The sequence below is a fragment of the Colius striatus genome, chromosome 7 (genome assembly GCF_028858725.1).
Source record: "Colius striatus isolate bColStr4 chromosome 7, bColStr4.1.hap1, whole genome shotgun sequence".
Lineage (NCBI taxonomy): Eukaryota > Metazoa > Chordata > Aves > Coliiformes > Coliidae > Colius > Colius striatus.
This window is the reverse complement of record NC_084765.1, coordinates 31,643,337-31,896,096: the sequence shown is the minus strand read 5'-3', so window position 1 is coordinate 31,896,096 and position 252,760 is coordinate 31,643,337. Positions and strand designations below refer to the sequence as shown.

At 42.3% G+C, this 252,760-nt stretch overlaps 1 protein-coding gene across 2 annotated transcripts; it reads right to left on the bottom strand.

Moving 5' to 3' along the window:
- Nucleotides 1-17,183: 17,183 nt before the first annotated feature.
- On the bottom strand, nucleotides 17,184-205,295 carry IGF1R (insulin like growth factor 1 receptor). 2 transcript variants are annotated; one of them, XM_061999120.1, is made up of 21 exons: nucleotides 204,014-205,295; nucleotides 172,707-173,252; nucleotides 66,197-66,509; nucleotides 63,466-63,611; nucleotides 61,528-61,672; nucleotides 55,123-55,337; nucleotides 53,020-53,146; nucleotides 51,614-51,852; nucleotides 50,638-50,805; nucleotides 50,226-50,430; nucleotides 46,224-46,510; nucleotides 44,632-44,768; nucleotides 44,188-44,347; nucleotides 43,026-43,131; nucleotides 41,839-41,909; nucleotides 39,671-39,900; nucleotides 39,243-39,353; nucleotides 37,807-37,966; nucleotides 35,346-35,475; nucleotides 31,152-31,286; nucleotides 17,184-24,913 (listed from the first exon to the last, which is right to left on the bottom strand). In XM_061999120.1, the coding sequence occupies exons 1-21, from the start codon at nucleotides 204,105-204,107 to the stop codon at nucleotides 24,547-24,549; spliced, it is 4,092 nt and encodes a 1,363-aa protein (XP_061855104.1). In that variant the 5' UTR covers nucleotides 204,108-205,295; the 3' UTR covers nucleotides 17,184-24,546. The 2 variants fall into 2 exon arrangements, with proteins under 2 accessions (XP_061855104.1, XP_061855105.1); XM_061999121.1 differs by having other exon boundaries at nucleotides 43,026-43,128.
- Between the last annotated feature and the right edge of the window lie 47,465 nt (nucleotides 205,296-252,760).

Sequence of the window (252,760 nt, the reverse complement as noted above, 5' to 3'; positions counted from 1 at the left end):
ATGCTGTTGTCAAAATCAAAGTAGAATCCAGGTGTTGACTCCTGGGAGTCTTCCTACCCTGAAATCACTTAATTATTGTTAAAAGCGCAGATACAAGTGTCAAAGTCAAAGAGGTGAAAAGTACATGGAAATAACAGTATGTTTGCAAAGAAACAAACTTACCTTTGCACTTACATCATGAAGGAACACCGCTGTGACCCACAGACCTGGCTTCAAGAACAGCATCTTCAGTGCTTCACATTACTGTTATGTATTCCAGTGCCTGTCAGCACAGTGACCAAAAACTACATGAAGTTATTCCTTGTTTCTAGTAAAGCAGGTTTGTATTTTCTCCCCTCAAAAGGACAAAGCAATCTCAAGCCCAAACACTGATGTTTCCAAAAAGCAGACGTCACACCACCACACTTTGCAGCACGCACCAGTGGATTTCAGCACGTTTTCGTGATCACTTGAAGCTTTGTACCTTCCACCACTCCTCATGTCACACTCAGACCAGAGGTTTGCCAGTGCGATGGTCCAAGGCTTGGTTTAATGCAGCACTTATGTAACTTAATGCAGCACTTAATGTAACCTTGCCTGAGTTTTAACGAGAAAATTGTTAAGCTCTGAGAAAGTACATGAGCTCGAGCCATGAAAGAGAAGAAGCTAAAGGCATGGAAGTGCAGTTGGTGGGATGACAGTAGTTAGCTGGTGGAAGATTCTTTCCTTCTGTATCTTTTTTTTCTTGAAAAGGAGAAAATGTGAAGGTAAATCAGTAATGCTGAGGAACTATAGCCCATCATTCTGGCACCAACCTACGTCAGAGAAAAACTTTTCACAGCATCTTGGAAACTTTCTGAGCATCTAAGACTCAACAGTTTTCTTATCAGGAGCAGTGAGCATATTGCTGTTTACCCTAGTAATCTGTTAGTCCTAGCTCTCTGTTTTGCATATTAGCTGATAAATAATTACTTATATTGTGTCCATTCTGCTTGCAGAGTCTCTTTGTGTTTGGTAAATGAACAAAAGCAACCCATTGATCATGAGTTGCATGCTCTACTGCTAAAGTACTTCCTCCCTTTATGAAACTGTTATAAGCAATTAAAATATCTGTCCATATGCAGCAGTTACTTTTTTCTAATAGTTCAAGATGACCAGAACTGAAATTTTAACAGCCACTCAACAGCTTGGCTACATTTAAATTATGTACTATTTCAATTTTGTACATTAGAGCTAAGCACTGGGTATACAGCCATGGTGTCAAATGCAGAAGAACTAGTATAAACAAAACAAAACAACATAATATATATCATACTTTCTATGCTAAAAAAGGAATGTGAAATTACCATTCCATTTTTCCATTTACCATTTCTATGGAGTTTGTTACAGAAGAGGCACTGGTCCACAGAAGCAACACTGAAACGTTTGTCACCTCTCTTTTTGTGACATTGTATCCCATCTACCTAAAGACTCACTTTGGTCTTTCCCGAGGATCATTTAATTTTATTAGAAGGGGAAAGAAATGTAGAGTGTTAGATCCTGAAATTTCTATTTAAAATCTCATTATAGTTTAATGTTAAATAGCATAACAGCTTGATTTCTTCCTCTCATTAAATGCTGAGCAGCTGAGATAAAAATTGGAATATATTAAGCACTTCCACTTAACAGCTTAAAACACTGGTCAGTGCCTGCCAATAACAAGAAATAAAAAATCTATATGTAAGTAATAATAAGAGAGATAAAAATTAAAGAGCTGTTGCTAAATGAGGGGCCATATTCAGTTCTTGTTACCGTCAGTACTAAAAAGCTATTCGAGCACTGTTCTGTCAGTTCTGCAATGTGGTCAGAATGCATTTGCAGAGAATATATTTTGCTCTTACTCAGCAGTTCAAATAACTTTTAAATGTCAGACAACTGTTCAGAAAAACATGCAAGGTGATAACCAGGTCTTTCATAGTCGAGTTGCTTCCATTTCTTCTTTACCTCAAGATGAGTGCCATGCCAATCACATTCATATACAGCGAGAAGAAAAACAACCAGTGTTTAGTTGAGTCAGCTGTGTCTGTGACTTGCCTTCAGATATCCAGGGCTTGGTTTCTTAATTATGGATGGGGCATTAGTTTACACTGGTTTCAAATATCCAGTGACTCAAGTATCTATTGTCATGGGCACATATACACAAATGCTAATATCTAATATTACAGGTACAGCCATGCTTTCACAGAAATTTCTAGAGCAGCTTCCACTTCAGCTGAAGAATCACAGAATTGTTATGGTTGGAAAAGACCTTTAAGATCACCGAGTTCAACCACTAACCTCACGCTGCCAGGCCTAGCACTAAACTAAACCCTAATCCTTCAGCACCTCACCTATGTGTCTTTTGAATATCTCTAGGGAGCTGTGAAAGGAAATACAAGGTTTCGTTTCCAAATAAAATTCTCAGCAGAACTTAGGTCTAACAGCAAGACTTTTTTATAGCCTTTTTTGAACTACCATATCCTTTATTTGCTGCCTGCTACCAAAATGTAATGCAGCCACGATACAGGCGTTATCCCTCCAAGTACACTACCACGCACATAAAGCTTGGGAACAGAAGCAGTCAATTAAATCAGTGCAAAAACTAATTGCAGTGCACTCTGTCAAGCTCCTGGTTTATTCAAACCACTAGCAATCCACCCACATTTGCACAGGCACATAACAACACTGAAAAGGTCTTACAATCTTTACTGCAAATCATCAAACCTCTACTTGCAGAGAACTGTTGGAGACAATTCCTAACTGATTAGTCATTAAACAGGGTCAGGGTTTTTCTTTTTCCCCTCAAATTTCTCCCAACTTCTTCATAAAGGATTAGTGAAATAATCTTCCTTTCTCTATATTTTGTTTTGTACTCTTTCAGCAGTTATGAAAACTAATACTTCAGCCCAAATGAATAACATCAGCTGTTATGGACATAACAGACTTACATCTATGTTATGCAAGAACATCTAATAAAAAACTGAGTATCTTGCAGCTTCAAGCGATACCCTTCTTATATATCTATAAAGTAGCTATAATGTCCCAAACAAAACACACAATTTTTCAGGCAGGAAGTTAAATTAAGCAAGTTTAGACCTTCAATCTCACTTTATTCCTTGCATGTGCTTTATTCATTAGCCCACCCTGTACTTAGAATTTTGTTTTTAAAAGCACAAATCAGAAGGCACTCTGAGAAGATGAGTGTGCTATTGTCCTGTCAGTATCAGAGCAAGAGTTGTACTAACTGCTCATGCAGAAAATTTGATACAAATCTTAATTTACATAGGACAATGAAAGACTGTAGAATTTTAGATGTAATTCCACTGATGTCAATGGCAGATTTTTGCCTTATTTAAAGCTGCAGAGAGTTCTGTGTTTACTGCATTAGCTGTTCCTGCAGCCTCATTGCCCAGCAAAAGTTAGTTTTGCAAGCTGTATCTGTCAAGGGAAGAAACAGCTGGTGGAATCAGGGTCTTGTTATTTAAAAGAATCCACAACTTTCTTTGTGTCTCAGCACAGGAGGATTTAAATGATGGACACAGCTCATGACTCCAAACCTCATTCAGCCACCACCCAATCCAAGAGATTTCTTCAGAGATTTTTTTTTTTTAAGGTCTTACAATTACCAGCTCTCTTGAGATTATATAGTGGCTTTCTATTCTTAGCATATTTATCCCCTTCCTCTCTCACACACGCACGCACATACACTTCCTACTCAAAACAAGACCCAGTGAAACCCTCTGCCCACAGAGTTACAATTCCCAAGAGAACTTTCATATGCTTTTGTTTTGGGCAGTGACAATGTGCATATGTTTTGATTTCAGCCCCCCCCCTTGGGTTCTCATGCTTCAGTTCAATGAAGACAGACCAGCTATTAAAACTTGCTGGTTTCAGCAAGCTGTAACCCAGCCTCTAGAGTTCCTTTGACCCTGCAAGTTGGAGTGAGATTTTTTTAACGTGTTGACTATTCAAGGGTATTACTGAGTAAATATTTTGGTTTAGGAAATACACACATTTTCCCCTTAGTGTTTGGCTGTAAAAGTGTGAGGTGCTTGGACTGCTTTATGAAGAGCGTAAGATAAAGAGCAACATGAGTAAATTAGATAACAGCTATGAAGACGAGGAACCAAATTAACCTTGAGTTTTTAAAGTCACTAAGAAAAACTCTAAGACCAGTGGAAAGGGACAGCTATGTTTTTGTAAAGTCATTCCTCACGACTGGAGTGAATGACAACTGTGCTAAAAATAAAATATCCAGAGACATAATTAAATGGATTCAGTTAATGTTCTCTTTACTTGTACCCAAACAGGTTTCTGATGAAACATGTCGCTAGATATTTTGCAAGAAGTTTCTTTAAGCCTTTCCTGATCTTCCTAAATGCTATTGCATGCTTGAAGAAAAGCAAAGCAGTGTGGAGCAGTCCCAGTCAGTCAGCTGGTCAGTCAGACTTCTATCTTTAATACAGACACATAACAATTTTTGCTTTGAAAGTTGCATGAACCACAAATCATCCCTGACATGTAGATCCAGACACATCACAGTGTGAAGGGAAAAAAAAAGGTGCCCCAAATGGGAGAGGTTTGGTACAGACAGATGAATTATAACACTCTTCAGAACTGAAAGACAAGAAGATTTCACCTTCTGGAGCACAGATTTCATGGATTCCAATTCCAACACTGTGGTTGTAACTGGTAAGATTTCTATTTTATTCTTCTTTTAGCTAGAGATGGTATGCACACATGCTTGATCTTTGTCATAAACAGCTCCCTGGAGGGAAAAATAGTAGCAAATGGTCATACTAGCAATTCCAAATGGAAAATAACTTGCTGCTGTGCCTTCCTAAGAAAAATCAGATGCATGTCAGAGGAAACAGACTACAGTCTGCCCTCTTTACTGCCATCCAGTTTGGTTTGTTGTTCATTCTCTCCATGTTTTAATCTTTGTTGACATTCTCTCTGATCCAAACCACATAGCTCACGGCAGTGCAGGCAAGTATTAGATAAAGCTTACTCAAAAGGAGCTCTGAAGCAAGAAAACCAGGTTGCATCACAATGTCACATAGTCAGTGTCCAGAATTAGAGCAACACATGGCAAGTTTCAGGGTCTCAGTTTCATGGCAAGGTAAAGGAGATTTAAACAGGAGATGCTGCCTCATCGCTGCTAAACTAGACCATTAAATATACCAAAGGAGCATGCCTGAACATGCAGCACAAGGGACCAAATTTGGAGTTTCTCTTGCTGGCTGTGACTCCAGCTGAATCACAGCAGCAGAACCAGCAGCTAGAGACTTCTGAGCTCTAAAAGGTTAAAGCTCTTAAGGAATGCTGCTGCTCGTTCTTCCTCTTGTTGCCAGTGGCTCATCTAAAGGCAATCATTACACATATCTCGACATGTGAGTTACAGGATAATTTTCCACTGCAGGTCGGCTGAGGACATACCAACGAGGTTGAGGCTACAAAGATATTTGCATCTTGCTGTTTTCAATTAAACACTTGCTTCTTTTTTTTTTTTTTTTAAATAGCTGTAAGATGGGCAGAACTAGTTGGGCTTGCTGTAGACATAACTGCAGAGCAGCTGAATGGGAGGGCAGAAGAGAGCAAGAGATCTTTGCTAACCTCTTAAAAGGCTGACACGGTCTGCTTGTCTCCTATGATATTTATGGCACATACCCTTGACGGGCACACTTCTCGGCACCCTGCTAGATTTTTCCTCCCCTTAGACAGACATTTAGGTGAAGAAATTTACTGGTTCAGACAGTTTTAAACTAGTGTGCCCCACTAAAGATACAGGTGCATCTTTAAGCTATGACAGAGATTATCACAGCACATCTCTGTCGCATTTTCACCTGCTCGTAATATAAACATGCTGGCAGTGAGCCCAGTTTATTATCTAGTGCCTAATAACATTCAGCCAGTGATCCTCCCAAGCTGTCATAGTTTTTTTTCAGCATTGTAAAACTCTCTTACTTTTAAGATTCTGTGATCCTGTGATTTTGTCCCAAGCAGTGGTTTCTTACAGCCACTGTTGAGCAGTTATTTCATTGTGAGCTACTTAGGCAACTTCATTATAATTCTACAGTTCTGCACACACAGGTACAGAAACATAAACAACAACCACACTGTCAAAAACAATAGCACCATCAGGCTTTTCATAATATTACAGAGAAAAATACTAAGCAGTTATGAATGTAGTATTAATAAATTAAGAAATGCTTGAAGTCTATCATTAATTAAGCTGTCATAAGCCTGCTTTTAGGTTTAATTGTCCCCACATACGAGTAACTTTGTGCAAAACAGCAATCACAGGCTGTGGAGTATTTATTTGTCTGATAAAGGATTTTTAAATATTTAAGAGTTATATCACTAAAACCATTTCACAAGCTCATTTTCTGTCACGCAGTATCTAAGACTTGTAATGGAGATTAATAAAGACAATAGGACAGCCAAGGTAGTCAAACTTTTTCAGACACAGTGTCCATGTAGCTCAAAATGAGGGTTTATTCCTTTTGCCTTTTAAAGTAAGTCTTTCACACACACACAAAGGATGCATAAAATTAAACTTAGTGCTCTGAATTCACAGAATCCTTTTCCCTTTCCTCCTCTCTTTTCCTGAGGGGAAAACAAGTGAAGGAGGAGATTTTGCTCAGTACCACAAAAAGCACATTTTCCCTGACAGAAAACTTGAGTTAAAAATCACAAGTGAAATAAAATTTTACTCATTGAAAGGTTTTTATTAAATATGCATATCTTCATGCCCTTTAACAATAAGAATGGGACAATGACTGTGACCTGGGAGCGTTTAACACCAGATCTTTTAGTAGTGGTATTCCTACGGATGATGAGCCTTGCCCAAAATCATCATTTACATCATCTGTCCTATTGGCTCCAGTGTATTTAACAGCTTCACTTGAGGTTCTCATAAGACAACCTTGACATGAATGAAGACTACAGGGTCAGTTCATATGTAAAATACATCAGTGCATATATATAAAAGAAGATACTATTCCTTTAAGTGTTATAAAGGCTAAATTCTATCTAAAAAACCCCAAACCTCCATAACCAAAATAATGAAGACAAATAACAATTATCTACCATTGCTGAGTCAGCATAGGCTAAAACCACCTTGCTTTCTTTATAGGTTTCGGTCCCTTTAGACAACACCTGGTTAATTCTAGCTGGGAAGCAGTGAAGGTAAGAAAAAAGGGAGGTACTTTATTTTGTGGAGATCCCAACATCAATGTTTTCAGGCTTTTCATTCCCTTAAAAAATGTTTTTTCCCATGACTCATTAAACAGAATTGTGCCTCACAGAGCAGACTCCCAACATGGAAGAAAGAAGGTAATTAAGAAGTGAATCATTATTTTATTTGCAAGGTTTTTTTCGTGCTGCTTAAGCACTTGAAAAATATTGTTCTTTATTTTAAAAGGGGTATTTTAACCCAGGGTGCCTTCTCTGCAAGTAATGCATATGTCACAGGTTATCTCTGTCTGCAGTAAACAGATCATCTCATACCCCAACTTATTTCATCATGTCTGTGTGGGGTGATCTTCTCAAACCCATGTGGCCCATTGGGTTCTTACAACCTACTTCAGGAGCACAAAACCTAAAGCATGTTTTCACATTTCTGCTTTGGCTTCCACTTTCAAATGCAAGTCTACAGTGTAGAACTGAAAGCAAGGGCATTCAGATTTATTCTCTCTCCTTACACCTTGACTAGCAGTGACAGGTCTAAGATGGAGCCTTTAAAATTCCTGCCTATTTCCTAAATACGTGTATTAGAACAAATTTAGCTGAGTGATACAAAGATGTGGTTTGGATACCTGGCTTTCAGCATAAGCTTTTCTGTCACAATTGTTTCTTTTCAAATTACTGTGTGTGTGAACTCACATTTCTTGGGACACACCAAAAATTCCTACAAATGGATTGTTTTTCAGGAACAGGATTATTCATTTCTAAAATATTATCTGTTTTAGCAAGAACAAAACTTCTGTCTTTAAATATGTCTTACGAAATAAATACCCAACCATTGTATGTCTGCTACAATGAAATAATTCACTAGTTTGGTACTTTATTACTGTAGCTTAATCTAAAGAGTAAAAGGTCACAGTATATATGTTCAAACAGTAGCAACAGCCCCAGAGATTTGATGAGTATGTGTGCAAGTCACAGGCAATGTTCATTCACTCTCCCTAGCACAAATAACGGCCTTTCCTTGAGTTCTGTTACTCTCATAAGGTATTTTGAGAGGGTTTTCCACACAAGTTCTCAGCCATTTTAAGGCAGAAAGAAGGCTAACACAATGAAATCTGAAACTAGTTGGGGAAAAGTCAAGATAGTGAAACTGAATTGAAAGATTGGTCCAATATCTGCAAGAAATGACAGATAACACTGGTAAAAATGGAAAGCGAGACACGTAAAACAAACTGAGGGGACTATGTTCTATTATGGAGACTGAAATAAGCCCATAAACACTTAAATTCTTCTGGAAACTAAAATGAAAAAGGTGTAGCTGTAGGAAAGTATTAGTAGTGACAGAAAGATGATGACTCCACAGGTCTATAAGCATATTACAAGCTTTCATGACAGCTACTGAAGATCTATCTTGAAGTGCAGTCAAAGCAAGACAATTGAAAAACAAGGAACACATTTTTCCAAGGACCAAAGCTATAGCAACTCCACCAACCCATACTTATTTTCTATTCCAGTATTGTTAGGTGAAGAATGCTGAATGCGATTTGGTGACAGAATAAATCTATTACCCACTCAAAGTCACGGGGGATGTTATCCCTGTGGAGCTAATGAGAGGCAAAAATACTTCTGTGATACCTTTCTACACCCCAGTCATCACAGAAGACCCATAAATTATCTCAACTCCAACTTGACATGTGCCCTCAGCCACAATTACTTATCAGTTGACAATATTCTTGTTCATTATTTCCTGAATCCTGTTGGTTCTAATTTTGGGTGCAAGATCATCCTCTCTGGCTGAAAATAAACCACGTTCTTTAACTGCAAGCAAAGCAGCCTGAAGTGAAAACACAACGCTGACATGAGTTTTCAGTCACAATGCCGCGTGCTGGCTATGACAGGGTGTCGTATAACAAGGGCTACAGCACTCTCAGTCCTCATGCATCGAGGAGGGCAAACCCATTTCCCTCTGATGTGACACCTTCTGCATGGAATTCATTTGTATTCATACTGGGGATGCTGCTTTGGTTTCCTATTCCCTGGCAAAGGTGGTTAATCCAGGTGATTCAGGAAAATTTGCTGCAAATCTGAAAGTCCTTTGCATTTTGATAGGCTTCTTCATGCTAAAGAGCAATCTCAGGGTATTGTTCTGTTGGCCTTGTTTACAAGAGTAGCTCTGTGGTCTTCAGGAAGCTTACATACATACATTAAAGATAGCAACATGTAGCAGTCGCATCTGGAAATAATCCTGTCTTGGCTTGGGGTTCCTGCATGGATCACCAAAGTCACATAAAGGCATCCTGCTGAGTCTCTTTTCTGAGAACCAAACAAGAGCACACTCAAACTCATCCTCAGGAAAGCACTGAGCAACCAGACTAGAGCTACTGAACACAACTGCTCGGGCTTCATGCTTTTGTACAATTATCCAGAACTATCCTAATTGCTAACTCAGAATGAACTGGGTTTTTCTCAAAAGCCTGGTTACCATGGCACCCTCAGCAATGCTGTAACATTGATACATGCAAGAAGTTCACATCCCAGAAGGGTCTTGCTGCCAAAAGCATCTGAAATCCTGTATAAATTAATGTAACAGGAGTTCCAAGTCCTAATTCTCAAAGCAGAGCCTTGCCCTCCATGCTTTTTTGAAGCTGAGTCTTTGCCAAAGAGCAGTGGCTTCACTCCTGTGAGTGATGCTTGCTCTTACGCACAGCTGCTTTCTTCAAATCCCTGTTACCAGCTCCTCTGTTAGATGCTGGGATCAGATGGGTTCCTGAACCTCTTTTCTTGCTGTAGGGAGAATCAGAGATGGCTCCAGTGAGCACACAGCCCATTCCAACAGTTGCCATCCCTTCTATGCCCTGTCACTCAGAAAAAGGGTTGTGTGATATTGTTTCTCCTGTAGATTAACTATTTACTACTACCATTTGCTGAAATCCCCAAGAATCAGGTAATAAATGTAAATACAACTCTCTAAGTCTCTATTTTTGCTGGTTTAGAAAGAGGATTTGTTCTGAACTCTGGGATTTCTTCTTGATACTGTGTGGCAGCGCATTGTCCACCATGAAACTATAATTTTCCAAGAATGAGAGGAGTACCATGTGGGTTTGAGATGAGGCCACGTACTCATCACAGCACAAAGCAACTGGTGCACAAGGACTGCACTCACAGAGCTCTCCTTCCTCAGCAAGTGCCCCTCGAGGGCTCAGGGAAAAGGAGAGTCAAATGGATCCGCAAGTGCAGGTGAACCTGTCAATTCAGGGTCATTAGGAAAAGTTTCAGAGCTTTTACAGACACTGTCATGTGGCCCAGCATGGCTGTCTAGCACTAGAAAGGCAGCTTCTCTTTTAGAAACCTGTCTCACTAAGTTTTTCATGGTTCTCATAACTCCACTCACCTGAAATACCCTCTTAAAACATGCACGAAAGCTCCACCAGCAGCACTTTTATCTCTGGAACTGCACGACATTCTCACTAAAGGAAAACCCTACCAAGAATTGACTCTGCATTTGCTGACAGATCATGTTGAGTTACTGTGATGTGTTCTTCATCACCACATAGGACCCTCAGTATCCCAGATCCCCTCAATTATTTGTTCCATATTACAGATTGATGATCCCATCTATAACCCTTGATCCGACCCTGCTTCTGTATCTCTTCCAGAAACTCCTGTCTGCGACTTGGCAGCTAAATGACCTATCGGGGCAGTCTACCATCAAGGTCAAAGTCCCCAGTTAATAGGGCACAAATGTAAGCTGAGTGACAACATTCACAGTAATTAAACTGTTAGTGCAAAGAACAGGTCACATTTCCAACTGCTTCTGGGAACTATGTTTGCTATCAGGAGATGAGGATCAGATCTCGGAGTGCAGTTTTTCATCCTGCCACTGACCATGTGGTCTTCAGAAATTTGTCATTTAATCTCTGTGTCTCTCTCTCCCTCCCTGCTTCAGTTTCATCATCTATGAAAATAAGAAGACATTGCTATTTAGTGCCTTCGTGTCTGTTCTGGAACTTTCTGCCATCCCTCATGCTTTAAGAAGGTATCTGCAGAATTGAAACCAACCAGCCAAAACAGCACCAAACAACAAAGCTTCGTTTGCAGCAAAAATACTTGCAGAGTGGCAGGGTCAACTGACAACTTCTAGTTTTCCTTCTGCCCCAACATAAAGCCTTTTTGAACGAGGTTCACAAAATGAACACGTGCAGGGCCCCCTGCCCCCTCCCCAGCAACCCAAACCAGGGAAACATCAGGCAAATTCAGTTCAATATTCTGCACTTTTCTAGAAGTTCAAAATGCCTCTAATGGCCCATGTGACACACAACCATCACATCTGAACACAACTGTTCTGAGGAAATCTCTTCTCTTTGGGGGGGGGGGGGGGGGGAGGGGCTCCGTAACAATATGGGCCAGAACTACAGTGGACCCAGACTACAACCACAACACAACTGAAGGTCATCAGCTGCTAACTCCAGATTTCATTTCCTTTTTAGAACTTCCCAACAAAGACTCTCCATGCTTTCTCTCCCACTACTCTTCCCACAAAAAAAGCCTCCAAAACTTTCGCCTTCCTTTGAAGTTTCCTTTGCTGTTGCAACTACAAAAGACAGGCGCTTGTTTACTGAACTAACTCACCAGTGGGAGCTGTAGATTCCAGATGTCATCATCCTCCTCTAACCATCTCACCTTAAACACACAAATGGTTTTGGTTAAGGCTGAGACAAAGAACAACCTTTTGTTCAGTATTTGCACAACATCTGGTCTAATGGGGCGTAAGTCCATGGTTGGGATTCTCAGACAATAAAGTAATAGGTATTGCTGACAACATGCTGAAATGGCTTTAGGACATGGACAATTATTTTCCCTTGACACAAATTCTCAGCCCTTTGCCATCAGACAGCCTCTGGTTTTGACCTGCACAAAAGTAGTTGTGTGTTTGTCCCACTTTTTGTGTGCTTCTCCCACAACAAGTGGTGGCAGCAGAACGGCAATGCAGAGAGCAGAAGCCAACAGCCGGAACGACTTATCTCAGGTCTCCATACTCTGTACCAAAGGTACCTGTAGTTGAGACCTCTAAGCCTTACAGTTAAAAAGGAAGAATCTCATTAAATGTTAAAATTAAAGATGCTTTAGAAAACAAAATGCTAATTGTGAACCAGCTGGGGGTTTCTGTTTTGGAAGCTCAGACACAGTACGGCATTCTCAAGCAAGATGATGCAACGGTCTCTCAAAGACTGTCAGTGCCCAGAGGAAAAAAGGCTGGCACTGTTCTCTGAATGTGTTTACTTCCCTGCAGGCATTGTTTCCTTGCTTGTGTCAAATAGTTTATTGAGCACAGCTAATCAATGTTTCCGCTGACAAGAAGACTGGAACAGTTTATATAGGAAGCCAGTGTTGAAGGGCAAATTTCCCAGTTAGCACAGCTCAGAACCGGGAGCCTCATCCGCACGAGCATCCGTAGTGGGAAGTGAAAACTTGGAGGAGACAATGATGTTTAATAAAAATCACAGGTTTCTTGGGCTAATCTGATACTTCTGCTGCCGCCTCTTTGCCTGTGTACCCCTCAGAAACTTCATCTGTATGCTCCTTTGTGCTCTGACTCAAATCCAACAGGGATTTTCAACCACCATTTTACTATTTGAGGACACAGCTTTCTACCTCAGCTGCCTCCCTGCAGCATCCCGCTGTGGCAGCAGCCTGCCTTCCACCCAGAAGCTACTTTGTCCACTGACAAAATAATCTCAAGTCACTTCCACACAACATTTATTCACCAGTCCACCTCCCAACCATCAGCCCAATCTACTGCTTTATTGGGCACCTTTGCTTCTTTCACCTCAATCCTGAGCACAATTTCGGTTTCCTTTGGAAAAAGGTCCCATTTGGAACTTCAAGTCTACAGAAATGACAGAAAATAACATCCCAGTAAGTAATTTTGTTTTACTGGGGAAACATACTCTAGACCAGAAAAATTACAACCCATTCCTAAATGTGATTTTCCTCATGTTGACAGTCACCTCCAGCAGAGGTTACCTGAACCAGCTCAAGACAGCAGATCCCCTTTCTCTCAAGTACATCATCCTCCATTTGTGCAGGTTTATCTATTGGATCTTCCAGAGGAACAGCTCTATCAAAGCCTGTTGAGATGCTTTCAATGGTGGACCTCTTTTGACAGATCTTGTATTTCATGGTTCCCGTGGAACGCACCCCTAACCCATAACCACTCCCACTCGTGGGAGACTGGGCATCCCTTTGGAAAACACAATGATGGCTCCCCATGGATGTGATATTAGGGGAGGGTTTAGCCCATTTTAGTTTCTTCCAGTTAAAAAAGGAGCAGCTACCACAGAACAGCTGAACCTCACTGCAGATCCATGTCAGGCAGCATGACGTTGCTCTTTCAGACATTTTCTGTTAGATCAGTCTGATTCTTTATCACAGTCTGAGAAACTCAACACTCGTAATTACAAGTCCACTGTGGCTTTTTTTCTGTAAACACAGGAGCTGTCCAAGAGAGGCCTTGGTAAAAACATAGACCTCAAGATCATGCAGCTGCCAGTGGTTTACCAAAAAGCAAAGGAGCAAGTCTTCAAGATATGGACAACTCTTCAGCCACTGGTGAGTCATCAGAAAGTTCCATAGACTTTCCCCTTCATTTGTGAACATTATTATTCCGAGTGGGTCTTTAAATAAGATCTCTCAAAGAGTATTGCACAATATGTGCATCTGACAACTCTGGAAAGTAACTATTAAAACTGTGATAAAGGTCTCAAACTGAAATTTGGAGCACGCTGGAATTAACATGCTGTTCTAACGCTGTGCCACAAACAGCATCACTGTGTGCTGAACAGTGGGAGGGGGGAAATCCCCCCTGAACTGCACAGAAGGCACTGCAGTGCCAAAGTCCTGTGCTGGCAGAGTATCACAAAACCCAACCACAGCATCATTTTGCTCTCATTTAGCATCCCTTATCAAAGTTTTCTTGAGGCATGAGTTACAGCCAGACTCCCTGCATCCAAGTTACTATCTCACATAGTGCTTGGCACCACTGCACTACATGTATTTTAAAAAGCAAGGCTCATGTTTAATTTCCTGTTATTCCCTCTGCTGGAAAAAAACAATATGCAGCTTACTGTTCACGTTGGGTTGGCTTCATCCACCAAAGCAATCATCATCCTTGAGCAGTGTGGGAAGAACAAAGGCTACCGAGAGATGGATGCTTGTGGTTTTTACCCAGAAGGTGGCTGTTGCATGCTAGATGGCCCAGAAAAGATCGAATCTACGGTTAATATGAAGACTGTCTGGAAAAACATTTCAGTGGAAGGGATTGATATCATCTTTTCCAGAGATGCAGGAAGGTAAGCATTGCTTCTGTGAAAGCAGAGGGAACCCAATCAGCTCCTCTAACCTTGAGGAATTTTTGCAAGGGCTTCGTCTCTAACCAAAACCACTTTGAAGCAAGATGTGCCCAAATATCGAATTGGGATAAATTTAGATTTTACATAGAGCAGCCTTCCTGAAAAAGCTACAGCCAGGAGTTATTTTTCCATGGATTTGTAAATTCCAAAAGGAATGAGTTTTGACAGAGCACACCCAACGATTAACAATCCCGGGAAACCCAAGCTGTTAAGAGTCTGAAAGCAATACCGACTAGGAGCAGATTTTAATCTATTTTTTTTCCCAGCTGGGAGGGATACAGAATGTAAACACACACACTGAAGAACAGTGCAATTACAGGTACCTTTAGAACAATGCCTGTGCTCTCATTATCTGCTTCAGTCCCACCTAAGCCAATTTTCTGTTAGACTAGTCTTCACTGAAAACAGGGAAAACAAACAAAAAAAGGGACCCTAATTTAAAAAAAAAAAATAAGAATCAGCTAATTTTGGCCCTTAATTTCAGGATTGGCACCTGCAAATGTAAAAGGTTGGATGCTCAGAAAAACCCCTCCAGATGGCGAGACTGTATGATGTACCCAAAACAATGCATTCATCATTTTGAGTGGCACGGCTGAGGTCTCCCCTCCCCATCTCACACAGCTCACAGAGGCCCAGCGAAGAGGGAGGTCTTAGCATTTTTATACTTAAAGTTCCTTCTGGGTGGGTGTCTGAGAAATTGAACCATCAGATAAGGAACGTTTGTTTCTCAGACTTGGTTTACTTCAGCACTTCCTTTATTAACTAGGCAAATATGTGTTTGATAATTTCACATACCAGATCTGGTTTGGCTACTTCAAGGATGTTTAAATTTTAATCGAAGTTTCCAGTTCCCTAATGCAGGTTTCTGGGCGTGTTCTGACTGTTGCAGGTATATCTGTGATTACACCTACTACACTTCGCTGTACTACGGCAGTGGAAGAGCAGCCTTCATCCATGTGCCTCCAACATCCCCAGGGCTCACAGCAGACCTTCTAGGAAAAGCATTGCAGACAATTATCCTAGAAATGTTAAAGCAGTGTGAGGAAGTTGGACCACATAAGAAAACCAAGTAAGGATTACTCAGAATGCTACTCCTTACTCTCTTAAGCAAATACTTTAAAAGCCTTACATAAAAGATTTGATATTCTACGTTACTTGCAGTGAAATTTCCTCCCCAAACCCAAAATGCTGTTCAGATCTCTGTGGTGTAAAAAGCTTAAGAGAAAAAGCGAGTTTTTTATCACGAGTGATCGTAAGGCTTCAGCTTCCAGGTGATGTGAAACTGGACTTCAAACATTTCAGATGCTTAATGCTGGCTCTGGTGGTTAGATAGACATTGCTAACGACATGGAACTCAGACGGACACTTACAGCAGGGGGACATTCAGCACTGGATGGATGGAACAGGCCTCCTCCCCCAGCCCGTCCAAGGCCAGAGAGTTCAGCCACACCAACTGGGGGAAAACAACACATGCACATGGATCCTGTTAGGTGAAGCTTTGCAGTTCTCAGTGCCCTGCTCTAAGTGCTGGTTTCCAGATCACAAAAGGGCTCAGAAACCAAGGACAGCTTAAAAGAAACTAAACAGCAAACTGGGATCCAGCAGGAACTGTAATACTCTGAATAATTTGGGTTTCAACTGCCCCAAACCACCACGTACTCCAAATGCTCAGTGCCCATCCCCAGGGAGAACACCACAGAGCTCAGCAATCCAGGAACCAAATGAGATCCCAACTGGTAAAACTTGGAAGCGGAGGGTGCCTGACCAGCTGTGTGTTCCGCAGCCAGGACACGCTCCTCCTGGTCTCACACACATGGACACACCATGGAAAGCTGCACAGGGCTGAGAGTTACAGCCCTTCCCCTTCCACACACAGGAAACACCAGCGCACACCCTCCCCATGACCCTGTCAGCATGAGGAGAGACGAGGAGGAATGTTCTTCATCAACAGCCACGGTGAGGGCAGCGGTTTCACCTGCACACCCAGGGACTTCAAACATCCACTCCTCCAACACTGCACCAGCACAAGTGTCACCAGACACAGCCAAGGCTGGGGACAGCTGACAGCTCTGGGCCACCATCGTGCCTTCTGGCAGTTAACGCTTGGATGACTGGAGTCAGAGGAACTTGGAATGGCCAAGCTAACACTGGGTCTCTTGCCACTGTCTTCTCCAACCACCACTACAGAAAACTGACACTCCCGTGCCGGATGGCTGAACGCCTCATCCCTGGATTGCTGAGTGGGTAAATAAGGGGCTTTCCTTCAAGTTCAGAAAGAAATGAAAACGCTTACCTTATTCAACAGAACTGCCTACTGCAAAACAGGGCTCCAGGTCCCACCCAGAAAGGGTCCACGAGCTCGGTGTCCCTGGATGGAAATCCGTGTCATTTCAACACAAGGTAACGGCAGTGCTGACCTCTACTAAGACCAATTCAGAGGAGTTGAATTAAATGCAGCCAAAAAGGGCAGAAACAAACCACATTCTCTGAGTTTTCTAACCTGTGCTTGCTTTACATAAGGAGTGACAAACTCAGAACCAGGCAAATGCATACAGAAGTCTTTTATTTAACTTAAATCATGTAGTACTGAAACTACTAGAAAAAAGCAGAGTAAGAGAAACTAAAGGAGCCTTAGCTTCAGCCATTCAAAATAGACAAAGTTTCTTCTTTTCATAATGTAAAGAATCCCGAGTATATCGCAATAACAGGAATAAATTCTTACAACAGAATATACAAAAACATTTTGAATTTCTTTTTTTTTTTAATCTACTGATTCATTTTAATATAAACACAGGAATTTCTTTAGGAATAATTTATACACAGCAAGTCTTTTCCTTTTTACGGTAATAAATTGGCCATGTTATTGTTTCATCTTCTCTTAAAAAAATTTAAACAAGAAAACTGGAAAATGTTGTATTTGCAACTGCATCCATTCCTTAGCACTGTCTCCTTTTGTTTTTGTCCCAGAGGTAGACAAACTCTGGCCAATCCTTTCGTCTCAAACCTCACTGGTTCAGAAAACAGAAGAGCTGATTTTTTGAACAGTATCTGAATCCTCAGGACCCTTCAGCAATGTGGTCAGTCAAATTTGGGGGCGTGAGGGGGACGGGAGCTTCAGTACTCTTAAATAAAAATAAATAGGGACCCTGCCTCGCTCATTTCAACCAAGCTTCAAATGGTGCTCTACATCCTTAGAGGCCACGCCAAGAAACCTGCAAATAGTTCTCCAACAGTCATGAGGAAAAGCACCTCCCCTCTTTCCCTCAGGCAGCTGCATCCTTCAGAGCAGACGGCCCTCGCCCCGCGGGTACCGGGCAGCACCAAACCCCGTTCTGTTTCCCTGACCAGTGAGGTTCTGGGAGTCCGTTATCTGCCCTAAACAGTAAAGCGAAATGACCAGTTCAGATGATCCCACCCCAACCAGAGGGCTCTGGAAGACCAGGATACTGAAGATACAGAACATTTCCCCAACTCCTTTATTCGTTCACTGTATAGCAGGACACAGAGCTCGGGCGGGCGGGGGGAGAGGGACACGCCGTCAAGTGGACAAGTTTGCGATCCTTTTTGGCATATCATAAAGCTACCTAGTGAACTGGTACCATCCAAAACAACCTGCTCACAGACACACCCACACAGACACGGAAAAGTGCCCTTAAATGATATCTTCGGCATTTATAAACTACAAACATTTTATAAAGTTATTCTACGTACTTACAAAATGCAATGAAACGTTTAATTAGTTCTTGTAAACCAGATCTTCGTCAACTGACTACCCGTAATCTACTGGACTTAAAGCCCTATTGAAAATGCTAATGGATTACTAACCAACGCAACACACACCGCAAACAAAACAACCCAAGCGATGAGCACACGCACGCGCACCGACTGCTCACAGCCGTTAAGGTACTCGCAAACCAGACCAGCTGTCGGTCGGGACAGAGTCCTACAGCCCGATGGTACCGACCGCTCGACTCCCGTAAGGGATTCACCGCTCCAGCTGCCAGAGGCTCACGTCCAAGTACCCACCATCACATCTGCACCTGAGCCCCGGTGCTGTCCCACCTACTGAGCTCAGTGAAGTGCCTCCGACTTCTGCCAAGCCTTGTGTCTCTGTAAATACCCATCTCCATACCCACTGCATCCACATGTCTCTGCACCAATCCTGCTCAACGGCCCAGGGGACACCTGGCTGTGCCGTTACCAGCTCTGAAGCGAGGCATCCTTCGGGGCCCTCCTGCCTGGTTATAGTTCTGTATCTTCAGCACCCCTGGCCACTAGGGTTGTTTCTACACATCATTCTTAAATTCTTGTCTGCACAACTACTCATGGGTTAAGTTGCAGTATCTGGCTTTTTATCACTGGTTAGTAAGGAGCGGATCCCTTGCACCTTCCTCCACTGTTGTACAGCCCAGTGATTAAACACACTGTTGACAAACAAAGTAAGAATAACAGGAAACAAGTGTTACTTGTACTAATGGAATGAAAAGGGTTTAAATATATATATCTATATTATAGATATACATATGTAGATATCTATATGTGTATATAGATATATATGTATGGAGTTACACCAACAGCAGGAGTGTTGTTCACTTAGACTCAGACTGTACCCAATACCCCTCAGCAGATCCCAGAGGACCTGACAGCAGTTCAATCTGGTGGCCAGTTGTCCTGGGCAAAATGGGCTTTGCTTTCCTTGCATTTTACAGGCCAAGAGCAGTGTCGGTGCAAATACGCCTCAAATCTCACATCACTTGGAACCGGCTGTAAGGAGCAGAGGCCTCGCATCGAGAAAGGCATCGTGCCTACTTTATCACTCCCCCCCAAAAAGAGCATCGTGGGTGGGACCACGCGGCCGGCACGTCTGTGTTCATGTAGGAGCCACGTTCCTTGCCAACCAAACCCCCTTCTGGGGCCACGAAGCAGCTTTTAATCGCACGTCAGGTGAGAGCAGCGGCCGAGCACTGAAACCAAAGCCGCCCGCTCCCCGCAGCGATGCCAATTTGTCAGCCGACTGTGTTAGAACATCTTGGTACCATTTGTCAAAATGCTGTTTTTTCAGGGCTGGGTGGGCTTTTGTTTTTTAATTTATAAACAAACTGGATTACTTTATCTTTATTCAAACATAGCTGAAGTTCTAAATAAATTTTCCATACCAGACAAGCCAGTGGTCTCAGGGAAGAACAACGTTACAAACCATATTATGACTCTATCAAGCCAACATCAATTCTCAGTTGTTCACATGCACAAACAACTTGATTTACTGTCCAAGGGAAGCCTGCATGAAAAAACCCATGTGAATAAAGCTATTCAAAATGCACAAAACACAACAACAACAACAAAAAAAACAACAAACCACTATGGAAACAAACAGAAGGGGGGGGGGGGGGAAAAAGGGATTAAGCTTGAATTGCAAACACAGAAGGCGATGGTATCACCAAGGTGGTTTGGTCCAGGAGAGCTGACTGTCACCACGCACGTGGACGTGACGGTGCGTGGCTGGCTTCTACCGAAGTGCTTTCTGAAATGTTTATCATGATGGCTGCTATGTCATTAGTGTTTCTTCCTAATGTGTTTTTAAAACCACCTACAATACAATTATTGGAAAAAAAACCAAACAAACCCAGTAACTTGGACAGTTTTAACAGAACCCTCCTAGCCAGCTGAAAGATCTGAGGATCTCCAGTTGTGGTAATCAATATGTGCAAGAGAGGGGAACAGCCACTGCACCCAAAGGTCACTGGAACTCAATACAAAATGGAAAATCCAAACAACCCTGTAAAAGCTTCACGTTTTGCTGGTTTCCAGAGGCTAGAGAGAGCTGCTCCCTCCAAAGCCAAACCCTGTGGTACTGAACCCCAGAGCTGTGTATTCGAGAGGCCGTGTACAACCCCAAGTAGCCAAACACCACTTGACTCAGATCCCACAAGCAACACCTGCACCAACAGCTGCCAGAGCTGGAAAAAGAGAAACATTATACATCAAGTTGGTGGTAAGCTCGTGTTAGTCCTGTGTGCTTGTAAACCAGTTACACGCTGTCAGAGGGCAGTTAAAGTGTGTGATGGCTGGTCCATCAGAATCCACAGTTATGAAGCATACAAAGAGGGGAAGAAAAAGGAATTGAATTTGTACTGGCACATTAAAAGAAATCAATTCAACGTTAGATGTGAAAAGAACAAAAAATAAAATCAGTGCTCTCACCAAATAGAAGCAGCAAAGACCCAAAGCTGTAAACTTGATGTAGTAACATCACCGGGCAGCCTGGGACAGGTTTTTTTAAACTGGGGTTTTCATTTTCTTGGTCAAGAAAGCAATGATATTACAGTTGAAGCCAATTTATTGTTAGGTGCTGATTCAGCCAAGTATCTTTGCGGTGCTTGTGGTATCTGAGGGTAAACTGACAGGAAGGACTGAGCCTGTTCTGCAGGACAAACGGACAGACCATTCCCTTCACTCCACTCGTTCCTCCGGACCTTCCAACATTGTAAACAATTGAGTTCTGGAACAGATTTCATCAAATACTCAGAATCTGAGGCCCTCGTATCAGGTCACTTCCACTTCTGCTCATCTAAACACTCAGCATTTTGTTGCTGACCCAAGGACTGCCGTGACAGCAAATTAAGAAGCCTTTGTGTTTCCTGACAGCCTGGTCACCCTGTGTCAGACAAGTCTTGGATTTCTCCTCAGGTTAATTAATCTGAAACACAAAACTGGAGAAACCCCTTGAAATCGGGGCAAATACTCTGAAGTGCCCCTTTGTGACAGGCAGTGACTGTTCCCCTCCAGAATCTAGAGCATGTGGTATATGGAGTGAGAGGTTACCGGTATCGACTGCATTTATTGGCTGCTGAGAAATGTGAGATGTATGGTTGGTTTTTTGTTTTGTTTTTTGTTTTTTTTTTAATATATATACACACATATAAAAAATAAGAGTGAGGTAGATAAATGTTTGAAAAAACAAAAATCAAAAACAACTGTCCCCCATCATACTCAAAAACCCCTTATCTCGGTAGTTAAATTTATTACGGGGCATCTCTACAGTGATTTAAACTGATATCACAAAAAATAAATAAAAAAGTCCTACATAGAATACCTTCTTAATTAACTTTTTTTGTCTTTTTCATTTTTAAAAGGGGAAAAAAATAACTATGGGACAGAGGCAAGAGAAGATAATGGGACCTAACCTACACAAGCGAAAAGCACTACAAACGTTCTTAAAATCTCCAGTCAAAACTAGCAATCGGTATATTTTAGTTCTTTGTTCTTACTCCAAAAGATTGAAACATTTCCATCCCAGAACCACCTCTTCGCTGCCATCAGTTGGTTGGATCAGTGCTAAGCAAAGGCTTAGATGCTGTAATGAACGTTCAAAGATGAGCAACTGCTATGACTCCTTGGTTGTAGACTTCCTGATGGCCCCCTCCTTCCCCTTTCACCAAGGCTTCTGCAACTGAACAAACAAGCTTACTCATTTGCTTTTGTTCTGAGGTTTGGTCTATGATTTAAGCGACAAGCTTGTATTTGTAGAGGTTTCCATAGCTGCCAACACTTCACTGCTCGCTAGCCAAGCCGCTGGCCCCAGCTACACGCTTTCCACCCAGCCCCACGGAAATGGCGTGGGGGGTTGCTTTTGGTTTGGTTTTGTTGTTGGCTTGTTGTTTGTTTGTTTTAACCAAGGGTGCAAAGTGCAGCCCGGGGCATCCTCCATGAGGAGGGTGAAGAGCTGGGGCTTGCTGGAGCCAGGTGTCCTATGGGCACTCCACCAATGCCTGGCACCACCAGCTGCAACGGGTACAGCTCTTGTTCACGGGGTGGAAAGGGGTAAAACAGTCTTTTTTTTAACAATCAGTGATCCAAAAGCCTGGTGTCTGCTGTTGTACCCAACAAAGAAACAAAAACAAAATAGAGGAGGGGGTGATGTGTGTGTGTCTGTGTGGGAATGGGTAGGTGGATGTGTGCCACAACCAAAACAAGCAGGGAGGGAAGGAGGGATAAGGACCCTTGTACAACAATGAAGATAAACACTGAACAAGAATGTACTAAATATTTAACCTTTTGTGGTTTTTTTTTTCTGACCTGAGTTTGTATCATGCCTTGCACTGTAAGAGACTCGCACGCTGTCTGGGCAGAGGTTAGTGGGAAGGAAGGAAAACCAGGGTTTCAAAACACACCACCACACTGCCAGAGTGTTTTCTGTGAGGGGGGCGGGGGGGGGGGGGGGGTGGGATGTCCCTTCTTTCTCCATGTCCCCCCTCAAAAGCCCTGTAAAGCCCAACACAGCCAAGATGTTGTAAAACAACTAATGGAAAAAGGAGGGAAAAAAAAAAAAAGGAGGAAATGTATTTATAAAAAGGCATTAAACAGTTCATGGCAAATCATATGGAAGGTATCAGTTACTGGGAAGGAGGAAGTCAGAGTTACACACTATAGTACAAAGCATAAGAAAATCTGTTGAAGTGGGAGGGAAGGGAAGGAGGGCAGACCTGAAGGTTTCTTTTCATAGATTAAATCCACAAAGATAAAGAACAAAAAAAATAGCAGCTTTTTTCTGTACAGACATATAGATGAGTATCTGAACCGTAAAAAAGTTATAAAAGTGACACAAAAAGACAATGTGTATGCAAATGATCCATGGTCTAACATAGAACTGCAAGACCCTTCGAGAAGTCTTAATAATCAAGAGAAAAGATCAACAAAGCATCGTTATATACTTGAATCCGGTTACTGCTTTTTTTTGTCTTCTCCAATTTATGTTCCTAGGTTGGTTTGGTTGGTTTGGTTTTTTGTTTCCCTTGCAAGCCTGTGAAGGAAGGGCAGGCTGCAACGATGGAGATCTCAGCCGGGTACTCTCATGGTTCTCGTGTGTCGGTTGTATGAAACGCACGTGTTTGTTTAGCTCACCACTGCCAGTTTTGTCCAGAATTCATTGGGATGGGGACAGGGGTGGAGGGAGGGCTGTTTCTTTACCCCCATCCTTTTTATCTTCTCCATCATAAGAAAAAAAATAACATATATCTAACACCACATTTTGTCCAGTTTTGAGAAAAGCTCTCAATAATTGGATTTTGTGTTGGATATTTTTTGGTGTAGTGGGTTTTTTTTTTCCCCCCAAATACCAGTGTATGATTGAACAGAACATATTGGTCAGGATCTCTTTGAAACAGAGCAGTTGATTACTGTGCTCCTTTTCCATGCCTACAAAAACAAAACAAAACAAACCCCAAAGAGTTCATTTTTCCTTTTTTTTTTTTTTGGTAAAATTTGGCAGCGTTGGAGATGGGAACAGCCTTGGAGGAATGATGGCCCTTTTGTGGTATGTGTTCCTAAAAAGATTGAAGAGCAACATTAAAAATCCAGTCTTTTTTAGTTGGTTTGTTGCGAGGGGGTTTTTTTTGTGTGGGTTTTTTGTTTGGTTGGTTGTTTTTTTAGTTTGTTTGTTTTATAAAGGACTACAGTGTTAGGCAGGTGCTTGCGAGGGTACCGGGGAGCCACCTGGCCTGCGATAGCTTTGATCTGATAAAAGTGCTGTAGGGTTGAACTTGCACACAGATATGTTTCCCATTATGAAGCAGAGAGACAGAGAGAGAGAGAGAGAGAGAGAGAGAGAGAGAGGAGAGGAGAGAGAGGAAAGAGAGACATCAGATCTCAAGTTTTCTGTTGCTATTAAGTGTTAACATTAGCGTTTTAAAAGGCCAACTGTGTGCCCCATGAATGGAGTCCTTTACTGAAACAAACATCTGCTTGCATATTGAAAAAAAAAAGAAGAAGAAAAAAAAATAGGATAACTTGTTTACTGAAAAAAAGGGTTCTCCCAAGTGCAGCTATGGCAGTTCTGAAGATCCACTGAGGTACAGTAGGCTTTTGAATATATTGTAATTTCCTTTCTTTCTTCCCCCGATGCGTGTGTTTCTCTGTGTTGGATTTCTCGGTGAGACTCTGGTTCTAAGGATCAGCAGGCCGAAGACTGGGGCAAGGGTAAGGCCCTCTCGTTCTTGCGTCCCCCGTTCATGTGCGCGTAGGGCTGTCTCTCCTCGAAGGCGGCCCGAAGGACCACCACGCCCGGGCCGTTCTCCGCTTTGTGTCCTGAGTGCTTGTCAGTGGGTTGGAGGGTGGAGGAGGGATCTAAAGGAATGCTCTCCATGTTTTCAGTCTCCAGGTCAAGCTCCTCTGTGTCCGGAGGCTTGTTCTCTTCACTGTAGAAGAAGGAGACCTCTTTGAAGGCTGGATCCAGCTCGTCTTTGATGCTACCGATGATCTCCAGGAAGGAGGGCCTCATTTTGGGGTTGTACTGCCAGCACATGCGCATCAATTCAAACCTGGACAGGAAACACAGTAAAACCATTTACTGAGGTGTTCTACGGGGCCCTCTCTGGAGCCCAACCAGCTGGGAAAGGATCAGACCACGTGTTGCCAAAAATAATCATTCAAGTCTGATGGAAGACAAAGTGACAGAACTTTTACAGGCTGAGATCCCTGTGTCATGTTTCCACCTTCTTCCTAATCACTATTTTACTTCTCTAGTTTCCATCCCAACCTGCTCCGCTCCCTTCCACACACTTGCCCATAAAAAGCTCTCGTGGGTACCTGACATCCAGAATCACAGAATGGTAGGGGCTGGAAGGGACCTTTCGAGATCACCTAGTCCAACCCCCCTGCCAAAGCAGGTCTCACCTAGATCAGGTCACACAGAAACATTTTGTATTTTCATTTTGACTTGGTATTTCTCTCTCTCTTTTTTTTCCCCTCCAAAACATTCTGTGCTTACTCAATCACACAGCTACACGACCGAGCCTCTCAGAGGATTCTTTTCCAAACAACCAATCTGTACCGTATCAACATTACCTTGGAAAAAACCTAAAGAAGGGAATACACACACAGCACAGCACTGCTTTTTTTTCCCCATAAAAGAAGAAAATCGCATTGGAATTAATTGCAATCCCCCAAAGACAGTTGCCAATCTCTAAGACATTCTCTAATCTTCGAAAGTGCCGTTGTTTTCATTTACGGTCAGGGACGCATTACTATTTGCAGCATGTGAGATCATCTGTTTAAGCACATCCATGATTAGGTCTGTACAATGTCCCACGCTGGCAAAAGAAAACCACAAAATGAAGCAGTAATACATACATAATGAAAACAGCAATTTCATGACACGGCAAAACTGGATACTCCTCAGAGATCGCCCTGAGCTCTACACACAACAGAGAAAAGGATTGCACTGCCTGTGAAGGTGGAAGGGGGGTGTCTCCTGTTGACACAGCACAAGTAAGAGGACAAATTTAAGTAAGAAAAGGTAGAGGAACATGAATTCTTCAAGGTGATTCTCTGCATATACAATACTTGGAGGAACCCACTGTGTGTAGGAAGTCACCACTGGCCAAAACTAACACTTTCTGTGCTGGAATAAGAGTAGATCTAAATAAAAGACACCAACAAACCACCAACCTCACTCCCCACTGCATCTTTCAGTTAGGTAATGTACTGGAAAATCCTTCACAATCCTTACCTCTCAGCTCTGGTCCCTATAAGATCCCCCCTTGCCTTGCCTGGCCAGCATGGGTTTGTTTCCCACCTCTGCCAGCCTTCCTGTGCAAGGTTACCTAGGTCACCTAAACTTTGAGTTTTGATTCTATAAAACAACACAGATTTTTACAAAGCAAGCAGACAATTCTATTTCATGCTTTAATTAGCTGATGGCCTGGCAGCAGATCTCTGCAGCAGTGTGTGATAGGATTTTGTATTTTGATTAAAAAGACAAAACCAAATAAGCAAACACTCACACCTTGAATAAGCACCTAAAGTACACCACAGTGTCTTAATATCTCCAGGACAAACCTTTTGACAGGACTGCCACTGAGCTGGAAAACCCTGGCTTCTGAAGCCTGTGCTGTGCATCTCTGCACACAGCAGGGTCTGGATAGTCTGGGAACCCTGGCCTGAAGCTAAACCAAAACAAAGAAATCCCCTCCCCCAGAAACTCGCTCTTCACTTCCTCGTGGGGTGCACCATGGCCTCAGCTGATATGAACCAGCAAAGAGAGGGAAAGTTGCTGTGTTTGGGAGGCAAATACAGCTGAGAGTGCTTCAACCAAAACAAAGGCAATCTTAATGGAGTGCATGTGAAGTCACAAATACTCCCGTTAGAGCCCAGCTGGCACAACTCTGCACAAACAAGAGTCAGCCACCTGAGCACAGCCTTGTGACACCCAAAAAGAGGCTGGCCAAACCAGTCTGTGCTGGGAGAACTCCCCAGGTACTCAATGCTGCATTGTATCAGGCACTCAGACAGGTAAACACTGTTAAACTATGGCTTGCTTTTGAGCCTTTAAAAAGTCTTTCATAGCGAAAGCGAAGCCAAACTATAAAACTGCACTGTACCCTCACCCACAAACAAGGAAGAAAGCCCGAGACATAAATATATAAAATCCATTTCTGTTACTTCATCGCTGTTTCCTTTCCAGCTGACTGCTGTGTCCCTGAATAGAAGCATTAGCTGGAGCCAAGAACACTGGATATTCACTGGCGCTTCGCCCTGAGGCCTAAGGGCAATGCTAAGGAGATACCACAAGCAGCGGAGTAATGCATGTGACATCAGCACAAACAAGGACATGTGATGTTTCTTTTAAGCTATTCCAGATTTAAAAACCCTACAGAGTTCCCATAAAAGGATTCCCCCCCCTGCTTTTTAACTCTGTGGGTTCAAAGACGTTGTTTACATTATCTTAAACAGAAAAAATAAAACCCTTTCCAGTAGACAATGGAAGAATTTACAGGCTGTTAATAAAACCTGAGCAGCTTGATGAAGTATGGTCCTGACTGGTACAGCAAGTGAGCTCAAAGAAGCTAGAGGCACCCTTGTGAGACGGAGGAATAGCCAGCACCTCTCTCAGGCACCTTTTGCTCGAACAACTGAGCAAAAGTTGAGTGACTTTTTGCACTGAGACAATAAAAAACCCTACAGAAAATGGAAAGTTACTATAGAAGCTGCATTCCATTTGAGCGTGTGTTTGTGCTTTGCATCAGACTCGGTGGGGAAAAGCAAAAGGCTCTCTCAGCTCCGCTGTTGCTACAAGCTGACGTGACCTCTGCACAGCAGACCCTGGTTTCTAACAGAGTGCTCGCCAGGAACAAAGGGAAAATCAGCAATGCGTAAATAGCCATCTACAATACGTGTGGGGGAGGCAATTTTGCTTCAAAAACAGAACGGAATTCCAGCCTCCACAACTTTTAAAAGCCTCATGGGAACACAGTGTCTGAGAGCTCCAGCTGTAACAAACCTTCTTGCCACGCAGCCATCACCTGATGAGCACTGCCATAACAATGGTAGCACATAAAAACATCACTTATTACACAGGAAGAGGAGAAAAACAGCAAAGCTTCTCCTGGCACCATCTTCTTGAACCATCTGTCTTACTACATGGTTCTGTCTGTAAAACCATGTAAACTATGCCAAGAGGGTGTAGCATAAACAGAACTGAGTCTCATTTCACTCTGTGGAAGAGTGAAAAGCCTCTAGAAATACTGTCCCCTTTGTGCTCAACCCTTTCACAGGGATTTACCACCTCTCTGAGCTACAAGACAACTGCACCATAAAACTCTCCTTTGCACAAGCATCCAATACAACCGAGCTGCAGAACAGAACCTCTCCAGTTCTTCAAAGTGTCCTCAGGCTCTGATCCATCTAAAAGCTGTTACCAGAGGTTAGCAGAGCACAGTCTTACGAGTCTTAGGAGAGATGGAACTCTTGCACCATGTAACATTCATGCAGGGGGGAGCAATGAAAGGCCCTTATGAAAAACTACTGCGCTGTGACTGGAGTGTGTAGGGCCATGTCAACACTTAACTCATCTGCAAGGTTAAAAATAGTAGGTTTGGTGACAGTTGTAGCAAGATTCTTCTCTCTACTCTCATCTACCCTTCCTCACAGCAGTCTACCTCCTCCAGCTGGCTCTAGAGGCTTTTCTGTGTCAGCTTACTCCCCTCTCTCTACAGAAAGGTAAATTTGTGTTCTGATGAGAATTTGGGTTGTTTCCAAGTCAAACTAATTAATAGCAAAAAGTGTGTCTGCATTTGTAACCAACCACGACACACAAAGAAATGCAGTTCCTGCTCCCCTCCTCACTTGCTTTCAAGCAGTACCAAGCACAAGAAGTTTTCTGACTTCCCTGCAGCAGGTGACTTCACTTTCTGGACATCTTGAGTCAACATTGTGAGTTAATATTAAAGTATCATAAACCAGTCTTCTCCAGTAAAAAAAACCAAACCTGTGCTGTCCAAAAGAATACCTTGCACTAGCACAGACATGCCATGAGACCTGTTTTTAAACAGAGGCTTTTATCAACCTCCACGGAAAGAAGATCCCCTGTTTTCCACAGGTTTCACAAAGCACTAGTGAAGGCAGTTGCCTGGAACATGCTGGGGATGCCCAGCGAGACACACGTGCAATTTCAGGGCTATCTGCAACTCTGTTAAACAAGCATCTTTCTGTCCATTCACTAGTTCTCCTGTTACCTCCCATGCTGAGAAGCAGGTTATCAGACAGCTGGAGAGGTGAGAGGAGCTCTGCCTACAGACCAGGTCTCTGTGCCTGCCAGCAGCAACACAGGCGAGGTTCAAGACTGGCAGCAGCTGTCAGGTTCCTGAGTGTTACACAGCCCCTTCACAGCATCTTGGGCCAACAGGGTGGAAGACAGGGAAAGAAGAGAAAACATGTAGAGAAAAAAAGCACCATGGTGATGCAAAATAGGTTCTCCGAATGTCAAATGCATGTGCAGGAACAAAGGTGAAGATTATTCCTGGAGCTCCCTACTGTTACTTCTACAACAGCCCATGTGAATTTCAGCAGATTTGTGTCTCAGTCCTAATACAAAGACAAAAGGAGCTGAAAGGGAGCTACAGCAAGTCACAAAGAGCTTCTAAGGTCAAAGCATTCAATTACTATTATTTCTGGGGGGGGCTGAGAATGTTTTATACACAACTGTAACACAAAAACAAAACAAGGACATCACTAAACTGGATGTGCTTCGTTCCTCCTTCTGCTGGAGAAGGGCAGCTAAAATTTTTTAACTCTGCAATGTCAGGCCAAAGTCTTGGTGGCCACACCTAACGTATGAGCAGCTTCTCCATCACAATCAGCACAAGAAAGGCCTTTGCTGGTAGTCACTGGTGCAAAACAAAATCTAACTAAATTCTCTCTGCTTGCAAGCCCTTTACCCTGAAAGTGGATTCACCCAGCAGCAACACCCAGCAAGCAGAGGAGCATCTCTGAGGAGGAGAAGGAACAATGGGCAAGGTGGGTTGCACTAAAGAGAGCTTCTAGCTGTGACACCCCTCCCATCCCCCTGTTCACACTACACACGTCCCAGGTTAATGGGGAACTTCTTGCTCAGTTTGCTCTCACTGTAGAGGTTTTGCTTTTTTTTCCCTCTCTGGATTTGGAAGATGACCCCCCACCCCCCCATTTTTCCTCCATTTTTGCCTGCTCCTCCTCTCCATTACACAGCTCTGACCATGTTAAACAATCTCCAGTCAATCTGACCGCCAGAAATTCTCCCCAGCATCATGGAAGGGAAAGAATGTGAAACTGAGGAATCACATGGCAGCTACACCTCCCCCCTGCATATACCACCCACCCCCCTCAAACAACAAAACAACACTGCCTGTCATCTGAAACCAAAGGCAGTGCTCCAGCCAAAAAAGCTCTTTTCCTAAGAATCCCAAGCAGCTGAGGCCCTTAAGTGATTGTATCCCTTCTGTGGGCCTCCAACAAATTTCAATAACTGCAAGATGCAGTATTTCCTTCCCAAAAGCCAGTTTGGGAAGTATATCAAAGTAATAAAGTCTGAACAACTGAAACTGCTGTACACAAAAGCCAGCAGAAGTATTTCAACAATGTAAAGCTACAAACTGAAGCCTGCTGCATTGCACACCCTCCTCTCTGTGAGGCTTTGTATTGATTCCACGGGTAGGCGAAGGTTTTTCTGCGTGCTTCTTGCTGCACTTAGAGGAAAAGAAACTGTTAGCAGGAGAGATTTATCTCACTCCAATGAGCACTGTGACTGAAATAGCAGATCCAGCACTGCTTCAGATAAAGGAACGAAACATTCATTTACCTGTATGCTGAACTGAAAAGTTCAATTCCACACAGTTTATGCACAACACATTTCAGCTTGTTCTGTGCTCTTTTTTTTCTCTTTGTGCTCACCAGAATTACTTCAAGCAGAAGAAACAAGGTTTAGGCACAAAGTCTTCTGCTGTAGCAAATGTTACTGATGAGCTTTTATTGTCTAATTTTATTCAGTCACACAAAGACTGAGTTTCATTTCCTTCTCAGAGCAGATAACCCAAAGTGAGATTCTGGCCACAAGCAACACTGCTTTCTGCTATGTCTCATTATTATAAACCACTAGACTGACAGAGACTGTTTGAGCAGCACCTCACATTACTCTCACTCTTCAATAACTCCTCCTGGGGTAGATAAGGCAGAAGTGGACACTGAAGGGATCGGGTAAGAACAAGCTGTGCCCTGAGAGCAGTGGTCACTGAGGACACTTACAGCATATCTGGACAGTTGTCTGGTTTCTCCAGCAGCCCTCCTTCCATCACGAAGCGAAGCACCTGCTCATTGGTCATGCCCTGGTACGGCTGCTCCGCCAGCGTCGCGATCTCCCACAGCACGACACCGAAAGACCTGGAAAACAAGGCACAGCTTTAGAAAGCTGAGCAATCTTTACAAGGGTATTTTCCTCAGATGATGCTGAGCAGCCAGGTGCCCCATTTTCTTCTACCAAAGAACTCCAACTGCTCAGAAAATATCCTGCTACGGTGACAGCCACATCACCCAGCCTAAGAGAGTCTGGACTTCAAACACCTCTAACTTAATGGTAAGAAACAGGCTCCCAGTTCTGAATGACTCTTCAGAACGGCCTCTGAAGGAAAAGCCTGAATGTGACATGTCTGTTTTTCACACCATAATCTGCAGCTTAGAGTTGGTCACAATTATGATCACTCAGGGGTCTAATGTTACTTGGTTAAACTGGTTTGGTATAGGTCAGTCTGCAAAAAAGCCACCACAAGCTCACTGCATTGAGCAGATGCCTCCTAATTCAGAAGGGATTTAAGCTGTGAGCTTGCCTGGAGAATCAGCTCACATCTCATCTCTTTCCCCCATGGCTTTCAGCTCAGACTTAAGGTGCGCTGTGAGGTGGGATGAGCAGTGGAGAGGGGAAAAGGAAAGAGGCAGCTGAGAATAGAAAGATTGGTTTTACATTCTTATCCTATCTCCATGTTTCTTGTAGAGGACCTCAGGCTAGAGAGACACCTGATCATTAAAGTCTGCAAAGGGATCCATGTGTTACTGGGTGCAGAGAACCAAACCCCCTCAGCAGGTGGAGAAGGTGCAGACACTGATGATTTAAAGTGAGCTTGACACACTTGCCCCAAGCCAGACAGACAGCAAAACCAAACTCCCTACGTTTGAAAACCTACACTCAGAACCTTCACATACCTCAGGGACTCCTGATAGCTGTTACAGATGTAACTCTGTTCTAGAAACAGAGCTTCTAGCTCCTTCCAATTGACTACAAAGGACAGAAGTGAAAGAAGTCTGCCTAATAATAGGAATTGATTACTGGCGAAGAAAGATAAGCATAGTTATGTAATTGGGTAGTTGGGACATAAGTATTGACACTTGCTAAAAATACCTCCATTTAAAATTAGTTTATTGAGCAGACATGGCTCAAATTGTCTGCCCTGTGCTGAACAGTCATCTACTTTTAGAGCTGCTGTGCAAAGAAAGAAAACCTAGATGCTGTCTTGTCTTCTGTGGTTAAACTGCTGAGTCAAGCTTGGAGGAAAAAATGAAGTGTAGTTTCAATAGGGTATTGTTATGAAAACAGGAATCCAGTATTATTAGCTGGTTATAGCTGAGTGGTTTTATCTTTCAGTTATCCACTGTATCTAAAATGGTTTGGATCTGGAGCCAGAAGCCACAAACAGACTTGCAATTGTTTGCCTTTCAGGGGAGGGAGGGACCGAGGGTCAGCTCAACGTTTTGGTGCCTTTGAAGCGACTTTGATCACTGCAGGAATAATGAGAACAAGCCTTGTGCACCTACTAGTCATATTATCATAACAAATAAACTTATGCTGCTCCTTCAAGGCAACTACCAACTCTTAAACAACACAAGACGCCAAAAGACTTATTTATAGAAACACTCCCTCACCCCAACAGTATTACATTAATTTTGAAACCTTCTCCTTCCCTAACTACAACAAAAACAGTCTTGTCTAATTACCTCATTCTTCAGTCTGAAAAGCAATAAAAGAATAAATTGCTTAAATAAAGCTCCACCCTTCAAAACCTCCAGATGCTCTGTTTGCAGTTGGCCATTTCACCTTACAGCTTATAAATTCTGGGCTCTGACCACTCACACACTTTTGTCTTTTTGACATTTTGGCTTCTAAAGCTGATCTCGAAGAACATGGAACCAGATGTCACAATAGCCTACACGAAAAATCATCTCAACATTTTTCACTCTTTGATGAGAATAAGCAGCCCCAGAACAGCCCAACTACACGGTTCACGAGAAGCAGCTTCAGAATCAGGACCAATACAAGGAGTCAGGTAATTTTTCCTGGCATGAAGACATCTTCAGTATATAGTGTTTGGTCTAGAAGTTATTGAGAAGTAAATTGGAATGATCCTTCTAGCCATAAGCAGGCTAAGTAAACAGGCACTATTTCATGACAGGGGTTAAGTCAAGCTCCACTACATTCTGAATTCAGATTGAAACTCTGAATCTGTAGCTGTGGGTACACGTGGCAAACACAATATACAGGTGTGCTACACAAACTGCCTGTTCCTCATGTTGAGCCAAGTTCTTTGGACCTCAAGGTAGCACACCTATGTGAACCCAATTTCAGAAGCAGTCACTCCTAACAATTAAGGTGACAAATCATCCCAAGGAAGAACTGTCTGAAATACTGATGAGAGCTGGGGCTCTCTTCTCTCTGAAGCAATTTCATCCTCTCTATGCTTCCAAGTAAAAAAAAAAACCTGTCAGATTTTAATCCTCCTAAGTTTTCCAACCTCATAATCTGTAAGCTACCCTCCATGATGTGACTTCTGGCTGGAACCCTTGGCTCAGACTGTCCTGCTGATAAACTGCAGCACTGTTTGCTCAACCTTGCTGGACGGAATGACTGGGGAATGCCAAATCTTGTTAACGTTGAAGGGAGCACTCACGTACTTCCTGCAGCAACTGAAGCACTAATTTACTTCTGACGCTTGATTTGGCGTCACATCTGGCGAAGGGTTGTTTGGAATTTGGGTTATGTTTAAACAATAATGTCAGTTGACAGTTACAGGTTAAGAGGAAAGTGTGTATGGAACAAGTGCAGCACGTCACTGATGCCGAGCACCTGATCTGCTCCGTTCTGCTTCTGACACAATGGTCGGACTGAAAGGTTACTGCTGCGGGGTAAGAACAGGCAGACCTGCCAGCTGCTCACTGCAGGCTCCTTCAGTTCTACATGTGGGGCTTTTCTAGTGATACATTCCAAATCTGTCTGCTTTGTGAAGCCATTACAAGTCCCAAAATTCTTTTTACTGTAGGGGGACTGCCAAAAGCATGCCTGTGCTCTTCTGCTAGATAAATGTCTGATATGGGGCTTCTCTTTCAACTCCAAGTGGTTCTTTTCATCTGTTTCCAAGTTTGAGGTTACTGATTCATAAAGAACTTACTAGCCATACACAAAACATTGTAAACATCATTCTGCTGCCTCGCTTTTTCACTTGCTACACAATTCCTCCTCTGAAGCTTTTACTCAAAGCTGGTGGTGCGGACTACAGTCCACTGGCCCCAAAATCCTCAAGCTGTTTTAAGAAAATGCAGTTGACTACTAAAATACCACTGCTACTGACTTTGAGACATTTGGAGGCAATCAGCTGGCAGTGCTGTAACAGGTCAGCAGTAAAAACGTCTTGTTAGGAAGGCAGAGAAACCATAAAAGACAAGAGCAGAGGTTTTGCCAGTACAAGTTCATCTTCTGCCAAGACCTCCCTACCTAGCTGCAAAAGTTTGACTGGGGGGAGATTGGTCCACAGTATTGTGTCTTCTAAGAAGTATATTTTGAAGTTTCCTGACTGCCTCTATTTATAATGTCACAGATACAGCAACTAGGCGACGTGCTTTTACAGAAAACCCCCCAGTATTTCTGCATCGTGTGGTATATACAACAAGCAAACAGAGCTCCAAATGGAGAAGGATATACACAAGGGAGAACTCCCAAGAAAAAACCTGCTGGTGTACACAAACCATCTAGGGCAAAGCAGAGTTATTTACACAGAAGGTTTTGACAGAAGTGCAGGTCAGCACCACGAACCTTTCTATATTCTTGGCAACTTGTAATGCTTTTCTTGAAGAAGGGCAATATGAAAAATGACAACTTGCTCTTCCAGGTGAAGGGAATGTTTTTCATGGCACAACTGATTTTACAACCCACAGCTGGAAACATGCCACCACCTGCAGTTTTGGACATTCATTTAACTCTGCTCCCTCTGAGAACAGACCTGAATCTTGAGAGTTCTTGATTTTGCAAGGGAAATGTGAGATAAAGCAGAATGCTTCACAGTGGAAAAAGAGAGTTACCTTGGAAGGGACGGGAGAAGCAGCATACTAGGTCTACTAAAACAAGAAAAGAGGCTAGAAAGGAACTAAGCCAGTTGCTCAAAGGCCCTTTTTCGTTACCAGACATCGGAGTGCGTTGTGAAGACTCCATCTTTCAGTGATTCTGGGGACATCCAGCGCACAGGCAGCAAACCTTTCCCTCCTTTCCGATAATAATCTGTCTCGTAGATATCTCTCGTCATGCCAAAATCTGGAAGGGATAAACGTTTTGGGTTTGCATGGTCAAATGATGAATGTTTCCCCTTACACAAACCCTTGTAACCAGCAGAGAATTAGACTTTGGTGCAACGAATCTGCCACCTGTTACCAGGACACTTGACTTTGCAGGCACTTTACCTGCTGCCTCGGGGCAGGTTGCTTTCCCTCCCAACACCACCAACAGATATTTTCACTATTCACTTCAGTGTGTGAGAAGTCTGAATGATTTCAACATATTAACATGAAAAGGTCCAGGATTTATGCTCAGGTTTTGCAGCAAACCTCTGATCTCTGAATTCAGTGATCTCTTTTTTTTGAAGAGCATAAAGAGCTTATTTAATACTTAATATTGTTGTCTTTATTAAAGAATCTCACATGTTGAAGAAAATTCTCCTTGTTTTTTTCCCCCCTCTCCAAAGGTAATTTCCAGCTCCTGTAGGATATTCCATCTCAAATGCTACAGAGGATTAAGCTGTTCATTTATGACTAACACAGACCAATACTGAAGAAATCCTTGGAGTTATACACATGTCCTTTGCTGTAAATACGTAAGCATTTTCAAGGTTTGCATCTAACAATGCTCATCTCCTGACTGGAACTCAAGACTTCTTCCAGCATTCTTCTTCTGTACCATCACCTTGACACACAGGCAACTGCTGGATCTTGGATTAGCCTATTTAGACCAGTTACTCTGCTTTCAGATGCTAAGCAAAAAGTGAATCCATCAGATGGCATGAAATGTCTTACTCCTATTAAATGAACACAGCAGACCTGGGGAAAACGTCTTCTATTAATACACACCTTTAGTTGCTCCTTTTTTCCCTGGGAAAAGTGGAGTGAAAGGGGATAGAACTCCTCCAGTTCCCACAGTCATTATTTTCATACTCCCTATAGTCACTAAACTATGGCTGTCATTATTACCTGGCTTGGATGAGTGACTGACCCCTGATACCTCTCATTCCTTGCCTGTGAGGGACATTGATACCCTCAATGATTATGACTAAAAAGCCCATCTGTGCAGCTATTCCCTCACTCCCACACGCCAGGGTGACTTTATCCTGGCTGAACGAAAATCTCTCGAAAAATGCAATGCAAATAAGCAACAGATAGGCAACAAGCAGAGGGTAGTGCAGCATAAAGCTCTTCCTCTGAGATCCAAACAGACTGAGTTGGCGTGTTCCAGTCAAGACGCTCCTAAACTGCTTCTACACGAAGGGCTTTTCAATACGGGTGCATAAATGAGAGCAGCACAGCGCATTTCACCAAATGCTGTTGGGCTAACCATGCACCACATCAGAGGCAAGAAATGCACCAGCATCCTTCAGTTCAAAGAACTGTAAAACATTCAGTGTAGTGGGGGGGGGGAGGAGTGAGAAAACCAGGATGGGAAGGATTCAAGCTAACTTCCCTCGAACCTGCAGAAAATGCACAAAATCCCCCAAAGACCTTATTTTCTAATTAACTGACTCAAAATGAAATCATTTTTTCTTTCTCCCAAATGACAGGATTACTTACACAAATTATCAAAATAGCTGAGTTAAGCTCAGGGAAAAAGAATTAGTTTCTTACAGCAGAAGGCTGTTGCTGTAACGTGTTATTTTAATATGCACAACTCAAAAACAGCCAAAAGCTTCAAAATCACCCTCTCTGGAGAGAAGTCTGAAAAATCTCTCTGACACTATTTTGGAGTGATGGTGAACGGGAAAAAAAACAAGTGGTGTTTTAACAGCAGAGCAGAAGAAAAGCCATCCTGTTGTTTGGAAAGAACAACTCCAGTTCAGACTGGAAAGCACCCAGTTCAAGTCAAACCTTAGGCTCTGCTTCCAAATCAGATGTATCATAGAATCACAGAGTCATTTCATCTGGAAGAGACCTTTAAGATTATTGAGTCCAGCCTTTGTCTCAGCCCTATCAAGCACTAGACTGTACTTGAAAACAATCCTAAAATTCTTATTCTTGAATCAATAAACAGGAGGTGGAACTATTTTTGCTCGTTAACAGAAAAACAAACGACACACCAGTGGTAAACTACGACATCCACCCAGATGCCTGCAGCATCTGCACCTCAACTCACTGCTTCCCTTTTTAAACCCACACTCTGTACTATTTCCTCACTGGAACAACAGCAAGCAGAGGTATTCCAAGTGTTTCAACTCAATGTTGACTGCTCACAGGTCTTAAATCACAGCAAGCCTTCGTAAGGAATGTATTAGATTCTGCAGTTTGTCTTTCAAACGGTGTTCAAGAAAGTTAAAATGCCTTCTACGATGCTGTTTTTTCAGAATGATGGGTATGACTTGTGTAAGAAGTGAAGAAAGCACACCTCCAATTTTCACTGTGAAGTCCTCTGCCACCATGCAGTTTCTTGCAGCAAGGTCTCTGTGAACAAATTTGTTGGCGTTGAGGTATGCCATCCCATCAGCAATCTCTCCTGCCATCTGAATCATCTTCTTCAGCGTTGGAGGTGCTTGGCCAGGATTATTCTGAGCAAGATTAAGATGATAAAACAGGTCAGGGGAATGAAAGAAACCAGTATTTCTACATCAAGCTGTAACATCCTATTGTCGGTTGGGGCTTTTCTAGTTTGGGGTTTTTGTTTAATCACATTATTGCAATGCAGCCTGACACGATCCAGACTGAACAGAAACTCGTGGTTATGTACACCACAGCATCTGATTGGTGGGAAAACTGTCCATATTAAGCTGTGTTACAAACAGAACTCCCAAACTCTCTTTTGTAACAGGCCATTCTATTTTAGGGACCACAAGCCACGAAGACTTCCTGGTGTAAGGATTTCATCTCACACCCATGGGGTTTAATTGTCCATCCTGTCACACAGCTCAGATACAAAGCACAGAGGGCTTACTTGAGATTTCTGTTTTATCATCTTCACAAAGGACCAGAAGATGTTAAATGTTTTAATTTCCTGTCCCCTAGTTCTCCATAACCAGATGTCTTTTCAATTACTTCTATTTGTAAATAGGAGAACTGCTGAATTCAACCAGAATGACTTCATATAACCTGAAACATTATTAACCAGAAGTGTTAGTCGAGCCCTTAGTCCACAGCCATACTGGTATTTTCTGCATGCTGCGTTCAAGATGATTGTTTTTCAGTATCCAATCATTTAAGCAATTTGCTCTTGCTACAGGCACGGCCCTCCAGTTACACCATATTCATTCTCTTGTGCTCATACTGTGCTCATGTTCTGTTCCTTTTAAGTTCTTCACATCAGAATTTCTAGATCAAGGACAAGACCTGCTGAACTCATTTTCTGTACAGATTCTATCACTTCCCTGACAAGTGACCTGTGTGTCATCTTCATCCTTCTGACCTTGTATCATATGTGGCTGTTAGACTGATTGCCTGCATATTAGAGTATGCACATCAGCTGAGAGATTAGATATTTTTACTTTCCAGAGGCAAAAGGTGGGATATAAAACATGGAAAAAAATTATCCCAACATGCATGCTTTAACCAGCCAATCTTGTGTTCATCATCTTGATTAGGCAAGAGACTTGATTCAAATCTGGAAGACAGGACTCAACAATACAGGAAGGTGACTATTCCAAGTAGTCCAATGGGCTATTTGCAACAGCTACTTCATGAAAAAAAGGTGCTGCAGATGACAGAGCAGCTCCTGTTTTGTTCTTAGAACTTAAGAAGGGCTAATTGCCCGCTGTTTCCAATGCAATGCTGTTTTGTTCAAGATGACTCTAACTGAAGCAACAGAAAAACATCCAGCAACTCATGACTCACCTCTGTGTCTGGCCTCAATGATCTCAGGTAACTTTTGAGGTCCCCACGTGTCATCAGCTCCATGATAACCAGCGTAGGCTGGCCCTGAGAAACAACACCAAGCAGCCGAACCTAGAAGAGGAAAAACAAACATTCAGTTACAAATATAGAACTAATGGAACTGCAGTAATCAATTATTCACCTCGATACGTAGCCCCAAACACCTATGAACCTGTGGGCAAGGTCAGAAAGTAGATTTGGTTCCACACTTCGACTCCTGTTTCACAGGGAAGACGTGCCCTGAACACCCTCATGCCAGTAAGCCCCACGGTCACATGAATCACAGCCTCGTTACATCCCTTAAGATTCTGTGGAGGTTGGACTAGATGATCTTTCTAGGTGCCTTCCAACCCTTAAAGTTCTGAGATGCTGTGATCTTCATGACTTACCACGTGGTGACAATTGAACTCCTTCATCACCGAAGCCTCATTTAGGAACTCTATCCTCTCGCGCATGCTTGCGGACTCATTGACAGTCTTGATGGCCACCCTGGTCTCTGGCTCATCCTTCACCACTCCCTTGGCTATTCCCTCGTACACCATTCCAAAGGAGCCTTGCCCAAGCTCCCGACACATGGTGATCTTCTCACGGGGCACCTCCCATTCATCTGGAACATACACTAAGGAGAGAAAAGAATAGGCCCTCATGTTCCACTTCTGCAAGCAACACCATCACTGTTCTGACACCAACTGCCCAAACAGTTTACCTGTCAAAGCCCTCAGGCACAATCCTTGCACGATGTATGAAGAGAGACTAGAAGGACTTAGAGGGATTTGAAGTGGCCTCACTACAGGTACTAACACAACGGGACAGAAATAAGGAAGCTTAAAAGCACAAAACCAAAGTGGCAAGAGGATTGAATCAATATTTTGGGCTTGAGCTTTTCTTGGGATCCTTGTTTTTTTCATTCTTGATTATCTGTGTCTGCTATATTCTCTACCAACAGATTGATTTTATGACTAGTGGGAAACAGACTCTCTGATCTAAGTAGGCTCTTTGCATGAAACTATTTTGATCACTTGCACACACATTCTTGCACCAGTAAAGGCAGAACTTGCTGCTGCCGCTGCTAGTCTTTGATCTCAGGCAGAAGAGAGAGCTCAGAAGGTGACTGCCAGGAGGGAGGACTGCCTCAGGCAGGAAGACATCTGAGTAGACACTGATGCTGCTGCCTATCAGTCACCAAAGGAGGGGACAGTTGTCTCACGTACTCTGGATGGGTGGAATGACAGGATGCAAAAATTACAGGACAAACATTGACAGACCTTGAACCCTAATGGTGCCACTATAAAAGAATAGTAAAATAGTTCACTGCCACTCTTGCTAAACCCATTAGCCTCCTGAAGGTTTTGGAAACACTATTCCAGCAAGAAGTCTGCAGCAGTAGCACCACGCTAAGCCAAAACCAGAACTGATGCCTTTGTTTAGCCAGAAAGCTGGATTTCCAGGGTTCTCCATCCCACAGCAATCACAGCAGCAATCACAGGTTTTCTCGAGATGCAAAGCTGAAGATCCCTGGACTGCCAGGCTCATTCAGCTCCTGCTGCTACCAGGGACAGCTGACACAAGAACTGGCAAGAAGTTCATCTACACAACGAGCAGGCACAGCCTCCTGCAACACTGAAGTACAGGAAAATAACACAGACATCTAGAAAGCAATAGGAGCACATTATTCTGGGAACAGCAATTTGGAAGAAGGTGTTTTTTCCCTGTATGGCTGTAAACAGAAAATGTTAAGAAATTAAAGACACCCTCAAAACCCCATATCTGACTTTAGGACTACAATTATTTCATTCTGTTAGCAGAGCACTCAACACAAATACACCAAATAGGATCTAAACACTGCAGAGTCTAATGCTTCTAAATACTGCCATTGCCAAATATATACATCAGTCACAAACACATCAGGTCAGTTTCAAACTAGCTTTAAAAAAAACCCTGTTTTGCCAGCTAGAGGAAAACAGGCTTTCCTACCCTCCAGATACTGAGAGAAACAAATGTGGATTGCATTAAACATCCACACTCACTTTAACACAAAAATTCCTGCATGTCATATGTCTGGAAGGCCATAGTATTGCCTTCCTCTTTCCCTTAACTGTGAAAAGTTGTTGGAGAGTTTTGTTAGGATGGCAAATGAGGAGACAGTGTTGCTTTTGTAAGTGTTTCTATTTTCCATGTGAGAAGTACATAAAAATAGGCAGTGGGTCTGTTCTGATAGGTCAGAGTAGGGCTCAGAAAGGGCAAACAGAAAAGACAATAAATTCATGAATTCTTCCCTCATTCCAGTGAAAATATCACTGGATGGTAGATGATAATCTTAGAGTGAAATTGACTCTTCCAAGTTTTCCTCAAGTGAATAAACAACACGAAAAATATCAAAAAGCTTCCTAGTTTCAGCTGACGTTTACACAGTCACTGACAGACTCCATGGCTGTGCTAGCAAAACTAAGAGGAAGGGGTTTCACAACATACCTTCTAAGGTTCCTTACCTTTCCAAAGCCAGACACAACCAGAACATATGAAAGAAAAAGCATAAGAAGCGTAAGGCAGCACCTACCATCCGAAGCACTGAAGTACTCGGGGTTCACAGAAGCATAAAGTACTCCATTGCCCAGTCTGTCACTGTTCCTGTGGAAACAGAAAGAAGAAAGGCAGCTAGATGGTGATACATCCAGGAGACCTGTGGCTGAGAACATATTTTAACATCACCCCTCTACTATGGGAAAGAAGTGATCTGGCAAAGAACAAGATGGTTTTAATGGGGAATTCCATTCAACTGTGTTTCTATTGTTTTATTTTTAAAACACACACACTGTCCTCCTTCCCAGTTTTACTGGGGTGATTTTCAGAAGACCATCTATTTATTCAGCACTGCAAGAGCCCTTGCAGGAGGCAAGCTGTAGGTCAATTAGACCTCAGAAAATCAAAGGCAAAACATTCTCCTGGGCTAGAACAACAGTTTAAAGGAGGATGAGTTATCAGGCATTTCACCTAGGAAAGCCCAAGGGAAGGCCAAGCAGGCATTGTACTTCACTAGACACAAAGCCCTTTATGGAGTGCCTGTGGAGAACTGGTACTACTGTCTGCACACAAATGAATTAGAGCTGGAAATAATGGGGTACTCAGTGAACATAATTTACATGAGTGTAATAAAATCCCTCCATATGTAGAAAGCAGCAAGGCTGAACATTTGCTCTGACTTCCATTAAATTCTCATTATGTATTTTAATTAACACACACGAAAAAATCACTAGTTAAAAAACCCCAGAAAACTGAGGAAAACAGATCACTACAACAGTCCCCTAGACTACCCTGTCCAGGATGGAATTGAAGTGGTTGTAAAGACTTCAAAAAAGCCCCTAAAATGTAAAGGGAAGCAAATCAACCTCAATAGAACTAAGCTGTCATTATTTACACTGGCCCATATTTCAGTCGAATCTCCTGATGACACAGGTTCAGTGTTTGCCATCATTGTCTCAGTGGATACATTTCTGACAAGCCTTCCTCTTCCCTCTCAAACATGATACTGTAACAAAAAGCTTCTTCATATCTCAAGCAGCAGCCAGATGCTTGCTGGTAACTCTAAACCAGCTCCTTTTGCACACCAACACGACAGAACCCAGCTTCTTGCGTCCCGTGAATGCCATTTCCCTTTTTAATTTGTAACTTGTTCCAGGGGCACAGACTTGAAAACAAACATTCTCTCTCCTGCAGTCTTAACAATCACAAGCATATACAACTCACCTCTTTTTGTTAAAGACATACAGCATTATGAGTAATCCCCCAATGATGAGCAGGAAAGCAATGGGGAGCACGATTATCAAGTGCAGGAAGTTGCCATAGTTTGCTGCTGCAACCAACAAGAAAACAATTGTTATCAGGGTTTCTATGAAATCTCCATTAACAAAGAAACATTCAAAACCCACTCAGTGTATTTCCATACAGGGAAGAAATCAAAGTGCTCATTTTCTTGTCCGATGTGGAAAAACGTTCTCAGAAACACTCCCTGACTGCAGATGAGTGGAAGAAGAAAACAGGCAGTGAAAAGCATTAATTTTGTATAGAACAGCATCTGCCTGGGGTTTGTTTTCACAAGCTATGCACACGGACTTACATTCCTCAGAGAACAATCTGTAATTGTTCACTTGCATATTCACCGTTGTACCATCTTTTGTTCACCTTGCCACTGCTGATACTCAGATTCAGAAGGCACACACACTTCTTTACTGCTAGTTCTTCAAAGACCAGCAATTACAAAACCAAAACTGAGCAAAACTCAGAGTTCCAGTTTTCAGTAGATACATCTTCTCTACAACTGAACACACAAGTTGTTGAGGTCTCTGTGGACATCTCTGGGGTATTCATCCGAAACACAGATGAGTCCCATTGTCAGGACCAGCATCATCCTTTCATCAGGACGTTCTCTTATCAGACAGCACTCAGGAAACACTCACATGAAGGGAACACCTTCATATTTAAAAAGCCTACCAGCCACAAAACTAAACAAATTACTTGCTTCTTATTTTGCAATTTTAGGTAGGTTTGCCTTACAGCCATAGGTTTTGTGCAACTCAACTCCATGTAGTTATGGCTAAGATTCCATTCCCAACATAGCTGAAGATCACGGGAAGCCACAGCAGTGTGCTCAACACACCCACCACCTGGTTGCAACCTCTCGTATGTACACAACACATGCAAGAAAAGGACCACACCTCAGATACAAATCTTGGTTGACAACACTTGTCAAAAAAGGATGGAACAAATAGTTCCTCAAGAAGCATCAGCTAATAAGGAGTATTCTGCACAGGCAAGAGGTTCATGAGCTCAGTTACATATGTAAACACAAAGAATGATTAAAAAGATGATAATCCCACAGCGTGACACAGCCAAAGAACACTCATCTTACATTTGGGTTGCACATAGAAAGATATTGGCTCAGTCCATGACCCATTTCCAGCTAATGAAGTGGCCTGGACTCTAGCAGAATAGTTTCCAGGGTTCAGGTGAGTTAGTTTAGCTCCTCCAAGCTTCTTGTATTCCTGTCTGGAAACACATTCCCGTTTCTCCTAAAAAGCAATTCACAGTTCCCGTTAGTATCACCACATTCCTTTAACCTTGAGAAAACAATACAGCTGCAGGATAAGCTAAGTTTTTATAACTAGAAGCCCCACCTGATGACATGTAGGATTCAAAACCTGTTACAATAAAGGAAACAAAGGAATGGCACTGCTGGTTGGGTGTTGGAAATCACAGCTCCTATCTTTGTTCTGCAGCAACGCACAGGAGCATGTTAAGAAGGATCCCTTTTTGTGTATAAATTAAGAGTTACAAGCAGTAATCAAATCCTCACCTCTCCATGCTGCCCATATTTGATTTCATACATGAGTATAAGCCCATTTGGATTTGCAGGCTCGAGCCACTTCAGGTAGACAGTATTTTCTTCTTTTGCTTCCCATGCGACCGTTCCTGGAATGTTATCTGCTCCTTCTGTAAAACATTTACAGGTGATGTGAGAACAACATCTATTACTGAAACAGGAACTTAAGCAACAACTGAGGCAAAGAAAAGGTTCATACTATTCTTTAGGTATCAAGGGATTGCAGTAAGTATTACTCAAAGGTCTAGAAAACAAAATGCACTGGTCAGGAGAGATTAGCAGGGTGTGAACTGCTGGTTGCCAGAAAAACAGTCCAGTGTACACAGCTTCACCAGGTATGGGCTCTGTGTTAGTCCCTGTGCTCTGTGTGCCAAAGGAACCTGTTTATCAACATCTGGTTCTTCCTTCCAAACTTTCCACTACGCCAAAATGGGTGTAGACAGCTCTTCCCACCAAATAGCAACCGGTCTGCAAATAGCTGTAAACACACAACATCTGCCCTGCTGATACCCCCTTCCTAAAACATCCAGCCTCAGGAAACCTGTTGCAGTGTAAAACCTGAGTCTCATCAGCTATTCAGGAACTGCTTTATCCCTGTTTCATCCCTGAGAACTTTATGTGTTTCATTCAGAAGTTAACTGGAATATGAAGACAAAGGAAAAAGGGCACTTGTTCAAAGCCACAGTTGTTAGGTTTAGAATAAAACAGAATTGTTTAGTTTTTAATTGTCAGAGGCATGTATTAAAAATCTGGGAACACTTATTTCCTTTTCCCTAATCTCACAGATTTCCTTGTTTCCTTGAAATAAGCAACACTTTTTGCTTTTTGACTGACACAGCTGGATTGCAATTATGACAGTCTTTCCTTCCAGATACAAAATAAAATTGCTACCATTCTGCATCAGATATTCCCAGACATCTGCTGGAGTCAAAAGCTCTTTGCTGGATGCATATGAGCTTACACTAAAATCATCCCTATTCTCCTCAGAAGAAGTACAATCTGCAAAAGCCCCAAACATGAGCACAGCATTCAATGCCTCCTCTTTGAAGTGCTCTGGATGCTGGCGATCGGGCACAAAGCAAGACAGTACTCCTCCTGTTTGCAGGCTGGACAAATGCATGGTCATTCTGGGACAGAAGAAACATTTGGCAAACATTCCCATCAGTAACACTCTAACATCTGCAAATGGTTTAGAGTGAATGCAGCAAATCTACACATTAGCAGAGAAATGTTCCCCAGTCTCTGTACAGTAAACTGTGGGTCTCACCTGTATCACTGGGAAATGGATTCTCTCACAATTACCTCAGTAGTCAATGCACACACTTTTACCTTTCTTCAGATCACAGGACAAACTCCAGGCATATCACTCAGTACACACAAGAGACCAGTCAAGGACATTAAACTACCATAGACAAGTTTTACATAGTTGCATGGGATTGGTTTTGTGGTGGGTTTTTTTTGTTACATCCCAACCTTTTGCTAATTGTTTTTGGAGATTTTTGTCCTCCCTCAGAGTGATCTCTCCTCAGAAACCCAAGCAAAGCTTTGTACTTGTGAGAGCTTACCTGAAGGCATGGTTCTTGCAAAGACAAAGTTGGAAGCGCTACAGCCAAGTGTGTCAGCTTCATGGTTGCAGCTGTGAATATCAATGCGGTAAAGAGTAAAAGGCTGGAGATGGGAGATGACAGTTCTCTCCTTGCCATCCACTTTGGTCTCAAAGAAAGGGTATTCCACCTCACTCTCCTCTGAGTCAGAAACGTTGGTGAAGTGATCTGTCCCAGTCACATTCCTGTTTCGAGTGACCAAAGTGGCATTTGCGATTCGGAACACGTCCCTTCGCTTCCGATCGGGTCTGTGGAGCAAACAGGCAGGCATACAAAATGTCTCCAGAGAAAACAGCTACAGCAAACCGTGTGAAAATCCCCAGTAAAACAGGTAACTGCTATTAAAAACATGGAAAAAGGAAACTGCCAAATAAGACAAAAGCTTTCTCTGACCCAGCAGCATGTCAGCACATCCTACTACTGTCCTTTTCGGTCAGAAATCAACCAAAGCCCTGAAGCTCACACCGTGCCTCAAGATGCTCCTGCAAACTTCTGACCTCACACAATAAAGTAAACAGCAGAAATGGCTTCTCTGGTAGTCAATAAGCATCCTGGATTTGTGTTTAACGACAGGAATATTGATGCTTTAAATAAAAATCAGATGTTAAAGGTTGAAAAGGTTAGGGGGAAAACTGTTTGAAGTTTGCTGGATTAGCAGAACTAACTCTCAGGAGGCTTAACTTTCTCTTCAGTTGTAATGAAGTTTCAGATTTATTGCACTGAGAAGAGAGACCTTGAAGGCAGATGAAGATCATGAATGTTACCCACCACTCATGTGTGGTAACTCTAATTCTCTCACCCAAACAAAGCTCTACAAAGGAACAATCTTTCTGTATGAGAAAACATGGTATAAATGCTGTGTACAGCAGAGTTCACTGAGCAGCTTTGCTTTGCCTTGCAGGCACCTGTATGAACTTATGCAGAGTTAAGAACTTGATGATTTACAGCAACACTACTACCTTCTCAGGTCTGAGACACCATGGTAGTGGATAGGCCTTAGTATCACTACAAGTATCAATATGAAAACACTCTTTTAAACATTTGAATAGTATCAGCTAACCAACAGGATGGCTACACATCAGACTTGTCACTTGGTCTTGGTCCGATCTAAGGCTGCCTTGAACATGAACACTAACTACATAGGGCATATGCTGGCTTTTCCAGCTCCTGCTCTCTGAAGTTTGCAGGTCTGTTCACCCCTGGAAACAACGCACCATGGGAGTTAGAGAAGAGAGTCGCACTACAAGAACAGTTTTGGCTTTATCCCACCCAAAATCACCTGGGCAGCTCCCATCTAGCACCTGGTCAGTGCAATAGTTACCAAGGACAAGGTTGAAGTCTAACACATTTCCATCACAGAGTGAGTTACAAACCAGGCAAATAAGGCCTCCCTCAACCACACAACAGAAGAAAGATGACTCAACAGGACAAGTTAATTTACTGTCAAATATACTGTCTTAGTACATTCAGCCACAAAACAGCATGCTGCAGAAGAAAAGCCAAAACCAGGCTCACTTGGTTTTGAAATCTTCTGGCAGAGGCTGGATGAAGTGTATCATTTGTTTTTTTAGGAGTTCACTACAAATTCTTCCAAAATCCTTTTACTATGTCGTGAGCAGCCGTTCTGACACTCTCAGATGCCATATAAACCACAGCACACAAATAAATGAAGACAAGGAAAAAAACCTCCTGAGTTACCAAGAAATTCTTTTAAGCAACACACAAGAAAATGTCTTGTCAGTGAGGTATGGGGGAATTCAATAGGAGACGTAAGCACTTGCACCTCTTCTACATTGGTACTTATGGAAGCTACTGAACACACTCACCTTGCTCAGGATGAGTATTCATTTACTGCTTTAACTCAGTGGAAAGAACCAGCTTATGAACCACTAAAAGCCCGTGAGATGTCCAGCACTGAACTGATCAACATTTGCACACATATTGTGATAAAAGCAGTGAAAAGAAAAAGTTCAATCAACCACAGAGGCACACCACAAACCCTTGTGCCAACAGAAGAACACAAAAGGCATGACTTGACCTATCACTGCTTTGAGACGATGCATGAAGTTTCAGCTCTTCAGAGTTGCAGGAGCACAGCCCTACACTTGCCTTTGGGGAAAAACGTGAAGAGAAAGCAACACAAAACCTGCTGGTGGAAAATACAGTCATATCACGGAAGGGAAAAAGACGTGCAGGATAACCACAAGGCAAACATCAAGAGATGTGACACCAGTGCTTTTCGGTCAAGCAGCTTCCTGCTTTCATGAAAAACAGATAACGACAAAAACCAACATTCAAGAAAGTAAGGAAAAGTCTAGAGATAAAAGCTGAAAATTCATCTACTCTGTTAGAAAAGAGGAAAAAGAAATGAGAGAGAAGAATGAAAAATAGCACTATGGAAAGTCAAATAAAATTGGAATTAAATGTGTAATTTCTCTGATGTACCACCTCTTTCAAGTTGCTTAGCTATTTCTGAGCATTGTACCTTATCTGCCCCTGCTGCAACAAAACACACCCTCATGACAGTAAGCTAAGAAAAAAGGGAAATGGTTAATCTTTCAGGAAATCCTTTGTGAACCGGTTGTTTGTTTGCTACTGTCCAAGTTCAAGGTTCTGTAAGTTTCCTTTGGGAGGGGGAGAATGCAAGAATATTTGAGAGAAGGTAATTTAAATGGTAAAGTTTTGGTGAAATTAGATAAAAATAAACCTTTTCCCATGGACTTTCAAGTAAGTTTAGATCTGACACAAACTCCTTGCTGTGCTACTTCATCAAGTCCAGAATCCGAGCACATCTACAAGATTTCACAATGCTCAAGAATTACATCCTGGCCAGTCATGGTGGCTCTTACTTCTCTGTATCTCATATCTTTTCTGCTCATTCTCACCATCAGTATGGAAACACTGCACAAGTGCAACCACAAATACTACATGTGACTCAAACAGAAACAATAGCTAGCACTTCCAAGAAAGGCAGTGTTTAGTTCCTCGTTTTTTTGGATAAAGCTAAGAAGCTCTGCACATACCAGAGTCCCAACCCCCAAACAAGTCAATCCAACAAACACATCCCTGAGTAATGGTCCAAAAAAAATTACAATGGAGAGCCATGTAAACCAGTTTTAATGTGTAGCAATACCACACTGAGTTCTTAATCACAGCACTTCACTATAAAGCTCACCTGCCAACAGACAGAATGAGATAACAGGCATGATTGAAATCTAACGGCTTATAGATTGCAATGTAACAGCTACACACGGTGTGCTAGGGCCCAGGATCCAATTACCAAAAGTAAGAAGAGTTCACATGATGGATAAATTGGAAGCTCCAGGATCAAAATCACCAATTATTTCAGTAGTATCTACTCTATGTTGCAGTATAAAATTGTTACTATTCCATTTAATTGCATAAGCAGGTAGTGGTGACCATGGAAGAGGAGGCATATTTAACACTTTGCTGCAGCACAGACTCAGGAAACCAATATACCTTTGCAATCACTGCAGGGAGAAAGGAAGACCAGTTTCAATTCTGCGAGGTGAATATGCCCTCAATTTCAAAGGCAAATAAATCTTCAGATTAGGAACACAAGCACTTAAATGGCTATTTAGAGGAAGATCTCATCTGAAATCCTTTGTCTGCCACATGTTGCTCATCTCTGAAACCCTTATAGACAAAGAGCTCCTCAAGTGACTCTCGACTCTGAAAAGAAACCATCACTAAAGCCCTTGAAAAATAAAGGTAAGAACCCTTACTACTAGCTAAAATTGAGAGGAAGAGATGAAAATTAACGAATGACAGAAGCTGCAAAAGCTGTAGATCGTCTCAGATAAAGAGGAAAGACAATGTTTATGTGTTGCAGGCGTTACCTACTCAGGCTTTCAACATTTAGGAATCCTCAGCTCCAGGAAACGTTAGAAAAATGAAACTGTGAGAGTCCCTTGCAAAGATAAAGTGTTTAAAATGCACTACCTGGGGACAAAGATGGAGTTGTGAAGGAAGTTCTCAAAGACTTTGCGGTACTCTGCTTCCTCCTTCTCAGCTTGCTTTTCCGCTTCTGTCTTGGGACAAGCACAACAAGGTCCTTTTTCTCCCCCACAGCCCTCTGGCTTGGTGGGTTCAGTGGCTTCTTCTGTATCAATGGTCCCATCAGCATATCTTCGAATTGGGACTTTATCTTAAAGGAAAAAAAACAGAGGTGGCTTGCTTCTTTTCTCTCCATATCATGAATACAGCAACAATTCACGTTTGCCCGTTCCCTTCTACTTGCTGTTATTCATAGGAGAGTTGTGAAGGAGAGCACAGGCTTACATTTTCGCCAATCAAGTGCACAGGCAGGTAAGAGTCACAGGCATTTCAACACAACCACGTTTTGTTTCCCTACCTTTGGAGCAGTAATTGTGCCTGTAAAGGTAACTGTCCTGAGGTTGCTGCTGCCATCGTACGATGTAGTATGAGAGGTTGCCATTGGGAAGAGAAGGAGGATTCCATTTCACAATCAGCTGGGATGAGGAGTTGGATGCTGAAATAACATCCAAGGGAATGGATGGCACTGGAGGAGAAAAAAGAAAGAGAGAAAAGTATTTACATCAAGAGCATTCTACAATGTATTTTGATAAAGCAAATCCCAATCCATATCCATACTGCAAGAAAAAACACAACCTTAATTCAAACACAAGATTTCCTATTCCACTAGCAATGGTTAGTAAGGGTTCAATTGCAATCAAGTACAATATCAATCTGAAATGGTACATAAATTTACCTTCACCAATGGACAAAGTCTGAAATCCTAACTCCAAAAATCTCCCATAGAATCACTACTGTTAAAAAAGACCTTGAAGATCATGGAGTCCAACCACTAATCTCACCATGCCAAGCCCATGACTAAACTAAACCACATTCCTCAGTATCCCATCTATGCATCTTTTAAATAACTTCAGCAATGGGGACTCCATCTCTTCCCTGGGCACCTTGTTCCAATGCTTAATAACCCTCTGGGTGAAAAGGTTTGTCCTAATGTCCAATCTAAACCTCCCTGGCACAACTTGTGTCCATTTCCTCTTGTCCTATCATTCATTACTGGAGAAAAGAGACTGACCCCCATCTCACTACAATCCCCTTCCAGGTAGCTGTGGAAAGTGATGATGTCTCTCCTCACCCTCTCAGTTTCCAATGAAAATGGTGTTTGAACAACTGGAGTTTTAACTCAAACACTGCTTTCACTGTTATGGAAACTGTAGCATTATACACATCATGTGCCAACAAAGTCAACTGCTGTGTTAACAACAGAACTTACACAATAATATAATGAGCATACCTGGGGCATTATCAACCTCTTACCCAAGAGTTCAGTATCTCACCTGCAGCATTGGTTCGTATATACACAATTTCACTTTTTGCTCCATGAATATGATGGTTTTCCATCATTGTGAGGGTAACAGCCTTGACATAAATGGCATATTGAGTCCAAGGTTTCAATCCCTGCAGCAGGATTCCAGGGTTGTTCTCTTTGTTGGGTGGCAGGTCAACATCAACCATGTTCCAGCTGTTGGAGCCACAGGCATCTTGCCCATCGTACTCTGTCACATTTTTGAATGGTCTGAAATGTTACAGAAAATAAGTAGTACAAAATATTTTCTCCTAAAAATTGTTATATGAGTGCCACACTTCCACATAGCTACATGAAACAAATAAGGCTTACTTGTTTTTCACAGCACTACACAACTCAGCATTCAGCTTTAGCTCCAGGTCTTGCCTTCAGTCACTAGCAGTAAGGCAAACTCCTCCAAGGAAACACTACATTTTTTGTTGTTATAAAAACCCAAAACAGACTGTGAAATGCCTCAAATATATTTAGATTTTAGTATATACAAAACAGAAGTGACTCAAAACAAGTTACTGACAATAGCTTAGCTTTTCGCCAGAAAGAACCCAAATTTCCCCGTCTGGTTTTTTTCTCCCCTTCGATTTCCACACAATCCAAACACACTTATGTAAGTTGCAACATTGGTCCAAGAGCATATAAAATACTACTCTTGTCATTAATTACTACACTCATCAGCAGTAAGTTTATTGCATCATAGTCCACCATCACAATGATATTCAAGCAATGCTGGACATCAACAACTGGTATTTCTTTGTGTCCCAGCCTTGCTCTCTGTTCACCAGCATTCTGGACCTCCCCGTCACACCTCCAAGCTGCTTGGAGAGTTACTAGTGTGCTCAGTAGTATTATTTTTACATTGGAGACAGGACAGGGATGGGAAAAGGCAGAAACACCTACCAAGAAATTAGGATCTTTCCACTAACTGCCCCACTCCTCCATTACAAAGAAATGCTAATGTAGAAAACTACCAAAGCCAGATAATCTAAGTACCACTGAAACCTGAGTAGACAAGTTATGAAGGCGACAAGGCAAACTCCTGATCTGTGATGCTCTCTGGTCTGTACAATGACTAGAGAAGGGAAATATCTCAGTCAATGTGACGTGACTTACAAAGAGCTCTAAACTAGGCCCCTTACAGCAGACAAACCATCCATCTCAATGAGGCTTTTTTTTTAGATTTGAAGCTTCCTGATGGACTTGGAATCCATTTGTAGGCTTTCATCAAAACAATCCTCCTTTTAAAGGAGGCTTGTGTCCCATCGATTCTGTGGTTCTGTAAAAGCGGCACTTGGAAGACAAAATACATGAACTGGAGGGGGTATCAACAGTCAAAACAGAACTGTCTGCTTGGACTGGAGGTCTCTGATGGCATCTACTTACGCTTCTTTGTAGTAAACAGTGAAGCTAATGAGGTCTCTGTAATCTGGAGGCCGATACCGTTCCCACGTTAGTTTAATCCGGTTCTTGAGCGTGGTGTTGGAAACGAAACGCAGAATGTGGCTCTCACCTGCAATACAAAAGGATGGCATGGGACCGAGTTAGCATCACATCACTTATTGTTTTTTGCTGTTTCTTAGGTATCAGTGGTAGTCAATTAGCCCTTCCAGCAGCACCTATGATACCACCATATATCGACACCCTTTGTCTCTGTAGAGCTTCGTGTTTCGTCCTACTATGTTTGAGTGATTAAGGGTAAGCAGTGACCTGGGAAATAATTTTAGAATACATTGGAGCTACCTGTTTTTATCTTTTTCTGAAGCAGATTTTGTTTTCATGCATCATCAGAAAGCTCTTGAAAACTACTTCAGACTCTCCCTGAGTGAGCCCTGAAAGTCCTGTTTATTCACAAGACCGGTTTGGAAGTGCTAAATTCATCATCCAGCACCAACGCCCAGAGCAGTAACTGGCTCTGTGGTCTCCTCTTCCAGGATAATTTTTTACAATGATAATTTGTTTTTTCTGGGGAATGGATAACATGGAAGAGACAAAGGAGCTTACACTCCTATTCATGAGAGTCTGCACCAAGAACTCCAAAACTCAGTTCATATACGGCACAACCATTTGATGGCAGCAGCTTCCAGCTACTCTTCTGAACAGAGCTGGATGGAAGCCGGTAGCTTGGAAGTGAATGGCTTCTCACTACCAACTCCCTGAGCCTTCCAATCCAAAACAAAATAGCATTTTAAAAACTTAGTTCTTGGATGAAAAAAGTGTGCTCTAAGTGTCAACTGTGAGTTAGTTTCTAATGCTCCATAGAAGTCTCTGAAAATAAAGGGGTTTTCACCCTCATGTACACTGGCACTATTGGTGCTATCTTTTCAAAGGCAGTTTAGCTTTTGTTGATTCTTTTCCCCTTCTCAGAGTCAGAAAGCTTTCTGTAATGGTTTTTTAAAAAGCAGGCAGCGGCTGGCACTGGCCTCAGTGGTAGTAAGGACTGACTGTGTGTCTGTAACTCCTCCAGGACTGCAAGCCTTTGCTCTATTGAATGTGCAAAGAATGGAGTGTGCTTACAACAAGGATCTATGCCATCTGCATTTATACATTGTGCCTAAACAGACATTCAGAGTATGTGTCCCAGTTTTGTAAACATCATCCTGAACAAGGGGACTTGACTTAAACACAAGATCCATTTTAATTTACTCAGCTCCAAGAACACCACAAATAGACCAAACAAAAAATTGCACGGTCAGTTTTAAGAGTTTGAGATGAAATTCATAAGCATTCTGTTGTCTTAATTTCTAGATGAGAGCTTGCTGTTAAATGTGTTGGCTACACCTGCAGACCTGATGTGCAGACCACCAAAGCCCAAAGAGGACTTTCCAATAACTCTGACAAGTGCAGAATCCAAAATGAAATGCAGAGATACTGCAGTTTAGGAATAGTGTAGACACCGACAAGTGTTAAAAATCCAAAAGCAAATAATTTGAAATTAAAGCACAGAAAAATGAGTTTACAGGCAGCATTTCTACCCATGAGGTACAGTATTAAGGAGCTGGAAAGAACCCTGAATCTAATAGGAATAGTTTGTATTGGTGTCTACAGAATTGCTACTCAGTAGCCTCTCTCGTACCAAGAAAGAGCAGGTGTCAGAGAGGAAAATGTCTACAACCATGTAGATTTGTGAAGGAAAAAGAGAAACTGCTCCTCACTGGATAAACCAAAACCCTAGGTCTTATTTCTCATTCCCCAGGTATGTTCCTATTGTTATGTGATGCTGCTGTCACAAAAAAGGGTATTTGGAAAACTCTTGTCTTCAGCAAATGTTTTTACACAGATGAGAGAGTCACTATGTAACCACATCATTTTCCATGCATGCAAAGACACTTTCACAGCTACATTCTGAAAACTGGAAGTCCACTGTAATTTCTCAACTCTAAATACTGTAATGGTCAGCAACATGGCAGCGTGTTGGGGTTCGGTTTCTTTTGGTGACATCCCTCCTATGCAGTTTGTCTCGAGATCTTTGTTTCCTTGTTTACTTACAAGAGGCTCTCTCCCCATTGTTCCTTGGATTTATGTCTCCTTTGCTCTGCCGTCCCTTGGTTCCTGAAACTTCCTCCATACGGTAAATCTCAGAAACACAGAGTTTAGGATTAAATGCAAAGTACATTTTCCCCTCCTTGATCGTCAAGTTATGATGGTTCCAGTCCCACAGCTGCTGAAGATTGTGGTTGTCAAGCACGTAGAATGAGTAATTCCTAGAAGGAAATTTTTGAAGGGAAAATATTAGTTTTAATTCATAGCCAATTCCAACCAAGAGCAGCTTTATATAAGAAAACTTTTAAACATTGGTGTTGAGCAGAGGAAAGGATTTTCTCCTCTCCCAGGGAGCAAGTTTCCCCTCAATGCTCACTTTGGTCAGAGGGCAGGGAAATGGCTGTAACATAGGGCTGCAAGGCTGACACCACACCATGCAAAGCCCACTCCAACAGGTGTTTTAATAATTGTGTCCTCTCAACAGCGGATCTCTACACTGGATTTTCCATCTTGTGGCAAATGGGAAGCAGTAACATTGCATACCTTATGGGAGGAAAAGTATGGTGCAGTTCTGACAATAAAATACAGCTGTGAACACAGCTGTCGTGCTTATGCTTACAAAAGCAATTATAAGAGTTTGCATAGTGAGGTTTCCTTGTCTCTCTGTCTTAGTTTACAAACTCTTGGCCCAAACAACATTTCCTACACTGTCCCAAGGACAGTTGTGCCTATACATCAAAAACTGGCAGTAAACAGTTGCAGTGACTGCACAGTGCGGGATCCACGCTTCCAAGTACAGAATGAACACCACAGGCAGCAGCATGTGCTGAGCCCATCCCCTAAGCACAGCAGTGGAATAACATCAATATCCTTCACTTCCACAGACAATAAATGCAAAGTTATGTGTGTAATTTCTATTACATGTTAAGAAGAAATTCCTGGTACAATTCAATCGTGCTGAACTGAAAAAAACCCACCAAACCAGGTGCAGCAGAAACAAGATTATAGGCTCTGTATCAGTAGCAAGACAGCATCTGCAAAGACACTGACATTTCGGGATAGCAGGGACAGGAATGCACAATTGGGAAATGAGTTAAAGGTCTGTGTAGCTGACAAATCCAAATCAAACGATCATGGCAGCATTTATTATACTTCTGTGGAAAACCTCACCAATGTTAACTAAATGAACATAAAATCCATTATTAACACAATGAAGCCTTGCAACCTCTGCAAGCCACTTTGAATTGGTAAAGCCCACATCAACGTAGCTAAAATAGACTGTCTACAAATCCTTTTAACTACTGTCACAGTTTCTGCAGACAAACTATGGGGCTCATAACAAGCTGACATAATACTCATCCACAGTTTTTCCTTCAACTACTTCATTTAAAAGTTAGCATTAATTCCTCCCTCACCCAACCTGAAGCAAAAACTGTGCATTCTGCTTGCAATCTGCACAGAGCACAGTTGCAGTTTCTTGCAATGTACCAAAATGCTGTGTGTATTTTCAGAGCAATGTGAATGCAAAGCGGTTTCTCATATTTCCAACTGTTCCCTAATTATCCAGGACTTGATTGCTAATGGAGTCAATATACACGGCAGCACTCCCAAATGGATGCTGAGAAGAATGTCCTCAGCTGACAAGAGGGAACAGACATATTTGTGCTTTAAATGCATCTTGCCAGGAGCAAAGAGGAATGCTCAACTGCATGTGGGATTTGACAGACATCACCAAAAGCTGTGTTTGAGACACCTATTACTCTGTTGCAGATGACTAAAATCCCTGCAGCTCTCTGTGCACTGCTGAAAAGATGACACTTCACTGTAGTTAGCTGTGTTGATTAAGTGATGGCAACCAAGCTTTTCAGGAAAGACTCAAAAAGCCGGACTCAGATTGAACACAATAAACAGAGGTGTGGTTCCATGACTATAGAAACTCTCTTAAATATTTAATAACAGCCTAGCCTGTCTCACAAGTGGGACAATTATGCTTTAGACACTAGAGAGAATTCTTGTATTAAAGCAATGTGTCTAAGCTTTCAAGAGTGTGAATAAATGAGGCCAATCAAGCACACACTGGTGCTTGACACAACTGCACAGCAACTGGGCCAGAGCTACTGCAGCTCATACATTAAAATCATCTGCAAAAAGCTTGGGCAGCCACCTGAGGCAAGGCAAAAGGGTCCTGAGGGTTCATATATACACTGGAAGTATAAATTAACGGAAGTTATTCTAGCATCGTGCAAAGCATCGGGGAAATCACATTTGGAGGGCTAAATCCAGGCTCAAGTCACAGAAGAGGTGCCTCACTGCATGGCTTGAAAGGTGGAGCAAAGGGGAACCAGAGTGCTTAGGTTATAAATAAAGTTATAAATAAAGATTGTATCAGACTTTGGCTCCAACAGCTGTGGAAAAAATCAGGATGCCAAGGAAGATAGCATGGAAAGAATAAAAGACTCACTGTAGGAAAACAAAGCACTGCCAGTCAAACCCTGGAGACAGTAACTAAGGGAATGACTGGAGATCATGGCCTGAAGGACAAGCTAAACCTCTGAATAGGAGTAGGAGGCACATCTGGTCCCAAGCTTGCCAAAAAAAGTCTCAAGGCGACCTGCATAAGCCACGCACACCCACAGGAGAGAATTCCCACAACATGATGCATATCCCCAACTGCAGGGCACTCATAGCCTCTTAATTATTGAGTGTACACATTAAAAACCTGCTAAAAAATTGCAACATCTGTGCACATTCACCCATTGTGGTGTGAGTTATGAGGCAGAACATGAGATCCCAACCAAAAGGAGATGTGGGTGATGAAAATGTTCACGAAGCTTTCAGTCACCCTTTATCCCCCTCCACAGCCAGTGGCACACAAAAAAGGGGTAATGACCAGGTAAGTACACCATTAATGAGAGCAACACATGATTTGTAAAAGCAAGTGACTTGCCCCTGAAAGGGAATAAGAACTGGCAGGGAACTGTTCAGAGTGGTGGAGGAAGTGGCTACAGAAGACAACCAGGCAGCAGAGGTTTATGGCAGGCTGACTACTCTAGACTAGAGCAACACTGCAAGACACACAGAACAGAAGATTTTCACCTCTTAGCGGTACAAAGGTAAAAAAGACAGAAGATCCCAGTATAACAGATACCTGGAACATCAACCAGTAAGAGACAGGACAAAAGGAAAACCTTTATTGCTCTATATACACAAAAAACCCTCACATGTTGGCTAGAAACTGTCTGCTAACGCCATATGTGTTCTACATCTGCATCAGTGTGACCCTGGTCCCTGATGAGGACCTGACAACAGTCACACATACATAGCACCAACACATCACCCTGATAGAGAACAAGACAGAGGACCACACTGGAACAAAATGCTCCATTTGGTGGTCTCTCTTTCAGTAGGCTCTTGCTTCAGCATTTCTCTACAAGCTTGAACTTTGTCAAACTTGCCAAACATTGCTAAAGCTGGTATACTCTCTTGCTTATGTTTGCCCACCAGCACTTCAAACAGAACCATTGAGGTTAATCAACAGAACACCTTGCTAGTGTAAATTCTAAGTGACTTGAAAACAGATGATTTTGGCCACGAACTGCATCTCCACAGGCAAATACATTGGTAGGAAACCAGGGGCTTTTATATTAACCTGTGAATCTGGAAGCTCGTCTGCTTTCAAAAAAGTAAACTGATGAGCTTCTTAAAGCCCCCACACAAACTCTGCCTCACTTTTTGAAACTTCACTTACACATGGACAGTTGAGAAAGTCTTTACAGACTTCCCTTAAACAAAAACAAAGCCAAAAAGCCACTGCAGACATGCCCACCACCCTTGTTTACCACAGCCCAGAGGGCATTATTCGTTCCAAAGACACTCACAGGCAGGGAGACTGCTCTGTTGAAATGCTGTGGCTAGAACAAGCCTTGCTGCTATCTTGATGACTGTCTGAATTCACCATCATCTGACAATAATGATCCCAGGAAAACAAACCGTGAAGTCTTGAGTGAGGAGCCACACAACAGCTAGAGACCCTGTTGACACCTTCCAACAATCCTGACAGCTACTGATGCCTCTGCTTTAAAATGATGTAGACTAAGGGAAGGGGGTGTATGTTTTGCTTTTATAGAGACTGTCCCCGATGTGCTGCAGAAGTTGTGGTACTGACTGGCTGCCGACATTCTGTTTCAATAGGAACCCTTCCTCAGTCATCATCTCCTCACTTGCTCCTGGGGGCCAAAAATTGTTCACTTTTTAGGTACCCAACCCAGAGATGCTTTGAAAAGTGCAGTCCACAGTGGCATTCATCAACATGGCAGCTGCAGCTGATGACAGCAACACACACACAGCACCCCAGCAGAGGACAAAGGTGCCCAGTAGAGTGAATGCCAGACAAGGAGTCAAAATCCTGCAACAGATATCAAAACACCTCCACGGCACATCTACACTGCAGCTTCCCTAGTTGCAAAGAGGAATGTTTTTCTTGCCATGGAGCACATTTGCTACAGAGATGGTGTTCAAAAGAGACAATGAACACTCTAAAAACAGATCAAGTACATAACTAAGACAGGCACTAGCAATTGAATGAGGAAGAAACAAACACTGAAGTACTGTTTTCTTAGTCCAGTTCCATAAAAAAGGGATAGTGGTGGTGGGGTCAGTTGTGTAATGAACAACTATCATAAAAGATCTTAAGTTAACCTCTCTCTCACCCCCCAAGGCAATGCTGGCATAAACAGCTATTGTTCCAGCAGCCCAGTACTTCCCAGGTTAAGACCCCACTCCCTGCTGTTCCTAACTCTGCCAAAGTAATTGTTCAAGCTCAATCCTTCCTTGCCAGGTGCCTACTTCCATCTCAGTATTTTTGGAAATGTTATTTAGACTGTAGTAATGCCTAAATCACACTAGTTGTTTTCTAAACAAAAGAGACTGGTCCTGACCCGAAGTATGTAACTGCAGTAATTTCCTAGCATGGGTGAATTTTAGCACAAGTAGTTCTTCACTATTGATCTGTTTTACCTCCTCCACTCAGCCCTGTTTCCCTCTTCAAAGCTGCACCTATTTACTTCTCTATTTAGGAACCTGATTTAAAAACCTGCCGTTTCCCTTTGTGTCAGCTCTGCTTGCTGACGTACAAGGTCCCATAAGCATAATTACTACTTGAAACACAAAGCTAAACTCAAATTTAAGAGAGCAAGGGGGAGAGAGAGAGGGAGGGAGAAGACAAATCAATAATTGGAGTGTTTGTGAGAGCAAACCACATCGTAAGTGGGTTGAATGAGCCTTGTGCTCAGCAAAGTGACAAGCCTCCAGGATTTGCAATTAGAAACAAGCTTTTCAGTAGAGCCAGCGTTCCTACTGACAAAGACAGTGTGCTTCCCAAGTGCAGGATGAAGAGGTACCCTTTAGCTGGCTCTGTCAGATGGTGGAATTTGAAGAATTTAAGGCTGACCAAAAAAGTAGCCCGAGAGAAAGAGGGTGGTTGTGAAGAATCCCTCATGCTGTAACTTTATCCTGTCGGGGCAGATAAATCAGACACAAGTAACCTTTCCCATGACTCTTCTACCACCTTTTCTTATAAGATTCCGCAAAAATACTCATTTGATAGTTCTGTCATTAATAAGAGGGAGATTTATTTCTCCAGAGAACACTGGTTTTAACTTGGGATGGTTACTGGATTCGGGAAGAACAAGAGCAAGGCAGTTTGCTGAAGGCCCACCTCCTCATCTCCACATTTTAAGTTCTGTGGATATAAAAAGCTTTTGTCTTGACTATCTCCTACCATCACAGGAAAACAGAAGTTATATACAGCAAAAAGTATCATACAGTGTGTAGTTACAGCAGCAACAGAACACACAGCAAAGATTTCAAGGCATCAACTTTACTTTTCTTGATCAGTCTCTTTCCTGCTCCCACAGATAACTCACTTAATGTCACCATTTCAAGGAGCTGCAAGCAATTGCAACGTGCTATCTATTTCATACTAGTTGGGTCACTTCCAGTTGCACTCCCTGGTTACTAAAGTTCAGGTTTCCCTTCAGCTGACTTTCTCCTCTGCTCAAAGCCAACAGCAAAGAACTGCAAGGAAATCCAATTCTTTCTGAAGACGCTCTTTTCTCAAACAGAGCACGAAGGACAAAAACATTTTATCAATGTAAAAGAAACTGCCTAGAAAAATCTGAAGTGAAAAGCAACAGTCAAGTTACCATAAAAATACATTAAATACACTCAGTGTGCTGATTTGGATACTAATCCAAATGGGTGAGGACTATGCAGTGGTGTTTGTTAGGAGGGAAAAAGCTGCGCATTAGTGGAAGAGAAGATTCTATAAATGGTATGTGAATGTTTATCAGGAGACTTCTCTGTGGCTTTCTATTCAAGTGAAATTGCATCTACAAATATCTGAACACTTACCCATCCACCTGTTCCTCTCCCAGAATATACCGTAGGTTCTTGAGGAAAGACAGGGAAACCAAGGCGTGGGAATGACGGATCTTCACGTACCCTGTCACTGTCTCAATCAGACCCATGAAATTCTCCAGTTCTGAGGCAATGTTATCTATAGGAAGAAAAAAGTCATTTTTTTAATTGCAAAACTCATAGCCTTAACAGCTGTTTTCCTTAATTCAGTATTAGCTCAGTCAGTGTTTGTATTTGATGCTTTTGAAAATGAGATACTGGTACTCCTCCCCCAGTAACAGTTGCCTGTGAAGACAGATGGTTGAAGGGCAAAATAAAGCCACAGAGCAAGAGTGGAAAACCAGTCTTGCTTTTCTTTACTGGTATACCTGCTTTTTCCATGGACACTACACCCTGAAGCCAGCACCAAATGTGAAGCCAGCACTTCGGCAGGGATGAAAAGACCCTTGTGCACATGTACACATCCATGAGACAGGAATTGCTCTTCGGCTACAGAGCAAAGCTCCCTTGGAAACACAGAAAGAGAGTGAAGATGAAGAGGCTGAGGTATGCTCTTGGTCTCCTCTGGAGCATAAAGCATTGCTTTCAGTGACTTAAAAAGCTTTGGCTATGAAGCTGAGAACTCTTGATGATACAGCAAAGATAAAACTGCAAGGATGTCCTCATGCCATGGAGCATGTTCCATGCAGCTCATTAAAGGTGATTTTCTATAACAAATTACTACGAAGGACCGCAGAGTAAGCTCTGCTCTTCAGTACTGTCCCATCCCTAGGAACTGTAGTGTCCCTTCCTAGGTCTGAACACCTCACAAGACTCAAGCTTTACAATCCCCATCTCCAGCCATGCTTTGCCCATGCCCATTGTCCGGTGTCATGACCTTGTGAAGTGACACCACCATTGCAAGGGCAAAGTTTTAAGCACTCGAGATGAGAGAAGCTGCTATAGATGGGGTGTGTACAAACCAAAGTCCTAACAGATGGCTGAGAAGCCCAGTTACCAAGTATCAGTGATTGGTTCCCATATCAAATTGAGTTGGGAGAAAGCAGATGCTCTTCATCACTCTAAGACACTATCTCAAAAATAAAACCAAACCCACTTACCCCGGGTAACTAGAACATCTCCCATCAGGGAAGACTGTATCTGTAGCAGTGGGACATTGAGTGAAATAATCCACATGCTGGAGCTTCTAAACCCATAAGTCTTCACTCAGAAGGAAGAAAGGAATCAAATACATCATAATCTTTCAACTTTATTCATGCAACCAAAAGGGACCTTCCACAGGGAGATACATTTCCAACAAAAACTAACAGTGATTCTAACTCCGCTTTTAAGAGCTCATCAACTGTCAACACTTCCCTGGCTGATGAATCATTGCTCTGACAAACTTAATCCAGAGCTTGTTCAAGGCATGTGACAAAGGTGGCCAGCTCCCTAATGATGACCATGCAGAGGCACAGTGCTAGCCTTTATATGAGCTCTCAGCACTCTGGATTCCATGTTTTACCAAGACACCACACCTTGCCCTAAGAAGTGAGGATATGAAGTCTTACTGTGCCATGCCTTACTTGCAGACCAGTTATTTACCTACCCAGATGCAAGGATTTTCAACTTTTCCACCTTCTTGGGCCTTTATTATTCCTTTGGGACTACTGCTCATCTCACTGCCTAATCCTGGCTCCCTGTCCTGCCAAAAAAACAGCTAACAAAAATACCAGCTTTCAGTGCCTTGCGCCTTGGTAGCTGAATACCTATTTCATCAGGATGTTGGAGAAGGGTGCTTCTGTGGGCCAAATGACACAGGAACGCTGCAACAGGACTGGAAAGCTAACAGTTTGCTCAATTTTTAATGTTCTTACTATTGTGCTGACAGACAAGGAAAAAGTATTCAAGGCAGCCTTATCAGAAGTTCATAAGGAGAGGGCAATCACTTACTTCCACGACGGATGTTAATCAGCAGATTTCCCTTGAGAATCGTGCAGCCCTGCAACATCTGTGCTGATGTGACAGAGTCTATGGTCTTTGTTTTCCCATCCTCACAAATTTTGGGGCAAGGCCCCTCACAAGGACTGCAGAACATGCTGTTAGGGGAGAGAGACCAAAAGTAAGCAACCATAAGCAACTCTTAGTCTATAGATGCTTTGAGTTAAATTTTGAACAACTTTCGTGTCTAAAGCTTAGACACATTCTTCAAGCTGGAATGAAAGTCACCATCCTTCCACAGAGGGCTGTGGGTAACTCAGCACACCTGCCTGCCAGACCCCAGAGAGGCTGCAGCACCATATCTCCCCTTCACAGCAGCGTGGGAGTGAATCAACTGTCTGTCAGCTTCCAAAAGGGTTTGTGGTGCTTCCAATCTCAAAGGCACCTCAGGTAATATCTCACATTTGGGTGTTTAAGTTCATTATCCCCAAAAAGATCACTCTTCTCATTTATACAGACAGTCTCAAGAGTGCTGTGAAGTTTTGTGCTAATCCAGGCTCAATCTCCAAAGACAGGCCAGCCAGGAATAGAAGAGGGGAAAATACTGTTCTTGTAAAGTTGTCTGGTTTTATGCTTTTAAACCAACATTTGAAGCTCAGCACTAGGGAATTCCTTGCTCCTGGCCATTTTAACTCAGGGAGGACAACTGTGGGAGCACAGAGTCATGAATGATGGGGTGAAAGAGAACAGTGAATGAGTCACTACTTCTTATAGCTTAAGAGGTATTAAACCATCAACTTTAAACAAACTGAAGGATGAATCTTCATGCAAAGGAAAATTAATTTGCAATAGGAGCTCGAAGAGATAGGCTAGAAGTCTAGGAAGTTTCCAATGGATTGTACAGACAGGAATAAAGCAGGTCCACCTGTTCTACAGAGACTACAAAACACCAAGGCAGACACAGCCCTGAACCTAGAGAAGCTGGATTGCCAAAAGCTGTGAGGAAACACTGAAGTGCAGCTCACTTATCATGCTTCTTATACTCACAGGCATTTATATGCAATTTTTAGTGGCTAAGCTCAAGGAACAAGAAAACAGGTCAGCCTAGCTTTCTTTTGGCTACATCAGCTTTTTAAAGACTCCACGTTATACAGTCTGCACACTCATCTCAAAATCGAACATTTAATGTGTGCACAGAACATGCCCTCTGACCAATCCTCCCAGTACACATCTTCCATGATTCAAGGTCATTCTCTCATTCCAACACGTTCCTTCCTATTCCGCTATTACTTACTCCACCTTATCACTTCAGAGAGGAAAACATGAAAAAGAAAAAACCCAACTCAGCTACAAAGACAAAGGCTTCTGATAACAACACTGATGAACACTGACTTACTATTTGTTGTTTTGAAAAAGAAACTGAACCTCCTTTCTTCTGAGGCTTAAAGAAACAGGTAAATCGATAACACCACTTTTTCAGGCATAAACAATAAAAGAAAGAAGCTTCCTTCTCTTAGTAGTAAGCTCCTATTTCCAATTCCTGCACTGTAACATGCCACAAGTTATGAAAAGCTGCAGACACAAGTAAGAGGCATTCAACTAAATGTATGAAGAATGCTAGAAATGCTTTTCATTTGCAAGTATTTGTTAACACCACCTCTGGGGAACAGAACATTCCCTAGCCTTGAGTTACAGCTCCTTTCAACCTTTGCAACAGAGCACAGGACTGAGATAAGATAGGATGGTCATGTACTTCAGTGAAAGCGATTCAGACAGCCGGTACTACAAGCTCAAGTAGATAACAAAAGACTAACAGGTGAATATCTGGATTGGAGCAAAGGCAGCATTAAGTTGCTCACATCCAAATGTGAACCAGAGACTGCCTTACTATTTGATTCAATGGATGGGTGGCACACGTGCATACACAGACTAGTAACTGGTGCAGGTATCATCCCAACCACATGTCCAAAAACACCAGCACCTTAGAACAGTCTGCAACACCTGTTTAGTATAGTAGCAAAGCACTAGGAATTCCTGCACGCTGACTATCCTTTACTCAAAGTCCACAACTTCCAAAGGTCAGTAGGCAACTAAGGCTGCTTGCTTGAACCACTAGCAAAACAAGAAAGTCGTAAGCACACAACACTCCAACAGTTAGAATTACATAACAGCAGCGAAGTGACATTGTTCCAACAAATTATTCTGTATAATATTGTCAGTTGCTGCATTATTTTTGTCACCATCTACATGATTGCTCCCTTTTAAATCACCACTGTTATCTTCCGGAAGCTGTAAAAAAGCAATTCAAATGAAATTTTAAACACACATTAAAGCATATGTGTGTTTAAAACACACATCTAGCAAATAATATGTAAAGGAAGACAATGCCTATAGTTTGTTCTGTGTGAGAATGGTTATTGGCCAGCCTCCAACCTTGTGCTCCTGGGCTTACACTTTCATTTGGTTACTGTCTACTTGAAGACCTAGTTCTACATCATATCAACCTCCTCAAGTCCTTCAGAAAAATCAGTGGCAACTGACAACACATACGACCACACACCATCAGACCCTTCCACTGGGAACTCGTTTAAGCAAGCTTTTACCAGGAAACCAGACAATTCCCCACTGTACATTCTCACTTCTACCTAACATCATCATTTGCATCCCATGATGCCATAGAACAGTGGATTGGGAAAAAACCCTACTATGGCAACTCCCTTGGACTTCCCAGCAGCTGCCTTACCTTTGGCTCCCGTTGCGTATGAATCCCGAGGGGCATTCTGCCATGCACTCGTCGTTGTGAATCACAAACCTCTCGTATTCACTCGTTTCCGTGGCAGGGACTTTAGAGCAGAACTCTTTAGTCACACAGCGCCAGCCTTCGAATTTGTAGGTGTTGGGAGGGCAGGTGGGCATGCAGACCCCTTCGTAGAAGTAGTTGCGGCAGGCCACGCAGGCCGTGTTGTTGTCGGGCGCCGTGCAGCTCCCCAGGCATTCGGGATGGCAACACTCGTTCTGGTCTGTGCAGGCTCGCTTGCCACATGAGCTGGGGCACACTGCAAGACAGAAAACACAGCAACATGAGCAACTGCTAATAAATAAAGTGAATGGCATTAAAAATAAGATCCCGATCCATACAGGTCTGAGCTTTCATTCCCTGGGCTGTAGAGGATCTCTGAAGAAGAGCCAACTCCTGTAAAACTGACAAGTTAGATTCTGTGTTTCTCAGTTTTAGTTGCCTGAAAACATGTTTTCCTCTGATGAAATTTATAACATGAACCAATTAAATAATAAGGAAAACCGATGAAAGTGAGATCAACACAAGGATAATGGAATCAGGCAAGCACTAGAACCTATTCCATAACTGCAGCATTATGGTTGTTTTTACTCTTTTTTTGAGTACCAACTTATTGTCTTTCTGAGCATTTCTTGTCTTTTCTATTTGTACTTCAAATTGGTCTTTTACTGACAAGAAAACTAGCTTCCTTTAAACAACTTAATTACATTTATACAATAAAGCACTGCTATATTGTAGCACACATGGTTAGGTTGACCCCAATGTAGCATCCCAATTTTGCTTATGTATGCAAAATGAGGTTTAATAAAGTACAGATGGTACACATCAAATACTGTGGAATCACAGAGCTACTATTTTCCCCTGAAGTGTGTGAGAGAATTCTGCCTTATCACCAAATTCTGGGCTCAGAGAACAAAATAGGAAGAGGAAGGAGGGGAAAAAAATGGGGTGCAAATTTATTGAGACATTAGTTTTACATGAAAGCATTTGAGCTTGGGAGACACAAACAAAGAGAACAGAGCAGACAAGCTCACCACTGTTAACATCAAAAGAAGTGGCAGCACTATATTTATGTAACAACAACATTTTGATTACAGTGTTGTATGGCCTTTTAGCCACGAGAGCTGTGTGCCAGAGGCTCTGTAAACAAACACAGATAGGAAATCTGGTTTGCATTAAGTAACTGTTTTCCACTTTCTAACTTAGCTAAAACACAGTACCAATAATAATAGCATAAACCAAAGTTTGAGTAGTACAACTACAGCGAGATCCAAGCAAAGCACCACGAGACATTTAAACTGAACGACCTGAGCAAAATAAAAAAGCACATAACCGGTGAAGAAGTTATCCCAAAATGAACACAGAAGCAGCAGAGCCCAGACTGCAGAAAAAAAGAAAATGTTTATGCAACTGTAATAGTTCCACAAAAGTTCTGCATTACCATTTATCTTCCAGTTTGCAACTACACTATTGCTTTCAAGCAAGACCAAACACTCCAAAATCTTAACCCTCTCCTCTTCCTACAATGAAATCTAAGCTTTCTCGTATGTTTTTACAATGCTGTTGGGTAGTGCAACACAAACATGACATGGACCGAAGCATGGCAGTCCTATTAAGCAATAATTGAATTTAAAAAAACCCTTCAAACTAAAAAAAAAAACCCCAATTGTTCATAGCTCTGCATCAGAATCTAGAACCCCTATGTCAAGTTTTGATCAGAAGCAGTTTTTCTGCTAGTTTTAGTGTCCACCTTGAAAAGGACTTGAAAAACAGCCAACAGAAAAATTTGCATTTCTTACAAAAAAGGTTCTGTATTGATCTTGTTTAATTTTATTTACTTCTTTTTTTAAACCCTAACTGCCAACTTTGCAAGTTTAAGCATCTGGGTACAAAGCTGGGCTCTCCTTAAAGAATTAAGGCTCAGAAAGGTTTTGTGGAGGAAATTTTACCTGTTGGCACTCCCCAAGTAACCTGAGAGCCTTAACACCATCTCACTTTTATTAGCAGGTGGCTATGAAGTATCATCAGCAAATCTGCTTACTACATCTGACTGTTGTCAGTGTATATGTTGCCAGGTACCTCTAACAAAAGCTTGCATCAGAGGTGCACTGAATAAAATGCAGCAGGTCTCCTGCGTGAGAAGGTACTACTGAAGTTGCCCAAGAGCTCATCGTTCTTTTCCAAATAAAAAAGAAACATTAGTCAACCCTGCAGCCCTTTCTTTGCACATCCTGCTATCCCAACCCCACAGCAGTACTGTTCCCAACACCACACCAGGCCTGTGTACTCATTTCTTTAGAATGAAACCAAGCAGAACAGTGGAAGGGGGAGCAGAAGGGGGAGACAATGAGAAAAAGGAGGTGTAAGCATTAAGCTAGCTGGTGACTGCCCAGGTAGCACAAATATCACAGGCAGGCTAAATGAGGAAAATATCTGCTGAGCCAGTTACTTGTAGAGTAGGCTGAAAGCAGGAATGTAAAGAAAAACACTGGTCAATAATGCATTGCATAAAGATGTTGGGTTTTATTTCTTCTTCTTGAAAAGGAAAAAAACCCACACCAAACCTTCACACAAAAATAAACAAGCAGACAAATGTATATCCTTCTTTTAATGGTAACATGCACTAGTGTAAAAGGAGTAAAATCTGCCCAGTTGCCACCTCAGTAAGGCATTAGAAATTGCCTCTCACCTTAAGGTATACAGTGCTACTTGCACTAGTGACTACTAAGAGATTAGAAAGAAATCCTTTTAAAAAATCGGCATGTCTTGTGAGCACAGACTGATGTTTCATGTGATGGCCAGAACTCAAGATTTTGTGTGGCAGCTACATTTCCAGTTCAAAGTCCTGCTAAGAAAAATCAGACATACCTCCTCTCCCCATGGCTTCACAAAGTTCATCCCTAGATATATTAACTACAGGATTTTGTTTTCATCTAGACAATTGGCTAAAACCTAAACTCCGCTATATTAAGCATTCAGATAAACATAATAGAAGAAGATTGAATTCATTTTATTCTTGGGAAAGACGTCTGTATTCCCTTAATGCCTCTGCCATTCATGAACCGTCTGCTACATAAAGAGGATTCCCTGCATCTCCTGGTAAATCTGCTGACTCTCGTCTACAGAAATGTCAGATGAAGCACAGAAGGATACACAAGTTCACATGAAAAAGGCAATCGGTGAAACAGGTTTTCTAAACTGTAGCACTATTTTAATCACAACCATTTTAACAAGAAATCTTGAACGCTTTTCCAAGATAATTTTTTAAAAGCTCAGCAACCTCCCTTCGCTCTCAGTCCTGTTTTTTGTTTCTTCTCGCTAACATTGGCATAGTTTTCAGTCTGGAGATGATATGGGTATCTTGTTTCTTTGAAGAGGCGGAAACAAGAACTTCTGTGTGAGTGTAGGATAAATTATGAACAACAAAATAGTCTTATCTGCCTTATATCCAGTTCCCTCAGACATCCCCTCTATAAAAACCTTCTCAAAGGATGGCTGGCCTTACAGCACTGCTCCTCCTGGCTGCCCTTCCCAAATTGTGGTACTTGGGCTGCTAGATTTGTACCAAAACATTCAAAATGCAGGTTCCAAAATATTTTAGACAAAAAAAAAACCCCACTGAAATTCACTACATAACTTGTTGAGTTTAGTCCATAAGAACATTAGAGAGACATAAGCAAATAAGGAGTTGATCTTTGGGGACAGAATTTATTAGCCAGGTACAAAACTGCCTTGCATCACAGAAGCTGATGACTGCATACAAAAACCCCCAACACTGTGAACAAATCCTTGCTGACAAGAACAAGGCAAAAAAAAAAAAGCTTAATTATCATCACATGCAGCTACCAAGATAATGGAAAATTACAGAGACCTTGGAGGGCAGCCATGGAAGACAGAAGTCAAAGTGAGACCCAGAGAAAGGCAGATCCTGAGCGGCTTCATGGATTTATTAAAGAAATGATAGAGGTTTGACTAGACCAGAGTGTCTATTTACATTTAGGGAGTAAAAGTACTGAGTAATCATCAGATCTTCAACAGAAGGACATTACAAGTGTACCAGTAGCCACAGATCAAATTCACTGAAGCTACCCCAGCAACTGCCATTTCTTTGACCATCCATGTTTCGCCTTCTTTCTGATTCTTCATATGCCTGGATGTGTTCCTTTACTATCTGCTCTAGGCGGACCTGCTTTAGCAGGAGGGTTGAACTAGGTGATCCCTAGAGGTCCCTTCCAACCTCTACCATTCTGTGAAGTTTTTCTTGCCAACAAAATTCAGGAGATTTTCCAAATACTACTAAGATACTAGGATCGCTTGTAAAAAAAGTCTAAGATACTACATCCCAAGATGCTCACTTGTTGAGCAAATCAGAGTCACACCTGACAGGCAGAAAGCAGATGCTTTAAAACTAAATGCAAAGGTCTTACAAGAAGAGAACCAAGAGAACGTGGCTCAGACACTCATTATCCTCCATTAACATCCCCAAGATTCTAAACCAAAATTGCAAACACAAAGCAAGGCTGGGAAATCCTCAAACATAACTCTCTCTCTCTCAAAAAAAAAAGCAAGAAATAAATTATATCTCCATATTTATGGCAGTTCCTTTTTGGATAGCCTCATGCTAAGGAGGTGGTTTGTCTGACATCTAATACCTCCCCACTACTTGAAGTGCGTACGAAGCTAAAGCTCGCTGCAAACACGCTGCGCTGATGTCATGGCTCTTGTACAGTTTGGATAGACAAAGTGTTCTTATCAAACTCCAAGATGCCATGACTTCAGCAATACTGAAACAAGGGGGGAAAAAAAGAAATCAGGTGAACAAACAATCAATCAGTCACAGGGAGTGAAAATGCAGCCAGAAGAGAAAGACTTCTGGCAAGCGGAGGCACCGGCCTTTGCCAAGGATGGGCACCGTGCCAGGCACATGCGGGCAAGTAAAAGGCTGCCAAGTGTGTGATAAATATTTTTTTAAAGATTCTTTCTCTCCTTGTAAAACGATATCCGATCCTTCCTTTTTTATACTGTTTCTGCCTTTTTAGAGCATCTTTCACATAAAATAATGTTTCAGTAGGAAAAGGCAGAGGAAAGCCTAGTTCTGAGTAGAAACCAGAGAAAGGAAGGGAGTGTTTTCTCCTAGCCAACTACTGAAAAAATTAGCTGTCTAAATTTATCCACAAAGACAGAAAAAAACCCGGTCATTTTTGGAATGCTAATCCCTCTACATGACAGAACTTCTTAAATATTGCTTTTTAATGGTCTAAACTTTGGTATGGTCTTTCAAACAGCTGACTTAAAATGCTCAAGCAGCCTATACAAATCCTGATCTCTTTTGCCCAGTACACTGCGAGAATGGAGAGACATTACTCAGAAAATCCACTTCCAGTGATTCATGGCCAGGGCTGGAATCAAATAACTACAGAATAAAGGCTGCAATAAGGAATTACACAGATTAAATACATGCGGTAACGTGTTCCAATCACAGAAATATGGGTTCAAGTCCTCTCCAAAGAACCGAAGAGGCCACTTAGAGCTGTTGTATAAAATATTCATACTGCTACAGAAACAGGTATTACTAAGATATTAACAATGGTATATTTTTTGTCTTTTCTGGTTTCCCTCAGCACTCTAAAACTGGTTATCTCACATTCAAAGTCCTGAAGAAAAAAACCCATTGTCATGCTAAATAACTTTCTAGTAGCTAAGGCATAAAGTTTGGCAGATTTTTCAATTAACTGCCAGATCTCAAAGGTTCACTTCAACCTCTTCCTCTTCAAACCTCTGTTAGGTACACAATCATGCCCACTGGTAAAATATTTTGTTAGATTTATACAAACTTACACCAAGAAGCAAGAAGAGGGCACCAAGTCTACAGCCTGCAAGCTACATCTGACTGGAGATCATTTCACTAGTTAGGTGTTTCATTGTTTACATTCTAGTCATTACCAGCCCACTTTTACCCAGATCTTTCCAAAGATCTTGAAATAACTCCTAAGATGTTCTGTGAATTACTTCCTTCCCACTATACAAACCTAGCTCAAGTTTAACTACATCTGTTTGGCTTCTAAATAAAGCTTTTTAGTCTCTGGATCCTTGCTATTTCAGTTTGTCACAAATGCTGTAAAGCATATCCCCTAGTGAAGGTGTGATGAAGCATCCAGCACCTCCAAGAACCTGAACTGATTTGTCCAACCTAGCACCAGCTCACTAACTGCTCAATTCTTAATCATATGAAAGACTGGTAAAGGAATCTACTCCTGGATCCCTTTCCTCAAGATTTTACGGTTGAAAAACAATACTATACTAAATCTCTGTATAACCAGTTGTGCAGCAGTTGGATAAAACTGCTCAGACAGAAGCACCTAAAGATGATTCTCAAGCAGAGTAAGCAGAAAAAAGAGGAGTAGAGACAGGTTAGGAGTAGAAAGCCCAGCACCACTCAGCACCTGGAGACTCTCAGATGGCACCAGATGCGGCAAGATCTATGAAACACAGAGGAAACATTTATCATTCAGTGAAACAAACACTTTGCTAGCACATATTGTTATAGTGAAGCACTCAGTGTCCCCTAGTTTTACAAATTTTTTTCTTTGACATTAATAGTTTCCCTTCCCCTAAGAACAGTTTTAGTACACAGCGCATTTCACGCTAGTACACACATCAGCACGGCCTCAAGGAGCCAGAGGCCCACAGCATGGTTTGCAATCCCTCAAACACACAAATGCCTCAGTGTAAAGCACCCGTAAGCTCTCCTTCCAGCTGAAAAGAACAAAGCAGCCTATTAGAAGCAATGATCAAAACAACCCAGAGCATATTTCAGTTGGATACACTGGAGTTTGATCTCAACACCCCCCTCTCCACCCCCCCCCCCGCACACCTCTTTTGGCCATCTATCATGCATTCTTTACCCTAGAAGTTACCTCAAAACAGCTCCCAGGCTTCCCAGCTGTGATACATAACAACATGTGTGCTAAATCCATTTTTAGAGTGACTAGAGGATTCAGGGATGCTACTTGGCACTCTAAAACCTCCCATCCCTTCAGGTTTTCTGCAAGTGAAATAATCGACCCTGCTCCAGCAGCATTTCAGCAACTCACATCACACTCTGAGCAATTGGAAACACGAGTGAAGAAAACAACTACCTTTGAGCATAGTCAACAGGAACTGATAGATAATACAGTTACAACACTTGCTCCAAAGTGCATAACACTAACAACCAGGAAGGTGCATATAAACACAATTTATTGACAAATCCAGGCAGCGTGAATTGCATTCTCTTTCAAAACAGTTTATGTTGCCCAGCACAACCCAGATTGGCATCACTGCAGCTGGCACTCGAGAGAAAGAGGAAAAAAACAAGACCTTTTTGTCCCTTCCACGCCAGTACGAATTCAGTACGTAAACAAACTCAAGCGAGTCATATACACAAGCAACTATCAGGTGCTCAGGCCAGCTTTACCTTCAACATTAGGTAAACAAATTGGGAATGTTTTGCCATCAGTACTACACTGTTCTGGAAACATTTCCCTCTGGAAGACGCAAATCAGAAGAGCAATGCCAGCGGGGATGAAAGGAGGAAAGCGAGAGTCACCCTGCGACTGCTGAAGCTGCTCCCCATCTGCTGCAATCACCCACCACTCATGGTCACAAATTTGTTCACATTTCTAAAGGGGCAATTCAAGTTCCTGAACCCTTCAGTAACAGATGAGGAAAGAAAAGGAAGAACATAGGAGTTGTGGTTGACAGCAAACTAACTATGAGCCAACAATGTGCCCTCATGGCCAAGGCGGCCAATTGCATTCTGGGGGACATCAAGAAGAGTTTGAGCTGCAGGTCAAAGGAGCTTCTCTTCCCCCTCTACTCTGCCCTGGTGAGGCTTCATCCGGGGTCCTGTGTCCAGTTCTGTACTCTCCAGCTCAAAAGGGACAGAGAACTTCTGGAGAGAGTCCAGCACAGAGCTACCAAGATTATCAGGGTCTGGAGCATTTTCCTTATGAAGAAAGGCTGGGGGAACCTGGGGCTGTTCAGTCTGGAGAAGAGCAGACTGAGGGGGAATCTCATTAATATTTACAAATATCTAAACAGTGAGTGTCAGGAGGTTGAGACAGCACGTTTTTCTGTTGTATCCAGTGACAGGGGAAAGGATAATGTAATGGAAAGAAGCTGGAATGCAAAAAGTTCCATTTAAACAGAAGGAAAAACTCTTTCACTGTTGAGGTGAGGGAGCCCTGGCCCGGGGAAGGGTGTGGAGACTCCTTCTCTGGAGGTCTTCAAAACCCACCTGGACAAGTCCCTGTGTGATCTAGGTGGATCAGCTTTGGCAAGGGGGTTGGACTAGATGATCTTTAGAGGTCGCTTCTAACCCCCACTATTCTGTGATTCTGTTAAAAGGGCTGCTGCAGACCGGCTCTGAAGCAAATAATTTTTCTCTTTATTCCAGATTACAAGCAATATATTGGGGTTTTGCTTGTTGTTGCTTAAAGCTACATTTAATCTGCCTGTCTTCCAAATGCTGCAAGTGTAAAGCAGTAAGCTTTACAGGATTTAATTAATATACTGCAAGCACAGAACGCTGGTCAGTCATCTCCTGGCAAAACCCCAGCTGGAGGAAGAGGACTAGTCACATTCCAGATTTATTCTAGAGAAGGAAGACAGTTTGATAACATCATCACAATGGCCCAAATTATGTAGTTCTCTTAATGCTGAAGGGTAATGGCAGTTTAATCTTAGGCAAAAAAAAGTCGCTGGTTTGGAAGGATTCAACTCCTGCTTCATTTCAGGAATTCTCTTTGCATTTATGCATTAAACCCAGCAGAAGGTTTAACCATTCTGGCACAGGCAATGAAATATAATGCTTATCTTAGAGGCAGATATCAACACCACTGCAGTTGAAGGATAATTACTCTAAAAAGTAGGAAAAAAAGAAAAGCTCCAGTAAAGCACAAATGTTTACAATATAAACAGAAAAGCAAACATAGAAAGTTCTTGCTCATCTCCAACTAGGATACCTGCACCATCAAGTAACAAAAATCTGTTGAGTTTTAATCACTGAAAAGGTTAAAACTCAAGGGAAACATCCAGAAAGAGCAAAGCCATTTCTATTTTTTCTACCACAGAGCAGGTTTTCTCCAGCTGCTCATCTGCCAGTGAGATAGCTCACTAAATCCAGGATTAACATCTAGATATTTAGGAACCTGAGAAAAAGAGAAGAACTACAATGGAAGGGCAAAACAAGATGCAAGAGTATTGTTGGTTTGGAAAACTACCAGAGACACCTGGGCGCATTTGTTTCAAATTATGAACTAGGAAGTCCAGGAGCACGTCACCACTTGTGATATTTGCACACTGCAAGTGAATGCATCCTGTTAAGATCAACATGACTACAAACAATATCAAGGCAATTACGTTCAAAACGATTAAACAAATGATTTCCTGCATGGCTTCCACAAATACAAGAGAGTGTAAGCAAATCTGACAGCAACTGAAGGTTGTGCTTTTTAAGTCCACAAACAACGAAAGGTGAGCTCTTTCCCAGGTTTTAATGATCATGGAATTTCTTTTTTCATTCTAAATCTTTCCTCTATTATAAACAGAGAGGGAGTACAGAAGGTGTCAGAGTTTGTAGGACTCAAAAGCAGACACGGAGATCGTACATGAATCCATCTCAAAGCATTTTAACTAATTTACAGGCAACATGGACAGCAGAAAGGATACAATTGACTTAAAATCTGTATTAAAATTACTTCCTTCTCATACACCACAACTATGGATGAAGTCTTGAAGAGAAAAAAGGAGAAAATATAAAGTACTTGGTGAAAATTGCCTTCATAGCCTGTAAATTATCCTGAACTGTCTGGACACGAACTTTTAACTCCATTCTATATGGTTTCATCTCCAAAGACCTCTGTTTGCAGTATGGAAAGGCTGAGTCAGGTTGCAGAGCCTGCTTGAAGAAGCATAAGGATGTTCCCAGTCCACCACAAAGGCACTAGACATGGCCATGACCCCAAAGGAAGCTCAAGAAACTGCTGGAAGTTCAGCAGCTCCAAGTCGAAGCAAAGGGCTGAAACACTTGCATTAGAAGATACTGGAAAAAAGGGTGCTTTGGGTCAGTGAGGAGCACTGATGGGAACAGCATATGGCTCAGTGTTTTCTTCTAAGGATGACATTATGTTGTCCAGTCTGTATTTAGTCCACTGTCTTGAAGAAACACCCTCTGTTATGAGACAGAACTTTTGAACCTCTTCCAATATGCTGATAAAATAGACTGATAAAAAAAAAAAAAGGAAATCACACTTGACAACACCATCCCCCAGAAACAGCAAACACACATCACATACTCACAGGACAACAGGCACACAAACCACTGCTGGCCACAGAGCCAAATACACAGTTAATACTGGGATGTGTGAGCTGTCTCTGCTTATACACATGCACATGCTTTGGAGGAATTCCTACTAGTATGAGTGAAAACAAAAAGTAATAATGGCATTGCTTTGGACTTCCTAAATCCTTTTCTGTAGTAAGGATTTCTGATCAGATTACGGAGTACCAAGTGTGTGTGTGGGGTATTTATTTATAGGAAGGACAGTCAAAGTGAGCTGTATCACTGGACAGAACAGGGGCTCTGGGCTGCAGCAAAGCCAGCTCTGCAATACTGCCCGGCTGCTCTGAAGCCAGAGACAGCATCAGATGGCACCTACTAAAGAAAAAGGAGGGGGGATTCATGTTTTTGGTACTGGCACAAAGTAGGAAGCACGCTGCTTCCCACTCTGTTTCTGCTAGAGTTTGGCACGTTTGAATTACACTCTTCTCCTCCGGCACCTTTTTTTGTCATCTCAAAGTCACATTCACATGAACGTATAAATACACAGATCCTTACACTCTGTGTATAGCAGATACTTACATGGATGGGCTCAAAAAAGAATATTCTTTTCACACACTAAAAAAATTATACAGAGTTATTTTAAATTCAGAACTGTTTGTATATTCCTTATAAGTTTATAAAACTCTCACTGTCCTCCCATGACTAACGAAACTGGAATTGAGAGAGTATTCTATATTTATAACTCGTCTGGTTGCTCATGCCTATGGCCCTATTTCCACCCTCCGTTACTGTACACAGAGCTATGTGAGGTATTGTGGGTTCCCAAACTTCACCGATTTCCTAACAAGGCAGGACTGTGTCCCGGAGGAACAAGCTGGGGGCTGTTAAGTTCGAGCATTGGCCAAACTCAGAGGGAGAGGCCTCGAGCACTGTGGTTTTGGCAGCTCTTCTTGAAACTGGTATTAGAGGCCGTTTCTGTGCAATTACATGCCTAACTGGCACCAGACGGTGTATCGATGCTACTGATAACACAGTCTGCAGCCCAGGCCAGTGTACAGCCCAAACCATGCTGTTACTTCTACATTGCTACACGTTTACCCTATTTATTTTAGCAGTGCCTGCAAGCCAAAGCACTTCAATGCTCAGCTGAGCTGCTCTGTCAGTCACTGATGTTACAGACACACCAAAGTGCCAGGAACATCCAAGCCAGTACCTCGAAGTGCATCAGACTCAATATAAGGAAAAGACAGACCCCCTCAAACTTAATCCAAAATTCCCTTGAGACCACACTGTGTTCAGTGATCCGGCACACTACAGACCTACTAGATACTGTATCAGGTACCTAAATTCAGCATGAGGAAAAAGGTAGATTTCACACAAACGAGGGCTGGGTGACACTCCTAACTCATGTGAATATCCTAGGATCTGCTCAAGAATCACACAACCACATCTCACCTTTTAAACAACATTTCTGTGATTCATAAATCTCAGAGAGAACTCTAAGTCTTTCTCATGAAAGAGGTGCCTCAATCAATGGACTTTCAACACATGCCAGGCACTTGTGGGGCACAAAAACTATTTCTAATTTGCAGATCACATGTAAGATCGATGCAAATAAATATTTATGCAAAAAAAAAAAAAAGACACGGGCACATTTTTCTAATTCTAATTCTTTCTCTTAATTCCTGGTGTGACGGCACCTTTTGATGCTCTTCTGTCTCTGAAAAGCCTCAGAGCATGAGTTTTGGGTTTGTTGATTTTTTGTGGGGTTTTTTTTATAGCTTGAGTACTGCAATGAATCTAATTCCATGAGAATTAGATCCCTGCCTCATCAACATATTTTCATAGAATCATAGAATGGTAGCAGTTGGAAGGGACCTTTAGAGATCATCTAGTCCAACCTCCCTGCAGAAGCAGAGTCATCTAGATCAGATTGCATAGGAACCTTTAAAGGGTGGGTGTCAGGAGGTTGGGACATCCCTCTTTTCTATAGTAGACAGTAACAGGACAAGGGGTAATGGGATGAAGCTGGAACACAAAAAGTTCCACTTAAATATAAGAAAAAACTATTTCACCATGAGAGTGACGGAGCCCTGGCACAGGCTGCCCAGAGGGGTTGTGGAGTCTCCTTCCTTGGAGGTCTTCAACACCCGCCTGGACATGTTCCTATGTGACCTGATCTAGGTGAACCTGCTTCTGCAGGGGGATTGGACTAGATGATCTCTAAAGTTTCCTTCCAACCCCTGCTATTCCATGAATCTATGAAAATATGTTGATGAGGCAGGGATCTAACTCTCATGGAGTTAGATTCATTGCAGTACTCAAGCTATTAAAAAAAAAAAAAACCACAAAAAATCAACAAACCCAAAACTCATGCTCTGAGGCTTTTCAGAGACAGAAGAGCATCAAAAGGTGCCATCACACCAGGAATTAAGAGAAAGCAGAAAGCATACTGCCCAGTAGTGAAGAGGAAAAGAAGCAAGGAAAATATTTTTCTCTTTTCATTGAACTGTCTGGTAACTCCAGCTTTCACATGACAACTCCAGTGATTTCCACAACCCTCCCCAGTGCTGAGGAGTGAAATCATATTCAAGTTCAAGATAACTCATCTGGAGATCTACATACAACAATGGGGCAAGAGCTGGACTATGCTCAAAAAGGGTAAGCCTCTGAATCCACCAACCAAAAAAATATTACCAGGAAGGCAAGTGGCCAACATGGCAAAACTGAACTGAGCTGAGAAAGATTTCCTCTAGCAAATACATCCTTAGAATATTCTAGCATAGAGTAAAAACAGTTATATCACCCTATAAAGTGAAGTAAGGCTTTGAAAGGAAAAAAGGCACAGGACAACAAAGATGTATTTAATTTCAGTCTAAATAATCGCCCTTTGAAAGTTGAGCAGAGTAACTCACTGCACATGAAGACACAGGTACTTGTGACAAAGAAACATTACCTTAGAGCCTCATGGCACTGGGTGTCTGGTTTGTTTGCACATTACATATGCTCAGAACAAGTACCAGCACGGGGAGAGCCCTAAAACGTGTTTTGCAAACAATTACAGCAGCCTGAAACAACGCTTTGTGGCTGAAATCATCTCAAAGGCCCCAGCCTGACTCAGTGGCACCACCTGCAAATGGAGTTGCCATCGGAGGCACAGAAGGGCAACACCTGCCTCTGCTTCCCTTGAATCCCAGGGTCAGAGACTTGGCTGCAGGTAGGCAGTTTCAGGCAATTTTTTTTCCACTTTATTCAACTGCTGTCTTTGTTTTGCAATAAATCTGTCAAGATTAACAGGCAACTCTAGTGAGTCAGACTGGGAAAGAAAAAAAGCCCTGTACTTCTCACCATCTAAACAGCAATGCTGGTGGTGTAATGGTTTTCCATCACTAGGCATGCCCATAGCAAAAGACTAAGCTATTAAAATCTCCTTCTACTTAGCAAAAAGAAAAATCACCTGAATTGATCCCCAGAGGCTAAAGTTCACTTCACTTTAAGGGAGGGACTGGAATATGGAATATTTTTGCTTCCATCAAAATCAACCAGGAGAATTGTAAGAAGGTATTTGAAGAACTAAATACAGCAAAGCTTAGTAGTATCTTTTGAAATGACACAAAACCAGGTTACACATATTTACACCATTTATAAAAGTGTCTATGCTGCAATAATTCAAGCAGAGATGTTCTTCCACAAAACTGTTCTAAACTGACTGATCCCTTTTTAGAGGTTTTTTAAATTCTCTTATTTTTATGTTAAAATTCCACTAAGCATTTCACTTATTTCACTTTCATTCTGCAGCAGGTATTAGGTATAGAAGACACTGCAGGTTCCCAAAACAAACAAGCACTACACAATTCTGCAATAAAAGTATTTATAGCTTCTTCATGCCAAGTGTGCAGGCTTCAGACAGACTGTGAAGACTCCTTACAACCTCATTTACTCTAGAAATTATTAGATTTATAGGACACCTACAAATGGAAAATTTAATGAATTCTAAACTTTATTTCCCAATAATACTGCAGTAAACAAGACTGCAATCACCTTTTCTTTCAGTTATGGGTCTCCTTGAGCCAATAACTGCCAGTATCTTTGGTTATAGAGGTCAAAGCATCATCGTGCCTCCCATTTTCCAACTCCTCATGATGCTACGCTGTCTTCCAAAGCACATCCTTCTCCTTTTACTGATGTGTTGTTAACATGCCAGCCAGGCGACTCCCTAAGTCCTCTAGGTGTATATTTATAATACACAAAGAAGACAAGAACAAAATCTTTCTAGCTATGCTACAGTTATCAATACCATATCAACCCCCAAAATATTTAATGCTGACACTGAGAAAGGTTGTGGCAAAATCTATCACTTCCAGAGCTTATATAGGTGACTACAAAAGGAGCCCAGTGGCTGGATTTGGGCAGCACTGACATCAGACAGACTCAATTTGAGAAGCACTTTCCAATTTAATCATTAGAAATGACACATCTCTTCCAATGTTTACGGCTGCAAAATGAGACAATGAATGGATCTGTCTCTGTTTCAAGCAGGGAAGGCGTTGCCTTCTCTGAAGTTAGATGACATTAAACTTCTGTATGCATGAAATAAACTTTGCTGTAGCTATGCAAACAGTGGCCTGAACACACTGTTAAAAATAAGAATAATAAAGATCACATCAATTTCAAAAGTCAAAAATCACATGCATCTAAATCTGCAGAGAGAACCTTCACCGAAAAAACAATTCAAGGGAGCTATCAAACAGCAGCTGATCCTGCTTGTTGATGGTTATGAAACAAGAAAGAGGGAAGGGAGAAAATAATTAGTATTCCAGGATGTTCCCCACACACCCCCAAAACTGAAAGCATTAAATTGGATGGGAATAGAATAGTTGATTTTGCTTGCAGTCAAACACTGAGAAGCATCATTTAAATTGCAAATTACAGAGCAACAGATTTTTGCACAAAGTTCAAGGGTTTTTTATGGGTTGTTTTTATGAATTAGGAATGACACAGGGAAAAAAAGTAACGGGGTTGAGCTAGCTACCCTGAATACACTTAAACATTTCTCAGATTCATTTGATGCACTTGATCAAGGCACCGTAGCTCCTTAAAGTGATGACAAAGTAAAGCAGCCTCTCGAGAGCTCATCCCTACGGATGCAGTATCCACTGATGGCCACGCTGGCGCTGGAGGATTAACTGCTACAGAAGCATCTCCAGACTAATTACTCCCTCCTCCCCACTTCATGTTCTTCCCCACAAGCGAAACTTTCAGTCCATTTATACCTTTCCTAAGAAGTGCTTTTCAGCCAATAGTTCGTTTGACAAACCTTCTGCTTCCTTTTTGCAGATTTTAAAGAGCTGGTTCCTATTCAACATCAGCTTCTTGACCTTGGTTCCTCCAAATTTAACCTCATGAATTCTCAGTAACAGAAAAGCACATACTTCACGTTTGTACAGTGCTTTTTAATCAGCAGTTCTCAAAACGTTCTGCAAAGCATGAAATCTAATCAAACAGTTGGTTTTGATGCCCATTTTAATGAAAGGTGGGGAACAGATGCATTAAAAAACGATGAGTTACTCAAAGTTGCAGCAAAAGATTTAGGAACAGAAGCAGCTGTTGGCCTTGACACGCAAAAGCCACTACATGACTGTAATAATTCTTTTTGAAATATTAACGAACCCCAAATAACAGACTTTAGTACGTGACTACAGAAAGCTATTCAGAGAACCTGGGGTTCAAATATTTTCTTGCCAGACTGTTAGTACATAATACAGGAAAGACAACATACAAGCCAAATTACTCTTTTAAAATTAATTTTAGAAGCCATCTTCTTTGGAGGGTATTTGAAAAAAAAAATCTGCTAGTGGCTGTGTCAATAACCACAAGGAGGTATTTCAACTCTAACAGCGGACCACAGCCTAGTCTGAAATGTAAAACACTTCTGTAATAGCAGACTTGGGTCCTTTGTGACAATTGAATACAAACATATTCTGGTGAGGATCCCACAAGCCTTTAAAGGATGACAACAGATGTCATCATCTTCACCATGGATAGAAGTGAGGCTTGACTGATGAAACAGTACAGAGTGAACAGCTTTACAGGGATACATGATGGATGCATACAAGTCAGCATCACATCACTTGACTGTAAGATGCAGCTGGAAGGAGTATTGCAAACTGCTTTAGTGAAAAGCATGTAAAACAGAACCTTGGGATCTACTATTCTGTGATTCTGTAATTCTGTCATCTTACCCATTGTGTACATTTCCTTATTTTTTCCAAAAGTGTCTATCTTTGATATTTAGACTCAAGGGCCTTTTGGGTTTTGGAGGTTTTTGAAGTAGAAAGGCAAATGGCTTTACAAAATGATATCACTTTTTAAACTATAGTTTTCTTTGTTTCATCCTCTTGGGTTTTTTCTTATCACAGATGCAGATGGTACCACCTGGGCAAGTTAACATGTTTACACCATTGACTGTCTTTGAATTAAAACCAATTATTGGCATGAAGTTAAGAGGTATCACTGCCACATTTGTCACTTGAGGAAAGAAAAGTTTATCTAATTCCACTTTCTGTGCTCACTGCAGAGTTGGTGGCCTCTTGCATTGTGCGATGGGCACACATGTGCACAGACTTATTTTATCTACTTAGACACAGAGTTAGATTCCCTCTCATCATCTCAGTCCCATCCTTTTACCTCTGGTCCCCACTTAACTCCACTGTTCAAGGTCTGACATAACCTCCACTACACAACCAGTGTCAATCACAACTGGATTTTCTCCAGTATTCAAGTACCCTGTGGTCACTGGTGGATCTCTCTGCCTTACTCAACACACTAGCAAGGAGTTGACAGGATTTCACTCAAAGCACAGACAAGAAACCTGGTGTCTACGTGACCTGCCCACCGCTGCACAGCTTGGGACACGGTCCACACCGTCTGCATCTTAACTACTGACATCTCCAAACTGCCTTTTTTAAGATGAACAAATGCATCTGGCTTAAAAATTATCACTTGGAGAATGACATTACCAGGTCAATGTGTTCCTGAGCATCAAGTACCTCTGAGAAAAGAATTCAAAAAGCATTCTGTGGTTCTTGGTTCAACGGACAACACACACAAAAAAAGGAACAGGCACAGCACAAATGACTTAATAGCAATGTCTCTGGAAACCAAAATCTTTTTAAATGTAGTTTGCCATCTGCCAAGTTAAACTAAAATGAAACTACAAGTCCACAAGCCCCTTGGCCAGCTTCTCATTCCCTCAGATTTCATCTCACTTGCATGGCACCATATAGCCTTGTCCACATCTGTCTCATCTCTGGATAGATGAGGCCAACATCTTGTTCACTCTACCACCTCCTGTTGTACATCAGCTTTTCCTCACTCCCAATTTGGCCTAAATTACCCTTCAGAAGCTTGTACATACTGCAGACTTCTCGAGCTCTGAAATCACTCCCCAGGCCTCACTCAGACTCTTAAAATGCAACCTCATGAGTTATTGCTTGCAAATAATCAAGTATCATTATGAACCTAGTACTTCCCAACATCAATATAGCCTACTGGCAACCCTACCAATAACCTGAAGCTATGAAGTTCATGCATGCACACATTTAGTATCTGTTGGTTTACATCTTGGGTTATTTTCACAAATTATCAACGCTGACACACAACAAACTAAAGGATTGCTGAGCTCCAGTATCTAAAGATGAAGATTCAGCTCTAAAGATGAGTATTCAGCTCTAAGTCTGATCTCATGATCTAAGTTAGGTTCTTAGTCAAGTACTGAAGCATATATTGTTTTATGGGCAGTATGTTACTCATTTGTAACATGCACACAGTAAATCAAAAGATTCAACACAGGGAAATTGAGCTATAATTACATTTAGAGCTAAATGCTTTTCAAGCCTAACCATTTACAACCAAGGGTTAGCAGACTGATCTGAAGAACAGTCTCTCATCTGCAGCTGGGTACTCGATGAGTTTAAGGAATCACAGAATCATTTTAGCTGGAAGAGACCTTTAAGATCATTGAGTCCAGCCTCTCTCACAGCCCCATCAACCACTAGACTACTTCCCCTCAGTGCAACATCCATCAGTCTCTAAAAACCCTCCAGGGATGGCGACTCCAGCATCATCCTGGGCAGCCTGTTCCAGTGCCTGACAACCCTTGCAGGCAAGAAATTCCTCCTCAAATCCAGACTGAACCTCCCCTGGCGCAACTTGAGGCCATTTCCCCTTGTTCTAACGGAATTACATGCCAGTAAACAGAGAAATCCACTTTTAATAACATCTCCATTGGTTAAAAACAACAACAAAAGAGATGCATAGAACTTCTTTAAAATCTCAAGTGTAATTGTTATCTTCAGCAATGCATTCTCACACATGACAGTACATGTACACTGCTTGCTCGTGCTAACAAATTTTAGTGAAGAAAGAAAAGGCAGGCTGCATTGCAAACACTTGCATTTAGACAAGCTTCTTACAGGTTCGGCAACTCTTTGTGCATCCTAAACCGTGCAGCTGAAAGATGAAAAAGAAAAAAGGAGAAGGGGTGGGGGGATGGAGGAGGGGGAAGCATGCTTTGTGCTGTTTCATTCACCACTCATTCCAAAACATTCAAATCAGCACCAGCTCGTGGGGGAAATCCAATAAGGATAATGCTCTGGCCGTCTATCCCTGCCCTGCCCACGTGACGCTTGTTTATGAGTCTGGAGCAGCATCACGAGGTGTGTCCCTTGCTGCACCCACGGGGCCCACACCACGGGAAAGGGACAGCCACCACCCTCACGCCAAACCCAACCATGGCAGCACAGCACAGCTTCATCGCAGAAACACCTTGTCAACGACTGTACATGTACCAAGTACGTTACAAAGGACAGCACATTTTTAGGCTGTTAACGTTCCAGCCTGCGTTTCTTGACTTCAGAGTTAAAACTGAAGCAGAAGCAGCCATTCAAGGCACAGAAAACAGAGCAAAATCGAAAGGCAGATCTTACCACAATCTCAGTTTGAATCTGTAGGTTTAGATATCTCTCCATAAAAATCAATAAAAGATTATTTTATGCCATTTGATTTCATTACCCTGTATCAAATCTCTGCTCTGAATGGAACATCTGAATCAATTTGTAAAGCTCCTACAGGCTATGCTGTAGTAGGCTTTCAAGTGTCTTTTCTCTAACTCTCTCACCACAAAGAGTAAGATAAAAATCACACACTGGAGGTTATTTGATGTTTCTAAACAAGTATGAGCAGATTTTTTATTTTTTCCTTTATCACTCTGATTCTTTTCACTGATGTTTCAAGAGGAAAGGAAAAACCAACCACAAATTGCAGAGAAGAAGAGTCAGGTTTGAACTCCTGAAATTCACTTCCTTGGGTGTGACTTCTTCCAGACTCACCTAGTTGCTATAGCTGATTGTAAAAAGCCAACAGTCTTTGTATGTCTAAGAAATCCAAAGCTTTTAAGGGTGATGCACCCTGTGCCTTTCGCCTTTCCTGCCCTTCCTAACACCCTGTAAAACCTTGGAAATGCTTGGCTGTGGTCGTGACTAAAGTACTGAAACGTCCCATTTCCAGTACTGAAGGAGGAAAACATGTTGAATTAAAGACTCATGTGTTCTCTTCATGCTGTGGCAACGGGGTTTCACCACAAAAGAAACACACTGTACATGATTTAATGCATTAAAAAAAGATGGCACAGTGGATTTTTATGCACTGTCTGAATCGTAACGAGAGGTTTCTTAAAAACTGAGCAGACAGAAACCCACAAGTCTGACAGCAATAGGGTTATTTTTGGTATCTGCTTTAGTCAATATGTTACAATACAAAAACCCTGGAGTTTCAATCTCTGGGCTTCTCTGATTCCCATCCCTGGATTATGTCCTTCTGGTTAAATTGTCACCTTCATAATCGAGTCAACACATCCCAAACTCTCCATTTAGAAAGGTCACGATCCCATTTGTTTCCTGTGAGACCGGTGGGCAGCATAGCCTCCCACAGCCACTCCAAACCCTCCTAGTTCACACCCAGCTCCACATCTCAAAGGTTGCACTTGTACAAGCTTTCAACAAACCTCCAATCCCTCTTTCCTTGCATCCTTGTTAAAATTTCTTCAGTGAAAAACATCAAGTATTTGCCTTTTTTTGTGCACCAACTGCTCCCAATACCATCAGCATGAACAATGTGTCATTTGGAGAAGCAAGGAAACAATCCAGGAAAAGTGCTATGAAACAAATTATTCTTTTTGGGAAGTTGTTTTTTGTTTCCTTGTGGTTTTTTGTTTGGGTAGTTTTGTTTATTTGTTTTTAATGGCTATACTGGATTACTGTTAAGGCTGCTTTGTTTTACAGAACATGGACACTTCCATTACTTGCCTAGTAAACTGATGTACGCATAGCAACACTATTAAGTACTCAAAATCCTGTATGGGCACATGTATTTACACTTCAGGGGAAGCAGGACTCGATGGTACCTCGGAGAGGTTATTTGTTTTCTGCATTTGGAATTAGAAAGTGAAAACGAATGCAAATACCTCCTTTCTTGGCAGCAGGCAGTGCATTGTTAGCATCTCAGCCTACTAGTCTGAGCACTGCAGCTGCCGAGAGGAAGAAATAAATAAATAAGAGCCCAGCCCGAACAGCAAAGCATTTGAAAGGACAAAAGGATACAAAAAGAAGAGCTGCAATAGATATTTCAGCACAGCCACAAGTGAGAGATCTGGAATTCCTGCAAGTTGTAGCCACTCTGAGATTATTCCTCTGCTTTTTTTTAAAGCTCCTTACAGTAAGTGCTACTTATCAGTCATATGCCATCCATCCTCCATTTCCCACCCTGTTTTGATTTGCTGCAAATCCACCTTCCACCAACTCTGGCCTGTTATTTCTCTTTCACTGAAAAGACATCAAATGAATTTGGAGATGCAGGCAGCAAATCCAGAGGGCTTTAGATGCACTCTCATTTTAAATGCACTGAAGAATAATTTACACCAACTCCTTTCAGAGCTGATGGGCTTGGCTTTGTTTTTGTAAAATCATCTGAGCAGTCCAGGTCCCCATATAAGGCAGGCAAGTGATTTAAGAGCATCAGGCACGGTAGCCTCCTGCTCTGGGCTAGAAAACCGTAAGAGATACAGATATAAGCTACTCCAGCACTTTCAAATGCTGCATTTGTTTTTCTTGGGTTGCCTCATCCACTAGAAATGTAGACATTAGCTGGAAGAGTGACATGGCTTTATCCCTTTCTGATGCAGTGGGGAAATGACAGCCTTGGAGATACAGGTCACGGGCTGGAGCTTTCAGAAGAAGGGACTCATTTCCAAATGAAACGCTAACTCCTGCTCACAAAAACCCAAGTCTGCTGAGCTCTGAATTTAACAGGATGCCCATCAACCAATGCTACCTGAAGAACACCAACACAAATGGGAAAGCCATGTTAGGTGTAGGAAATGGCCAAAGAGGTGGTGCAGGTACCAAACACAGCCAAGGCACAGGGAGGACACACAATACAGAAAGCTTCATAGGGGCCCTTTGCTCTATTTTACAGGGGGTAGGCTTGACTGGTACAGTTTGAGAGGGAAATTATTACAGCAAGGAGACCAGTTAGTACCTCAGTTACATTAAAAGTTTTTTACGAATCTACCAACTGTATTTTTTGAAATGTCATGGAAACTGCTGGTGCACAAGTTGGATTGATCAGCTGTAACAAGAACTATGTCACTAGGCGTTCCATCTATCTAAACTACATCTAACCTGGACACATCCAAACGAAAAGTACCTTATTAAGCTTGTAGAAATTCAGTAACATAAGGCAGAAAATATTTTTAAGTTGTTTTTTGGGGTTTTTTTAAGTGATTTTTTTTAAAGCAGCTCTTAATTCATGACTTCTCAGGAGTTAAAAAGTGGTTTTTTGAAACCATCACAAATTAGCACTATCAGTCTAGGTTAAAAAATGCTCTGTCTATCCTTGCCTAGCATAGGGGAATAAGGACAGAGTAGAAATTATTTTCTAAAGAAGTTTTACTGATTATTGTGAAAGCCAGACATATGATCAAGGACAAACATCTCTTACGTCTCTTCAAAATCAGTGCAGACATGTGATACTTTACGTACATGCACCATACAGTACACAGACCCCATTTTTTATACCTGTGATTTTTAATCTGATGAGAGCTGGGGGAAAAAAAGGGAGTAATGAGATTAATCTCAATGATTTAACACTGCTTGCAAAAATTCACTAAGTAGAAACATTAATTGCTACCGATGCCATATAGATCTTAATTTTCTACAAGTTGAACCTAATTCCTTACAAGTGATTTTATCAGCTCCACGATACGTTGCACATTTGAGGAAGACTGCTACAAAATATATTGGAGCACAAGTTGAACGGATAAACACTAACATAAATCTTCAGCTCCTATCTAAAGACCTGTCAGGTTTGCTCATTGATAAATACATGAAGTAACTCTTCACACTCTGACTGCTGCTCAATGCAGCACGTTTCATTTCCCACAGAAAAACACATTTCAAAACCCACTGGTAAACTACCACCCTGCACTACCCATGACTCGCATCTAATTAAAAAGAATTAATTAAGTACATCTGTACTAGAAATGAGTGCTATCACAACAGAACAAGATTTCTCCATACACACACCGCCTCCAGAGTGTGCTGCTTCTCTGCAGCACGTGCATCCTGTATGCCACACAGCAAAACTCATGACAAATAATCTTAGCAGAAACTCCACAGAAGTTTCACCCAAGGCAAATAGTTCATGGAAAAGCCAATCTTGCTTATCAAGTTCATCTTTGCTACAGAAGACTTCTAGGTGTAAAACAGAAAACACCACCATTATTTCAGTACATACAGAGAGAAAAGGTGACTTGAATGCTCTAAGGATATAAGCAAGGGATTTCTGGAGTAGAAAAATCTGTTATCAGATGCTATCAGAGAACAGGGAGGAAAAAAATAGTAAGTCTCGGAGAGTACAAGTAATCTTTCAGGCATGTTCTGTTAAGGGTTCTAACCAGGATGGGAGGATTAGTTCTGTTACGGGACTTGACTAGTACTGGTTTTCACCACAGTTTTTCTTTAGCCAGAAGATAATGCTTGCCCCATTTGATCCTGGAACAGAGCAAACAGTAAAATATTTAGAAGACTTGACAAAATTGCTAACAAGAAGTGCTGAAAATGAGAGCGTGGAATTGAAACGGTGGTAAACTAGGTCAAACTACTGGAGAGTACCCTGAACTACAGCAAACAGGAACTACTATAACTGTAATTTCCATCTCAGGTAATTTCAATGATTAAGAGCAGGAGTTGGCAAAAATGAGTTAATTCCTGCAACAAATTCAATTTTGTTGTATTTCCTTAGAGTGTCTGGATTTTTAAGCTTAGTATCCAAAGTCCTTTATGTTTTTACTGCAATAACTTGATGGGGTTATATTTTTAGACTTGGGGGAGGTTTACATCTCTTTCATAATTGTCCATATTTATCAGTATCTTCTCTGAAACTTTACTTCCATCAGGACCTGCACAGAGGTAGTTAAAGGATCAGGCCACGTTCCATATACTGTCTCAACTGGAAGTAATCACTGCAAACCATCGATTGCACAGATGCAAAGGTCTCTGCTGGTCACTCCATTCAAGCTGGATGCGTGCAGCAGCCCAGGTCACTGCATCACCAGCAGACAAAACCACCGGGCCCCTTCAGCCTCCCTTGACAGATACAGCAATGTTCACATCCCATCTGCTGCTGTCCGCATCCCGACCGTAATCCCGTCACAAAAGGCAGCTGGTTTATAAATATCTCTGGCACTCACGGGAAGATATCTAAGCATGCCATGAGCCTGGCAAAAGCCTGCGTGCCAGCACGGTGCAGCAGAGCAGGGCACTGGGCAGGGAGCCTGAGAGGCGAGCGGCGGCCGTTCCCACACACGGCTCCACTCCACACGTTCCCAGCAGCCCCGATGCAACTAACTCCCATCCGCTACTCCTCCATCACACCCACTGCAAGCACATCGTGCTGCTGCAAAGGGGGAAATCTGATTCAGGTCACAGCAGAAGGTAGAAAAACACTCATTTTAACACGATGCTACCACGTTTCCTTCTCCACGCTCCCCCGATACGGGGACAACCACCTCCCTGTGGAAAACCCAAAGGCTGCCTTTGCTCAGGGAAAGGGAGATGGAAACAACAACATACAGATCCCCCTCCCACAACACAGCTATCCTGCACATCCCCGCAGCCAAGTCTGCCCCAATGCATGTATCAGTAAGCAGAGGATCTGCTCCCTTTAGGGAGTGCCCCCCTCATCAGCCAGACAGGAGGCGAAGAGGGAAACGGAAGGCTCCACGCCACACAAAGGAGCTCAGAAGAGCAGAGCCTCCTTTCTGTCCTCCACCCCTTCCTCCTCCTTCCCTCACCTTCATTCCGTCAAAACAGACCTTTGCCTTTCATGAAAGGTGGAAAGAAAACCCCAGAATAACCCACCATACAGCAACCCCATGTTTTTCCCTACAGGGCAATTGAAACAGTTCCTGTATTAATGAGAAGAAACCAAATTTAGAAGAGGCGCAGCATCCAAATATAGGCTTAAACACACCTCGCTCCTGAAAAGGGTCTCACTGTTTTCTTTCCCCTCAGAGAGGAGACATGGGCTGAACCTCACACTGCCAGGAGCTCTGCCTGCCCTGAGGCTCAGCAGCATCCCACATCTCACCATCCCACCGGCAGCATCCCGCTGCCCCCGTAGGCACCGTACCAACAGCCAGCACCTCACCATTCCCACTGACAGCATCTTCCCAAGGGCAGCATCATCCCATGACCAGTCAGGCCTGCTGCCACCACGGTGGTATTTTGGCAGAGACCGATCATCCTGTTCCCCAGGGAGAATCCCTGGGACTGGTCTGTTATTCCAGGTAGAAAGTAGTAAACAACCTCCCAGGGGCTGGAGGCAGAGGTAAACCCCAAAGATGTCATGTCCTCACTCAGGCGAGTGTTATTACAGGACAAAAACAACATGGAGTTTCTGAGGTTGTGCTAAAAGACTACAAGGCCAAAGTTCAGAATGCTGCTCCTATAAGATGAAAGAAGAAATAAAGCCATATGTCTCTCCAGAAGGATTTAAACTTGTTTGCAGGTAGACTTCCACAAAGATATCCCTCTTCCCTTTCAGATACAGCAGTTGCTTTTAGCCCAAGACAAAAAACTAAGGGAGGGAAGGAAATCATCAATGTACTGAATTCCACGGTGGTTTTCCTTTCTACACATAAAGACACATTCTAGCAAAACCAAGGCTTGGTATTTAGCTTGATAACATACAGATGAAGGAAGAACATTCCCAACAGAGCCACCCCAAGGGGGAAGGATTTTTAAATGTGTTTAAAATAGTATTTGACCACATTACGTTGCTATGTTCATGTGATGTCACGCTTGTTGCAAGACAGAAAACATGCTGCTCAGACTAACATCTAAGGCAGCTCTAACCAGGATGGGAGGATTAGCTTGGCCTCTTTCAAGAGAATAAATTATTGCTGAAGATGTTTACACAATGCAGCTTCATGAGCCTGAAAGGTTGCTTTGAAAAAGAGGCCCGGGCCCCTGGCCGGAGGAATGCAAGCACAGCCTGTGTGTGGGGAGACAGTCGGGCAGGGCAGCTCAAAACCCAGCAGGCTCCATTTCATCCTCTGTGTTTCACTTCAGGTGACTATTTTTGGGAGGCACAGAGTTGTGTGTGTTGGTGCTGTAATTAGCTAGCTTTGAAAACATTTGGAGTATTTTAGACACGACGGTCTCCATATCGTGTTTTGAAAGCAATTTGCATTGTAGGAAACGTAAAGAGAGGGGGGGGGAAAAAAAGAAGAGAAAGTCCACCAGCAGCAGCATTAAAAAAGACTTTCTAAAAATTGGATCACCAGGAAAAGAAGTTGTTCTCCTTTATATCACTGCATAAATACACAAAGAGAGAAAAAAAGTCTAGTTGTTCTGAAGTCAATGGCAACACACAGAGTATCATAAGGGAGCACAAATTTGGCCTCAATCTATTCCTCAAAAGCTCTAAAAGAACACAGCATTTCCTAATTTTTACACAGCTGTATGCAGACATCACTACTACCACTGCCTACATATCACACATCAAAAAACACAAGATTAAACACAAATTTAAATGAAACATCATGGTTCCATCTTCTCAAAACACAGAGTAACCAGATTGAATGCTTTCACAGCACTCCAAATCTGTGTATTTTAAGAAGTAAATGGGGGGCAGGTGCAAGGAGGGGGAGAAAGGTGCTCTCAGATTTATGCCCAGCACTTCACTATCAGTTCTTTTGTTTGAATACACATCAGAAGATAGTGAGATGGGGACTGTCAGAGTGCTGAGATTAAACACAGAAGGGCTTACAAGCAGGACAAAACACTCTGCTGTAAACCATTCACAAAGTGGGAACTGAAATCAACCCAGTACTCACTAAAATCTTTCCCATTAAAATCCCTGATAGAGTGAAAACAAAAAAAACAACAAAACAAACCACACCTCACTGACTTTAAGGCTATGAAAAATCTACATTAAATCTCACAGCTCTTACTTGTGTTCAAAACTAGGAAGTAACTTCAGGATCTACCCAAAGAGGAATCCAAGACACAAGGCCTCTGCCCTCTCACCGGCCAATGCCTCAAATCCCCAGAGCAGGGAATTTCAAACTACACAAGCTCCCAGTCTTAAAAAGAATTCAGCAGTTAACAAAAGCAAGCTTATTTGTTTGTAGGCTTAGCTGGAGGAGTTTGCACTTCCCCTGTTTTCTGGAGGTTTTGTGTGTTTTGGTTTTTTTAAGGATGACAGTGCCACAAAGAAAGCTGAAGCTAATCCACATGCAGTACAGGACAACAACTGCACTGGGAAAGAAAAACAGATGTCAGCATACCTTGTTTCTATACCTAGCAATGAAATATTTACAAACCATTCTCCTTCCTTCCCTCGCCCAATTTCCTTCGCTCTCCTAGACATACAAAGTCTCTCAAAGCTTATTCACTCAGCTTCTTAAACCTGACTTCTAGTTGATTTGGTCGTGTCATGTTTATGGTTGGACTTGATGATCTTAAAGGTCTTTTCCAACTGAAATCACTCCTGAGTCCCCATGCTGCACTGCCTGTGTGAGCTATCACCTCCTATCCCCAAAGGCCAAAACTATCTTAACTTGCTGTCCTAACAGGTTCTTCCACGAGGAAGCTCAGGAAAGCAGAATGATAATTTCTGGGCATCAGGCAGGGTTAGACATGCCAAGTCACTCAGGAGGAATGACACCGTATCAGGTAACAAAATACTTCCAAAGCAGTATGTCATGCATCTGCCTAGCTGGGAGGAGAGAATCAACATACAGCAACTGACTTGATGGTGTAAGCTTCCATTATGCATCTCACACCAAACACTGCAGTCCCCTCCCTCATCCCCACACTTCCTTTCCTCTCTCCTTAAAAAGGAGAAGGAATGCAGAGATGATGAAAGATAAGTCTCCTTTTGCAAGAGGAAAACTTAAGAAAAAAACCCAACCCAAAAGATGATAAACATCCATCTAGCAAGAGAATATTTAGTATTTACAGCTTCACTTTTGAAGCCTGCAGGCAAATTAGAGGCAAGACATCTCCAATCAACTATGTAGTTCTTATCTCTTTTAAACAAAGAAACACCTCCATCAAGCATATGGATCATCAACGTGCCTCTTGGAAGGGACAAAGAGAGATTAGGTATCACCAGTTATACAAGCTGCACTTTACAAATCCTGTATCAATTAAAAGACGCTGTGTATTCTGAAACTCCCACACTCCTCATGCCTACACAGCTTCTGTAGGATTTGCTGGCAGCAAAAGTAGTGGCATTTGGCCCAATAATTGAGAGGATGCTAAAGCTTAACTCAGTCCTCTTCCCTGCACTTGGGTACAAACAAAACTAACAAACAGAACAAGTCAAAGCTGGCCAAGAAGTTTTTCCAACTACTGCTACATCATTGGTGCACAAAAAAATGGTCCAGCATTTTTTAATCACATAACAGAAAGTCACAGTGCCCAAGTCTACCAGGACACCTCTCCCGATTGTTACCATAGTTGCACTTTCCTCCCTTTGGGACCCAGAGGGACGACTTCACTAAAAATCCACACCAGGGAGGACTCTGCATTGCTGATACTACACATGACTGAATCAACTTTGTTCAAAATAGTAGGGAAAGAAAAGAAATTCCATTGCAACACTGGAAATGGTTGCTCACTTCTCAAATACATACTGCAACTCCTATTCCTTCAGTACTAAAAGGATGAAATAAAACTGGAGAAGAAATAAAACTGGAGAAGATACAGAGAAGCACGTCAAAAACCCAGAACTGTTCACATACACCTGTAAATATAGACTTTTCTCCAGTACTTCCGCCTGAAGAAAAAGAAAACAACAGAATTAAAGAAGATAATTACAAGGAAAATGGTTAAATTCACATTTAATTCTCAGAGGTAACTGGACTGTAGCTCCACATTCCTTCTACCATCCAGAGATACTGTTAGTGTACAGCAATTAGATTTGCTTTTTATAAGCCCTTCCAAAACTTATTATTTTCTAGACCAAGGCAAAAAAAAAAGCTCCATAACAGACTCCAGTCCAGTTTGTTGGTGTTTTTTTTCTATGTCAGCTGCGAGTAAAAATAAGTCTGAGGGTGCCACAAGTCTCCAGACAATCCTTGGCCTCAAGTGATATAAATTCCTATTGCTATACCAAAGTCAACTATAGCTCCCAATAAAGCTGGCAAGGCAACATAGTATGGAAAGCCCTAAAACTGTTGCATGGCTCATTTCAAATACAAGTAATACATTTACATTAATCAATATTCTTATAAGTCAGCTGTCTTGATTACTATTAAACACCGTGTTTGATTACTTTAGAGAGTAGCATTTCACTTAGCATATCACACAACCAGCAGGTATGCAGAACTCGGGATGGCAGAACTCATTGCTTTCCACAGCAGTTAGTTTTTAACTATACAAATAGCCAACAGCACAACACTTTTCCCACTCTCAGAGTATAATGGGCATCTAGTTCCAAATGGCAACTCAAGCATCTCAATCCCTTTTCCCCTAGAACAGCAAACTAAAAGGTGAAGAAAGAAATCAAGTCCGAGGCAATCCCTGGTAGGTATGTCATAACATTGACTAGCTTTTAGTAATCCTGTACAACACTCAACAGCAACATTTTGTCTCCCATTTCCTGATGTCATCCAGAGCTAGGCTCTAAATACTGGGACATAAACATGTTGGAAAACACAGTCATCGCCACTTCTATTCCTCTGAGAATCTGAATGAACTGCAGCTATAGTTGTGCTCTTTGCCCAGCCTTGCTGCAACTGCTCCATCCTGTCTCACCATTCTGTATCTCGCTGCCTGGCACATGAATCTCAAAGAGTAAGAGACTGTGTTTGGCAATACAGTGATCTCAGGCTCAGGATCTCCATAACAAACATCCATTGGCAAAACTAGTTTTGCAATTCAGTCTAACAGGAAAACATTCTTCTCAGCTACCTCCAAGCCAGAAGACATATTTAAAATTATTTTCTACTCATTTGTTAGAACTTTCAGGGTAGCTGTTCAGTTCTCCTCAAGGGAATTAGAGTATTCAGACTCCAAAATCCTGTGGGCTGTCCAAATTGTTCAGCATGCTGAAGGTTACACTTTACCTACTCCACAACCTCCTCCTTACTATTAAAATTTTTTTTTTCTACTGAAAAATCTCTCAACTCTTATTTTTCTGCTCTTTTACAAGACATTTAGATGTTTAGTTACAGTATGTTTTTAATCCTGCTACAGTTTAACTGAATACTCTCATAAGAACACATTCAGTTATGAAATCTGCAATTTTAATTACATTTTTCTCTCTCAGTCTACTCTTCAACTCGAACCAAACCAAATCTGCTGTTTGTGTTTGAACAATGTTTTTATTTACCATGGATAAAAGGAGAATTATCTAACATCATTACACAGAGACATAAATTTATTTTTGATTAATGTTTAATCAAAACCGGAGAGACACATCTGTGCAAAATAAAGTAGGGAGTAGAAAGCCCTGTTCATGAGAATTTCTTCTATGTCAGCTCTCCCTAATTCTGGGTAAAAACACTAAATCCTTCCTCCTCTGCTGGGATGAGGATGCAGTATTGTTGACAGAGCACATCACAAGAGCCACATAGCTTCCTTCGGGGAAAGTTGATTTAAAACTTCTCTTAAAAAGAGGGTTTTTTATAATACAAAGACTCCACATCCAAAACCAAGGTATAAACATTTTAAATCTCCAGTGCTGGTAAAAATTCAAAACAACAATGACAAGACTTCTCTATTTCTGGCAGGCAACCAGTTGTCAAGTGGAAGGTGAGCAAGTCTCAGATACCTGCAGCTCCTTCCCTCCCTAGCACTGTCACCTGAGGATGAAGTCACAGTTTAAACAAGAACTGAATATTAAAGTCTTCATGGGAAGTACACATGACTTCTCCATCAAGAGAGTCATGGCACAAGAGGAGTATCAGCATTTACAAGCAGTCAGTTTTTGAGATCAATACTGTGCAATAAAAAACAAACACACAATAAACATTTCTAATTGTAATAAAAATGATTCAAGAGACTATTTAATCTCAAAAGGAGGCTCTCTTTCACAGCAGAAGCACATATACCAGCCTGGTGGCGTAAATGCCTTCAAAGTGTGCCCTTTGGAGGGATGCCCTGGAAGGGTGTGATAAAAGAAATCCTGTGATATTTGGGGCAACCCAGAAACATCCAGTAGGTAGAAAGGTTTTAAGAAGCTAGTGGTGAAGTGGTTGCTTCCTCTTCTGAATGGAGTCTGGGCAACACTTAAGTTAATTCATAGGATCTTTTCAACTCCTTAAGATAAATATGAGAGAAATTCAGTAAGAGTCCAGAAAAATGAACAGTGCTGCCTGAAAACATTCAGTCCCTGAGTCTCTTTCTGACAAATGTAAATACACAGTAATCTTTGCAACAATTAAGAACTCTCAAAGGAATATGGTATATTAAAAAAAAGTGACAAGAACAATCTTAATTATAGCTCTGTTAACACATTATGTTAATGAGCACTTGTTCTTTATCAGGCGTTTTAAAAAAATTATTATTGTTCTGAATTATACAAAGGCTGGTCTCAAGAAAAAGGATCTTTGTCTCTTGCTGCCAAAAGAAACAGCATTTCCTGAGGCCTGTTTCTGACTTCAACTAACAGCTTTGATTTTGCCTTTAGAAAAATAACTGTATGTCCTCAGTTGGAGGGAAAAAAAAAAAAAACCACATTCCCTTCTTGCCCCTCTCCTAGATGCCCAGAGGAGAGCATCACCATTTGTACTAACACTGTCTCCTTAGCCTTCAGGAAAACAAAAATATTTCAAGAAAAAGACTAAACCTTAGGCTATCTGTGTTCAGGTAAACAACAGGAGATTACTACAGGGTTAATACTTGGTTTTGTTCATATTTCTCTTCCTCTTTTTCACCTCCCATTGGAGCCCCAGACTAGAATTACAGCCCAACAATAGTCCAATTGTCGCCCCCGGCAGCGACTTCCATCCAAACAACAGATCCTTCCCTTTTCTCTCCACCCAAAGTAAAATTAATAAGGAAAAAAGTCTCTGATTACAGGGTGAAGGAAAACATTTTTAAGGGGGAAGACAGAAACACTCGTGTATATACCATAGGATTCTGAGCTTCCTTTGTACAGAAGAATGCGCATTCTTTTTCCCAGGCGCCTTTGTAACCCACAGCCCCTCCCCTATGCAGGGGAAGAGATGGGGAGGAAGGTTATGTGCTCCAGCATGAATAGTATTTCCTAAGGAGGTCCTTTTAATCACTACACTGGGGTCCTTTCTTCAAGAAGTCTTACCTTTTCGTACAAGTATCAAAGGGTAAGCTCTAAGCCCCCTTTGTTTTGGCACCACAATAACCTGAAGGTACACGTGCCTGTTCTCCAAAATGCAGCTCTCAAGCATTAGCACGGTGAAGGAGAACACCAGACTGGATTTAGAAAGCAAACATTTTTTGGTGGGAAAAACATATTTACATATAGGAATGAATATGGTTTCTTTCCCACTTGCACGATGAAAGAATACATGTTACTGCACTGCAAACATTTTGGTAACGTGTGTCAAAAGCCAAAAAATGAACAGAGAACTCTGCCTTTTGATAGAGGAAAAAATTCCCACCTCCTATTGCAATGGCTGCAGAAAGTCCATTGTTGGCTTCTGCCTACTAAGGAACCCAACATTTATTTCGGAAATGAAGCGATAGCAAACAGTCAAAGCTGCTTTCCAAACAAGATCTCAAGTATTTCAAGAATTTACTCGTGCTCTGCCAAATATGAGTCTGTTCCTCACAGGCCTCTACCATTGCAACCAGGGTAACATCTGTCGGTTGAAAGGTGGCAAGAGAAGGAAACAGGATATTTTGTGATTTTGCAGTAACTGCAGAAGCTGCCCAACGTGAAATTCACATTGGTATTAATTTCAGCTTCTGCCTCCATAGTATTTACTCATGCAACAGATAGTTAAAAGCTCTTCCCAAGTGTCTCTGAGTATTTGAGATTTGTCTCCACTAATCAAGGTTTATTCTCCTTTAAGTTTAAGTACTTACTGAATCACTGCTGTCAGTAGCTCTGACATCTGACTTTTCCTCACTGAAACTATTAAAAAAGGTTCTGTCATTTGGCTATTGCAGCTGGGAACATGTACAAAAGTGGGTTTGATTTCTTATTGATTTTCAGTAAGAAAATACCCATAGAAAATTCCAGCTCTACAAATGTGCACAAAGGCTGCCTCACCAACAGGGCTCCTGTGCTGGCTCAGGTCCTTGTCCCAGTCTGAGGTAACACATTCTTTCTAAGCTTGAGTTTTAATGTGAACTTGCAGCATAGCAGGAAGATGTCCACCTCAACACGGGAATCTCTAGGAGCCACCTGTACATCAGGCCAGAAATTTTAGCCTAGCTCAGGACACCAATGCAGCTGAGCAGGAGCTGGGCACTTTCAGCATGTGGCTCTCAGGCAGCATTGCACAAATCCTGTTCAGTATCCTGTGCAATATCCCAGGCTCTTCACAGGCTCTCGGGTAAATGGTGCCCAATGACAGAGACTCAGCCAAGGCATAAGTAATGACATTCTAAAGCACTGCTTAGTAGACAACATGCTTGTAAGATGTGAAGGAACTGAACAGAAAACCTACTACTTCTTGCTACAAACTCTTAATGCTTTGAATGCCAAACCAGTGAGATAAGGAAACCTAGGGAGACGGGAAAGAAGCGCTTGCTTTGGATAATCCCAGCTGGACAGGTTCCTGTCTTGAAGCAACCATCAATAACAACAAGCTAGTCCTGGTTTTGCACAGAAAATAGTAACAGGACTACAGCACAGTTTACTACAGAAGCTGTATTGCTCTTTTACGTATGGAGATCGAACCCTGTACAAGTGACAATTGTTTCTATGGAAGGCAAGGTCTTCCCCTGCCTGGAAAAGCTGAGAGGTTATTACTCTTGCACATGTGTAGGAACACTGCAAAAACAGAGGACAGAGTGATGCTAAAGGCATACAAGTTCATTGTATGTTTGACACAAGGTTCTACAGGATGAGAAAGTCCAGAGCTTTAGCACCATATCCCATACTCAGGTCAATGCATTTGCTGCTGCTAAGTTTTCAGTGCAGTTCCTCAATTTGTCCTCCACACTACAGACTTTAGCTCTGTTTTGTTCCAGTGCCATGAGCTCACAACAGGGAAGACTTCACATCACGAAATGCCAGTGCACCAGGAGGACAGAGCAGCCCCTGCACAAAGATGACTAACAAAGGGCACATCTTCTCAACTGTCTGCCACCTCCAAACAGTTCACATCAGGAGGTTTTGGCAATTAAAGAAGGGAGCAGGTAGGCAGAGGGTACAGTTGCTGTCTGTAGTTTCACAAAAATACCCAAGCCTCACAGCACCAGAAGGCTGTTGTTCTGTCACTTACCAAGCATGCTTTACCTGCCCACTTCAAAGAATAATTTCTCCCGTGAGCTGCAGATCCTGAAACTGTGATTTAGGTCCCAAATTCTGAGGTAAAGGTCCATTTTAAAAATGCTGAAGTCATGCTGTATCAAGAACCAGCAGGTGTACTCACTGTATGGGAATTCTGTGGTGTTCATGAAAACTCTGTAGCCACCAGAAAAACATGTTAACGGGCAGAGATTATGGGGTTTTGGAACGAATCAACACTGACATTGTTACTTACATTCCTTAAGGAGGATTACTAACATTTTCTTGCTTCATTTCCTTTTTGGTTTATGTTTAAGACAAATATTTTGTTTATAGTTAACTAAGCACACATCCAGATGATGTGTCTCAAAGTACTTCCTTCAAATTCACTCAGCAAAAGCCTCCAGACTGCCAAAGGCTGCCACACAGTCAAGTCAGATAACCAGGGCATGTCTGTGGGAGTTGGAAGACTGCAAAAAGAAATGTGCCAGTTATTCTTCTTCCTCCAACAGGCATTTATGGAGGTGAAGATGCCATGCACAAGTCCAATATCTAGTTCCTAAATAACATGCACTTTGATGCTTCTCACAGACACAGTAGAAAGAAGCAAAAAACCCCAAAAATGTACCACTCAGTTTATGTAGGTAAATGTAAAACTACCTTTAAACTCTATTTCATTTTACTGTTGTGAACAATCCTCTGCCCCTTCCATACTTGCGACTATAAAGGAACACATGAGAAAACAGTAATCCTAGAGTTTTCTAGAGCATTACCTTCATTCCAGCTTCACTGATCTGCCAAGAAAGAAGCATGTGGCTAAGTGAACTACTGTGGCTATAAAATGTCTCTCAAATTCAGAATATTTGTCCAAGAGAAAAAGATTTTGCTTATAATTCAGCCCTCTACTTTCTGGAACAGACTGAAACTATTTCCCAAACAGAAGTGTTAAAAAGTAGGTTAAGTTGAATTGCTATAATGGTTTAGCTATGGTATCTCTCAGAAAGTTATTCAAGTGTTTTAGGTACGTGAAGCCATTTTAATAGCATCCAGTGTATTTCTCAACTAATATCTGCAATTCTGCAGTCAAGCAAAACACATAGACTCTTCTGGAAGATCTTCATAAGGTGGTTTAGAAAAGCAAATTGAAGCACAAACATAGAGGGACTTGCCCAAGTTCCCACAGACGCCAGAGTCTTACCAATGCTCTACGTCCATCCCACAAAACCTCTACATGGAAATCATCTTGGGTCACTTGTGGATGCCTTCAAAAACTAGTGTAAACCACACACGGGCCATGTCTTCAGCAGATAGGATAACTTCAACTGCTCTCTGAAGCTTCACTCAATCTTTTACCATCTAATGTAGCCACTCTAAGTTCAGGGAGCACATGGAAATGGAGAAAACAAAGCAAGGTGGAAGAGATGAATACGATTTAAGACAAACCTTGAGAAGCCTCAGGCTGGCTCTCACAAGAGTGAGACAAAATAAAAACAAAGCATATCCTCTTCTGGACAATATCATTAATATTCTGGAAGGTGGTATGGGAGGGTTGTTTTTAAAACTGCTGAAAATAATACATCCTGAGGGTATCTTGCAGTCATTAACTGCTCAGAAAGACACAGCCAGTTCCTCCCTGCCTTTACTGCTAACCCTTTATGTGCACAAGTTTCCATGTGGCCATCAGCATCTTAGAGACATCCCTCAAATAAAAAGTTGTTTGACTCCAAAGGTCACTGAAAGCAGGGAGGTTTTCCAACACAGTTTAATGGGTCTCAATCTAGCCACACATACTGTGCATACATTAATGAAGTCTTTGTCAGTGAGTGCTGTAGAAGGCAAAACAAAGAGAGAGTAGACAATGATTAAAAATATCCAGTACAGTAGTATGTTTGGCTTGCATATAGCACAGTCTATACTGGCCTGCCTTGCACTTCTGTCAAGTTACAGCCACCTTGCTTTCTAGGCTAGAGCAGGGATCATCTCTCATTCTTCCTGCTGAAGTATCCTCCCCTTCTACAACTCCAAGAAAAGAAACACTGAGAAACAAGTGCACACAAAACCTGCACAGCACCGGAGTCCCAACTCCTGAACTTCATTTCTGACTCACACTTAGCTGCAACTTACAGTTTTTTGCAGTCTGCTAGGATAGCTAAGATTCCTCACTTTGGTTCACTTAAGGACCTTATTTGTTTGTTTTGGCTCCAACTAGTAACCATGTTTATAAAAAACAGGTTAAGCTTTTGGCACTAAATTGTTTTTAAAAACCTCAGTCTTTGAAATGGTGCTTTCTTTAAAAATATTGTTTTTCTACCTTTAGACGCTGCACTTTCTGTTCAGAGACTGACTTCACCTCCCCTTCTCACTACATTGGTGTTAGCTTGGTGTGTTCCCATTAATAACTTGTGTTCCTCAACACTTGCAATTTGACTTGAATGAGATTCTAAGTTAAGATGTAACATGTCACATTGTAAAGAAATCTAAAGTTATTGTTTCTGGAACACAAAGTTCCATTTAAACATCAGAAAAAACTATTTCAGTGTGAGGGTGATGGAGTCCTGGCCCAGGCTGCCCAGGGAGGGTGTGGAGTCTCCTTCCTTGGAAGCCTTCAAGACCTGCCTGGACATATTCCTGTGTGACCTGATCTAGGTGGACCTGCTTCTGCAGGGGGATTGGACTAGAGGATCTCTCAAGGTTCCTTCCAAACCCTACCATTCTGTGAATCTATGAAACTCCTGCCCCACATGACCATTTGTGGATTTCAGGTTCTCATGGTAGATGTGCATAAACAGGATGAATCTGTACACTATCAACAGCTCTAAGTGGAGGCTACCCTTTACAGTTTACCCCTTTAACTCAAATGGATCCTCCTGATGCCTCATTGTATGAAGTGTTATTGTTGCTAACACTGTGCAAGGCAGCTCTGCATAACAAAAATCTTACCAGTGCAAAACTGGCCACAAGAGTTTATATGCTTACATTTGACTTTATAAAAGCAGACTTCATTCCACACTCAACAGCCTCTAGTGCCAGAAAAAAACCTCAATGGCATCCCAGAGTGAGAACCCATTGTTCAAGGGCAGATGATGCTTTTGATGAAGACACATGCACAAATGCATTAGGAAATCCTAAGTACACTTGCAGTTTTAAGTCATGAAAAAGCTGCTTCCATTATTTCTTCTTCCTAGTTTAATACTCTTCTTAAGTATTTTATTAGTCTCAGTACTTGAAAGTGTCATTTGGACGTAAAGGAATCAGGTGTTACTGTTTCATTCTGAAGGTACAGACAGGTTAAAAGTTTCACTGCTCTAAAATTACCAAAAGCTTGTATTAAACCAAAACCCACCATTTAATAAGAAAAAAAAAGATGAAAACAAGAGTATGAACACTGAACCACACCAAGATCACAAGTGCCTAATGTCATTTCTTGTCCATTATTTGAAATGGTTTTTTGGTCTCTGGCATCATCATATTCAGGATGAAATTTCCAATACACTAATGTTCATACAGCCACACCTTCTTAAGGTCACACGTGATACACGATACAAGATTTAAAAGCCACAAAATGGTACAAAACAGCCTGCAGTTGCTACAACCACAATCTCTTGGGATGAAAAAAAAACTCTCCAATGCTCTTCAGAGTCTACTTACCAAAGAAACAAATTGAATTAAAGCAGACATCATCCCTCTACAGGCAAGCATCTCAAAGTACACCACCAGAAAGAAAGTATAGTTTCAACAGAAACTGTCTCTTGGTCATCTACATTGAAGGATAATGCTATAATAACTATTTGCATAGGACTAAGAATTGAATGTGTTGCTGGTGGGGGAAGAAAAGAGAAAGGGAAGCAAGAACCAGCTTTTCACAGAAACCCATTTATAGAACCCCTCTGACCACACAGGGGAGGTGTGAAGCTACATGAGGAAGCACACTCAAGGTGCTTTCAAATGAGCATCAACTACAGATTTGAATCTTGGACCATACAGGCCACACATCCTGTGTCCTGTGTTGTTGGCTGTTCTTTCCATGTCTTGAAGCAAATCAGAAACTTACCTGAAAGCACAATGCTCCCTCCAGAGTATTTATACCCTAGGGCAAGGCAAAGTTCAGTGACAGAACTGCAGAGCTTGTAGCACTCAGCTAAGACACCAAGCGCTTGGAGAAGGGCCAGCTGTGCCACTTGTGGAGATGTCTGCAGGACTGTCACTTCAGTTGCCAACAACAGAGAAGTGGGGAAGAGGAAGGAGAGAGCAAAAAGCACAAATACAGTCAAATCCTTTTCATAACTCTATTAATTTAAACTTAATATCAGCTTACACAAAAGTGAAGTGCAACCTCAGAATGCAGATTCAGTTCAACTACCAGCATAAAAAATTAAAGCTTATACAATATGCTAGGAGACTCTTATGGAAAGAGAAATTCTATGATTTCAACTCCTACACCAGCACCAGACAAGATCTTCAAACTCACTGCTTACAGTTAGATACCCACTTCCTTTACTTGGACTCTTAAACATCACCATTCCATGTTTTAAAATGAGAAATGTTTCATCATCACCATCTCTTTCTTATACAGAAGCATCCTAGCTGGCAAAAGGATTGCTTAAGGTGTAGTGCACAAGTCGAAGTGGGAAGGATGTCCACAGCATCTGGCAAAAACAGTCATCTCCACCCATCATCTGGGTAATCACTGCATTCCCTAATCTTGATGTTACAGCAGGAAATCTTCACTCCACAGATCACCACATTTAACTATTAAAAGAGAACCAGGACCACCAAGCAAGCCTTGATGTCTCAAGTGTTACTCTAGGAAACAGTGTACAGAGATGCCCTATAAATTAAGATTAAAAAACTAATCAGTTGCTATTTTTCAACAATGTCCTTTAAAGAGAGACTGTCCAGTATAGAAAGCTGCAACTTCTCTGTTTAAAGAGAACTCAGATCTGTTTGGGTTTCATTTTGCTTCTTACAGGAGCCCCAAAGCACTGACTTAAGCTTGCCATGAGCACAGAAAACACAGTGAACATCAGAGTGGCAATGGTTCCTCTCAGAGCATCCTCCCCTGCTTATCTCATGTGAAACATTGCATGTGCCTTTGGCTCATTTCATATTCACAGAAATGGGAAACCCATGCTCCATATCTCTGTACAGGCACACACTTTCATACAAGCCTCCACACCAACAGGCACCCATCAGCTGGAACATTTTACAGCCTCCTTAGGGGTTTTAAGATGTTTTGGAACATACAGGAGTTCTAAAATATGGTTGAAGCCTTTCTACCCTCAACACCAATGCTGCTAAACCACCCACGATGAACTCCAATGCATAATGTTATTTTAATTATTCTTCTCAAGCATTTTATTCTGATGTCAATACTTCTCATTACAGCAAGATTCTTTATAAGAAAAATAAGAAAAGGGCTGAAATCTTACACCTTCTCTCCCATTGGCCTAATGATACAGGAATTTTTCATACACCTGGCAGTGAAAGGGGGGAAAAAAAGAAATTCAAAGATGTCTCCTGATTTATAGCTCCAGTGTGGTTTCTTAATAACACAGCAACGCTCAGCTGTTGCATACATTTAAAAAACCTTCCAGCTCCTTCAGAGATGAATTACAGTAGCTCCACCTTTAACTGAAGCTCACATAAATATCTCTTCTACTCCAAGAAAACAATTACGAAACATTAAATGAGTTTTATGTTGCACTATGAAAACAAACACCTTTAATCTGGGTCACGGTATGAACGGTTTCCACAAGCACCAGAAGACACGCAGGCTGCCTCAGTGCTCAGCTTCCTGCCCCCAGCACCACAGTTCAGGAGCAATCAGCCACTCACAGCCTTTCACCTTGCCATTTCTCACTTTAGGAAGACCACACGTCTCTTAGCACTTTCTCATCCCTCACAGAAGCAACCCACTGCCTTGGTTATGTTGCCCAAGTCTCCTCCTTAACTCTCATTAAAACAATTGTTTTAGGCAGGTCAAATGGGGTCACCCTTCAAGTCAATCAAATCTCTCTCCTACATGCCATGTGAAATCCAATGTAGACTGAAACAGGAAAGCAATTCCAGTACCTGGACTGCAGAAGATTATCTATCCCTAAAAGCCTAAGTGTAGTGGGTTTGTGTGGGCCAGGTTTTGGTAGCAAGGGGCTACAGGGGTGGCTTCTTTCAACAAAGAGTCTCTCATCACACGTGGAGACAAAAATCAATAGCCAGCCATCCTCTCCTTGCCTCCTCCTCAGTTATGAAGAAAAATGAAAACAAAATAAAGATACTAGAAACAATAATACAGGACCTTGTCTGTATTCTAAGACTAAGTTTTTGTTCTAGATCTAATTGCTGACATCTATCTCCTGTGGCTGGAGCCAACAGTGTTCTCACAGAGTAAAAATTCGTTAAAAAATCAACCCCAAACTGTATATACAGTCATTGTTTTGAGTATCAGAAAGGGTGTCTCTGCTCTCTGGTTTGAAAACCTATTAAATTTCACTCAGAAATAACAAACAGCTCCTCCAGCCTCCAATAGCTCGAACCACCAAGATGCTCAACTCAGCCTCTGCTTACTGAATAGGAGGAAACAAATAACGTAACGGAGAGCTCATCTCTGGGATTTGCTAATGAAAAATAAATGTATGGCACAAAATAATCAAAGAAGAACAGTGTACTGTACACATAGAAAGCAGAGAACACATATCAACACATATCCTCTCCAGCACACAAAGGGCAGAACAGCAAGTGCTGTAAAAAAAGAGTCAGTAAAATCAAGTTTGCCTGTTTGTCATGTGTTTCACAAAAGAGCTGTAAGAGCTCCCACACAGCTTTGCAGTCCTGGGAAACTTCTGAATCTCATGGACTGCAGGAGTGATGAATCGTGTTTTATGTGCACTTAATTCTCAAATAATTAACTTCAAAAGGTTTGATCCCCAGTAGCTCCTGGTGCTGAGAAAGGGACAACTGGTGAGAAGGGGCTGCTGCTCTTGTTCTGTGGGGCCAGGGGCTGCCAGGAGTGTGACATCACCCCTCCTGATTGGCTGCCAGTGACATCATTTTATTATTCTGCTCTGTGTTTGCATTTTAGTTTCCCCCCTTTCAGGGACCTCCAGACCTCACGCAGCTCCACCAAGTTGAGAGGCAGCACTCCCTGAGCAGCACATCACAGCCCGGACCTGCCGTCTCCACCTTGGGACTTCCCTGCACAAAATCAGCAACAAAAGGGACAGGTCCATGCTTGATGTCGGTTTCCTGAACTGGGGAAAGGCAATAGTGCTATGAGCAGACCAGGGGTCACAGGCTTATAGCAATGCAGCCAGAGTTAAAGCAAAACTCTTACATTGTTTGCAGAAAAAGACCTGAAGACTGAAAAATGGAAACCACATGCAAGGTAACAACAGAGACACAGTGACCAGCACCCATGCACACACATGTAATCATAAACAGCATGTATGAGAAGAGTGTACAAGCAGGGCAAATGCTTCCAAAGACTGCCCTAGAGCACCCAAGTATCCATTCTGTAACTGGCATCCATAAGGTATCTACGATAAAGCAGGATCGAACTCCTGTTACCCCTCTGCAACACCAGGCTGCCTTTGTTCCAGCTTCACATCCTGCCTCCCCTTACACCCTCGCCCCTCCTGAACTCAGATGCCTGTAACCTGATACAAAAGAATGTTAATTTCTCAAGTGATTTTATAAAAGCACAGAATGAAAGTAACCTGATATCTTCCCCATCTTGAAAAATCCCCTTCTTTGCGACCTGATCTAGGTGGGACCTGCTTTAGCAGGGCGGTTGGACTAGATAGTCCTACAGGTCCCTTCCAACCCCTTCCATTCTGTGACTCTATGAAAAATAGTATTCAGTTCTACAACAATGCCTTGGAAAAAGCTATCTAGGAAAAGGGCTGCTCTGACTCTAGTGTACCTACTGAACAGTATGTTTTCTATTTAACACACAGTAGGATATGTGTGCATGCATATATACAAATGCATATATGTATGAATTGTTCATGTGCATGTAAACACAGATCAATCAGGCAGGTCAGTTCCAACTAAGTGCAAAAGTAGGTTAGTTAATTCTGAGCTTGAGTTGGTAACAGCATGGAAAGTAGCTCATCTCTGACATAGCATACCACACACACCTGTCAATGCATCCAAACCTACCTGCAGTGCCTGCAGTTTAAAGTTGCTTTATGAACAATTTACACAAAATCAACTGAACAAATGCAATTGTGCTCTTGAAACTAATTCCTGCATCTACAAATGCCTTTTGTGCACACTTCCAGCACCAGGCCTTTAAAGTGTATTTCCCACAAGCTACACTATCCACATATCCTATGGAAAGAGCACAACCCTAAAGGATTATACACCTCCTGAGCTATGACCCATTCCTGTGCAAAAAGACAGGCCAGCATCCTGCCAAGGGTGAGTGTAACTTCAGACAAACTGCGTTGCTCTTCTAACACGTTCCACGAAGGAAAGCTTTCGGAGAAAAGCTTCTTGTGCATGAGAGGTAGTACCATAAATTCCAGCCAATGTAACTTCAGTTGCACGTAAATTTGTGTACAGCATCACTAGCCTAATTACTTTGACGTGTTACGATGTCACTGTTTCTTCTCTGTTAAGTACTTCAAGACGGTAAATCATTGTGTTTAAGTTTATTTTTCAAAGTATTCCCAAAACCACAGAATTACTGTTAAGACTGCATCTTAATAGTTTAAATTGTTACATACTGCTTCCTACGTCAGCACATTTTACCAAGACAGTAATTCATCTCTCCTTAGACATGAGGAAACCAAATGCTTTTATATGCAAACAAAATGAAATTGCTATGAAACTGTTCTAGCTGCAACTTCTAGACAGTAACAAGGTGGGGAAAAAACAAACTTTGGGTAAATTAAGCAAATAAAGGAGTGGTTTTGTTTACCTTAAGAGGTTTGGTATATGGTTTTCATAGGGGTTATTTTTCCACCAACCATGACATCAGTCATCAAAGTTTCCGTACTGCAAAGGGAGAAATTACTCAAACATGCAAAATCTGTTCTCATCAATGTGTGTCATTAGGGGTTAACAGGGTAAACCCCACATGCATCAGGGGCAACACAGGTACAGTTTCCTCTGTCTGATCTTCTGCAGCAGAAGTGAGACAAGTGTTCTTTGCTGCTATCACAAGGGTGTAAGTCATGCTTCAAAGAACCACAGTGAGCCTCCTGGCTCAGCAGGCTTTTCCTGACTTCAGCAAAACAGGCTGCAATTGTTAAGCAGGACCCAAAACATAACCACTTCTTTATTTATCACATGCTTTCCAAAATGCTCTAAAATCCAAGTGATCCATTTTGCACAAAGCAATCCATTTTCATCACTCACAAGAAGACACATTCTTACCCCTTATATCTAATGAGGAACAATCCCAGCAACATCTAACACTACACCTGAGCATACCTTGCAACAGGAACGGCTTTGGGGAATATTGGCCTTTAGTTTCCAGCGAGATGGCAATACTTTAGCTCTTCTGATGAAGGAAAATATGTTAACTTCCCTGATCTAAATTTTTCCGAGAATTATGGAGTTGACTTGGAGTTGACTCTGATTTTGGCTATGAGATCATAAAGTTTCCAAATCTTTCCTACTAACCACCACAGTTCATGATGAGCCTTTGTAACACTCACTCAACAAACAGATTACAAGTATCAGCCAAAAAATGACTCAAAGAGGAGGACTGGAGGAGTCACCGCTTCAAGACAACTCTTCCATCATATGTCAGAGGCAAGAACATGCAAGACAAGGCATCACGAGACAGGTCCTATGGACAGATCAAAGACAAGAAGCCTGCAAGTTCCCAAATCCAACAGCTAAAACAAAGTATCTCCCTAAAGTACACATGAAGCAAGCTCCCACAATTCATATGATGAAATAATACTGATTAACATCAGGTGACTTTTGAAAACCACGTTAGAGAAGCCCATCAATCACCTGTAATGGAATTGCTCAAGTTCAATACAAAAAAACTCAGAAGGACCACTTGGCCTTTAGGAAAATGGTTCTGAGATGTATTTTGCACAGTACTGCCACAAAGTGAAAGGTGTTAAGTGTTGCATATTTACTCATTGCTTAGAGTATTTTCCTCTTTAGTTTCTATTCAAGTGTATAAAGACTTAATTATCAGTATTAGTTTTAACCTGCACTCCTAATGCCTTCTGCCATCTGCAGGGAGGGCCCCAAACTGAGAAAAACTGGATCAAGTTATGTCATTAATTTTGAATCCATTCATCAGGATTCTCTAGTCTGAATCCTTCCTAACTCTTTCCTTCTCTCACTACACCTACACTTCTGGAAAAAACGAGGAAGATGCAAAAATCTCCAAAAGCTACCACCGTAAAACACACTAGACAAAAGCACAAAGGATGTGAAGCAAATGTCTTTAAGGAGCTTTTTGACACCAAATGGATGTCCTATAAAATCTGTCCCTGTGTGTGTTCTCATAGCCAGACATTCACTGCGGCACAGACTACAGGGCACTCTGCTGTTTAGAAAAAATTTGGAACAACTGGACAGGAAGAAGAAGGAAGAAATATTAGTTCTAAACAGAAGAAGGAGGTAAATTCAGTTTCCTCCACCCACCTTCCACAAAAACATCAAATATTTTCTTTCATAAATAATTGCAATAGGATGCCATAGACGTTTCTAGGCAAACAATAGCTAGATTGTGTAATGTTTTGCCCTAGACAGGGCCCAGGGGGAGGGGGACACAAAGGGCGGCTTTCAGGGCTTGGGGCCTCTCGCTCCTGTTCTGCCGGCATCGCTCCCTTCCTACTCCTTCGCCCCAGCAGACTCAGAAGAGGCTGCCATCAGAGGGCTCCTGCTATCCAAAAGGAAAAAAAAAAAGGCCAAAACAAACTAACAAAGCTCATTATGAAGCCCCTCAGATCCTGCCACAGAAGTCACAAGGACCAACATTTCTTCTTTCCCGACGTGAGCACTGTGGGGCTGGTTTGGAGGTGCTGGTGACCTGTAACAGGCACCCACTTCTGCACATCTGCCCTGTCACGTCGCTCTCCCGGCTGAACAAGTGGCCTCTGAATGAGCACGGCCTCTCACTGTTTTTAAGATAACAGCTAAGGGCAGTCACTACAGGCCAGTTAGGGTTGTGCTGTGGATATTAAAAGAAAACAAGGAAAAGACCGTTTCTGCCTATAAAGTGTTTTGAAAGAGTCACCTATTTGAGTTGGGAAACCTGAGAGCTCTAATTCCTGTACTGATTCACTTTCCTCCTTCATGTCAGGAATTAGAAAACAACCCACCCCAGCAACATCAAAGGAGCACCAGTGCTCCCCAGAACCCCGCCAGTCATCACCAGCATTCCTGTCTGCCTTTCATGTCCCAGACAGCACTGACGGGATGCAGTGAGCAACAAATCCAAATCCCAGCTACAGCTCTGGCTGTCCTGAGGCTCTAGGCAACACACTTCTTCCAAACAAGATTATTCAGCTGGTTACCTCACCTTGCAGATAAGCACTTTCAGAAGTTATATATGTCATCTGCATCAGGAAGTACTCAGGGTGGGAAAAGACCAAGCAGAGTAACAGCAGTGCCCAACCCTGCCTGCCTGAAACATGCGTTAATTCTATCAACTCCTAACAGCCTCTGCGAGTTCTATCACAGCACTGTAATCACCCCAAAAGCCAAATGTTTACCATAGTATACTAATTACATATAACACAGTACATTACTCTGTGTAAACTGACTATAATAGCATGAAGTTAGCTATGAGACCAAATCGCTATGCTGTTCTTTACACCAGAAGAAAGCAGTGGCCAGTTGAGAGAGAGGACAGGTAGTTAATGACAGAAAACCCAAATAAAAATGTATCATCAAAAAAGGCGACAGAGCACTGGCACAGGCTACCCAAGGAGGGTGTGGGGTCTGCTTCCTTAGAGGTCTTCAAGATCTGCCTGGACATGTTCCTACATGACCTGATCTAGGTTGACCTGGATCTGCACGGGTGGTGGACTAGAAGATCTCTAAGGTCCCTTTCAACCTATCCCATGTGTTTCCCTTTAAGAGAAGGTTCCAGCTAAAGTTAAAGTATTTAGAAATATATTTGAAAGAGACTATAACATGTATACTCTACTGGGAGTGAAAAAGCTGGATAATAACAGAGTTTCTCCATGGATTATGTAGGCAATTACATCAGTCCAAAACTGTCCTACAAACTACTTTAAACAACCTCTGTGATGACAAGCTCCATCCCAGCCTCAATAAATCCCTCAGCCCGCAGGAGCACAGTTGGTTTAGGGAGGACGGTCATCACAGGATCACTGGTACAATCACATCCTGGTTTACCAAGGGCTGAGATCAGGGCACTGTGTGGATCACTAGAGCCAAGTAGCGAGAAAGGGTAAAATTCATGAGTCATCTGGAAATAAGAGAAAGCTTCTCCTTCTCCTGTCTTTGCGCTTAGCCTTGTTAAAATGTAAAAAAACCCCTATGAATTTAGCAAGGCTACCTTCCTTTCCTGTATTATAAATAAGAGTGACAATATGCAACAGCCTGGATTACAACACATTAACTCATCAGAAAGCACGCAAGTGCTGCAACATGGAATACGAGAACAACAAAGAGCATCTTACATGGGACTTTCCATACTTGTGTTGCCCAAGTTCTAGAGGTTATCTGGACATCACAAAACCTTGAGCATAGTTTAAAAAACAAACAAAATCACAACAGCTCATCTGCCTGGCTGTGCCTGTGCATGGTTCCTGGGAGAGTCAGGGCAAGGCACGTAGCAGAGGTGAAGCTCTGCACAGCTCAGTCACACCTCCTGCTGAAGCAGTATAAAGGAGACAGAAGCACTCTCCAATATCAGTCTTCACCAAAATAGTATCTTGGTCCAAAACCTACATTTCTGCAAATCTGGGCATAGAACTTCTAGTGCACTTGGGAAAACCACTTGCTTTTCCAATCAACATCATACTTAGTGGGAAGAAAGATTTTCATTAAGAGACTACACATCACAGCCAAAAAAATGGACATCATGAGCACTTGAAGAACACCATTTAGTAGTTAACAAAACATTTACTTTCCACTACCACGTTTCATACTCCCTACAAACTTCTATCCCAAGTCCCTAATTGTAATATGTAGATAACAAGGCACATCTTATACCACCTCTGCTCAGCACAGGGATTCATTCAATCCTTTAAATGAAAGCCTAAACATGTGCTGTTGTTGACTGGTGGGAGTCTGTGCTTTACGAGACACCTTATCATGAGAACAGACACTCTCGAGATTCCCAAACCCAATTTCTAAACCAAAAAGATTCAGATAAGTATCTGAGCATTTGCAATGCTTATCTGCTAGCTGCTCTTCTGATCATTTCTGCCTTGATGTTTTGTAGGTTACCCATAATGAATGTTTGCCTAAACTCTGAAGTGAATTCCATGGTTATGCAAGTTAAGATTCCTCCACACATACAGATAATTTAGAGGGAAATCTCCAATGTTTTTCTGAAGAGCAGAGAAACTACATTTTCCTTCTTTATATATTGTGTAGCCATTTGAAAACACCGATAAGCACTTCCTATAGATCTGCGTACCAGTCCCATGGTCTCCTTTAAGTCTGCCCTTAACTCTCACACACAAATTAGGAGAAAAAGAGATTATTTTCCTTTTTAACTTCATTGTTTAGTTTGACTACTTAAGAGCTACTTTGTTGGCATGCTTTATTTCTGCCATTCTTGTAGGATGAGCTACTTACCACAGCAAAGAGCTTCTCATCATGGTCTATCAACAATAGCCCCTTATGTAGCAGTGTTTGACTCAATAACTTGAACTTTCCTTCACCATCCTGATGTTTTTACAATTCATGGCATTTTGCTTCACTACCATAACTCCTGATTTCCAACAGCAAGATACAGTATTTAGCCCAGGTTAGTATCCTGTGCTTAGGCTCATCTCAATATGGAAGTCCTGTTTTACAATGCAAGGTAGGATCTCATAATTACACAGTGAGGTGCTCTCCTTCAGCGGCAAGTACCCTGCTAATAAAAAAACTTGGGGTGCAAAACCAGAAAGGCAGCAGAGCAGCTCCTAACCAACCTGCAATACAAGCTACATGCTGTGCAAGCCTGGCAAGCCCAAGTTTTTAAAACCATTTCAGACCCACAAATACAGCGCCAGCTGGGAGAGGGCAGATCGCATGTTTAAGCTTTATAACGAAGTGAGAAGGTAAGATACAGCAACTTCTGCAAAACACCTCCTAATGACAGCCCACACAGCCATTACAGAGGCCAAACATATCAGCTTCCCACTCAGCAAAGCTGCCAGAACTCAGCTCAAAGCAAAATTTATATAAACGGAACAAACAGTACCATATTCAGCTATCGCTTCTCACTGCCTTCATTTTGAGAGTCAATAAACCAAAGGATTTTTAATTACCAAAAAGAAAGGAGGAATGTCCTCTCCCACCCTCACAAACAGAGCAATCCTTCTGTCCCCCGTTGTGAAAAATCCCAACACTCAGAAGCAGCTCTGCAGCCAGAATGACTTGCAACGTTTCAAGACAGTAGTTTCTTATCCTAACAACTAATCAAAGCACATAACTGAACGCTCTTAAAACATTAATTCCCCTTGCTTTCACACTGCAAATCTCATAAACTTTGTTAGCATCTTATTTATTGTCTGTATTCCTCTTATTCCCCCCTATGCATTAGATCAGAAGACTTTACTGCAAGAATACTGAAGCACTGAGGGAGAAGTATTATTCTCATACATAGAAATCACCCTGGGAACTCACAATGCCCTTTCTACATTCAAATTAGATCCCTACAGTAATAATAAACACACAGTGTTATCTCACCAATTGGCACACTACACAGAATAACATGGTGACCACTACTTGTATGTCCAGATATTACATGTAGCAGGTGCTGACTCTCAAGGTTTGTAAAATTTGAGATTGGAAAAAGAGACATAGGTGCTTATACGTGGATGTCAGTCAGGTGGAAATGACTGCTGCATCTAATACTTTTTTTTTTTACTTAGAGAAAGGAACAAGCTTATACAACTTACGATTTCCAGTATTCTTAAATTACGTGACATGACTGGAGTCAGCAAGTTAGATGATACTACTCTTGTACCGAAAACACATAAAGATACCAGATGAAATAAAGAGGATGGTGCAAAGAAAAAACAAGGCTCCATGAATAAAAGCATTACCAAAGAGCCAGCTTCCCCCTTCAGTATTTTCAAGATATTTCTAAAGGGACTTGCAGAGTTAAAGATAAGGACCAGAAGAGAGATAACAGATGGCAATGGAAGGAAAACAGCATGTAATAACTTGATACAGTACATTCAGTACCCTAGTACATTAGAAGAAATCTAGAGTCAACTTACACGTGCATGTTGCTTGGTTCCCTATTTATGAACAGTAGCATCATCAAGGGCTCATCACATAATATTTAGTTTTGTATCTGCTGGTCTCTGTTTCAGCACCAGAAGCACATTAATCAGATCTCATCATTCACAACTTGATTATTTTTCACAAAGTGGCAGCAACCTGAGCCCTACTGAAAGAGGTACTGCTTCAAGTGACAGAAATGGAGACAAATAACCAGTATGAAGGAAATGCTGTCAACTGTGTAATTTCACAGGCTCTGTTTAGAGTCTGAGCTTCACCGATTCCACTTTGCTGCTGCCAGATGATGTGTATGAGGCCAATGACTACTAAACTTCCATTTACTTCACACAAAGTTTCCAGAATCTATCAAGATAGTTGATTAATTGTTTCCCAAAATGTTCAACACTTGGAGGTAGGAGGGTAACAGCTCAGAAGCAAATCATCTAAGGCAATCACCTGCCATCAAGGTCTTCCTGATCAGGCAGGTCCTGTAAAGAGTGACTTTGAGCAGTTCAGCCTCAACATCACCTTGCCATCAGCCTAGGCTTCTCATCCCACACAGAATTCATGGAAATAAAGGCTATACCTTCAGCAAGAGACACCCAAGCTATTAACAATGTGCTGCTTTGAACACATTTTTGTTTCTGTGTGGAGGTTGGTTGGTTGTTTCTGGGATTTTGTTGGGTTTTTTGTTTTATTTTGTTTCTGTTTCTTTCCAAAGCTATGCTTCAGCTCTCTGTTTCCTGAGAAGCAGGAGTCTCCCAGTCCTGCCAAGCAACCAAAATATCACTGGTCACCAACCTTCTCTGCTATCACTACAATCATCATTTCTTTCTTTTGCTTAAATTTCCCAGCCAAGGCTTTCAAAGACTATGCACTGCCATCATGGTCAAATATGGTACATTACCAGCCTCACTGCCTTGGTAGAGGCACTACTAGAAATAAACAGTTACTTATGTCTAACTGGTTTGTCCCAATCCCCTCAAAGAGTTCAGTCACCACATCTCATTCTGAATCACCATGACAGGTGGTTCCAGAGTTGGAGACACTAGTACCTACCCTGATAAAGGCAGGAAGAAAAGAGCACATCTTGATCCACATATCAGGATCACAAGACTACAGAACAAAAATGGAGAGTCTCAACCTGTACCTGAAGAGCTGAAATGCAGAGATACTTTGCATACACACAGCAGGGATACGCATACACAGCTGCTGTGAGCAGTGTGTGTTTGGACTGTGGAGGAAGGAGAACATACAAGGAAGATAAAACTGACAAACTTCTGCTGAAAACAAAATTCATTTACTTCTAAACAGGACTCCTTCAAGATCATCTTACAGGAGCAAATACCTAAACAGTACTGAAAAACTATGTAAACTGTACAATCCAAGGTTGCCACGGCATTTTCTACAGCCCTTCCCATGAGCCTGTTTTGTAGAGTTTAGTCTTTCAATGAAGTCAGGGTGCGCAAATTATGATAAAGGACTCTCATCCTTGGCCGTGAGACGTCAAGTCTTCAGTAAGCACTTACGATGATTTTAGAAGGACAAACTGCAAGGTTATCACAGATGGGGCCAGTTTTACCCAAAGCAAGTCACCCTCGGTGGTAAGCAGTTACACTTCTGACCCACGTCCAAGCTTATCTTTTCATTTATGGAAACACAAGGGCACGGAGACAAGTTTCAGCAGTCTTAAAAAACAAAACCAAAACTCAACTAAAAAGTAAAATCCAAACCTCATACAAGTAAATGATACTCCACCTCACTCCACTCTGCACCTACAACACAGTCTATACATCTGTAAGACCAGAGAGCAGAAATGCGCTTACCATCACAAGCCAGGACAGCACCTCCTCCCTATCTACACTGGTCCTTTCCAAGGTCACTTCAAAAAGCTCTCTAGGTTACTTGGTGTAAGTCAAGCTGCTGCACATGATCTGCTCTTAAATAAATATATACATACATACACACACATATTTTTAAGAACCTTTGAGTATAATGTCAGCCGTTTCTTGTGTTTACTATGTTTCTGTTCAACCAGCTGCATCCAAACATGCTTGGTAAAAAATACAGCTGTGTAGAAATCCCACTAAGGAGAACAGTTGCATTTTTAATTACCTTGGAGGCAAACATTTCAGTATACAAAAACACTGAAAGGCCATGTTTTGCTTTGGTGGTGGGTTTTAGTGTGGTTTGTTTTTTGAGGGTTTTTTATTTGTTTTTAGAATCAGTGACAATTAAAAAATTCCTTCAGTAGCTTAGAAACAACTAAACCCCAGAACTATCCATAATAATATCACATGCTGTAACCTTATTTATCAGCCCATTGCTGCTGACCCACGGAAAAAAAACCAAACTTCTGCCCCAGACATAAATAAGCAAGGGCAAGCTTACATCAGACAAAAAAAGCTCTGGCATGAAAGAAATTGGTGAGACAAGCAGAGATGCAGATAACATGCTCTTCATGTTTAAAAGTCACCTGGTCTGTGAAGCACTGCAGTAAGTGCGTATGCTACAGGGAAAAGAATTCACATGGAGATCACAGGGATATCTTAAAACCAGATGCAATCAAGATGCAGGAGGACAGAATCTCTTCTGATATGCGTGACCTGAAAACTCTAAGCCAGTAGTTTGTTCATAATTTCAACCTGCAGCAAGGTCAGAGCTCCATGCAATTCCACAGAACTCTATATATAGCCTGACTTGGCCATCTCCATGTGTTTCCTCTCTGAGGAATGGGAATTGTCCATAGGTTTATGCCACAGGCTCTTTTGAATCTTTAGTTTTGTTATGTTTAAGTTGCTCAAATGGAAATCACCTAACAAATGTAGAATAGAGGCTTAGCTCATACTAGATATAAAGATTAGAAAATCTGGGATTTCCCATCTCCTTTCAGTCCTCATTTAGCCTACCACTGGCAAGAAATGAATTTCATTCCAAGACAAGATAACCACAAAAGAATATATATTTTCCACACAACAAAAACAGCTGACAATTGTTATGTGTGTGTTTGTTTAATAATATATTAATACGAGGAAACTAAGAGGTATTTTCCTTCTTTGTTTCAGTTCAGTTTCATTAAATAGCTTATAAAAACCCCAAAGAACGTGTCTAAAACTGCAAAGCCACAAACACATCCCTCCCCATTTCCCTTCCCAAATCCTAGTCCCTAATGTGCAGCTAGGTAAATCTCAGAGAAGGAGAATGGAGTTTTATTAGCAGAGGGCTCAGAATTGGAGGGCAACCACTGAACATTGCCTGGAGCTAAACCTCTAAAGTTACTCATTGGCTAAGTGTGCGTCCCTTTGATCTGAGGAGTTCAGAGTCCGCTTATTTAACCTCGACAGGAAGAGCTCACTTATGTGGTGCAAGATGAGCTCTTTCCTACACTTTCTTCAACACTTTTATAAAACTGGCATACTGACAGACTTTGCACGTTTACAAATATTAAAAATAGCTGGGCAAGAATTTACAAGCAGTGGTATCACTGATGACAACTCACAACCATCTACCTCTCAAACAGCCTTTTTTTCTGAGCCAGGTTCACAAGAGATCACAAGTTCCAGCTTCAAGGATATCTCCTCAACTAAATCCAATAAGTCAACAACTTTGCAAAATATTTAAGTAGCATGTGTATGGTGGAGCATCACACCAATATAAATGAGACACAACATCGGAGAGAAACTTAGAATGTCACTTCCAGAAAAGAAACCAAATACATTCTAGTATCTTCCCTTTTTTTATGTAAAACTTCAATGAAAACTGGCCCCAAACTCTCTAAAATATTTAGAACAAGACTTTATAGACTCCTGTGCACTACTTCAGTAGGTTAATATTAAACACATCTGCAGCCTGCACTCACACGGAAATGAAGTGTTGATTTGGTTGATTCTCAGTTGAAAACAAAATTGAAATAAGACTCTATGAAGGCTGATGTGGAAGAACAGCCAAGTCTGCCTGGTTTTACTGCTAAAAAACTTCCTCTCTGCTGGGTATCAAAGGTGAAACTCCTATGTATGTACTACAGACCCCCTATGTAATTACTTACATGGAAACTGATTTCTGCACTGTATTCCATTATTTGTGTATTTCTCGTCATCAAAAGACATAATCTGCAGATATTCTTTGTAGCAACTTGAAGACTCATTCCAGTCACTATTAGCCAGCCTTTCATTGCCCACAAGTCTCTCAAGTCGTCTCAGCTTACTCATCCCTTAAGGCTTTTCTTCAGAGACTTGTGTCTACATTAATTTATGTGAGTCACAAACAGACTCTTAACTCCAACACTGAAAAAATGGCACTGATCTTGAGGAACCAGATTACTTAGTTTGTATCTTTACAAATTCATCACTGCTTACTTTGGTATCACCAGAATCCAAAGGAGCCTGGCCAAATTTTGCTCTGAAGAAGGAAGCTCTGCTCACCTGTCTGCCCAAACAAATGGCAGTGTTCACGCCTTGTTCTTTCTTCACCGCAACAGCCATCAGCAATCAGAGCTGCTCAATAAACACATTCAGACAACAGCTCAGCATCTGTCTCAAAAACGTAAAATGTCTACCCAGTTTAAACATTACTTCAGAGCCATAACAGGAAAAAAGCAAGATGAACCCTTCTCTCCACTCCTGGGACTATTCATTCTCACTAGATACAGTTCCCAAAGGATCTCATGAAAAAAACAGGAAATTAGTTTCCCTCACCATACTTCCCAACCTTTTCATCAGTTTCCCATATCCGGCCAAATAAGCCTTTTTTAAAGAGTCTTCTGAAGCCACTGGCCAGCTTGGAGATCCCTACTCTTTGCTGAGATTTTCTTTATTGGAAAGCCTGCCCGCCTGCATATATTAGGCACACCAGCATATGCATGCTTTTCACTATCTCCTAGGCAATTATCATTTCCTTAGCACAAGGCTGAATGGATCAAATCTTAGCACATGATCAGATCATCAAAATAATAACTTACTTAGAATTAACAATATAGGAGCTTTATTGCTTTAACTGAGTGTGTGCTGCCCTTTACTTCGGGATGATCACAGAGACTGGACCGTTAGTCAGGAGGATGATCAGCAGCAGCATCAACTTTACTGGCAGTGGCTTAACGATTATCACTACTACAGCCAACAATGACCACTGCACTGGAAATGACCTGAAAAGTTTCCTATCCAGGCTAGGAAAATGAACCTACTTGTGGAGCTTCTTTGGCTACTGTATGGGCAGTTGTTATGAGACTGGTTACAGACTGGTGCAGTGTAGGTGGAATACGACTGATTATGTTTTGAGACTTCAAAAGGCAGCAGGAACAAGAACTAACACCACAGCTTTACTAGGGCAAAGAAAAAATGCAAACCAACACAAATTGAGCACATCCTGCTAAAGTTTCTTCTGAAACTGATGGCTTTATCTGTCTAAATTGCAGAGATATAATTGACGCCGAAACTTGTGATCTCTTGCGGACCTGGCTTGGGTTTAAAAAAACAATACAGATCTTTAAATCAAAATTTGTGAAGGAGGTGGTTTGTGAGGTGTCATAAGCAACATCACTGTGTGTAAATAACATTCAGTATCTCAAAAACATGTTTTTACCTTACACGCCTTAAATTAAAAAGGGATGCTGCACTGGCTTTGAAAAGCTCACTGTTGGTAATTAGGTTTCTAGACCTAAACAGCCTCCACTGTTACAGCTCAAACAAGTAGCTTTAACTGAGTTGCCCATCTCTTTGTGGTTTTGTTTTGATAGAGGCTCAATTATGCTCAGGACAATGGTCTGTCTCTTCATTTTGCTGTGAATAGGAAGCAAGGGTGCCATTGTCACCCAGCTTCAATTCAGTCACAACAAAGGGGTCTGAAGTGCTGAAAATAATGGGCTACCTAAAGTATCTCGAAAAAGGGAGGAAGAGCTTTGCTTAGCCGTAGTCCCCCTTCATCCAGCCCTCCCTGTGTCTCAAAACCAGGCTGATGGTTCACAAGACAAGTGATTCACAAGACAAGAGCAATGTCAGTGGCTGTTGATGCAGGAAAGACTGCATCACTGCAGAGGGCTGCAGTGGTGGGGGGTATGGGAGGGGAGCTGAGCGATGGGGTGCATAGCTCTGCACGACTCCTAACAGAGGTAAGACAGAGAGTAGTTGTGCTGTTTGTTGTTTTACAAATAAGGAAAACCAGGAGGCATGACCTTAGCACATGGGTGGGCTTCAGGGGGAAAAGGGGAAGAGATACAAGAAGGCAACAAGACAGAACTAAATCACACAGCAGAGTTAATTAGAAAAAGGAGGAACACACTTTGTTTAAAAAAACAGGACATGGCATTATCAAAATACAGCGCCAATTACACTGAGATTGCAAGGGGTGAATGAAATCTCGTAGCAGGCTGTTATTGTAGCTGAAATCCCCTCCTCCCTCTTCTGGTGCCTCATTCATAAATGGCTGCTCCACAGCTCCAGCTGCAAAGCCCGAACACACAGCAGCCTCTGCCCCTCACCGACACACAGCCACAGCAACTCAGCTGCCTTCAACAAGGATTTCATTACTCTTCCATAGCCCTTCACTGTGTCTCTCTTCTCTTAACCTCTTCCTCCATCTGCTATTTGGGACACCGGGAAGACTTTGCCAGGCTGTTTACCAGGAGTGGCCGGATGGCTGCTGGCCCGCCATGGAGGTGCCTGCGCGTCAGACAAGGGATTCCGGCACACGCAGCCTCAGTTTCACAAGGCATCTCTCCTGCCAGCCTGACTTCTCAAAGCTTGCCTTTGTCCTTTCTCTGCACAGGGGGTTGCTAAGAAAAGAATCTCTATATGTATGTACATACAGAAATAAGCAAGACAACATTTCAAGAAGAAATTATCTCCTCAAATTTTGCCAGCTTAAAAACAAGCAAAAAGTTTCCTGTGCATCCCCCAGTTACATGCATGTATAGGTAACTGATCCTCCTTACGTTTTGTCCTCCTGTTATCTGCAGCTCAGAATTCCTTCAGGACAGAGTAATCACATAGAACAAATTCAAACATGTCATAAAAGCATCAGTACTAAATCATGGGCAACACAGTATACTGTTTGCAGTTACAACGGGGGATTTCCAAAATGGTTTTAAGAAAAATTAAATAGAAAAACATGCACAGGAGTGAGGAAGATGCATGAAGGAGGCTGCATGCTCAGGAACTGCACAGCTATAGTAAACATTCATAAGCTCTGCTTAAAACCTCAGTAACTAATGATGGACGTTAAAAAGGGTCAAAGCCAGACCAAGAACCTTATTTCATTATCAGAATATAAATTAACTTACTGAAATTGTCACCATCAGTATGAGTTACTTCTGATTCTCCTGCTAAACAAACAAATTCCTGCTGAACAATGAACAATTCTCCTGCTAAACAATAAATCAGGAAGTTTTAATCCACTTCTCACAAAGCCATTCATTAACAAACTTACTTTTACAGCCAACTTCCCAGGAAGATAAGTAATTCCCTTAAGAAAGCAGTTCCTCATTCCAAAATTAGAATAATTTGACAAATAACATTTCTCTTCTGTTTTGGTAAATCTCCAGAGGGGCCCACGGCCCAAGCAGCATCCAAGTGAGAGCAGGCATTTGACCATCTCACAAGCAGGAAAACAAGGCCTGCCCTGATAATTTGTTCGATTTTACACGGTGTAGTAGGAAGATGAGAAGGATCACATTTTCACTAGTGGAAAAATCTGTGTGGATTAACTAACCCATCTCAGCTACATCTTTATCACCAAAACATTTTTCTCTCTAAACCAGGGGGGGAAAAAAAAAATAAAACCACAAAGAGGCCTGGAATTAAACACAAGTTCAAACTTGAATCAAACAGATTAAAAGCACAGATAATGTCTGTAATGTTGACACTGAAAAAAGTGCCCACAGAATACTGTAAGACGGTGTAAGATCCTCAGCAGTGATCCATCATCTTGCAGGCATTTCAGCAGAAAACAGCTTCCAAACTCCTAACCAGATAACCTTTCACCACATCTGACCCATCTGGACGTATTCAGTTACCAACAAGAGGCAGTAAAACTTCTGAGATGATTGTTTACTCTGCACATGCATCAGTCATCTCAGATCCACAAACAAAGTACTCAAAAAACGGAGGAGGTATCCCCCTCACTCGCACCCCACAACATCTCTCAGGTTCCACTGCCTCTTGTGATACATCCACAAAATCTGGAAGACAACTTTTTCACCCAGTTATAGCTTCTGAAGAGGAGGCATATTGTTATTAGACCCAAAGACACAAACTACAACTATTATCTCTCCCCAGAAGAAATACTAGTAAAATATTTTGAGAGTTGCCTATATAAGTCTACTTGTGGGGAGAAATTCCCCCTAGTATCTGATTAATATCATTCACAACTGTTGTTTCCCATAGGGGTAATCACCAAAGACTTTAAGACTCCAGAAGAAATTGCTGCACCCACAAGCCGTGTAGAACACTTATTCGTTAACACTACAGCATTGATTTTCTGCAGGCATAGTTTCCATTTACATTTGTGTAACTATTGTAATTGAAACAACACTAGCAAGGACAGAAAATTCTTAGACCAGAACTGTAATACCAAACTCTTGCATACGTCATCTGTGCCTCCTGAAGTACAGGGCATTTCAAAAGCAAGCAGAAAAAAAAAACAAACCCAAAACACGCACAGTTTGCTAAGGAGAATGCATTCCTGTTTCATTACTTTAAACCCAGTAAGACATAAATCAAGGAGCACTGTCCGTTCAGCTGCTTGTTTGGCCTGATCTGTCTAGACTAAATTTTTTGTTTGGCCAAGACACATACCAAGGAGTTACAGTTTCTCAATGCATCAGGCAACATGTCTTGACCTAAGCTATTGTGCCCTGACCACATTTTAAAAGTGATATCTAAAGTTAGCACTAATGTTTTTATTTTTATATATGTGTCTACATGTACATAGGATACACATTATGTAACTATATACATGTATATCATCAGTGCTGCAACAAACAAAGCAACTTACAAAGAACCACTCATGAGAAAAAACACAACAGTCATCAACCTTTTTCACAGCACAGGCTTGAAGCTTCTTTGCATGAAAATATCTGATCATGGCTACACAGCACATTTTCAGAAAGAACTTAGTAAGAAGCAAGTTGCTTGATTTTCCTTCATTTTTCTGCATCTTCTGCCCCAGTAAGTCCTTTAGCAGAGGTATTATGTGATTAGACAGCCTGGAGGTCAGTGAAATAGCCCATTCAGGTTACCAAAAAAAAAAAAAAACAACCTACATGCAACTAAACTTTGGAGCAAGGTATCCTTCAAAGCCCTGCAATACCCTACTCTTTGGTACTGAAAGCAGATCAAACCTTGCAGATTAAAAAAAATGGATGCAGTTGTTTCAGAAGCACATAAATCACAGTTCTTCCTCTACCTCATGAATCAGTTCAGTATAGAAAATACAACAAATCTGAAAGACATTCTCTGTCTTCACCTCAACCCTCCACAACCTCAAGCAGTAGAGTGGTATTTTGTCCTAGAGGGTACACACAACATCCACATCACAAAACACTGCACAACACTCTTTAGCTAACTTTAAAGATTCTAGTACAAAACCCAGAAACCACAAACTTCAAGTGCCAGTGATGGTATCTCACAAGAAGAAACTTGATGTCAAGTCTCAGGTATCTACCAAGACCTAAGACAACATTTAGTCATGGAAATAACTTGTTCACTTTGAACCAGAAACTCTAGGGGAGACAGCTTAGTATTCAGTATTCATCAAAAACATTAATTTTGCATCCAGCCAGAAAGCCCACATATTTTCTATTTTTTTTCCTGAGGGTGACAGCTCAAAGTCTCTTACACAGAGACACTCGCTATGACTAGTACAACAGCTTTTATACATTCCTCTTCCACTTAAACATCATTATGTACTTTCTTGCAACTTCATGATCAAAGTCCTCATGAAACAGCAGAACAAAATGACAAACAGGATGTACACTTAGAACTCCAGTTGTACTGGCAAAACACACCACATGATTTACATTTAATTTCAGATCAGTTTGTCCAAAAAGTAACCACCACAAATCATACTATCTTCATGTTGGCAGGAAGAAAGACAAGATACACAAAAGCAGCAGAGAGTTTCCATCTCTGTCACAAAATAATAACAGACTACTTCAGTTAGTAAAGATACAGCAACTGAAGACACATGCAAGGAATTAATATTTCCTGTCACACTAGCAACAGTATCATCAGAAGGTGTACAGTTAAGAGCCAGGCGTTTTTCAAAACACTGGAGAGATCACATGCAAAAATCAAGCCAGTATCAGCTGCTTCCCATGTCCTAACACTGAGTCCCTAAGCACAGATCTTCAGTCACAGCTGGAATCAGAACTTCACTTACCTCCATTTTATCTCAGCAACAGGTCACTCCTTTTATTGCTACATGGACACTGTGGTATTTTCATACTTCCAATCCTTTCACTCACCTGCCAGTCCACTCCTCATCACCTACAGCTAATATTTCCATGCTAGACTGATAATTGAGTCTGCAGGTGTCACCACTTGATGTAAGAGAATCTCTGTGTGGCTCAGTTAAAAATTCACTGAAGAATCCCAGTACTTTCCACAGTTGATACTGGAAAAGAGAAGCAGGACACCTTACAGAGCACACATTTGTTTTCATATGGAAAGAACCGGTGACAACTGAAGTTAGTTCTCACTTCCCTGGAGTACTCAATCAATATCAACAGGCCTATTCACAAATTTGAATCGTAATACATTCTTCAAGCATTTACTGAAGACCAACATTCACCTACTACTTGATTTGGTTTTTATTTCAAGTTGTCCACTAAATGATTTTGCTCTGTATGACAATGACAGGCCAAACACAACAGCAGGGGAACCGGTTTCTCTCTGTGTGTGGTTTTCTAGTGCTGTTAGATGGCTGCTTCACAATATCATTACACTTACCTATCAACTTTGACATGTATATTTTTGTGCTGTGAGATTCCTACAGGAACTTCTTGGACATCCTTTCTCCTTCTATTCCACCACATTGAAGCTGGTCATTTCTGCCTTGCCAGTTATCTTCTAATCTTACAGAGTCCCCTTCCAGACCCTTATTTTTTCATGTTGATTTCAAGTCAGTCAACATAATGTGCAGAATATACGTGCAGATAGCTCACTCTTGCTTTACTCGCAAGATCTGGATGTAGGAAGATCATACTACTGGTGTAATATTTAATCCCACTTACTCACTGCAGCTCAGTACCTCAACTTGCTACAGGAACAACAGCAAACAACATGGAAAACTCACCAGGGCACAGAACCTGTTTTCCTATTTAGCTCAAGAATTACCCAACACATATAATAGTTTTAGTAATTACCATAAACCAGTTTTACCCCAAACTGTCAGCTCAAGCAAGAGTATATCCAAGGTGAAGGAACCTCCCCAAACTTATTTGGGCACAGTATATAAGCTGACTTAATCTGAAGCTGCCTTTCCCTTCAAAACATGCACGCCTACTCAGCAAACCGTAACCACAGCTGACTCAGAGGAGGAGGACAGGCTCCTCTGCTTTTTTCTTCCTGTACAAGAGAAAAACAAGAGGGCACAACATTCATTGCCTCCCTCCTTCCTCCCAATCACAGCCAGCTCAAACAGCACTGGCCCGTAAACAGAGCCAGGAGAAACCTCTTTCTGGGATACAAGCAACAACAAAACCTCTGGTCTAACGGCAAACAAGCATCCTCAGTTCAAGCTTGGGGAGGCCACGGATTTAAAAAGCTGTGTGGAAAGCCAAATGCCTCTTCCCACACACACACACACACACACACAAAGGGCAGAAACAGGCCACCCTCTCTCTTCCCCCTTTCGAGGTGCCTCACGCTGACATGCTTGCTGTGACTAGGTTGCAGTGCCTGGAGCAGCTTAAAACAGACACAGGGCCTCGCACAGGCCGGGAGAAAGAAAGAGGCACCGAGTTACCCTCCCCTAATCACCGCTTTTAAAGCGGCACACTCTCCTCCTCTCCTCGGCACTTGTTTGCTTCACTTCTTTTGTTGTTGCTGTTTGTTTTCACGACTTGAAGTACAGAAAGAGCCAGCCTGCTATAGCCACACCCTGACATTTAAAAAAACCATGAATATCATAAACACTGACTGATTTACATGCATGTATTTCTTTGGAAAACATCCTTGGCACATAAAACTCCTACGGCAGGGGAAAACATCACCTCTACTCAGAGAGTTGCAGCACAGAGAATCTGACTTCTAAGTCTGGAGCAGAAACCACACTTCCAGCTTCCCAGTATCCCGGAGTAAGAGTCCTCTGGTATGGTGTGTGTGAAAGTGACAACTCTGGAGAGACATCGGGAGCCTTTCTGAAGCAACACTCACCAATCTTAATGCAAAAGAAACTCCAAAAAGAGCAAGGAAAAAAGCTCCATACAAGACACACAATCACAAAAACCCCTTCTCCAAAGCACTAAACAGGCTCACAGTCATCAACATAATTACTTTCCTTTCTAAGGAATCAAGACTGCATATGAAGCACAGAACATAGCTTTTTCTGGGGATATGAAAATGTTTTCTGTTTACAAGATTTCAAAGCACTCCTCAGATGGCTATTTTCCATTTCAGAAAGGGGAATGTGGAAACACAGATATGACAGGACGCAGTGCAAATCTGAGCCATTAAAACAACTAAGAGCAAGAACAGTTCCTGCAGACTTAATCTCCTCGCTCACACTAACCCCATGCATTAAACTGGACCAAAGTGCAAGAACAAGATTTGCATGTGTTTCTTTAACTACTGACTCGACTCAGGAAAAGCACTTAAAGCCCCCATCACACCTGACTTGTCCCTTAGTGCAGCTCATCATTCCGTGCAACGCTATATACTGGACACCCAAGATTACGGACTATCTCATAACAGGGCCGATTAACAAAAGGAAGAATGATGGTTCATATAAAGTTGATAATTTTGTACTTCTGGGAAGTCTCTAGAAACTTATTGTTGCTCACACTTTTGACTTTGCAATGCTTTGAAATCCACACAGCAATTACAATTGAAGCACACTATACCTGTATAGGATGCAAATCCATTTCAGTCCCATCTGGCCACTCTTCTAAAAAATGTTTTTATTTTAATTAGCACCAAAAAATGTACTGCTACTACTTACAGTTACACTCAGATCACTGTGTAGAGAAGGGTAAGAAGCACAGCCCTCTCTTTACAGGCAACACAACAAGGATTTGCATAAAGGAACTTGTCATTTTGTCCTTACAAGCCAACGACACACTGTACAGTCCAATACAGCATTCATTTGGTCAGATCCTTGTCTCCCAAGCCATAATAACTAACTTAATTCAGCAGCATAAGGTTGCAGGTTATCACCAGTGCACCATCTTAAGGATTTTCTGCCAAACTCTCGAACGTGCTTATGCATGTTCAGCCGAAGCACACCATCAGGGGAAACAGCTGATTTCAGAAAAAAAGAAAATCCACATTAATATATTTAACTACTACCAACAAATACATTTCCCAAAATTATATTTTAGTTTAATAACCACCACTAATGCTGCTACAGTTCACATTATGAATCTTGTTTTAATGAGTTCATTGTTTAACGTCACAGGGCTTGAAAATTTGGGCTGAAAATGACTCTGAAATCTAAGCCCAGAAGCATTTTCAAAAAACAAAAACCTCTGGTTTAAAGATCTGTCATACAAGTTAAATCAAGTACAAGAAAAACTTTTGGAATAGCTTAATATTACAAGGATGTTATCCTTTTACAGGTCATAAACTTAATGCAGGAGAGTAACCATATCTGACATTTGGAGAAGTAGATTAAAAGACAGTAGATCCTCTAAAGATGTTGTATCAGATAAAGTCTTTTGAATCAAATATTAAACCAATGAGCACCCTCACAGTATGCCTATACCATATGCAGTTTTACTTCAAGCACTTATTTCTGCATTCCTCTAACATCTCCCTGATATTGAACACAGCATCACTTTACTTTTAATGACACAGTCAACACTGTCAGCATTTACTGACACTGTTTTTCAGATACGTTTCATAAATCACATCTTACAAATTCAGGAACATCACCAAGGCTGAAACTGGATCTCTTAAGCCTTGCTCACCCACTTTCTCCACCACAGCACAGACTAGACGGCAGCTTATACACCACCTTCCTCCAGTTTCAGAAGCAAGGAAACCTTTCCAGCTACTCTTAGGAATCCCCTAGTACAGTACAGAGTTGTGCGTGCTGTGGAGGGGTTGCTAAAGAATTATCTCCAGCAGTGTGACGTGAAAGATGTCCTGAAACTGTAGGATGTTTGTATGAAACATTCCTCTATGATCAACTGAGATCTCTCTGAACTTCCCTTTGTTTTTCAAAACAAGGATTCAGAGCTGTCTACCCACTCCTGAACTGCTCTCCTGCAGGATGGGTTTCCTGAGTTTTCGTTTAAGGTAGGAGGAGCTGTTGGAGTTAATAAGGCCTTAATTACACTACTGAGCTGCTCATCATTATCAGCTCCATTTCTGGCAGCAGCAGGTCTCCACTGAGCAGACGCTTGCAGCTGTTAGGCTTGCTGCTACTCAGTGATGCTGAGATTATGAAAAGCAGTTTCAGTTCCTCCTCCCCTCCCTCCCCCAAATGTATACACTACTACTAGAAAAAAAACCAACAACCAACATTAAATTAACTGACAAGCTGCCATCTACTGCTTTCCTCTTCCTCTCTTGACACAAGTTCTTACCAATAAGGACTTGTGTGGGATACTGAAAGCTAGAGAAAATGGTGTCATCACTAGACAAGAGAAAGTATCAGACTACCTGCTCATTTCAGCTACAGAAAGAACTTGTTAATAGAAAAGGGAACTAAATACAGTAGTCACATGTTCAAGCTTTTCAAAAGCCAAAGATACAGACAGTACAGGTCTCAGCCTCTCAAAGGTGCTCCTGTGTACAAGAGACAGAGACGGGAATCAGTAGCTTGCCTAACAAGTAGGAAAAGACATTGATTCTATACCCAAAACACTAACACTGCTATCTGATCAGACAGACATCGCCTGTGTGTGGTTTTATATGTAGTAAAATACAGGTTGCTTCTGTACCATCATGAACCCCTAAATTAAATTAAAAGGATAAATTAGACCACTGAGTGCTCTGGAAAGACAGCATTCCTAATGCAGGCTCATGCCAAGGGTGGGCATGTGAAATGAAACTGCCATCAATAACTGAGAACAATGAAGCTCAGTAACCAAAGCCTTCCAGTCCTGCACTGCAAATCAAGTCCACAAATTTTCCTCAGATTATTGCCCCAAATCCAAACCCATAGACGAAGCCAAGGTGAAGTCAGTGCAGCTACACACCATCATATTGGCTCTTATAGACACATAAAAATGCAACACCTAGATCTGCAGGTAAAAAATTATACAGAACAAAAACCCACAAAAGTTCCTATGTCATCAGTTTTCCTGCCCCAAAATCTCACTTCCACACATGTGAAGAGTTAAGCAGCACAGACTCCTTTCATAAGTGGTACCATTCATCATGCCACACCATTACCTGCTGCTACCAAACTAAGGACAGGTGGGTTAAGTTCAGGTTTTGGAGTGGCAATAAGCACTTAGGTTTAAAAAATGGAATTCTTTACAATGTATTTTGTTACTTTTAATTGCAGAATGAAAACAAAACCCTTCATAAAACAATTACTTTGAATCAAGAACCATCAAGAGTTTCCAATAAGAAGTGACTGCTAATGTTAAATAGTTCCCTTGGGGGACTGTTAACTCTTACTCAAAGCAAGAAGACAGCTGAAATTAAGATTATTGCCTGATGCCAATTAGGCTCAAGATGTAGTTTACTGTCTGCATTTCCTAAAGTAGGAGGTGCAAGAGCTAGGAAGTTCAGTAATTCTTTAACTATCATCTACACTGTTGTCAGCTGTGACAATATTTTTTTGTTCTGTTTTGAAAGAAGATTTATTCAAAAGTAACAGTTTGACTGTCTTGAAAATTTTTTCCACATGCTACACTTCATTGTCCTTCACTTCAAAGCCCTGGAAATTCAGAAGCTTGAAATACACTGCAGTTAACAGTACTTCCCGTTTCTTAGATCTAATTACAACCTGAATCACCACTGCGAGTTAACAGTTCGGGCTCTTCCACCACCCAAAACGAAGTTCAAACATTTGTATTCTTTTGCTTATTTTGAAATAGCAGAAATTATGTTTATTGTTCAAAATAACTACCGTAAATCAGTTGGGAGTTGCAGTTAAAAAAACCACTTGACTGTATAATAACTAGACAATAAGAAAGGCAGATGATACAGACTGCAACTAAACATAGCAAAAAGAACATCAGTCGATACTTTTCTGCTTTTAGAAACTCAGTAGAAACTTACTTTTCCTAGTGCTTTTTGGGGAAGGAATCTTTCACTGGACAATATAAGTGAAAATGATTTCTACAAAACAGATTCTTAGGGAAGTTCAAGGTCAGTAAAAAGTTACCATGTGCAGCATCACTTTGCAATGGAAGGAAAGGACTTAGCAATTCTGTGTTTGATCCAACTTTGAAGCATGTGCAAACAGTTCTATAACACTTCATTTTAAACTGTTTGGATGAGAAAGATAAAACAGAGCTATAGGTAAAAGGAGGCACAAACCAGCACCACGTAACTGTAACTGGCTAGTCAAGTGGGTGGCGAAGAAAAATTGCCCCCCCTTGGAAACAGGAAAAGTACTGTAACTAGTCATCAGGAAACCGTAGAGGAAATAAGCAGGTTTATCTCACTGAGCCCCTAAAGACTTGTCAGGAAGTACTCCAGGAAGCAATGAAAGGCTTCCCAAGCCAGCCGTGGCTGCCAGGAGCACTCTAGCAGCCAAGTGAGGTCTAAGAAGGGAGGGGCATGGGTCCAGGTGGTAGATCTAAAGCCTCCTTCCCTCCACGGTGCAATAAAGAGGCTTTACCATGTGGGATGTACTCATGTCCCCTTTCTATAGGCTGATGTGACCAAGTGCAAGCCAACATACAAAGGAATTAAAACTTGAGAGGGGGGAAAAAAAAGAGACAGTAACACATTCACAGTCTATTTCCATCTGTTTCAGTAACATGAGACACTGCTTATTCCAACAGCAAGTAAAACCTTACAATAGACTGCCCAAAACGTTAATATTTTCTGTTGTATGGGTTTCAGAAGTCTGCTATTGCCTTAAGGGAAATTCAAAACCACTCTTCAGGTACTCTTCATAGCCATCCAAACCCTCTGCTTGCCTTTCCAGCACTGCTGACAAAAATGCAACCTTCAGATGACTAAAGCCATCAGGTATGCTTCAAAGCCTTACCAACTGTTGTTCCAACTGCTGCTCTGGCAAAGCACTGAAATGGCATCTGAAACATTTAGAGACATTTACCAGGCTCTGGAAATAAAACAAACCAACCTTGCTACTCTAAATGCAGAGTACTGCATTTCATACACCCATGTTGCAAATGGAATCAGGACACCACTAAATAGGGCACAAAAGGCAATGGGATTGTCTCAGCAGCTTTTTGTAGACAAAACGTAAGAACCTGTAACATAGCTCTTTAAACCTGAAAAACACTAAGTAATTTCATGAACATCTCTATTTTTAAAACATTCAAGTCCATTTTGAAAATTATTTGCTATTGATCTGTATATACACATCACTGATTCATTAGTAAATTGATAAAGACCAAAAGATATGTGTACACACTAAAAGCACGTCCTCAGCGTCATCAAAAGAAGTTTGATCAGTTAAAAGCAGGTGATTCTCCCTCTTTATCCCTGTCTCCAGGTGAGACCTCCCCTGCAGTGCTGCATCCAGCTCTGTGGCCCCCAACATCAGAAGGACATGGAGCTGTTGGAGTGAGTCCACAAGAGACCACTAAGATCATCACAGGTGTGGAGCCTCTCATCTACAGAGACAGCAGATTAATTGTACCTAATGCAAGTGACTCGAAGATGTGAGGATTTTTTGATTCACAGTCTGTTGAGATGTTTCAAGAGACTCTTCAAAATATACAGTGATTCTCCAAGTCCAGATACAGAAGAAAAAGGAGTATGGACATTTGCATAGCTCAGGACAAAGTCTTCATAGCTGCAAGTTAATCAGAAAAAATACTCTCCTTCGCTGCTCCCTTCAAGACTTCTAAGTGAAATCATCATCACAACAAACCTCAACCAAGTCAAGAGCATGCTTAAGAGACGGTTGATTAGTCACAGTAAAACAAAATGCTGCACAAAACCCCCACCACACACGCCCCAAGGAAGATTCAAGCAATAAATTCATGAATACATAAAGGACACGACATCATCTTTTTTTCAAACAAGTCACCTGTTTTTGTTCTGCCCTGGCAATGAAGTAGTAGCTCAATATATTTCATTGCTGCTTGTTGTATCGGGGTTTTAAGAAATTAAATTTCAAGGACTGCATATCAAAATTAGTATAAATGAGCAATAAAACAAGTCTGGAAGTACTGAGGTTATTGGATAGTTGAATCCATGTGGCACTGGCTTTGCTTCCAGTACAGCCACAATGCCAACTATAGCTCTTGTGGGGAAAAGAAACCTTAGACACAAAAGCTACACGGGAAGCTGCTCCATCCACAAAATCCAGCCTCTGAGAGCATGGCACTTGTCATCAATCCCACCAGGTTACCAAACTGCCCCAAGTACAACCATTTCTATGAACCTCTAGAATTGTAGCTGAACCCCTCCTACTCTTTTCTCCTCACTGCATCATTTCCCAGAACAAGCTGCAAATCTTCTGTACACCCAGGGAGGAGAGAAATAAAAATAAGAAAGAAAGAAAGAAAAGGTTGATATTCATCTCATGCATTAGCTTCTCACAAGCCCTGTTACAAGCTGTCCATATAGCAACAAAAATTTACCCTTTAACCTTAATGCCTAGCAACATGTTAAAATTCTGGTAGCAGCATCTTGGATGCTTTAAAGACTACGGTGGCTTCAAGAGTCGGTGGAAAACATATCTACGCATTGCAAATCAATGCTTTTTCATTTCTTCTGCTCAAACACTGAAAATTATTTCAGTGGTTGAAGATTTTAGTCACGCAAAGACAGAAAATGGTTTGCAACACCTCAGTGAGAAGAACTGGCAGGCAGACTGCAGATCATCAGATACTAAAATAAATCCTTGATGAAGTCTACATTTGAGTAATTCGTCAAGGGCACAAGGAACCTGAGGAATACCTGTTTGAAAGATCAAAAGTCAAGTAAAATGATAACAGAAACATTTAACTGTTTGTGCTCACTTTGTTTTCAGCCTTTTTTTCCTTTTTAAACTGCTGTAATACATTAAAAGCACACTGACTCACACTTGGAGAAAACTGCAACTCCTCACCCTAACTCTTTTTACATGGACTCTCTTCTCCACAGACTTCCTATCAATCCTAAACCTTCACCTAGCTGCCTTTTGATATCAAAAATCTTCTCTGTGTAGGCAGAAACTAAAAACTGTAGCTGGTGAAACCTCCATCATTAATACTCCACACAGTTTTCTCATGTTCTCAAGTCAGGAATAGTCATCGCAGCTCTAGAACGCCCTTGGGAAAAGCGTGTCTGGTGGTTAGGTCAAAGGACAACAAGTCTGGCATCGGACTTCTATTTCAAGCAATGCCAAGGACTGTGACCTTGACCAAATCACTCCACCAGACGTTAAGGTACAGACTTCAATGTGCAAGGAGGAGTTGTGATGTTTAAGTTTTCATTTCTCCTTTTGAATGCAATGGGTTGGTCTACAGAAAGGAATCTTTTCAAGGACTGGATTAATCATACTGTAGATCCTTCTTCTCTGAGCTCAAATGGATATGCTGGGCTCATTACTATAAAATTCTTGTGTTCTTGTACTCTAGTGTTAAGAACTGTTGTTTGTAATTCTTCACCTATTTTCAATCAATCATTACAACTGAAATGGATGTGAAATGCTTTTCATGTCTTACCTTCGTCACTGCTTTTTTTCTCTCCTACTTTTCAGTAAAGTTAACTCTTCCCAACACAGCACCCCCACACGAAGAAGTCACACTTCTCAGTTTCACTTCTCAGTTGCAACAGCAATCCAGATCAGTGCTGCTGGGCTGGGACTGATCCCTTCACGTATCAGGATATAAACCAACAGTTTTTGATTAAAATAGAAAGCATTCTTATTCATATCAGGCAATTCCATTGCCTTGTTTCTTCCCTTGCTTTTATGTAAGCAGAACTTAAATTTAGAGCTAAAACTAAATTGACAGTGACACTGTTATAACAACAGTACTTAGTGCTTCGCAGTCTAGTGCCAGTTCAAAGTTTAATTCTGGCCAACTTACTGTTGGAGAAATAAATTAACATTTCATTACAAAAATAAATTTCAAAACAACTATTTTGGTTTGAACTCCACATCTTTATCAGGAACACGAAACAAAGCAAACATACTTTATCCAGAAAAAGAACATCCAGAAGTATCCCAGTTAAACACAAAACGTCACTGCTGTTCTGCTTCCATTACACCGGCGAGGAGTTACTTAATTCTTAGAGAGGTTTGTTTCAGCCCCTTTACACTATGTAGATTGGAGCTGTCAAATGATTGAAAACAAGTTTAAAAATCATTTATCAAAACCTTGATCAATATGTAATTTTAATTTCTTTTTAACCACAAAAGCACCGAGAGCTCTAGTCTTCAAAACGGGACTGTGTTTACAAGCCCCTGACAACACACAGAAGGAAAAGGTTCCCCGTACTTGGGCAGATTCATCTGTCATTCCAGACAAGGTTCCTTAATTGACAAAATTTGCGTGGCGGGACACAGCTTCACTCTGGGATTATTTTCTATTTCCAGGTAGCAAAGCTGTCCCCGAACAAACTGCGCTATTTCACAGCTATCTATAGCACATACCAGGCAGCAACTAATTTTAATCCCAAATCCTCTTCCCCCTTCATTATCCCCAAACTGACACCAACAGCTTTCAGAAAAAGCATCTCTGAGACATTTTGATGAAACAGTCTTTGGATAAAAAAAACCCACTAGATAAGTGTCTGCACTAGAACGTTAACTATATAGATTTTGTCATAGTCTCTACTTTTGCTCTTACTATTATAGTTCAAAAAGGCATCCCTGCAAAAGCAAAGCCTTTTGTTTGCATCTGAAAATCTTGAATCTCTAAGCTCCAGAACTCAAATAGCTCTACATAAACGTATCTCAGGCCAATGACACGAATTTTAACCTCTAACCTTTGTAACACACACAAATACAATTCCGCCTGTTTATCTGAAACCAACAAGACATCCTCCCACGGTTACCAGCCCATTCACACCCTTCTAGGTTTCATTATTTATATAGTACCGCTAGTACCAGGTATCCTTCGCAGCTCAATCACAAGAAGCTGTTTTGCTGGTGTCATCTTCCGAAGTCTGTGACTTCTGAGGAAGTTCCCCACCTTTTTTTCTTGCTTTCATACCTCCTCATTTCCAGCAAATCTCCCAAAAAGAAAATAAGGTGTGGACAGGTTTATTTGCCAAGTTAAGTATCTATAATTTGCTGCATGTTCCTTAGCCCTGCTCAGAAAACATAACCTTCGTAACTGAGAATGAAATATATGCAAGAGCATCAATCAATGCAAAAAGCAGCCTCTAATTTCAGATGTTCAGTTCATATAAAACTAATCAAGCCTATTAATCTACAAAGATGATTCCAAGCACTTCAGTTTAAAGGGGATTTTTGCACTAAGTCCTGATTAAGTTTTCCTTAAGTTTTGTCTTACTTAATCTAAGCTTAATGAAGAGTATTGTTTGGGATTTTTCTATTTGAGTAAGAACATTTACAGAGCTGAGAGGTGCCCCAAAGAACAAGATTGCCAGAATGAAGAAAGTGGTGCTGCTTATAAATTAGGATGGGCTTTTTTTTTTCTTATTTTGATGAGTTCTGTAACCACATTTTATGGACTACCCAGTAAGTGCTAGTCTTCATGCAGTTCAGCAATGGTCTATTTTCTTCTATCAATTACTAAGAAATTTCTAAGTGAGAATTGAGCTTTACATCTCAAGTTCTCACACTCCCACTGAGCAGCTACTACGACTGAAAAACTGCAGAAACTCAGCACTGCAGTGCAAGCAGGGAGGGGAGAGGCAGAAGGAGAAGAAGAGAAGAAAACGTGAAGACAGACCACACACAACAAGCTCTTCTGTCCACAGAGTGGCAGAAGCTACACTGAAATCAGTGCCACCAGTCTTAACCTGTGTTACTAAAAATCACAGCCAACTGGGGAGGAAGATTTCTTCGGAGAAAAGAGCATTAAAAATTTAGTCTTCTCTAGCCTTCCTCCAGAACTCAAAAATACCACCAGTATTCTGAGAGATTTCTGACTAATACTTCTATCTTTTTGCCTACCCTCATCCGAGGAGAACCAATAGCTGACTATTCCTGACTAACACAGACTGATGGATAGAGAGATGCTCTAAGGATGGCTCATTTTCAGTATCACGAGCACAAATCTGGATCACCTTCTCCATCAAAAATCATTTCCAGGCTCCCAGGTCACAGTCAGAAGTAGTTCATTCTGGGTTCCCAGTCGTCCAGCCAATGCTAACTGAATGCAGGCTTAGAGGCTTCCCTCCACTCCAGGCAAAAAGGTCACACACAAACAGCTTAAGACCTCCAAGCATCCAGAGCCACAGACCAGGTTTCAGCGCTGCCTCTCAATTCCTTGTGTCTTCAAGCGAATCATAACATAATCCCCTAAATACTTTTCCCAAGGCTGTGTTTGTTAAAAACCAGAGCACTAAAAGAACTTTCTAGGGATTTTGTCCCTGTACTTTGACTATCTCTAAATTAATAAAAACATTCTGTCTTGAAAAAGACTCCATTAGAAGATTTTTACCCAATCAGGGGGGCAAAATAACTACAAAAGAACAACTGTCTCTTCAGTCCAAGATGAAACATTGATGGAAAACACAGATCACCTTCTTTCTTTGTTTTTTGAAAGCAAAATCTGAACATGTTCTGTATTATACCAATCCTAGAGAACTGTTTTGAATACAGGAGTCATCACTAGAGATGACTGATCTCTACAAAGCTCAAATCCTCCTCCTCTATAGATGTGATGGGCCAGAGAAACTTACCCCAGTTGGTACAGCTGATACACTGAAAAGAAGGAACAGAAACCTCAACTGATCTTTTCTGAAAACTTGCATCCTCTGGGATAAACACCTGTTTCATCTCCTACTCTTCCTACAACTACATGCAAAGACCCTGTTTCACATAGACTTAAACATTGCCATGACATTCTTGTCCCTCACTGCCTCCAGGAAACATGAGCAACTTGTAGAAAGAACTCCTGCCATTTCCTTCTTTCTCGACTACTACAGCAGGCTGCTACAAGCACTAGAACCACTGTATTTAATTGTATACAAATGCTAAAGGCTCCCAAGGATATAAAAATTACTTCTTCAAGTAATTGAAGAAGTGCAGTTAATGGCAACAACAGAGGCCCCTGTCACACCAACTGCAAAGAGGATAGAGGAGCTGCAGGAGCATTCCCAACCCACTGCAGCCAGCCCTGCTCTTCCCATCACTTAGAAGCTTCAAGCAAACCTGACAGACTTTTCCTGGAGGAAGTTAGCTCTCAAATTATTCCACCAGCTCTTGAGAGGAGGCGGAGCAACTGCTGGCACAGGAGCAATAGAAAACAGCTGGGAATCAGCAAAGTCTCAACAAGTACAGGATGTAGATGGACAACAGCTAAATTCATTTACTGAAATGACTTAAACTCTTTTGTAAGCTTTAGCACTGGTCTCGGATATACCAGATGATACCCTGGTTACTCAATCTTCAAGCGTTCCAGGCAAGGGAGAAGCAAAATACTGAACATCTTTCCCTTCTGCAGCTACTCCCACCCAACCCCCAAAAATCCCCTTTTACAGACCCAAGGAAGGTTTAGGGTTTCTCCAAGGAAAAAAAATGAAAAGAAAAAAGAAAAAGAGTTGGCAAGTCCCTCCACACTACTTCCTAAGAAGCACTTCTTTAAAAGCCTTACAAAACCCACAAGCTATTACATCAGAGAGAGGTAACTCATCTTGCTTAGCTAAGTCACAAGTAGCCAATTTAGGCAGTCGAAGTTTCCATTGATAGTTAAGCCTCGCTTCTACAGCGTTTGGAGGGAAACACTATCTGTGCCAGACAGCAGGAGTTGCAGAGAGGTAACCCAAGCCAGGCGTACAACCTATCTAAGTGAGAAGTCTGTGCAGAAGCTGAGATGACTTGAATCTCCTCCAGCTCAGCTGCAACCTGTCATGCTTCTTACCAATACACCTAACTTGACCTCTGCAACAGAATCATCTTTGTACAACTCTGCAAGAAGACTTAAAAGTGACAGCTTCATTTGATATATGTAAACTCATTTACTTGCAAACAAATGTGTTTACTGATTGCAAAAGACAACGTGACAATAATAATCATACCTCAGTATGATTTAGAAGCTTCCATTAGAGTATTTGTTTTACTTCAAATAGTTGAAACTTTGAAATTCCTTCTCTAAAGCAACATGTGCTTGGGAAGTGTTAGCAAGAAGATTACTCCTGGATGGCATTTCAGTTACAGCAGCATTTTTACTACACTTATCTCCTACTTTTGCCTGACGTCTTAACTAAATTTAACCCGCTAATCCTAACACACCTGAGCGAGACAGCAGCAGCTAACACTATCACTCCTACCTTAAACAGGAAAGCAAACCACAAAGTAAGATTACTCAGATTAAGCGATTGACTTGAGGTCACAGGAAGTATATTGTCTGTCCCGAATTTGAGGTCTGGCCGAGCTAAGCTTCAGCCCCTGAGCTTAAACCAACAGACCACTCCAGCTTTTTGCAAGCTGCTGTAGCAACCGGACATCTCCTTTCCTGTTCCCTGCCTCACCACTAACAACACTCATGCACACTTGCCTCTGCATTTCAGCACAGCAGATTGAGAGGCTGTGGCTGCCTCTCTTCCTATTACTTGGACCAAGGTGTGCTCTGAAGAAGAGCCACACAGCTGTGCAGTCCTCCTCTGCAAAGAGCAGAGCCAAGGTTAGCTCTAACCTGGTGCAGCCCAGCAATTATGAGCTTTCCACGGCCAGCGAGACAATTTCTCCTCCTCAAAGCAGATTTTTTTTTCCACCATGCACTAGCCTAAGGCACCAACCCCTCACTGCCAGCCTCCCTGTTCCACCAGCAGCTACCCAGTAGCCAACCGAGAGTTGCAAAGAAACATCAGCGACCCTACTTACCATGATTTGAAGGAACACCCTGAAGTTTCCACCAAGCAAGCAGATTTTATGGGATTTTTTTCAAAACCATTAGGAAAAAGAGGTATTGGCAATACCTTACAGCACATCAGCTTGCAGTAGGATTCCAAAAGGCCAAAGCAAACCCATTTCTTTCTAGTACGCAAGGAAGAGGAAAGAGCTCACAGTCTGGAACAGCACTCGGCACAATGTGATCTGAACACACAACCAGCATTTCCAGTCTTGGAAAAGCCAAGGGACCTCCAACATCCACCATGGTATTTTAACATATTTCAACTGCAACTCAATGGCATCTGAGCATAGTGTGTCAACCATAGAAATCTCTGGCTAACACCTGACATTAAATATAAGCAATAATTAAAACAGAGTCATATCAGATGCGATCAATAACTACCAACCAGGATTCCTACACAGAGTATGGTACATCCAAGAACATGAATTTAACAGGCTCTGATGAGCTCCACAAGGTACATCAAAATCCTTCATACTTAGAAGGTTGCATTAGCCCTACGGAAAGAAAATGCTGTGCATTAAAACAAATGTCAGCTTCTGCTTCTTGCCTGACAGTGTTGTTATCTTCCCTGTAAGGCTGCCAGGTGAGTACTGTTCTTCAGCTACAGTGCAACTGGAGAGATACAGTAGGGTCCTTGCTTGACGGGAGTACTGTCATAACACAACCCCATGGGCCAGCGAAGCACTTGGATATGCTGGAAAGGTTCTGCCTGACAACATCCAGAATAAAACAAGATTTTTACAACACCCTTCTTATTTCTGCTTCAAGATTTTTACAACAAAGCAACAGAACACATATATTGTATTCCTAAAGGAAAAAGCTATCTATTCACTAGCCACCCCTTTTCTCTCATCTCATTTTCATTCCCTTCCCTGTCAAAGCATCAAAGTCACAGGAAAAAAAACACCAAGTTTCAACCAGGAGTTGTCTGCAGAACACCACCATGCCAGATGCTTTTGAGATACTCTGCTATTCACAAGCAATAACCTAAGTTACTGAGATGGGTCAAAGTAATAAGAGACATCACAGCTCTGAAAGGCACCAGATACATAAATATTTTCTCATCTTACTACTGGTTCCCCTTTTTCTTTTGACATAACGCTACAAATACAGCAGAAGAACAAATTGTTTTAAATCACTGATTTTAGTATTGTCTCATCTGTAGTTGCTATGGATGCAGTATTTTGTCCTACTCAAATGCTAATAGCTTGACTGTTAACTCTTCCTTGACTCAAGCATCCTAAAAATATGGAGTTTTTGGAAACACAGAATCCCTGCATGGTGGGGGTTGGAAGGGCTCTGCAGAGCTCATCCAGCCCAAACCTCTGCTAAAGCAGGTCCCCCTGGATCAGGGGGCACAAGAACATATAGAGGCAGGTTTAGAAACCTCTCAAGAAAAAGCCTCCACACCCTCCCTGGGCAGCCTGGGTCAGGGCTCCCTCATCTCAACACCAAACAAGTTTCTCCTTATGTTCGAGTGGAACTTCCTGTACTCCAGCTTGTGCCTGGGCACAACAGAAAGACTGGCCTCCTCCTCTCAACAGTGTCAACAAAAGGTGGGACCATACACAATTCAGTACTAATTCTGAAAAATTCACAGTTCATTCAACAAATTATTGTGTTGCAGATTCTCCTGGTGTAGAATTTTAAACATGAAGAAGGAGTACACTTCAATACTAAACATTCAATACTTCTAACTCAAATCTGCTGGAAGAAACAAAGGAAAAAATTAAATATGAACAGCTTTTCTCTTGCCTGATGCATCCTGGTCCAACAGCTTCCTGCTGATTGCTGTAGTTAAATGTTCGACCTCTGCCAGGAATGGGACCCAAAGTGAAAAGAATCATAGTTTGCCAAGTGAAGCAGAATCCACAAACAAGCATCTCACACTGGTCACTGACTATTTCCTTTAAGAGATTTAAGATGGAGAAGGGAAGGAAGCCACACTGTGGTAAGTCTCTGTATTCTTATGAAATGTATTACTTAAAACCCAGAAATTAATACACAAATACATATTAGCAAAGAAAGGAAGATACCTACTTGACTCTCCAAAGCCTTTTAGGTGTTTTTCATCTCATCTCATCTCCCCTCATTGCCATAAACATACATAACCAGCAGATCTAGTGTAAAAAGTTTCCTTGTCCTATAGTGCATTTCCACTACCCAACACTGCCTAAACAGAGAAAGCTGCCTCTGATAAAGAGAAAAACAAACAGTTTCTCAAAATAAAGTCTTTTCTGTGTGTACACACTATCAAGTTGTACAAGTCCACTGGAAAATAACATGCATTATTTATTATACATAACACTAGGAAATCTGTAACACTTACAAAGACCATTATGATGCCATTAAAAAGATTTCATGTTCAGCTTTCTAGGCATCTTGGGCACACAGCCATCACTACAATAACTATTATATTTATCACTATGTAAACTAAATGTAATGCTTCATTAAGATAGAGAAAAATGATATCAGACATCCCTGCAAGTAACATTCTCCTCAGTTTTATGTAGATTTCCTAGCTGCAACTAGGACACCACTTACTGCATCTGGTGGACTTCTCCAAAACATTTTATTCTGGTAGGACACTGCACACCTAAGAAGGTCCTGAGCTACCATGGATGGCCTGCAAAGGCATTTATGGAGTAAATGCACGTAGTGGACTCTTCTGAACTCCACCATATACAGTCTTAAGCTTGGGTGGTGTACTCATTTTAAAGGCTCCAACCATACATCTTTTAATATCAAAAATCCTCAATGGATGCCTTTTAAGGTCATCTAAGAAGCATGGCAAGTCTCAGTCCTCTGAACACATGCTGAACTGGGAAGACAACAGCCATGGCCCCCCACGGGTTAAAGATTAGACCTAGGGCATGGGAAGGCACAGTTTCCTGCTATCTATTTGCCATAACAGACTGGCATGGCAGAAACAGGCAACTACTGTAAACTAAGCTGTCCTGACACACATCTAGTTTGGATCACAAGGATCCTTTAGAACATGCAAAACTGCTGACATGGCCTTCAATGTAAGCTGTGAGCCTTGGAGAGATTTCAAACATGTTTGACATTGAGACAGTACTAATTGTTCAAAACTCTGAAGATCCATGGGGACAAAGAGCTGCCTGCAAAACCTCACTCTTCTGAGTTTGTGCAACTACCACCTTCGAACACACTGACATTTTCCTACAAAAGAATCCAACCGGTGTGTTTGCCATTTTTCTTCTCTCCCCAGAAGATTCTGGTGTATACTGGAGAGCAGATTGAGCTCTTGGCTGGTGGATTTTCAAAATCACTTTACATTGGGGCTTACTAATTTCTGGCTAAGTAAGTGATAGGGATGGCCACCAAACCAGCTACAGGACATTGAGGCCTCAGTGCTTGACCTTACAGGCTGGATACTCTCCACATGCATTCTAGTTGCCAATTATTAAATCAACCTTTTAAAACTATAGCTTCTAAAACAAACTTTATAAATGTGCTGCCTTTGGAATTTTATGTGATAAAAGGTGGTGAACAAAGCTCTCAGAGGCAACTGTCGAATCGCAACAGCATCAGTTAACTGTGTCCTCTGCACTAATTCCATTTATATCAGCACAACCACCACAGGATACTGGATCTGCCTGAACTTATATTAATGCTAAAAGCAGAAATGTTTACTACTCCCATATTCAACCATTAGAAATGGACTCAGTCTGAAAGGCTCAACTGCTTTTTTTCTCTTTTTTTTTTTAAGGGTTATCTAAAAACTGTTATCCAGCTTCTAAAGCAGGATTCAAACAGCTAGAGAGTCATCAAGAACCACAGTAATTTCCATTAATGACCAGCAGAATTTGCTCTCCAAATAAAGTCAATGTGGCAAGATAAGAGAGAGTGGCCACCCAGATCCAGATCAGTTGGTCACTAAAGCCCTGTCACTACAGATAAGGGTCATTTAGGAAAGGCAAGCACACAAGAGAAATGGGGATTTGCAGAGTGGGAAATTCCTGAGGAATGAGATTTTAAGCTTCTAAAGACAGGAAAAACAGGAGGGGTGATAAGTGCTGCTGTTCTTCCCTGCCCGAAAACAGTAAACACTTTTAATCAAGCCACAGTGACTAAGCTTTTCCAAGCTGACTAGATTATCAGAGAAGGATGGGAAGATGCTTCCTGCCTCAAGTCAACTCTCCTCGTTACTGTCAAGGAGGAGAAAGGATCAACTCCAGCATGTGTTTGTTCCAGGGAGCATTACTCTGTTTCTTTTCCAGGGAGAGTAGAGGGAAGACAGTATAAAATTCAAGCACTTGATATGCCACCAAGACTTCAAGTCCAGTCTCACAAACAGACTTCACAGCCTGCTCTCCTCCCTGAACAGAAAGCAGACCCAATTGCTGTTCAAGCTCCAGAACAAAAGCATCCCAGTTCAAGCAATTGGGCCTCTTGTGCATTTCCTTACGCAAACCCCAAATGGTATTTTACAGTCAAATACTGTTATTTACTGAGGAATGCAAGACCTAAAGAATATGACCAAGATTCCATAAACATTCTTGCTTTCAAGGGCAGGATTAGAGCAGTAGAGACATTCTGGGTATTTCTACTGTCTCTGTCAAGAGAGGCACTCAGGCATTTGCACAGTAACTGAAATGCAGCCACCACAGAGACATGCCACAGACTATGCAGCAAAAGTGGGTTTCTGTACAAGAGAGAACGTTAACATGGAAAGAACCACTGCAATGTTGGCTACAGGCGTGACAGTCGTGCAGGAAAGCAGTGTTCAGTTCTTAGACACGAGCAGAAAAATACAGGCACTCAGGTCACAGATTAAATGGTCATGTTTTGGGCTCAAAGTAACACAGAGAACAAGCTCATCATATACTCCAGGACAGAAAATTCCATGTGTTTGCTCAAAACTAACTTGTTTAGGTGAACTGCAACGTGTTGGTTTTTTTAAGCAGAAGTACATAATGCCAACATTATGAGATATATTTTTTTCTATCTGATCTTTTTTCCACCAGTAAAAATACAAGAGAAATGCTGGAAGTTTTAGAAAACTTTTCATATTGCAATTTAAGTCTCTTTAGCAGAGGGATGGGGACATGAGATGTCACACATACATGCTACACAGCTCTCCAACCACTCTGCTCCCTTCAAGGTAAAAAAAAAAAGAAGAAAATGTCACAGTGACCTGGAGTTCCTGCATGTCTGCTGCTAACAACGTAAGCATTTCTTAAAAACCCTGTGATTATCAGTGCTAAACTATCACTGTGTCCAACAGGGCTGTTGCTGGCTACACTGTTAGTTCACTCTAACGCTGAACTTGATGGAACTTTCCCTGCCACACAGATCTCAGTGACAGGGAGATCTCTAACTTGGCATTCAGTGAAAGCTGCAGGATCTGAGAAGGAAAGGAAGGCCAGAGTAATCAATAATTCATGGAATGATGTGAAAAACTACTTCTCTGCCTGTAAACGCGTGAGTGGGAAAGCCATTTGGTTCGGTTCTTCATAAAAATACATCTGTAGCCTACGTCAATTGGCAGAGTCTATCCCTAAAAATCTAGGCTGGGGAAGGAAAGGCAGGACAGGCAGCAAGGCTTAGTTCCTGCCCTGCACAGTGGTCAGAGGCACTGAGACTGCAGTAGAGCAGCCAAAGCCTTGCTGATGGCCTCCCACCTCCCCTGCTTGCCATGCAGGGAGCTCAGTGTTCTCATAGGAGGAATGCTCGAATGTCCCCTGTGCCTGGAAGAGAGGGTACAGGTGCAAAAGATCAGCTCACAGCCTTGGACAGCAGTTATCTGCTTTGGCAACATTCAAAGGAGTTTCTCAGCCCAGGGTGACTCCAGGGGAGACTGCAAGGTTCACGTACAACAAGGCAAAGCAATGCAATCATCAGCAGTTGCAGCCAATCAAGCAGAAGAAGCTGCTGCACAAAGTGACACACGTTTCTGAACGAGCTACACCCTTAAACATCCCAAACTTGCACAGATTGTGTCTTCATTCGTCTCAAATAAAACTAAGTACTTATGAGTGTGCTGTGCCTTTCATCTGCCATGTCAATTACATTCAATTCCCAACGTAAAATATGCTATTCTAACAAAGCAGCTGTGCCAAAACTCAGAAAGTCTGCCACTAGTCCCATCTCACTGACTGGGCAAGTTGATGCAGACCTCAGAGATGCAGAGTAAGAAAATGGAACTCATAACTAGAGTTGATATTTATTGTCTTTTCACTTTTCAATATGAAAATAAACCCCTCAAAAAAAAAACCCCTGAAAAATGCTGTACCTTTACGACAATCAAGTCAAAGACAGGCCTATAAATGGTAGCCTGTTACCCTAAACCAGCCCACAAACCTAGACATTACACCAAGCAGAAGCCATTACACTGCCCCCACATCCCTACAATTACAGCCAAAGTGGAAATTTTTTCTGGGACAAGCTGAGACCACATTCCCCAAACAAATAGGGCAGAACAGCTTCCAGTAAACCTATTTTATCTAGTTGTTGTAATCATTTCTCAGGGACAATAATTAGCATGTGAGAACCCCCTATGAACTGAAGAAATATGCCAACTCACTCCAACAAAAATGGGCTATCACAAAGCATTTGCCTCCAGAAATCAAGGCGGCCCCATTAGAGACTGCTTGCTGCTAAAAACTTTCAGATAGCTGGACAAATAAATTTTATAAACTTCATAAACTTTACCTAGAGGAGCTGCCAACAGCCACACTTAGAATCCGACAGTTAAGTAAGAAACACGGACAAACGTCAAAGCACAGATACAGGAGAAATTTAAGGGTGTGAAAAAAAACCAACTCAACAAAAGTAAACAGTTTCACAGAAACACTAAATCCAAGCTAATTCTCCCACACTAGGAACAGAATGATTAAGAAGGAAATCTCTCATACACCATTTGCAAAGAAAGCAAAAAGAATAAAACTGCTTTGAATAAAACAGGAGACCAAAAAAAAAGTTCTTGTGCATACTTATTACAAACTCGTACAGATCAATCTCCAGCAGAAAATAGCCCCCAAGGAATGATACTAATTAGAAAGACACAAACAAAACTACACCAAAGAAAGACTTTATTTACTCTGATACTATCATAATAAATTTTTTCTCCAGGGTGCACTGATCTTCAAACAAACATTCTTTTCCCCAGCTCCTCCACTGTTGTCACTCTGAAGTTTTTTGTCAAACATTTTAGTGTCTAATATCCAACACAGATTTTCTTTCAGTAGCAGACAACACAAATCTGAACCATCACAAATCTGAATGATTTTGATATCTGAGAACTTTCAGGAATAAGAAGTGACTTATTCTTACCTACAAAACAGAAGGGAGTGTGAAATTGGGATACCTCTGAAAAATCATGCACGTCTACCAAGCTATAAGATGGTCTTAGAAGTAACTCCTTAAACTTATGCTCATGACACCCTCAAGAAAACAGATACTTTGTTAGTATAGCAAAATAGGACACAGACATTTCTTAACTACATGAAAAACATGGTAATTGTGTTAAAAAAAAAAATCCATTCCTGAAGAGGCTGATTAGATTCAGGTTATTGCCACAGAGAAACTCTCTTTCCCCTCACTCTACTAGTTAGCACTGCTGATAAACCTGCTGTAAAAATCAACCCTCTCATGTTTCACCCTAAAAGCAGTAAAATCCAAGCTTGGGCTCATACCACGCAAAATAGACTTCCAGGCTAAGTGCTGCCTAGAAGGCTCCTCATCACCCCCAGACAGTATCGCTTTAACCCCTGTCCACTTGGGAATCCCTGATTACTGTGTTATTCCAGACCACAGACTGAAACAGCCTCTAAAATAACCAGGGTCAGTTCCATAGGAGCTTTGCAGATTACAACCCAGACCTAAAAACCACATCTGATAACATACAGGTAGCAGATGTAGTATCTGTCATATTAAGAACCAAGGCATCCCATTACTAGATCCATAACTGAACTCCAAGTAGACTAATTGGAGAGTTGGGAAGTACAAGAAAGGTTTCACTTCACTTTCTAACACTTTCAAAGCACACTTCTTAAAACAAAAATTAAAACAAAAAATCCAAAGAAAAACCAGACCCTGCCTCCGATATACACCGACTCCTTCCCCTTCCCATCATAAATGGACCCATTGTTTCTAAAACGCTGACAGCTACATTGTGAGATGATCTAAATTTCTCAACATTTAGCCCTTCATCCCAACATTCAGGCAGAAGCAAAGTCTGATAAGGGCAGAAGAATGATCCAAGGCAGAACTGTCTCAACCAAATGTATTTTTAAGACCTTGAGAGCAAAATCCTGCAGGCCCATGGCATGCACATCCACCCTCCTCCCCACATCCTGAAACAGGATAGCCATTTAAGCTGTACCACAGAGAAGCCTGGAATTAAGACCCAAGTTCAGAAGAAGACTGAATCCTCTGGCAGAATTTACACATGTAAGACAGGATGCAGCTCACTCCTTAGCAACTACGTGTTTTGGATTTTTTTCAAGTCTAAAGTAGGACTTGTCTTTCGGCCAGAATTGAAAATGCGACATGTTTGTTTCAGAAATATTCCAATTTTTACCTGCTAAAAGCAATTTCCAGAAGACCTGAGTTGTTTCTGTAACATTGCTAGGGCTAGAATGTGGCTCAAAATGTTCTTTTCTAGGGAGCAGAAAATGTGAGGCCACATAGGGTGGGTGATGACAGAACTCCTGAACGGGCACATCCCATCAAGTGGATGACACACACACCAAAGGTCTCCACTGACATACATCCAGACCACTGGCAGCCCTTTGACATCTCTAAAAGGTAAGGTATTCTGTCCCCACTTGATGGGCCTTGAAAAGCATCCTACCTTTTCAGCAGAGACTCATCAAGAACTACAACTGAACTACTACGGGAGGAGACTGCAACGTGTCGAACTACACTTCACGAGCCTCTGGACTTTACCTTTTCTCTCTCTTGAGGCTACTCCCCAAGTCATTCCATTACAACACTTGGACATTACGAGACACAGATTTTTAACAGTTATTACTGTGGAAAAATATGCATTATCGGTTAAATGACAACGTGAAACATGCTAACAGAATAATTAGTACTCAAAAAAGGCCCCAAACCCCCACAAAGTGCATCCCTCCACTCCAGGCTTGGGAAACAGCAGAAACTGGTTTCCATATCTGCTTGTCAAGGATACTGCACTTGGGGTATAACACAAAACCTGGCTTAAACTGACTCAGCTGCACCCAGAGACCCCTGCAGCACCTTCACACTTGTGTCAGTACAAGCGTTTGCAGGGCTGCACAGTGTTCTGGATCAAGAAATTTGATCCAGGTTAAAAATACAGTTTATTTTTTAGGACTAAGTTATTTTTAACCCAGATGAAGTTCTCTGCTCCCAGTCACTGCTAGAGCCCATAAGCAATTGTACCAGCACAGAGATTGGTACAGCACAAGGAAGCAATTATGCCAGCCATGCTACTGAGAGTGGGAAATTTTTTAAATGAAAAAATTTCTGTAAAGCTACACTTGAGACTGAAGACTGGCATCTTCAATGTACCTTCCTTCAACACTTGTGATGCACCAGTATCATTGTCCTTGAAATAGCCCTCAACCAATCTTATTTCCAGATCCTACTACAAAGCCATGAGATGTTCTACTACCCCTAAACCCCTCTGAACACTCGCTTTTCTTTCACTAACAACCAGGGTCTCATTTAAGAGAAGATTCCTAGAATTTCAATTGGGACACAAGGGAGAGGGCAACAAACAAACCAACCCCAAATCCAAACAAAACAAAACAAAAAAGACCGCTCACACATCAAGACTTATTTCCTCCACAGGTTTTAATTTCTCCACTGCCTCTTTTCTTTTGAGGATTTTCTTCACTGTACCAACAGCTAGAGGATATTCAGTATGTCAGCCTGGCTGCACAACAGGTAAGAAGCCCATATAGCAGTCCCATGCTGGGAGCTGTCAGCTCGTGTCCTCCCACTCAGCTACGGGGAGGAACATTAGCTTCATAATGATGCAAATATGGCCTTCATTTTCATACCAATACAAGTAGTTACAGATCTAAAATATTTTACCACCATTTCAAACTTACATCAGTAGACCAGTATGTCAGTAAGATCCTAAACCAGCACTGAATGCCACTAATCATTCTCCTTGCCAGAGGCTGGTTTAAGGAATTGTCATCTTTGTGCAGGTGCTCATGTGACATATACAAGGAACACATTTTCCTTCTTCATTTGATACTTATAAATAGGTCATTATTCCTCAGAGACATAACACTACACATCTTTACTCTTACAAACTCAAAGTGCTCTGCATCACTTCCTATTTCTGATCTTGTATCTCACTGCACCATTGCTTAAGAAGCAGATCTGTATGTAGCAAGAGAGGCTTGCAGCTTTCACTATTTCAGCATTTGTTATTCATAAACACAATGCCCTGATGAAGTTCTGTTACTTCCAACACAATCCAAAAAATTCACATTCAACACTGATTTACGTAGGTGTGGTCACAAACAGCAACTGAATGCGCACAGCTGCTGAAGCAGCTTCCCTGGGATTACCCAGCACAAAACAAGGGAATTTATCTTCTGGTGGGTGTGGCCAAATTGAAAAAACACACAAAGCTTTCAGCCTTTTTGTTTTTAACTCAGATTGCTCCAGATTACAAGGATGCAACTTATTTGTGCATTTCGAAGTTCAAGAAATTTCGAAGGCAACTATGGTAGAGGAATCAGAACTAGAAGTTCTTGGAGTGAAGTTGTTGGATTAGAGCTGAAGCAACAACAGACTCTTTAAGCTCAATAAAAGCATTTTTATGGTCAGTTCAAAAAATTACCAGGTTAAGTATGACTAATTTGTAAAATATTTAATTGTCTGAAAGAATGTACTGGTTTTGTGCACATCTGAAATCCAAATACTTCACACAACTTGTACTGAAATACATGTAAGCAACTTGGTTATTTTTTCTTTTTACTTGCTTGACTCCTAATAGCCTTTTTAAAAAAAACCCCAACTTCAGATACAACTTCAAGCATTTCTGAGTTTCAGATGAGGCATTATAAAGAGGGAATATCCTGCAGAATTCTAACACGCTCCTCATATAAAAGCACTCTCTAACATTAAACTGTTGGGTTTTATGTGATTCCCATCTCCCCCCAAAAAATCCTATGGTTCTAATCCTAAATTCTTGTCTCAGAACATCATCCTGGAATACAGGGCTCAAATACTTAATAGAAACACTGTCTGATCTGCATAATGTTTATTACGTGCTTTTCCTTTCAAAAGAACCCAACACGCTTTGCAAACCCTATCAACTGTTTTCACTTACCTCTTGGAAGCAACATTAACAGCTGCCCTGAAAAGTGACTAACAGTATATCACAGTCAAGGTACAAAGCCACTATGACAGTAGTAAATTGAAAAAGCAAGAAAAACATCAACTAGTTGCATTCTCTCAACTTCTTGTATAATTCTAGAGAAAAAGTACCTTGAATAAGTGCTGATTCAAGCAGTGAATATCTCCATTAAACATCCAGTCAAAAAGATACCATTTGGAATACAATAACACCTCTATTAATAAGCTGCAGGACCAGTAATTAAACACAGAATACCAATTTCCATCAGTCGAATTCTGACAACACTTAAAACTTTCTTTGAAGTTCTCCCTTCCAGTACTGACCAGGCCTGACCTTCATTTGTTTGCAAGATCTGACACAGTGGCAGCCCAAGGTAGCACACCTGCAGTACAAAAACACAAATATGCCCACAGTGCCTCTACAATGTTACTCTCCAAATGTAAAAACATTTGTAGTTCAGCACACTAGTACTCACAAGCTTTGGAATGCTCCACATATTTTTCAAGGTTTACTATTTTTGGCTGGAAGATGAGGGTAATTCACTTGCCTTGCACACAGTTCCACAAGTGTTTGCTAGAAGTTTGTAACCTTCACTTTGCTGGTGTTTGGAAATGGTAACACTACCCTAACATAAGTCAGAGGAAGGAGGAGCAACTAAAACAGTAAAATAGTTTCTTCCAAAGTTTTCCTTCACATATATCACTTCCAAAGAAGTAAAACAAGCCAAATGAAATGAGTAAATTGACAGAACTGTGCCAATAATTCTCAAATTGGCCCACTTTTAGTGAAACTTGAAAGCTTTCAACAACCAGTCACCTCCAACCCTTTTTTTTTTCCTTTAAGCATTTCCAGCAGTCTTCCATAATAAAACAGGGGCAAGGAAGATAACTCAATACTACCCAGCCTCAATCTTTGGCAGAGCAGGCATCCTAGACTAGAGGTTAGTCCGTATGTGTCAGACAAGAATACATCAAGCTACAACACAGGAATAGCAATCCTGAAGCTTAGCTGTGAGTCACAGCAAAACAGAGAACTGCCATTTATGAGCCGCAAAAAAATAAGAACCTATTGTTTCTCTGCGTGTTTGTATTCACTTTTGATTGCACTGATAAAAACTTTGCCAGTTGAACCCACGTGCTGCATAGCTAACGTGGGCTTTCTCTGAGTAAACTGAAGGACTATGCTCAGGCAGTGGATTATGAGCCACGCAAAAGTCATGTGCTTTGCAGCCATACAAACCCAGCTACAGGGAATCCAAACAGAGCAAAGAGACCACTCACAGCGCTCCAGCCAACTCACAAACAGCCTTTAAAAACAAAGCATTATGAATTACAACTAGGGTCTTGGAAAACATGTTTGTTCCTATAAATGTAACCTGACAAATTCAATCTTTTTTAGTCAATGCAGTACAGAGAGAGGATTTCACAGAGGATTTATCTGAAAGGCTTAAACTTCTTCAGAATTAAAGTTTACTGCATCTCTTTTCTAGTTTCAACAAATGAAACGCTCACTATCCACTCACATTTCAGTAAATCCTCAATTCTAGCAGGTGAATAAAGGAGAAAGAAAAAAACAACTCATGCCACTTTCTTATGCTAGCATGTAGACTTTAGTTACACACAAGATGCAGAGTAAAGTTTTGGTGTAAAAATCTACAGGTATAGCAAATACACGGCGAGAACTTGCACAGATAGCCATGTCCTTGTCACTGCTGCTAAGCTGGCAAACCACAACCTTCCAGCTGGATTATCAGGCAAGCAGCATGTGATTCTCCTTCCACTACTACTGTCTTAGACATGTGAATCTGATCACGTCACTTAAGTATTCTGCATCTCATTTTCCCCATACATGAGCATAAATTCCCCCTGTTCCTCCAGTGGCATTGTCCCACAGCCAAATGCTTCTCAGAATCAGGAAGCTTGCTCTGACGTGTAGATCTAAGCCTCACTCATTTTATTTGACCTTACCTTAACCTTTTCAAGCCATATCATATTTTCTGAGAAAGGATCTTACAGGAAGAACTTTGGTAACATTCACTCTCAGAAATGCACATGGAATTCTGTCTTTCCAATATTCTCCCACCGCAATGTTCAAATTTCTATATTTGCTACCCACGAGCCATATTCCTGAGGGAAACTGTTCAATTTAAAACAAACAAAATCCTCTCTCAAGAGATTTTTTGCTTGCCAAAGCCTTTTTTTATTACAGGAAAACCTTTCCCAACTCTTCTACACCCCATAGTCATGCTTCTGGAAGACTACAAACGGATGGTCCTAGATAGCAAGTGCCTACAGCCAACTGTTAATAAAACACATACAGCAGAATTGTTTTGCTTCTTTACAATGAAAATAAATTGGCACCAAAACCTTATTCATAATATATTCCTGAGTGACACCTGGACTAAATCTGACCAAATTTGTCATTAAATGTCAAACGATGCATTTTCTATGCTGTCTGAAGTGGCCTATATTGAGGATCTGTGACAGGTTGGTCAGCAAGTCAAAGACTGTGGCATGGCTGACACATTTATGAAACAACAGAAGTCAGTCACTCTCTTTTTCCGCAGGCTACTCACTACCTACCACTTAAAGAAACACTTCAAGTACAGAACTGACCTATATTCCTAGGCCAAATACACATTATTCTTTTGTATCTGGACTTGGTTAGAAAAAGATGCTAAAAGGAGACAAACAGCTTTTACACCACTATTAATAAAACTCAACAGACCCAGACATTGCAACTACAAGAGAGACAAGGGTTCATTTGTGCGGTTGTTTGGTGGTCATGGCAAGTGGGGTTTTTAAATGTCTGTCTCCTCTCACAATGAGTAGAAAGCAGCATCAGGTCACATACACATTGCAGGATTCTTGGCAAGTATCAGAAGCAGTTCGTGTTCCCAAAGACACATCTGCACCAGTATTTCAGCAGAAAATTGATTTCTCCTTCTCATTCACCTAGACAACTCAATTCTAGACTCACATTGCTTAGATATGTCTAACTAGACTGGGCTTGGAGGTTAGAAAAGGGCCTGAAATTTGTCTTATTTTTATTCCAGATGGCATTAAGTAAAACATCATTTCCTAATACAGATGGATCATGAATTATAAAATAAGATGCTTCAATTATTTTCAATCTTTTAGAACAGCTCGAGTTTGATTCACACGGTGTTTCACTCAAGCTGCTAACAGGTAACTTCAGCCTCTCTCACTGAGATGCATTTGAAAAATAAAAAACAAATTTTGAAGATCAGGCTCTCCAGAGCAATCACAGCTAGTTCACAGCAGCTACTTCTCCACCTGTAGTGACAGACCAATAAGAACTAATATGATACAGATTGAAGTAATGAGAACATTATCTAAGAAGACTACTTTTGTTCCCTTGTTCCAAAATACTTAAATGTATTCTGTACTTGCCTGAAGTATATGGATACACAAAAAAAGCAGAGGGGTATGTATTCCTTCTTGTGTATGTTTCCTTCCTCTCATTATCTCAACTCTCTAAGAAGCAAGCTAGAAAAAACTCTAAGTTGTCCTGTTGGATATTTACTTTGATAAATGTGATAAATGTTAAGATTCTTTTGCTTAATGTACCTTGCATGTGCAAAAACTCAAATAGACTTATCTTCCAGAAGCAGCAAGTTGCATGACTGTAATATAGTCCTGCACATCACTGTCCCAGGAAATATAAGAAAATAGGGTTATATAGTAACAAGAATGCATTTAACAATGAAATTTCCAAGTAAGATACTCATCAATCCTTTATGCTCTATTTAAAAGGTACCTGCAACCACTCAAAACGTTAATTGATGCATCACAATAGGCCCATTAAATAACATTATTGCACAGATGGGACACTGCCATTGAAGTGACTTTCCCATAAAGCAAGCATAGAACAGAGAGATAAACTGAGGTCAGTGTAATAATACCTTAAAGTGCAGGGCCATACAGTGAAATCTAACACAGTGCAGACACAAAGACAATTCATCAACAACAATGTAGACAAAGACCTGCAAAATTCAGACCCGTGCAAAAGAGTTCAAATTCATCTAAAAGCTATGATATAAATAAAGGTTTAAAAATACTGAAAGGGGGAACGAAACAAACAAACAAAATCAGTTTTGGGATTAGCTGAAGTATTTTACATGGAACCAATAGTAATAAATTAATGCACTTCTCTTACCAGGGATAGTCACTACAATTTTTACCCCATATCTATGTAAATTTCTGTATACAGAAAACATTAAATATCAAACAACCTGACATGTTCCAAATGATTACCAACACTGTTTAGCATATAAATTAACAGACACAAAGTGTCTACAAACATTTAAACTGCTGGGAACACACTAAACTATCAACTTTTTTTGTTCCCCTTCTCTTTACTCACAGGAAAACCCCCAAGAATATAAAGCATAAGGAACATTCTAAAACGAATGCATTTAATATACACCAAATGTGCTGGGAGAAACAGCTTCATCTTGCAGAAGTACCTCTTTCCAAAGAAACCCCATCAAATAAAAAACATGGCAAGGCAAGACTAGACATTCATCATTTGCCCGTTGATATTTTCATGATACTAATGATGAAACTTTGGAAAGATAAAGTTATTCTGTGAAGAAAAAAAAAAATTATATAAAGCCTCTTTCACAAGCTTCAAAATTAGCCATTCCAGTTTTCTGCACTTTTCTTTCAGATGCCTAAAAGCAGGCAGTATTATTTTCCCCCTTCTCAAATCAAAACTTTCCAAACGAGGCATGACAAAACAAGCTGAAGTCCCCAGTTAACTTACACAGCAAGCTACAGGCATGCAGGGGAATCTGTTGTGCCAATGGAGTTCTCAACAACATTGTTATCAGAGTAAGTGCTGACATCCAACATTTAATCTACCATCAAAACAGAAGTCTATGTTCTCTCTCACCAGTATCTCCAAAACTCATTTGCAGTACAGACTGATCCATGCTTTAACAAGACATATTAGAAAGTAATTAAATTTATTTTCTGGTTTATTTTTGCACTCTAAGAAAACATGTCCCTAGGCTATAACCAGCAAGAGATTCTTCACTTAGAATTCAATTACTGGTTACTTTTCTGCACTCCTTGTTGGGGTTAAAAAAAAAAAGTGCCTGGGGTTCCACAAGCCCTTTCTCCTGCCATAAAACAATCAAAGCTCCATGACCATTTTCCTATCCAAACAATAAAAGCAATAAACACTATTCAGACATTCCCAAAACTCATGGATTAACAAAAGAGGATGAAGGGCGTGGGGGGTAAAATGAGGTCTGACAACAACAAACCCTGGGGAACACACATGGCTGGGGAGATTCCATAAGCCCAATTACAGCCACGTGAGCCATGCACAGGGTGAAACTGCTCTCAAGCCCACAAAATCTGAAGGGAGTTTGCCCACGGGAAGAGAGTCTTGCAACAACGCTCCACCTCCATCATGTATCTGCATAAGGCAGCACAAGACAGCCTTGGCTCTGGTGCTACTCCAACCAGGTAGACGTGGGAGGTGGAAAAAAAGGAAGGGGAGAAAGGAAAAGCTCTCCAGTTGCTCACACTGACAGGAGACATCAACTGTTACAAGAAGGCTGTACTAACTGCATTGCTAATGACTACTTTCCCCAAAAACTGAGTTATTCTGTCTCCTGAAGTGGGGAGCAACTGTGGAAAGGTATGCTTCTGAACAGAGACAAAGGCAGCATCTTTCCCATCTCTCTCTGCTTCCAGGACAGATCATCAAGATCCAGATGCTGGTTTTGGGGCTTACAGAGTAAAACACAGTGAAATTACAGTACATACCCAGTGGCTGGCTCTGATGGGAGTTGAATGAGACCCAGTTCCAAAGTTAAGCTGGGCTTTTTTCCCCACTCGTTTGCAGAAATAGCTGCAATAATCAAAGGCACTATGCCTCCTGGGCTCAGAAAAAGAAAAATGAAAAAAGCAACAGAAAGGCTCATTGAAACTGAGAAAGTCAGCAGGAAGGTTAGTTTTAAGGTGCTTGCTTAAACAAAATCCAGTGGACAATCAAGGAATTACTACTATAGACGAAACTACCACATTTGGTGATCTAAACCAACTAATTTAAAAATCAATCAGTTAGATAAACAAATGGCATAAAAGTCTTGGTATAGACAGCCATGTCAAGTGCACTATCTTGAAGTAAATTATACTAATGAAGTAAAATTGTTTGGTTGGCTTTGACACCATGAAGCCATGCTGATACTTGGCAAAAATCCTCTGGCCTAGATTTTCAAATAGAACTACTGGTTTCAGGCACCTTATATTTGAGCTGTCACACAACTCATCAGAGAGCTGTAGATCAGAACGTTTCTTAAAATGAAACCTGTCCATCAGGGCATCTCAAGGAAAATGAACCAAATTTCACCACTTTTTAGTTACTGTATCCAGGAAGAACTGAGTCTCTCTCCCAGGAAATGTTCATAACAGACGTAAATTGTTAAAATGAGGCTCTAAGTATGTTGCTTCATACAAAATGGAAAAAATGCATTGATGACACAAAGAGCAGTAAACAACAAACTGGTGGCAAGGCCACAGCACAGTTCTGTCAATGATAAAAAGTTGATAAATACCAAAATCTTTGCTAAAGATTGAAGGATGCCTTTAATTTTATCCAAATTGCCCTAGGACAGATCAACATACAACATGATGCATCCACAGCATTAATTCAGAAGCCCTGGTTTGTAAACTGGTTTTGTCAGAATGCCCAGAGACTAAGAACATAACAGGAGCAAGCAATGCTTTAATAAAAAGTCATTTGATGAGGACAAGCCTCTAACTCAGCTCACTTTATGCTTTACCTGAAGTTGACTCAAGCCACCAAATAGTTTGTCCACCTAAGACATGGCCCAGAATAGCAGCACAAAGGAACGTAAGAAAAGACTTGTGCATAAAAGACTGCTTCTCTATCACTGCAGTTAGACAGCAGTCCACAAAAGCAACCCTTCTGAAGATCGCCTGTACTCTTTATCAATATCTGCAAAGGCCTTTCATATCAACTAACTGGAGATCAGCACTTCCTTGGTTTTGATCGGAAATGAGTTTGTCAGAGTGATAGATCATTTAAAGCTACCGGACACTATAGAATTCAAAGGTTTTGTAGCATTACTTTATTCTGGAGGCTTTCTACAGCTCCAATTCAACAAAATGTAGAGATGAAGGCAAATGAAACAGCCCTCTATCACACACACTACTAAGTAGACCATCTGGCTCTAAATATTTTCTCCACAATTACTGCTTTCTTGCTTGGTCCTCTACAACAGCAAGCAAGGACACAGACTAAAACACATCAATAGAGGTCTTCCAAAGGAAAGGCATACAGAACAGGCCCTGAGGAATATCTTCCTCACCTGGAGACAGGAGTGCCACAGATGTAGGTGTCACTCAAATACAGATAATGTTTATTAAGGCAGCTTGGCTTATAAAGCACAGAGGCAAAGTCTAACAAACAAGTTTGCAATCACTGCCTAGTTGTGTTCAGAATAGGATGGCTTGCTAAACCAGAGTGCCTGGTCCCTGTCTAACTGGTTCACTGCTTGCCTCTGGGTGTCCCATTAGCTCTCACATCTGAAGCAGTATAAACATGCTGTTTTTATTATTTCTGCTAATCTTATTTTCCACTGTTACATACAGTCTATAAGTGTTCATTACTGCAGCTTGTACATAGGCTAAACCACACCTGCTTCACATGAATGGACAAAAATTACTAGCAAAACAAAGCACTTGACAAGAATATTTTTTAAAAGTTCAATACCTGCTTCACCTAATTTTACTCAAGAACACATTACTGCAGTCACATTCCTCTAACCCTAGAAAGCTACTGTTTGCAGATCACCTTTCCAGCAGCACAATGAGATCTACCTTCTGAACTTGTTCTTTTGGGTAATACAGTTCAAGGTGTCTCTCCAGACACTTTAAATGCTTCACAGCAGAGAGATTCCCACCTCTCACTGCTGTGACTGTAGCCTCCCGTGGGAACAAAAATAAAAACCTCTTAAAAGCATAGAAAGCAGAACCTGTACGTAAACTGACCCAGAAAATAAAATGACCGAAGACCTCACAGCTTCCAGACTAATGTGGAAACATATTCCTTTGACTCCAGCTCTCCTGCAATTACTTTTTCATCCACAAGACACACCCACTCACCCACACAAACCAAAACAAGCCCAAGACAAACTCTATAAATTTAATCAAGGAAGGAAGAGCAAGTATGAGATGTTTACTTCTATTTTTAAATACTTGGGAGGTGCCCCAATGCTCCCTGCCTCGAGAGATAACTAAGTAGGTGCTCCCTGAGAGTGAGATCCAGTACACGATCTGGCACGAGCACGCACATCCAAATGCAAAACATCAGAGCAGCTCAAAAGGCCATTAAGAAAGGCTTTTGAAATAATTGTTTCCTCTAAACCAGGACTGATAGTAACTTGGGGTGGTGGTGCAAAATAGTGTGTATTTTTCTGGCATATGTATGTGTTCAAGAACACCAAAACACTCTAAGCAGCCCCACGGTTTATAGAGAACAAGACAGTCTCCTCCTTGTTCCCACAGTTCGTTGCTGCCTCCAGCAAAGTTGGTTGCCACTCTGGTTGCTCTCTCCCTCACCCAAATGGTTTGCATAGCAGATTTGCTGAAACATCAAGTTTTAACCAGGCCCTAACCCTGCTGACTTTTTTCTTTTTTCTTTTTTTTTCCTTCACAAAGCTGCTGGAAAGGAATTCCTCCTGGCAGCTGCAGTGCCTCTGCTCATTAGCTTACCCAGCAGCAGCAGAATGAAATGGACAGGCACATCATTTCTGTGCTGCTGCGAAGAGCAAAAAGGACCAAGGAGGAAAGAGTAAGGCTCCCAGTTTCTCACATTCATATTGGAGGGGGGAACAGAAAACACAAAGGTCTTAAAACAATGACAGGAGCATAGCTTGCAAGAACCCAAGCAAGTTACTGCCACGCTTGTTGCTGGGAACAAAAGCAAGGAGGAAACTCTCCTCTTCCTTCAGCCTTCACTAGTAAGATTTGGGGGTGAAGATGATGTCATTTTAGCTTCTTTGAAGTCCTGTTTTAAGACTTGGTGTTTAATCAGGCACGGCACAGAGTTATTCACAACAATTCCAATGTCTCCTGGATACTAGAAAAATGAGTAGGATAACATTGCAAAATAGCTGTCCACTTGCTCATGACATTCTTTGTCCAGACAGCACCCTCGCATACAGGTCAGATCATGCATCCCACTCAGCAGATAGAGAAAGGCAAATGCTTTTACATCTTCCTATGGAATTTCATTGAATTAACTCTATTATATATATTATTAAGCATGCTTAATGTAAACAAAGTACATCTCTTGGAGGATCTGCACGGAGCTTCGCACCATTTATGGTGACTGGTAAGTCTCATGTTCAACACTATTTCCTCCTCCTCCCTTATCCCACGTTGGCTACCATTTTAATAAATATTTATTAACTAGACAAGAAAAACAAGAAAGCTTCACAGCTTGAAGCTTTCAGGTACTACACACACCATGTTGAATTTGTCTAATTAGGAAGCACATAGACACAGCATCCAGAGCCCTAACAGTACACCCCAGGTACAGTGCATAGATTTGACAGTAACAGCAATGCCAGTTTTAGAACAGACTGTCCAGTTCTCAAGCCTATTGAGAAGCTAGAGCCTGGGACCTTCCATCACCACTTACACCAGGCAATGCCATAGTGAAGGACACTGCATTCACCACTTCAAAAATGCCCCTTTCACTCACTGTTACCTATATTGCACTTTTCTCGTAGAAACACCATCTGCCACGTGCAAACCAGTCTAACCACACCAAGAAGCTTTCTAAGTGTAGAAGAATAAAGAACAGAATAAAGAATAAAGTCTTTGCCTTGGAAGAGTATTAATTTTTCCATGTATATAATACATTCTAATTACTTATGTTCTCCTGTAAACAACTTGATCCTAAACCAGCCCTTGAATTTAACAAACTCTCTACAGCTGGTTTGCTGGAAGGAGTATGTCTATTTCCCTACAACCACTCTCCATTTTCTGCAGCAAAGTATTACTGATTACTTTAATTTCTCTTCTACAGAGAAAAAATGGATGCACACAGACAAACAACTGCAGCGAGTAAAAGAGGAAGAGTGCTTGATCTCTGAATTAAGGATTTGCATACTGGGTTTTATCTCTAACACCCACTGCAGCATTTTATCCCAGACTCTGAGATCACAAAAGACAGAGCAGACAGTGACTCACTGCAATTTCAGTTCTGCGTGTAGTGTTTCACGTGGACCAGTCAATTCTGATTCTGCCAAACAGCCTTCACCAAGCACTTAAAAAGTAAAATATCTTCTCTAAGAGAGAGCTCCTATTCATGTGCTCCTATTCAAGCTCCAGAGATGGAAAGGAATTTAGTGAACGTTTCCCCTTTGTGTTGTAATGATTTAGGATTCAATTAATACTACATAGGGAGGCTCTAATTCTGAAACACCTGCCTTAGTGATAACCAGATTAAGACCTCCAAACTTGCTCTACTCCAACCAGCAACCGCCTGCCACATGACAGCAGTTGTCAATATCCACCAACTGGGAGCCACATTTTCTGTTAAATCCTAGACCACTCTTTAAAGAGGCTTCCCTGAAAATGGAGAGGGGGAAAGGTAAAAAACACATTAAAAATATCATTTGACAGCTCTCAATTTGTTTAGCCAGAAGTCACAGCTCCTCCTCTACAAGCTTTGAAGGCTGGAGACTGGCAATGCTCCTATCAGATCCTCTCAAATCCCTTGAAGGGAAGAGATAAAGCCAAATAAAGGGTAACTGCCACCCACAGAGACAAAGCCGCTTTCTCACTAATCAATAGTGTGCACCAGAGAGAATGGCTTGATGATAGATTTTGGGGCAAAAGGCTGGGCAGGGTGAGAGAAGAAGAACTGAGCAGCTGATTTCATTGTGAGAAGAGACAACAGGTTTGGGGTTTGAGGTTTTTCAAGCCCCCTTCCTCCTCCGAAAACAGGAGTTTCTTTGAATTAGTTTGGGTAGCATGCAGCTTCCCACATGAACACAAAGTGCCTCAGAATTAAGACCACACTTGTCTGAAATCTAGAGAGAAAACTTCAGACCAGCATGCCAACTCAGTAATTAACAAAGCAAAAGACTTTCCCACCTTTTTAATGCCACAGAAACTATTTCAACCTCAGAACATGATGATGATTTTTGGGTTGGGTTTGGTTTTTTTATTTACCGTTACACCACCCCTTTGTCACAGTTGCATATTGTGACCTATTCCAACCATACTTAAAAGCTGGATTGAAGTGCTCAGTGATACATAACTTCCATTTTAGTGAAACAATCCATCTGCTCCATGTGACTCAGAGCCTGCTTTAAGAATGCAATACTGTTTAGGCCGACGGTTGCACCGCACAAAGTGTTTTGTTCACATGCATTCCTTTGGGATGACAGAGCCTATCCACGGCCTGTAACGGTTGGGGCCTGTGGTTTTTTTCCCTCATCCGCTGAATGCTGCAGTGACTAAGCTGACAAAAATTCCTAGCCAATTATAAACCCACTTAAAGAGACAGGCAATCCCCCTGCAACCTTTTCTTGCCATCCTATACGGGAAGTTTCTATACATAGAAAAACATCTCCTCCTCCCAAGGCCTGCATTGATATAAAAGACTTTCTCTGCGCGCTCAACGCTTCAAACATGTTTCCTAAATGGCATCATTTCCCAAAACTATAACCTTTAATTTTCCATATATATCCCTCACAGATCAACCAGAAAAAACCCACAAACAACAAAACTAAGTAAGAGAAACAAACTTCTCAATTGAATTAAGCTAGTAGAGAGTTAGAGAAGCTTTTAATGGAGGGATGATGAGTATATTGGGAAGACATGAGTCTCAACAGCTATAAAGTACTGTTTATTAAGAAGGGAACAGTTAAGCGCCTATAAACCCAATCTGTTGCAACAAGGAAAAAACACATCAGGAAGGTCATACTGGTATACAAACTACAAGTTTGATCCACCTATGAGCATAAGCTGAACGTTAACTAGCAACAAGAAGAACTTTTGAGCTTCCTCTTGAATACCTCTGAACATGCAAATCAGCAACCAAATTCCAAAAAACATCAGCCTTTCCAGGAGAGATCCTCAAGCCATACACTGAATTCATTCTTGCCTACATTGTCAAGGGCTACAGAAATGCATGTAATAATTAGCATGGGCACACAGAACTATGCTTTGGGCAGGTAACTACAAGCTCACTTTACCCAGCAAGAACAGTAAACAAGAAAACTTGGGAGAATGCTAAACAGTTTCTAGCTTTAAAAAACAAGGTTATGAGCACCTCAGACTCTTACCATTTTATGGTGGGCAGACTACTTGCTAAATAATTTTTAGCGCTCGGCTGATAGCACATGCACATTCCATTCCAAGCACTGAAAACTTTGTCAGGGAGGGGGAGGAAAAGACAGCCAACCAAGCTGAGTTCACCTTGGAACAAAAAGGCAATTCAACAATCTGTATTAACATACTATTATCTAAGCATCTTTTTATTACAAGTTAATTCTCAGAGCCATAAACAGACTTGAGAAGGAAATCACATTATTAGTGGGAAGGAAAGCTAAACAAAGGCCGTTTCATCACTGTTTAACACTGAAAAACTTGTTTGCCATATGAAAACAATTTATGAAAATGCACTAAGGATAACTCATTCCTACATTCATGTGTGTTGAGGGAAGGATAAAAGGGAGAAATGGCACCTACTATTCAAAGCTGGCGAGTTCCCTGAGTTTGCTCACATGCCCACCTCCAAACCTCTTGCAGCCCATTTCAGCCAAATTCAATTGCAAACCACTCATCACAAAAAATGTATTACTGTATGTTCCATGAAAACAGACAACCAGGTGGAGGATAGATCTTTTTAGGGCTCCCACCTAAACTTCTTCAGCTCAGGTTCACCCTTCATTAGACATCCACACAAGCATTAACTGTCAAAACAGAAATCCCCAGGAAAGCTAGCAATCCACTACAAATTAGACTCCTTTAGTGGAGGAGAGACACAGAGAAAGAACTGCAGAAAAAGTTATTCAAGGCTAAGTTTGCCTTGTCGTCCCTGCTATATTTGCAAGACCACAGAAAAAACAGAGCTTTCATCTGATTTTACACTTGACATTTCCCTGACATTTTGTCTATAATGCTACTAGCTATTCCCAGTTCCCAGTTGTTTTGCAAATTCATCACAAAATTAAAGTCTTGCATTACATTTAATCAACTATCCAATACAACTGTCTATTCCACTAACAAGGCACTTGTCCAATATCTATCAGTGGAGTCTGGAAGTCCATGTGACACATGTTAATCAAAGATTTGATTCAAGTTCAGAGGCATATTTAACTTCGTAGATTTAGCACGGTACTGCTGTACAAGAAGATAAAACAAAAGATAATTATCTAAACACATCGTATTAAGTCACTAAGAGCAGAATTGCTGCAAGTAAAACCAAAAGCATTCTGTTTCCAATTCACTTAGCACCAGATTACCACATTTCTGAAGCATCATTAACATATAGTACCTTTCAAAGTACCTGTAGAACATTAGTGAAGTTTTTAAGTAGTCTTTCTAAAGAAAAAAAAAAAAGTTAAAAACAAATAAGTAACCCCTTAGAAAATCTCACTGATTATGATGTAGACATCATCTTCCTACCCCCCTCTGCTCCACAGCCTCAGGTGCCCTGGGCTACAAAGCAGATTCCCGTCTCCTTCCATGTCACTTCCATGTAACAAGTGGTTAGACCATGACTTCTTTTCCAGCACTACACATTCAAAGACTGCACACTGTACGTGTGACAATCTATTGATGCTTTTCTGTCTTTGCCTAAGAAGTATTGGCATGGTTTTTCATCCCCGCCCTTTACCCCCAAGCATCAGAGAAATCAAACTGGGGAATTAACATAATGCAGGGAATGACTGTTTGCTACAAATGACCTCCAATATAGCAGTTCTTTTTCTGACAGCGAAGCAGTTGCTTGACATGACAATTCAAGTAAACCCCCATTGCAGCAGCAATAAAGATTACTCAGGATTTCAAAGCTTCGTGAGCCAAAATATGAATCCGTGAAAGACAGGCACAATGTGGATCTGGAGAGGCTTCTGTCCAGCCAGGTTTCAACCACAGCATGCTCTTCCTCATCTACAAGACAAATTTACTTACGGCACAAAAAACTGACTCCACTTCATAGCTTGAGAAAGTTTGTTGAGGAGTTAACTTCAGAACTGTTCATCCTCCTTTATCTTAAATCAGAATGGTCTCTGTGCAAAATAATGCCTGTATTACTCATAATAAATGGGCATACACAACCACCTGAGTATCACTTAAGAGGTATTATACTTGCACTGAAATAGCAGCAATATTTACTGTATCACTCTTCAACGCATGGATTAACCCCTTTCCCATTTTAAGAAACTGTCCCGAAATAAATAAACTTCTTGAATAGCTTGGATGGTCACTAGAATGTGGCAACACATCACCTGGTGAACATTAACACCCCTCTTGGGCTGACAACCATCAAATTGAAGCAATCATAAAATATATTGTTTTCTAATGAGAAAACTGTGTGTGTGTGTACACTTGAGAGTAGAAAAGATACACAGTATTTTAAACCCTAACAACACTTCTGACTTGTTTTTTCTTTATTCCAAAAAATATACAGAACTTCTACAAGTTGAGTTTTTTTTAACACGTGGCTAAGTGTCATTGATGGATCTACTTAATTGTATCAAGTCTTAATACTGGAATACAAAACTCCAAAATTTCTAATTCCTCTCAAAAACACTCCACATCTTTCTGCCAAAACAAGATGAGTATTCAGCATTAGCACTTACTTTTTTTGGGCAGTGGCACAGGCTGCAATATTCACAATATCCTTCCAGGTTATAGCATTTTGCAAAAGAACAAAGAAAAACTGCAAGTATACATATGGTTAATTTTAGCCCTTTTCTCAGAATATAAACCACTGCTACAGTAATTAACTGCAGATTGGCCTAAACTGCTCTGTGGCCATTCCAGCTTACTAATTAAATATGCTCTCACAGCCATAATAAAAATGCTGGGAAACCTCTGGCTGAAGAGCAGCCTTCTCAGGAGGGGAGTGAAAGTCAGGGAAAAACTTCATTCACAAAGAAAACACTAACAATTTTTTTAACGTGCTCCAGATTTTTCTAACTCAATGACACCAACTGCATCTTCTGCATTTTTTTTCCCCTCCTACCCTTCTGTTTATTCCTCTCAGATCACATGGTTTGTATGCAAACTCTCCAGCAAATAAACATGAACCAACAACCTATTTGAAAATACATGCAGGTTTATACAGTACTTTTTTTAAACTGAACAAAAGTAGGATTGGCGTTACACGGACTAGTTTCACTTATCACACTACATCAAATCTGCTTGCTCAAAGAGTAAACCTTTTAAAGTATGTTGTCCTCTGGTGATAACACACAATTTTGACTCTATTTCAGGGCTTAAGGAAAAGACACCAAAGAAAGAAAAGTGAAACAGATAACATAAGAAAGCTTGTAGACATGTTTTAAAGCAAAGTGAGTGCAATTTTATTCAGCACCTCTGGCTCCCAGCTTCTTCTCCTCTCTTCATGTCTACATAGTTCACGTATGCTCAATATTTCCAATGGACAGGGGAATACAGTGAATAGTCCTCGGGGAGAAGAAAACAAGAAGGCACGAAGGGATAAAGCAAAAAAAAAAAAGAATCCCAGCACATAGTTTTCACCACTACTCTGCTGAATCAACAGGGAGCAGATTCCCAGATGGCGTACAGTGGTAAGTACCGCACAAGTCAATGAAGCTATGTCAAACGATACCACTCAACTGCATTATCTTTTGAGCTCTGTGTAAACAAACAGGAGCAGATTCCGAATATTTGTGAGAACACATCATGTTACTGTCTCCATATGTTTAAACATTTTAGTAGAAGGTACATATGGACCACTCTTCCCACTCACTGTCATTCTCTCCCTCCTGTTCCTCTTTCTCCACATACACCATATCTTTTCAGACCACTGTCAAACCAATTCAAAAAGAATAGGATACATTTTCATTAAAAACATTTTGTGCTTAGCCACCATCTGCTTCTTTATCAGTCTTCAAATCCTTACATGCCTTTTCTGTGGTCTTCAGTTTCACGCTTTCAGAAACTGAAAGTTTTGTTCTGTTGCACTGTGAAGCACAGTCTACGTGAGCTATTGTTTTTCATGTCAAATTCACCTCTTTAGAAACAATTGCTTAATGCTTAGAGCCCTAATCCATGTTCTCTCTGCAACAGCAATTCACACCTACTTTTCTTTATGTCAGTGGCAAATCTAAGCTTAAAGATCCCTCATGCACTTCAGATACTTTCATTGTTTTTATCTGAATGGCTAGACCATTTGTGCAGCACTAAAATTTGCACTCTCAGAGGATCCAGACTCCTCCTCTCACACAGAAGCCACAGTTTGAAACCACTACCCCTTCAGAGCTAGTATTAATAGTCTGTCCTCCCCATAACCAGACCCCTAGTCTTTCTGTTATCTGAGCAGGAAAGGAAGCGTTTCAGCTAATGCTTGACAAAAGGCATCTCCCAACTTAACTGAGAGGTGGATGGACAGCAGATAAGATGAGCTTCAAGAAAAAAAAAAAAAAAGACACCTATACACCATAGATCTTCCACACAGACCACTACTAGTTTAGCTATTACTTTAGCATATTAACAGTTTGCCTGTTTCATTTCTTACTGCCCCAGTAAAAGCAGAAGTGTCTTGTGAAGCCTTAGTTAGACTTGTTCAAAAAACACCACAAAAGATATGGCAGACAAGGGATCCTAAACTCACAGGCAGGTTTTCAAGGTTGTAATTTACATTGGGTTTCTGCAGGCTTACAAAGGCCTAGTGCCTAAGGCAGCAGACCTCAAAACTTAGTCATCTGGCAAAAGGAATATAGAAAACAAGGGAAGTTTTCTTTACAGTAGACCCATGGACACGCAAAGCAAGTGTGTCATCACAGACTGGTCTTTCAGGGGGTACAGCAGGAACAGTTTCTCTGGTTTTCACATCAATCACTGAGCAAGATGCAGGCAGCTTCCATAAATGTTTCCAGCAGTCACAATTGCCAGAAAAAAAAAAAATCCCAAAAGGTCAGAATACTGTTTGTATGTCTGGACTCTCAGATTTTATCTTTTCCATCTCTACCTGTGCCCCAAAGCACAACTGCTGATGCAAACAACTTCAGCACTCTCCTTTTATCTTGAAGGATTCTTCCATGTGGATCTGCAACCCAAGTGAAGCACAGCTAGCACTTGACATGCCAAAAGAAAGATAGATGCAATTCAGAGAGACGACAGCATGCCAAATCCAACACAGCATGCCACAGCTCCAAAGAGAGCAAACTAGTAAGGCTGCTGCCTTGGGGCACTCAAAGGTAAAGGAATGTATACTACACAGAAACCAGGGCAACAAAACTATCAGAGAGCTTGATATTTCACTCTGAACTTTAGAAAACACCCCCAAAAATTTAAGTTACAGCTCCTTTACAGTTTGTTCTACTATAGAAACACTGATGTATTACATTAAGCCACACACAGCATATCCTTCCCTCTCTCCTCCCTCAACACTGTTCCTGCACAAGTTATATTGAAGGAAGCACCGGGTTCTTCCTTTGTTTGTGAGCAAGAAAAAGAAGGGAAAACACAACTTCCACTCAACAGCAGAACTAAACAGAAGCCAGGCTACTTAAAGTACTGAGTGTTCCCACACAGTATTTAACTATCAACTTCAGATCTTTCAGTGTAAAAATCTAAACAAGGACAAAAGTGATTTAATATACACTCCTCCACAGATACAGAGCAAAGGAAAATAAAGAGGCATAAAGGAACCCTGAGTGATAGACAGCATTTTCAGTTTAACGTTACTGTGACGCACAAGGAGAATGTCAGGGTTAAATTAGATACTACAGTACAAAAATTTTCCCTGGAAAATAACATAGGTCTCATATCTCTCTGCTGGTAGGAAAATGCAGATTGAAACACTCAGTAAGTTAAAAGTCCTTGCTTATATTCTTTTTCATGTCTCGTGTAATTTTCTACTACAAGAGTCCCCTCCAGATCAGGAGTTCATTGTGAAAGCGTCCAAACAATCTAGCAGGAGAGACAAAAAGCTCCCTTTTGAACGGTTGCACATTTATACCTCCTTTATTTTCCTTCAGAATGGGAGTACTTTTACATTGAGGTTTGGATTGGGGTTTTTTTTTTTCAGATGAATGGCTGGCAAATTTGAAGTCTTCTTCCTCGCAGTCAGTGGCTTATCACAACAAACAGATTAAATAGGTCCAACTTCCTCACTCTTTTTATTGATTAGAACTTGGTTATTTCTTTATATGCTCTGAATCTTAAGATATTCTAAACTTATCTTGTTTTTCTACAATGCAATGTTCCTAAGAACCCTTTAAAAGCTGTTTTGCAATACTTCCTTTCTTCTTCACCATCTCCCATGAAAGGATATAGGGAAAGAAAAGCATTATCTACATCCTTGCCTTAGAAGTGCTGCCATCACAGTATAACTACGACTTTATTTTACTTAAACAGATCTTTTCTCACATGTCTTTGGAATCCTAATTATTTCAACATTCCCCTAGAAGTCAACAGGCTTTTCTTGCACATGACTTCTGTCTACTCCAAAGAGCCAGAGCACACACCAGAAGGCAAGTAAGTTGTTCTATCTCATTAAACACACTCCAGTCACATCCATTCAAACCACTAAAGGCAATGAGCTTGCACAGGAATCACCTAGGTCACCCCCTATAGACAACAGAGTTACATGCTTTTAATGAAGACACAAATTTGGCCTGAAGAAACCTAACAACTCATGGCAACACAGGGTAAGGAATTAATGTAGCTCACTTGCCTCAGTTTGGACAAATTAGTCTGCCAGTAACAGGGTGAGGTGTTTTCTTTGTTTAAAAGAAAGTACTGATAAAAGCATAACCCTATAAACGCCTTTTTCAGAGATACTTTGGGCATCTGTTGACTGCAACTGCCCTACAAAGTACTTTAATTTCAGTTCTAATTTAACATAGGGGCTTCACAAGCAACTGATGAGACACTTCAGAAAAAACCCCTGCATCCTCAAATAAAGGTAACCTGAATATAGCCCTGTTCCTCTTTTCCCTCACAGTGCCGTGTTTCCTATCATGATAGCAGCTTTGGTCAAGTGGAATTTAGGAACTGTTTCTCCCAGTGACTACTGCTTGTAATTAAGCCCTTCTGGCGCTGCAGGGCTCAGCTTTCGTAAAGTTACAGGATGAACTCAAAAAGCCTGCCATGTAATCATGTTATCTGAGTAAACTATGTGTTTGTTTACTCTATTTTTAAAAAGTGAGAAGAGATCAGGTTTTGTTTTTGCTAATACTCCCTATCAAAAAGACACAAACTCTGTCATGCCAGCTAAGAACAAAACAAGCAAGGAAAATTTCACCAAGAGTCAAGATATCCATTGACTCTTTGACACTACAGACTGTAATGTAAAAAGGGGTGTCAGTAAAACAGTTCTTATATATATATATAATTTCCCATTACAACAATTTCTTAAGGCGCATACCAAGGGGGGCAAAGAACAAAGTCAGTCCAGTTAACAGCTTCTGTACTGTGATGACTCTGGTACGCACATTAAGTAACTTCAGCAAGGAGAAGGAGATGGCATTCAACAGCTATGTCCTGCCAAGGTTCTCAAGGGAGGCAAAATTAGTTCAGACCTACTACAATGGCTTTAGTTCTATGCTTACTTTGCTTCTTTTTCATGGGGAGGAAATCCAAGAAGTTAGTGTGGTTTTGTTGTTGTTTTTTGTTTGTTTAGGCTTTTTAAAATCAGGAGAGACTATCTTGTACTGGTTGGGGAGGAACTTGTTTGTGTGGTAACTGATTAACTTGTTACAATGGACTACAGACAACTAGAGTAAATGTTTAAGTCGCTAGAGAGCTTAAACTAAAACCTTCAAATGAAAATTCTACCTTTACTTCAGAAAGAGGTAACAAAAACACACCATCTACTCAAATCTTACTTTTCTGGCAGTGGTTGGTGGTCCAGCAGCGGTAGTTGTACTCATTGTTAATAGATGTCTTCTCACACAATGGCTTCTCTTCCATTGTTCCTGGACACAAGTCACCACATTCCTTTGGAGGTTTATTCCCAACGATGTAGTTATTGGACACTGCATCTAGGATGAGAGACCAGTCCACTGTGGAGAGGTAACATAGGTCAGAGTTCTTCTCAATCCGTATGGCCCCGCGGGTAATGTTCCTCAAGTTGTGAAGCCCGATCTCTTTAAGATTTGTCATTTCGAAGATGACCAAGGCATAGTTGTAGAAGAGGTTCCTCCCACGAATGACTGTGAGGTTGGGGAAGAGATCACTGAGGCTTTCCAAGCCTGCCACACGGAACAGCAGCAAATAGTCAGTTATGACAGTGAGCTTTGGGAAGCGGAAGTTGCGGTAATCCTCTGCTTTAGAGATGAGCAGAATTTGAAGGAAACCCTCAATTACCGTACAGTTCTCCAGGCGTTTCAGCTCATGGATATCGTTGCGAATGTCAACGTTTGGCCCACAAACTGAAAATGTAAAAAGAGAAAGGAAAGTTACTAAATAAGCCACTTTTAAGCCCTCTGAAACTGGAATGAAATTAGGATAGTCTGATGGCCATGAAATTTTTAACTTCTTAAGTAGGCTTCAATGTTAAAATAGGAAATGACACCTACATTGCACATTCACCTCATTTAACCTATCACTGTAAACACTACCAGGATCAGCACAGACATGCAAGCTATCTATACTCTGCACAGCAGTGTTGTTTTATTATTGCTGTTGAAAAGAGCTGCATGAGATTGAAGAACATAAAGATACGACAAATGCATTTGCACACCCTGCTCCAAATTACATCACTATCTGTATGACCAGACCAGAGATTCAGCCACAGGATTTGAAACAAGTTAGGTTATACCGACAGTGATCCGCAGATCATTACATTACTAATTTATCCTCATCTCCCCTTAACATAGGTGCACATAATGAGGAAACTTTCCAGAAAATTACCACTTAGAAAGTGTTAAATCACTCTTTCTTCCTAGTCAAACTAGGCCTAATTTTTGAATACTACTCTTGCAAAAGATTAGCAGTAAGACAAAATCCACAGAAAGCTGGTTGGCACTTCCTGAGCTGTGACTGGAAAGAAAAGAAAGTGCTTGAATTTGTAGTTAATGCACTGAATTCCTGTTTGCATGTTCCAATGAAGCAAGTTTCACTGATTTTGGCACCAAGATACAAAAGAGTTTCTTGAGTTCTACAAAAACACAAGATAAATTTATTTACAAGAACACACAGCGTCACACTGAGGAACTTCCCTTGAAAACAGCAGGATGAACTCAGTGCACTCTCAAGAAAACAATAAGCAAAAGGATTACCCCTTAATAAATTTACATATAAGGTCTGTGCATATTACACTTGTATCACAATAAAAATTTTAATGGGTCTGGAAGAAAATCATAATAATAATGTAACAATTAGACACATGAAATGCACTTTTATGTAAAGCAAAGAACTGGGCAGTGTAGAGAGCTGCTGTTCTTGGAAACCCTCTGAGTTGTTCTTCGGTGGAAAACACGGATAAGACTCCTCGTAACAGACAGTAAGTTCCGTGTAACGCTAATTTAAGCGACTCGGAACTTAAATAAAACCGAAGCAATTGTATTTTGTGGATAGGTTCCCTTTTTATGCATGCTAGGCTTAATTATTTTAACAACATCTTTTCCTCAGACAAGGAAAAGTTCTAAACAAACAATGGAGCCAAAAAAAGTAACTTCTCACCCAGACAAATTGTGCAGAGATTCGGAAACTGCACTGACAACAGAAAGCAGTCCTTCCATCCCACAACACTTATCTAAGGCTATTAACTTAAGCTAACAAAGGATCCAGAATGCGAGCACCTTAAAACCGCAGTAACTCTAATATCTGACAAGGATTTAAAGACTTTTAAGTATTTTAAAGACTAAAGTTCTTGCTTCTTAGAGGGAAAATGTTAAAAAAAACCAAAAAACAAAAAACAAACCAAGAACAAAAATAGGGTGAGATCTTCATTAAGAAACAGATGTTTTCTATGTAAACTATTACCTAATCTTCCTTCTGTAAAGATCCAAGCTGAAAGCACAGCCTATTATGATGTGATTTGCTGCCCTAGAAGTAACTATTATGTGTGAGACACTTCATTCCCTAAATCTTTAAAAAATAACCCCAAAAATAAAAAGCAAAACTAATGTACCAACAGAAACACTTGTCTGTCACAAGCAGAGAGGCAGGAAATCCCCCTATTTTAGTAGATACTAACTACAGAACAATTGCATACTATTGTCTGGAATGTGTGTACAGCTTTAACTTCAGGAAAACATTAAAAAAGGTGAGTGGGTTGGCATTACCCAACAGGGAATGTTCAAGAACTCCAAGACAGCAGCTAAGAGGTTTGCTGATCCTTTGCAGAAACGTGTGCTTCCCTCCTCAATCTGTACAAAAGATTATCTCAACCCAGAGTAAACTCATTTAACAAGCTGGTACTAAAGTCTTGCTTTCAACTTTGGAAATTTTCTTTCAAAGCAACCATCCCTCCACCCATCCTCAAGAGACAATGCCCTCTCCCCTAAGCACAGCCCAACAATGACATGAGTATATTTACACCTAGACATTGGGCTTCTATTTTTTGGTTTTCTAAAAAAGGCAAGTTAGAATGCAGAGTGGTTTCCAAATTAAACCGTTTTGGTTTCTGTCTCTACCTGCTGGCAGGACAAGGTGAACAGTATGGTTCCTGTTACGGCAACACAGAAGTAGCAAAATTTATTTTACTGCCATAAAGTTTTAGAAAGCCTAACTCCTCCAAGCCCTTTATTTTGTTAAAGAAATAAAATTTCCACTTGTGCTGACATTTTGTAGGCAAAGTTCCAGAGTGATGGGTTTAAAAACAGCTGAGTTATAATACCCTAAAGAACAATTTCTAAGAGAAATGGCACCAACTGTTAACTAAAGCATTATATATCTGCTCATGCATCTATTCTGAGGCTGGGCCTTAGAAGTCATACTGCTTTTAGCTTCGTGTTTGTTTCAGCTTGAAAGCTACTTAATTTTAGAAATTTTATGCCTTATAAATCAATAACATTACTAAAACTTTATAGCAAAAAAGTATGCACTCGCCTCAATTATGAAACATCATCCTCTTAATACAGGAAAGGATGAAGTCCAGTGGGCTCTAACGTTAGGAACTGATTACAGATGAGTGTGCTGTTGACATTTTTTATTTAAGAACTTACTAGTTCATCCAGTGAGTTACATTTTGCAGAACTTCATGCACATAATGAGAACTGCAGAGACTCAAACATGACACAGGACAAGCAGTTTGGTCCATACTGACATTTGGAAAAAAAATGGTTTCAACTAAAGCACTTAATAAAAAAAAGACGTTTCTTTGATGTTCACACTGTTTACAAAAGTGAATTATACCACAATGCACCACCTTTTTCTCACTGCCCTAAAAAGAGCTACATGTAGAACTAATTCAACTGAGCTCAAAGTCAACTACCATTTCCATTTGGCTGTGCTGTGTTTTCTTTGGATGCCATGTCAGAGAAAGCGTATATGGACATACAATACAAACTGGTCTGTCAGCCACAATAAAGTACACATAAAATGCTCTTCAGAGCATTTATATTCCATTTAACAGTTTTTGATATTCCAGCTTAGAGAGCTTTTGTAATATGACTAGCATAACATAACTTTGTCCCACATTCAATTCAGAACTGGAAATAAGCTATCACGTATTTATTTTGCTCACTAAAATAAAAATGCAACATCTGTTTATTATCCTACCTCAATAGTTTTGGGTAGATCATAAACACTCAGGATAATTACTGATAGCCATATCCATGCTGTTTTCATTCAGCTGCTTATAGATATTTCCAAGTCTTTCCTTAAGCTGCCTATCATTTCTCACTTACTGTGAACTAAGCATCTAATAGTGACTGAGAAATCAGATATTTAAATAGATACATATGTATTTGTTTAAAAGATAAACTCCCCAATACAGTAAAATACCAAAGAGAAGCAACATATTCTTTACCTAGTCCAATGCAAATGCCTCCCTGGAAGTAGCACTTTAGTCCAAAAGTTCTGAGCTTCATCTACTATCCAACATGAAGTCCACTTTTGTCCTGGAAGTATCCCAGGGGCAAGCTGTACAACCTGAGGACCTGCAGCCCAGTCCTAGTAAGAAGGCAAATCCAAGCCTGATCATGTAACCGATATGGGGTCAATGAACTACCAGGGAAAATGATTGCGCTTAACAGGTTCATACCATGAGAGTAATTAACGAGACCTGCAGGCTGTTTCTTCATCTGGCAGAATCTCCTGGCAAGTCTCCTTTTTAAGGAACCCTCCAGGCTGGGGCACCAAGGAACAGAACAGAGGCTGTGCACAAATCCACACACTGCACAGCACACAGATGAGTTGACACTACTGTCACAAACAGACTGGGCAGACTGAAGCCAAGTTGTATGTGACACAAAGATCAGGGTACAGTGGTCCAGGAGTTACTTCTTGACCTTAATTATGATTTGCTAATGCTCATTTTGATCATAAAAGCATTTTGACATGGAAAAGAACCTTGCCACCTTGCCAACACCTGCTATTTAATCTCATCTATCATCAAGTAATCATTTACTCCATGGATCAGGTCTTCATTCTTTTTATGTATTCACTAGTTACTTCAGGTCACTAGCTCCTCCTAAAAGGACATGCCTGTTGCCCTTGAACATTTCAAAGGAAACCTTCTTTTTGCAAAACAGCATGCTGTGAAAGACAAAGCAGCATAAAGGCTGCTGTTCAACACGCAGCCTATAATACAACTTCTGCTTGCTACAGCATGTCAAAGCTGTACATATATTCATAGCAGTTAATTTGTTATCAGTCTAAGGTGTTAGAAGGCAGGACGCACAATTCACACATTTCCTGCTTTTACAAAGAGAATAATTCATTTCCTACAAGAAACCATTTCATTATGGTGCAGTTCTTGCTTCCCCAATGTTGTATTCCTCCCAGTTACTCCATTTAGAAGTTCTCAAGAAACACAACTGTTTATGTTTTTCTTGAGAAAAAAAATACATCTCTTCACATTTTACACCTTGCCTTTAGCCCTTCACTTTTTGGGGTAATATTAGAAGTTGTACTTTACTGAATAGTTTCAGTATCCTCTTGACCTGTCAGAAGTCAAAGATGGAGTAACCACCACTATCCAGCACTTTCAACACCAAAAAACACTCGTAGACAAAGTAGCACCAAGGCAGCTCTGAGTCATCCAGTCAATCCAGCATGACTCTTTCACAAGTCTAAGACCTTTTCAACCTAACTCTCCTCCAGCTGTGTCAGGCTCTCCCCAGCAACAGAGGCTTGCTCAGCCTATGCAGTCATTTACACTTCTGAAATGAGAATCAGGATAGACTGCTTGGCATTAACATCTAACTGGCAATCTTGAAATCAACTCCCCTTTCATACTTGTCTCCTGTTTTGTATACTGACAGCATGTTACCAAACCAAGTAAGGATTCCCCTTCGTTTGCCCTCTTCTGTCTTCCCTTCTGTGAAAATTGTTTCCTTTACTTCACAGTAGAGATATAAAGCTTTACCTTAAGAGCCTGGCTACCTTTGGCTTTTACACTTTTTTTTTTAAGTGTCCCCTTAACACTTGTTGAAAGTAAGCACTGAAGGTGCAGTAACTGTTATAATTCTGTGTCTTTCTGTCCAAGGGTTAAAACATCCACTCTAAGGACAAAGCCTGTGATGCACAAGGTTCAAAAGGGTTCTTTTAAGGGAGGGCATGAGGTTGCTCAACTTAGCTACTCTGAAATAACAAGTACAGGATCTTACCATCAGTGCTGGATGATTTCCTACACAAAGAAGGAACTACAAGGCTTAATACAAAACACAACTTTGGAGAGTTGTGCTTTTAGAGAGTAGCTTGCTCACATCACCACAAGAAAAAAGTCATTTTGCCAAGAATGGCTTTTTCTGAGCATACTCCATGTCAATGAGAGGTCTCCTTTCCCAGACAGCTACTGCTACTCTCTGGTCAGCTAAGAGGTGATGTTGCCCAACAAAGTCAGATCGCTCTCCCCTAAACTCCTCTAATGAGAGGCTGGACCACATCATCCTTCAATAACGCCAGCTCAGAGCTGTGGGTCTTTCCAAGAAAACAGTACATCTTCTGAACAGTGTTGTTATTTATTCCCAACAGAGCCACTTCCTTTTCACCATGTGTTTTTTAGTTTTAATCTATGGTAGGTCCTTCTATAAAAAAAAAAAAAAGGTCCAAAGTAGCTACTGAATGTGGCTGTGCTCCAGTAGCCTCATCCCAGATCCACAGCATGCAGCCTCCTTAAGGCAAGCATCTCCAGAGTTACCACCCCTCTCTCCTAATAACCAAGAATATATTTATTGCACTGGGTCGATTCAGACCTGCAGAATGTATAATGGCCTGCGTATTTTCTATACACTGGATCAACATAGAGGGGTGGTCTGGGAAATTGGGGAAAAAAAACCCACAATGGCTCAAACAATTCCTTGTAGATACTTGAAGGTTAAAAAAACAACTGGGGCCGATGACAGAATCCTCATCTTCGTGTTATCTCAAAAATTGGCATGAATCAGGTTAGGAAAAAGGAACTAAACACACATAACATACTAAACAGAAATCAGCAGATTTCAAAAGAGGCTCTTTTCTACATGACTGCATTTGCTCAGAAGAGAAGCATAAGGACACATCAGTGGAAAGAGAGAGGGAATAGTCTGAAAATGTTACATCCATACTGATTATAAGCAGGGAAAAGTAGAACTTGACTTTAAGCTCTCTCCTCATTCTTACTACTAAGTATTACGATTGTTTTAAGAAAACCATCAGGACTGTCATACAGCCCTGAAGAAGGAAAATTCTGAGGTGTTCTTATTCAGTCACTGCTGAACACATAGGTACTGCAGTCCGTGGCCTAGTTAGCCTTAAGCCTAGTTTGTTCCTGTAGTACTTGGACAGCAAAGGTAGAAATCCTAAGGAACTGATTAGCAACCACAAATTCCCTTCAAGCCCACAAAAAGTTTCAGCACAGTTGCACCATCTGCAGATGCAGGGGGAAAAAAAAAGATACTACAGAAGTGTAAGGAGTCTTTAATTGCACACTATGCAAAGAAGAAATTAAATGTGGAGTTCACAGAAATCAGTGGTTGGAGAGATTGCTTATGACACTTTACATTAACACAGGATTCCACCACCCACTGAGCTCTTGGTTTTGCCTTAGTAGTGACACTATGAATGAAATATATATTTTAGTGTCTTTAATGTACTTACACAACCTCCCACAAAATTTCTGTACTCTCTAAGCTCACCTATCCTGCATGTGTCACATCAATCACTAGATCTCTTCCCCGGGAAGCCAGCTTCTGTATTACCTCTTGAGATGTCACAGCCGGTAACAAAGAGGGAACTACATTTACACCACAATTCAAGCTGTCTCCCAAACCACTGAACTCTTCCTCTTCATCAGGCACGCTACATAAACTGCTTCACATTTACCAAGATTTTATGAAAGTACATCTCCCTGTGCTGGGAGGAAGGGGAGAAGAGGTAAAAAGCACCCTACAATCCAGAAAATATCCACTATTATAGCTTTTGCTAAGTAAATCCATAATTGAATTTCGACTTCTGTATTTCTAGCACTGACACAGCTCTGCCATCTTTGGCTTGTAAAACACGAAAGGGAATACTCAAACCTGAACAAAAGCCCAACTGTTTCTATTTGAACAGAACTCTTGAGAAGCCCAGAAAGAGGGCTTGGGGTTGTTCATTTAATTAAAAGTTAAGCTTTGGAGGACTAAGCCAGACTGCTATGATCTTCTAAACACTAGTGGGAGTGGCAATTACATCACAACGTAGCTTGTCATTTCTGAGAAATATAATCTATTCTTATTAATTTACCTCATCTCACTCACCACTCCTATCAAACTTTCACAGAATTCTTCATTTTCAGATCTGGAAGGAAAAAGTCGTGTCAGAAGAGGCCAATCAAATTTGGTGTGACTGAATTCCCCAACTCCCTACATGTTCTCTTTGTCTCAGATAGCCCTTAAAAAAGAGCACACATCCTACTTCTATTTTCTCTTTTACCACTCTACTAACTATATATTCTAAGGGCCACTGTGTTACCAAGCTGACCAGAACAAAACATTCACAAAAACAACACACTGAAGGACTACAATCCACATCACAAACTCAAACTGGCTCTGCCTTTTTGCTCTTGCAATTTCAGTTGTCATTGGCTAAAGATATCTCTGGCACTGCTGCTTTCCACGAATTTCCTCCAACTTCCCCACAAGTTTACACAAAAAAAAATCTGAATAAATCACTTTTCTGTCCCTCATCTCACTTGCTTTCTCCCTGCCAACATTTCACTTTGAGTGTCAACAGGAACAGCAGCTTAGCAAAAATGGAGCCAACAAAATGAACTGAGTTGCTTTAATAATACTGATTGATGCCTTCTTTACATTGTTCACCAGAGCAAGTGGGTCTTGATTTAGCCTAGCTTACGTGAAACCATCCACATAACAGTGTCATCCCTAAATTAATCCTCTCTCACCAAGACTGCACTGACCCAGCACATCCCTCAGGGGTTCCTCTGATGCCACATCTGTTACCTCCTACTACTGAAACAGCGTAACATGAATGAGTGGCTCAGTTGGCATGGATTTCTCTTCATCTTTGTCAGTAAAAAGGGCAAAAATGGAGGAAGGTACTGTAGAGCTAGTAACATCCAGCTCCTTGAGCTTCAGAACCCCCAGCTGATCAAACCAAGTAAAAGTAGCACCAAACTTTTAACCTTGATCTGTAGGGCTTATGGACATTGTTCAGGTTATGGACAATGCCTACTACAAGATTCTCTGTCACTCAAGCAGCAGAGAAAACAGGATAAAAAGCTAACAGAAAGATCAAACCTACAGTAAATTCCCCACCCATTAATGCCGAACTTGAAAGTTATTGTTTGAACACTATGGTTGGAGCTGAACACTCAAACCTCTGGCGACATACTTTTGTGTAGTTACAAGGAATGGAAAATCGTTTGAAGCACCAGTTGAATGCAACTCCAGAGAGAATCATAGCATGGCAGGATTGGAAGGAACCTTTATAGATCAATAGAGATAGATACTGTAAACTACAGTGCAACACTTCAGTCATAGCACGGTCAGGTTTGCCAGCTTGTGAAAAAGTGGTCCCAGTCAAACAAAAAAAACCAAACCTGCAGGTAATGCCTATATCATGGAAGATTAGATACATCTTTAGAGGAAGAAAGACAGAGCTCAAACCTCTGCACTCTTTCTTACCCTGCACTGTTGCTTTTCTGACAGCATCACAAAGTAAGAGCATGCCATTCTATATCATTCTACACCTAACCCAGAAGTGAGTAGGTGGCATGTTATGTTTTTAACTGTGATAATAATGTTTAAAGCCTATCCCAGCAGCTTCAGTCTAATGTCTGCTAAAGCAAAAATGGAAGATTGAAATTACAAGCTGTTTATAACACTGAACTTGTTTCACAATCTGTGATGACAAAAGAGCTTAACAGAAATTGTCTCTCCTGGGGACTGTTCTTCTCCACCTTGAAAAAAAAAATACAGTTGTATGCAATAACTTATTTACTCTTTTTTAAAACAGTTGTCTACACATCCAAGTGACTCAGCAACTGGCTGACATAAACCTATGGGGTATACACTTAGGTAGCCGGGATAAGTAGCCAGTTCTTCCAGAATGAAAATTCATCATGTGGCTGGGCTCAACAACTCACGTTTAGGGAGACTTTAGTGTGCTTTTAGCTGCCTGCTGAGTTGTCATCCTGCAGACATCTAGGAAACCCACTGCCCAAGTCTTTCAGTTGGTTTGGTTTTGTTTTAATTTTTAATAAATGACTGGCCAAGCAGGTCAGATCATTTAGACTTCACTAGGAGCAAAATGACAAAACAGTATCATAACATATAATTGCATCCATAATGGTCAGTGAAAGGATTTAATAGAGAGCCATTGGGAAGTTTAGATTCACTGAAAAATTACAAGTGTGACGCAATTACTCGTAACAATATGCAACACATGGTCTTAATAGTCTGTGCTAACCATCTCCTGTGTGACAAAACTCAGAAATCCTACATTGTCTGGCCTTTCATAGTAATGTTACTTGTTTAATAGACTGAATTAAGACTTCCCTTATTCCCATATTTCCACCTGAACAGAGATTTAAAGTAGTGTAAAAAAATATATATATAGAAAACATCTAATTGCACAGAAGAAAAATGATGGTGCTGATGAACTTCATTTAACAGATCCTCACATCCCTCCCTTCACGTGACAGCTACGCAGCTTAAAAATCACATAGGTCATGCTGTAACCTGCTTTCTGCAGGCAGTTAAAATATGACCAACTTGCAATCTCCAGAAAAGGCTTAAAAAGTATTAAATTACATACATGCAGGTGCTGTGGGGCTTTCCAGTCATGGGCTGACTAGATTGAAAAAAGAGCCCTCCTCTCAAAATACAAGGTAAAACACGTGGCCTAGCACTAGGGACAAGGTGGCTAGTAGTACAGGTCTTATCAACCCAAAACAGTTGCACCAGAACACCATTTAAGGCAAATACAAACCAAAGTAACTGTACCAGTAGGAATTCTTATGTGAACTCACTTTTCTGGCCAGATGGATGCTTTTGACTAGCCTTCAGTATCACAAACACAGCCCAAACCAGGAAAGTGTCTTTTATAGTAGAATAGCAGCATTCACACAGGGCATTTACTGTCTCAGAGGCATCCCAGGACAGTAACTGGGGCTTAAAAAAAGCCAAACATCTCTGTGACAGTAGTCAAGGTGTGCCACTACAAACAAAGCATCCCTTAGCACACATAAGTGAGAAGCAACCAGATAAACAGGGCTAAGCATGAAAAACTAGAGCTCTTCTAGGCACAGTCAACTACCAGACCTCCAAGGTTTTCATTTCTCTAAAGACAAAGAAAAGCTTTCAGTCCTAAGTACAGGCTTTTCAGTGTATCTACGCAGATCTTCTGTTCAGCAATTAACTGACCTTCACTGTAAAATACTGAAAATAAAAACAAAAATGAAAACGAAATCTACAACTTCTTAGAAGCAGGGCCACAAGTGATTTACTCCTTGTTGCTTGTCCAGACTTGGCTTCTAAGTGCAAGGTGACATTACAGCCCATTCCCTCTGTTTTGCATTTACTTTCTGCCCAAGACATTCAATTCCCAATCCGATATATAGTTTTTACACATTGTCTAAAAGCACAGTGGGTGATGCACAGTGTTATAATTCTGGTTAACAAAATGGTTTAGGTATTTAATCAGCCTAGCACTACTAAGTTCTATTGCTTGGCAACTGCAATTATTGTCAGAATATCCATTTTATTAAAAGAGGATTGTAATGGCAGAGCAAGCAGGAGAATTATTACTCATCCTCTAGCAAGTACTTCTGGAGAGGCTGGGATGCAAAAGGGTGCCCTAATGCATTTCTAAGAAATCCATTAGGATGGATTTCTCACCCATGGGGAATCCAGGGATACAACTCCGTGAGAGAAATACAGCCACAGTACATTTCATTCAGCAATTCTTCATCAGGGATTATCTGTTCTGCTCCACTTGGAGCCAAAACTGGTGTAACAGTGTTGGAAGAAAGGGATGCAAGAAGTTACAGCAAATGGGACTTCAGAGGCAAACCAAACAATATCAAACCTGGAGGGATGAGACTCTCAACTGTAGGCACCTCCCTGAGCTGGTATCTGCAGCTGCACATGCTCATTTCAGAAGGTAAATCAGTGTAAGGCCAAGATAGAGATCTCTGGCCTCATCACTATTTTTACCCTATAGTTTTTGCACACATAACCCACTCCTAGCTAAAGATAGAGCTGGAGAACATAAAATTGAAATGAATTCTGTTAACTCCCTGGTATTATTCTACTGTTTCTTCTGGTCATGAAGATGAGAATGTAAGAAATTAAGAGATACTTGAGCCAGAAAGAAGAGATGCATGATAGTGAGGAGAGAAGAGCAAGCACATGAAATTAGAGAACAGTGGACTGACTAGCTCTACCATGATTCAATCACTAAGTTTCAGTTCCCACTTAAATAAACAAACATAATATTCTGACAGATTTGAAGTTGACTTCTTCATTTTGCATTTATATTGGAGGGGAGGGGTTAAGTTTAGTGGGATTTAGAAACTACTAAATGATGCTAACTTCCACTAAAAATAGTTTGTTACTTTACTTTGTACATCAGCTAAACCAAATGATGAGCAATGTATTTACTTAGTACTAACATCTTTGTCCAATTCTGCAGTTCCACATTTATTTGGAACAATACAAAATTAGAAATCCAACTGAAAGTAGGGAACGTTAAGTGGGACATATGTTTTAAATAAGGTTTATGTTTGGTTTTCTAGTGGCTATCTACAAAGGGAAATATACTAAACAAGATTTTAACTCCAAAAAATAACTTCGAAGTCACCTTTAATGTTAACTTGTTGTGCTCACTAGGAAAAAAGTGGATCTAAACATGCTTTACTGATTTTTGAGCAGCACAATTACTGGAAAGATCTCTATCTCTATATTTATCTCATCCCTTCAGAAGTCAGTTTTCATATATATGGGGGCTGAGAAAAACATCTTTTTAGACTGAAATTTTCTTTCACTGCAATCGAATTTATCAACCATTATGACCTGGCTAACTGAAATAAACAAAATATCCTCTCTGGAGACTTGTGGAGTGGGCTACTGCTGTCAAAAAAGCTGGTTTAGCACTAGAATACCTGGAAACACAGTCTGCTGAGTAAGCATGTTTCTTCAGCAAAGTACTCTGTCTTTGTTAACCAGTGTGTATTACTTAATATTTGAATCCTTATAGTAAGTATATTTATAATTAACCTATGATAATAAATCTTTCCTTAGAGAACTGAAATTGAAAAATCACTTTAAAGAATGATCTTTACACACTGCAACAAGAGGAGTGACACAGAAAATGGGAAGCAGGAGAAACCATGTGAACCCTGTAATACACTCTTAAATGACACCTGAATGACATAGTCCTTGGTTTCATTGCATTCTGCAGCTCTTATCGTGACTAACAATACAGCCACCTTGTATTGTGCAGGACAGACAAAAACCATTACCAGGTGTTCAATAGCTACTGTCTCCCAGAGGGGCCATCAGCAGAAATAATTCAGTGTATATCTTCACAAGAGCAGAATGTCATATGGGGAGAAGCTGCTCACAAGACTTTAGAATAAACTACAGGATTGCACCAGAGAAATTACTTCAGTGGATCCTTGCTTCTTCACATTTAGCTAAGCTTTGTCAAGATTCCTTACTTCAGATACAAGAAAGGTTTGACCCAGCTCTGAAATCTCAGAACTAATTGCAGCATCCTGCATCTTCCCTCCAATGTACTGTAAAACTAGCTGCCAATCTTGTAAGGTCAAGCAATAATCTCATCTCTACTGCAAAGGATGCATCACTACAGCCACCCCAAAGAAAGAGTTCTTCTGCTTGTAGTTATTATTCACTTGCCTTCTTTGCCTTTAGTTACAATTCACATGCCCAAACATCAAGTCATGCCAACATAAACTGCACCTATGGGGTTCAATGGACAACTACACTGGGTAACAGTGCCACATACACCTTTAAACATAGCTATACTGCAAAGTTTTAAACTACGTCTGAGCTGAGAAAGGAATACATTCATTATCCAAAGAAAAAAGTATATGAACTGGAAGACACAGAAAAAACTCTATTCTACCTGTAACCTTGAAGGCAAAAACGATCTAGAGAGCAGAGCTGAAGGGCAATCTCTGGCCTCACCTCACTTGTCTAACAGATCCACTGGCCTCTCTTTGCTGTTGTGAAAGTAAGCCACGGTATTTGTGCAAGGCTAGTTGGTTCCATGTTAAGAAAACACATCTGAGCAGACTGCTTTGTTTCACAACATGCCAGCTTCATTCAGCTTCAGAAACCAGGACTGAAGTCTCCTTATTTCCTCCACAGTTAACAGCAATTTAAGATATGGAGAAAGTCCCAAATTCCCAAACCACCCCTAGGGCTGTGAAAGGTCACACATTATCTTGAAGAGAAAATTTTCTAGTCCATCTTGGCATCGGTAACCACGCAAAAAAGGGAGTCCCTCAACCACAGGAATGGTTGTGTTTACTAGCACCACAGCCCCAGTCACTTCTGGTGTTCCCTCTGGACAACAAAAGCAGACTCATGCCCATCAGCATCTTCCCTTCCCATGCTCAGACTGCTGGAAGACATCTACCTGCCTTTCCTTCTCATTCTTTTTCCTCTCTGCTCGCTGAAGACACTGGCACATCATGACACAAGTCAAGCAAGCAAGCTCTAGTAAGATTAACTAAGCCAAAGGACAACATCTAAAATAAAAGCTTGGTCAAAGAATCAAAAGTAGTTCTGATCACAGAGTCAGCAGCAAGACTGCATCAGAATTTACAAAAGAAATGTAAAAAAGTCAGACTTGGTAATCCTGCTGGCAAGGAACTATTTACCACATGGCGATCAATATTATAATACACACAGAGACAAGTATTTTTATCTCAACCTCTGTTTGACCCAGCAGGAGCTACAGACCCCTTCTCACACTAATTCACACTCTTCAAGGAGAGTCAAGATGGGAAAAAAAGGTTGGAGGCATTTCAGGTCGTGTCTATTTTCGACCTGTTTCCACTGAATAATACCAAAACTATCTTAAAAGAAACAGTTGAAAACAGATTTGTGTTACCTGGTGAGTAAACAGAATACTTCAGCAAGAGGTTTCATTCATACACTAAGCCAAACCCTGGTAGTGCCATCAGTCCTCTCAAGTCATTGCCCTTCCTTCATTGCATCAAAAGCAAAGCATCTTGCATTATTCCTCTGAAAGGCCTGAACAAGTGCCTAAACTTCAAAGATCTAGTATCTATACAGCCTTGAACAAGAGTGACAGGAAATAAACTTTTCTCCTCAATGGCTGCTTTTAGGAGTGGTGAAAAAAAAAAGGCAAGAAAAGGTCAATTAGTACTAGATCTATTACAAATCTAGTAACTTAGATCAGAAAACGGGAGAGAAGTAGAAAGCAGCGGAGAAAAAGAGGAAGAGTTTCAATTTTCAAACAACTTGAAAATTCCTTACTTCAGTACACTGGTAAATAAGTAATTTCAGATATTTTTGACATCTTGCATTGCCTTCTGAAATGTAGCCAAGCTAAAAGAAAGAGGGTTAACAGTATCCCTTAAGCTCCAGACTATTTCAGCAGGCTATGCATTATATTCTCCTGAAGGACGAGTTGTTATTTTATTTACTGTTTAAAACACAAACATAAACACAAAGTGTCCAAGGCTAACCTAGCAATTACCAGTTTTCCTAACACAAATACAGGGCTGCAGGCTCTCTGCTGCTAGCAACAATTTAAACCTATTCTGTTCCTCTGACACTTTTTCCCCCTCTCACTCTTCTGTGATACAGATCACAAAAACAACTAAGACATCTGACATACAGAAGAACGTCCTGCTGATTAAGAAAAAGCAAGAGCACATTACTCTTGAGAGGATACAAAGCACCACTTCCTAATGCATTCCACTTTGTCAGCACTACAGGCTTCTTGTCATTTCAAAGGGAAAATGGTCATATTGATTTTTCCAAAACACAAGTATTATAAAAATATTATGCATTTAATTGGTTTAACAAAATGCTTTAGTACAGGGACATATCAACACAGATCCTACAACATGAGATACAAGATATCAAGGTGGGGCTTTAATTACGTGAAAACGCTCTGCAAGTAACAGCTTTGAGTACTGCCACAGTCACTCCTAATAAAGCTCTCCTGCAGCTCCTTGTCATCCTCAGCAAGATTGAGACATGTCTTTGTGAGTGTGGCAACTCTTACTTCCAAATTCACTAAACCCTGAAGAAATATCATGCTTTGCTAAAAACTAGTGTCCTTTCCCTGCTTCATCAAAGTTCAACCACAAAACTCAGTGCTCCACGTTAGCTCAACTTTGTTCAAAAGTGAAGTTCTTTACACACTTTCAGAGCAACTTATTTCTCTGGTTGTTTCCTTGCAGAAGCCAGACAAACTGGATCAGCTTTTCTGAATGTGAAAACCACACATCTAACCTGTCAAAAAGCCTGGAAGATATTTTTTCCTGCTTTGTTTTTAAATTTGAAAACCAAGCTGTTCTCAGACTGCAAGATCAACTATCTCTTTTCCCCCCCATCTCAGTTTTCTTCAATCCTAAATATGACAACATTGGGAAAAGTTTGTACACACCTCCCAAGGAAAAAGAAGTAGCTTTCTACTTCTAGTTATATCTGTTTTAATGCAGCACATCAGTGTGTACACCCATGACAAGTTTCAAAGGTTCAAAGATCATCTGAACAGTCGCAAGACACAACACAGATTGTTATCTCTCCTTACAAAATACTACTTGAGAAAAGACTCTTTTAAATCAGGATTTTGTGAGGGTTGCGATAAACAGAGGACAAGGGACAGCCTTACCTCACACCTCCTCTTATCCCTCCAGGGAACTAAACTGTTTTCTCTTCCTGAAGTGATACTTCAAGGCTTCTTTACAGCTTGCTTCCAAATATAACTCCAAATAGTATATATCCTCCCTTTACTTTCTTCCAACAAATCCCCATCCTGCAGAATTTACTCTCACATATGCAATGTGGGAAGTCTAATGATTTAAGTCTAATTTAACAGTTCTTAACAAAAAAAAGTTTTGCTAACAGTAAGTCCTAGGAGAGGAAAAAAACAAATTGAAATCTTACCTGCACATGTTATCACAACATTTCTAATTAGCATCTGTCAAAAGATCATTAATCCCATTTCATCACAAGAACAGAACAAAGCTGGAGAATGACAAGATCAAAAGGTAATCACAAACATTAACAAGACATGCAAGATTTTCTGCATCCCAACACTGTTGTCCCTACACCCCATTCTCTGTCACCATCCAATATGACAGCTGTGCTGCAGTCACTCTGCAGAGGAGCAGGAGACTTTCATGGTAAATAGTACCTTGGAGCAAAGCCATTTCAAGATAAAAATCTTCTGAGCTCAGTGACAGAAACACGGGTCAATCAGAAGAGAGCTCTGGTACTGAAGAGACTAACATAAAGTTTAATCTCAAGCTTCTATTAGTAGCCACTTCAGAAATCTCTTTTCCTCCACCTTGCTGCAGCATGTATTTCAGTACCCAGATCACCATTACTTCTCAGTAACCCAGCTAGTCAGACCAGCACACTTTCTTCAAAGCCTCTCATCTCAGACACACACCTGCTCTCACTATAGACATTTTTGTACTAACACCCAGGGCAGCATTGAATTACTTTAGATCAAGTCACTTCCACATTCCACCCGCAAACTCCCCTCCAAGAAGTCCTCAGTCACTCTCAGCTTTCACACTTCAGTAATTTTGGAATCAACAGGAAATGGAGATCAATTGTGATTTTACTAACTCAATACTGACTCATCACTCAACTCCTTTCAGCCTCCAAATTCACTTGTGAAGAGACATGATAGCGAGGCCAAATTAAAAATAGCAAATCTGGCTTGCACACAATTAACACTTACTTGTCCACCACATTTGCCATGGACTGGGACATATTCAAGCATCTTGAGATACCACCCCATTACGACCACCCTGTCAGATTCCAAATGCAGTTACAACTTGGCTTCCTTAGCTTTAACCAGGAACATCAATGAATAAAATTCATTATATAAACCCATTCTACTACCTACTATAACATGCATCACAACTGACACATGCCTAAGTAAGAGTTAACTCTGCCTATCAGTGCCCATGGCTAGTGACAACGAATATTCTATTCTTTATATTGAGTATACTCTCAAATCATTCATTTCTTTTTGCTTACATAACCTCCAAGCCAAGAAGAAAAACATTTGCATGAAATTAAAAGTAAATAAAAAACAATTACTTCATTTACAGAAATAGAAAATGATTTTATATAAACCACTTAAATGCATTCTTCTAAAAATAAACTTAATTACAAATCTAACATGAAATTATAACAGCATATATTAGGACAAATGCCTGCTGTAATTTAAATAAAATAAAAATAGTAAGCATATAATTTACACCAAAAGAGTTTGGACTGGTGAATTTACTGTTCAGTGCTCTCTTGGAGCCATCCTTTGTTGAAATGCTAAAAAAGCTTTTACATTCAAAAGCTACTTCTGCAAGTGCCTCATTTCAGTTTACTCAAATGGTTCAGTTCAACAAGCACTTCAACCCACATTAAAAAAGGCTCCTGCATAGAAACCTGTGAAACAGTCAGCAGGCAAGGTATGTTCGCTCTAAACTTTTGAGAGCCAACGACCAACTATGTTTTCTGTTGGTTTTTTTTTTCAGTCATGCCTGTCCACAACACTTGAGGTTTTAATTAAGTCTCAAAATTCAGATCTTCTGCATTTCAATCAAAATTCCATTTTCCACCCAAATTTTTTCAAAATAACACAGAAGTAATCTACCTGAACATACACCATTTGCCATTTTGTCACTTTAAACATCAAAATTAAGGATCTGAGTAAATGTATCCAAGGCATCTAATTATTTACATGAATGTGTAGAAACTACAAATGCTATATTCACTGGCAAAGAAGGCTGCACTGTCTGAAAAGGTTGCATTTGCAAATCAAGGTGTTCTAACAGCTGTCAGCCAATTAAAAAAATCCAGCTAAAAATATGCAAAATGAGATTATAACTGTGTACTTAAAGCAAGATCTTGCTGTTTTGAGTCACTATGCAAAAAAATCACTCACTGCATCTCAATAAAAGACAAAGAATTCTCATGTGTTAATAGTGCTCCGAGGCCTTCATACTAAGGAATTAAAAAAACTTTGAAGGGTAAAGTGGACTAAAACTCAGGACAAGTGCACTAGAAAGTTATGAAGCTACATAGAGTTGGAGTGTCTAATGGAATAACCGGAGTTATTCTGAATTCTGTAAATCTATTATATTCAACAAGCACTCAGTCCACAGCTTTCTCTGAAGTACATCTTTGCTGAATAAAACAAAATCCCCATACTTCAACTACTCAGCTACTTTGAGAAGATGGCTGGATGGCAACACACTGATGCTCACGTTCAGATTCACAGTCTACTCGTTAAGAAGCCCATGCCTTTGTCAGCAGCTGCCCCTTCTTGCCAGTGAGGAGTGGGATGCAACACTGCACCTCAGAGCCAGTGTACAGAGACTTCCATCCGTGTACCAAATGCTCCCTTAACCCAGAGGACATAGCTCCCCTTCCAGAGTCCTGCGTGATGCATGGCTACATCACTGAAACCCACTTTAACGTGACACAGACAGCGAAAGCACAAAGTACTACTTCTTAGAGAACTATGCATCCTCCTCCCATTCTCCACCACGGGAGCCCATCCCCTCAGGCTCCCCTCGTGCCCCTCCTTGAGCCAGTATAACTCACTAGTTAAATCAGCTGAGAGGAAAATGAAGTCTTCCACTCTGAACATCTTAGCAGTTACAATTGGGACTTTGGACTAGATCTCTAAAGATCCTTTCCAACTCCTAGCATGCTATGAATTGTGCACAGCACCCACAGACCCACAGTCTAAAACTATGCTCATCACTACCTGGACACCAGGCTCAGCATCAACAAAGCCAGCCTTGCAGTCACACTCTTCAACCAGGAACCACACAGGAAGCATGTGACACCAGGGAAAGGTTGAGTACTGATGGTCAGGGAGAACAGAGGTAGACATAGCAACCCAGAGCATGTAGATATCTTAAGATGGAACATTCCTCCCTCCCCCTGCAAACACCAGTGAACATGACAATTGTATCCTCAGTCTTTCAGCTCTTCTGCTTCTCCTCCACCCACTTCTCCCTGGATTCACATATCATCTCACCAGGTCTAGTGGAAGTTGCAAGGATGGTAAAGGCAAACTTGAGCAGTGAAACACCACGAGCACTGCCAGTTGCTTTGAGATCAGAACAGTATTTTGGTATCACAGTAAACAAGGCCTGTGGCCACAGATGCAACAAGCACTGAAGAGCTGCACATCTCTCTAAGCAGTTGCTCTTAAAGAACCAAGTCCTGTGCAGCAAATGGATGACAGCACAGCATAATCCTCACAGGGAGGCAAAACTACAACAGCCTCAACTTTTGTTTCATTCTAACTGCATGTGACACCAGGTTATCTTAAGTCACCTGTGAAGACGTGGAGTTTATTTTTAACATAACATACTATACCCTTATCAGCCACCAGATTCTAACATCCCCATCCTCGAACTTCTGCTACAGTGCAGTGTTCAAACACCTGACAGCTCACAGCTTCCCAGTGAAAGCACATTCACCTGGATGGTAAGAGTCACACAAGAATCTGAAGTCACATCAGTGTTCTAAAAATGAAGTCCTCTAACCAGCCCTCAAGAATAGCATTTCTCTACATTTTACAAATGGAGAGGGAAATACAAACACCCGGAGGAGGAATACAATTTCTTCCCAACCCTTGCATACTGTCAGCTTCTGAAGCACGAGATGTGATCACTCCCTATTTTAGCAGGCATGACTACCAATGCTGTTGCTCACAAAAACGACTTGGTCCTTCTCTAAAATTTAGTTAAAGCATTTAACTTCAGGCATTTCTACCCTACTAGTGGATGGATAGAGGTCAATGCACTGATAACAACATCTTGCTACGCTTTATTTGCTGTTCATTAAAGAAAAAGCCCCTTGCTTTCAATTTATACTTGCCAAAACAGGATTTAAAAAAAATCAAATCTGGAAAGAGAAACAAATGCGTGTGTTACAATACAACATCCAATTCCCACATTTCAATTCTCTTCCTCTCAAACACTGCAACACACTGCAGCCAAACTTAAAGTCACTGATATCAACTACAAAATCACAGAGAAAATCCTCAGACAATGTTGGCTTAGCCAGTGGCATGTGTAATTCTTGTCCTCATACTATCACTTTCTTTCATGAAAAATACTGGAAATATCTTTTTGCCAGGTTAACCAACTCTGACTTCAATCTTGCTGGCACTTCGTGAGTATAGCTGAATAATCCTATTCATATGCAAATCGTACAATAAGCCGTGAGTAGTAGCACTTGCAGAGACTCCCTCACAGAGCAGAGCATTTACTCTGCCCAAGTCTAATCTGCAGTGACATATCTGAAATGAAACAAGGCCCAAAAGGTACAGTCCCAACAATTTACAGACAGCTTATTTTCAGCCTCGATGTTTGGGGTTTTTTCGCCTCTTACTTTGTGGAGTCTTTTTAAATATTAAAGAGAAGGAAGAATCAAGAACTGAGATTCCATCTGTTGCCATCACAATTTAACCATGGTCCATGTATTTATACAGTAGAATCTCCAAAATAACACTGCATCTGTTAAGATGACAGTGTTTTTTCATGGGCTGTGTTATAGTGGAGTTACTCCAAAGCTACTGCTTTTGAAGTGCAGATTGTGATCCACCCCAAACTCTTTTTGTAATCTTCCTCAAATGTGTTGAATTGTGAAGCTGCTGTTTCTCAGTATGGCTTGGGAAGAACAGAATCCTGGTGCATCTCATCAAGTGGGCATTTGGCACTGAAGACTTACAGCTAATGCAACATGTTTATTTAAACAATGAACTACCAGAAGAGATACAGAAAACACAAACCACGGAAAAACAAATGTCCATCTCATATGTGTTTCCCTGAAGTCCAAAACCACTGCCAGATGCACACACTCAGATGCATTTCTCTGTCTGTGCCTTGTTGCTGTAGGATAATAAATGAACCAAAATGAAAAGACCACTGCTCATTCACTAGCAACACCGGCCACACTTTAGAAACACAACCCATGGAGGCATATACAAGCTTGAATTTTTAAAGAGGACTCTCATAACCTATTTTAAGTATTAAATAGGTATTACATGTCTCTTGATGATGCACAGTATCAATGAAAAACATTTGTCCAAGTAGTCAGTCTATTGGAATGTGACAAAAATACAAACACTTTATTAGCACACACACAAAAAAGGAAACAGACAAACAAACAAACAATCAAAATCTTCAGTCACTCCCAGACAGGATGTAGGCAGGCTCAAGCCACGGTCTCAAACCAAGCCAAGTCTCAAGTTTGGAAACACAAATCTGCTTTTCTTAAACCCTGGTTCTGCTCTTTTGCAGAGTGACAACTGCACAGATTCAACCTCCACCATGGGTGTAGCCTCCTGAAGAGCTACAAGGGAATAACTTACTAAAACACAGTCTCCACAGTGCAGGAGCAACAGCATTAACAGACCCTTTGACTTCTGGCATATAAAATGCCATAGGTCCTATGGGTTTGCACCTGTCCTTTCCTCAGTCTCGGTACCTCTAAGGTGCAAGGAAGAGGAGCAAAGTACACACACAGCTGGATGTTTACTTCCTCCACACTTCCCAGGAGACATGGGACTTGCAAGGGACCAATAAAATGTACATTCATCTCAAAAAAGAAGATATTTTAAAGCCTCATTCACAAGAAACAGAAAGAAGATGTTGAGTGCAACCAGTACTGAACCACAAGCTGCTTCCAACCTGCTGAGGATGCAGGACAACTGGAGAGAAGCAGCAGATAAAAGCCCTGTGGTAGCAGCCAGACACCATCAGGATTCCAGTAGGTTCCTTCCATCTCAGGGGGTCTGTCAACTCCTAACACAGCCTATGCCATCATAAGGGCTCTGAAGACTAGTTCTCAGCTAAAAGAAAGGTAGAGACATCTGAAAGCTTAGCAAGAACAATCCACACTTTTTAACTCCATCGGTATTTTGGAGAACAAACCAAATCCCCACTGGGAGATATGAAATTTCACTAGAGAAGACTACAGTATCAATTCAACTACACATCAATAGTCCCAGGAGAAAGCAACAAAAACACCACAAGCAATTTCTGCACTGGTAAAGAGCACAGGGGATTGGACAAACAAGGTATTTCCATTGCAATTTCAACTCTTAACACTACAGTCAAATGCTACTCTAAGATCAGCTGAGCAGTGCAAATACATGTTTGTTCTTACAATGAATGCAGTGCCAATGCCTTTGCTCCTCTCATGGGGTGTCTGCAATGTGCCTTTAAGCCTTTCAAGGTACATACTACTCTCACACAGAAGGACCCAAGGGGAGGAAACAAGGGAGGCAGGGAAGAAAAACGTACTATTTGCACAAGGACAAAATGAGAGATGACTGAAGCCAATGCAAATAATGAGGAAACTACCCCAGTGAGATCTGGGGATAAAGCCCTTCCGAAGTCCAAGACAACTGTCTTCAAAAGTTCGGTTACAGACTGTGTCCAGTAGCAACTCTCAGAAGATCTTTCTCCAAAATGCTGTCCCTTTTTTATTAAGACTTAAAATTTGAACTACCCTTCTCTGTAACACCACTTTCCACTTTGAAGAACATCTGATGAGTTTTGAGGGCTGCTCTATCACAAATCATTTTAGGGCTGGCTTGGGTTTTTTGTTTTTTTTTTTTTACACTAAAAATGACTTAGCTTGCTTCCCAAATATAATGAGCTGCCTGTCTACAAAATCAGGAAAACAATCACTGCATCAGCTTATGTTTGGGGAAGCTGGTTTTGCATCCCAAAGATCTGGACTTCTCTTTCCCCACCAACAAGCTCTCCCAAACACAACAGTTGAGCATTTCTAAAGTTTTCCTGTGAACATATCAGGAAGACTTCTCCAGCTGAGTACCACAATCCATAAGCAAATCAGATATAATGTCCTATTAAGCATAAGGGAAAACCTCCTACCACCTTGCCAGAACACCTCTTACAAACCCACAGCAATGTTAACAAAAAAAAAAAAAAGACGAAATAAAACTATGTGATGCTATCCTAACCTTACCAACACACAGCTACTCACAGACCCCTTCAATTGCTGTGCTTACAGACATTTCATGGCATAAATAACCTTCACATTTCAGCAGAAATGTGTACATAACCAAATACAAAGTGAGCACCTTAGTCCTCCCTGCCACTTCATCTCATCCGTCTGATGTAAGAACTGCCACTGTAACACAGTTTGAAGATAATGATGTACTCCGCACTTGAGAATCACACATTCAGCTGCAGCTACCTACTGTATTCCAGTAGTAACAAATGGAAGAGATACTTCAAAGAGCACATTATCCCAGCTGTAATTTATGCATGCTCCCTCTTACCATCAAGCCATTTATTTTAAACCTGTCAGATATACTTGTAATGCAGCATGATGAATCATTTAAAAAGTAATCTGTATAAACCAAGTTTATAAACTTAACAGCAGGTACAGCACCTTTCATTCAAGCAGGCTGCTCTCTGAAAAAGTACAAGGGATCTTTGACTACTTCAGCATGTGTTCATTTCATGCATTCTAAACTTCAAAACAGTCTTCTTTCCTGCCTCCAATCAAACCCTCCACTATTTGAAGAGTATTGTATAAGTAGCTGACTTAATTGAGTAGTGTACTAGATTGTGATTGAAGGAAAGAACTATAAAGCTTCTGAAAACAATCAGTAAAAATTACCCACTACCCATTCAGCAGCAGGAAAGAAAGAAACACAACCACTACATGTAAAGTTCGCCTCTATCATCAAGAACTCTTAATACTCTCTACATTCGCCTGATGTTGTCATATGCTGACACTGCTCCCGTCCCCAGGGAGGAGGGATGTTCAGCCAAGAGCTCCAAAAAAAGCCCACCTGCTAAGAGAAAGTGTTTTGATCAGAGCTGATGCTCACACTTCCAAGCAAACAGAGCTATCTTTACAGCATGTAATGGCACCAATAAGAGGTTTGCAGATAACATTCACTCTGACTGGTCACAAAGCTATTTCAATAACATGTGCCTCGCTGGCAACACGTAGCAAACAAACTCATTGAGTCACCAGACTTGCCTAAAACGCACATCCTCAGTGTTCACAAACACATCACACACACCTGTTTTACAAACTATGACAGTAAAGCACATACATAAAGCAGTTTACCTACTTCCAAACGTTCCAATTCATAGAATGTGCACTTTAAGTCAACAGCACAGCATAAAGCTCTGAAAGCAAAATCTAGTTGGCACTTCAGTGACTATCTTAATATAAATTACTGCTCTGAGTTACTAGGACAATGACTTTACACTGCTACAAAAGCATACATTTGCTGTTCTACCAAAATATTTACTAAGTGGATTTGCTGTCCTAGAGGAACAACTTCAGTATTTCATTGGGAGTGTGAAGTTGCTTCTCACTGGGTCAAAGACAACAGTCTCCTCGAAAAAACTATCTGGGAAGTCACTGACATATATAGACGCTTATTTCTGTTCATACTATTAGTTTGACCAAGAAAGGAATAGAGTAATAGAACACGTCCACATCTGGATATTCAAAAAGAAATAAAATTACATGAAAGCTTCCAAGTCCTATGTAAATCCATCTGTAAATAAAAGTAGTAACAAACTTCCTTTTTAGCACATTTTAAATCACCTTGTGCTACAACAGCAACTTCTTGAGGATAGCAACACTGAAGAAGTTAATTGGTGCCTTGAAAGAATATCCTAAGGGAACTGCTCATATTTAATATTTGCAAAGGCGAAAAACTTTCAGTGATAAATGCAAATTGAACCTTCACCATGCACCACCATGTTAACACCAGTTCTACCAGAATGCACCTCCTTAATTGGTTAATAAACCAAACTATTATCCAACTTACTACTCAAAAACACCAAGTGCTGCCTAAAGGAACTAGAGCCTGTTTGGGAGTTTGAGGACTTGGTATAGCTTTGTTGGCAAAGCACAGGAATATATGAATGGACACTCTACGCTCCTAATCATTTGCTGATCCTTCAAGCTTGTCTCAGTTCTGGACACATAAAAAGACACAGTACTGCAGAAATCAGTCCAGATTGTACCTGTCACGACTTGGATAAGAGGGAAAAAAAAAAAACAACCAACCCCAAAAAAAACCCCCCACACAAGAAAGACTGGCTAGCAATCACAAATGTGTCTTCATCAACTACTGTTTTTGAGCTCTGCTTTTGTACAGTAAAAAAAAAACAACCCTGAAACTGTTCTTTTGAAAGTGGCTTTCATAAATCATAAAAACTAATCCAAGTAACCTACACAAAGAAGCTGTCTATACAATTTACAGTGATAGAAAAATTATACGCGTCAAATAGATCAAAATACTAAAACAGTATTTCTGCCTTTCAAACACATCATGGCATTCCTGAAGTCTTTCTGAACACACAACTCTTAAAAGCAGCACGTTCCATTACCAGCTAAGCCCAGAAACCTTAAAAGCTGTACTTGGTCAGAAAGATAAGGAAATCATCTGAAACTACAAGTCTGTAGCTTGAATTATGAGACTCTGGAGAAAATCAGTTGCACTGTAGCTTTTTTTAAATTCAGCATACATTATAGTTTTCAATAACAAACTGCAGTTTACCCATTCCTATGTGCACAACTCACACATATAAATAAAAACCAGCTGCTACTTGATAACATCACAAAGCATTTCCAAATGCAAAAACCTTACACTAAAATCCAAGTAAGAACATACTTCATTTCATAAACCACAGTTTATAGGAACTTCAGAAAGTTGCCATTGTTTCCCAGTCATCACCTTTTCAAGGAAGTCAAATAATGTTCATGAAGTTTCTTAATTTAACTACCAACAATCAAGAAAAATACTGTATTTAAGAAAAAAATAATTCAATTTGGTACATCTGCTAATTTATGAACTTCAGGGCCACTACAGATGATGAGCTAGATAAGTTGTTTTCTGTGTGGGATCATAAAGTTAACAGCCAGTGTAAGAAAAACAGGTTTCCTGCATATATTATTTCCTCCCTCTCTCTCAAAGTTCAGCACCATAAACAAACTTCTCTACAATGAAGTTTGCGGCAGCTCCCAACTGACACAGACGGAATATACACACAATGTAATTAATCATTTAACAAAACTGCCTCTTCTGGTCTCACCGAGTTAATAGTTCCAGTGACCGCTGGTAAAATCTACCTCAGAGGAAAAGAGAGGGGAAAAAAAAAAATGTATTGGGGAAGAGGGAAAAAAAAGCTTCAGTTAAACACAAATTGAAATTTCCTTTAGAACTCACACATTCAGCTTCGAAATGTATTTTAATTCTAAATGTATTTTAATTCTAAATGTTTGATGCTAACAAAAAAAAAGTAGTTCTCACTGAAGACATTCTCCTCCAAGATTTTCTCAGCAAATGCCTGTTTAGCAGAAAATTAAACAGGATTTGAAACAGCTTTTCCCAAGGTAACATATACTGATAGAAATTAATTATTTACCAACAAAGACAGATTCAAAAATCAGCACTTGGAAATTCCTTAACACTAGATTTTGTGTGTGTACTTCAAGATGAAAACAATGTCAGTATCACTGGAGCTGTGCTTTAAATATTCTCTAGAATTAGTCTGAAGGAACAAATGGTCAGGGAAAAGATGATAAAAATAAACAGAATAGTTCATCAAATCTGAGCAATTTCCCTATTAAATTAAATGAATCATGCTTTCTGTTGTCCTGAATATAAACTGATTGACATGCCTTTTCTCTCTCTGCAGCCCTTTCCTTTCCTTGCTTCTCGCAACACACTTCAAGCTAAGTTCAATTTCCTTCACTTTACACAAAGAAGAGCATTTCTCTCAAATGTTGGTTCAGCACTGCAACTTTCCACACCCATTCCTCTGCTTTCTCACATTCTCAACACATTTTGCCTGATATTAGCTAAGCCACTACCATTTCCTAACCCCTTCAGTTTCTGAGTCATGCAAGCCTTTGCTCCAGTTCTGGTCTGGAAACGGTTTGAATATACAATCTAACACAATCAAAAAAGTCAAAGTACTGCCTGGTTGACCACTCCTTCCCATGGACTCCAACCACCATCGCTCCCTGAACACTCTCCTCCTCTCCTCTGTCTGGTGAACCCAGCTGACACCAATTCCTTGAACGCTCTGGCATTTTCTATTCACAACCTCAATTAGAGAAGGAATTATCCAACTCCCATTTAACAACATTCAGTAACCACCAGGCGTATATGAAAACGCTGATGTGAGAGATAGTTGTGTGTAATGCTGGCACTCGGGAGGTCACGAGGGTTTTTACTAAGCAACCTGGGAGAGGGATTAAACACACAGCATGAGCTACTGCTTATTAACATCAGAAACATAAAATATTGCCTGGATAGACAAACAAAAGCTCAGAGGTAACACAGACAGACCCATCAAGATGTCGATCAGTCTGAAGTATTATCAGATGTAAAACCATTACTTTTATTCTAAATGTTTAACCCGTCCCCTTCCAGGCACTGCCTTTGTAAACATACAGCAGGGTGAAAATCAAAACCCCCCCGGCGCTCAAGGTAGAAGAGGAAGAAAACACCGTGTTTACGCTTCACCTTAAACCCATCCCTAGGATGAAACAGGCTCTGACAGCTGGAGCTTTAGACATCAAATGCACTGTTACATCAGCACACACTTTATCTTAGTAGAGGGTCTTTTTATTTTTGTGCCGTTCTCAACAACATCTCAGAAAATTCTCTGAATTTTTAAACAAGTGGTTTTGAATCTGAAGCCTTCCACTGAAGTTACCTGCATTTTAAAGAAGTTTCTGACATATAACCACAAACAGATTTTATATAATTTAGCATTAAAGGGATGGGTCTCTCCCCTCCAGTTGGAACTCCTTTGTATTCCTATTTAGGAATGCCTTGCTTATTTGACCGAAAATGGAAGTGCCTTTTAGCTATGACATAGTATATATGAAAAACAAATAAAAATTAAGATTAATCTTCCTTCCACTATTGTGGGGAGAGAGAAGAATATGAAGAGATGCAAAACATCTGCTCTGGAGATCATTTTTCCCCCTAACAGCAAAATTCTTTCAGCAATAACTCCTGAAAACAAAGGCTATTAAACTGTAAACTACAAAGACGATCGATTAGAGGCAGTATTCAGCTAAGACAAGTTTCTCAGTATATCTCCCCATATTTAAATACCTGGGATCTTCAGAAGGAGATATTTTATTGGAGAGGTTATTAAATCCAGTCATTTTAATCAAGTGGCAACCGCAAACACTTGAGAGGACTGGAACCTAAAATCCTAATGTACTGCTGCTGCATTATTCTATTGCCAGAACTAGGCACACGTTTTTATTCAAAGGTGATCTGTATTAGGTAAGACAGGAAAAAAAAAACACAAATGTGAGTGTGTATTCTACCATTTCAAGGATACATCAGATCTTCTCCTACTCCTGTTCTGTTTCTCCACGTTAGCTCGTCCCTGAAGAAGGGCACTGGGGTTTTGTTTGTAAGCTTAAGAGATTAATCTTCCCTCTTACAAACAGCTCTAGCCATAAAGTTCAACTCGTGGAAGTAAAACTGCAGCTCTCCAGTCCGAGCTGGCCCTGCCACTACACGGCAAAAGCCTAAGATGGGCCTTAATTTGCAAGGAGTTAATTGGCATTCACTGCCTAATGAAACACAATATTACTCAACATGCATTACAGACTCCGTCCATGCGCTTCTTGCTCATATCTTTTTTTTGTAGTTAGCCTCATTGTTAGTGCATCTGAAGAACTTCCCTTCCTTTTCAATCCTAAACTAATACTTTTAGAAAAGCCGTTCTAGCTTCCACATGCTTTCCCTTTACATTTAAAATGGAGAAAATGGATCTCTCTGTTCTTTCCCTACAACGTGTATCTTGTTGAAAGTGAGAGGTGCAACAGCTCAAGGAGCATGTCAAAAAACACCCAGTGGAAGAAATTAAAGCATCAAGATGCAGTCAGGAAACATCCCTGCTTCTGCAGATGCCGAAGGAGATGGAGCCGTTTCGAAAATGGTTGGGCTCCAAGGCACATCTCCCATCTCCTTGTCTATGAGGATACTCCAGAAAAGAAGGGATAGCTCATTTCATGCAAGAGATCCTCAGTCCAACATGAGCCCTGCATAGCAGAAGAAAACCGATCAGCACCGGGACTAACGCGGTGATGATCGCAGGCTCATCAATCGCAGCCACAGCCGTCCCTGCCCCTTTCCTTCCCCCAGAGCCCGAAAGGGGCGGGTGCTGCGATACAACTACAGGTTTGAAACGCACAAAAAAACCCACCCCAAACCCCCAAGTCGAGGCTTTTGCAACTCCCCAAGCAACACGGACAGCCAGCCAGCCAGAGGGATAAACGGCAGGAGGGATCCGGACACCTCCGTGCGCGGGAGAGCCGGCTGCTGGCTGCGCACAATGAACCACGTTTTCCTCGGTGCAGCACTGGCACAGACGGAGGAAGCAGCTCACACGCTGCTCAACTGCACGGACCTGAATGCTAGATGCAACACAGCTGCTCCAACAACAAGAATCGCCTTTAAGAATATAGGCCATCGGCCCACCAAACGTCCCTGTTCACGCACAGGCGTTAAGTGTCAACCTAGAAGTTCCTTTTGTAAAAAAAAGCCAATAATAATAACAGCAGATTGTGACCTTTAGATTGCGGGATGCCGCCGTGATTCCGCACCCCGAGCAGAGCGACTGAAACCCTTCCTCGGCACTACGGAGGCAATAAAAGGCAAGGCACTTATTTCCAGGAATTCTTCACTCACTATGGCAGGTTATTGCATACACCCTCTAAATATTGACAAAGATCAAGCTCGTTCCATGCGGAGAGAGAAAGCACCGTTCTTCCCAGCCTGCAAGTGTTTACTACGCAGCTCGCAGCCCTGGCTGCAGAGGTCTAAACACTGCACTGGGTTTGGCGGGGGAAGGGGGGGGTAGCACGAGTACGTAGGTCAGGTGGGGAAAACACAAAGGAGGGAACGGGTGGGCATCACCATCATCTCCTCCAGGTGTGGGGCTGCGGCTCGGCCGATCCCCTGAGTAGGAGAAGGAAAGGATGGGAGGGAAGAAGACGTGCAGCCCCGGGTTGTTAGACGTGCTCGAGGAGCAGCCGCGTAGCAGGAGGAAAACACGCACATCCCCGCGGGCAGGGGCAAAACCCCCTCACCGCGGGGGGAAACCACCGGAGCCCCTCACACACAACCCCCCAGGCGCACACGCGCTCCCAAACACACACAGGCCGCCGACGCCCTCGCACCCCCTCAGCGGCAGCTCCTCACGCCCACCCCGGGAACCCCTCCGCAGCTCCCTCACACGCCCCGGGAGCCCCTTGCCGACACCCCCCGGGCCGACACGCGCTGTACTCACTTTCCCCATTTGTTGGCCACAGACAAAGTGCGGCGAAGACGAGCAGAAACCCCCAGACGACGGCGAGGGACCCTCCTCCAGCGCCAGACTTCATTCCTCTTTTTTTAATTGGACAAAATCCCCCTTTCCGAAAACAAAACAACAACAAAAAATAACCCCAAGTCCAAAAATTGTTCGCTTTCTTCTCTCTCCCCGTCCTCTAAAAATAACGAAGGCGGCAAAAGGCGGACGAGAAGCGGGGCAAGATAAATAAATCCACGTTGCCTCAAGAAATGAAGGAAAGAACCCCCAAGACCCTTCGGACTGGCAAACCGGAGGGTTTCTGAGGTCCCTGGGTGTTGATCTTCCGGAGCAACCACACACAAAAAAACCAGAGAGATATTCACGATGTATTAACGGCAACAACAACAAGGCATGAAAGCCCCGAGGCGACGCTGTCTCCGGGGCGGCGGGGCGGTCTCCGGGGCGGGGGGCGCCGGCGTTCCCCTCAGCGCTGGCTGTGGTGGTACATCGTGCAGAGGAGTCGCAAACATGAGGCACATCGAGGCTGGCAGTCTGCATCTTCAACCTCCATTTTCGAACACCGCACACAGAGGCAGCGAGCAGAGAGAGACACAAAAACTGGGAGGGCTGCAGACGGAGGAGGGGAGGGGTGGGGGGGGGGGGGGGGGGCGGGTGCGACCCAGACAATCTTATTACAAAACAACAACAGCTTCTCCGACCCTCCGCGCGGGGCCGGGGCTGCCCTGGCGGGATCCCCCCGGCTCCTCTCCCCGCGCAGCCGGGAGGAGGGGGGAGAGAAAAAACCCACCCCACGCACAACCACCACCCACAACAACGCCACCACCACAAGTCCGGCTGGCCGCAGAGACTCGAAATGCGGAATTTGGAACAAAAATGAATTAAAAAGGCTTTCTCCCCCTCCCTTACTCTTCCTGCTCTCGGCGCCGCTGCCACAAGCTCCTTCTGCCCCCTCCAAAAAAAATAAAAAAAGGAAAGAAAAAAAAAAGAAAAAAGGAAAAATCGAGGACACACACACAAAGCAGCAGCAAGGCGAGCGGAGCAGCTCAGCACCCCGCCTCCTCCTCCCGCAGCTCTCCTCCTCGCATCCCTCCGAGCCGCCTTGCCATCGCGCCGGGGGCGGGGGGGGGGCGGGGGGGGAGAGGACGACGACAACAACAACAACAACAACAAAAACCACCCAGCGAATTTGTAAATCCTTTTCCTTTTTTTCTCTCTCTCTCTCTCTCCTCCTCCCTCCTCCTCTGGGTGTGCGCGCGCTGCAAACCTTCCCCTCACGCAGCCCAGCCCAAGGAAGGGGGAGGGGGAGCCGGGAAGAGGTGTGTGTGTATGTCCGTGTGTAAGCCGGAGGGAGGTTGGCGGGGGGGGGGACGGACGAGGAAGGCGATCCGGTTTGCTGAAGGTCAAAGCCCCAGGAGCTTGTTGCGAAGGGTCTGTAATTCCTCCGGGGCGGGAAAAGAGGGGGGAGGTGGCTAGGGGGGAAGGGTCTGCTGCTCCTCCCAATTAATTCACTGCTCGCTTGCAGCACGGTTCGCAGAGCTCCGCTCCCGCGTCTCTCCCCCCCCCCCCCCGCCCTTATCTTCCTCCTCCTCCTCCGCCCTGGCTCCCTTTGCACGACGGAGAGTGAGCGCTGGTAAACAAGAGGCTCGGCGTCCCTCCGCCGCCGCCGCCGCTTCTCCTCGCTGCGGCCGCACGGGGACGGGGCTCGCGCCCGCGCGCGCACGCGCCCTCCGTGTCGCGGAGAGGCGCGCGCTCGCATCCCCCCTCCCGCGGGCTCCCCTCGCCCAGGCGGCGGCGGCAGCGGCGCGCGCGGAGGCGGCGGCGGCGGCGGGGCGCGAGCGGGCGCGAGGCAAAAGCCGGAGCGGCGGCCCCGCGGAGCGGAGCCCTGCGGAACCGAGCGCGGCGGCTGCGGCGCCCCGGGCCCGGGGCCAGGGCCACCGCTCCTGCGGCCGCGATACCGGGGACGGGGGCAAAAGGAGGCGGCGACGGAGCCCTGATGGCCGCACCGAGCATCCTGCGGGGCAAGGAAGGAGAGGAACGGCGACAGAGCCAACGAGCAGCACCCCCCGCTAGTGGAAGCACCTCCGTGTTCTTCAGAAATTGAACAAAACACCCCACATATAAAGGAAAGGACCAGATTGGGGGGAAGAAGAAACACGTAGCTTTGATTTTTCACACGGTCCGTTCAATTTATTTACTGCTTTTAATTGCAGTTGCTGCTCCTGGGTGAGATCCGGGGAGCACAGCCCAGGGGCTGAGCCCAGAGCACGCTGCTCCTTGGGATGCAGTTGAGGCAGGAGTGAGGACAGGGAATGCCCAGGTTTGGCTCACCTAAGTGAGCGAACACCAGCTGAACGTGTCCCCTTCCACACTCGGGATCTTCAGCAAATAGTCTGATACTGCCTGTTCCATGCGTGTTTCTCCACTGTTTGCCACTCCGTCGCCTCCTACAATGACATTATACACACCCAGGCCCCAACGTGGGGAGAGGTGGGGTTAGCTGAAGCAGGAGAAGTTGGCTTTTTGGAATCAAAACACGGGGGCCACGTTCCCACCGTTTCACTAGAGCTCATAGTAGCCATGCTGCACGACATAGGGATGTCCTGAGTAACCACTGACTGGCTGCAGTGCTTTGACATGGGGAGATAGCAAAATGATGCTGAAGTACAAGAAAGCAGACATCTGTGAGCATTAGCTACGTTCTAGTTTAATTTAAAAGGCTATGTTAATAAATATGCAAATGTCACATTATTAATGCAAATGTCAAAATTAAGTCTTTATATTTAAACCTGAAGTCCCAGGCGCCTTCTGTTACAACCACCTTTGGTTAACTCACTAAATCGTCTTCCTCAATCTAATACATTTCTCTTCTTGTGGTTTCTCTGTCCAATTTTTACACCATCTGCCCTGTCAGAATGGCCCAGTAGTATATTTTTTAGTTACACAGAGTTCTCCTACCCCTTTAGCAAAGATGAAAAGGCTTTATTCCACATCACAGAAGTCAGGGGGGAGCACCACAGGAGCAGAATTGCCACACACGTACCCAGGGTTGTGTCGATAATTCAATAACGACAACTCACAGTGTGGGGCTCTTGAGGTGGTGGCACATCCCTCTCAAAATCCAGTGCAGGAGAATCAGGCATTTACATATGAAACCATCCTGGATTACCATGCATGTGTCTACCATGGATTTTACCAACTACACACAGGCTTTCAGGGCTTCAGTTAAATTAGACCAGAAAGATCTTCACGTCCAGTCAATTTTTACTATTGCTCTGTACAGCTGTGCCTGCTACTAGTGCTGGATACCGAGCAGAACAAGTGGCCTTTCTGTGCATATTACGGCATTGATACAGCATAAATTGTAATGTGTTATTTGCAAATTAATGTGGTGTTGTGTAAAGACAGAGCTGAAGTGGGAACTGGGCGTCTATCATTTATCATTCTGCTGTCATAAAGAACTTCTATTATTGCAAAATAGCCTTTCTTTCATTACTTTGACAAATAGGGTAAGTTGTGGACAAGCACATTGTACTTACTGGGTGCTGTACAAGCAGAGAACAAAAAGATGTGCTGTGCCCCCAGAGGGCTTGCGGTCTGATATAAACATAGTCCTATAGGTGTTGGGACATCTGTCAGAATCTTTTAAAAGCAAAAAACCAAAACTCAGTAAGAGCAGAATGTTGATCCCGTGGCATTGTCAGTGCTCTCCATCCTCACAGACTCCTGAATTCCACATTTCCTGTGTGAAATCCATCATTTGCACTTATTTGGCTGCCTTCTGCCATGACATCTTTACCTTTTATGCTATGGAGGTGCACGGGAAGGAGCCCTTTTGCTGTGAATGCCTATAACTCTGTGCTCTGAGGTGAAGAAGAGACCTGTGCCCCGTGTTCTGCTTTCCTTCCTCTTTCACATGTTCAGCAGCTTTCGGTGCCAGCCTTGCACATACACGTGCTCACCTTCAGTGCACACTTTTAATCAGATTCACCCCCTGTGTGTTGGCATCTTCCTCCAAGAGTGGTCCTGTTATTTTCAGTGGAAATACTTCGATCCAGATTTGTCAGCATGTACAACCACAGCGTGGTCGTATCTTTGACTATGAAAACCTCAAGCAAACTGTACTACATTAAAGAGTTGTAATTTGGACAATTAAAGTTAATTTTCATGGTAACATGCAAAGGTGCATTATGATGAAATTTATTTCCTTGTCAACACCACGTCCCTCTGCTTTTGTTTTTAACAAAGGAGGTTGATATGAATGGTGAGAGGCTTTTATTTACTGGCAACACAGATCTGGCACCCTGTTCCAGGCTGAACAATACTCAGATCCTAAAAGCAGCCTAAATAGCTTAAGCCTTTCTTTTGATTGAGAAGTGATTAAAAATACTTTGTTGGAACTTCACCACAAGAAAACAAAACTGACTTGATATAAGAGTACCCACCCCAAACTGGCAACGTTTCAGCCAGCAGAGTAAAGGAGGTGGTCAAAAGGCAGAGTTCCTGTAGATCACAGTCTCCCCAGGTCCATCTGAGTACATTAAGGATGTGTTAGGAGAAGGCTTCCCAAATTGTAGCTATTTGCAATCTGATGAGATTTGGTGAAACCATCCCTAGGGCCCATTTTTTTTCCCAAACCTATTTATTTTGTCAGTCATTCTCCCAACTTGGGCCTCATTTCCCTTTTTCAGCCTGCTGCATCTTGCCCAGGAGCTCAGCTATACACTGTAGCAGTCACTGTTCTTTGGTTATTGCCTGGCAATTCACTGGGGTCCCAATCCTTGGCAGTGTCTCCCGCAGGAGGCCACTAGTAGTAAATCATTTTTAAAAGCAGGTATACACTGTTCAATTCCATGTAAAGTTTTCCCCTCCTTTCCTTTTCCACATAAAGTCTAAACTACCATTTTCATTAGTGTAAGAAATCATTTTGTTATGACTCGATCTTCCCCGACGGTAGGAAATGACTTTCATCTCTGTCCCGTTGGTTCCACAATCATCCCTCCTCTTCATCTGCATCGAGCTTCACGTCTCCCCTTTTTCCACTTCTGCTTTATGGTCCCTGAGACGGATGGATGGACAGAAACAGATGAACACACACACACGCGTTTGGAGTGTGTTGCCGAATGCCACCAGCATACCTGCATCCTGCTTAAAACGCCACTTAAGCAGGGAATTGAGGAAGTGTGGCAGTGGGGATGAAACAACACGGTTAAAACAGCCACTGACCGCGCTCTCTCAAAACATATATCTGCCCAAGGCAAATATCCTCATACTCAGCCATATTTTAATGTTAACAGCAGCCTTACCACTACTTTCTGGGGCCATCACCGGGGAGAAAGAGGCCTCACTATTTTCCCTGCCTCTGTGCTCGTACTCCTCATGGGCTTGGCTAGACTTTATTTTGGCTTCTGCAACGCTTTCAGGGCAGACTGACCTCTTTACCAGACACTGGCTTGTCATAACCCTTAAGACATTTTGTATTACCAGCGTAAAGGAGTAGTTCCAATTTGTTCTCCTGCCTTCTCCAACCGTGTCAGCTCCTCAGGACTAAGGTCAGCCCTCGCCTGTGTCTGCTTGAGGTGCTGCATCTCAAAGGTCTCTGCAGCCTCTTGCGAGGCCTTTGCCACTGTCCCAGGAACAAAGACCCCCCAGCATAGCCACCTCCTCTGCTTCAGAGGTGCCTAATGCTGCCAGCTCACCTTGTTCAGGCTCTCTTTCAGAACACATGCAAATCCTTGGATGTCACTGCTTTTACCCCAGAATCTCCACATACAAACTGCATTTTATAGGCTCCTAATAAGCCCTTCAATGTCAGGCAAAATGCAGGTTGACCCTTTTCTACCACATTTGCCACTCCATACTCTGCTGTGAATTGCATCACCTACCAATGACCTTCACAGGCTGCTGGCTGCAGGAAAATTCTCAGTCTCCTCTTGGCAAGGGGACAAGAGCACAGCACACACTCAGACGGACGCTGGTTAGGCAGGTTGCTGTTAGCTCCTCAGCAGGGGTGAAGGTATCTGTAGAGCTACTCCGTCCACTGCCCATCTTTGCTTTCTCAGATCTGCAGCACTGGGCAGGATTTGGGTAGAGAGAACCATCTCACCATAACAGTGAGTGGACTGAGGAGAATCCCTGCAGTTGCAGAAGACCAATCTCTTAAGAAAAATGGGGGGGGGGGGGGGAAAAGCAAAATAGATTGGACATATTTGATGTGTGTGAGACTTAAATACCAGAGTGATAATCAGATGGACCCAAATGTATGACACTTCTTTGGCTCTGAGCGATTTCACGTGCTCCTCACCCTAATACTACTGCAAACAGTGGCTCAAGATTGGTCCCTTCTGGAGCAAATAAAAAGCAGAAGGGAAGAAAGGGTATTGTTTATTACTTTCCCTTACAGATTCCTCCTTCCAACAAAGCAGCATGCAGTTACATGGACGATTTAGGGGCAGCAGCTGAGCAGGAATAAACATAAAATCCACGTTTTAATAACAACAACAATAATAAGCACACAACAGCATTTATAACTGTAGTTACAGGCCTGAGATATCATATCCATAGCAACTGCAGTGAGTGGTGAATGCCATATATTTAGAGTTCCCGTGCACCTGCCCGAAATAGCCACCGATAAATTGTGCTGATGTTTGTGGCTTTCTGACAGCGTTTTCAAAGGCTGCTGATGTGCTCCGGGATCTCGCTGAGCCTTGGCCACGCGAAGCCCCACCAGCCCTCCGCCTCTGTCTCCCCTTTCATCCCTCTGACTGTGACAAGTTAGTCAAAAAAAATAATGAAAGACACCTCAAAGGTGAGCATGGCAGAGAGTGGTGGGTGCAGGTGAAGAGATGCCGGGGTCTGGTGGCTTCCCTGGCTGTCAAAACGTGCTGGCCGTGACGGGACCGGATTAATCAAGTGTTACAAGTCATCAGGGCTCCATCCTTTCTCCCCACACAGAGGCAGTAAGGTGATGGTGCTGTATGTTAATGGTGTTGTGTGTAAATAGTTTACAAAGAGTTAATGAATGACTGAGAGGTGTTTGAGTACATGGCTAGTCAGTTGTGGAGATTGTTACAGAGTCCAAGAGGTCAATGGAGAGCTTGTAACCGTGGCTTATAAGCATCTACCAGACCATCTGTTGATGTGCTTATTGCATTTTAGAACACAAACTCCTGATGCCTGCACCGTGCTTATAACAGCTATTAATCTCATATTATTAACTCTTGCAAAGCCACATCTGTTTGAACTTTAATGTGTAATATTGCCAGCAAGAGTTCTACCAACCCATCTGAGAGAGCGATCAAACTTTCACCCCATTCTGTAGTCAGAAAGGATTTGCCCATCCATCATGTGATTTTTTACACTGAACACTTTGGGTTTTCACCTCTTAAAGTTTGGATGTACGTGAAACCTTATCGAAGATAAAGCAGCCCCTGCAAGGTGCCCTCTGGGACAATATGCTGTCGACTCCCAGCAGCGAGAGGGTCACGCTGTAATCACATCAGTACCTGGAAGATACTTGCTGCATTTTCCAATTTAACAGTAACATCCATCCCCAGATCTTAAAATGTGGTTATAGGCAATTAAATGTCACAGTTCATTCATAAGGAGGATAATTATCGTGTCTGGCAAGAAAGAAACACAGGTGCAGATTGACTCTATTGGCTTGAAGCTAATCCCCTTTACCTGCAAGAGGAGTAAAAGGACCACAAATGCTTCTAGGTTTTGCAGTTTGGGTTTTTTTGCTGTTATTGTTTTTAAGACCTTGGGTATACAGACATCTATTTAAAATAGATTTCAAAAGATAGTTCTTGTTTCTCTATTTGCAGCTGTCTCCAGATGAAGGTGGATATATGAAAATTAAGATTATTTGTTCTAGTTCGGCAGAACATATAAATGGAACCCACAATGAATTAGTAGGTTAAATTATGGACTTTAGGTATTCAGTCAGAAGGATGGAGCCAGGATCTTCTCAATGATGACCAATGATAGGACAAGGGGCAATGAGTATAAACTGGAACACAAGAGGTTCCAAAGAAATACAAGGAAGAATTTCTTCACTGTGAGGGAGCACTGGAAGGGGCTGCCCAGATGGGCTGTGGAGCCTCCTTCTCTGGAGACATTCAAACCCACCTGAATGAGTTCCTGTGTGCCCTACTCTAGGTGGTCCTGCTCTGGCAGGGGGTTGCACTGGATGAGCTTTTGAGGTCCCTTCCAACCCTTGAGATTCTGTGATATATAACAACTATTTGGACAGAGTTCTCGACAGAATAAAAAGACCTAAACATTACATGTACACAACACATACAAGAACATCTGTATATTCATCTACTCATGTTTCCATCAGTTAACGACACACTAGCATCAAAACTCCCTCAAACCTAATGAAACTCAAACTATATTACATTTGCAAGAAGAAAGATAAAGGTTTATGCCAGAAGACTATGGAAATGCACGGCCTTAAAACTCATACATTTTATCTCCAGCATAAAAAGCAAAAAATTAATGTTTCTAAAAGTCATTGAAGAAAAACCCAAACGAAGCCCAATCTGACTCCTCCTTGACTGAAACACGATTTTTGCCTTCCTGTGAAAGCCAGGATTGGGCCAGGGGATTTTTTCAGACATCAAATTATCATTAGATTTGAAGATAAATTATTGTAGGACTGTGAATGGCTGCACATACATTTAAATGATATTTCACAATGTTTTAAAGCAGTTGGAACATATTTCCAGGTGGTTTGGGAGTATGTAAATATTAGCACATTCTGAAGGTTGGTTTTAAAAGGTCCTTCATCCTCAACAGGGCTTGACATCAATTTTCCCCTAATTTACTGTGTGTGTGTATGTGTGTGAGCATGTCAATGTACTGTATGACCACCACAGATTTTAAAATGAGTGACTCATAGGCTCAGTGGCAGCAGAAGGAATACTGGACTAGAGATGGAGGATGGGAGAGAAGGTTGTTAACTCGTAAGCAGCTCGAAACAGAAATTTCTAACCAGTCTTTTCCAGGGTGTGCCAAATACAAGAAATTACAATATTCCTTTGAATGATGGCTTTCTATCAGCACCTGAGTACTCTCTGCCTTGACCTCATTCCTCTGCCCTTATTCTTTATACCACATCAGAATGTTCAGAGTGGGCACAATGTCCATGCCATAAAATGAATATGTCCTTCTTATTACATAGTGTAGGAAACTGCTGCATTTCAACAAGGAAAAGGTATAGAAAGGAGGCTCTTGTTTTTCATATTAATGAGCTTGAACCAGAAATACCAACCTCAAATATTTCCCAACTTGAGGTCAAATCAGAACACAGGATATGGATCTAATGCTGCTTTTGTTTACAGTCTAAAAAGAAGTAAAACTGTCCTTTTTTTTTCATGTAGAGCCTTCAAGATCAATTGTGGTCTTAAATTTCTCTTTCTGTACTTCCACTACCTACAAAGCACTTGCCAGGAGCACATGTCCTATGTGAGGAGACTGAGTCTGCAATAGGAAAATTACTCAGAAGATGGACTTTGAATCTCAGTTGTTTAAATCCCAGTTACCAGCCAATTACAACCCCAACAGAGACAAACTGTCTCCTTTACATAATGCTTTTGTTAACTCCTCTGTATTCAACGCCACGTGGATACATTCAAGCTACAGCATTTTCTGGATGGGCTCCTCAAGCCCTGTCTGCACTTTTATTCTGCTCCTGGAGACAGTCACAGCTAAAATTCAGTCCAAATTGGGAGATGTGGCATAGCAGCTCTTAAGACCAGCCAACAAACAGCTTCTATGCATAGAGTGTACCTTCCTTAGGGGCTTAGGAGCACTACTGCGAGTTAACAAGTGTCTGGGATAGTTAAAATAGTTATCCAAATAATTTGGACAAACCAACCAAAGCATTTCCTCTTGTATCTCTCCCAGACTCACACTCCCCGTTTTCTTCTCTCAGAGCATTTCTGAAACTGGTAATTCATGCAAATGAACTGGGGGAACACTGAGAATTTGTCCTTCAGCATCGTGTGAGCTTCTGGATTCGCTTTGTGAGAGAGTTGTCATTTGCCTGGAAGTTCCCATAGTGAATTTATTGGTCTTCTGACGTTCCTGGCGCCAGGTCTGCATTCCCATAAAAGAAGCCAGAAGAAACTTTGGAAACAGAACCTTTATAGTATCCACATATTGGGCCATATTCAAGTCCAGAGTCAGCAGGTGCAACTCCCATTGATTTCAGTGGGAATTCTGTCTGCTTACGCGGGAGCTGAACTTGGTCCATAGTATCTGGGCATCTTTCCCAAAAAACACTCTTCACTGAATACAGGGAACGAACCAAAGCTTAACACGCTTCTCTGCTGTCCCTGAGAAGGGAATCAGTCTGTCTTTTCAAGAGATTGTGAGGGGGAGAAAAAAATACCTGCTAGTCTTCCAAAGCTGCTTTAGCCATTGTATCCCAGTGTGAACATCCCAAGTGTTCTCATGAGCTCACGCTTCCCCTTGTTTAAAGATTGTCTGTCCGAGATCATCTCTTTCTTTTGTTTGTTTTTAAGGCTTAAAAGGAAGAATTCATTTAGTCTCCTTGTTTTTCCATGGCACGGCGTTTGTTATGCAACGATTTTTAAACATCACTGAAAAAAACTCCTTCCAATGCAAATAACTTAAAGATTCTCTCCTGAAAAGGAACATGATGTTGTCTGAAGAAATGCTCTTCAATGTTAAATCATCTTACTGAGGAAAATACCTATCAGATCATATCTTATTTAAATCCCTGAGAGGCAAAGGGAAACCCTCAGGTACACTTTTAAGACCCTCACTCCTTAGGATGAGTCGTGGAAACCAAACATACCTTTAAGCACATTCTTAAATATGGCATTTTTGAATGAGGTCTTACATAACTGTATCTTCATACCAGAAGATTTGCATTTTGTAGTATTTGCTACAGTGTGTGTAACAGAAAAAAAAAATTAAAATAGCATTATAATCTCCAGGCAAAATTGTGTGTGGGTTAAGGCATGAGATTGCCATTCGTCAGCGAAATCTAGTGAGAGCAGATCTTTCAGGGGGATGTCCATCATCACAGGGGCAGGATCTTATCAGACAAGGCTGTTCTTACAGGGGTTTTGGCATAGATTCATTACATAAATTCAAGATGAACTGCTGAATGAGATAGGAGGATGTCTAGATACTTTCTCCACTTTCTCAATCCAAATTGAAATAATGGAGACGAGGCCACGTTACCTGCTGGAGTTTGCAAAGTGTTCCTCCAAATCATTTAGTTGTACCACATTCACTGCCAAATACGCCTTGGAAAAATCCTCTTGTAGACTCCTAGTTGGCATAAGTCTGCCTGTATATGTTTATGAAATGTCATTTTCACTTTCCAACACACAAAACAGCAGGAGTTTTCCTGAGGAGGCAGCGGGGGCAGTTCCATCAGAGAGAACCATCCTGGTGAGAAAACAACCCGGGTGGACAGGGAGATTTGAGCTATTTTCTCCCTTTCTTTCTAGGTGTTGGCTTTTCCTTTGCCCCACTCCAAATACTCATAATTGCAGCTATTACCAATCAAACAAAACCATGCCCCAAGTGTGGGACCTTTAACTCATTCTTAATCCAGATTATTGCCTTGTGTAGGTAGACCACTCAGAGCAGACTTCTGATGTAACATATTATCTCTGCATTCTTCAGGATTGAGAACTTAGAAGATAAACCTTTGCCTGCTGTATTGGGGGAGAAAACCATGGCAGAGGACCAATGGCCTTGAGCAGGAGAGAGGGTTGCTACAAAGTGCCCTCCTACCAGGAGCCTGACAGTGTGGTAGGCATCCAGAAGATCTCGGGTTGTAATGCGAGAGGTGGAGGGTACAGAAGAGGTGGGAACGGGGTGGAGTGAGAGGAGGTACTTGTGTTAGCAGATAAAAGCACATGGTGTAAACAATTAGCTGGAATAAAGCATCATCCATACTGTGTATGTAGTGATCTTGTCCCCTCAGCAGGGTGGGCTGAGTGACCCGTGTGGGCGGCCTGGTGATGTTGCCGGTAGCAGCAACATGACAGTACCATGTCATTCAGCAGTGCCACTTGGTGCATCACGTGCCCTAAATACACCATGAACTGATAAAACAGATTGAAAAGAGCTATGAACTTCTCAGACAAAGTCAGAACAACCGTGAACACAGTGCCCAGGGGTTAGAGTCCTAACTTTTCTGAATCAGAAGATGGAGTAGGCGATGCTACAAGGAGTGATCCATAAAGGGGTGCTTTTCTCTTTAAACTTGTCCTTCTGCTGGTCCTAAGCAGCATTCTGCACCAGTTCAAGCCAAAGATTTTCCTCACTAGAAATATCTGTGCAGAGCCTGGCATGAGGAGAAGAGTATTCTATGAATCACTGAGAGACATCTTCTGATTTTACCACGTCTGAAGTACCTTCAGAAGAGGCTTTGAAGAGTATCAGCTTTCTGGAGGGTGTCATTGCTCTTGAAGAATAAGAAGAACGGACCTGTAGAGTCCCTTATTTTTTTTCCCCTGGGAGCCATGCATTAATCCTGGCATTTAAAGACTGAAGCCTCCTGGCTTCCCCACATGCTCGTGTCCCCATGGAGCACAGCAGGAGCCACTCTGGCTGCAGTGACAATACAGTAGTTTTATCACATGTACTGTAATATTGTCCCTTGTAAAGCGTTAACACTCTTGAGCAGGCATAGTAAACTAGAGACAATCGAGATCTTAAAGGGTAATATGTTTTTATGTGTTTAGCAGCTTATGGTGCTATATAACTTCAGAGCCCAAATGCAGCACTGGCCTCTCCAAATCGTGCTATTAATATTGTATAATGAGCAGTGCTGCTACTCCTGAATTCTGACACACCAGAGGGTGATTTCCATCACTTCTAGTCCCCAGTAAAAATGTTATCCTCTCTACTGTGTGCTTGGCTTATGCTGGGCAATGCTGCTCAGGATTGCAGGGGTGTCACTGTGATTGAAGGAGTTTTCCACAGATACTGGTGTAACAAAGATGAGAATTTGGCTTTTTGCTGCCTGGGGATTACCTAAATTTGCAGTAGGAGTTTTCAGCTGCAGAACAAGTTTGTTGGTTCTTGGGACCCTTCCAGGATTTTTTTTTTCCTCTGAAAATCAGCTCTCTTCCCAGCTTCGTTCCCAAGTCAGGACAGAAGCATCTCCAGTGTTGCACAGTGCGATGTGACACATCCTGACAGCACAAATGAGGCTTTGGGCATCGTACCCACCCTCTCAGAGAGAAGTCAACTTTCCCTTGTTCATACAGGTGATGAAAATGGAGCTGTATTGCAGTCCTTTCCCCACTGAACGTGGATCAGCTCTGGCATTCAGCACTTCTGCAGCCTCTAGATTTTTGTGATAGGGCAAACAACAACATCATCTTCCCACCTGCTCTCTGAGAATAGCTGGGAATTAAGGTTAAAAACTGCCTTGCCTTTGAGCTTTTCTCTCCTCTGCCTCTCTGTAGGAGTCACAGGAGCATGGTGCCTACAGCAGTATCCTGGCACTACAGGAGCCTTAGCAGCTGATCATGAGTTTGTGTGCCCTGACTCCTTTTCTGAGGTTCCACGAGAAGATGCCTGTAGAAGGACTCACAAAGAAAAAGAACACCCTCCCCCTCCAAAGGCAAGACCCAAGAAATATCCAAAACCAAACAGCCCCCAAAACCTGCTGGAACAGTCCCTATCGGAGAGCAGGACCAAGCTCAGCTTGAACTGCTCATGCAGTTTTATAGAGCACTGCTGTGCTTAAGAAAAGTGGGTTTGAAAAGACTCCTTTTGGAAAGGATGGCCAAGCAAGAAGCAGCATTATGACTGCAATGCATCCCTTATTTGCCATCAGCAGGAGATATGGGAGCAGCAGTGGAGGACAATGATACCAGTGTTGGTACCCTGCCTTGCCACTTCAGAAAACTGTCTCAGGTTATAACCTGCCACTTCTGCAAGGCTAACACAAATTGAGTCCCCAGGACACCAAATATCATCATGTTTTCAGATTGACAATATCTTGCTCAGAAAGCCTCTTTCATTTTGGGTTCCCAATGCCCTAAAACAAGTTCCCTGCGGCAAACACATCCTAACACCTGAGCAAGGGGCACAGGACAGAATGAAATAGTGGAGAACAGGGGTTTTTTTTCCCCATTAGTGATATTTTGCTCCTTCCCAGATTAATTGGAATTCAGATAATGTTAATGTTCCCATTTTAATGTTAAAATTAATAGTAGACTGCTGGTATTTCAGCTAGACTTTAATTGCATAACATTCATACGACAAATGCTATTAGTTTTAGAAACCTTCCAGATAAAGTTATATAAATTTGTCACCACAAACCTATGAAGAAAAAAACTCCCGTGCATATTGATTAAGCCTTTTCTATAGTAAAGCCAGAATGCTGAATAGCCCAGCAGTAGCTGCCTGCTTCTAAATAAAGGAGAATATCCAGCTGCATCACTCCTTTCAAGACTTCTTTTTTTTTGTCTTTTAACTGTAACCCTGTTGTCTCTCACCAGTGTGTAACACTGAAGAAATCACCTTCATACCAGGACTTACTCCCACAGGACATGTTGTATAACAGGTTAATATTTTACAGATATTATCTGGATATTACTCGAATCTGAGTGATGACAAAATGAGAATACTTACAGGTCTTCAGTAGAAACGTGGTGAGGGGCTGGTATACACTTTCCAAAGCCAGATGTCTGTAGCAGGAGTCCTTTTCAGCCACAAAAGCTCCATGAGCACAGCTCACCCCTGATGAAACCTCACTAGTAGCAGCCTATCAGCAGTTTTCCAGGACACAGACCCTGAGCTGACCTACAGAGCCTCATAGGGGAAGGAAAACAAAATAATTACAGGCATGTGTTGTGGGAAAGATGCACCTTTAGGTTACAGAGCAGCTGTGTCGCACCAGTCACATCCTATAGCCCATCCTCATCAGCCAGTGTCACCTCTGGGCTCTCAACTGCCATCACACTCATTGTGAACCAATAATTATCATCTTGGACATCTTCTGTGATTCTCGTGTTTTGTTCCTAGAGAGAAATACCAACTGCTTCCTTCCTTTACCATCTGCACACAAGTATACTCTTATTCTCCACTGCTCATTGCCCTAGATGGATTTCCTCGCCATTATCCACACCTGCACATTCTCTTCATAAACCCCACCTTGTGTTGCAAATCAGAGGATATCCCCAGCTGGTATAAGCTACCAGAGATCCATTAAAGTCACCTGTCTGATGATCTTCCTGGATATTCTATTGTAAAAACGTAATAGTATGCTTTATTGTTGTGCTATTTACATTAGAGTTACAAGCCAGATGTTAGGATCATTATTCCGTTGTTCCTTGAAGATTGTGCCAAGTATTCTTTTCTTTCAGTCCTTCCTCCACTATCTCCTCAGCTCATCCATGACTTACCCAAACAAGCATTTAAAGGGGCAGATTATTTTCAAGACAAGCATGCAGTTTTAATTCAACCAGCCTGACTATGAAGTGCAAGTGAAGGGGGAAACACACTTAAGAAAGACTTTAAAAAACAAACTCAAAAACATGGAAAGGTGAGTTGCTTATCTGAGGAACTGAAATGTTGGGTATTAAGGCAAGTAAGTTCTTAGCAGGGAACAAAAATCTCAGAAACTCATAGACCTCGTCTCCTTGCTCATGGCCATTGGAAAATGACTTTCACAAATGCTCCGCGGTGCTTTGTGTAACCTGAGTTTCCCTGTTTCCCCTCCCCATATTCCTTTGTGCAATCCAGATCCGTAAATCATTCCAGGAAACTCTTTATTAACTCACAAGAGCCCTCCAAGACAATATCCTGTAATTTCCACTGCTCTGACTCAGACCTAGTGGTATCAGTCATATCCACGACCTTTTTGTGTCATTTTTCTTCTGGTGATCACAGAAAAACAAAGTAACTTCTGGGTAAAGTTCTGCTTCACGATTTTGAAGGGCAAGGTTTTGCCTGTTCTTGCAGCCCAGCTGAATTCATGCTGAATAATTTCATTATGCCTCTGTAAATTCCCCTTACAGCTTAAAAGGCACTGAGTGTTTCTCTTTCATTGATTACAGCTGAGTAGTCTAACACAGCTGCATTTCAATGGGAGGGAAGCGGTTCCTTCACATTATAGCTGTTTTGCCAAGAGCATATGGTATGAGGTGGATAAAAAGGACAATACTGCAGACAGCCACAGCAGAACCTCATCTATCATACTCTGAACTTCCTGCAGTACAACTGTTCTGTCTCTCCATCACTAGCCCACTCCTCCTCCCTGGAATGTGCGGTGGCAAGAGCACTCCAGTGTCCCCCAAGCAGCTCAGCCATCACATCTTCTGCTTCATTTCAACCCTAGCTCAGCAGAACCCATTTTCCCTCCAAGGGCAAGAAATGCCCCTATATTATGGCTGCAGGGAAAATGTTAATGAGAGTGGCTATGTTTCCCCAGCCTCTCCCACGTGGTTTCACAACCGAACAGTCAAGGTACCCCGTGGGGCACCTGCTACTGGATTTGGAAGGGACTGGTGGCATGGGAACACAGGGCTGCTGTCCCACTACTGCCACAGGCTATCAAATGAGTTTTTGCTGGGAACATGGCCTGAGCAAGGAACTACAGGCTTCAAGGCAGCCCTGTGCAGAGCGGGCTCGTGGCTTCTTTCTGACAGCCTCTACCAGGGAACATTCACTAATGCATCCAAAACCCCCTGACAAACGTGCGGCTTCCCAGGAACGGCAGGAACTTGTCCTCTTTTGTTTTCATCCTTTTTCACAGTGTACTTCTGTTGATCTGACTGACATTTGAATGAGCCCCAGGAGAATTATACCTAGGATGTTTCTACTAAATATTGCCATTGAAGTAGGAAGGTGCAAAAGCAAGGGAGGCATTTGGAAGAGACTCCTAAACAGTTGCCTTGGTACTACCTAGTTAGAGTGTTACATTGTCTGGTGGGATCAGCTCCCAGGAATGTGTATAGCCTGGATGAACTTTTCCAGAGCCAGAGTGGTAGACTGTAAGCAGTCAAGACCAGGAAAACATTTGTAAAAGGAGCTGGGTTGCTTTTGAATCCCTTTTTCCTGGGGGCTTTTCTTACTGCTGAGCAGATTTCGTTTTGCCTGATACTCTGCCAGCTGTGGAGTTTTATTCATCTGTGCCTGAATAATTGAGGAGTCTGGGTTCTTTAATGAGAAAGATGGACATTTATCCTCTATCTATAGGGCTGCTCATGTGTAGAGCAGTGTGGTCCAAGGAACCATCTCCAGAGGGGGATTTCAAAATCCTGGGTTTTACTGCCAAGCTTGCTTTTGACCTGCTTGGCAACCTTGGCCGAGACACTTCTGCCCTTGTTCATACATTCTAAACGTTGTGTTCCTGGTCCTGGGGCTCTGCAGGTGTAGGTATCTGTGTGGGAGCCAAGGCCCAGAGAGGAGCTGCTGCAGCTCAGGGTGATGCAAGCACAGAGTAACGCATCTAAGGGGATTTCAAGACCATATCTTCTGGATACTATTTGAAGCATCCTTCTCTCAACACTGTTATCAATTCTTCCATAGACCTTATCGATGGTCAAAATAAGCCTGTACTTTCCAGCTTGTTTTTTCCCCTCTTCCTTTAGTCACTTAATCTGTCACATTTGCTTATGTCAGCACCTGATACTCCTCCAGATTTTCCTACATATGACTATGGCAGAGCCATCAGGTGAGCACGTTCTGAGCTGCTTCCTTCTGCCCTACTAGCCAAAGGATTTTTCTCCTCTGCCTAATTTCTCAGCAACTTTCTAAAAGCCCTTCCTGGGTGAAGGGCTGCTGAAAGCACAAGTGCTGGTACTTGAAGCTGGATAGAAGGCGTTGTGCAGTTGAGAGAGATCCTGGAAAAGGAAAAGAAGTGTTCTCAGAACAGAGAAACAACAGTCTGCACTAGGTGATCTTTCGGGTGCAAAGGATCAGACCTGTCTTAGGATATATGAAAGATCTCATTAACAGAGTCTAGCCATTTATTGCACATACTAATTAGTTTCTTAATGGTATTGCCATTTGATTATTTAATGGCTGCAGCATCCCTTTTAATCATTCTTTTGTACACGTTTAAGCGTAACAATTTCCAATTAATTGAATGGCTTTGGATTTTGTATTACTATCTCAGATAAAAGCAGTTAAAGACAGCTATTTGAACAAAGTGGGATTCCTGACAGTACTTTTTTTTAAGATCTGCTTTCTCAGTTCCAGAAGAGAGATGTTTCCAGGTTCTGAATTCTGAATGTACAGCAGGAAAAGTGCTGGGAACCAACTCAGCCCAAAAAACCCAGAGCAGCCTTTCTATGGGGCTTCTGATAACCACCTTCATGAACACATCTAGATGATGTCATTTCATCAGTTTTCCCTGCCACTACTTTTTTCCCCCCTCTATAATGACACCCTGAATTCTTACTCAAGGTATTTGAAGTGATTTAAAGATTTAAAAACTCTTTCCAAAAAGTCAAAATGCAAACTAAATGTCAGGCAAATGTGGTCCCACAGATCTGAATGGGAGCTCAGCTAGAATGTCCTCTGCAAATTTCATCAATCCCACAAGATATATTCTTCTTTTATTAACGAGTAACTGATTGGATTTGTCTTCTATGAATCAACTTATTGAGCCCACCTGCCAGTTTTTGTGGCTTTAACCATCACTTCTTAAAAGATTTTTCCTCTCACTCTCTTTACATCACTATTGAAAAAAAAAAAACGGAGAAACGACCCACATGAAGAACAAAAGGAAACTACCTAAGTGACCGCACAGTGGAAACAGTGAAACCAAACACCCCGTCCACAAAGCCAGATCGGATGAACCAAGTAAACAACCTGGAAAGAGAGAGATAAACCCATTCTTCTCCCCTCTTTCAGTTTTCATCATCTTAGACGTTACTTTCAACCACGGCAGAAAAAAGAAAAAAAGCGGTCAGAAAGGTAATTTTCAGAAGCTTGTAAAAAAGATGCGTCAGGACAGAGGCGAATTGCTCCCGGCTGAGCCCAGCGAGAGCTGAGCGGGGCTCGGCCGGGTCGGGCTGCGTCCCTCAGCCCCCGGAGCCTGACAAGCCAACATTCGGGTTATTCGCTTGCTGGGTCTCAAACGATTTCTTTCTATTGGTATTGAGTGAGTCACTTGCCGGGAACTGCATATCATGTGGACCATATGCAGGGAGCTGCAAAGATCTGACTCAGAGATGTAAATCCGCACCGTGGTGAGGCACCGGCGGGTTCGGTGACACTTTATTCTTTTCGCCTTTTTTTTTTGCTGTTGCGGAGGCGGCAAAATAAATATATATAAAAGAACTCCCTTTTTTGTCATTTTAGGGGTTGTTTACTTGGGAAGAAATGAGTTTGTTCTGGGAGGTTGGGACTGGAGGCGCGTGGAGAAGGCTCCGAGATGCTGCCGGGGTCAATCGCCTCCGGAGCGATCCCCGGAGATGCCGGCGCTGCGAGACGAGCCGTGAAGCGAGATGAGATGCGAACCCGACCGCTCGCATTCCTCCGGCCGGGACCACCCACAGCCCGGGACAGCCATGGAAATCGTCTCGTGTGTGTGTGTGTGTGTGTGTGCGCCGGAGCGTGTAACCTCGCAGCTATGAGAGCCGGGCTCAGTTTTTGGGGTGCTAGAAGCTGAGGCCAAGCCACCGACCCCGCGGCTGGTCCTCAGCGGGTCCGGGATGCGTTCAGGGGCTGCTGAGAGCTGCCTGGGTCCCGCGGGGTGCCAGGGGAAGCTCCCGGGTGTCTTTCCCCAGCTCCTTGCCCTCGGGCTGCCCTTGGTGCCCAGCACCCATGATTCTCCCTCCGAGTCCCGATCCCCCCAGCACGGCTCCACTCCGGATTTTTGGGCGCCGCATATTTTGCCCATGACATATGGACTGTCTGGGGGTTCGCGCCAAGAGCTGGGGTGGACTTTGCTTCAGGAAACCTGGATCCTCACTGAAAAACCCTCATTCATCCAGAGCAAAACAACTCAAACCACCTCAGCTGCAATGCCTGCAGGCAGGCTCTGCTCTGCTATAAATAGGCACCGTTTATTTTACACCCGTGCACTACCACCGAAACGCCAAGGAGATTTCTCAGGGTGCAGGCTGTATCCACCTTGGCTACCTATCCTGGTGCCAGCAGGCCTTGCCTTCCTGCCTTTGTTTTGCTTTGATATGTGGAATTACTGTCTGAGAAAGTCTTCCAAGGTGGGATGCTGAGGGAGGAGGGAATGAAAGGTGTGAGGTGTTAATAGGGACTGCCCAGGAAGACTGGCTCATTTGGAGTTGTGAAGTCTGGAGACAAAATCACAGGTGGGCATCTTGTTGACAAAGTCTTCCTTAGCACTAGCAAGATTTTATTCATTGCTTTTTCCTTACAGAATTGCCCTTGTGACCAGATAGAGAAACTCTCTCAGGCTTCAGCAGGACAGAAGAAACCTAAACTAAAGGATTACTTGACCTTTTAGATTTAAACAATTAAAATCAAGACTTGAGAGCAAAGATATTCTAAAAGAAAGATGCATTTCTGATGCCTTTTGTCACTTTTCAGAGGGCAACAGATCTGCCTGAGGCATCTGTATGTTGCTTGACGTTGGGTTCTTGGTATTGCAACTGCAGTGAAAACCTGTGCAAGAGCCGCTTGAGGCTGGACCGTTGCATCACGCCCATAAACTGCAGACAGATTTTGCATAACTCCAGTTTTAATTCAGTTGTTACAGCATGCTCTGGATGTCTGCAGTGGCTCTGAGGAGGAGTGCACATTCAGAAGCTTTCCAGAGGCTGGAGCAGACAGAAGATCGTAATCTTGGTGGTGTTGATCCCGCTGGAACAGAAGGACTTTTGCTCAGGGGCTGCGCTCGGGGTCTGCTGGAAGCTCTGAGAGTTTCAGGGCCAACCTAATTGTTTTCCTTCTTCTCCCTAACCCTCAGAAGCTGAGCAGACCCTAACAGAATGCAAGCTGCATGTCTGTCTTCTCTGCCAGGCAAGCCCATTAGTGGGGAGCACACTCAAGTGGCCACATCTTTCCAGAAATCGTGACAAAGAGGTTTATAGGAGGCTGAACATCAGATGGTGTGTGCTGTGTCCACAGGGATGTGTGGGAGTGGGGACAGCAACCACACCGTGCCCAGGGCCTTGCCAAATTGAGCTTTTGGTGATGCCCATGCACCTCCCTCCTCCCATCTCCTGCTGCCAGCCCTGCTTGGGAAACTTGGATTTCAATTTGCCCCTCTAGAGACAAGGGACTGAGGGCTTGGAGTGCTTCCTGGCAGCCGGGATGCAGTAGGGGTTGAGTAGAGCAGAAACGATGTGCAATGGCAGAAGGAAAGAGGATGGGGGGAAGAGCAGGAGCTACAGGTCTGGGCACAGCCATGCCTTGGGTAGGAATTTTGCAAGTCCCTGTCTGCAGAGTGTTGTTGTTGATTTTGCCATCTTTGATCCGGGTAAACAGGGCTTATGTGCACAATGAAAACAAACAAGCCAGGCTGGAAAATATCATGAGTCAATAAGGCTCTCTCAGTGCCTCCACCTTTCCTAACCCCTAGTCAGCAAATGCTTAAGTGCTTGGCAAATCAAGGGAAGAGCCCAGGACTCAAAGCCTGGGGCAGCCCAGCCTCCACGCTGGGCTCCAGCCACCTTCTCCTGCTTAATTAAAAGACCATTGATGAAATGATTAAGTACTGGGCAATCAGCATCGTTGTTATGAATAATTGCACTACTACTGGAAAGCAGGTTGCCTGTGTGTCTGAGCCTTACAGACACTGCAAAGGATCCTCCCAAATTGAATTTGTGGATCAGCAATAGGCTATTTTTCCCTTGCTGCAGGGTAGCAGCTCGCTCCCGTACTCCTTCTCACCTCGTTCACACAGATAAGAACTTAGACTTAGTTACAAGGTGGGTATTTGCTTTCATCTGGAGCCATCCCTTGGGATGATGCAAAGTTTGGTTGCTTCTCAAAGCTGTCTACGTCAGGCTGATGAAAACCAAATCAAATGGAAATCTAGGGAACATTCTCTCTTTCTGCATTTCCCTTTGGCTGGATCACTGCCTGAATTATTTTTATGACAAAGCACTCGCACTTTTTGACATCGAGACAAATGCTGGCAACTTCCCAAGAGCCCAGGAAGTGCAGTGCATGTTAGAAGCTGCTCCGGCAGACTCCTAGAGTGAAGAGAATTTAGTTGGGATGGAAAGAGCTTTTCCTGAGCATGAACTCGATGCCCTCTAACATGCTCTCTTAACCCTGCCCCTCAACACATCATTCAACTCTGCAGCCCAGGATGCTCAGAAAATCAATTGTATGCTGTTAACACGGTGCAGACCAGTTGCACGCCACGCGGGTGCTTTGCATTTAGTTCTTGCCACCTTTATTCCCTTCTCAAAACGTGCCACCCTCTCCCTGGTTAAGCCAGAAGGGCTTGGCGTCTCTGAGCAGTGTTTGATTTCTCACAGATCTCTTTTTGTACGTGTTAATTTTTGGTTTTTAGCTCTGAGGACATTCAGATTCACAGGCATACACTTCTCATAGTTAACTCTTTTCTGGTTTATCTGTAGTGGAACCTGTGATGCTCTTCCCCACTCACAGGAGAAGCAACAGTGACTTCTTAATCCCGCTAAACCTGCACAGACAACAGCCCAGGGGCCCCAGGACAGAAACTCCTGGTGCATCTCCAGCACAGGACAGTCGTGGGCACAGGGTGTGTGGGGGACATCTTTGCCTGCATCATCCCTCCCCATGGGGATCCCATGTTCCAGCTTATCAAAAAGAACACAACTGAGAGCAGTTTCTCTGTTCCAGGATAGTCTCCATGGCTATTTCCAACCCAACGTGCACCAATTCTCTCTCTCTCAGAAGTGTGACTATTTTACCCTGACAGACATGTCACAACAGGCTTTCCCCAGTCATGGCTTATCAGCCCCCTTCTTTAATAAACTCCTTTAATGCTTCAGTGATGGCATCTCTAGATAGAGTGTGGAACCTGCACTTCTCATGTGGCAATAGGGGATTGTTGTGATGGGGATTCCAGGTGCCAGGAGGAAAAAGACACTGGAGAGCACCCCAAGACACCGCAGTTGAGTGTCCCCTTAGCAGCTGCTCCCCTTCCCATGCAGCCCCATGAGCACCTCAAGTAATTTTCCTCATAGGGAGATGCATCTAAATGGATTGATGTCACATTTTCTTTTAATTACTCCCAAGTAATCCCAAGTATTGGATATTTGAGAACCTACAGAGAGAACTCAGCCCCTGCATGCGTTTTAGGTGAGGTGCTTTGTTAAAGAAATGAACACAGGCCCTGAATGATTTCTCGTTTCTGGGTGGTTTCGAATAGGCAATAAATAACAATATTTTATTGCAGAATATGAAGTGATCTCTGTTTAGCTAAGCAAAGAATATACCACTAAAAATTTAAATGCTGGACTTCTAAAAAGCAATAAAATTCTTAACTAGCATTAATAGTAAGCGTGTCCCACGGAATTAGCTCTGGTTTTCACCAAATATAGCTTTTAAACACATAGATTATTAAAAGAGATTCTTCGCCTGTTTTGTTTTCCTGATTGAAAAATGAAAAGCCAGGAATTTGGGTTAGTTATTTCCATATTAAAAACCCACAAGCAAAATAAAACCTTGTTTATTGCATTGCTGAAATTAAGTAACATGATTTCTACCCCAAAAGTATCACAGGTAAGAGTCTGAGAACTCTGATGGCAAGAGAACAGCAGAGCTGGTCTGCTGTTGGCAGCATTTGATTTATTCTCCAGAACACTTTTACTATTTTCAATAGAATGTTTAGCTGTCTGTTTCAGGAGGAGACATTAATTGTAATTAGCTCCTCAGCAACTATTTCAATCTTTTTTCTTTAACCTTAAACTGGTTTTAAACACAGATTTCATGTAGAATCTAGACCATCACCAACTGCTGTGGTTAAATCACTTTACAAGTGAGCCAGCAGTCAATTGACCAGAGATTTGCACAGATAATTCTCTCCTTTTTTTTCCAAACTAACAGAATATTTTGGTATTTTCTAGAGGAAACTTAGAAAGGGTTTTTTTCCAATGTAAGGAATAGCCAGTAAGTGGAATTAAACACATTACATTCTCCAACAGACATCTGCAGAGGCTTTGTGAAAAACAGTCCCGTCCATGGGCTGTTCACAAGGTATGTTCTTCGTTGAGTGTCACTGGAATTTACCTGCAAATGGGCATCAGGCTTTGCCTTGAGATAGATCTGATTTCCACCTCAGTGCTGTAAATCAGGTGTAGCTCTGCTGCACCCAGTGGACTTGTGTTTGTGTAAAATCTCTGAGAGGAAAGCTGGTGGGCGAGTGCTTTAGAGATGTAGCTATTTTCTTAACGTGAATCCAACTTGTAGAACTTATTTTCTCTGTCAATCTTTAAATCCCTCGAACTTGTACTCCTTTAATTGTAAAGCCCAGAGCTTTCTGCTGTGTTCAGCCTCCAAATTTCCACCCAGCATCCACTCCTGATGCATTTTCGTCCTCCGCAATGGTGGTGGAGATGTTGCTGTTGTTGACCCTGATGCTGTGTGGGAGGTGGGAGGATGGGGGCTGGGGTTTGAAACAGTTTAAACCTCTGGTTTGGAAACTTGTTGAGATTTCACTGTGTGTAAAGTACTTTCCTGGAGCTCGACTTCTAGTTCCTATTCTGCCCCCTCAGTTTTCATTTACAAGAAAAGGTGTTCTAGTTGTTTTCAAAGACATCCAATGCCAGTCAGCTGGGACGGCAAACAGCTTTCAAAAAGAGCAAACTGACCTCTGTATCCACCACATGAGTAACCAGGGCCATGATAAAGAAAGTGATCAGAGTAATTTTGAACATATATTCCAAAGGAGTAAAGAAAATACTAGTTTTTAAAGAGCAATCCCAGCTCTCATGGTGGAGGGAGTCTGCCCTAACCACAGAGAAGCTGATCCCCTGGCAAAGGAGGCGCGTGTTCCATCTCAAAAGATAAAGGAAGATGTGACAGACTTAGTCTCTATAGGCTTATTAGCACACTTGTGGGTTTTTTAATTGCATAAATTGAGTTGTACATGTAAGTGAGGAGTCTTGAAAACTTCCCTCTCCTTACCTGCAAATGTGGCATTAACAGCCATCCTGAGGATTGTTAGAATAATGTCTGGAAAACCCAGCTATGAAATGTGATGCCAGAAGCTGGACAGACTCAGAGCCAAAAAGATAATCCTCGAATTCCCCAGCCTAAATAAATCACAGTGGTTTTCAGGAGCTCTTTGCACAATTGGTAAGATTTGCTTAAGCTATTATTTGGATTTTAAATTTGGAATGGCAAAGCTACTGGCTCGAGTGAAATGAAAACAAAAGTGTATCTTTCTGTAGAATCAGTCTAAACGTTCCCATCCCAGTTCTACTGTGTGCATTTTATAGCTCGTGTTCTATTTAATCCATTCTATTTATTAGCTATTGTGTAACAAATATATTCGTATTTCATGTAACAGTTTTATCATTTCTATCACTGTTGTATATAACAATATTTTACAGTATTTACAAAGTCATAAGACACTGTATTAATATGTTTACATGGCAGAAATTAATGGTAACATTCTGCATTACAGGTATTTTGAATAAACTGAAAAAATACAAACAAAAGTGTAAAACTGATGGATTTCTTTCTCTTCTTTTTTTTTTTTTTCGGTAAGTAAATTAGTACCTTTTTTATCTGATTTGCAATTTTTTCCCACTGACTTCTGTGTTTCTTAATGGCAGCCATGAACAGGGTCAGAAGGAACAAAAGTCAATAAGAAAGGACAATTCCCAGAGCTCTCTGAGCCAATATTATCTGCTTCAGAGGCTGGGATCATTCAAAGATCAGCACGATATCAGAATTTTTGGTTCTTTATCCAAACAGATGAGTCTTTTCCAGCTGGCCCATCACAGCTCAGTAATCATATAGAGTTATACCAGTGATGCTCATTCGTATTTCACAGGCTATAATAAACACAGCAAAAATTAGATGAGGTTCCATTTGAGGTTAAATGTTTCCATGAGATAATAATTTCTGTTTATAACAAGAGAGAAGGACAGAGAAAAAAAAGAAAAAGAAGACCATTGGACTATTTTTAAAACCTAATTTAGACCCAGTATCCAAAATATCAGTTCACAACAGACCATGAATGAGACAGGATTATGGTCTCTTCTTCATAGTTTTAAATGTAAATGAGAGCGTCGGGACCCTGCTGTGCAGAGGCTGAGGGAAAGGGAGCCACAAACCTTTGTCTTGCTCACATTGCAGGTGGTTTTCAAGGTGTCATCTCCAACTGTTCTCACAATAACAGATTTTTCCTGCCCTGCCCGGGGCAGAGTCTTTACATCCTGGTACCACATTCTGGTTTGTCCATCAAACTTGAAATTGTCCCAAGGAAAAGGCACCTCGTCCCTCTCCACTCCCTGGCAGCTGCTCAGGGGTTTTATGGTCCAGCCCTTGGACCTCCTGCCAGTGCCATGGAGAGCATGGGACATCTCCAGCTGCTGGGACATCACCGTCACACATGAGCACGGGGAAAGCCAGAGGCAAGCGATAACACAAAGCTCATGGTGGGAGGGCTGCAGCCTCCACTGCCAGGGAGCTCACCCAGGGCTGTGGGCATGTGGGAGCAGGAAACATCCGCCGAGGAGTGAAGGCTCAAAACCCAAGACTGCCATAGAGCAACGGTAGAGTTTTCTATTTGTCAGAGGGAACCTTCAAACAAGCACTCAGAAACATCCCCCCTTGGATTACACCAAAATACACGGCTATTCAGAGCTGTAGGCAAGCAAGAACCTAATAGGGAGAGCAATGCTGCTGTCTAGCTAAAGGAAAGCAGGACCAAAGAGTTGTCATAGAATTTTGATTGGAAAAGACTTTTATGATCCCCTCACCCTGCCCAGCCCAGCACTAACCCACGGCCCTGAGCACCTCAGCTCCACAGCTTTGGGATTCCTCCAGGGCTGGGGACTCCCCCATCTCCCTGGGCAGCCTGGCATAGGGGCTGACAACCCTCTCAGGGAAAAGTTCTCAGTGGAAGAGTTGTATCTTACCAGCACACCCAAGGCCAGAGGAAGCGTGAGCTGCGATGTGCCGAGCACTGAGCAAACGCATCTGCAAAACACCATCCCTTCCTGCCAAGAGCGTCCCAGGGAGATCAAAGGGTGAGAGGCAAATGCATTAGTCTTGTTTTGCAGTTTGGAAACAGCAGCAGCAGAACATTTGCAGGTGATTTTCCCCAAGGTCCTACTAAAAGTCCAAGATAAAGGTTGAGCAGACCTCTGAGGCCCTACTCAGCACCATAATCACATGGCTCTTCTCCCTGCCTGGAGCTCGCAGCAGTGTTTCCTGCCCTCTCCTTGACTTCAATAGATTTTAGGGCACAGCAGAGAGTAAAACTTCAATAATTACAGGCATTGATGTGTTAAAGAGCACTCCAAAAGCTTTTCTCGGGTTTTGCATGGGAGCACAGTTTGCTTTCCCCTGGATCCTGCGGTTATCCGGAGTGTAGGTATTTCTGCCTGCATTCTGTGCATTCTGGGTTGCTGCCATGTTATTGTGAGCCATAGGCTGCAGCCTCTTCTCGATGAGAAAACAATAAACTGACTTGCTTTTGTTTCTTTTCAGACACAGAACATCATTCTAGCTAAAAAATGTAGCCTTTTAGAAACATGGCTCTGCTTGGGGAAGAGGGCTGTTAACATGTTACCCCAACCTCCAGCAACCATAATTCATTTTGCCAAGATGTTGTCACAGGCTGATGGCCAAATGAACAGCTATGAGAAAATGTTCAGTACATTATTTTGCAAACTGACTTTGTTAAAAGCACATCCTTTAGCCTGTCTGCCTTAGAAAATTTAGTCAAAGAAAGCTGATCCTACTCTCCTTGGAGTGGGCAGAGAGATGTCCTGGGAAACCCAGCATGGAGGAGGGAGATCTGCTGCTGTCAGCCCATCCATGGGATGGAGCCTGGGCCATGGCTCAGGTTCCCTCACTGCTCTGAGGACAGCTCGGGCATGAGGCTTAAAATCATCCTCTACAGGAAAAACCTACATTATTCCAGGTGGATAGTAGATTTCCATCTCAGGAGTGAAGAAATCTCTGACAACTCCAGCAGCCTGACCCTGCAAACCCCTCTACTGAGGAGAAGGTGGGGAGGAGACATCATCCCTCAAGCCATTGCTCTCAGGCACGTGTGTTTTGGCTGATGGCTTTTTGGAAAACCACAGTCTCAGTTATCAAGTGTTCACATGAAAATCCTCAATTCTGGAAGTTTTGTTGTCATAGAGCCAGATCAGCTCAGAAACATGAAGCCAAGGTTTCAAAATCAGCCAGCCAGTAAGTGCTGTTTGAGAGTTTGCAGTCTGGAAGCTCTGTCTCCAGAGACAAAGCTGATAAAGCTCCCTTCCAGCGAGGGGGATGAGAAGCCACAGGCTCGTGCTGAGCTGAGGGCATGCAGAGCACGAGCTGAGGGGTAACTCAGGATTTTTCAGCCTGTAGGCAGCACTACCAACAAAATCAATACAACTTGTATCTCCTGCTGTGTGTTTTGATTCCTCCTTCCAGTGAGATGTAGTTAAAAGAGACCATGTCAAAATCTGGGGGGAAAAAAAGAGGAATTGCGGGAGTTAAGACTTCCTTCCAGAAAAATAAAGCCTATTTGGCAGAGGGAGGGTTTCCAGGCAGGATGTAGCTGCCCATTAACATGGGCAGAAAGGTAAAGGAGGCAGGAGGGATTTTGGACATCTAAGCACTGTTCAGATCTCATTAGATGTGGCTTTGGTTTAAGGAAGAGAAGTAACTGGGAAAGTTGCTCAAAGCCCAGTTTGGAACTGGAGGTGCCCCATATGTTTTGCACAGCACCCTCATGCTAACCATGCTTCCTCAAAAGTAAACTCCCCATACACAAACCCTTTCCTGCAGCCCATCGCCCCTCCCCAGCACCCACCAGAAAGCACTGGGGGCTCTATCCTGGGAGCTGAGGCGGGTTCCCAGCAGACCTGTCCCAGTGGAGATGGGTGGATTTTACATTTCCAGCTGAAAAGACTCGACTATGTGGGAAACAGAGAATTCCTCAGCAATTTTCTCAGCTTAATGACTTTTAAATTGGATGGCATTGATTATTTTAGTGATGAAGTGTACTTGGAATACGGAGACAACACAGAAGCATGAATGAAGATTAACTCTTTTCTCCAACCCTAGAAAATGTTAAAAAGAGTTACCAGAGTATTTGAAAATATTTTTAATAGTTTGGAACAACTAAATTTAGCTAAGCTGCAGATAGGCCTCTCTTTATTACAGCTAGAGTTACTATGGCAACGTGCTACAATTATTTATTGCCATGACGATCCACTGTAGATTTTTTAAATGCATCATCTATTTTTGTTTGCATTGTCATTCCTGCCAGGGGAGGGAAGACACCGATTTGGTGCCCTATGAAATGGTCAACATTTCATCCAGGGGATGACAGGGTGGAGGCTGGGGGAGGGCTTAAAGTGAGCAGCAGTAAAAAGCAAGGAGCAACTACTCTCAGGATTACATATATATATATGTATGTGTATCATTTTTCTCTTTTAAATTTAAACTGGGTTAATGTTTCTAACTGACAAGTGAATAGGAGCTTGTTCTCTGCCGGCCTTCCTCCTGAATGCTCTTTGATAGTCTGAGATACCAGAAACAAACGTGAATGAATGAAGTTCTGCGACACCCATGAACTGTTATCATCTCTGCCATAGAGAAAGGGAAATGTGAACAAGCTATATTAGGCAGCTTCTCTAAGGTCACATCCCCAGGCAGCGATAAGAACCTGTTTCCTTGGCCACATTCTCCAGTGTGGCAGCAATGTTGTGATTACAGTGTCCCTGTCACGAGTGCTCTGTCTCTATTATATATACCAGGTCGGGGGAAACTGGAAAAGCCCTATCTATCCCTAGTTTCCAGGGGGAAAAGAGGATATCTGCTGTATGCTGTAGCTTCAGTTGTTTAGCTGTGACAGTACTGGTGCTCCAGCAGCTCACTAACAGCGGCGGGATGGGTTTTGGGCGCAGAGGGGGTCTCCACTGAGCTCACTCAGCCCATGTCAGTGTTTCAGGACAGTAGTAGCCAGGTGCTCCAACCTAGAGATGCCTACAGCAGACCTCCCTCCATCCCAGGGCACAAAGTGTGGGCAACCCTGTCTTGTGTAGGAAACACAGCAGCCATGTCCCTATGCCCCTCTGCGGGAAGATGTTTGAGTGGAGCGGAGGTGTGTGAGGACAGGATGGCACATATTGCTCTGACACATCCGAATAAAGCTCTGCTGGTCTTGTCCAGAGCGTTGGCTAAGTAATCCTAAGGAGGACTTGGAAAGAAGAGCTCCCTTTGTGGCTCTCTGACTAATGAAAAGCCCTTTATATAATCCTGCAATCAACTGCATGGGGCTGCTGGGATGGGTAATTGGGCTACGAACGGGCTCCATTTACGGGAGATTATGTAATTTACCGTTCTGCCACCGTCCGCTCCCAAAACTGTGACTCTTTCGCTAGGATTTACATTCCCAGAGATACAAGTAATGATCAAAACTTGGCTCTTTGCACCTCACATCACGAGCAGGATCTTTACAGATGTGGTTGGTTTGGATTAAACCTGACTGCCCAGTGCGTCAAGGAGCAGCCAGAGGCAGCTGCTGGTGGGATAGCCCAGGCTTTTGCTCTTGTGCAGCTCGTGGAGATGCAAAAGTGATGAGCAGTCAAGAAAGGCATAGACTGGCAAACGAGATAGAGAAATGGGGAACATTGTGACTTGGACTGTATCCCAGCTTCTTTCTTATCAGTGGGTGTCCCCTGAGGGCTTTGTACAGCAGATAAAATAAAAAAGATATTTTAGGTGGAAGAAGTACCTCAGCAGAGAAGGGACATAGCATGCCAAGACAGAATGCTACATTATACAACAAAATATTGGGCTGGCAGAGAATTTGCAGAACTGTTCATATTAACAAAACACATAAGTGTTACCTTTATTGAATGAGATGTTCAGGATCTAGAGACGAGCCATGACTGCCCACTAACAAAGGCCAATGACAGACACTGCAACTGGGGACAAAAGCTCACCACATTGCACATTGGTACACTACACGTTGACAAAGATGCCCTGAGAACAAGAGTCATGTTTGAAATACCTCCACACTCCTCTGAACCAAAACGACATCGTTTCAGTGCTTGAGAATATGGGCTGTTTTGAAACCAAACCCCCACTTCTATAGCAGTTTTGAAGTTATAATCCAGCAAAGAGGCCTTCTTACCAAAGGAGCTCTTCAGTCACACATCTCCTGGCCCTCAGTCTAATAGAGCAGACAGTGTTGGTGTCTCATGGTACTTTATGCTGCAAAGCAACCTGGTGTTTGCTGCGTGTGGGGGTGTTGGAATCAGGTCTTTACTCATTAGTGAAAAAGCAGGACATTGCACTTGCCACTCCTCCATCACCAAACACACACCCAGCAGCACCGAAGTGGAGAAGAGCTTTTCCAGCAGCCCCACCAGAGACTCACCTGTTAGCTTCTTGGTCTTTACTGGGAGAGCTGCACTTGGCAGAACAGGCACAGTGGTTCTGTGCATCCTTGGGTCTGGGCAGCCTCATGCCCACAGGTACCAACTCACTGCAAAGAGGGCAGCACTCCCCAGAACCAGCACCTGTGGTTTGCAAAGTCTGTGTGTGAAAGATGAGAGAGAGAGCAAAGGGAGGGGGATGAAAGAGGGTTGCAACAATCCCTGTGGCATTTCCCATGGGTTTGGTAGCTGCTCAGCTTGCAGGCAGGCAACCTGCTGCTCTTGGGGGTATGTGGAATAAGAACTTCACTACCTCCAAGGCATTGCTTAGCGCTGGGCTGAGATACTGGGACTAGCTATATGCAGGCTTGTGTGATGCTTTCACAGAATCCCAGAACACTGGGGCTTGGAAGGGACCTCTAGAGCTCATCCAGCCCAACCCCCTGCTAAAGCAGGTTCCCTTCAAACAGGGCATACAGAAACATGTCCAAATGGGTTTGGAAACCTCCTGAGAAGGAGCCTCCACACCCTCCCTGGGCAGCCTGGGCCAGGGTTCCCTCACCTCAGAACCAAAGGAGTTTCTCCTTGTGTTTAAGAGGAACTTCCCGTGTTCCAGCTTGTGCCCATTACCGCTTGTCCTGTCTCTGGGCACAACAGAAAACAGACTGGCCCCATCCTCCCCACCCATCAGCACTGATAAGATCCCCTCTTCCTTCTCTTTTTCAGGCTAAACAGCCCCAGGTTCCACAGCCTTTCTTCATAAGAAATATTCCAGACCTCTGACCATCTTGGTAGTCCTGCTTTGCCATGGGTACTTCATCCCAGTTCACAGAGGGGGCTGTTGGTCCAAGAAATGTGTCCCCTGAAGTGGGGGTGGGACGTGCTGTGCCTGAGCAGAGCCAGAGGGACATCCCCAGAGGGTCCCGCTCTGTTGCCAGACTATTTCCAATAGTCTTCAAGGGGGATCTCACTGTAGATCACACTGATAACAGACTGAAAAATACCAAAAGCAGTATAAGGGACTCCTGCTTTCCAGCCCTGTTTCTGAGGTGACAGTCCCCTGCCCTTGGCATGTGCTGTGACACAGAGACTCGTTCCGAGCGGTGCGTGGCCCTGCAAAGCCCCCTGCCATGTCCTGTGGCAAATCAGCCGAGGTGCTTGGCTATACTGAGCCCCAGAGCACTCCTGCTGTCGTGTCAACAGTCCTTGGGCAAAAAGGATTTAGGAACTGATGGTTCAGACCAGACAGGTTAACAGTCATTGATTTAATACTTTTCTGCACCTACCAAGGTGGAGCCATGGCTGAGTAGATGCTCCCTTTTCCCTTTATCCCCTGACTGCATGAACCACAGGTCTGAGTACAAAATCCACCAGAGACTGCTAACAAAAGCCTCAGAGGTGTTCACAACAAGCCTGAGCACAACTAGGCTCTGTGGCAGGGCCTTCTGGTGGATAATGATTGGGTTACGCTGAGAACCAACCTCTTTTCTATCTGTCAGTGGAAATATCACTTGAAGGAAAAGAAAGAGGAAGGTCAAAAGCTGTTAAGACCTTCAGAGTTCATTGCTGCTGCATTGCTCTGTCCACAAACAGAGGGGATGGGAGACCCCAAGGATGTGGAAGGTGAATTGGAGCAATGGGATTTTGCTGATTTTGCAGGTTTGATGCCAGGCCAGGGACAGGGCGAGCGCACCCCTGATGTAGGTGTCCAGGGAGACATGAGGCCACTTCTGTCACACACACCGTGAGATGCCAGTTGCTGCCTGTGCAAGTGGGAACTCTAAAAGTCACCTTATCTCCCAAGTTACTCTGCTCATGTATGGGAAGCTGCCAATTATATTTGGAGAGTTTTATAGGACAAGAGAAAAGCTACAAGAAATTAGGTCCTTGTCCTAGGCACTGCAAGTATGCTACATAAAGGACAACATCTCTCTCCTGCTACTTGTGATCTCCACAAAGAAAGAGTGGGAAACTGGGAACATGAGTGTGTTCAGTGATTTTTCACAGGTGACACACACACAACAGCGTGTTCTCTTCACTCAGACGATTTACTGATGTGAAAAAACCCCAGAATCCTGCTTGTAAAATCAGACACATACTCTTTGGAAAGATGTTTTCTAAGAACTAAACAGGGTTAAAAGCCCTGAGTCAGCCTTTGCAGAGACTACTGCCTGGGATGCAGGGGGATACATTTAGTTTTAGACCAGGTCTGTGGGATTACAATGAGCCCTCTGATGTTTCTCAAGCAATGAATTCTTTCAAAGAACAACCTGGGCTGCAGCAGCCCCAGTGTCAGGGTGGCTGGGTGAGGAGAGGAAGACTTTTAAATGTTAATTAGTAGGGAAGAGCTGCCTTGCAAACTAACCACAAAGATCTCTGGTGATGGCAGAAGGCAAAGGAGAGCAACAGAGCATTTCATTTGTAATGCATGTTTTTATTTCACCTCAGAGATCCGCTCATTGATGGATTTGGCATGCAGATAATGAAACTGCATTGCTATAGGGTTCCCCGACTGCAAGGTGCTTAAGTGAAAAGAGAAGCCTGGCAGGGGGCAGGGAGTGTGGCACTTGGCAGGGTTTATGGGGAAAGGTAGCAGGAAAGGGTTGTATCTGCGAGCAGGTGAGAGGTGATGATGCAGAGTCAGTCCCCAGCTGGGCAAGGGGAGGGTGACATGGCAGAGGGGGGTGAAGCAATTTTACACAAGTGAGACAAAAAGGATGAGCTGGGCAACGGGGCCAAGTAGAGCTCATATGCCTCTTTCTGTTGCTTACTTTCTCATGTGGAGGCCTCCTAAGCAAATCCCACTCATGCATCATGGCCATCAAGCTGGGAAAAGTTCCCAGTCCTCCAGTGGACAGAAGAGCCACGGCTCTGTCATGTGCAGTGCTTGAACTGTGGCCAAACCAGGAGGCACAGCTCTCCCCTGTGCTGCCCTAGGACTATACTTTGCACCAGGGACAAGTGAGTGGGAAGTTGCTGCTGCCTCAGAGCTGCTACTACTTGGTGTTACGCTGGAGTGGTGATGCGCCAAATGCCACACTGATGGGCAGCTGCTCAGAGCAGACCTCCAACTCACTGCTCTGCTTTGGCCTCCTCCATTCTGGTCAAACTCCTGCTGCCATGAAGGTAATGGAAGAATCCCAGCATGGTGGGGGTGGGAAGGTCCCTGCAGAGCTCCTCCAGCCCCTGCTAAAGCAGGTTTCCCTTAAGCAGGAGGCACAGGAACTTGTCCAGGTGGATTTGGAAACCTCCCAAGAAGGAACCTCCATACCCTCCCTGGGCAGCCTGGGCCAGGGCTCCCTCACCTCAGCACCAAAGGAGTTTCTCCTTGTGCTTAACTGGAACTGTTCATGTTCCAGCTTATGTCCATCACCCCTCGTCCTGACACTGGACACTACAGAAAAAATGTCACCCCATCTTCGTGACACCCACCCTTTAGGTACTTCCAAGTGTTGATGAGGTCCCCTCTCAGCATTATCTTCTCCAGGCTGAACAGCCCCAAGTCCCACAGCCCTTCCTCATAAGGAAGATGTTCTGGAAGATGTCCCCTCCGTCCCAGGCTGCCCCATGGTGAGGGAATGTCATCCTCTGCCCAAGCCAGAGGCACAGCTCAGCCACCTCTTGGTTTGCAACACACAGCTCCTCCTCAACTAGTGCCAATCAGGAATTACTTCACTTATGTTAGAAGGGCCAAACATGGTGTCAGGCAAGAATGAAGCCAAATGTTCATACCTGAATCTTTCCCTCCAATTAAAAGTTAAAAATAAGACGTAAAGACGGGCAGAGGCAGGGGCTGATGACGTGTGTTGGGCTGCTGCTACCCACAGCTGCATAATTGCAACGTGAGGGACATTTTGCTCAGTTGCAGAGAGTTTTTCAGGTGCCTTTTGATCCTGGGATGAGAAGTGCTGTATAAATGTAGCACTCCCTCATGCAGCTGTCTGTCTGTCACTCCCCAGAGCACCGTCTGCAGCTCGCTTCTTTGCTGCAGTTAAGGGGAGCCACAGCTACAGCACTCCTGTGTGTTTAACGCTATTTCAAGGTCCCTCCTTTTCCTTTCCATCCTTCTTCAGGGCTATGTTTAGACTCTGATTTCCAATCTCCTGGCCTGAGATTGTTATTAAAATGCAGCACTGGTAATGCTCCATGCATCCCAGTCATAACAAACCACTGCAGGCGAGCATGGAACAGAGGAGGGGGGGACTCTGAGTGTCCACGTAGTGTTTAGGCTCTCAAACCAGCCAGGTTTGGCTTGTTTATATAGATCTAAAAGCTATTTCCATCTACTATACACAAATATGGCGACAGGGAAGGGAGTAGGGGGTGAGGAAGGAGGGATAAGAGTGTAATCTGCAGGACCAAATGTAAGGGCTATAATTAATCAGATAATTGCAGTATTTGCATGGAGTGTCTGTAAATATTACCCCTATTTCTAAGAGCAGTACTTTGGACCACGTATCTTATCGTGAAACAAACTGTCAAATAGAAAACGCATCCACTTGACTGCAATATAATGAATATTAGGTCAGCCAAAATGCAAACCGACTAAATTAATTTGTAGCTGTGTAACAACTGATGCTGCTGTGATAGTTTAATGAAACCCTTCAAACAAATATCCGCTGGGGGAGCAACGCAGAGGAGCAAACACGCGTGCACTGAAGGGTTACGAGAGGTTTGTGTGATTACAGGAAGAGGTCTCAGAGAGCAAACAGAAACAAGGGGTGATCTTGTAGAGCTCAGGCGAGGATGCCAGGCCTGAGGAGAGGACCCTGACGGGGCTCTGCAGAGAGCCTGGGACCTCAGAGCTGCCCCTGAAGGACCTCAGCCAGGACAACCAGGGCTGGGCCCTGGGGAGCAGTGCAGGCTCCGTGGGTGGCCGCGGGCTCCGGCAGGTCCTGGCTGCCCAGGCGGCCGCGCTCCGCAGGGCCCGTGGTTGACGTGAGGGCAATTTGGAGCCAAGAGAAATGCAGAGCAAAGCAAACAGGTTTGAATCCTGCTTTAAATGCTTTGGTTCCTCAGTTTGATGATTTGGGTTTTCTGAGAACCAAAAGGGTCTCTATTTCTGCCTTTTCTTTGCTTTTTCCTTCAGGCAAGGTCAAAATAAGCATTGAAACCATTCATTTGAGGAGCCACAGTACATTGATCCCAACGGAAATCTGGGGGAACCAGCCAGTTTTGAAGGGGGAGCATGTCTCACCTCTGGTATGGGAGGGATGCTGCCCATCCTTCCAGCACGCACTGGCTCAGGTGCTGGCTCATATGAGCAGCAATGTGCCCTCATGGGCACCCTGGGGACATCAAGAAGAGTGTGGCCAGGTTCTGTTCCGCCTCTGCTCTGCCCTGGTGAGGCCTCATCTGGTGTCCCGTGTCCAGTTCTGGGCTCCCCAGATAAAGAGGGACAGGGAACTGCTGAAGAGAGCCCAGAGCAGCTCCACCAAGACGATCAGGGGGCTGGAGCATCTTTCTTATGAGGAAAGGCTGTGGGAACTCGGGTTGTTTCATCTGGAGGAGACTGAGGGGGGATCTCATTAATACTTACAGGTGTTTGTCAAGAGGATGGAGCATCACTTTTTTTCTGTGGTATCCAGTGACAGGACAAGGGGTAATGGAAAGAAGCTGGAACACAAAAAGTTCCACTTAAACTTAAGGAAAAACTTCTTTACTATAAGGATGACAGAGCCCTGGCCCAGGCTGCCCAGGGAGGGTGTGGAGGCTCCTTCTTGGAAGATTTTCAGACCCACCTGGACACGTTCCTGTGTGACCTGATCTAGGTGGACATGCTTTGGCAAGGGGTTTAGACCTTTAGAGGTCCCTTCCAACCCCTACCATTCTATGAATCTGTGATACTATTTCCACAGAAAAGCATAGCTGAGAAATAGGGTCCTCAGGCAAGACCCTGATCAGTGCAGACCCTCAGCAGCCCTACACCTCCCTGGGCAAAGCAGAGGCCACACAGGGCTCCTGCTGGGAAAACCTCCCAGAGCACTTACAGTCACTGGAGAGGTCACACTGCTTCAACCACAGCAAAGAAGCTGTGCAGAATGAAGCAGAAGGATGAGTGATCCATTAGAAATGCTTGTGCCATTGGGGTCCCACATACTGCTGGTGTCCCAGCCCAGCAATGCTGCATCCTCACCCTGCAGAAACCAGACCCCTAGGCTGCGAACTGGTCTGGCTCAGCACGGCCAAATCATAGAAACACAGAATGGTTTGGGTTGGAAAGGACTTTAAAGCTCATCTCATTCCAACCCCTCGCCATGGGCAAGGACACCTTCCACCAGCCCAGGTTGCTCCAAGCCTCATCCAAATTGGCTTTGAATCCTTCCAGGGATGGGGCAGCCACAGCCTCTCTATGCAACCTATGCCAGTCCTTCACCATCCTCACAGGGAAGAACTTCTTTCAAGTATCTCACCTAAATCTCCCCTCTTTCAGTCTGCAGCCATTACCCTTTGTCCTGTCACTACATGCCCTTGCAAAAAGTCCCTCCTCAACTTTCCTGTAGTCCCTTTAGGGACAGGAAAGCTGCTCTAAGGTCTCCTGAGAGCCTTTTCTTCTCCAGGCTGAACAACTCCAACTCTGTCAGTCTGTTTCCATAGAATGATCATCTCTGATCATCTTTGCAAACATTGCTGGGTCACGAACTTTTTGTTAACCAAGTCCCTGTCATCTAAGATGCTCTCAATGCATTCTCCACCCAGCCTGTATTTGTGCTTGGGATTGCCTCCACCCATGGGCAGGGCCTTGCTTTTGGCCTTGTTGAACTTCATGAGGCTCACATGGACCCACCTTTCCAGCCTGGCCAGGTGCCTCTGGATGCCATCCCTTTCTCCAGCGTGTCAACAGCACCACACAGCCTGGTACTGTCAGCAAACCTGCCGAGGGTGCCCTCAGTCCCACTGCCTATGTCACCAACAAAGATGTGAAACAGTGCTGGTGCCAACACCAGCCCATGAGGAATGTCGCTCCTCTCCATCTGGGCATCAAGCACTGATGCAACATTTTGAGTGCAGCCATCTAGCCAACTCCTTTTCCATTGAGTGGCCCATTTGTTAAACCCATGCCTCTCCCATTTTGAGGCATTCCAATGCAAACCTGACTCCTGCACTGCCATGGACAGTCCAAGAGCAGATACAAGACACGAGCTGCCTCCTCTCAGGGCAGTCTGCTTTCTGCACACTACAATGCACTTTGTTCCAAGTCCTACAACTCAGCTTAAATTTGAATGGCACAAAGAAAGAAATTAATTAAACCATGGCTATGGAAGAATTTGTGCTATTCTACTAGTTGATGAGCAGAAACTTCCCCCTAAACATCTTATTTCCAGCTTAGCACAAGCCTTTCACTGTGGCAGGAGCTGTTGCCCTCCAGTTGCAGTGGCGAGAGGAGGATCCTTCTGATCCAAAATGTCCCAGTGCTGTGTTCCCAGGGCAGCACAGTAAGTCACTTAGCAATGTTGACATAAGAGATGCCCTTGAAGTGGGATTACAGGGCACACGTTAAATCGATTGAGGAGGTCTATTACTTGGCCCACATGACGTGTGGTACAACTGTCTGCTAACATTACATCAGGCGTTCACAGTAATATCAGGTAAATGTTATCAGATTCAGCATTAGTCACCTTGGAAGGATACAGCAGAGGACCAACTGCTAAGGGCTAAAAAAGTAAGAGCTACAATAATAGTGGGTGGCAGTAACTGCGAGTCGTGTTTGAGACGTTTGACGTCAGCTCAAAGCTGGGCAGAGTAGAATCAGACAAACAAGGGGTGGAAAGCTCAGGCAGGTCATGCCAGCACAGCCGGAGCAGGAGATGCTCAGGGGTTGCAGTCAGCTACACTGATGACCCAGCGTGTGTCCCACCAGCAGAGCCTGGAGCAGAGGCCACAGAGGGCCCTTTCTCCTGCTGAGGAGGCTCCAGGTTACCTCTGCTCCTCTGGGGTGCAGAAGATGTTTGCATAAATGGGTGCTGGAGGGGTTGTTCAGGGTCCTTCCTGCAGCTCCAGGACCCATTGCTAAAGCAGCCAACAAGTGGGAGAACAGATGGCTGAGGGCAGAATCAGGGAGATGGGGAAGGCTGAGAAGCAAACAGGGTTGATCTAGGTGTGGGGGCAGCTGGTAGCCCATGCTGAGCAGGGGAGAAGGGGCAAAGTGAGGATGGCAAACACTCATTCCAGCACAGGCATAGCAGAGAGGCTGCACTAAATGCACCCTCTGCCACAAACCAGAGGCCACAATATTAACTCTCCAGTTGTGATGAGCAGTATTGTCCCACATTGCCATGGAGTGAGACAACCATCAGCACAGGTCAGAAAAATTAAGCATGTCAGGACACAGAGAGAAGGAACTGAGGGACTTTCTCAGCATGAGTGCACTTACCCCACATGACTCGGGTGCACCACCATCTCCCCGTGCTGCTTCATTTTGGCTGGTGGCTGTGGACATCCTTGATAGCTCCAGACTTTACATTTACCCCACTTGGCATGTGAGGTTTGTTGGGTAAGCACTGTAGCTGGGTTCCCAAGGTGGCCCTGGGCGTGGGCTGTGGGCTCTCCCTTCCCCCTGGCAATCGAGGTGCTGCCCAACAAGGTCCTGGGGAGTTTCTCTCCCACCAGCTGGCTCTGCTGGCTCTGTAAGTAGCATTGCCATAACTTGAAGAGCAAGAGAAAGAAGGAAGCTCTCCTCCTTGCCTTGTTGATCACCTGTGGGGGCAGGGAAGAGAGGATGCAGTGGAAGGGCTCTTCAAAAAGTGCCTTGGAGGCAGAAAGAACCACCTCTGTGCAGAAGCCTGCCTGTGCCAGTCTGGGCAGAGCCTCTCATGACATCAGCTCACAACCGGCTTCACAACAACACGCTGGAGGAGACCCTGCCATATGCTCCTGGCTGTACTGGGGGCTTGCTGCAAACCAGAGGCAGCCTGGCCCTGCTGATGCTTGGAGGCACTCTCTGCTCTGTCCCCAAAGCCTCTGGGGCTTTATTTGTAACCCAAATCCCTGTTGGGACAGAAGAGATGCTCCTGTGTGTACAAAGATAAGCATCTTAAGCAGCACTGATCTAACATAGGCCCACAGCACCCTAGGACTGCCCTTTTGGTAACTGGGAGTTTTATATCAGTTTAACCACTCCCTCACACCCCCAGTGAAACTTGCTTACACCTGATTTACTCAGCTGCAACTGAGGCAAGAATTGGCCCTTGCCCTGGGAATCACAGAATGTTATGGGTTGGAAGGGACCTCAGAAGCTCATCCAGTGCCACCCCCCTGCCAGAGCAGGACCACATGGAGTAGGTCACACAAGAACTCATCCAGCTGGGGTTTGAATGTCTACTGAGAAGGAGACTCCACAGCCCATCTGGGCAGCCCCTTCCAGTGCTCCCTCACCTCAACAGGGAAGAAATTTTTCCTTGTGTTTCTTTGGAACCTTTTCTGTTCCAGCTTGTACCCGTTGCCCCTTGTCCTGTCGTTGGCCATCACTGAGCACAGCCTGGCTCCAGCCTCCTGACACCCACCCTTTATGGATTTGTAAACATCAATGAGGTCACCTGAGTCTCCTCCAAGCTAAAGAGCCCCAGCTCCCTCAGCCTTTCATCACAGAGAACGGTACCAAGCCTGTTGTGCTGATGTTGTCCTGGGCTAGCCCTGAAGAGCCTCAGGATCACTGCTGGGAGTCCCAGTGGTGGCATTCCCCAGGTTCTCCCATGCCCAAGCAAACCCAGAGAAGCTCTTGTTTCTCCACAGTCCTCCCAGCCTCACATTCAAGCCGATTGTCAAGTTGGCTACAGAAACGGCATGAATTTAACCTGTGAGCATCTGTTTGTCAACATGATCGCTCTGACTGTGCTCTGGGGTTGTTTCCTCAAGGCAGCCCCGGGGGCTGGGGCTGACGGGGCCGCACTGCCGTCAGGCAGGAGCTGTTGCTGCCGAGGGAGGGGTCAGCGGGCGCAGGCCCGGCTGCCTGCCATGACTGCGGGCAAGGGCCTACAAGCCCACAGGAGCCCGGGACAGGTGTTTTTTGCTGCTCTCGCTTGTGGAGGCATTGCAAAGTGTGGGAGGGTGCCGGAGACTCTGTAATTATAGCCTGTGAATTTAAATCCCACAGTTTGCAGGAGCTCTGGGATATTTCATGCAGCGTAAGCTCAGCAACACCTTCGTGACAACATGAAGACTCATAAGTTCTTGCCTCACTGTAGCAAGGTGCAAGTTTTCACTCATTAACCCTCGCCCAACCAGTGACTTCTGGAAATGAAGGGGGAAAGGTAAAGGAGAACACTCAGAGATACCGTTAGTAACTCAGGGGTTGTTCCTGCCTCTGAGCATACAGCAGTAAATAAGGTGAGAGGTAAATAAGGTGAATTAATCACACAAATTAATCCCTGCAATGTATACAGAGACACAGTTCCTATCACTTTGTATTACTCTCTCCCCACTCTCCATCTCCTTTTTTCCAAAGCATTCCCTTTTAGTCAAAGAGGATGATATTGGGTGCTCAAATTCAGAGACATCATCTGATCCTTCACACTCTGCATCTTGGTTTCCCTCCCGCAGGGGAGAGCAGCAGGGCTCCATGAGTTTCTTGCTTATACACGTAAAGTGCTTAGAGAGAATGATTTTCAAGCAACAAGTCCTAGTTATACACATTGTTTCAGCATTGCCTATTATCTTAGTGTATTCATTTAATAACTATCTGTACCCTCTACTTTGGAGGCCACACTCTGCCCTGTTTGTCATCTGCAGCCTCAGCAATGCTTTTGTTCACCCTCCTGCTGAGCACTTCACCTGCTCTCCTTATTTATGCAGACTTTCCCCCTGCCTAACATTCATGCCTTCACACTCCAGGTTTGTACATGCAAATTGGGGGTGAGGTGTGTGGAGGGCAGCTGCCTGCAGTGCAGGCACCCTGCCACATCTCCAGCACAGGGTGCTCAGCCAGGAACTCTGGGGCCAAAGGCAGAGTCCCTGTCCCCCCCTCCACCCTCCAGACCCCTCGGTGATGTTAATCACTGCTAATATTCCTGTGCTTTTTGGAATGATTTTAGCTTTAAATAAAAATATAAAAGCCAATTCCATCTGTTGCTTTGTGCAGCATAAAGGAAGAGAGATTGTTGGTCATTTCTTGCCCTGTGGCTATTGCTGAGCTCCCTGACAGTCTCTGGAGGTCTCTCAGCTCTGCTCCTGCATGGCCTTTCCCCAGGAGCTATGAGAGCTTTGCTGACATTAATTCCCACAGACTTGTGACAACAGTACTGAATTACACCTTTAGCTACCTGAGTTTTCCTTTCTCAACCTGAAATATGCAGAAGCACAGGCTGCTCTGAGTCTGAAAGTCCATCATTCACCCTCTTACCATAACTCACAGAGCCAATGGGATGTTTCCTCTGGAATAATAAATATACCTTGAAATGAAGGTGAAAATAGGGCCAGAGAGTGCTGGGAGCACTGAGGCAGGCACCAGCATGTTCGTATTGCTCCTCCTCCTCTCTCTATCAGCAGCAGTTCTTCCTGCTCAAGTGCTGCCCCAGGCTTTGGATGGGGATGTGGGAACACATATTTTTGGCCCCTATTGGGTGAGTACAGCATAAGGCAACAGTAGGGCAGGAGCCATGGTAAGAAAGTCTTCCCTGACCTCGTATGGAAACCAAGGAGATGGGCTGCAGCTAAGTAACATTGCACAAAGCTTTGCCTAAAGCATTTTGCTCTCCTTGTCCTGAAAGGATGGGGGTGATCAGCAGAGTCTTACTGAGGGAATCTTCCTTGTTCCCAAAACTGTTTGTAATTTGGGCTGTTACATTCCTAAGAACCCTTGGAAAATATGAATAAGATACTTAAGTTAAAGGTGATCATGTACTTGTTCTGGAGCAACAGCTTTTCACACAGCCCTGGGTTTTCTAAAACTCAGAGAAACGTAGTGTCTTTCCATCTCTGCTCCTCTGTCAAAAGTGAAAGCAAAGTTTGGAAATGACTTTAATGAAAGAGGTGCTGGTAGATAGACAGAGAAACTTTCTGTGTGCAACCACAGAAAGCAGTAAGAGCCAGGTGAAAATTCTGAGTGAGCACTGGAGTGTTCTGCCTGTGTGTGTGCACATCCTCCCCTGCAGCTCTGTAATGCAGCCGGCAGATGCAAACCAAAAACATCTGAGCTTGAACTTCCCCACTATCCAGGTGTGAGCACTTCAGGTTGGTTAGTTGTAAGAAATCACAGGAGAGCTGGGAGATGTTGAGAGGTTTTTTTAGTGTAGCAAGACCATACCCAGCACTTTGGCAAGGTCCTGTCATAGATGGACAGATGTCTCTCCCCGTCATGGCTGGCTTTGGCTTTCGTTGTATTTGTGAGAGCAGAACAGCAGGTCTGAGCCTCCTGCCCGGGTGTAACTCCGTTGACACGAGTTGTGAGACTCACACAAGTGAGAACAGAGTTCAGCCTCTGGCTTTGAAGCATCCTTGTCCCAAGAGGTTTATCACTGGGGCCACACAAGACCTTGAAAGAAAGGAAGCAGTTCTGGTTTGCAGCCTTTTCTTCCTACAGGTTTCTTTGCAGTTGTCTTTTTATTATTACTTTAGCTCCAATGATTACACATGTGGGGCCCTTCATACTTTGGAGGTCTTTTTGCTTTGTCAGGATCTCAGGGCTGTTCACAAAAAGATTATTTAAAAGTAAAAATCACTTGTTGAGTGGGTTCAGCTCATTGTGGGCCTGGTGTCAGATCGGACTTGGCCAGTCATAGTCATTGCGTAAGGACAGGCGAGTGGGAGGCAAAGGGTTACAAGCAAAGGCTGGAAACAGGAAAGATACATATCATTAAATAAAAATGTGACCACCCATGATTACAAGTGTTGTAGTCCTCCTTTTAACAAGCACACACCGTACTTTCATTAACCCGGGCCTGCCTGAATAGCAGCCTGTCTGGCCAAGCAGGCAGTGATTTTGTAAAAGCCGTCCCTAATGACAAAGACAGGCCACCTACCCTGAACTTTTCTCTATGACTTTATTCTTCAGCAGTGCTCAAGTGTAAATAAACTTGTTTACTCCCATCAGGATGGTAATGATAATGAAGCCTTATTTGTTTGGCCACAATGACAAAGTAATTTGTGCGTGGCCCAAGCGGAGAAGGGGAGGGGGGGAGCGGTGAGAGTGCAGTTCTGCTTTATGGTTTCTCCATAGGCAAAGTTGCTGCAGTCAGTGTTTTCCTCTGCTCTTCATTGTCTGTGACGGGTCATCAAGGGAGAACTTCGCATGTCCCAGCTTCCCTGTAGAGCACAGGCTGGGAAGGGCAAAGAAAAGAGAGTAATAACAAGGCAGGAGTGAAGCGAGGAGTCAGACAATCTGGGAGGGAGAGAGTGACTAAGTGAGAGGGAAGGGGAGGTATCTGGTCAGACTCATGAGTCACTATAGAAAATGTACAGAGCAGCACAACCTGATGTTTGGTTAGGCTTTTTCCATTCACTGGTATGGCTGAGGCATTTATGAATCACAGCAACGGTGGCTGAGACAATGTACAGAGAGGCAAGGGGAACCTGAGGCACAGGGTGCAGCCCAGAGGAGTGAGGGGAGAGCCTGGAAGGGAATGAGGCATCTCCGGCATAAAAAAAGGATGAAATGAGGGTGTATTCATGGGTGGCTCAAGCTGACCTAAGGCTGCTGTGACAGAAAGGGCCCCTCCTGCCTGCACTTACCCTGCTTGTGTCCTGTTGCCTCTCCCTTTCCCAGGGTTTGGGCAGCCTTGTAGGTGAGGACCTGACTGAGATGGAAATCCATCCCTTCATTTTTAGGTATGGTTAGTTTTCAGCTGATGATGCCAACATGGAGAAAGCGTGTATGGAAAAAAGCTTTGTTTTAAATGTTAAAGCAAACAGTTGAAATCTGGCTTTTGTAATCGTTGCTTGGACTGAGGGCAGAAACAGGGTGATGTGGTCCTGGCTCACTGTGGCCATACCACGGCAGGCAGTGCAGATTTAGCTTGTGTTTATTATTTACAGCTTCCTGAAAAAACAAACCCAACCAAAACAACCACGATTAACTAAAAAGAAAAACACGATTAAAAAAAAACACAACACCCCCTGAAGGATGGAAGGAAAAAGCCAGTGTGGATAAAGTGCCCATTAGCAGGCTCCTCAGGAAACCCAGTCAGCAGCTGCAGACTCCTCTTCCAGGGAGGCCAATGTGGCCCAAAGCTGGAGGGGATTTTGCAGGGAATGCACCCTGCAGGGTCTCCTACACAGGGGAGCAGATAAAGGTGAGAGAGGTGCGGAAACCACAGCCCAATCCAGAGGTGCAGAAGGACTCAGAGCTGTGCAGTGCTTCCCAAGTGCAAATGGATTTAGCAGGAGGTGAGAAAGCAGCAGGTATCTGAAAGGTGCTGAGGCACTTGGTAGGAATTAGAAATGTAAAATCCCTTCAGGCAGCAGATGTTACATTCCTGAATTACAGACAAGTATGTGGTGTTACTCTGCCACAGCAGCATCGGGGTGCAATCTGCCCCCAGCTATAGCAGAGCTCTGCATTCACACCGCTCAAGTCAGGGGCAGAAACCAACCTCCTCAGGGATACACACCCCTAAAGTGGCTGCAGATTTTAAAACAGTAAATAGTGCCTTGTAACAGAGCTTTTGTGAGTTGACCCTCACATCAGAGGCAGCAGCGGATCCCCCAGTTCCGCCTCCTGAGCAGGGTGCTGTGAGCTCTGCCCCTGTCTGTGCTGCTGGCTGCTAGATAGGCACCAGAGCACAGGAACCACATGGTACCCCTTTGATTTTTTAATGAATTCCCTCCATTTTGCTTGTGTAAATCAGGCTGCTGAGCTTTCTAGAATGTATTTGTTCCCTGTCTGACTGCAGTGGCAGAAGTTTCACTCAGACTTCCATCGGTGTCAAGGTGACTTTGTGCAGCACAGAAACTGTGCTGGCAGAGAAACTCTCCAGGAGACCATTCTTACAAGAAGACCTCGTTCTCTTATTCTGGTTTCCACCAAGCATAGCAAACACTCACAGCTGTGACTCCAGGGCAAAACAGAAACAGTTAATTTGAGGTAATAACACTTTGCTCCTCTATAGCACCTTCTTCAAGGCCCTCAAAGTGCTTTTCAAACATTAATGCGTTAAAGCTCCGCAGCCCTCCTGATGGAAGTGAAGAGGGAGGCGAAACACAGCACAGCAATGCTACACAAGCTCAAAAACTCTCCAAATTGTTTCCATGGGGACTGAAGCACAGCCTTCTCTACTAACAGCGGCGGGGATCAGCCCACCCCTCCCAAATGCCAAGGGAGCAGAGCACAGTGCTTGCCTGGTGAGCGGTAGAAACTGAGGAGGGTGTGAAGAAGTCTGGCTGGGAAAAGATCTTTTCTGCTGGGGAATGTATCTATGTAACCGTCTGGTCAAAGATGTCTAAAACCCAAATCACTGAATCGTCCTGAGCAAGCACCAGATTTGATTCCTCTGAGAAATGATGGTTTGTGTGATGCTTCTTAATCTATAAGAACAGGAAAGTCCAGGCAAGGCTAAGGAGCTGTGCATGCAGCTCAGCTTGAAAACCTTCCTTGTGCTGCACAGCTCTACTCTAGCACCAAGCCATCCAGCATCCCTAATGTCCTTGTTTTCTCAACTCATGTGAGGTGGTACAACACAACGCCCTTCCCCACACCGCCTCCGCTCCCGCTCGCAAATAACAAGCGGCACCTGCGAAACCTCTGGCACCACCTCACACGCTTTCTCGAGGACTTTCACCCCACGCCTGTCTCATTTTGACATTGTCTAGCGAGGAAAACCTGACAGGAACCCTAACACAGGGAAATACAGGAGCCAAACTCCCTGCACAAGCCACCTTTGCCGCATGACTAAGGATGCAGATGCCCTCAGGCTGTAGAAGCAGCTGCATCTGCACCCAGAAATCACACTATCTTCTTCCATCTTCCCTTTCCAGCAGTCTGACCAGAGCCAACTGCTCTGCTTGGCCTCACGTCCGCTGTGAGAGGGGCTGAGTTTCTGGTTTTCCAGCTCTATACCTTTTGACCACAACACTACAGCCTTCCTTGCAATGCCAAAGCTGGGCTCTGGGGGAGAGGTATGTTGAGAGCTCTGCTATTACCAAAGATGCCAGAGCAGAAAGTGAGAGGTCAGAGTTTTGGTCCTTAATGTAGCTGTGCTCCAGTGTTGCTTCAGAGGCATTGGCAAAGGTAAGGTAAGGGTCAGGTGACTTTTCTCTCTGTGACAGACTTAATATGGTAGAAAATTGTTCCAGGGCAAACACTGAAATTTTGCCTGGGACTCTGAAACAATGAAATAATTGCATAAATTAATTCCTCTGAATGGCAAGAATTCGTCACTCAGATGTGGCTAAATGTTAGCTCCTAATTCAGATTTGTTTCATCCAGTGAAATGGAATAATAGCTAAAATGGTAGGTCCAGTCTGTTTCAAACCAGAGATAAATCTGACAAGCACCAGTAAGGAAATAAAAAGACCAAATGCATGATTAGGAATGAGTGGAACACATAAAAACCACTGAGATCAAGAAAAATAGCACAGTATAAGTTAATGGTGGGGATCTATTATAAATTGTTGAGTTAGTTGTATTTTGGAATTGATTGCTACAATAACTACCTTGCAGATGATCCTGTTGTTAACTCTCAAGGACTTCAGCAGGCTCAGATTATCATTAATAGAAAGGGCTCCCTTCAAGGCCTTTTGAACTTGGGATTAAATATTGTCCTAAATGAGGACCCGAGGTTAATGGTCAGTATTGCTGGAACGACAAACTCAACTTGTCTCCTTTAGCTGACTGTCAATATAGAGCAGGAGGAATGTTCAGATTTGTCCTGAAAATCTAATTGTTTGAATTTCATGCAAGTCTGAGATAAAACTGGGGTAGATCTGAGATGGTCTGTCCCACTGCTGCTTTTTAGAAAGCTGACAATAATTGCATGGCTTGAAAATGCATTTATTTCTGCACGAAGGAACTTAAAACACATATTCTGTGTGAAAACAGACAATGTGCTCCCAACCAGAACAATACAAAGAGCTGAAAGGGGTGTGAGGAATTTGGAGGAGAAGGTGTTGCATCAACACATGGGCTGAAAACACTGGTTTTGAAGGTTTAACCCAAGGTACCAAGGCTAAGAGGAGACGAGACCAGCCTGGCCTCTGCAACCTGCCCTTCCCAGAATCTCCTTGCCCTATTCCAGGTGAGGAAAGACCACCAAGGTGGGAGGTACCACCTTCTCCCAAGAACACAAGGCCTTTTAAT

Excerpts from the sequence above, each read along its gene's own strand:
- IGF1R (XM_061999120.1), bottom strand. The coding sequence starts at position 204,107 with ATGAAGTCTGGCGCTGGAGGAGGGTCCCTCGCCGTCGTCTGGGGGTTT. Across the intron at positions 39,901-41,838 it reads GTACTTCAGTGCTTCGGATG|TGTATGTTCCAGATGAATGG; the intron begins GTAGGTGCTGCC and ends TTCTCTCCTTAG. Across the intron at positions 37,967-39,242 it reads CATTGAGGCCAGACACAGAG|AATAATCCTGGCCAAGCACC; the intron begins GTGAGTCATGAG and ends AATCTTGCTCAG.